The sequence below is a fragment of the Molothrus aeneus genome, chromosome 17 (genome assembly GCF_037042795.1).
Source record: "Molothrus aeneus isolate 106 chromosome 17, BPBGC_Maene_1.0, whole genome shotgun sequence".
Classification (NCBI taxonomy): Eukaryota; Metazoa; Chordata; class Aves; order Passeriformes; family Icteridae; genus Molothrus; species Molothrus aeneus.
In genome coordinates, this window is record NC_089662.1 from 11798313 (window position 1) to 12085544 (window position 287232).

At 43.3% G+C, this 287232-nt stretch overlaps 9 protein-coding genes across 13 annotated transcripts; 4 read left to right on the top strand and 5 right to left on the bottom strand.

The window, feature by feature from the left end:
* The first annotated feature begins 14599 nt into the window (after positions 1–14599).
* On the top strand, positions 14600–19658 carry PRELID3B (PRELI domain containing 3B). Its single transcript, XM_066561338.1, has 6 exons — positions 14600–14713; positions 15320–15488; positions 15836–15925; positions 16293–16363; positions 16890–16992; positions 17667–19658. The coding sequence occupies exons 1-6, from the start codon at positions 14682–14684 to the stop codon at positions 17784–17786; spliced, it is 585 nt and encodes a 194-aa protein (XP_066417435.1). The 5' UTR covers positions 14600–14681; the 3' UTR covers positions 17787–19658.
* Positions 19659–20441: 783 nt separating this feature from the next.
* LOC136564029 (uncharacterized) lies at positions 20442–25003 on the top strand. The gene is made up of 2 exons (XM_066561760.1): positions 20442–20502; positions 22815–25003. The coding sequence occupies exons 1-2, from the start codon at positions 20459–20461 to the stop codon at positions 23662–23664; spliced, it is 894 nt and encodes a 297-aa protein (XP_066417857.1). The 5' UTR covers positions 20442–20458; the 3' UTR covers positions 23665–25003.
* Positions 25004–26036: 1033 nt separating this feature from the next.
* On the top strand, positions 26037–27174 carry ATP5F1E (ATP synthase F1 subunit epsilon). The gene is made up of 3 exons (XM_066561606.1): positions 26037–26167; positions 26308–26434; positions 27037–27174. The coding sequence occupies exons 1-2, from the start codon at positions 26136–26138 to the stop codon at positions 26429–26431; spliced, it is 156 nt and encodes a 51-aa protein (XP_066417703.1). The 5' UTR covers positions 26037–26135; the 3' UTR covers positions 26432–26434; positions 27037–27174.
* A 645-nt stretch (positions 27175–27819) lies between these two features.
* On the bottom strand, positions 27820–31830 carry TUBB1 (tubulin beta 1 class VI). Its single transcript, XM_066561454.1, has 4 exons — positions 31774–31830; positions 30238–30346; positions 29966–30076; positions 27820–29846 (listed from the first exon to the last, which is right to left on the bottom strand). Exons 1-4 carry the CDS (start codon positions 31828–31830, stop codon positions 28768–28770), a joined length of 1356 nt encoding a protein of 451 aa, XP_066417551.1. The 3' UTR covers positions 27820–28767.
* A 3543-nt stretch (positions 31831–35373) lies between these two features.
* Positions 35374–40318, top strand: CTSZ (cathepsin Z). Its single transcript, XM_066561383.1, has 6 exons — positions 35374–35577; positions 36023–36186; positions 37756–37935; positions 38522–38672; positions 38858–39020; positions 39479–40318. Exons 1-6 carry the CDS (start codon positions 35441–35443, stop codon positions 39590–39592), a joined length of 909 nt encoding a protein of 302 aa, XP_066417480.1. The 5' UTR covers positions 35374–35440; the 3' UTR covers positions 39593–40318.
* A 639-nt stretch (positions 40319–40957) lies between these two features.
* Positions 40958–49461, bottom strand: NELFCD (negative elongation factor complex member C/D). 2 transcript variants are annotated; one of them, XM_066561382.1, is made up of 15 exons: positions 49353–49461; positions 48817–48932; positions 48543–48652; positions 47656–47765; positions 47245–47352; positions 46529–46681; positions 45632–45762; positions 45047–45212; positions 44278–44412; positions 43758–43897; positions 43459–43573; positions 43062–43157; positions 42745–42885; positions 42284–42413; positions 40958–41876 (listed from the first exon to the last, which is right to left on the bottom strand). In XM_066561382.1, the coding sequence occupies exons 1-15, from the start codon at positions 49416–49418 to the stop codon at positions 41842–41844; spliced, it is 1752 nt and encodes a 583-aa protein (XP_066417479.1). In that variant the 5' UTR covers positions 49419–49461; the 3' UTR covers positions 40958–41841. The 2 variants fall into 2 exon arrangements, with proteins under 2 accessions (XP_066417479.1, XP_066417478.1); XM_066561381.1 differs by lacking the exon at positions 40958–41876 and having other exon boundaries at positions 41954–42413.
* A 6801-nt stretch (positions 49462–56262) lies between these two features.
* Positions 56263–185510, bottom strand: GNAS (GNAS complex locus). Of its 2 annotated transcripts, none has more exons than XM_066561822.1 (12): positions 185267–185510; positions 134706–134778; positions 103968–104022; positions 103763–103882; positions 90378–90475; positions 64865–64919; positions 64472–64545; positions 63994–64052; positions 62676–62796; positions 61597–61727; positions 61008–61075; positions 56263–60126 (listed from the first exon to the last, which is right to left on the bottom strand). In XM_066561822.1, exons 1-12 carry the CDS (start codon positions 185508–185510, stop codon positions 59980–59982), a joined length of 1245 nt encoding a protein of 414 aa, XP_066417919.1. In that variant the 3' UTR covers positions 56263–59979. The 2 variants fall into 2 exon arrangements, with proteins under 2 accessions (XP_066417919.1, XP_066417920.1); XM_066561823.1 differs by lacking the exon at positions 185267–185510 and adding an exon at positions 138416–138846.
* Positions 185511–206991: 21481 nt separating this feature from the next.
* Positions 206992–219813, bottom strand: NPEPL1 (aminopeptidase like 1). Its single transcript, XM_066561374.1, has 12 exons — positions 219650–219813; positions 218616–218801; positions 217310–217480; positions 214638–214727; positions 213893–213974; positions 213574–213716; positions 212952–213029; positions 210398–210498; positions 209656–209779; positions 209134–209310; positions 208735–208845; positions 206992–207884 (listed from the first exon to the last, which is right to left on the bottom strand). Exons 1-12 carry the CDS (start codon positions 219797–219799, stop codon positions 207726–207728), a joined length of 1572 nt encoding a protein of 523 aa, XP_066417471.1. The 5' UTR covers positions 219800–219813; the 3' UTR covers positions 206992–207725.
* A 2303-nt stretch (positions 219814–222116) lies between these two features.
* Positions 222117–232594, bottom strand: STX16 (syntaxin 16). 3 transcript variants are annotated; one of them, XM_066561421.1, is made up of 9 exons: positions 232323–232593; positions 229947–229958; positions 228823–228930; positions 227771–227911; positions 227083–227245; positions 226068–226159; positions 225775–225918; positions 225188–225268; positions 222117–224211 (listed from the first exon to the last, which is right to left on the bottom strand). In XM_066561421.1, exons 1-9 carry the CDS (start codon positions 232401–232403, stop codon positions 224107–224109), a joined length of 927 nt encoding a protein of 308 aa, XP_066417518.1. In that variant the 5' UTR covers positions 232404–232593; the 3' UTR covers positions 222117–224106. The 3 variants fall into 3 exon arrangements, with proteins under 3 accessions (XP_066417518.1, XP_066417517.1, XP_066417519.1); XM_066561420.1 differs by lacking the exon at positions 229947–229958 and having other exon boundaries at positions 232269–232594; XM_066561422.1 differs by lacking the exon at positions 229947–229958.
* Between the last annotated feature and the right edge of the window lie 54638 nt (positions 232595–287232).

Genomic DNA, 287232 nt, shown 5'->3' on the forward strand with positions numbered 1-287232 from the left:
GGCTCATTTTTGTCTCAATATGACATGGACAACTATTTCACGGCCCTGTAGCTGCTGTATTCCCAAGTCACCATTTCTCCATGGTGTTGGTGGCTGTGCTGCAGGTGAAGTAGCACCTGGAATGTCTAAATGCACCTAATCCTCCTGTGAGGACTAATCCCCATGAAGAACCATTGTGTAACATGGATATTGGTTATCACAGTAGCAATATTTCTTTTCTAGACATGAACTCTTAAGTTGGAATGTACAGAAATCTTACATTTGACCATCTCCAGCATGGTAATTAAGATGACTGTTTTTTCCCAAAGATCACAGCTTTGTGAATTGGCAGAATATTTTAAAGTGACTATTAAGAATCTGGGGGAAAAACACTGAATATAGAAAAATATTCCAAAAAAACAAATTCTTTTAAACTGGACAGCCAGCTACCACCCTCCTATCAACATCACATAACAACTACTAAGAATCATCTGGCAGTTTTTTCTGTTTGTTGAGCCAGCAAGAACTACCACCCAAAGAGGAGTATAACCCTCACAAACTGGTCAGGCCATACCAAGAGAAAAAAACTTAAAGACAAAAATGTGCTTGAACAGCAAAAGGGAGAGACAAAGCTTCATTAGAAGCAAACATGGGTCTCCTTGCCAAAAAAAGTCAGTTCAAGGAAAACTAAAAGAGAAGGCAAAAGTAATGGATCCCATAGGAAAAAGACTCAAGGCTTCTGAGAAAATGCTAAAGCAGCCACAAAGCTGAAAAGGTTCAGCTGGTTGCAGACACAACCTCAGTTTCACTAGGAATTGGATTTTTCCTTTAAAGTACTTGGGTTCTTTCCACAGCCCAACAGCAGGGCTGGACAGGCAGACACTCACCCAAAGGAGAAAGGCAAAAAAGAAGAAAAGGAAAAAGTCCAGCCTCAATCCATCTTCCATTAAAATCCCATAGACCTTTTTTCCAAATGTAGTTTTAATGTGTGTTAGGTAAGGCTCTAAATGCTGAATGATCACACAGTTTGATTTGGGGCTTTATTTGGTTTGGGTTTTTAGTATTAATTCACCATGAGCAGGTATGGTGAAGGGTTGTTTTATGGACTAATTTACAAGGATAGCCTAAAATCCAAGAAAAACCTTGGACATCAGAGAGAAAAAGCAGATGAGTCCAGCTTTGCTCCTGAAGTATCAGGTGATGGGGTGGGAATGTAGAGCTTCAGTTCTTCCTCCTTGCCCAAACCTTCCTTTTGCTGACAGCTGAAAGTGGAAGATGTTATGGTGCCTCTGCCACAAAAGAGATGAAGTGCAGGAGAAATAGGAAGAGTCTTTCCAGGTCCTATAGGCTCCAGGATTAATAAGCTGTAGTTTTTTTAGGCATATCACATCACAAACATGAATAATTTCCATTATGACACACTTAGAAGCAATGCAGCTTTCAGAGGAACAGTTGCTCCAACTCGAAAAGGCAGCAAGGTTCAGTGGTTTGTACATGCACAAACTACAGATGTATTCATTTTTCCATCTGTTTCTTATTTGTCACAGAAAAACGGATATAAAACAGATAACTCAGAACAACTGACAGTAGTCAGAACATCCTAAAGCCCCCAAGTACACTGACTTTAATGTGTTTTACAGAAAAAGAGAATAGAATTTGACAGGGTCATTGATCACTTGAACCAACTCAGATCAATGTCAAAACCCATAAAAGGAAGCATCAGTAACTACAAATAGAGAAGCAGAACATTCCCATCACCATGACCCCAGGCCAGCACCAGTCACCAGTAAACCCATGGTCCACACCACTCAGACTACTCAATTCTGCATTTCTTTTTATTTTCCCCATAACTTTCTACATAGCTGTGTCTTTTCCCAACGTGTTGTCAAGGAAACCCTACACTCCTGTAGCTCAGTATCCAGCTCTTTATTGCTACTGACATCCCAAAATTTAGGATTTTGAACCAATTGATACACTGTCCTCCCCATTATGAAGACACCTTCACTTATACCATAAGCTGGATAGAGTTAAAATGAGACCTTTCTGAAAGTTCAGCTCTTCCAAAATGCCTGGGAGAAACTTGCCAATTAACTCTTCCCTTTATTATTTTATTAATCATTGTACATATCAATATTCTATTCTGCTTTATGCTATCCACTGAAAAATGGCCCTGTAACCTGACTGGTGTCCTCTTATTTAGCTCTGTCTCAATTCCACTCTTAGGTTATCTTTGAACAACATTGAGTTCCTCTGACAAACAGTATTTTGTGAATTTTGTGAGAGCTGCCAACTAAATTTCAAGTGATAACAGCAGCAGTTGCACGCTGCTTGTATCTGTGTCATACTTTTATCTAACAGTTGTACAGATTTTCACTTGGTGAAGAGCTGCTATATATAAATGTACATATGAGCACTGAATGAGGGTGCACTGCAGGGAACAGGAGCTCTCCAAGCCCTGGGGGTGCCATGGTGGTGTCCCCTGTGCCCACACCAAGCTCATGTGGAGCACATGAGTCACATCCACACTGCAAAGCAGCAGGGCAGGCTCAGAGCTGGCACTTTGCCTCTCCCCTGGGGCTGAGGAGCTTTTCCAGGTTCCACACCACACTCACCTGCCCCAGGAGTGCCCCAGGAGTGCCCCAGGAGGGCCCCAGGAGTGCCCCAGGAGGGCTCCCCACGTGCTCTAAGGCTGCAGTTCTGACCCTGAGTGCCTCATGCAAGGGTAACTGCAGGGTAAAGGCAGGAAAGGTGCTGTGAAGGAGCACTCCTGGCAGAAGGAAGTTTATTGTTGCACTGGACTTGGATTTCAGCTGTCTGTCATGGTGAGAGGTATTTCTGTTCCTCTCTCCTTTGGGTCTCATGGAGCTTTGCTTTTATCTGTCGTCAAGGAAACACCAGGGCTTTTTCCCCTTGCTCATTAATGTCTGCATTTTTGTTTCCATAGCTACAAAGGAACCTTAGTGTTTTAAAATAGCAGTAATTGGATTACTATGACTTTTTCAAATTTATTGACACCATTAATGGTTCTGATTTTCAAAAGCAGACACTGAAATTGTATCAGCAGTTTTTCAGCTATTAACATGTTATCTCCTTGTCCTGAAATCCTGGGTACATGCTCAGAAAAGTCTTCAGCAGCCAGACACTGACTGCAGCCTGGCTCAGGCTGCATACATGGTGCTCTGAAAATTACTGAAAATAGTGATAGTAATGCTCTTTACTTGGATTATTTTCAATTTCTGATGGTCTCCTGCAAAGGAGTGCACAGGTTCTGTTGTGAATCTGCTCAGTATTAGGCCATTACAGATCCTTTGTGATTTGACCCCAGTAGAATAATCTGGAAGAATTTTTAGAGACAAGGATCTCGGCAACTCAGGATGCAGGAACATGGGAAAAGCACCAAGAATCGAGAGTACCAGCATTGCTAACAACTGGTATTACTTAGCAGGGACATAATTCATGTTTTGAAACAAAAAGTGACACTGCACTGTCTGTGGCTCTATGCACTCTCCTACCACCCTGAAATTGTTCCTGTGCTGCCTTCTAGCATTTTCCATTTACTTGTTACCATTGCCTATTTGAGGTGCTCACAAAGCACCCTAAGTGCAAATCCTGCACCTCTGCCCTTTCTTTCCTGCCCCTCCTGCCCTCAGCTGAGGGCAGAAAGCAGCTGAATTCCCTGCATGGATGTCCCAGCAGCTGTGTCACCACTCCTTGTGCTGAGCCCCAGCCAGAGACACACTGGAACTGGAATCAAATTAAATCAGTTTAAAAAGTTGTAAGAGGTGGACTGACAGAATGTCTGGATCCCACCACTGGTTTTAGAAAAACAAGCTCAAGAGAGTCACCAGCCTAAACTCTAGGCTTGGCAAAAAGGTGACAAGTGGCTAAACACAAATAAGTGTGAACAAGGAAGTCTCTTTAATCTAAAATATTAGTTCCTGTTTTTCATCATGGATTTCTGTGCATCCTGGAGGCTCAGACATTCTATTACCATAGAAACAGTATCCTGTGTCTCTGAGGACCTGCTGTAGCTGGGTGCTGTTATGGCAACAGTCCTCTGAACAGCTCAACTCATGTCTGTACTTCAGTGATTGTGTTTGTAAAGATCCATTGCTAAATTCTCCTTGCAGGATTCATTTTAATAAAACTAATTCCCTGAAGTACATGGCAATTTAATAAAACCCTCAAGGCTTCTCTAAATTATAAATACAGCAATGGAAAAAATATAGAATTACCTTGCCCTTTCAATAATCCCTGCCATCAGCAAAGGTTTGGGGGGAAGATGGGTCTGTCCTCCCCAACAATCATTAACAAAACTACTTCAGAAAAGCAAATTTTGATGACATGTTCTGTGCAAGGGCTCCTTCACACACCCATCCTATGTGCCAGCATGGAAATGAAATTCAGAAAATAAGAAGGTGCAGGGAGAAAATGTGGCTCACATGACTGAACTGGGAATTCTCACATTTTAATTCCAGGTGAGCTGTTCTTTGTCTCAGGAAAGCCACCCAAGGCAGATTTCAGAAAAGAGAACATGTGAGTTGGAAGCTCAACTCCCACTAATTTTTTCCTGGGAATTGAGTCCTTAGCTGATCCTAGAAAATCTCCTCAACATTTTCATATTTGTAACATCTGAGATACTACTACTTACATATTTCACTAGAGTTCTGTGGGCATGAGTATTTTGTATTTTCTTCAATAAAACCACCAAAGAATCAGGAACACTAAAACAAACCAACTAAAAGGTGCTCTTCAGGTTAATGGCCAGCTGTAAAGAGCTTCCTGCCCAATTACATTGATTTTTCCATGTAGTTACTGCAACTTAAGACTGTAAATTCACACTTTTATCTTTATCTTTTTTTTTTATTTAATCAAAATCATTTACACCAAGAAGGTCCTTTCCAACCCAAACCATCCTAGAAGATTATATCCTATCTCTATATTCCTACATCAAATACTGGTTATTATGGCTTGTAAAGAGAACATTTCCTAACACTGAATATCTGAATATCTCTGATTACAATTTATAATGTATAAAGAAATCCCCCAAACATAATGAATTTGTTAGTATAATTCAAATACCTCCACTGTACTTCAGGGAAGCAGGAAAACAAAAGCTACTCAGAAATTATCAGTTTTGAAACCCAGTCTTTTCCCCTCTTGAGAGGGATGCAGTGATAGCAATATCATCATCATCATCATCATCTATTTTTTCCTTTAAAATCTTTACAGCCTCTTTTATCAGCAAGGATTAAGGTATGTGACACTCTGAAACACACATTTACAAAGGGAACAAACACTGAGTTTGGAGTAAGCAAATTAAATAAGTTTTAGTTGCTGCTGATACTGGGTTGTCTCCAGGTTTTGTGATTAATGAAGCTTTGTGGAGGCTTTTTATTAATACCATCATTTTCCTTAGAAGTCTCCTTGCCTGCTGCCCCCCTCACTGATGGACCTGGCAGCACCAGCCCCTGGGTGAGTTCTGCTCAGGAGTGTCCAGCTGGTCACACAGGATTTGTTCCTCCTGTTCCTATGCTACTCATCCCACTGCACACTTGGGAGCTCCTGGCTTTGAAGACACATGGAGTGCACATCTTGATTACAAAGAAGAGCTGTGCTCTTCATCTTGCCTTTTAAAGACTTTTATTTGTAATAATTACTGCTTTACAGGATTATGTGTATTTAGAGAGCTCCTGGATAGTCACAATTTTTCATCACTAGAAAGTGTATATAAAAATTCCTCTTATTTCTGAGCAGGAAAACCAAAAGTTGACACTAAGAAGCTTAAACTCCATTTTTGCCATCTTATTAATCATGAACCTGCTGGATATCCTATTGAATCAGTGCACTAGAACTGATATATATGCAGCAACTTGGAAGTGGTGCCTAAATGACTCCATTTAGAGAAAAACTAAATTGAGGCAGCTAGATAGAAAGTGCTTTAATGTACACTATGCAAGACCTAGATATGAAAAATTGCATTTTAAATGGTTTTGTGAAAAGAGTATTCAATGCTAAAACGAGTATTCAATTCATTTAAAAAATATTTTTAACTTCAGTTTGTAGCTGTCTGTTAACATTTTGGACTCTGTACTCATGTAACAGAGAACATATATCCATCCTCAGGAGATGGATTAATCCAAGCTGACTTAATCATACTGGGATAAATTTGATGATTTCGCAGTGCATGGAATTCAACTTTTTCTTTTTTTTATTTATACACGTGGCTTATTCCTCTTATTCTTGCTGAAACACTAAATTGCAGACAGCTTCGTTTCAGCAGCACATTAAGTCTAGGCAGTACAATGGTGAAAAAGCTATTTTCTCCCAAAGGGCTCTCTAATTAATCATCACTAATGAAGCTCTGCTAATTAACAATAATGGGGGTTGTGGATGGCCTAGAAGACTCTGAGGGCTGAGTCCAGGCTGTGAGGATTTTGCTTCCAGTTCTTCACAAGTGCAACCCACCCAGGGCTGCTCTGCAAATGGATTTTTAACAGCTCATATGTTCTTGTAATATTTACTAAATTCTTAGACCCTCCTCAAGTTGTTGCATATGTTTGACTCAAATCTGCTTGGTCTGTGTGCAGCAGGTTTGTGCAGGCCTGTTAAATGTGTTTGGCTTTGGATCAGGACAGGATGGAGTGGAGCTCTCTTGCAGGATTTCCAAGATTATAAGTATTCCCACATATTCCTCTCACTTTTCTTTAAGTGTTGTAATATTTCACAGCTAAGTACATAAAAAAGCCCCCGTGGCCTGGGGTGTCAGACAGTGGCTACAGGAAATGCAGATTCAGGCATTTTCTCAAGCTGGACTCTGACAGTTTTGATCACACCATCTCATGGCCTTGGATTTTGATTTTTCCTAAATGGAATCTATGACTTTTACATTAGTGAAGATTTTATGGTGTCTGCTTACTTTACAGTTTAAAATGTTATTAGAGCATACCATGTAAGAAAATACTTTTGTCCCAGCTGTGCATGAAGAGTATTCTGTTACTTTATTTGCATGGAAGATCCTTGCATTATGTTTCCATTTTAAACTCTCCTATTTGATTAATATTTTTTATTTCTTTTTCTTTTATAGTTTATCCCCTAGGTTGGATGAAATGAATTCATGAGAACTACTCAGAAGGCTTTTTGGAAGCTACAAACAGGAAACCACCAGTGGCCAGATAAGATATTAAAAATTTAAAACTGTCAAAGTACCTCATCCCCAGAAAGACAAGGATCATTTCAGGTGCAGTTTTTGACTTCCATGCTTGCTGTTTCCCTGTGACTTGTCAGTCCTGTCCATACATTTCTTCCCAGTTTGGGGTTGGGAATTCCCACTGTCAGGCCCAGATGAGAGGCTGGGACTGAGCCTTAAACTGCTGTTCCTGTTGAAGATCTGAGGACTGCAGTTCCAGAGAGGAGGTTTTGTGTTCTCAGCTGCTGAGACTGCAAAGCAGGAACAAACACAATCCCAGCACTAAGGACAGCAGAAAAACTCTCAAATCCAGGACCCACCTGTTCTCTGGCCCACAAAACTTAGAAGAAAAACAATTTAATGGCTTGCCTTCAGCAGAGCTGGGTGGTCAGCCTCAGGCACATGAAAGCCTACATGCCTCAAGGCTGTTTTTTATTATTGATTTGATCATTATCTTGGTGACAGTTAGGCATTGCCTTGGTGACAGTGAGGATGTCAGCACTGATGACTAAGGGGCCACTTCCATGTGGTACTTTGTGTATGACAAAGTCACAACTTTTATTTTCAGGTTGTGGTTTCTTGAAACCATGTCCAAAGATAGCTGATGGAGCACAAGATTTCTGAAACAGTTTGACAGAAATTTTGGACAAGGGAACAAGGTCTGAAGACCATGAGTTATGTTTGTGATTTAATACATAATTCTGACCATGACCTGTCATCACTGGTCCTTCAGGCTTTGCACTGAAAGTTGCACCCAACAAATGTTTGAGAGCACAGTGTTTTTATAAGAACTGTTGTCATCTTTTGAATTACACAAGAATCACTGGGAGAGAAACATGATTATCTCCAAACAACACAAAATCATCAGCATTTTCAAAGTACTTTAGAATTTGTGGTTTTGTCTTTAATTGTGCTGTTACTGTGCTTGCTCATGAGTTGTGGGTGATAACATGTGATCATCATCTGCCTACTTGATCACATGCACGTTTGTGATGCTTGCAAGAGCAAACTTTATTGGCTGGGATCTGTCACACTCCCAGTTCCAGAGACTGTTTCCCAGACAACAGCACAGTCCCCTTGATCCACGAGCCGCGCACCACCGTGGACCTGAGCTCAGTCTAACACCTGGTGGCAGCTGCTGCTCCCACTCCTGACACAGACATGATGTTTGTAGAGCCATAATCCAACTGCCTGAACTCTGCAAACCAAGGAAACTGCACAACCTAAATTAAAAAGTCAAAATGAGTCAAACAGCACCTACCTTGTTACAAATTCTGAGTCAGTTTTTAAATTGAAACCAGATCGTTCTTTGCAAAAGCCATTTAAGGGCCATGTACTACCTGTTTCAGTCCTCTGCTGCCAAACATAAAGGCAAGCACAGCTGTGCAAGGTTGTAAATCATTTCTCTGTAGTAATTGGAGAGTGTTAAAACAAAGGAGCCCAGAGGGCAGCTGGAAGTGTGAGTGTCAGAAGCAGCTCAGGCCAGCTGGGTGGGATCCTGTGTGCAGGGCGTTTACATTTTGGATGTTGTCAGGTGGGGGAGGAAGCTGATAAGAAAAATAATTATTTGCATTCAAATTATATAAACAGTGCCAGAGCCTGGTTAGTGTAGGCAGTGTTAGACAGAGTGTTTCCCAACTGCAGGAGATGTATCACATGCTGGGTAAGGAAGGTATATGAGGCAACAGCACTCTGAAGGTGTGCAGCTCTAAGCCTCTTGGCACATTTTATGGCAGAAAAATAAAACAAAAAGGATCTGAAAATCAAATGGTTGTCCCAGATCATTCTATTAAAAATGCACATTTTTAATGTGACCTAACTTAAACTCTGTGTTGTGAGGCAAAGATAATGTCTGGGTTTGAATTTATTGGGGGAAGGAGGCAGGATATTGGTGGGATTTGGGCAGGGTTCTCCAAGGTGTGCAGGGGCATTTGGGGAAGGGAGAGATGTTAAATGGCAGGTAACAAAATCTCAGTCTCCTCTTGATGTTCTTAGCTCAAATCAGCTAAAACTAAGTGGCTGTAGCAGTAGCACCAATCAGCAGGGCAGATCCCAAGCTGTCCTTCCACATCAGCTGGCCACAGGTTTCTGAAGATCTTATCACTATTTTTTTTTGTTTTCACTTGTTGAGAATGACTTCAGATGTGAGTGGAATATTAAATGATTTTGCTTATTGATCCTGTGATGCTCAGTCTGAATACCCTGTAGGTTTGCAGAGGGGCTCTCTGGGGTGTGCCATTCCCTCTGTGGGCACCATGGGAGATCCACAGGAGGATCTATGGGAGATTTACCACCTTCTATAGCACTCTTTCATATCCCTTCTGACTGCAACTCTGCTTTCAGAGCTTCTCCAAGAAAAAGCAAATCCATGGTCAAGATGAAGAGGCCATTCTCTCTCCCACCAAAGATGCCTAATATTTTTTAAACATATCCATCCCTCACTTTCTCAAGAAGTTGAGAGCTGCTTCAACTGCATTCTGTGAATGATGTTCTTGGCTTTTCCCTTAAGTACCAAACGCTCTTATCTGACACTGAGTGCACAGGTTCACAGCAGGACATTTGCACTCTGAATTGTTCTCAGGTTACCTGAGAGCAGCTTGACTGAAATCACATCCCAGAGAGATGTGCAGTGTAACTGTAGCTGTGGTGACCAATATCTGCAAAGGGGAGAAAAGCTGCTTCATCACAGATGAGGACTTGTGCAAATAGAAATGTAAAAGCCAGTTCTCACAGGGACACACAGGAAGTGGAATACACAGACAACACGTGTGATCCAGCCCCCTCTCGTGGTTTTTCCACACAGAAGGCAGGAATTGACTCCAACTGATTTCTTAGTAATGATATGAACACCTGCATCTCTTCTCTGAAAGCTGATATGGTTACTGGCATTTCACTGCTTCTTAGGGAGTGATAGGTATTAGTCTGAGGATAGAAAATTATAATCTGTAAAAATTTTTATTTGTATTTCCTAGGCAACTTGATGGCTATTTCTGGTAGAATATGAAGGAGTAAGGGAAGGAGATTTGTTGGCTATTTCTATGAGCTGGTTTTTCTTCAAACTGAGGGAGCAAGCAAATACTACAGGATAGAAAACAAAATTCTTCTGGTCAACTGATAAAGTGCAGAAACAAACACAGGCATTTGGTGTCTTGCACTGCTCTGTGTTTTAATTGAATTGAACAGAATTGCATGATACAAACAAGGCAGTGCTTGTCAGCAGGTGAAGAACAAATGCACTAACTGAGAGAACTGCTGCAGGTCTGGCTAAAGCCAAGCTGGTTCCAGTGGGTGTTTTGGGGTGCACAGCACTGGCCAAATCAGCCCTGTTCAGTCGTCCTTGCTCTGCAGCACCAGCAGGGCCTCCCTGTCATTTCTCCATGTCATTCATGGCTCACTGTGCAAACAGAAATTTGGGTGCCTTGTTCCTCACAGGGCTCATTCTGGCCACGTGATGAGCTGTCCCAGAGCAGCAAGAGCAGCAGCCCAAGGACAGAAATAACTGTCCTCAGGTGGCACCAGGGCCAGCTCCCCCAGGGCAGCTCCCCAGCCTGGGCAGAGCTGCAGAGCAGCTGCCCTGGGGCACTCTGGCAGCGCAGCTCCCCTGCCTCAGGCTGGGAGGCTCAGGGAGCTCAGGGCTCCCAAGTGCTCTTTGCTGCATTCTGGTCCTTCCCTCTGCCCTGGGCCAAAGGAGGGCTCCAGGCCTCAGCGATGAGGAATTTAGGACAACATCTGTTCTGAAGGAAGGTGAAGGGCTTTGGGGTGGGAGGGCAGATTGCTGCAGCAGTGGCAGTGGAACTGTTAATGCCTTGCAAAGGAGGTAAAACTGCTAAAGAATGCTGGTTACTTCAATAAAAACACATTCTCAGTATTGAAAGGGAAATATTTTTATTCCATTTATGTTTCTCTGAAGAGACAAAGAGATGCACCAAAGCATGTTAATCCCTGCTACAGTGTGAGCTCTGTTCTGACCTTATAAAGGTCTCATCATGGAAACTCATTTGTGCCTAACACCACTTTTCCAGAATGTTCTGTAGTGGTGGCATTTCCTCATTGGTGTCTTCTTTAGATATTAATCAGAAATCTGGAAAGATCAAAATTACTTGAACAAAACTCCTATTAAAGTATGGGCAAAGCTAGAGGAGTTGGTACCACCCTGAGGTATTGCTGTGCTTTCTTTCTGTCAATAAAAGTATTTTTTTATTAAAAGCACCATTTGATTGATGTGACCTTGTCATGCAGAGATGCATTATGACTTGCCAGGAATTAATGAGCCTGGAAGCACTGAAAAGGAGCTCTGCTATCCAACAAAAGTTTTCTCTGAGAAGTACATTCAGGAAAATACAGCCAAGCACGAGGAGGCTGGTCCTGAACTGACAGCTGATGAAAGAGTGTTTGTAGCTGGGCAGCCATGAGGAATTGTACCATGGAAGTCACTGAAGAGGTATGTCTGGAAAAGAAAACATTGACAATTTTCTATCATTTCAACTGCCAGATTGACAGAGGGAGTGGGAATTTGTTTTTCCAGCTCAAGAAAAGAGCAAGACTTTTGAATGGTTTTGATTAATATTGCCTGTGAATACCAATATTTCACACCAATAAAACTTGGATTTCAGATCAAGGAACTGCTGTGTTACTGCAGCACAGCCATACTTCAGAATATCACAGGGGGGAAATACACCACAAAATACAATTTTCTGAAGTGTAAGAAACACCTCAGCTGCCATGTGAAAAGTGCAGAGCTGTGATACCTGAAGCAGGGCAGCAACCAGAGCCCCTGCAGGGAGCACAGCAGGTGAGCTCAGAGCCTTCCCCTCTCACCCCTCCCTGTATCATCCCCTGCAGTGTCACCTCTGCACAGCTCAGCTCTGCTGACCCATGATGAATGGCACTTCAGGCATTCATTTCCCTCAGAAGTGCAGCTTGAGTCACTGCCATTGTCACCAAACCCTTCCCAGGGTGGAATTCAGTGACATTTTGTGCTGCAGAGTGCCCTGGTTGATCTCTGGAGCAGGGCTCTGAACCAGGGTGCTGTTTGCTTTCCAAATAGAAACACAATACCTGTATTTTTACACGGTAGTGTAGGCCTGATTGGGTTTCACAATCTGGGGTTTTGGTACCCACTATGGAGAGCAGGAATGATCTGGATACAATGCTGCAGATAAAGAGACTTTGGGGCTGCGAGTTACTTCCTGATTTTTATGCTTTTTGATCAAAATTAGAAGGTTTTTATGAGGCTGCTTAAAGGGGACAAGTCACACCTCCCTGCTGGCAAACATGGGTCTGGCAATACAAAATCTTCATGCCTCATTGAGCAGATTAATTGCTTGGGACCAAGGAGCACTTTCCCACAGAATTCCTGGAGCAATTTCCAGTATTCCAGTATTTCTTAGCTATGCCAAGGGGATTGCTCTGCCAAAATCTGAAACATAGAATCACAAGGCCCATTTCAGGCATCGGTTGTACCCAGCAGCCGTGAGCAAACAGCCCCTGAAAGGCACATAAGGAATCTCATCACGGGTTTCCACAGGTTTTTGTGTTCTCTTGTAGGTGTCCATCATCATCCTCAGTGATCATTTTGGTACTGCCTGGGACTGGACAAACTCAACTGACAGAATGTTTTCTTTTATTTCAGTTATTAGACAGATACTGACAACGCACAGGGCAAAGCCATTGGATTTTATGGTATTATAATGTATATAAATAATTCTAATGTTTAGGATGTGCCACTTTTTATTCTGCGGTTACAAATGCGCATTTCATTTTCCTAAAGTCTGGCTGTTTTATTTATAATTGTGTTATTTCTCTTACAGGACAGGTTTATAAGTAGTTCCACACTTGGTATCACTCAGATATAGAAAGCTACTTTAACAAATCTCCTGTTAAAATAGCCTGAAGTTTACATGAGCAAGAACTGCTGAAATCTAGCTCCTAATCTGCACCATATGTTGGCATGCCTCCTTCTTGGAGATGACATTTTGCTTTGCTTCCAGTAGATAACTTTTCTTTTAAAGAAAAAAAAACTGATGAGAGGCTACAGGCAGCCTGATGGATAAGGGATGGATAAGGGATGGATAAGGGATGGATATCTGCTGCAGTGTCCCTGCCTGTTTCAGGGTCACTGCCTTCCACAACTGTGTCATGCTGACACCTCTCAAAATGCTTTGCATTTTTAACATCCTTTGCAAAATTCTCCAGTTGCAAAAATCACTCGGTGGGTATTGAGGTACAGTGGATTTAGAGCTGCCTCACAATCTCCCAGCAGTAACTCTGTCCACTCTGGCAGATCAGCAGAGTTAGACACGTTCAGGAATAACAAGGTGAAGGAGTCAGGGAATATAAAATCAAGACAGGTATGTCCAGCAAAAATTTATTAGCTTAACAGCTCTCAATTAAGTATTTGCTACTGGCTGAACCCGGTATTTCTCATTAAGCAGCAGTTTCTCTGTAACAAAGCTGCTGGTTTATGTTGGGATGCACAGGGGACATTTACTGCCGGTGAGCGCTCCCAGCCTGGCTGGGGTTCCTGGCACGGCCGGCGGTGTCAGCTCCGTGTGATCCGATCAGTTTCGGGGAAGGTTCCCCTGTGCTTTTCCACTGAGGCTATTTCAGTGCGGTGAGGGGCGCACAGAGGTCACTCGGTGCCTGTGCACGAAGCGCTGCCGCTGTTTGTCACCAACACCGCTCGCTCCGAGCCACGGCACTCCGGCACTGACGGGAGCGTGAGCACGAAGCGCTCGATGGCGCCGAGCCTGGCCCGTGGCTGTGTGGGTGCGTCTGGGGCCGTGCCGAGCCTGGCCCGTGGCTGTGTGGGTGCGTCTGGGGCCGCGCCCGCTGCTTTACGAGCGCCGTCAGCGCCGCTGCTCCATCCCCATGACCGGAGGCGCTCGGCAGCAGCCCCAGCGCTGCGGGTTATGAAACCCTTACGAAACCTCTTACAAAACCCGCCGGGCCGGGCAGGGCCGCCGCTCGCGTGACGTCACACCCGCCTGCGCGCCCCCTGCCGGCACAACGAGGGAACTGTCGTGCTGTGACGTCATCGACCACCTGCGGCCGTGCTGTGACGTCATCGGGCACACGCAGGCCCGGCCCCGCCGCGCCCGGATAAGGCGGCGAGGGGCGGCGGGGTCGGGCTGGGCTGTGCGAGCCCTGGCCTGACCGCAGCGCGGCTCACAGACCGCACCCGCCCGTGTTTGCGCGATGGGCGGCGGAGCCGGCGGTGCCACGCCCGGGCGCGCCCTTCACGCCCAGCCCAGCCCGGGCCGGGCCGGGCCGGGCCGGGCCGGGGGTCACGGGCGGCGCCCGGGGCCGCCCCAACCTCACTCCGAATGTCCCCGGCCGGGCACGGCCCCGGTCACGCGGGAGGCGCCCCGTGACGTCAGCGCGGCGCCGCGCGGCGATTGGCGGGCGCTGTCCGCGCAGGCGCGCGCCGCCGGCGGCAGAGCCGGGCCCGCGGAGCTGACCGGCGGCAGCGGCGGCTCCGGAGCGCGGCCGGGCCGGGAGCGGCCCCGCAGCCATGAAGATCTGGACTTCGGAGCACGTGTTCGAGTGAGTGCCGTGCCGTGCGGGGCGGCGGCGGGAGGCGGACAGGCCGGCCCCGAGAGCGGGGGGCTTTTTCCGGCGGGCCGGGGGCTGTGGGGCTGCACCGGGCCAGGGCCGCCCCCGGGCGCTCCGGGCCGCGGCCTCTCGGCTCCTCTGACCTTCCCCCGGGCTGGGGGAGGCTCCCGGGGCCGGTGCTCGGGGCTGCGGAAGCTCGGCAGGGGCTGAACCTTGCGGGGCCAGCGCGCTGCCGGCTCCGAGCGGCGTCCTTGTGCTGCCCCCGGCTCCCGAACACCGTGAGGGCCTGCCCGGTGCCGAGCGCTCCAGACTCCTGTGTTAAAATAATCTGAGGGAGAACTCGTTGGAGGGAAGTAGAAACTTTAATAAATCACTCCAGTATTATGAAAATTGGGATAAAGTGCAGTCTTTTGGCATTGTGTCACAGGGAAAAAAATCTTTTCCAGTTATAACAGAACCAGCACACCCAGTTAATCAGGTATGTTGTGATTTCATGTGCACTGCCCACTCAACGAAATAGAGGTTTTTCTTCAGGGAAGGACACAATCCTATTGCAAGCAGAGTGTGCAACTTGGTGTCCTGCTTGTGTTTGTGCAGTCACCCCTGGGAAACTGTGATGACAGCTGCCATGAGGAAATACCCCAACCCCATGAACCCCAGCGTGGTGGGCGTCGATGTCCTGGACAGGCACGTGGATCCCAGCGGGAAGCTGCACAGCCACCGGCTCCTGAGCACCGAGTGGGGAATCCCGGCCATTGTGAAATCGGTGGGTGTTGTGTCACAGGCCACAGAGGGACACCGCAGGGAGGGGAAGCTCCTGAGCCAGCTGCTGTAATAGATGTGTATCATTTCACAACTGTAATGGTTTAAAAGTTTAATGGCTTAAGCATTAATGTATGGGGAAAGCTTAACAGTGACCTTACAGCCAAATCTGCACCTCAGGCTGCTTCCATCTGGAAAATGAGATCTACCTCAGCTGAATAGCTTTGTTTTAAGCTAAACCCTAACTGTGCTCTCTTGGTGTCTGTTCAATGCATAACCACTGCATTTAAAGGCATGAAGAATTGCAATGGGTTGGTGGAATTGATGCCATCTCTGTTTGCCTGTCCCCAGCTCATTGGTACCTGCAGGACAAGGACGTATGTGCAGGAGCACTCTGTTGTTGACCCTGTGAAAAAAACAATGGAGCTTAAATCCTGTAATGTAAGTAGTTGTGTTTGTGCCTCTCAAATGGAACACACCTTGTACTTATGAAAAGGAAAATCATCTTGAAAATAACTTGAAAATTGCATTGGAATAGTACAAGTTAAAGGTTTAAGTAACGTGGTTAGAGTTGATCAGTTCTGGTTTTCAGGAAAGAGCTGCTTGGCTTTTGGATCTTGTCACTGCTGAAGCTGTGAACACACTGATGAGCAGGAGGAGTTTTGGGGGAGGGGGTGGTGTTAAGAAAAAATGTTTTAAAGCCTCTTGGTGTAGGTGCACTGTGACTGTTTCCTAATCACGTGACATTTTGCTCTCTGTAGTATTCTGTTATTTGTATTAAAGGGTAATCCTGTCCTGTGTTCTACAGATTTCATTTACAAACCTCGTGTCAGTCGATGAGAGGCTTGTCTATAAACCACACCCTCAGGAACCACACAAGTGAGTACCTCCCTGCTCTGAGATTGACTGGATTTTGCTTTGAAAATGTCCCTGGTTTCCCTTGATCAGAAGATGAGGGTTACATGGCTTTTATTTACAGGAAATTGTCTAAACCAGAATTAAATGGACTGTCACTTCATGCAGTGACATTGGTTCTGCTGAGCCCTGGGAGACTTTGTGTCGTTCTGTGCTGGAGTCCAGTCCAGTCTAGTTCAGGGTGTGAATTTGTGTACATCTGCAGTTTATACAGTAACTCCAGATCTGCTGTTTCCACTCTTAACATCCTTCTGCTAAAGATGGAAATGGCTGAGAGACACAAAGGGAGGCTTGGACTTGCCAGACACTCTTGGGCTTAATTTTAGAGGTAGAAGCATAAAGCAATTACACAGTGTGGCAGTGGGTTGTGTTCAGGGGGCAAGAAGTTCTGTGTTACAGAGCAAAGCTGATGAGGGAATGTACTTGTGGGGGAGGAGGGGGTTTCTCTTTTAAACTACTCAGAGTAATTCAGTTTCCTGCTCTGTTTCAGAACCATTCTGACACAAGAAGCAATAATATCTGTAAAAGGTGTCAGTCTCAGCAGTTACCTAGAAGGGCTAATGGCAAACACAATTTCCTCCAATGCTAAAAAAGTAAGTATGGCCTTTGTGTGAAATGTGTGATCACTGGCTAAATGTCAAAGGGAATAAAGATCTCTGGTTTACTTTTTGGCTTTGTCAGCAATCTTAGAAAGGAGCCACATGGTTCTGCTGCCTTTACTGCAGAGACTGAATGCTCAGCATGCTGAACTTACTCTTGTTTTCCTCTTGTGAATGGAGATAAGATAAATTGTTATTGGCAAAGCTCTCTGAATCTTCACTGGAGAAAACATCTTCAAGCAGTGTGACACTGTCATTCTTTTGCTGCCCTCTTGATGCCATCTGTTCATTTTTGCTGTCAGAAAGGATCTACATTCATACAGAATGTATGAATAATCATGTGGGAGCAATGGAGCAGTATTTTAGCTGAGTCTGTCCTCTGGCAGTCCAGAGATACCTTGAGTTCAGCCTGGAGAATGATAAAGCAGGCTGGATAAAAAGTCTTTTGTGGATCATAATGTGAAAACTGCTGATATAAGGATTTGTTGTCATGAAATCAAAGGCAGAACATGTTCAGCCGTACTGCAGTTATTGAAATAACATCAGAGGCATGTATTTCTGTTCCTTCCTCTTTCAACTACTGTGACTTCAGTCATTTTCAGTAAGAATTTAACTGATTGACTTATTCACTAAGATTTATACACTAATAAACTTTCCTTTAACTGCAGGGCCGTGAAGCATTGGAATGGGTAATTAAAAGACTGAATGCTGAAATTGAAGAGTTGGCAGCTTCAGCAAGAGGAACCATGAGGAATTCGATGGCAGCAGCAGCATTTGTAGAGAAATGATAATAGTTCTTAGACCTGTATCACTAATGAGGCTAAACGACCTGCAGCCTCTCTCCAGGCCTAGATACATGTATCCTTTGTTATTTAAAGGATGTGTGTATGAGGCATATTAGAAATTTAATTTGGAGAGAGGCTGGATTTTTCCCGAGGCTGAGGCTCAAAGGCTGTTTAATATATTGGGTCAGCTGGACCGATGAAGAAATAAATTTAAGTGTAGTTCCTGTATTTACATGAACACTAACTTATAATGTTTGCAGATATGAAATAGCCTCATTTAGTGCTGAGGCTGCATATGGTGGAGGACACTGGCATGTTAGGCTAACTTTTATTTTTTGTGTGACTTACGGACTACCTCTTTTGGGACCAAGCCCAAAATTAAGCAGAATGGTTGTTCCAGCATTGTTCTTTTTGTTGATTTTTGACAGTTGTGTGATACAACTTGGTTTAACAGAAAGCTTATTACTTGATGCTTGAAATATAAAAGAATGTACAAAATATTTTTTGATAACCTTTTTAACTTGACTGGTTGAACTAACACGGTACTCAAGTTGTTTTTCAGGCACTATAGGTAAAACATCAAAGTATCTCTTACCTACCTACCAAGACCTAAATCCTGCTCCTAAATGCAACATCAGTGAGCTGGGCATGCAGTACCTTAAAGTCAAATTTTATCTTAAACTTCTGCCACGAGTAGCTCCATTTCTAAAAGCCCATTACATAAAGGTACGATAAGCACAGAGCCTTAAAATCTTGTAAGCTGCTACAGTAGTACGTGTTCACTTCAAAGAACCAATTAAAGACTAAAAAACCTTTGTGAAGGTGGCTGAGGAGATACCTGAACATAAAAGGAAATAATATTTAACAATATACTGTTAAGTTGATCAGAAATAACCTGCCCCATCCAGTGGCTGTTGTGTTGTGCTTCACTTTAACCTGAGTTCTGAGTTCCAGTTCCCTTCACCCTTTGAGCTGATTTGCTCCCAGTCAAGGCCCTGTGCGTTCTCAGGGGTTTCTCTTGGTGGTTCCTGGTGCTGTTGCAGTCACTCCCTGAGGAAGGGAAAGGTCAGCCCTTGGCACGTGCCAGGCTGAGCCCCTGCAGGCTCTCCTGGGCACTTCAGGGTGAGCAGGAAAAGGCAAAGGCACAGCCCAGAAGGAGCTGATGTGGTATTTTGGTGCCCAAGGCTTTTCCTGGAATTTTGTTTCTAAGCTTACAAGTGATTTCAAGGCTCTTGTAGCCTTTATGAACGGTAATGTCACCCTGCCCAGCATATTTGATTTTGCATGCCATTTCTGTTAGATCAAATTGCTTACAGAGCTTATTTTAACAAACAAGAACACTTCCATAAGGTTTGTGCTGGGGGAAGAAAACAGGAATATAGATATATAACTTTTAAAAATTAACTATTCTAAACAGAATATTTTTCTAAACAGAAATGGCTTGAGACTACCTTACTAATTTAAGTCATTGAGGTTTGCCATACTTTTACAGGAGATTATTACAACTGAAATAACATTTCAATTTTAAAAGTGTATCTGAAACTTTTGCAAAACTGTACCATCATTTCTGATGAAAATGCTTAGCTTGAAATTCATTTTATATGTTTGCTCAGCCATTAGCATCGTTTGATATTCTAAAGTCAGTTTTTTCATTTCCAAATTTTTCTGCACTAGGGACTGCATAGTAGAACTCACAGTTTGGCCTTGCACAGAAAAAACCTTACTGTTTAATTTCTACAGGCATTCAACAACTTCTTGAAAGATAATAAATTTCTTTCTTCTATTTTATTTATATGCCTGCATTCTCATTCTGTCAGAGTATGGCTTTCTGTATGTGGTCCTTTTTAAATAAAATTTTGTTTCAATTCTAGCTAATTCCTGAAACTTTCTGATCTATTTGTGTTTTAGAACTATGAGGTGAGTAATCTAAAATGAGAGGGCTGAAGGTGAAGAAATCCATGGAGTGAGTGACTGTTTTTGAGATGCATATCCTAAAATGCACATTCACAGCTGCTGTGGTCTTTTTTGCTTCTTAATAGCTCAGCTTTTCTGCAAAGCTGGCTTAAACTGCGAGCAGATTTCACAGCTTGCTGTGGAGCATCCATGCTGTGGAAAGATTGTCACGGGCTGGGAGCTGTGTTCAGCTTTGCTGCAGCCACTGTGGGCTGCTGTGGGTGGGTGCAGCTCCACGGGGAGAGGGGCAGGGCAGGGAGGCTCTGGGGGTGGGAGGAATGGAGGAAATGGGGAGGAAAAAGCAGCTACAGCTGGAGGAACAGAACTGAAGGGCCAGGAGGAAAGAATTTTTAAAAAGGGGAAAGGGATGCAGGAAGTGGAGGGGCAGAGGTGGAGGAATGTGATGTGAACAGATCAGTGCTGAGGGCTCTGATGGATCCCTGCCCACCAATGGGCACCAGCCCCTGTTCAGCCACAGCTCTGAACCACAAGTGCCAGCCAAGGGTTTGCTTCAAAAAAACCCAGAAAAATTGTAACCACCATTTCCTACAAGATTGCTGATCTGTCTCTTGTGGTCTGTACTTGCATTTGTATTTCCAATAAATGTCAAACATAGTAAACACGAGCACCCACTGTGTGATAACTGCAACATTTCCAATCTCCTGGCCCTGACAGAGCGTTGGGTCAAAGGGAAGGCCAGCAGCCTGCTGAGGTTCACTTGTATGGAAGAACTGAGGAGTGCTGCTGAAGAGCTCGTGTGGAAGCAGTGAGTCACTTTAGAATCCTTCCATTTCTTAAGGTGGAGGTTGTTCTTTCACTTGCCTCAGGATCTGTTCATTTCTATCCTAAATAACTCCATAGCTTTGCTTTACCTGTTGCTGTAGAACTGAATTATTCTAAAGGTAAGGCTACATGTTACAACCAAGCTGAACTCATTGCTTTCCTTAGGAGGACCATGGGCACCAGCTGTGGACAAAATACCTTACATCATGATGCTATTTTGTCATAACCACATTTAAAAAGTAGCACAAGTCATTAACCACATGAAAAGAGGAAGTAATACACAAAATTTTTGAAACTTGAGTGTACCTGAATTCTGCTCTGCAGATCCTGGGTCCTCCTCAGGCCATTTATGCCAGATTTTGTAGAATGGACAGCTGAGACTTGGCTGACAATGCAAAATTATTTTCTTTGAATCCAGGTGTCCAGAAGTTGAAAATTAACATCTTCATCAAGTAACCTTCAAAATACTGTCCTGTCATAGAAAACAGCACAGAACTGAATCTCCCTCTCAAGATTAGAGCTGATTCCAGTCAGGTGTTTGCTGGCACTGTGTGCAGGGCTGTGCTCAGACAGGAGATTTAGCAGGGTGCTGGTGACTTGATTGTCATCAGCATGGCATCATTCCCAGGGGCTGTGCAGCAGATTAGGGTCAGAGCAGAGGGAACAGCAGAGCTTTACCAGCACAGCCCAGAATGGCTTACCCAGGCAGAGAAAGGAGGTAAATCCACAGCTACCCAAGGTAGGAAACGTTATTACTGACCTCTACATTTTGTACAAAGGTGACCATAATTCCACATTTCTTGACAGTGTTATTTCATAGGAAAAAGTGCAGTAACTTCATTATTTTAAATTAAGACAGAAGGAACTCAGTGAAGAGATGATGGAATTTATAGACTGTTGGACACTGGCTTTTTATTGTATTGTAATTTGCCTTTTTTAATTTTTTTTTCTCCCCTGTAAAATACATTTGAGAAAACTTTGAGATTAAAGGTAGTCACAAAGTTGAATTGCTTTTAGATAGCAAGGGATTTTTTAAGGGGTTAATTACTTTTATGTTGTATTAACAGGGCAGCAAGCAAACTTGTCATTTCATCATAAATAATGCATGTTTGGAAAAAGTCATTTGTTTTGCCTTTTGACCTATAAACATTGCACTCTAGAAATAATTGCAACCATGTTGCAACAGCTCTTAAATTACAGCAGCATTATCTGCAAGTGTTAAATATATTCAGGAACTTTTGGGGGTCTTATCAATGGTACATAAGCAGCTCTGTTTTTAGCGTGGCAATTTTTGCATTGTGCTAATTCCCCACGATTGTGATGTTTGCACAGTGAGGCCCCCCTCCAGCTCAGTGGCTGCTCTGCAGACACCTGCCTCAGTCAAGAGGGGACCTGGGTGGGAGTTGCACCCGTGGTGATTAAGTTAAATCCATTACACACTCATCTGCACGTGGGTTGTGTAAGAACAGGGGCAAAGCTGGGGTGTGTTCACTGCAGCCTCCTGTACCTTGCACCTCTTGGTCCATAAAATGTGGCTGTGACGAGGGAAGAGCTTTTTGTGCCTCCCTGTGCTGTTCTGGAGAGGCAGCCACGGGTCTGAGTGCTCTGAGCTTTGCAGCACGGGCTGGAGATGAGAGAAGGCAGCTGTGGATCAGCCTCTTGATCCACTCACACTATAATTAGATGCACCTTTTTGAACTGAAATTTAAGCTGTTCTGTTCCCTTTTTAATCATGTCTGCCTTCTACCACAACTTCTCTTTATGATATTTTTATTAACAATTCAAACTAGCACAAATAAAAGATTATTGTTACTATACAGGTTTTCTATCCAGAGGTATGACAAAAAGGTAACAAAATAAGACCTCTTTTTATCTGATAACAGTTAGAACTGCTGTTGCTGGAATGTGTATTTCTCAGACACAGAATCAGTTTAGCACACTATTAGCTTCCAAAAAGAAATCCTGCACATACTACACAGAAAAACAAATCTGGTTGAGCAAGGACAGACATGCCAGGAGAGAAGACAGAAGACTGACTGCAAGTGTACATGTGATGCTGTACTGGTGCCCTGGAAAGGCACAATGTTCTCAATAATTCTGTGGGCTCCTATTACTGAGCTTTTCTGCACCAAAAGAGAAACTACTGAGACCAAGAGTTTGAATCATTATTTTAAAAAAAAATATTGGGGAGGGGGGTAATGCTGTCTTTTTGTTTTGATGTGATGATAGAGATCTTTTGTTTAAAATGCTCCTTATTTAACACCCATCATGTTGAGGATTTATTTGGCTTTTCAGTGTCATCTCTTCAACCTACCTGGACCTACTTGGTCTCACTTTTTTGGCCTCCCTGGACCCCTCCAGTGCCAAGACTTTAGCCTCCTTGGAACTCTTTAAAATCCCCTTTTCAGATTCATTGGATTTATCCAGTCTGAGCTCTTCATCCTCTGTGGAATTCTCCAGTCTCACTTCTTCATCCTCTCTGGACCTTTCAAGTCTCACATCTTCATTCTCCTCAGACTTCTCCAGTACCTCCTCTTCAATTTCCTTAGAGCTCTCCAGTCTCACCTCTTCAGACTCCTGGGAGCGCTCCAGTTTCTCCTCTTCAGTGTCACTGGACCTATCAAGTCTCACTTCATCAGGCTCCCCGGATCAGTCTGGTGACAGCTCCTCAATCTCTTTGGATCTCTCCAGTGTCACCTCTCTATCCACAGATTTCTCCAGCCCTACTTCTTCACTCTCCCTAGACCTCTCCAGTCTCACTTCTTCGTCCTCCACAGATGTTTCCAGTCACAGCTCCTCAGCTTCCCTGGACTTTTCCTGCACAATCCCTCCATCCTCCCCAGGTGTGTCTGAGTACAGCTCCTCCACCTCGTCGGAATCTCTAGACCTGACCGATTTTAACTATTTCATGTTTCAGCGCTCCTCTGGATTATCTTCATCAGCTCCTGAGGATGTTCCCAACCTCATCTCTGCGCCTTTCCTGGATGTCTCCAGTCTCACCTTCCAGGATGCTTCTCCCCTCAGTCCCTCAGTTTCTCTGGACATGTCTAACCTGACGTCCTTGGTTCCCCCAGACCTGTCCACGCTGACATTCCTGGATGTTGCGAATCGCGCTGCGGCGGCTTCCCTGGATCTGTGCATCTAACCCTGCCCGCCCTCCCCTTCTCCTGCAACCTCCCTCTGTCCTGCCACACTTCTCTCCTTCCTCTGCTCTCTCCTTTCTTCTCTCGCTGAAAACTCCTACCTGAGCAAAGTTTAGGGCTTTACAAAATGTCTCCTGGCATCTAAACTGGGCATGAAAACAGGTCGTGCAAATCTGTAACGGTGCCTTGGAACAGCTGCATAAACATCAATATTTATTCTGGAATTTTTGTAGAGCACAGTTTCTGTCACTGATTGATACCCACTCATGGCTGGTACCTCTCCCAAAGGTTTGGCTTTTTCAGTTCATGCTGAATTTTTATCTATCAAGACCAACAAATAGCAAATAGAGTTAAACGTGTAAGTAATTGCATCCAGGTTGTGTATCTCCATTATGGATTTGTATCAGAGTTAATTTCACAGAATTGCAGGCAGAGGCATACAGAGAGAGAAAATGTGGTGGGAAAAGAAGATTGTAGAGCAAAACTCAGGTGAGAAGTGGGTTAGGGAGAGGAACCAGAGAAGCTGTGGGGCACAAATAGAGAGGCATCTAGCTGGGAAAAAATGTCCAACTCTACTGGCATGATTTTTCTCTGCCAAGCCATCTATGGGGCCTGGGCTGCCCAGGAGGCTTAAAATAATCTTAGTGCTAATTATTTTACCTATCAAATCATCAGATGTTCCCATTAAAGAAGTGCTTGCATGTAACATCCCCTTTCTCAATATATGTAAGTACTACATTACTTGTCTTGTATCAAATATGCTGCTTAAGTAGCACAGAGGGGCTTCCCAAAATCTTTGGTGCTCTCTTGTATATTTTTGTTATCATTGTTATGGCTGGGGCTTTGAAACCAAATATATTTCCTTTCAATGTCACTGGCACCTTTCTGTGTTAAAAGTGCAGAAACATTGTTTGTCATAACAAATATTTTTTAATTCATTTAATTTCTGCAAATTGCAAAGCTTTGCTCCAATATGCCACGTCTGTCACAAAATTAAAATATGTTTCACACAAAAATAAAGAAGAAAACAAATGTATGAAGTAAGAATTGTTTTCTGCCTCGTTTACACTACTGATTTCTTTAAAATTAATTAGGAACAATTGCAATATGTGTATTTAAGAAATTAATCCAAAATTCTACAGGAGCAGAGTTGTTTAACAGTTAAAAAAAAAATACAGATCACTAGTTCAGATCTCACTGGTGTATGCTGGAGACAGACTGACATATCTGGTGAACAATTGTTCTTCTTGTTCTGGTGGCTCTTCCCTGACATTATCGTGTGGGTTGTTAATTGCAAAGGTTCTGGACTAAATGAGATCTCTAATAAAGCTGAAAATTACTCTGTGCTTTAAAAATGGTTTGACTTTGGATGAAAGGAAATAAAGGAGAACAAGACACAAGCACAAAGATTTGTTTAAAAGCCAGTATTTAATCTCCTTAAGTATTTTGTATTAATTATTTAAATGGCCATTAGGTTAGGACCAAATTTCTCACCTATCAAAAATTATTTGAATCTTCTAATAGCTTTTTGCTTATTATATCTGGGAAGCTGACTATTTTTTTCTTTGTGTCAATAGCTTCTAGTTTGCTATGTTGTCTTTTATGGGTTTGTTTAGAGGAAATTATTGAATTTCAGGTGTTTGCATCAACATCCAAAGGAAGCCCATGGGAAGGCACTGTGTCCCATGGGTCAGAACTGTCACAGCCTGGCCACACACAGATCAAAATTAAAACAGTCTGTTTAAAAAACATCACTGGCTCCATATGCTTGTAAAATGGTTTTCTTTTTAATGTGTCATCTAGAAAAAACAGGAAGCAATGGCACAGAGGGGTAAGAACAGATTTAGGTGCAAAAGACACCAATTTAACTTGCTCGGATTCTTCGATTACAACAGGATTTCTGTGGAAGGAGTTAATGTGTAACTAACACAGGGCTCTATAATCAGCCATGAGCCTCACAGAAAACTTGGACTTTAACTTACGTTCTTTAGGTATTTGACATCTCGTGTATTTCTGGCAAATGACCAGCACCGAACCGACTGCCGTGGTTTTGACAGCCAGGCAGGCCCCGGCCGGCCACCGGCGGAGGCGGGAGGCTCCAAGGCCGGGAAGGGCACACACGGGGGCCGCCATGGAGCCGCCATGGCCCCGCCCACCGCCCCTCACGACCCAGCCCGGAGCCGCCGTGGCCCCGCCCAGCGCCCCTCACGGCCCAGCCCGGAGCCGCCATGGCCCCGCCCACCGCCCCTCACGGCCGCGGGGCCGCCCGGGCCGAGGGGAAGGGGCGGGGCGAGCCCGTAGCGCGTCAGGCGGAAAGGGCGGGAGCCGCGCCCCGGAACGGAGCTCTCTGATTGGTCGCTGGCAGAGGCGCGCGCCCGCGAACGGCGGCGCGCGTGGGCGGTTCCCGCCTGCTGATTGGCCGGCGCGCACGTCCCCTGCGGCGCGCGCTGACCTTGCCCGCGGAGCCGCAGCCATGGTGGCGTATTGGCGACAGGCCGGGCTCAGGTACGGCCGCGGCGGCGGCCCCGCTGTGAGGGAGCGCCTGGCGGGGTCACGGCGGTGCCGGGGGAACGCGGGGTTGGGGCGGGGGAGGCGGCTTTGGGGCCGGGCCCGGGTCTCACCGCCTTCTATCCCCCCGGCCGCAGCTACATCCGCTACTCGCAGATCTGCGCCCAGGCCGTGCGGGCCGCCATGAAGCCGCAGTACAAAGCGGAGGCGGAGAGGGCAGCGGTGGCCACGGTGAAAACGGTGAAACCCAAAAAGGAATGAAATGTGAGTGGGTGGGGTGGGCTGGGTGCGTGGCTGGAGCTCTGTAGGGCGAGAGTGGCGTTAGCGATAGTCTGTGACTGCTGAGTCCATTAATCCCCAGTATCTGGGGATAATCGGCTCCGTTTCCAGGCATGGGAGGGAGGGATTGCGGCTGGTGAGAGGCGAATGTGCGCGGGTGTTTGTGAGCTGGTTGCGGGTGGGATGGGAACAGCCTGATCCCATCAGTGAGGTGAGACGGACTGGCTGTCAAACCCCGCATTGAACCTCTTGGGGGTTGGTCAGTCTTGTTATGAGCTTACACAGAACAGCTGCGGCTCTGTAGTGACACTCACAGGTTTCTCTGTGATTTTCACGTTTCATACTTGCTAAGCCAGGAGACAGCCTCTCTGAACTGCTCCTTCCCCTGATCAGCAAATTCGTTATGTGGGTTATCTGCTCCCTGTGAGACAGATGCTGCTTGTACCTTTATTTGTGCCATCCCATACATCACAAGCAGCTGAAATATTTCCTGTTCTGGATAGAACAGCTTCTGTTCCTGATCTGAGGTTACCTTTTGTTTAAAATGTACCTTGAATTGAGTAATTTGTATTTTTAATTTCTTGTAGGAGCTGATCTGTGGTGAATAGCAGCAAACTGCAAAGCTGTAGGCGAGCTCAAGACTGCAGTGTAATGTCATCACATGAACTGTAGAACTTGCCTGTGTATGTAAATTGATATGCTAATAAATGTAATTTCTGAATGTGTGGAAAGTGTAGTTCCTCTTGAAACAAAGTTTCTGTTCTGCAGAGACATTTACTTTTCAGTTCTGTTAAAATAAAAAGCTGCTTTTAGCACAGTCTGGACATTCAGTAGCAGCACTGTTTATTTTTAAGCCAAATCTCTTTTTGGGTGTCATGCTGACATTTCAGGTACATAAATGAGTGAGAGATTTGATTCCTGTTTAAAACTTTTCTGCCTACTTCATTTAAATGATTACTTTGGAAAAAAGTCCTGGCTAAAAGCTGTATAAACAGAGAATGTAGCATATAGATAGAAAACTGGAAGCAGGATAATTGTGCCATGGATGTGCTGCTGGAGATCCAGTCTCCAAGTCTGAGACACTGAGTAGTGAATCAGGAATTGGGAGAGCTGGTTGTCATGTAAGAGGTGGGGAAGGAGACACAGGAATCTGAATTGTTTATCCTGCATTTTCCTGCTGCTGTGTGTCCTCATAGCAGGGATGACACTGTCCCACTGCACAGGAGGATTTGCTTCAGGTTCCTTCACCAAGACTGAACTCAAACATGAGGCATTACTTGCATCAGAGTACAACAAACCTTTTCATATAAGAGTATAACTAATTTAATTCAAAGTTAGTTCTTGCAAGAATAAACTATGGGGGTTTGTCTATCAAATGTTTCAAGTATAAAACTTTTCATAGAATGGTATATTATCTTTATTTAAAATAATATTATAAATACGTTAAGTAGGCAGCTGTGATGGCAAGAAAATTTTTTCACTGAAGGCAAAATAAGATTTTGTTTTAGTGACTGCCATAGAATTTATATTAACAAACTACAAACCATTCTATGTCATTTTTGTTGTACTGAATGTTTGGGAAAAAAATTTACAGTAGTTAGTACCTAGGAGAAAAACACCACACCAAAAGTTTTACACAATGTCACAACTTAGTGTGCTAATATAACTCAACCTGTAGTTAGAAATAGAAACAAACCACACCATGATAATGAGTACAAGCTCTGCAATAATATAAGCCAGCAATGTGATAAAACAATTAGAATACTTATAAAATAAGAATGTGCATATTCAGTCATTTGCCCCCTGTTGTTTCTGCAGATCTACATCAGTCTGTGGAGCGATAAAAGAGTCACTGCCTTTGGAGGCCTCAGAGATGTGCACATGATCCTAAAACAGTAACAAGTTCACAGTCAGCAGGGACTGTGTTTACCTGAGAATAAATAAATGTGATGAGCTGACAGCACATTTTGCTATTGCTTAAGATGCTGATCTATATACACAGGCCCAGTGGCTGTATAGTACATTCAGTATCTGGTGATTGTGTTCTAAAAGTGAATCCATTTACAGGCAAGGCTGGTGTGAGACAATGTGTCCTCATAGTGGATTGGTCTGGGGAGAAATTCCATCCCAACAGTCGTTCAAGACAGTAAAGCAGAGCTGCCATGAATTTCAAAAGCACTGTGTTGTAATATCAGATACACTTGGCCAGATGCACAGAAGTTCTGAAGAAATGTGTTATTTTGGGTATGCAGATGATGGCTATTGCTTTGTCTTTAGTGAATGTGAACAGGCTCATTTGGAGAATGTTTTGATTCTTTTTACTCTGCTTCCTTTTCTGGCTTGGCTTCTGCTTCCACTTCTACCTCTTCAAACTCCTCCACATCTGCAGTGGCATCCTGGTACTGTTGGTACTCAGACACAAGGTCATTGGTGTTACCTTCTGCTTCAGAAAACTCCATCTCATCCATGCCTTCCCCTGTGTACCAGTGGAGAAAGGCTTTCCTCCTGAACATGGCCGAGAACTGCTCGGACACCCTGATGAAGAGCTCCTGGATGGCCGTGTTATTGCCAATAAATGTGGCTGCCATCTTCAGCCCTCGCGGTGGGATGTCACACACGGCCACTTTCACGTTGTTAGGGATCCACTCCACAAAGTAGGAGCTGTTCTTGGTCTGGACAGACAGCAGCTGCTCGTCCACTTCCTTGGTGGACATTCTGCCCCTGAAGATGCAGGCGACGGTGAGGTAGCGCCCGCGGCGGGGGTCGCAGGCGGCCATCATGTTCCGGGCGTCGAACATCTGCTGGGTGAGCTCTGGCACCGTCAGGGCCCGGTACTGCTGGCTGCCCCGAGCTGTCAGCGGGGCAAAGCCGGGCATGAAGAAGTGCAGGCGAGGAAAGGGCACCATGTTCACCGCCAGCTTCCGTAGATCTGCGTTCAGCTGGCCGGGGAAACGCAGCGAGGTGGTGACGCCGCTCATGGTGAGGGACACCAAGTGGTTGAGGTCCCCATAGGTGGGATTGGTGAGCTTTAGTGTCCTGAAGCATATATCATACAGAGCCTCGTTGTCAATGCAGAAGGTTTCATCCGTGTTCTCTATCAGCTGGTGGATGGAGAGGATGGCGTTGTACGGCTCCACCACCGTGTCGGACACCTTGGGCGAGGGCACCACGCTGAAGGTGTTCATGATCCTGTCGGGATATTCCTCTCTGATCTTGTTGATGAGGAGTGTCCCCATGCCTGAGCCCGTTCCACCACCAAGGGAATGGATGAGCTGGAACCCCTGAAGGCAGTCACAGCTCTCACACTCGTTCCTGACCACATCCATGACATTTTCAATCAGTTCAGCACCTTCTGTGTAATGGCCCTTGGCCCAGTTGTTGCCAGCACCTGAATTACCTGTGAATAGAATTACAGAAAGAACAATCCCAAAGTTAGCAGGAGAATTTTTGAAGGACTTCCAGGGCCCTTTTGGGACACTGCCTGCAGTCAGTTTGCTGGCAGTGTGCTGTACATACCATGGATAAAGTTGTCAGGCCGAAAGAGGGGCCCGATTCTGCTGGACCGGACACTGTCCATCGTCCCAGGCTCCAGGTCCACCAGGATGGAACGGGGCACATATTTATGGGCTGGAACAAACAAAATTAATGCAAATAATCACTGCTAGTGGTCAAAGAAACAGGCTTACAATGCACTCTGGACAGTCCAGTCCACCTAGGGTGGTTTAGGCTTTTTGTGGGTTTTTTAATTACTTATTTTACCCTCCCTGTTGGCTCTGCTGAGCACTTACAATAAGCCTCATTGAAGTACACGTTAATTCGCTCCAGCTGCAGTGGTGAATCCCCACGGTAGTTCCCAGTGATGTCAATGCCATGTTCCTCACCAAGCACCTCCCAGAACTGCAAAAGGAAAGAGGTACAACACGCTGAGAATGATTTATTGATTTTCAGCACCAGCTCTGGGAGCTGTGCCTGAAGCAGGGGATGCTCTGCCATTTACGTACCACATCAGAACAGGGATCCTTCTCTACCCCTCCCAAATAAATTTGAGGGAAAAGTTTAGCAGACTATTTATGCTGCTTAGCTATGACCTGTGCACTAATAGGTGGAGGCCCTCAATTTGTTCTCTTTATAGTAAAAGGGAATTGATGTTAGTTTAAATAACAGTTACTACTTGGTATGAGCTTAACAAAAAGGTTGTGAGGGTGTGGATTAGGGAGAGTTGCTTTGAGTCCTGCCATGCACAAATGGGACCATGGCACAACAAAGCTGGCACAGGCAAATTTCTACGTGAGCAAGCCTTTCCTCAAACAGCTGCTGGTCCCAAATGTCCTATCTTGACACTCATATGGATGTGCTCTTGTGCTGGGCTCTTATCTGGGCAGCAGCCACAGCAGTGTTCAAGCAGACACACCCACCCACTGTAATGACCAGGCTATTCTAATATTAAAGCTCTCCTGGGTTAGCATCCAGTCCCATTTTGAGTGTACAAATACACCACTGTCAACAGGTGCACGTTCCATGCTTCATGTTCCATTAAAAGGAATCAAGGTTAGGCATGGGAGAAGGGAGGAAGAGCACAGCAGAACAATCTCTCAACTATCCCATGTCTTAAAAGACCTCCCAGCCCAAACTAGATAATTTTGGACAACTTCCTACTTATCAATTAAAGAAAAAAAAAGAAAGTATGGACATCACACAGCATAGTAATTGAGGGGTAATTTTACTCCTAGCCCAGAAAGTCAGCAATAGTGACTACTCCCTATGTCACAGCATGCCAGTGTTTGAGCTACACAAAAATACTCCAAATGACACCTCTCTCTCTCAGGAGGCCAGTGACACTTTGTCGTTCTACACTCTAACATAGGTTATGCTGTTAATATGATCCCATATGATCTTTAAGACCCCTTCCAACCCAAGCCATTGTATAATTCTGTGATATTTAAGAATAAAATGTGGCAGAACTACTGCATGACTGAACTAAAGTACCAGCAATACAACTTCACAGCCCTGGAATTACTGGCTCTGTCACTTGCCCCAGTATCTTGCAGAGTATGTGAGTTCCCCTGGGAACAGAGTCCCAGCAGGAATGCTCTGGTGCACCTGTAATCCCTGGGCCAGTTATTGCAAATGAACATTAACCTTAAAGGAACAAATCCAGCTTTTGCCTTTCATACAAAATACTCCTCATGTTCCCTGCTAACATGCCACGCTTCCCCCCACTGAGTTACAAGGTAATTGTCCCCCCAGAAGTCCCCATCCATTGATGATGTGTGACCTGCTACCTCTGATCTCCTGCTGATAATCAGTGTTAAAAGAGACCTTACCTTGGATCCAATTTGGTTCCCACACTGGCCAATCTGCAGGTGCACGATTTCACGCATTTTGTGTGCCTCAGACCTGCCGGTGGCTACGACCTCACCCAGGCTCTGCAGCTCCCCAGGACGAGCCCTGTGCCTGCTGCTCTATCAGCTACACCCAGCACAGCCCGGCCCAGGGGCCCTTTTATACCCCAGGGAGTGTCACTGACCCAGCCAGGGGAGTAGCCAGCCCCAGGCTCTGCACCAGGAGCCCGGGGCCCCTTCCCTGCCTGGGTGCAGGCAGAGCAGCACAGGTGCAGCACCTGTGCCTTGGAGAGCAGCACTGTCACATGCACCTCTTCCAGCATAAATGTGCATATTCTGTTTGTGGTGCATTATTTTATATTAAACATAATATATACACAAATATATGTGCATATGTAGAGATTATAGCCCAGAGTGAGTGATCTTAATTTATTAAGCACATGTGCTTCTGCTACATAATTTAAATTTTAGCATCATATGAGTCATAGAGGACAACACCCATAATAAAAATGGTAACAACTTGTGAGCAGGATTGCAAGGCAAACTCCAGTTCACTAACAAGCATAATTCCTGATGTTTGACTGTATGAAGGAGGGGAACAGGAGCAGGAACAAAAAATACTTTGTAACACATAAAAATAACACTGTACCCTCAGTGATGCATGGTCCTTTAATACTTCTAGGAACCCATCATATTTAGCCAAAACTTGAATTAACTTGTGACTAACGTGCACAGTTAACTCTCTTTCTCTCCCTTCAGGAAATGAAGGGAGAAGAAATACAGCATTTCTAATATTTCTTAATTTCTTATATCTCAGATGTGCTTCAGAACTTGCCAGGAAAATGCTAGAGGTGAAAACCCCATTTCACTGAAGTTCTCTGAAGTGAACTGTAACATTCAAGTGAAACATCTCCCTGTGCTGAAGGAAACGCTGTGAGGCAGAACCAAACACAGCACAGTCATGTTTGGCTGCTGATAACCAGCACCAGTATCACTGAGCAGCAGAAACCCAGGGTAAAATGACTTGTGGAAGCCTAGAGCAGTTTCATGACATGTCAAATGACTGTCACTGCCTTGCAAGTGTTCTTTTTAAGGATGGGGAAAGGAACTATAATTTGCAAAGCACCTTAAAACTATTCAGCATGAAATGGTGACAGAGGAAGGGCTTGACTCACTGAATGTAACTACTTGACCACTTTATGGGTTGCTAGAGATAAGGGATTTCTGAGCTTCCACATGGTTCCAGAAGAAAAATCAGCTTATTCCAGGCTTCCCCTCCACTTGATGACTTCCACTTCTCCCACCAGCCAATGAAGGAACACACAACTGCTCCTGACACAGAGCTCAGCACCAGAAGTGCATTTAAAAAAGATAGAGAGCAAATATCCATCATCCTCTGCCATGCTATGAACATACTGCTTAGGGAGTAATAAAAGGAAGACTTCAAATGCAGGAAGATTCATTTTGTTTCCTTAAAACACAATCATTTTATCATTTTCAAAAGGTAAGTATTCTCTAAGCCATTCAGTTTACCCACACAAAATGTTCTGTTCCATTGCCACATTGTCAATATTTTCCACAATAGCTTTGGATATTGTCTACAATTCCCTAAGAAAGTTCTGAAAAGGTTACTTGGACATTTACTTAAAAAGCATATCTCATTTAATTTATGCACATTTTGTACTTGTTTTCTCCAACCATCTTTAGCTAAGAGCAGTAATGCACATCTGAGTTGTGTATTCAACTGCTGCATTTTGAATAGACATTGATACAATGTCAATAACAAATACTAAATAAATACAATATAAAATATAAAAAATATATTAATTTATAAAAAATTAAATTCATATAAATGAAAAATACGCAATGTATTCACAATAGACACAACTTAGGAAGAGGCTGAAGGTGCTAATTCACTGTCCAAAAAATTTGACAAAATAATTTCAGCAATAAATAAATTCACTGAGCAGATCTCACAAGGAAAGGGGGAAAAGGGAAGCAAAAGAAATATGCAGTCACTCAATAGGGGTTTTTCCTCTTGCTGAAAATAGCTCCCTAGAATCATGTGCCTCCTCTGAAGGGCTTCCTTATAGAGCCTTAAACATTCTGGCACATGACACCAGGCAGCTGAGACGCTTTGTGGGCTCGGGCCTCTTTTCCCTCTCCTCCCCATCTGCATTTCTGTGAACCTCAAGTCTGACTTTATCCAAGCCTGGCCTAGGAGGGGCTGTTCCTGTGGAGGTTCAGCTGCAGTCCCTGCTCAGCCCAGAGAAGCCCCAGGCCTGTTAACACCCGAGGGACTCCCAGCACTGCCATGGCCCATGTGCAGCTGCAGATTAGCAGAGAGAGGTGCTGGGAGAGAGGGGCTGAGCTGGATGGGCCGGCTCACAGGCACTTTGGCACTGGGGAGATTAGGAGCAGCCTGGCACTGGGCACAGCTAGGGCAGCTGTCCCACTGTGGCCATTATCAGGCTGCCACTGCTCCCAGATACCACAGCCCTGCTGATGGGCTTGAGCTGAGACCACGGAGACACAAGGCTTTTGTGGTTGCTGGGCTATTTGTTGTTGGTTTTGTTTCCTTGGTTGATTTTGGGGGTTTTTTAACACTACCCCCAATAAACATGCATGTGCAAGGAGGCATTCTGGGATAATCTTTTTTAATGGCTTGCTTGGGAGGAGCTGGCTTTTCAGAGTAGTAGAGAAGATTGTTGAGAGGAAAGCCTATTCAGTTTGAGATAAGCATGGCTACAAGGCATCAGATTATTTTACAGAGATCTATGAATGGCTACCAGACGAGCTGATGCAAGTCTTAACTAACCTGGGCTTGCTGAATCACCCTTAAGAATGATACCAAAACCACTGCATTCAACTCACAGGCTCCATTTGTGCTCTGCTCCTCCTTTTGTTCTCTGTGCCTCAGTTTCTTTATTCATAGTGTGGAGCTAATAAACCTCAGGTCCTCTACAAAAAGTGCTGAAAGCCAAGGAAGAGAAGCAAGGAGGGGAGAACTGTCTGTGGTTTACTAAACCGGTTTATCAAACATGAAAACTTCTAGCTAATGTATGCAAAAGAGACTGATAATCCATTCACACAGTCCCTAGAAGCTTCTGCAGGAAAATTAGAAAACTATTTTTACTATTGACTAAATCTTCTAGCAAATAATAAAGAACCTTCAGATATTCAAACCCTAAGGAGCAGCCTAGAAAATGGACACAGGCCTGTGCCCCTTTGCTAATTGTAGCATTAAAGGGCTTGAGAAATCCAGAACTTGGGACTAGGGAAAAAAACAAGAACCAAACAAAAAAATCCAGTCACAGTCGCTGGCCACAGTCTAGCACAATGCTGAGGTGTTAGGCCAAAGGTGAAGAAACCTGTGACAGGGCCTGTCCCAGATACAATCACAACCCATGTGACTGAATTTTTGAGCTGGAAGCGTCACTGGGGGCTGGGGCAGCGGGATCTGAGTTCGTTCCTCATCCCCAGGAGCTCCCTCGGACGCGCTGAGGCGGCGCCGAGGAGGGCGCGGGGCCGGCCCGCAGTCCCCGCCCGCCGCAGGTGAGCCCGGCCCGGCCCGGCCCGGCCCTCCGCTCCTCCCCTCCGCTCCCGCCGCCCTCAAACCCCGTCGCCCGGCGGCCGCCGCTGTCCCAGCATGGCCCCGCCGCTCCAGCCCCTCATCGCGCTCCTGCTGCTCTGCGGCTGCCTCTGCCCGCCCGCCCGCGCCGGGCTCCACTTCAGGGAAGGGCAGCACTGCTACCGCCCGGCCCCACGCAAGGCGCCCGGCCTCAGGTGCGCTTCGCTCCCGTGTGCCCTCCCGGCCCCTCACGGCTCGCACGGCCGAGAGGAGCGCTGGGGAGGGCTGGGCGGGCACAGCCGGGGCTCGAGGGTGCCCGGAGGGGTTCAGGGATTTCGGGGGTGCCCGGGGGATTCGGGGATTTCGGGGATGCCCGGGGGATTTCGGGGGTGCCCGGGAGTGGTTCGGGGGCTCCCGGGGCCGCTCCGGCCGTGCCGGGGTCCGGGGTGGGGGGGGGCGGTCACGAGACGGCGGGGCCGGATCGGTCACGTGACCCCGGCGGACACTCGCGGGCTCGTTGTGAAACTCGGTGAAATCCGTGGGGTTTTTTTGCCTTTTTTCCTTATTTACTTTTTATTTTGTTTTTTTTTTTAAATAACACCCGCCCGTCCTGCTCCCGGGGGATGCCGGCGCTACCTCCTCGTCCCGTCCCCCCCGCAGGACCTACCCCCGCCCGCACGAGTACTTGGACGTGTCGGCGCTGCCGCAGAGCTGGGACTGGAGGAACGTGAATGGGGTGAATTACGCCAGCACCACTCGGAACCAGCACATCCCCCAGTACTGCGGCTCCTGCTGGGCCCACGGCAGCACCAGCGCCTTGGCAGGTACCCTCGGGCTCCCCGCTGCAATCGGGAGTGTTTGGGAAGCAAAGGAAGTTTAGATTCAGGGTACTGACAGCTGGTATAGGGTGCTAAATCACTGCAGGAACTAACGCAGCAAAACCGAGGCTGACATGTCTGTGAATACACCAGAACAGTGGGAATGCCCAAGCTGAAGGCAAGGAGGGTTGGTTTCAGTAGGAAAAGCAACTAGAGTGAGGCTGTCTCCACCTCATCCAAAGGCAGCAAGGGGAGAGCACTGGTGTGCGGTTAAAAACCTTCTTTGCAGAAGGAATGTGGCCATAGCTCCTCCCAAACTGCTCTTTAGATCCTGGGGTAAGGTTTCTGCCCTCCCCCCAGAGGTGTGGCAGGAGATGCAAAAGAGTTGTGAGGTCTCTTGGTACCTCTCTACAGCAGGGGCTCTCCAGCCATGCTGGCCATGAGGAAATGAAAGGAGATGCCTCTTGTGGGGTATTTGCTGCAGGAGCCCTGTCATTGCATGACCACCACAGCAGACACGAAATCTGATTTCAGCCTTTTTCTTAGTCAAGGGGAAGTAGTGGTTTGCTACAGATGGAGAAGTAGTGGCTCTAGAGAGAGTGCATGATTTGCATGCAACAGCTTCGTGCTGGAGAAGCAGCACTTGCACAGGGAGGCTGTAGGAAAATTACCTGTGAAGAGGAAACTGGGGAGAAGGGGGCAGATAATGCAGGTGTGAGCAGACAGCAGGAGTCATGCAGCATACAAGGAGGTGGACAGGTATGACACCTGCCAGGATGGAGTGAAGTACTGGGACAGTAAAATACAGCAGCTTGCAGGAAGATTAGGCTGGGATGATAGCTCCCTGTTCTGTCAAGTTTATTTGAATGTTGTTGGTACTAATAGGATTTAAAGTAACTACAGTCGCATCAGTTAAGACTGTTAATGCAGAAAAGCAGTTTATAAATACTCGTCAGGAAGCTTTTCCGCCAAGTAAGCTTCTTGTGTCTGACAAAAGAAGGCAGCAGGGTGGTGGTGCCTGTCTGAGATGGCAGGATAACAGTGAGATGCTGGTGTAACAGCAAGGAGATAACTCTGAAAGCTTTCTCCTGCATTTAGACTGTCTCACAGAGCCAGCAGCCTGGGCTCCATGGGCTTATGTTTATGCATGGGCTTATACATAAATCTCTACTCCTCTAAAAGATGATGCTCAGAGCTGTTTTTAGATGTGAATTTGAAAACTCTTTGCTGTCAAAGTCAGGAAACAGATCTGGAAGTTTTCAGAAGCTGTGTCTTGAATTAAAAGAGGTCTAGGGCTCTTCAAGGCTTTAGACAGATCTTACTCATCTCCATGTTTTTGCTGAGTTTTTATTGGAAAAACCCCTCCTAATGGAAACCCACAATAATAGCTCAGCTTCTGGTTTGAATTAGGTCATGCTGTGTTCCTCACTGCAGACAGCAGAGCCTTTCCAACCACAAGTGCTGCTGTCTGCAACCAGTGGCAGGCTCAATGAAGAGGAGACAGTTTCAAAAGCAGTTGCAATGTGTAGCCACCCACGTATTCCAGCAGCAAACCCCAGTTTCTTATCCTTCCAGACCGAATCAACATCAAGAGGAAAGGTGCCTGGCCCTCGGCCTACCTGTCTGTGCAGAATGTCATCGACTGTGCCGACGCTGGCTCCTGTGAGGGCGGGGACCACTCGGGGGTCTGGAGGTACGCGCACGACCATGGCATCCCCGACGAGACCTGCAACAACTACCAAGCCAAGGACCAAAGTAGGATGGCTCTGCTTTGCTCTAGGATTTCTTCCCAGGTTTAGCAGATCTTGGTGTATTTTTAAAAAAAAAATGTTTTGGGTTTTCAGAGTACTGGTTCCTGCTGTTTGACTGACAGAACAGGTTTTCTTTACGGGCCTGTGTGTGTTTCCTGCTCCAGACAGACAGTGTAGCACTAAATCATGCTCAGGCAAGTTTGCACAGCTGAATTGTTTTAACTTAATCTCTTAAATCTGTGACACACAATCTCTAGTGTACTGAAATATTTACAAGTGTCACCTCAAGCTGAACAAAGAAGAAATTTAACCTTTGGTCATGTATGACTGCAATGGTTTCTCTGTGTCCTCAACAAAGTATTTATACCTGTGAAGTAAAGAACAGTAAGTGGTGATAAAAGGGACTTTAAATGTGGTTTCCAGAAAACAATTGAGTTCACCAGAGAGAATATGTATTAATAATTACTCTGAAGTTATTAATATCTGCCTCAATTATATTATGAAAGCTCAGTGTCCTAAAATCCCTTCACTTGAAGAAAAGCACCTTCCTGCAGATTACCTCCAGGGGTAATCTCACGTTTTTTTTCCAGAGTGTAAGAAGTTTAACCAGTGTGGAACTTGTGTCACTTTTGGAGAATGCCATGTGATCAAGAACTACACTCTCTGGAAAGTTGCTGACTATGGGTCTGTCAGTGGAAGAGAAAAAATGATGGCAGAAATCTACACTAATGGACCAATTAGGTAAAAAAAAAGATACATGAAACTCCATGTACATTTTCACTCTAGCACATGTCAGCAGCTCTGCTCTGACATGCAGACTTGAATTCTGAGATCAGAATTCAAAATACAAGAAAACCAGTTGGTTTTTAGGCAGGCCCCTGCCCTGATCCCCTTGTATGAAACCTCCTCTCTCTGTTTTCTTGCAGCTGTGGCATAATGGCTACAGAAAAGCTGGATGCCTACACAGGGGGGCTATACACAGAGTACAACCCCTCACCCACAGTGAATCACATCGTGTCTGTGGCTGGCTGGGGAGTGGAAAACGGGACAGAATATTGGATAGTCCGGAACTCCTGGGGTGAGCCCTGGGTAAGGAGACATGGCAACACACTTTGGGCTTGGGAGGGTGGGGTTTGTCACTGCAAAACTGCAGCCTGTGGATAGAAAACTGAAACTGGCTTTGAACCAGACTGCCAGTTTAAAAATGACAGCCAGCCAATCTGAAGACAAGGATATTTGGAAGTTATTTGAGTAAAACTTTCAGCTCTATCCCAAATTCTGCCTTTCAAGGATGTGCAGCTCCTGTTATGGGCAACTGGAAATTGCTATTGGTTGTAGGCAAAAATCCAGTCATGTACCTGGACTGGATGAGTGGGATGTAAATTCACCCCAGCAGGTTGCCCCATGACTCCAGGGCTGCACTTCAGCTTGAGTGAATTCCTCCATTCACCTCAATCACTCATATTTGGCAGACAGAACAGACTCACCAACACACAACTTCTACAGCTGTGTTTCCTAATTTACAGTGCAAATTAAATCCTTTACAGGGTGAAAGAGGGTGGCTGAGGATTGTGACCAGTGCCTACAAGGGTGGAAGAGGAGCAGACTACAATCTGGCTATTGAAGAGGACTGTGCATATGGAGATCCTATACTGCCTTGATTCTACATGGTACAGCTTTGTGTTTGGGTGCTTTGGGAGCTTCCCAGCACAACCTCCTCTTGTTTAAAGAAAATAGCCTAAGACTCCTTCACGGTTCTGAAAAATTAGTCCAGATGCAACACACAATGCCTTCAAAAAATACAGAACTGCCCTAATTTTATTTACACCTTGAAGTAATTCACCCATGAAGGAGTTGTCTACCTTAATGCACAGTATTAAAATCACACTGACTGCATCACAGGACCTGTACATGTAAATATCTATTTTTTTAAACATAAATCATGTAGATGTACTGGAAAAGTGTACTCAATATTTGGGTCTAGAGCTTCTTTTAAATTCTTTGACAGTACTGACCAAATATGTTGCAATGATGCAAAAGCCATGATAATCTGGACGTGATAAATCAAAAATATTGAACCTTGTTTGCTTGACCTCCTGGTGAAACAGTGGTGTTGGAATTGTTCAATAACCAAGTGCTTTTATCCACCAAAATTATGAAATGGGAATTACTTTAACCAAAAGACAGTCTAAACACTTCTTACTTAATTAGTCTTGTCTTTGCTCAAATTTCTTGCTTTAATATGTGACTGTGCCCTTTTTCTCCTAAAGATGCAAAACATAAATTGCCATAACCCTGAACTCCTCACTAATATGACAAATCAGTGCCATATCAGATGTTACTGCCTGGCATTGCTAACTGCTTTAATAAACAGACTTTTTCTCTTACATGACTGGGTCTTTATTATAAGAGCTTATTAATAGAGGTGTGTGGTTGTCTCCACCTGGATGGTGCTGCTGTCATTGGCCTGATGAACAATTTCATACAGCAAGGATGCTGGCTCAAACAACAACTGGGTATGAACACAGCACTGATCACAGCATCACAAAGGGTTTAACAAGTTAAAATCATCTACAGAGGAACTGTTTAGAGGAAGTGATACAAAGCAGAACACAGGAAAAGTAAAAATAAACCTTGTTTAAACTGCTGGTAAAGCTGCATGGACACAGAGCAAGCTGCTCTCAATTATCACCAAGAGCTTTTACAGGGCTGTATCCTAAATTTATTCTCTATAAGGTGAATAATTTCTGCTGTTAATTCAACAGTTTACTTAAATTACACAAACTAGGTCTCAGGCAAATTTTAAATGATGAGAGTTAGCTGGAATAATAGTAAATCTTCTATTCTGGACTTAGAGTTTAAATGTCTTTTAGGAAGTAGATTCTTCAGAAAACAGATGTACTTGGAGAAGCAAAATGTGCTTGTTGGTTCAACAAAATTACTGTTTGTTTAAAAGTGAGGGGTGTAAAGAGGAATCCAGCCCCAATGAGCAGAGAGAACGAGTCATAATGAAACTGAAAGAAATCTCTGGAAAAGAGCAAACACCTTTATTTAAAGGTAAATTATATTGTTGGGTGTTTTCCCACAGTTTGGCATCAGCCAGGACAGAGTAGAGATCAGTATAAAAACAAAGCCACAACAAGCAGGAATGAAATTTGGGCACACGTTTCGTATTTTGGGACAGTAAAGACATGGTAATGAAACTTACCAGTAACATCTGAGGCATCTATTTAGCAAAAATAGATTCTGAAAGGTAACACACTCACCTAGAATTCCTCTCTTAACACAAAATAACCTTGGCTGTTGCAACTCCTCTTGTGTTACACAAAACAGGTTTTTTGTTTTCATGTAGCATATTTAGAATTCTAATATAAAGCAAAGGGGAGGAACAGACATTAGGGCTTTTGTGCTGCAGGCACAGAGCAAATCCACAAATTCCTATTTTTTACAACTTACAACATCAAAGCCTAGAGCATTCAGGACCTATTCAGAGAACAATCTGCAAAGTGTTTTAGTAGGAATTACCTTACCCTTTCTTCGTATTTTGTTTATTACACAAAGAATCAGTGACAAATTTTGCAAGTTCTTTCAAATAAATCTGTTTCTTGCTATCCATCCTCTTCAGAGCACAGATTTATACTGATTTGTGTAACAGCAGAAAGACCTTTGGTATTGTTCCATTTTCCGAATGACATTGACAGTTCTCTGATATGAAACACAAACACTCCTCTGGTTAAGAATTTCAAGGTCACCATTCAAGTCAAGCAAGTGCCCTTCAGCCTTTTCCTCCTTGTTTTAGGTTTCTTGGTTTTGTTGGGATTTTTTTCCCCAGTTTTAGAACCTCACAGGTGGAGAGCATGGCAAAACAGTGATCATGAGTTCTGGCTGCATTCTTGATGTTTTCCACTGCTTAGTTCATCATAATAAAGTTAGATTTGCAATGAGCTTAAAAGGAGAGAAAAAAAAAGACACTGTTCAGTGCATTACAATGATTCTGATTTATATATTTGCATATGGATTTCTGCATTATGTAAAGAATTAGGCTTTTAGGGTCTGGACAGATGTTCCTGGTTTAGGGTGGAGTACCATATTACGACAGACAACTTTCCTTCCTTCCTTTCCTTGCTGCAGTGACAGTTCCCAAAAAGCAGTATTTATCTTCACTTTCCCCACTACTACCCACAGATTCTCGATCACAGGAAAATTGCTAAACACAGGCCCCTAAAAGGGAAGTTGTCTGTGAAAATAGCTGGCAGGCATTCCTATATTTAGCAATCTTCCTCCTAAACATTATTTGCAAGTTGTAACAGACACAAATGGAAGCAGGTATGGAAGGAATAAACGTGACTTACCTATGAACTCTGTGACAGGATCATGTTCACCTTCTGTTTTTATAGTGCCTGCAATACTTTCATTCTCCAAGATTGGAAGAAAAAGCTGTACAAAGTCTGAGGTATATGGAGGGGCAATCACATCGAGCACCTGAAAGAGCAGACAAAAACTGATGATTCTTGCCCTTACAGGGGGAGGAGGGACAACATTTAATTAATATACCAGTCTTGGAAGCATACAGGTAGTTGGATGAGAACAAGGGGTCTCAAGTGCAAGTAATTAGTTATGAACTCTCAGGGTGCTCTATGAGTACCTTGTTACATCCAGAAGTCAGGATCAGTAGGACCAAATCCCATCCTGGTGAACACTGAGACATTGCTCAGACTCTGACCTGAACTTGAAGTATTTCTGAATATCCAAAACACATGGATCTGATCTAAACTTGATATCTAGACTTCAGTAAAGAGTTTTTGCTGCTGACCTCTGTCACAAAGTATCTGATGAGGGAGATGTCGGTGTCCAGCTTCTCCAGGCATTTGCGGATGTAGCTGACGACGGGCAGGACGTAGCCCCGGCTCAGCGAGTGAACCATCCTGTCCAGGAGAGTCTTCTTCAGCTCCAGCTGGTGGGGAAGGGAGGGAAGAGCCAACACTTCAGAACTTGCCCTCAGAGTGTGCAATTTTTATTCATTCAATATCTGCTGTGCTACATTTTAACCACTTCTCCATTAACCCTGCTGTGAGAGGAAAAGGAGTGACAGATGTGAGTTAACAAAGACCTGAATCCTCTGAGTATCACCTGCTCCATCACATCCAGCTGAGAATGTTCTGTTTCAAAGAGCTTGACAAGAAGTTGCAGAACTTGGGGATGAAGCAGCTGATGGCATGTACTGATCTGCAAACAACACAGCAAAGTGAGATCCTCAGAACTGCAATTTAAAACACAATGCACCAGACAAGTTTACACTGATGTTCAGGGCCAGACAGAAATTCCTTTAGAAAAGCATTCCATCATTTCTTTCTATAATGCCCAAGTTTTCCTGGCATAAATAATGCTGAGCTGACAAAACCAAACAATTTACTCTGAATAGATTCATCTCTGCATATTTACTGCCTTACTGCAAATGACAGGCATTCAGTGTTACACAAGAACCAGAACTGTTCCTGCTCTCAGCACAGTTTCCAGACACTCTCACCTCATCCAGCAGTGCCAGGTGAACGGGGGTGTGATCAGTCTGCAGCTGGAAGTACCGTGGCTCTGACACTGTCCAGTCCACCCACTTCAACACGCCCATAGCCACCACTGGGAACCTACAGAGAGAATCACCTTAGCACAGCAGCATGAAAAATAAATGGAAGTTTTATTAGCAACCCAAAGTAATCTGCCATCACTTTCCAGTGGCACAGAAAATCATGTTCTGCCACCCAAGGAGGACAAGTTGTGTGTGAAAGACAGGATTTATAATCATGGGAGACTCCCAGCCTCTCTGCTCACCTGATGCACTGATACAGAGTGCTCAGTTCTGCAACCAGCTCTGATGCCCCTTTGTTCTCATTGCAACACAGATTGTGAACAGTCTCAATGGCTTTTGAGGTCGACTTGAGTTCATCCTTGTTGATGCTGACTCTCTTGTTCTGCAAAATTATTGCAAAGTTGGAATGCAAGAGCTGCAGATGTCTTTGGTTATTTAAGGAATGGAGCTTGACCTGCAATAAGCCTAGGATTGCATCCTGTCTCAAAATGCAGACTCACATGCAAGTTTCAGAAGAATTAATTATGAGTGAGCTGAAGTACAAGGATGTTTTGCTTTATTCTCAGTGCACTCAGACTTTTGTTTGATCATCAGGATCTACACTTTTTAATCACCTCAGTTGAAGGCAGAAGCATTTCATATTAAAATATTTAAACTAAGCTGAATGTATTATTTTAAACGACTTCACAACCATACATTTTCTTCAGCACAGGCAGGCTGCTGCAGTTAAAAAAGAATATTATTCACAGAAGTGAACATTACCTTTTTCCACATCTCTACAACACTCGCTGCATATGCCAGTATGTGGATATATTTATGTTTGTGATCCTGGTTGATCTTAGCACCTGGTTTAAACAAGGACTGCATGAAGAGGTCCAGAAATGCAGGCACTCGAATCTGTGAAGAGAAAGAGCATTTTATCAGAGCCTGGGAATTATGAGAGGTGACTAAGAATGGAGTTTTTGCATTTGATATACCTTAAACAAGATAAATACATTTTCCTTTAAGAGTACATTAAACAGTTTTCTGAAGAGACACAGATTTTTGAAAGAAAAAAGGAAAAAAAAGGAATCAGTTACAAACTATATTTCTAAAGTATCAAAATCTTGCCTTTTCTTACCAAAACCCATGTTAGAACAATGCAGTGAGAAATGTGAAATGTATAATTTAGGCCTGTTTATAACAAACTACTAAAGTGGGCAGGGATTTTTTTTTCTGATTTTTTTTTTGTTTGTTTAAAGAATTAATTCCTTGCAATCTTTTATCTCCTATGGAAGAGTTCTTTAATTTGGTTATATGTAAAACCACAACTTGGAATGATTAAAAAACCCCAACAGAAGTACCACGAAGCTGATGCAAACCAGAATGCAAGTAGCAGCTTCACTTTTAGACATTACTTACAATGACAGAGGGACAAGTGAGTGCTGATTTAATTTTTGTGTCCATACAACACTAAGCACAAGGCACCCCATTTCCGAGTGCTACTGTAACAGAAATAAGTTTCAGAGGTTACAAACAGGTGAATACTGACCAGTTCTACTGGAGGTGGGTCCATGCTTGTAAACATTTTGAAGAGGACAGTGATATCTGCTGGATTCAGAGCTCCTTTGGACAGCATTGCCCCCAGAGCCTGGCAAGCTCGGGGGTAGGAGGCTGCAGTACCCAGTGCTAAGGTGATCTGACTGGCATCGTGGCCTCTGCAGACAGAGCAAACACACACAGTGACTTATTTTTCTTAATTCAGACATTTCAGATGAAGTCTCACTGAGTCAACAGGGCATACTCTATGGGGTGTAATGCCTTAGGGCAATTACAGAAATAGGCCTGTGTTTGCCTGGTTTGTTTCCAAAATGCTAACAGAAAAATAAAAATACATTTCTTAACAGACAGAAACATCAAGTCTTTGCTTTTCCAGTTTCAGGTCTCTGTGGTACAGGACACTGAACTTTTCTGCTGTCCCACAGCTTCAAGCCCTGCTACAAAAACTGCTCTGTTGCAGTTCGAGATTCCCCTTTTGCCGGTGAAAGGTGAGGAAGGACAAGCAAAAGCCCAAAAGCCAGCAGGGTTCACAGGCTGTGGCGAGCTCCATTTCCCTGCTCCCACGGGTGCCACTCACTTCTCGTGGGCGTAGCGCTGAACCTCCTGCGCGATGCGTCGGACGGCGGAGCCGCCCTGCTCCTCCTGCGCCAGGATGGACATCATGGACTGGGCAAAGAGGTAAGTGTGTTCCCCATGGCACACCATCTTCTGTGAAAGCACAGCACAAACCTCACCAGACAGCAAGCAAACAGCCCAGTGGCCGCCTGTGATTACATTGCCGTGAAAGCAAAGGGGGAAAAAAATAAACAGCAAAATTGCGAAGAAAAAAAACCAAAGCACAAACAAAGCCCAAACCCCAAAAGCCAAGAGGAAAATACAGAAAAGCACTGACACCACACAAGAAGAAATTTCTGAATTGAGAACTTCATTTCTCAAATTCCAAAACTGAGAGGAAAATCCGTTCTACGTATGCTCAGTGCTTTCTCTGCAGTATTTGAACACTAAGAGAAGTTCAAAGCCAGCTGAAAATCATTTTTCAAGTAGTTCTACATTTCTGAAATCAGAGTACAATAATTGTGCTGTTTCACAACACTGAAATGCTGGGTTGATTCAGATGGCAACTTTCACACTGATGTGGATGATAAGAGAATTATTTTCATTTGCCAGGGGACTGACAATACTGATCTTTAGATCTTGAAGTACATGTTAAAGACAACAGTTCTACCCCCACCTTTTTACAATCCATTTAATAAATATAAGAAGTGTCACATAAGTAAATCAAAAATTCTTGGTCACAGAATGACCAAAAAGTATAAATTTGTTTTAGCTCAGATATACCTTCTCTTCAGAAGCTCTTGTAGGACATCAAGATTGGCTACAACCCACAGAGATCTGTACCTCCTAACTGGAAAGCAGAACACTTCTTTTTCCACATAAAAAGGAAAAAAAAAAACAACCCAAAAACCAAACTTACAGCAAATTCAGGGAGGTTTTTCTCAAGGTTTTCTTCTCCTCCATCTAAAATTGTTGCCAGAGATGTACGCAGGACTCTGGAAAATACTTCTAGTTGCTGACATGCTGTTGAAACGCTGGTTATTTCCCCTTGATACCCAGCATCAGATATAAGCTATAAAAATAAAAGCATCACAGAAATCTTGTGTTATTTACATTTCTATTTCTGATATCCTAACAAATCTAGAAGAACACAGATAATCTAAGTTTCATCTCTGCATACACTGACTGGAATTCACATTTATATTGTGGTCTACAGAAAAAGAAACCAATAAAGATGCAACAAGAATAAATAAAGCACAATAATAAAAAATGTAGCAGAGCACACCAAAATATAACATTCTTTTCTTGTCACAGAAACATACAAAACTGACCGAGATGTTCCACTGCACCAGAAATCCAGAATTTTCAGACAGAGATCAAAGGAAAACAAACAAGGAAAAAAAAAAAAAAAAGAAGACCCCCCACACCTCAACAAAAATTGAAAAAGCAGTACTTCAAACTGGGAAATTACATGTACTGCAACTTGTAGCACAAGTCCTCCCACCAAGGTGTATTTTTACTAATTGGTCTTAGCAGGAATACATAAAAGATACAAGCAAGACCACAACTAATATTTGATGCCAGAACAATTAGCCCTCTATGGATATTCTTACTGATTGGACTTAAGCATAGTACCTTCACAGTAAAATTAAGCATTAAACAATCAGGATGGGCTTCTGCCAATTTGTAAAAAAGGTCTCTCCACGTGGTATGTGCTATCATTTGCTCAAGCCAGGCTGGAGTCTGAAAAGAAGAAAAAAATTTAAGAATGTCTTGTTGTCAGGATCATAAAAAGCAAGGCTTTTACCTCTCAGCAGTCCTGTGAGTTGTTCTACAGAGCTTTATTACAAAGGAAGATGTGTTCCAAATTTCCAAGCTCTCTAAACCTCTGAGGACTCCAGTCAGACAGAGCTGGTTTTCTGAAACCAGTTGTTCCTCAGCCAAAGAGCTTTGAAGATTCAATTTCCCTTCCCTTCACCACTCCATCAGATGAAGGTGTGGAGGAAGGATCCTCTGTAGGGACAGCACCAGGGATTGCATGCACACCTCTCCTTCCTCTGTGAAGATGGAATCTGCTTTCCGAGGGTCGAAGTGCTTGATCAGTAAACTCTTCAAGTGGTTCTCCACAGTCTCCTGAACTTGCATTGGCTCAACACCTGCACAGAAGGAACAAAACACTTGGCAGATGTACTGCAGTCCAGTGGAACACAGCAGCAGCATCCCACATTTTCCAATGAGAACAGAAACTACTCCAAAATTTATCAGCACAGAGAAGACAAGAGGAGAGCCATCAGTTCTGCTACTGAGCCACACTGATACAGATTTACAGATTTTCCACCTTTTCCCTAAATACTGAACTGCTTAGGATTTCAGGTCAAAACCTTTTCTTTCTCTCCTCATCAGACACACAAATGCAGGAGTGTCTTAACCACAAGAGGGATTACCAGGGCTGGGGCACAAACCCACGTTACTACACACTAAAGTTCATCCTTTTAAGTATTGTTTATCAGTAGCTTTGATAGTATTCTACAAAATAAGACACATATAGAAATGAGTAGTTCTGCATTTCTGAAATCAGAGCACAATAGTTCTGGTAATGTAATAACGATTAAATAATTCCATTACAGGATAAAAACACTGCTTATGCTGCCTATATAACAGCACCCTTGCCCTTTGAATGAAATTAAAAAGAAGCTATAATTTATGCAGCTGTTTCAACAATGAAACCTTTTATAACACAGTTTGTTGGCTTTTCCTCAACATATTGCATCATTATTCTCCAAGTGGAATACACCTATTATTATAAAGGATTTAGCCACATAAAGGATGACAACTTTATAACAATCCACTTCCTGTGTATGAACAAATTTGCCACAAATTCAGATATTTCTGACAGAATATAGACCCAAAATGCTCTGTATCTTGTATCATACCTGTCTGAATGAGCCACTCTGCCAGTAAATTGACAGTCTGTGCCACTGCAGTGTAGTTTTCAGAGAGGAGCTGAATAACATTCTCTGGAGAGCCTCCTGCTTGGAAATATCTGATGAAAGGATTACCAAAGAACTATGTGAGTCATATTAAAACCAAAAATAAATAGAAGTCTAAATTTAAAGGGAAAACAACAGCACCATTTATACATTTGCACACATTTCCATACGAAGTGACACCTCGAACACACCACAACACACATCAGGTCACACTCACCTCTTTAACGTGTTAAATATAGACGGTTCCATTATATAATCAGGCGTGGAAAATTTCTTCAGGCACTCCTGCTGGACTTCGGCATCGTCTTCTCCCTCCCCATCCTCATCATCTTGCTGTTCACAAGCACAGTCAGGTCAGCCTCCCTGTCCCGTCTCCCCCCACTCCCATATTCAGGCTCTGTTTGCCCACAGCAGCACACACACCTGGGCTCAGCACCGCAAGCGACCTGCACCCCGACAGACAGCGATTATTAACGGGGAAGGCACAAAAACCCGCACCGCCTTCTCTGTTTAACCCCGGGGCCCCGGGCCCGGCCCCTGCCCCCACACCCGGCGCTATCGCCTCAGCCCGGAGAGCCCGCGGGGGAACGGGAGGGCCCGGGGGACGCTCCGGGACCCGCCCGGGGAACACTCCAGGATTGTCCCGGAGGATGCTCCGGACCCAGGGGAACGCTCGGAGTCTGTGCCCAGGGGTTGCTCCGGGACGCGCCTGGGGCTGCGGTCATCCCTCGCCTCGCTCCCCCCGGCGCTCACCGCGCCCCCGTCCGCCTCGCTGCCCCACTCGGCCGCGCTGCCCTCGAAGTAATCGGCATCCTCCATGGCTCCGGCCCGGCCTCCCCGCCCGGCGGCCGGAACGGGCGGAGCGCCGCGGAATGGCGGCGGCGGGGGCGGGGCGGGAGCCCGGCATGGCGGCGGCTGAGGGGGCCCTGAGGGCGGGCGGGCTCTGAGGGGAGGCGGGCAGCGGGCGCACACCCCTCAGGGGGAAAGAACCAGTGGAAATGTAAAACAAACCAGGAAATGTAACATCAAACTGCCCTGCAAAGCCTCCCAGCGCAGCAGCAATCGCACGGGAATTGCAAGGGAAGAGGAAAGAAAGGGATGCCTTGCTCCGAGGGGTTGTTCTCCATGGGGTGTGTTCTCCATGGACATGGAATGTGTTCTCCAAGGGATGTGTTCTCCATGAGACGTGTTGTCCAAGGGATGGGTTGTCCAAGGGATGTGTTCCTTTTCTGGCTGCGGCTGGACAAAGGCAGTTCCCTCCCATGGAAGCATGAGGGGGATGTTGAACAACAGCAAGTTGATAGGAATGATGTTAGGGTAGAATAGAATATTTGACAAGTAGGAAAACAAACCCAAAAACCCCCAAACAAACAAAAAGGGGTAACTTTGGAGAATGAAAGTGGGCATCTCTGGGTGGAGGAGAGGTGCTGTGGGAGCTGCGTCCCCTGTCCTGGGGCAGCTCTGTAAGCAGGCAGGGCAGCCTGTGACACAGGATTTCCTCCCCATCCCCAAAACTGGATCCCAGAGCACTGGCTGTGCTCACCCTGGAACCTTTCTGGGGGTGCTGAGCAAAGATAATGGGTCAAGAGGGTCCCCAAGGAAGGGAGGGACAGGGAATGAGATGAACAGGGGACAAGCCTACAATGAAAACTGATCACATAAACAGGCCTCAGCAAGGAGAGGCATTAGTGAGACCATGTCAGAAACAGTCCCTTTGTCCCTCTTCAGATCCACTCCTGTTCTTCAGTTGTATAAGAGTTTCACTGTAAAAAAAGGGGAGGGTGAGGGTGTGTTCTGGGATTTGGAGGCCAGCCAGGAGTTTTGCTGATTAATTATTTAAAAGGTCCTTTATTCTCATTCAGTTTCTACCTGAAAAATAGTAAAAAGAAATGACATTGCCTTCCATGCATTGCTAGGTAAGAAAGGCCAAAAAAAACCCTGTTCAGAAATAAGTTACAGGATCTCCAACAGACAAAATCCTTGCTCAAATGTGGTTGCTGTGCTAATCAAGGGATTTGCTGCATTTCAAAGCTCAATACAGAGAGTGTACCCCAGCACCTGAGCTGCAGCACAGCAGAGTTGTGCTGTCCTGTGCTGCCCTACAGTGGTGAAGCAGCTTTTCCTGGAACACTGCTGCAACAGTCGGGAGAGAAACATTCGATTCTTTTTGCTCTGCCAGCAGAAAGAAAAAAGACTTTTTCAGGATAGATGCCACAGATTGAAGCAGAACCACAAGGGACAGGTTTTCCACATTTTCCACTGCAGGCAGGGGACGGTGAGGGCACCCCGGTGCTTGTGGTCGTTTTTTATGAGGGACGAACTGGGAGTGAAGTGACAAGCTGAGGCTGGGAGCCAATGGAAATATCCTTGAGAAAAAGTTTTTGGCTCATTTCCATTTGGTTAGCAGGCAATTTCCATCCCATAGATGTGAGAAATAATATGAACTTGGAACAGACAGAGTGATTAACCAGTCGGAGCTTCCTAAGTACCAGATCTGAATTTAAACCATCCCAAACCAAGAAAGAAAAAGTACTGAGAGTCTCGTAAGAAACATCTCTACACCTCCTGTATCAGCTATTAGGTGAAAGAAAAGTTCTCTGGAGGTGATTTCAGAGTAAACATTATCACACCTTAACAGAAGGTTCAGAAAAGTTCAAATTGGAGGAAAAGTGAGCCCAGAACTTAACATTCCAATGAAACTGAATGGGAAAACCACAAGTCTGAGACTTCATGAGGCTTTGGAGGAGATCCTGGTTCTTTACAGAAAGTTCAACTAAATACACTTTGCATGACAATTTTTATATGGGTAGGAGAATTTTCCTTCCCACAACCAAAATTTGCTGTACGTCTCCTGGGCAGGACATTGGGATCTGCAGCCCAGAGAATTTCATTGTGCCAGAGCTTATGGCCTGGAACACTCTTAGCCTCAGTAAAGCGTTTTCAGAGCAGGTAGAAGTTTTGTCTGGTGACAACAGTTGGACTTGTGGGACTTCAGTGGTAATTATGTTACAAAACTTCCTGCTTAATAGAGTAGAAAATGGGAACAGTCCCCAGCACCAACTGCCATTAAGAGACATAGTGGTATTAGACATTTATGATACAATTTCAGTGCCTGAATCTTAAAACTAGAAGTTTTCATCTTTATATATTTATATCTCTTTATTTTGATTGCAGTAACAGAAAAAGATTTTTTTTTAATATATAAAGAATGAACAATACTCAAAGCATTTACTTTCAGCTTCTCTTGAGAAGGAAACTAGAGATCTGTAACAGCCAGACATTTGCTGAATAGCCCTTTGCAGAATTGCAGTATCCAAGCTTGCCTCGCTTCAGGTCAATAAACAAGAGGTAAAATCAGATTAAACCAAACAGTTTCAAGATATCACTTAAAATGTGATGAAATATTAAATGTACCAGAAATGGATTTTGCTAACTAAACCTCTACAATTTTGAATGGAAATAATGTTGGTTGTCTCTTGGGTTTAACTGCATTCCCCCATATGGATTTTTGTTTTACAAAGTATCAGTGAAATGTTCATGACTAAAAGCACTTAGATTTACCTGAATGTCCCTGAAAGGTTTTATTATGCAGCAACAAATTTTCCCCTAAATGCATATTTGACTACATTTTATGTGTAAAATATTCTTGGGTGACTATTTCTATCTAATGAGATTTCGATGAGGCAGAGAGCAAATTTTGAGATAAATTTTGAGACAGAAAATTTAGACCCAAAAAATATCCAGTGAAGGTCCACCTTGGTGTCTCTGCTGCATGATTTGAGGAAGCAGTAAAGGCATTCTGGAAAATGAAAGTGTGTGAAGAAGAGCCAGATGTACAGGAACATGGAAAATTGCATTACTTTTTCTTTTTGTACCTTTTTTTTTTTTTGTTAGTATTTAACAGAAAAATAAACAAAGTATCAAATGCTCAAGTTTCAGTTCCAACTATCAAAATTTGCTTGATTTTTCACCAAATTATTAAACAACCGTACTTCAGGATTTGCTGCCTAAAGGGCTGAATGTAACACAGCTGATGAAATCATCCAACTTCATTTGGTTCCTTCCTAAAATATAGAAGAAAAATCCCAAACAGAAGAGCCGACTTCCAACAAAACTGTTTGCCTTTTATTCATATGTTTTTTTTAAAATATCCACCCTGGCATTCTCTGTCATTCCCTCTGCTCCTCGCCCTCTACAAATTCTTTTAGCATAAATTTGTATTTTTGTAATCGTTAGCCCTTTACAAAGCAGCCAATACATTCAACTAGAGTTAAGGTAATAACTTTCCAATGGAGTAGGAAATTACAGCAGCATCATTAGGCTAATGAGTTTTGGCTAAAGAGTTCTTCCTTCTCAAGCAGAGCCTCAAGACGAAGCATTTCTCTTTGTACCTCAAGTACTGGTAACAGTTATTCCAGACATTGAACACACAACACTTCACCAGGTAACCAAGAATATTCCAAGACAAAACAAGGTGGTTTGGAGGTTGCTGATGTGATGTCATTCCAGTGTCCCTCAAATGTCAACTCCAAAGTTGGAAGTGTATTTTATATACTGAAGATTGCTTTAAACACTGAACCTCCCAGCGCCCCAAGTGCTTCTCAAGATGAGACTCTGGTGGAAATATTTTCTGCTTTAAAGCAAGTTCCAGTTGATTTTCATGCTGATCATTAAACTCACCTTTCACTAAACTATCTCCCAGCTCTAATGGTTGCACAAAGTGCTTTTATTTTTGCAGTTCCTTAACTGGATAACACTGGCCTTTTGGGATAGATTCATTCTCTGACCTTGAAAATTTGTATGAGGATGCCAGACTGGGTCACTCACCTGGGGAATGAAGAACTTTTCCCCCTAAATCTCTTTTTCAGGGTCCAAGGTGATGGATTTTGAACTCTGAAGTTGTCTCATACCTTTCTTTCTGCTCTATTATCAACCACACCATTCCAGGAGTGAGGAGGGTGAGGGCAGGAGAAAGCAGCTGAACCCAGAGGCAGCAGGGTTTGGGCCATGCTGCAGGACAGAGCAACTGGCTTTTAAGTTTCTCAGTTTTAAATCACAAACAGGTTGCCAAAAGCTGCTGCTCGTGGCTTGCAGACAAACCTCTGTAACCCAGCAGAGCTTTGCCCTGTGAGAAACAGAACTCAGGGTTAGCACCAAAACTGTCACAATTTGTTACTTCATTTTGGATGTTGTGCCTTCAAACAGTAAGAGAAGAGAGATTAAAACTACTGAGATATTCACCAGCCCTCAGAGCCCCCTCAGGACACATCTCCATGGCTCCACCTCAGCACCAGTCTGAAACATTTCTCATTTTGACAACTCTCACTTTGAGTTCTATCACCCAACCCCTGATTTGTCTTTTTGTGGAAGCTCTTCTGATCCTGCCAACAGCAAACTGAAAGTGTAGCAAAAAAAGAACTGGAATGTGCCCCCCGATGTGGCAATTCCTAACCCTGACACAGCTGCTCCTTCCTCTGGGCACTCTGGCATTTCAGTTGCAAGAATGATGCAGTTCCAAAGTCACTTCAAATACCAGAAAACTACAGATAGAAACCTTGTACTTCACTGTTAATAATCCACATAAAATTCACAGCCTAAAACAATAGTTTGCATGACAGAACAACAGAACTCAGAGAATTCCCAACATTACTGCCTCTCTCCTAGGCTTGTCTTTCTCCAAACTTGCATCGTAGTAAATTAAAAAAATAATTAGCCAACTCATTCAATGAAATGACTGGGTAAATTAAAGTGAAGAGACAAATTCACATTTTAATTTTGAATTAGCTCACATTTGTCTGCTGGTACCCCAGCATTAGAAAGCATGTTACACAAAAATCCCTTCTCCCTCAAAAATTTATCCTTCTCCCTATCTGGGACAATGTTCAAAGGTTTTATTTTGTTCTGTCATTCAATAATTTTGAGTCAGACTTCCTAAGTGGAAAAAAAAAAAAAATTAGGAAAATCTGAAAGTTTGTTTTTTGGTGGATTTTTAATTATCTATTCCATATTTGGTCAGTTATCCATGTTACAGAGGTATCAATGCTGTTGTTACCCTGGTGGATTCCCTGTTTTCCACAGGACCAGGCTAAGTTTATAGGACACAGATGTCAGACGAAAACCTCCACCTTATTATTTTTACATTTAATGCAGTGAGAGATCTTATTTGCCTTCCCACCTCCTCCCATGTTGCTTTTCCAGGTCAGATTTGTGCTTTATACTGCACCCATTTTGCTCAGCTCAGTACACTGAAAGTAACCAGGATAAAAAGAAGTTTGAGCTCTTAATGAGAATCAGGGATCAAACCAATTAATGACAAAGCCAGTACTAATGGCTCAAATTTTAGCAGTCTGGGCACTACAGTAAAATTCTGAAGCAGTTTTACCTACCCTGACCTGCATCCACTCACAGGACTGAAGCCAACTGAGTATGACCAGGATTAAAACAGGCTCACTCTTGGAATTTGTCTTGTCAGTCACCAGAGGGATTTTTCAGCATCAGGCTTTCATCAGCAGAGCTTTCAGAAATCCCTTTTGTGGCTTATTTTATTTACAAAGACGCTTCAAAGTTTGTCACAGAACAGGAGGATTATTTCTCAACAGATGAATTTTCAGAGATAGCAAGCTGAGGAAGAAGGGCACAGTTTAGCTTTGGACTGCAAAGAGATGTTTGCTTATATTTTTACTGTTATACAAAAACTCAACATGTATTTTAGAGATGAGGACCTGCTCCTGTGTGATTTCCACTGATAATAATCTATGGCCCTGATCCTGCTTATTAAATTTAGTAGGAATTTTAACATCTACTCCCATGGAAGAGGTCCTAGGAGTGCCAGCATTGTTAGGAATACACACAGCACATTAGTTACAGTTGGGGAAAGAAGAGAATTTACTCTCTTCCACAATGAGTCACATAATTTTATAACTTAGAACAACTTTATCACTCTTAAGACATTTGTATAGCACCAATCACCAAGAGCATTGTCACTAAGGCACTGGACTGGTACTCAGCTGTCACGGGCTCTGCCTCCAGCTCTGGGGTCAATCTCCTGTGTTTCTGTCTTTTGTTTTTACTGGCACATAACCTTTGACATTGGAAAATAATATAAATAATACAAAACATTCTCCATCATTTACAGCAACAACACACCACGAGGAATTACAAGGTGCTCAAGTTCTGAAGCCATGAACGTGAATAGATCAGTGCATAGATTTACTGGCAGGAGGAAATTAGCCTGCAGGTATCAATTCTGTGCAGCACAGTGGAGCAGTGTTAGCTTCCCTTCCTCTGGAGCTAGGACATGCCCTCAGTTAAATCCTGCCCTGATGCCACGATTCAAAACAGTTTTTAGATAAATGAAGAAAAGCCCTCAGGACTCCTGCCTATGACAGCTGATCCAGGATGCCTTCCTAGGCTTTTGCATCAAAGTCTGCTCCTACCAACTTGCAGAGCTCCAGTTTCAGCTTCTGAGAGCAGTTTTTGATGCTTTCAGAGGCAGCTGAATCCTTTTCTAGTCTGTAGTGGATTTATCTCTCCACATTATTATAAAAGAAAAAAATCTTTAGGAGTTATCCCTACTCTGCTGCACCACACTGAATGTGTGCTCTGATGCATAAATTACTAAAAGTTCTTGGGTTGAAATAAGTTACTGCAAATGCACAGTAGCTGATTTTGAAACCACAACATCTCTACAATTTATTATTATTTTTACAAAATACCCAAAGTGATCAGACCATATTGTAGGTTACTGGCTTGCCGAAGGTTGTTTTAAAATCAAAACCATTTCTGAGTTACAGAAGTGCCAAAAACAATCTTGAACCAGGTTTGTTTGTTGTTTTTTGTTGTTTTCTTTTTAAACCAACCCCCATCCAACAAAACAGTTGTATAACTTAAAACAGAAACAAGAGTTTGTGTTGGAAACTGTTGAAAAACCAACCCACCAAAATCACGCTTGAGCAGAAGCCTTGTATGGCAAAGATTCAGCTTAGGGCAGTTTAGTGCCAACCCTCCATAGGTTTACAATGGAAATACTGACACAACCTCAACTACAGTGATGCAAATGTGCCCTAAAAACACTGTATTTGCTTTTATTAATAAAAGTGGTAGTGTTTACATTTGCAGGTATCTTACACTTCAGCATCACGATGAATACTGAGTAGAATGAGTTAAGTTTTGGCTGTAAGGTCAGAAGTTTCCAAACAGATGAATGAGACAGAAGTGACAGTCCTCAATCATGAAAACAAGAAGTTCAAATAAATAAATAAATCAAAACTAAGAAATATGGGTAAGCATTAGGTTGGAATGGTTCAATTAACTGCAAATTATGGCCACTAAATTAGAGACAGAAGAAAACACAGTTACTTATTAAATAGCAAGCATTAAAGCTTTATGGTTTTGTATTAAAAAAAAAAAAAGGAAAAAGAAAGCTGTTAAAAATAAGACTTGCATTTACCAGGCCACCAAACTGCATGGACTAATAAAGAGACTAACAAAGGCAATACTGAGACATTAAGACACACACACGCTCCGTACTTGTGCAACTCAAACCATATTCAGAACAATTGCCTTTTTCCTCACATAAGAAAAAAAAAAAAAGCATCCCCTAAACATATCTGTTCATATAAAGCTTTAGGTTTCTTAAACTGTTGCTGTCTTACATAGCTCATTGTTATTATGTGTCCTCCTCATCAGAGGAAGAAGCTTATTTTGTTAGTTTTTTAAATGGAGGTGCTTTGTTTCTCTCAGACAAGAGATTACATTCCTCATACCACTACAGGTTTTCTCCATTTAGAAATTTGGTGTTCACACCAACTCCTCCTAGGCTTAAAAAGATAAGGGTTGGCACTAAAATAAAGATTTTGGCTCCTGTAACTAAAATTAAGGCTCACAATGAATTTCCTTTCCACTACGTGTGTCCCATTTTTACCTAGTGGAAACGCCAGCCCTTCACCTACAGGCACTGGATACATTCTGAATTGGAGGGGCCTATTTTCAGTCATGTTTTCTACAGTTCTACAAAGTTCAGGTGGCAACTGTCTAAACCTGTAAAAGGGAAAGATCATTCTTGAAAGGCGAGTAACAACTGCAGCTACATTTTTTCAACTATTCAGTATCTTCTGGAAGTAATTCTGAATTGAGATGGGACAGTAACTCCCTCGCATCCCTGCTCTCCAGTGAAAATGGACTGTGTGATTCATTTTAAGACTTTAGCCACAAAAGCAAATGAAAAGTCACAATTCTGAACAGTTGCAGTTCTTAGTACTGAAAAGGCATCCGATACCTGAAGCAAATCTAGCTGCACAGACATCACTGACCACGCCTCACTTGGATAGAAACTGGATCTCTTCCCAAACAAAGAAAGTCCCTTGGGTGGAGGGAAGCTAGTGTGAAAGGCAAAGAGGCAAGAATTTTGGTGTTTGTTTTTGTTTCTTTTCCTTTTAAAGTCACTGCAGTTAAGATCCAGATCAGTTTAGGGGTGTAAATGAAGGGGGAACAGGGGTGTTTGAGTAATATAGGCTAACACTGTTCTAGATGTGTTATTACAGCTGTAATTTCTGACTCTGTACAAATTGTACACGTAGGTTTAGACACATGAAAAAGTAACACACTCACAGAGACATAAAACACCTAGGTATAAAATATAAAGCAGTGTAGTAGTTACTAAAATTACATGCTCTCTTATTGCTACAGTGATTTTTGCTCTTTTTTCTTTTTACTGTACCACATGTTGTTCTAAGCATATAATTTGCATAAATTATTCAAGTTTAAGAAAAAATCCACACATCTTCACTTTTAAGCTACTTATATAGTTAATATAAAACAAAAAAAGGTTCTAAAGTATCTCTTTATTAAAAGAGAAATAAAAATGTCATTTGAAACTGGAATTCAGTGGCCAAATCCAAGGGCAGTGCACACCTTGTCATTCCTTGTCGTTGCCCACGCAGCGCAAGCCGAGGTTGGTGGGTATTTGGCCCAGTCTAGAGATGGTCACCAGACCTGCATGATGCCCTACGTGTCTGTTATTGTTCTGGTTTTTTTTGTTGTTTTTTTTTTTGTCTTTAGCAAAAAAAGGACTATGAATGACCAAAGACTAACATTTATAATTTGTAGCAAAATTTGGTTTTATGTAGAAACAAGCCATGTTTTGCATTTGGATAGAGATTTAAATGAATTAAAGCTAAAAATTAAAAAGCACGATGCTGCAACATCTGGTCACTTGTTGAAGACCTCACTTTTAAAGTGGTTAAGTTTGCACAATTTGTACTTTTTTCTTTTTTTTTTTCCTTTTTTTTCCTTTTTTTTTTTTTTTACTAAACAGTATTTTTCCTTCTTTTATAAACCAGAAAAACTAAACTACAGATAAATTTTCCCTACCTTGAGCTAATGCTGCAGATAGGGTTGACAAAGCTGTACAGCGCAATCAAACATACTTACATCTTAGCTCATTGTACAGGTACAGCCATAATCAAGGCACAAAGATCTTCTACAAGTTATTTTCAATAAAGTTGTACAAAATAATACATTTTACAGTCTGTACAAGAATAATAATCCAGCAGTAAAATAAAAAAATGAGGGAAGGGAAGAAGAAAAAGAAGGGAAAGACTGTGAGGACTACAGTCTAGATAATGATTTTTAGAGCAGACGGGATCATCAGTGGACAAACTGAAAACAGTGTGTGGTTAACTCTTTCTGCAATCACAGGCCATATGCAGTTCAATTCATGAATGTCCATGGTTGTCTTTAGACCACCAAGACTGGTTTTAAAAATACCCTTCTGAAAGGTAGCAGTTGGTTTTTGCACTGTCTAGGTCTGTTGGAGAATTGTCAGTATTTCCGCCCAAAGCCACATTACAGTCAGAGAACCAAACTCAAGGGTCTGTCTTCAAACTTGGTCTGTGACTTGGCACCTTCGTTACTCGGATGCAGTGAGTGATACAAAGTGGAGATCACGGGTTATAGGATTATGCCCACAGCAGTGCTAAATTACCTAAAGTTTTCTCTCCCCCAATTTTTGTTTCAACGTTTTAATTTTTTCATCCCCAATTCTTTCAGGTGCTCCACATTCAGGGCTTTTAATTAATTAGGTTTTATTTCTTTTTTGTTTGTTTGGTTTGGTTTTTTTTCTCTCTTTTTTGTTAATAACAGTGTTAGGGAATCCTCATGGAAATGGCCTTTTAAGTGTTAGGGGCCATCTCAAACTGTCCGAGGGGTACAGAAGCAAGCTTAGAAGTGCTGCTATTGTCCAGCAAGGAGAAAAAGTTGAGGGGTGCAAATCAATGGGAGATTCAAACAGTTCTCTTCCACCCTATGTGGGCAAGGGTGTTTTTTTTCTTTTTTTTAATAAGGAATAAGGAGTCCAAAACACAGAAAAAAGTGCTCTCCATCACAACAACTCGTATTGGCGAAGGTGCATGCGCTGAATAATGTCCCGACAGTCATTGAAAACCCTCCGGATGTTCTCTGTGTCCACGGCACACGTGAAGTGAGGGTAGCAGTAGTGCCTTCCATCTCCACTTGCTGTGCTGATTCTCTGTGCAGAGCAAGAGAGAGACACTGGGTTAACAATAAACCCCCCTGGGGGAACCCCAGCCCGTCCCCAGAGCTCGGCTGAATGAAGGTGAGGGGGGTGTGTGTGAGCTGGGCCTTCAAAAAGTGCAACTGAGTGGCAAAATGCACACAGGGTTTTCACCTGAAACAGGACATTCAAAATGATCACAATTATACAGTGAGGTGGTCACTACAAGCTGGGGAATTTCAGAGAGGAATGAGAACTCAGGAAAATGCCATTATTTATATGCAGCTTTGGTGGATTTAGCAACACAACTCCTAGTCCATTTGGCCATGAAAAAAGCAGGATTTTGCCTCCCTGTACAAAGCTTTTATCTCTGCTTTACACTTACAGAAAGCCTACGTCAACTTTTTGTTTTGCTCCATTTTAAAATGAGTCCACAATTTGATTGCCAGTCTCACCATTTCAAGTAATTGTAACAATATTAGAAAAAAAAATCTATGTCCATTATAGCTTCAGCTGACCAGTAATGGGAAAGATAATATGAAAAGAACATTAATACCTGACAAAGGAGGCATCTTTTGATTAGTCTCTATCTTTAGAAATAATGCATGGAATAAAAATCTGGCCCCATTAGTAACAGCAGGACTTCACTCATCATTCTATTTGGGGTTTCTTAATTCTCACCAATTTTTTTACTATTTAATTATGTACGAGCAAATATCCAAAAAGCAGGTAAGAAACAGTAGTAAAGCTCATAAATATAACAGTGGTTGATGCAATGTGGATGTTAAATACAAACAACACAAGAAGTGACAGCACTTTGCAATAGCAGAAGGTGAGCAAGAGCTTGGGTTTGGGAAGAATCACAGAAGAAATAGGCAAAGAAAGGAAATACTTACAAGAAACTCGTCTCTAATAAAATACTTGGCCCTTGTAACTCTGGGATCCTCACCAGGCTCTGGTGTTGCTGATTAATAATAAAAGAAGCATCTTATTAAAACAGGTGTTTTCTGGTAATAGCACCTAAAAATCTCAACTTGTTCTGTTTTCCGCTCAAATATGACAGAAATCCACTTGGCAAAACTGACTGTGAGACAAGACAAACCATGACATTATTAAACCAGCAGGATTTCAGGAGAAAAAGGGAATATTATAATGGCCACAGTAACAGGAATTTGGCAGGTAAGAGAAATGTCCACAGGCAGGATTAGGAGGAGTCCTGAGGACACATTTGTGACAAAATGTCAGACTCTGATCTACAGCAAAGTAAAAGGATTTTGTCATGATGAAATTATTAATATATTAAACATTTAAGAGGCAGGAATCTCTTATTATTAGTACCTTAAATTCAACACTACAATTTGGCTAAAAGACATTGATGATTACATCTACTTAAGAGTTTTGAAGCCCTAGTTGAAGCTACCAAAACCATCACAAATATAATTAACAAGGAAATGATAAATTGCAAACAAAACTTAAAAATATTACCATCATCTGGTGTAGTGTAGCGAGCAAATTCTGGAAAGTAGTCTTCAATTTTAGATTTCCCTGCCAAAACTTTCTCTGCTAGCAAATCTTGTTTATTCAGGAAAAGGATTACTGAAATGGTCCGTAGCCACCTGTGCAAAATGGAAACCAAACACTGTGAGGAGGCACAGCCCAGGTCATACAGAAACTCAAAATAAAGTAAGTCACACAACATGTCTGGAGACAAGGCCATATGACACACTGCAATGATTTGGAAAGGTTTTTTTATACCTGAATCCCACGGGTGTAATTCCAGGTGTGCACACCCTGAGGTGCTCCCCACTTTGTGCTGTTGATCCAAACCCATCCCAGGGGAGATTTCCACCTCCCAGAGCACAGCTCCATCACTAATTACTTCAGCCTCAATATGGCAACCACCAATGAGTGGCTGTGCAGAGCTCTTTGCAATGATCTGAGATTAATGAACATTAGAGGTGGGAGGCTGTGACCAAAGAACCAGCCCAGACTGTGCTAGGAGATGGGAACAACAGAGCCCCCTGTGCTGTTAACCCTGGTGGGCAGCTCCTCACTCACCTTCCTCCTCAGGGGGTGGAGGAGGAGGAAAGAGAGAATGAAAGCAAAAAAATCTGGGGGTCAAGATAAAATATAAATGATGACTGTTTAATTAGTGAGGGATAAATAAAAGCCAGGAGAAGACAAAAGAAGTGATGCAAAGGCAATCACTCACCACCTGTGGGCAGACCAATACCCAGCAAGCTGGGGAACCTCCCAAAATCCTCTATTTCCCCCCTTAATGCAGAGAATGATGTTATGTGGCATGGAACACACCTTGGTCAGCCTGGATCTGCCCACCTGTGTCCCTGAGGATTGACTGCAGGGACAGAGTGAGGAACAGAGAGGGCTCTGCACACACTGCTCAGAGCAGGAGTGTGTTATCAGCATTGCTTTGGGCAAAACCTAAACCATGGCACTCTGTGGGCTCTTATGGAAAAAATGAACTTTGTCCCAGCCAGGCCTGGTGGCCTGGTCATGAGTGGTGACAGGACCAGGAACCTCAGTGAGAAGAGCCTTTCACAGACCTGTTGTTCCAGATACTCTTGAAGAGGTTTAGTGCCTCCTGCAGCCGGTTGGTCTGATTGTCCTCTCGTATCACCATGTTGTAGCTACTGCTGGCCACCACAAATATGATAGCAGTCACATCTAAAGCAAGAAATACCCTTGAGTTAATGCCAAGCTTCAGAAGAAATACCCAGGAATCATGAAGTTCAGTAAGAAGCTGCCAGACTTGCAGCTCCCTGCAGAGAACAGGCTGGGATGCTGCTGCTGACAGCTTTTTAAGTACCAGGAATCAAAAAAGAAAGTGAAGAAACCATGGAAGACAGGCAAGGCAGGAAGCTGCCTTGAACAGAAGCTGACAGAATGACAGAAAATGTAGGAAAGAAAGGAACTGGAGCAAGAGGGAGAAACTGAAGAAAGCCAAGAGGAGAATTGAAAGAAGATTTAAAATGTGTAAAGAAAATTGGAAACAACCATGAGCTATCAGGAAAGGACAGGGAGGTCCTTGGGGGAACACCTCAGGACAAACAGCACTTTTGATTTGTGTAAAGAGCAGTAACAACAGCAGCAGACTGCAGTGAATTCATGGCTGATTGCAGTGGTCCCCCTGCATGTGTTTTACTGCTTGGAGCCCCATCTCCTCCCTGGGAGGCATTCCCAGGATCAGGATCCCTGAGCTGCTCCAGTCCCTCACTCTGCCAGGCTCATCTGCCTCAGGCACAGCAGCACAGATGAGTCAGACCATGAGGTAACAGGAAGAGGAAGGAGCAGAGGTAAAACCCAAACAAATCTGTTACTGACAGCACAGATGAAAATACTGCCCAGTCCTTCCACACACACAGACAATGTCCAGGTGATTCTGTGACAGGAACTGTAGCAATTTGCCTTGAATTCCAAGTTGCATTCTGCTTTACTTATTCTGTAGGATCTCACTGTAACTTTTCTACAAAAAGGTGGTGGTCTTTTTTGTGTAACTTCGCTGCTATTTTGTCCAAACAACAAAGAAGATAAAGTACCTTAACAAAGTATAGGCTGGCAAATAATGCACCAAGCCACCTCCAAAAATACTTGATTAACAGAAGAGAGGGAAGCCAAAAAAAATGGACAAGCTGAAGTTATCAAATTCAAATTCCTCTCCACCTGCATTCTCCTTGAAGATGTTCTACGTAGTTACAGGAGCTTACATGTCAAGAAAAAACTCAGTGCTGTGGGACTGTTTGGTAACTCCTTATTGAGCTACATGGAAAGATGATGGATTTCACACAGTTGAGAAAATGAAGATTAGGCACTACAGTTCTGCAGAGAGCTATTTTATAAAGCCACCAGAAATTCTAATCCTACCATTAAAACACTGGATCCATTTTCGGCGTTCATCTCGTTGCCCTCCAACATCAAACATACTGAGAAAAAAACATAAATCCAGTCAGTCAGAATCATTTTGTGCTGGGTTTTTTGTGTCTGCATGCAAACAGAAAAGGTAAGAAACTTTAGTACTTCTGTGTTGCAGAAGTTAAAGGGAATCTTGGATTACAAGAACCCGAATGGGTAAACAGTCCATGAACACAGGCATGCAGAGAAAATAGATTTAAAACATTTTGTTCTTTGTGATTTAAAATAAAGCACACCATTTGCATTTCATTTTCAAGCCAGACTACTAAATTAGAAAACCATAAAATACTTCCTTTCTATTAAACACTGATCCTGAGAAATACAGTAGGCTCAATGAATATATGGTAGGCTCTCCTCCCAGTTTACATTGGTATTTGTCTGTGTTGTATTAAAAATTGTAAGAACATAAAGAAGAAAGAATTATACTTACTGAAAATTTACTTTATCCACCTGAAACTTGGTTTCAAAAATTCCTGATGTCAAAACTCTGCATCTGAGAAGATCCTAAAGCATAAAGGGAAATGCATTTATTCAACACAGATACTTGGTAGTTTCCCTATATCCAGCAATGGAAATAAACCCCTTTTTTCCATGCTGTACTACAACAACAGGGAACAGCACTGGAGTGTTCAGTGTCACAGAAACACGATGGAAATCTTGTAAGTGATGTAACCTTGTACATCATTTATGTGTACAAACATAATCCAAAGGACCAAGCCATTTGCATGGCAATAGCTGAAATGGTGATTAGAAAATGAATTAATTGCCCCCAAAGATGAAGGGGCAGATAAATGGTGTCATTTCCTCCCAAAGCCCCACGTACCTGGTCAGATGGGGTGTACTCATTCTGTTTGACTATGTCAATCTTGTCTAGAAAACTGCAGAGAGGAAAGAAAAAAGAGAAACTCCTCACTCTCAAACCAGACAAACTTTCTGATGCTTTAGTAACTGACAGTTCCCAGGCAAATTCTGGTGCATTTTAATGCTCTCAGGCTCACAAAACGATGAAAAATCACACGCTGGAAAGGCAAAATCGGGGATTTTGTACCATTCCCAGCAGCGGCCGGCAGAGGGCTGAGAGCAGCTCAGTGACTCCATCTGGGAACCCCAGCCAGCCCCTCCCGCCGGCTCCCCACCAAAAACACCCCGGGGCTTTAACTTGGGGCATTTCTTCACAGGATCCCACCCTGGAGCTGCTGCTGTGAACCCCGAAACGACGACTCAAGCAAGCTGCCCACATGTACTTCCCCAGAAAGTAAAATGAGGATTTTTAAACAACTTATCAGCTCTGGAGTTCTTTAGATAAGTGGAAGCCCTAAAGCAATTTCAGTACGAGTGAGAGGGGCCACTGATTTTTCTGTCAGCTGCTGTATCAGTGTTTCAGTTACTTTCTGGAGCAGCAGCAGTAGTTGGCTACATGGGAAATAAGAGATAGATTTTGTTCAAATTCATTAGGCACTACCTACAGATGATAGTCTGGAGTATTTAATTTTTTTTTACCAATTAACTATAACCTCATAATTATCTTTCACTTCAACTCAAAAAGCAACATTCTAAAGGAATTAGTGAATTCTGCTTTGTTGTGGTGGCCCAGCAGCAGCTCAGGATGCAGATTTTGTGGTGTTTGGCCCCAGTCCCACTGCCCCACACCAGGTCCTCAGCCAGGTGCCCCTTGCTCAGCCCCTTCCACTCCAGCAGTGCTTCACCCCTAACATTAATGATTAATCAGCCTTTAGACCAATAGGCCTTGAGCTCCCTTGGAAATCCCTCTGCAGGAATTGTTTTCTCTCTGAAGCAGAAATCACAAAGGAAAGGTGAGTTTTCCCTGCCTCCTTTAATGTGCACTAACAACAGCCACAGCTTCTATGGGGGAAAGGGAGCCCTGTCCCAGATTCACAAATCAAAAACCCAAAAAACTCCCACTAAAGCCACCACACGACTCAGCCCCAGTTTCAGTCCTACCTGACTTCCTAAAACACCTAATGAGGAGCAGGGAAAGGGGGGAAAAATTCCTGTATTTTGCCAACTGCTTCAGAGCAATGCCCTCTTCTAGATGATCTTGCTTCAGAGACACGTGAAAATTAATTTTTGTTTAGACTGAATTACAGAATTTTAAACACATTAAAATGTATCTTAAGTTAACACGTTACAAAAACACGTGAGACAAAGTGCAAAGATCAATTTCCATCAGGGAACGTGACACGGCCACAGACTCACAAGGATAAAGTGGTGACAAACTGTGCTCTGCAATTTGCAAACTGGATTTTTTTCCTCATATCTTCCAAGCTGTTAAGTAATTTTTTTCTTTTTTTTTTTTTAAATCCAAAGGGAAGATATAAAACTCTGTGTTCAGTACACAGAGGATGTTAAATAAGTACAACGGCCCTGAGTTCCCAGTAGCACGAGTGTTTCCACCCCATCCTCTCCCCTCAGAGCACAGTTTCAGAATCACGTGGCAATTTCACAAGTTGGAGGATGCTTGAAAAATGTTCCGAACAGAACACGTTCATCAAGATACAAAGGTGATTACTGCAATCACTCTGCCTTTCTGGATGAATTTATCCAAGCAGAACATTTTATGCTGGGTTCCACAAGAGGTGGGTTTTTGGTTTTGTTTTGGGGGTTTTTTTTGTTGGTGTTTTTTTTTTGTTTTATTTTTAAACAGTTAATCAGCTTAATGGATTTTGGAAACTGAAAATTAGAAAATAACAACAAGATATTGCTAAAACCTGGAACTGAAAGTACAAACCTCTTACTGTTGTTTATGCAGACTATTTTTAGGCCTATGATTTCCTTGAAAAACATCAGCCACATAGGAGCAGTAGTACTGTACTAGATATGGATTCCAACACCAATGCTCATGCCAGGTAAAACAAATTCAAATGGAATAAATATTTCTTCTTCCCCCCAAGACAAGCTCTAACATTCAGCAACATCTGATACTCCTAACAATGCTCCCTGGAGAAGGAAGTCTTTCACTGTGTGACAGACACCAGAAAACCCCTCCTGCTTTCAGGGCATTTTAGGGAAAATGGAGCACAGTGATGTGTTCCATGATTTCCCCCTGTGCCTTTCCTCAAAGTCTGCTCCAGCAGCTTTAGAAAGGGCTAAAGGTGTTAAAAAGCAGTTTGATTTTTTGCTCACATGGAAAGAAAGGGGATTGTTCTTTTGGTTGGTCAATGTAAAAATAAATGTGAGGAGAAAAGGGGAGCAGAAACTTGATCTGCTCTGATACACCTAAAATCAGGAGCAACAGCAGGAGCATGAGAGTTCAGAAAACATCAATACACTGAGTTCAGAGACTTCTCAGTCAATGTTAGTCAAAACCAAACAATTTATCCACTAAATTAAACTAATAATCCAGTCAGATGAGAACAAAGCCCAATTCAAAATAAACACAAATTCGCCATCATTAATTTCTATTTTTAATTCTTGCTATGCTCTACCCAAAACATAAGCGAGGCCACTTGAGTACGACTTTGTGTGCTGAACTCACTGCTGTGAGGGATTGTTCTGAGCCTCCTGGAGATGTGCCCACCATCTACTGTGTCAGCAGTGAACTTACAGGGAGAAACACAAGTGACCTTGATGAAATAATTCACATAAAACTGTCAAACCACAAAACCAAATTTTATACTGTGAGCAAGCCTTGAACCAAGTTACAAAGTTAGTGTTGTTTTTTTGTTCTGTAAAATCTTCCCAGAGATTATATGGAAAAGCTATTTTCCAGAAGGCAAATAATTCATTCAGCGTTGCTGCCAATTCTCACTTTGGGCCACATTCTGGACATGACTAAATAACAGGATCAGCTACTGCTCTGCAAAATTCTGTCACGTAGTAAGAGGCTCCTCTGCCTGTGCTACTGATACTGCTCTGCCACACACTGACAGAAAAACCTCAGAAGACTTCAGGTTATTTGTAGTCAGCAACACTGAGAGGAAGCATCTCTAGGACACCACCACCTGTGTCTCTGAGACATTAAAATAAAAGGTATTAACAAAAAATTAAAACAATCTGAAATAAAAAAAAATATGCTGCATTTTTGTGTCCCTTTTTTAGATTAGGGAAGGAAAACCGCACGTGAAGTGTTCCAAGCAGATCTTTGTGACAGATAAAGTGTTTTTAATTTTAAGGATGCAGATTCAGAGAGAGCTGCACAGAGGCTCTCCTTAGCCCCAGCAGGTCTGAGCAATTAAGCCATACAGGTATCCTCAATTCTTTCCAAGTTTTAACTAAAACCTCTTATGTCAAAGCCACGTCCCAGTTTTCAGATGAAGATATATGCCAGCACCTGAGTTATTCTGGAGTTCTTTCATCCAGAGAGAGCTGCTTTATCCCTATGGAGGGTATTTCCTGAATGAACAGAGCTGCTGCCAGACAAAGAAGTGCAGCTTGTTTTCCCTGCTGGAAAGGTGTGTGACACACAAAACCCTGCACAGCACAGCTTCACGGGCTGGGGCAGCACGGGAGGGAACTCGGGCTCCTTCCTCGAGCATTTCCTGACAGCCTCCTCAATAAACAGCAACTGAAATGTTTCTCTCTCTCATCTGACAAAATGGTTGGCTCACAGGAATTATTATTTTTTTTTTCCTCTGAAGAAAGAGCTTTTGTCTTCAGCCTAGAACAACACTGGAAAGGTGTCTTCAAACTGACAACACACCTATATTTGAAGAGCTTTATTTCCATCTTTTTTTTTTTTTTTCCTGGTCAAGTCATAACTTGAATTTCCATATAAAATGTCTCCCTTAAAAGACACAATTAGATCTCATCTTCAGTGTCAGAAAGACACTTCATGAAATCAAGATTTCAATCCCAACTAAAGACAACATTTATTTATAACTTATAAGCTTCAACAGTAGCACTGAAACTCTGCATTTGTGAAGTTCCCTGCCTCTGAAAGCCTCGAGGTATTTTACAGACAGTAAATCAGACTGGAGCTCCTGCCTGCCTTCACTGAGGCTGCATTTCCTGCCTCCACCATCACACCCCAGAATGCACACATGGCATAACCCTATTTTAAAGGCAGGCACAGAGCAGTTAATTGCCCCAAGTCTCTTGAGTCAGTGGAAATGATTTTCCATTTTTCATTTCCACTGAGTCATGTGTTTCTACCAAGATATTACTAAGAACCCACCAGAATATTACTAAGAATTATCAAGATTTTACTAAGAATTATGCTGGCATTTCCCCTGATCACCTCTAAAACAGTCTTTCCAATTCAGGTTTCTATGACCAGAAAGAAATTAATGTTTTTTTACAGATCACCCTCAAGACCAAACTGTGCAAATGCCCAGCGGATTTTATTTATCTACACTCTAGCAGAACTACAAAGTACTACACAAAGCAGTTTTAAGCTGAAATTTAACTCAACATTAAGAGTGTTTATTGTAAACAAGAGTGCATTTTTTATTTTTCAGAACAGACCATGCTTTACTGCTGCTTTCCTGCCTTTTTAGTCCTTGCCATAATCCTTTATGTTATTCAGCAAATCTTTCTAAGAGCTCTGCAGTTAACTATTTGGTAAATTCTTTCTTCAGCTATGCTGTCTAAGCTGAGCCAGAGACACAGGATGAGCACAAAGATAGAAAACTCCCTTTTAAAAAGCCATTTGTGTGTGAACAAATTGACTGTCCCTCAACTCTGTCCCTTTCTGCTGCTCAAAGCAAGCAGGGGAGAAGAGGGAATCCTATTCCTTAAACTGGTGATAAAGATTTCAGCTGCTTTATTTTGCAAGAGGAGCAGAACTGCAGGCAGATTTACAGGAATGATACAAATAAAACAAGCAAATGTTCAATCTGCTGATATTTACAGTGTCCTGCAAACATGGGCAGCACATGAAACCAAACTTGTCAGGTTTTTCCTCAAATTAAGTTAAAAATCTAAAGTTGGGACACCAGTAGGTTTTGACTGTTTTTTACAGATGTAGTGGTATTTTCTATTATTTGCAAAGGGGGAGATTTTACTGCTGAGGTAGTCACTAAAAATGTGCCACAAACATTACTGGAAAACTGAAAATGCTCAGAAAGGCACAGCTCTTTTTTCTACCTAAACAAAACTAGATAAGGAGTGAGAAAATAAATTACAAACCCTTTGTAATTACTTTAACAACTTTACAATTAGGAAAGAGAAAAAAACCTTTATAGAGACAGGGACATAGGCACAGTACTGTACCAAGTATTATTGGTGTAATTAGGAGAGCACTATATTGCACCTAAAACCATCCCATATACGATGTCCCTGTAACAACATTCTCCATGTCAGTCCTCAGACATAAGGATCCCATTGAAAACCAGATTTATGTTGGAAATGAACCTTGAAACGTAGCATAAAACGTGAACAGAAGTAAACCTAAAGTCTCCAGAAAACTTTCTCAAGAAGCTGCAAACACTTTTTGATTTCCAGTTTCAAGTCAAAGCATTATGATGATTTCCTTATTGAAACTGTAAGAAAGGTTTTCAAATAGTCTAAAGCTCAGAATTTAATTAGAGATGGTGTCAATGCATACATATCCCAGAAAAGTGATTTTGAGAGAGGCCCCAGCTGTAATTCCAGAAGAACCTCGAGCATTCCAGCCACTTGGAGGCGGAGGGGCACCATGGGTTTAATTTTGAAGCAAATAATGAGAAAGCTGAAAAGTATGACTCCATATATTTGGAATCATCTTGTGGTAATCAAGGTTACAGTTCCTTATATGGCGTGGAGAACATGAAGCACACACAAAAAATAAGAGTATTAAAACTATGGGGTACAAAGAACTGCAGCTATCCCAAAAAACCAGGATGTGCCAGCAAAGCCCCTTTAGTTTTGTGTCTCTGGGAAGTTCAAACCTTGCCCTAAAAACGCGGCTGGTTCCGCAGGCAGCTTCCCAAAGTGCCTGATTAAAGCAGCACAACCCCGGGAGGCATGAATGAATTTCAGACAAGCCCAGCAGCAGGCAAAGCACCCTTCAAACACTGCCAGCACTCCGAAAGGGAAATGGGGAAAAGGTAGGAGAAAGAGAAAAATCTATTTAAAGAGGTTGTAGTTGTCTCTTTTTTCCTTTCCCCCCCCCCCCTCTCTCTGCCTGTCTAAAGTTAGTCTGGCTTAGAGGATGCACTAACTTTCCCAATCAGTTTTACATTACAGCACAAGTCCAGAAATAGCTCCCAGCCGCCTTGGCCTCTAGCACGGTTGCCATGACAATGGAACCACAGGGCTATAAATAGCTCATCAGCACCAAATCTTGTGAGACACATCTGGAATGGGGCCAGCCCAGCCCCGGCCTGACAAATAAAAATAGGCACAGGCAGTTTCAAAGGCTGGAAAGGTACAATGTGGCTCGGGCTGTGCAGAGCAGGGCAGGGAAACGGGTTTGATTGCTTGTTAGCACGAGATTTATTTGATAGGAGATTGGGAGAGGTATAAAAGTCACTTTATTGCATACTAAACAGCCAGCCTTTCTCTAAGGTCTATTTTTCTTTCTTTTCCCCACCCGTCTGCAGCACAACCACCCTGCTTTTGAAACTGTAACAATGCAGCCTTTTGCCCAGGAGACCATTAAAATAAGGAAAAACAGAAGGGAAGAAAAGAGATCCTCAAATCTTCCCCCCCCCCCAAGTATTTCTGTACGTTTTTGGCTGAAGTGCACGGAGTGCTGCTGCGGGTCTGACGGGGATCCTGGCTGGGATCCTGCCTGGGCTGGAGCCTTTGCTCCAGCTAAAATCGGTCTCAGGCTGCTCTGTGCCTCCAGCAGCCTGGAGAGGGACAGGGCTCCCAAATCCTTGTGCAGGGCTGCTCTCAGCATCACCCCTTTGGAGCCTCAGCAAGGGACAGAACCACAGCACATCCCACCCCACTTCCCAAAGCTCTGCGCTGCCCCACTGCCTCTGGAGCAAGCGTTTTCTCCCACTTAGTGGGGGAGAAAATGTCGTATTTTTAGCACAGGCTCTTGATCAACCCATTCAATTACATCCAAATTATCTGTGTGGGAACAGAATGTTATGTCAAAAATGTTATTCAGTGTATTTGTCAATATTACTCAACAGAAGCCGTTTGTATAATGAGGAGATTCAATATTTCCTCCAGCATAGGAAAGCAGCAGCTCAGGAACCAGACTGAAGTTGTGAGACTTGGTTATTTCACAGACACTGGAAGTAGTAAGTCAGCGTGATACAACATAGAGAACACCACTCCCAAAATATAAAATCCTAGTTGCTCTATCAAAAACCAATAGAGACTGCAGATGGTGATCAAGAAACTGCAACTATAATAAGCATTAAGCCACAGTAAAATCTCTTCTGTCTGCCAAAAAGGCACCGTGTGTGCACTCCCTGCAAGCTGCACCATCAGCCCACAGGATTCCTTTAGGTCCCTACATGGATATTTTCATTGCTAAAAATTGTAGAGTTACTTCCACCCAGGCTTGGAGCTGTGTGTAAACTCCCCTGCCTTTGCCCACATCCAGTTTGCTCCCTGCATCTGAACAAGGCACGCCTCAGGAGCAGCAGCTTGCACAGAAGGATTTTGGATAATGCACTTGAATTTATTTTATTGGTTTTTATAAAGATACTCCAAGTTAGTCTAAGAGCCTGTCACCAGCTGCAAGTTTTGATTTAAATCATATAAAATTAATTTTTTTTCTTCCTTAAGAAAGCAACTCATACATGACTACAAGCTAGCCCTTCCTGGCCCACACAAGAGACAAACTTTCTCATTTTGTCTGGGGGAAAGATGAGGGGGAGAGGGCTGTGGAATAGCAAACACTACATGGGATGACCATTTTCCTGTTTTAAACCTTTTTAAACTGTAAGCTAAAGTCACAGACCTTATATACTGCAGAAGAGACCAAAAACTGCATCCCTCCTGTGCTCCGTGGGGACTGAACTTGGAGAGAAACTTGAAATTTAATAATTTTTCACAATCTAATAAAATTTAAATCTGTCAGGTTCAATAAGGATCTTCTTAGGTTTAAGAATATTCGCTATTAACTTAGACTAAGGAGTCTGTTTAAGTAAAGTTTCAGAATGAAGAATTTAAAATGAAATTTGAATATGAATTTGTTTGAAATTCCCTATATTTGATTTCAAATAAGGATATGAAATCTTCCTTCAATCCTAGATGCCATTTTTAAAATGGCAACAGCCTGTGTATGTTTTAGGTGTAAGTCCTCTACTGGAGGCTGCTCTGAGCAATTAAAACAGGTGAACCTAATTGTGTTTCAGCCAAGTATTTTTATGAATCTTGTCCTCAGGGTCTGTAGCTCCCTCCAGTGCCATCAAATCAGTAGAACTGATTTCAGCTGAAGAATTAATGACATCACTAATAAATAAAAAAAATATGTTAACAATTAAAAATATTAATAAAAGTGCATTCAGATGATAAAAGAATTAACAAGCTTAATACTCCATACTAGTTTCCCTAAACTGAAGAAACAGAGCTATCTGCAAAACCAGATAAAATGGAGGTTCAGACAGTTCCCACATTTTTTCAGCTTGTGTGTGGCTTGTAAACCTAAACAGGGAGAACACAGAACCAGGCACTTCCCCAGTTACTACTGGGAAAATGGGAAACATCATTTGGAACAGGAATTTTGGGGACAAGGCTCAGTGGAGCTGACAGGACCTCACGTGACAGAAGAGGAATTCTGAACCAAGCCCGAGTTTCCGCAGGAATTAAGGAAGCGGTGATAGCTCAGGGAAGGAATCAGGCCCCAGATGAGCCCAAACAATGGGAAGACAAAGCTCTGCTGGGCTCTGAGCAGGGTGCTGAGGGAGGACTTCACATCCCTATTTAAATACACTGGTACAAAGATCTTCACAAAAATAGTTTGTGTATATTTAGATGCAAGATATAAATCCAGAGCTGGAATCTTGTCTGCTTAGGCACCATCCCAGCTGAGGTTTTTGTTCAGTACTTAGGAAGTTGGGTTCTCAGGCAAAAAGGCAGTGAGTGTGACTCTGATGCTGCTGACAGGACCCTGAAATGTTCATTTCTGTCCCGTGATGGGGCTGGAAGGGCCTGGGACAGGACCGAGGAGCTGCCAGTACCTGCTGGGCTGACAGTCCCACAACTCACAGCGCTCACATTTCAGCTTTTGCTCTCCCCAGAGCAATGTGGCTTCCCCCCATTCTTGTTTAAATGTTCTGCTTTCAACCCAGCAAAAACAACTCCAGGCCTCTGAAAAAGCAGAGGCACCAACTGGAGTTGAAAGCATCTGTAAAGAGCACACCGCTCATTTGGAACTGAGTTATAATAATACAGTTATTATTTGTTTTCTTTTTCTTGAAAACATTTGCTTGATCATGAAATTTAATACCAGGCAGATTAAAAAAATATCATTTTAAACCAGGCAAATGACACAGAGCTGCAACCGCATTTTATGCTGTGAATTTTGAGCAGTGCAGGGACACTCATCTTTGGCTACAGTGAAAAGCAAGTATCTGGTTCTGTGTTCTGCCATACAACAAAATGAAGAAGTCAAGTTTAAGTGCTTGTCTGTCCCTGGCACACATTACACTCAGGCAGATAAAAGGAACAAGAAACCAAAGCTGAAGCCAAAATCAAAGGTAAATAATAAAGGTGACCACACTGCTTCGGTGGAAAAGCCATTCATGGGAGTCACCATGGTTCTGGAATAGTGAAGTCCTCTTATTCCCCATGAAAAACCTTTCAGTCATCCAGTTTCATGGTTCTGCTTTTTGTGGAGTGTTTTGCTACTTTTAAAAGGAAAATCTAATACAGACCCTCCATCTTTGCTTACTCATGTGTCTGTGACAGCATCAACACACAGCCACTGCCTATGCAGAGCTCCCACAAACTGCATTTGGGTATTTAGTGCTTTTAAGCCTGCAATTAAAATGGACACCACGTAGAATAATGTGGCTTTACAAAGACTCACAAACAGCCCTAATTTAACAAGGGACATGACAAATCATTTTAGAATCTTTTAAATACAATATTTTGGCCTTCCCCCCTCTTCCCCACTGACCTAACTTGACTCAACTCACTCTGAAGCAGAATTTAAATCATTACAAAAATACGAACTTTAAATCTCACCTCTGAAAAGACACAGCTGGCTATAAAAGACCTTAAAATAGTACTAAAAGCTCTAGTCATTCAAATGACTGTAAAACACAGTAGGACAGACTTTGTATTTACAAAACATATTCTAACATTTGCAAAATGTGTTTTTTCATGCGGACTTGTCTAAGCTGTGCGCTTTTAGCGCTGGAGTCACAGAGAATTTAGAATGAAGTGTGCACAGGAAAAGTAAAATCCCTGACAAGGCACAACCTCCTCCTGTTTCCTCCCAGAGTCTCAGGGAGGTTTTCCATGGCAGTCCCTGGTTCACAGAGGGGAGTGAGGGGTGCAAAATGTGGAATCCAGACAGGACTGGAGTGCGGGGTGTGGGTGAGGGATGGGGAATTTTGGGACAACTCTTAAATCCCTTATTCTCTTATTGGCTTGTTTTGCAATGTTAAAATGAGGAAGTCGTTCAGCTGCTTCAGGTGGAATTAGTTCTTTTGAACGAGCTTCATTGACTCTATTTATTACCTATATAAAAGTGTTGTAATCACTTAAACAATTCCTAGATGTATTATTCACAGAACATAACTATTTCAGCATTACAACCCCAAAAGCCCCTCAGCAGCAGAAGGCACAGTTCTATCTTGACTTGGAACCTTAGAAGAATTAAAACTGAATTAAGACTCAGGAGGTACCAGAGGTGACACAGACACACCACCCTTCAGCATCCTCACTGGCCTCCCTGCTGGCAGCCTTTACAGAGGCCAAGCACTGGGACAGCCTGGGCAGGGAACCTTCCCCCCCAGCCCCTTCCCTCTCTCACACAGCTCTCTGTGCTCCCAGGCTGTGCCACTGCCCTGACCATAAACCACCCTTCAGCTGAGGCTGGAGAGAGCCTCTGAGCTGAGTACCCTGGACAAAACTGCTCACTTTAATAAATTGCAGCCATGGTCTCTGGAAACCTTAACTCCAGTCCCACCTTTCCTGTGGGGATGGGGGCAAGGAGAACAACAAAAGGAAGAAAGGTTCTACCCACTGTGGTCATGAAGCAAGTACCAAATCTCAGTGGGCATTAATTCTGAAATTCCACTGATACTGGTTTATGGGGGTTTTTTGTTTATTACACTGAAAAGAAAGTATCACAGAGCTATGAACATCAACTCATTTTTGCACCACCAGTGGGTGAACTCCCCATCCCCTGCACTCAATCACAGCCAGGCAAGCAGGGAATCCAAGGGAAGGAAAAGCCAACCTGAAGAGCCCAAGGTATCCACTGAAGTTCCAAAAAATGTCCAAAATCCACTGGATGACTAAAAGCCATGATTCCAGAAGAAGACAAGCACATCTTCACATCTCTTTGTCTGCAGAGGGCAGTGTCTCATGTTTGCATCTCAAATGGATGAAAACCTAAACCTAAATTACTCATTAACAGACTACAAATTTCCTCTTCTACATGAAAGAAACATTTAAAGAGTCTCAGGAGAAGAACTGAACTAAAAAAGACACTAAAAGCCATGGGTATAATTGCTGCTGTGGGAAAGACAAGAAGGGGTCTAAAACGGTATTTCTCTTCCCCAAATATTCCCACATCAACATTTGTTAAGTCCCAGCTGGGGCTTCTGGCTGCCCAATATCCAAGCCTGTTATTTTGCAAAAAGACATAAAGCCAGCAAGCCTCTTAGATTGTCTAAAGAAGCACTAAATGATGTACAGCACCCTTCAGATTGCAGTCTAGGTTCAAATATATTTCTAAAACTTAGTGGCCATCAGTCACAGCCCACGGATCTGGAAATAAATGTGTAATTCAAAGCTATGCTGGGAAGTGGAGGCATGAGGCAGCTCCAGGGGCACAATCCTGGGCTGGCTCACCTATTGCTCTGATACCTGCAACTGAAAACTCAGGGATTCCAGAGCGCTGGAGACAATTCCAGGATTTCCATTTGTTCTGTATGACTATAATTAGAGCTTCCGGATCGTGCCTTACACTAACAACAGCAGCAAAGGCTTCAAGGTGGAAGAGACTCAGAGCAGATGGGTCAGGAGAAAGTCTGCAGAGAACACTCACAGGTTCTGTGAAAGGGAGGTGTGTTCCTCCATTACCTACCCCATATCAGGTGCTTATTTATACATACACAGTCTATAAACACCATAACCATATGTGAAACACAGCTTTTATCACACAACAGCACTTTAACTCCACTTCCTGTCCTCAGCAGCAAATTATTAATTCACCACAAAAAAGGGGTGTCTGAGCACAGCAACTGGTACATTACACAGAAGTTAATAATATGTGACTACTAAATATAGCCACTCCTGCTTTTCTTCTACATTTTGCTGCCTAACAGATTTTTGCAGCATCTTGCACGCACTGTGCCCTGCATGGATGGGGATGCTCAGAACTAGTGGCAGGTGCAGAGCTTTCCAAGCAGCACTTTTCCCTCACGCCATCCCACCCACGTTTCCAGCTTGTGAAACTGCACTTTTCTGCTTTGGAGGAACGCACACGCACAGGAAGCCCAGGGAACACACTGCCAACAAGCAGATGAGAAATTAAAAAAGATCTGAGATGCTAATAAACCGTGCCAGAATTACACACTGCATCTAAATCCAGGCTTTGAGGGAACACCACTGGAGTACTTCTGCAGATAAGCATATCCTTCATTTTAATTAAGGAAGAAAAGTGCCCTCCTTTGAATGAGCTCACTTCCATTGGAGAGACCTGTTTTACTAATGTATCTTATGATTTTCAGTTTCTTTGCTTAAAGATAACAGAGTAGGGAAGAAAAAAACCCCTTAAGGCCTACATAATTTACATTTGGGTCACTGACTTTCTTGGTTGTGGCTCCAAACATCAAGCCTTTAAAAAACCCCACAAGCCCCACACTGCTCTGCAGCAAAACTTCCTCCTGTTACCTACATTCATTTTTATCAGCACAAACTGCATATATTCAGTGGAGTTACAGTCAAAATGTATTCCAAGGGGGAAAAAAAATCTTTGACTAACATCACAGTCAAAAAATGCAACTTTTTAAAGCTGTCTGGACACAACCCTGAGGAAAGTGCTTGAGGGGACCCTGCTTGAGCTGAGGTGGGACCAGATGGCCTCAGTGGTCCCTTCCAACCAGTCCCTCCCAAACCAGTAATCACTGGTTTCTAAGAAAGCATACAGGGAAACTGCCATACACTTACATAGACAGACTTAACTCTTCAGAGAAAAATCTGTTTCACCTTTCTGCATTATGATGCCTTGTGGTGTGGACGTCAAGAATAAATGTGAAACGGTCCAGAACTTAAAAAAAGCCTATTGCTTAAACATGGATATTACAACCTGATTCACCCTGTAAACCATGTATGTATAAAAGCAGCATGTGCTTGTACAGATTCTGGTAATTACAGAGGTTTGTTTCAAAAAAACACCGTGTTTCACACAATATAAACACGGTAATTGTCACATTATCTCACAATCTACATTGTGATTTCAATTATGCACAACAAAGGGACTGCTCATGAGAACTGAACTGAGAAAGTAAATCACACCCCTCATAATAATAGTAACAAACCTGTGTTCATTAGTGTTTGTTTGTTTTTGAAAGGTATTTGTTCAACTACTACAAACATCTCTTGCAGACTGTAGAAAAAGAAAAATGCACTGGGTGCGGCATCAACCTTCCATTTGTAAGACTTGTCTTGAGGGAAATCAGTTTCATATTCTTCAGTGCCACGTGACTTTATCAGAAAACCACAGTGCACAATTTTGGCATAATTAGCAGGACCTTCTGAAATACAGCCCAGAAGAAAGCTCTGAGGGAAACAAACACAGTTCACATCATTAGGGAAAGTTACAGCTGAAATGGAGGTACCAGCCTCTGCACACAACAGCAGAAATCCCACCTATTTTTAGTTCACAATTCCAGTAAGAAAACAGCTGGGAGTCTAATGAAATTATGTTGGTGACAAATTTAATGGACTGAACACTAAAGTTACTATTTTTAAGTAAAGTTCCTAATTATCCTTCAAAACAAGAAGCAATTAAGCAGCAGTGGAGCTCCAGCTTCCCAAGTGTCTGCAAGGCTTGGCTCCAATCAGATTGAAACTGGGAAGTGGCTCAACACCTTTCTGATCCTAAAAGTTGGTTGAGGGCCAGGCTTGGGGTTTGGTTGGGGTTTTTTTTTAGTCTAATGAAAGCAGCTCTGCTTTGACCTGTCCAGTCCTGCCTCGTGCTGTTTTCCCTGCCTGAGCTCAATTCACAGCATGCTCAGGGAGATGAGGGAGAAGGAGCAGGGATGGTCTGGAGGGAGCTGGGGATGATACCACTCACCCCTGAATGGTAACACAGAGCAGCTCAGCTCTGGGGAGAGAGCTGGATGGGAAAGTGCTCCAGCAGCAATGGAGAAGGGCCAAGGATCCCACCTAGCAAAGAGCTCTGAGAGAGCACAGAGGAATTCTGGTATGTTCAACTTTACTGAAACAGCCACATTAATCATAATAAAGCAAGTTGTAATCTGACATGTTCTTCTCCAAGAAGCTTTTTAAAACTGGCCATTTTAGTTAGTGTTTCCCTTGGTAACTGTTCCACTGTGCCACTAATGAGTCTGTTGTACTTGTAACCTCACATAAGGCCATTCCACACTTCATACACACCACACACTTACTTTTTGAAACAAATTTTGAACAACAGAGGTAGAGAATTAGAGTTAGCATTGAAAATACACAGATAATGTACTAACGTCTGCATTTTAATGAGACATGGTAAGATCCTGGAGTCTGGAATGCCCATTTGGGGAATATATCATGGTAAAACAGGAGATTTCTAAACCTGTCCTCTCACCTCTTCCACCAAACCACTCCATCATGAGATTCAAGATCAAGAATCTTGATGACAAGACCTTGATCAAGATTCTTGATGACATCACAATACTTCTTGGCATTAGAAACATGAAAGATTGATCATCCTTCATTCATATGACTTCATTTAAAACTCCCACTATCCAAAATCACCCAAGGGTTTTTGCAGATGTGAGCTTTAATAATCCTCTTGAAGAAGAGCTGCATCAAAGCATCAGTTTACAAACTGTTTCACCCAAGCCCTGTCTGGGATAACAAAGTGTGTGTGTATCCTCAAGTGTCCCACCCTGGGACAGAGGGGAACAAGGAGTTCTCCACAATAAACAAGGAGAAGCCATTCCAAGCCAGGGAAGAAAAGGAGTCTGCACACCTTAACTGCAAACTCTGTTCTTCTTCATGGCACACACAGGGATGTCAGGGAGAGCTAATGAAAACACCAAAAGAAAACAATCAGGAGGCTCACTCTAAAGCCTCAGTTTGATGAAAGAATATCCAGAGAACAGCCACACTTTACGAATCTGTGTAAGAAAATTGTCTTGCCAGACCCAAAACTTCACAGTCCCTTCACACACCTCCTGATCTTGTAACATTATACATGGGTAAATAAAGTCCCTCTAATGTAATTAAAGTCCCTCTTAGATACTTTAACAGCACAAGTGGTGGGCAGTGGGGTCCTCAGAAAATCTGCAAGTTTACCAACACTGGCAATAAACAAGGCAGTTTAACAGTTGTGGGGATTTTGTATGTATATTCCTATTTTCATTCATTTATAAAAACCACTTAGGGTTCAGAAGGATCTTTCTTTTCAAAAACACAAATCTCCAGCCAAGATCCCACAGCAGACCTGGCCACCTGACCTGGGCTGGACGTGGCTCCTTCCCTCCCCCAGCTGCAGGAAGCTTCCTAAAAATAATCCTTTGCCAGCTTTTCCTGGGGCTGCAGTTTACACGAGCCCTCTGGGGGAAGGGGAACCTTGCAGAGTACCCAAGGCACTCACTGAAAATTTACTGGGCAGCCAACACATTTCAAGTGTAAATTATCATCCAAACCCCTCACTTCCATAATGAACACATTACAATTTAGCTTTATTGGTGCATATCCTCCTCAGAGACTTAATTAGTGTACCACAATACAAATATAGTTAACAGAGATTTATATTTAACTACAACAACTTATTTTAACATGTTTCAGCTACAAAATCAATGTATAATATACTACAGAGTAATCAGTTCAAAATCACAAAACCTATCAATGACATCCTGCTATGAAATTACTCTTAATCACATGTAAAATTAACTCGTTTAGAACTTAGTCATATACTAAAAATACTGCATTTAAAGTTACTTAAACTCAGCTTCAATTTGACTTCTTCAGCTACTATGAGCTTAATCTATTTTTTAATTTCCAGCCTGCCCCTCCTGAAGTCAGGATTTTATGACCATGTTCTCTGCATGCAAGCACATGGTCTCAATAAACTTTTGAGCCTGCTGGTAAATTTATACCAAATGTCCTCCAGACATCTTTGTCAGGGGGTCTCTAAAAACAGTAACTTCAGCAATACCTGTGATTGCAGGCAAGCACCCAGACAAAAGAAATTTAAACTGAAGTCCCCAGTGAAGGAAAGGCTTTGGCATATCACCCAACAGTGGAGTTCACAGAAGAGGAAAATGAAGGGGAGAATGTGCAATCAGCAGCACCCAGTGCTGCCTCTCCCCAGGACTGGCAGTGATGGATCTGCAGAGTTTCAGCCCAGGGAATAATTGAGAATCGAACCTGCTGCTTTCACACTGTACCAGCAAATGTACTGGCCTCATTTCATCCTTGGATCAGGAATTTTCTGTTGCCTTCCATCTTTTGGAACATGGTTGCTTTTACTTTCTTTTTAAAAACAATTTTAATGAGCTTTTACAGTAGCATTTTAGGTCTTATGTTTGATAAAAGTATTCTCCTAATTGTCATCCTGTCATCTTGAGATGTTCCCTTTCTGCAGCAATGCAGCTGAGCCACGGGAGCTCTCCCAAGCCCCTCTGTGCTCCAAAAGCTGTGCCTGCTCACGGGGAGCACCACAAACAGCAGCTCCCAAGGTCATGCAAAAAGCTCCAGCACCCACTCACCGAGGTGAATGAACTGCAAAAGCCTAAAAATCCTGGTCCCACCTGCTTCAGGAGCGTGGCTATGGGAGCACAGGGACGCACATCATTCCTGCAGCCCTGTCCTGCTGCAGCTGCATTTTCTGTGGCTTCCACAGCAGCTCCCCAAGCTCAGAACCCACCCAGGGGCGATGCTCCAGCCTCACAGGGCCGGGCAAAAGCGATGCAACCAATGCCACGCTCTCCCTTGTTTCCTCGAGGGTTTATTTATAGCTTGCCCTGTATTTTGTGCCTGCAGATCTTCCTCCTGGCAGGAGGGATTCCCAGGAAAGGCTGCTCAGCCCCTGTGGAAGGCTTTTATTCTGCTTGTTTCTGTCTCACACTGAATTGTTTGTTTGAATCACAGCTCAAAACAAACCTCGTTTGGGGCTTTCTGTGTTTGCACAAAGGGACCTTGCAAGAGCCTGGGAGAGGGAGTGAAAATTCATTCTCAGAACTACTCTGAGTTGTAAGAGTTGCTTGGATTGATTCTCACCATTTGACAGCCACAGCAATCCAACACTCCTATTTCATTAAGTCCAATACTCACAAGTCAAAATATCATTTGGTCTGCTTTACAATAAGCTTATGGGAATTTTATGGTAAAATTGAGCATTTTTTTTGTATTAATGGTTAAAACTTAAAAAAAATACAGAAGTCTAGTACACCCAGGGTGCATGGCAAACTTACAGAATTTACAGTCACAATTCCTCCTCTCATTTAACTTCTCACCCTAATTCATTCTGACCAATTCATTTTTGACATTCATTCATTCCCAGTTCACACTGACCACTACCTGTCTGCACAAAAACCAGAGCACTGAAGGATTACTGTGTACACAACAATCTACTATTTCACTCATTCTAATTCTCTCAAAACATTTAAGCAATGCAGTTACAGAAGTTTCACCTGCAGTAAACTGTTACTTTTAGGGTGAATTTGCTGCACTTTCCTTACCAGAAAAAAAGGCATGGTGAAAATATGATTAAAAATACAAAAAACCAAGGAATATCATTGCAAGATCAATGTACAGCAAAGCCAAACCCAAGGGTCTGGAGCTTTCAGCATATTCACTGCATCTCCTCCAAAAGTCTCAGTGGACAAAATATGTTTTTTCATACATTTGTACTACATTCACTCACATGCCACAACAAAAACTTTTGAGGATGGAAAAAACTACAGTGGGAAGGAATGAGGAACCTGTTGCCATTAAAATGCAGAAATTAGTGAGAGTTTAATTAACCAAAGGCTTTGGCTTATATTCCATCTCCTGCTACACTGCATTGCAACCCTTTCCCATCACCCACAAAAAAAAAAAATCCCACTGCATTTGCATTTGTAGGTTTGCAGAGAACAGAACCACAAAAAACAAAGCAGAAGCCTGAACAGGTATTAGAAATATGTTGACTTAGAAGTCCAGACACTACTGAGCCAAACAGACTTGAAAGCAATTACAAAAATATGCATCTGACATTTATTTTAAAAAAAGCTCAAGATTACTTTCTCTTTTGGAAATAGAAATCCCTGGGATTAGGCATATTTTGTTACATTTATCTGTATGTTTAAAATCACTTGGTGATGCAAGTATAATATTCTTATCCAACAACAGAGTTTGCCATTTTTACCACTAGTAACAAGGAATCTGTTCTTCTCTTTACTGAATTATTTTTAACTCTGTTAATTAACATTATGGGTATAGGCCACCCATCAAGACATTTGGCTAAAGAACTTTGTCTGCAGAATTCTGGACTGTAGCCAAATACTTTTAGTACAGAATTATCTTCTGAAGATGCATCACTTAGGTTTATGCAGCAGTACTTCTACATTTACATTCTTTGGTAATAATAACTTTGGTTTCAAAGCCCACTAATAAAGTAAAATATTAATGGAGATACATCCTGAGCAAACTACACCCTGGACTCCACTCCAGCATTCTCCTCCAGAGAACTAAAATGTCAGTAAGTTTGGTATCTAACCCTGCCTTCATTACACTCCTGATGTTCCTCCAACATTCAAAATTAAACTCCTCAGTCAGAAGAACACAGCAATCCACTGACCAAACCACATGCGTATCTGCTTCTGAGCTCAAAAAAATTACTATTTTAAAGACAAATTTTATTAAATAAATTGCTAGCATTCATGCCAAACTTTGGAGAATACTCTTGATCCGGTGCAAGCCTAACGTGAACAAATGTCATGCCTGTGAATTTTGTGTGAAACAAAGAAATAGCTGTTGTGAGAGCAAATCCATTCACATGTGAAAGCAAATATAAAACATCCATTTCCACAGAATCAGGCATCCATGAACACCAGAGTTTATCCTTAACCCTTGCAGGCATTAGCAAGTGATGCATTTAAACTAAAAGGCAAAATCTGAGTATTTGGACACAGAACTCTGTCAGGAAATTGGGGAAGAAGTTCCAACCCAGCTTTTTCATGCTCTACAACCAGGTCTGCCCTGCCTCCAGCTGAAGGCAAATCCTCAGTATTTCCAGCCAGGCAGGGAAAGGAAGCTGCATCTGCAGCCAAAGGCCAGAAAGGAACTGGCACATTCACAGATGTGTGGAACAAAGGAGAAAGACAAGCAGCAGATGAACGGAGGCAATGAATCCAGGGGGCTGGAAGTAAAAGTGGAGGCAGAAATCAGATTTAACTGTTTGAGTTAAACCCCTTGACAATAATTCAGGATGATGCAAGAGGCATCACACAGACCTCAAAAGGCTTTGGTATGACTTCTGCCATTATTCTCATTTTGGACTTGTAAAGGTCTTTCTGCCATTATGGCCCATCAGCTCTGAATCTTCCTTACTACAGCACCTAATTCCCAACACTCAAGCAACCTATTCCAGGACACTTTTGGTTTACCTTGCTTTATACTGGGATATAATTTATTTTGAAGACAGAGGAGTTTATCTGGGGTTGAATGTAGCTTGAAATTATGAATTTATGATTAGCTGTGACAAGAGTGGGAACATGTGCTGAATTCATAATCCATTTATTGGCTAAATTTAGGTAATCTGGTTTTCAGAGCACTTGCCAGCAGGCACATCCCTGCTATTGACAGTCAGCAAGAGAGGGCACACACGTGGAGGAGTTGGGTATATTTCAGCTATTACATATTTGGACTTGTGTGTTGGCAGTGACTTCACTGAAGTCATGCAAAGACAGGAATTACTGTGCTCCCCATCACACACCTAATACCCCACTGGACTGCAGAAAATGCATAGCCTGGGCTGCATTTCTTTAATTGAAATTTAACCTTGTTTAAAACGTGATCTTCTATTCCCTCAAGCTGAAGATGAGCAGGGAAAAGACCCTAATTCAGTTATCTCTAAGCACTCTGGAATAGAGGAACGTGGATTTTGTAATCAAGACCAAAAATTAGCAGTTAAGATGATCTAGGTCTACTCTTTGGCTTGCCAAGGAATCCACACAGCAGTAGGCTGTGTCAGTTTTATTCCAGTGAAAGGGGACATGAATATTATTCTTCCTCATGGGAATGTTTAACAATGTCATTGTCACTGTCCATAAAAAGCTCGTGTATGCCAGGAATAGGGGCCAGGGAAATTCCTGTCCTGTTGAATGTGAGCACTCAGAGAAGCTGGAGACAAGAGAAACCACTCTGTCAAAATCACATTGAATGGAAAGAAAGTAAAAGGAAAAAAAATTAACAAATAATATGGATAAGAAATCAGAGTAACAGTAGTACCCCTGATAAATCAGGCACTGTTTAAAAAGGTGAGACTTGGAGCAAACACACTTTACTACATGTTCCATGAAAGGAACTTTGTCACGAAGAGAAATCAACATGGGAGAAAATCATTAAGTGCACAGATTGGGGCTCTTAACTGCTCTCTGCAAGTCTGCAAATCCAGAAATAAAACACACCATAAATCTTAGTAAAAACATAAAGATTTCCCAACATCAGAAATTAAAAAGCCCGTGTGTCCACACGTGCTGATCCTTCAGCAGCCCCGCACAGCAGTCCGCTAATAGCTGCACTCCCTGCCTTTCTTTGATAAGTATTTTAAAAACAAACATCTTAAAAAATACTCCTCATAAAACCCTTCTGGAGGAGCCTGGCGCAGTTTCAAGGTATCAGAGAGGCTCTGCTGGTGCTGGAGCTCCAGAAACGTGAGCGTGCACCTCCAGAGGCTGCTCCTGGCCCGAAATGGCAGCGCGGGAGAGGAGCGGGAGGCAGGAAATCGCGTGAGAAGGCTCCTGGTGCTGCTCCCAGCCCTTCCTGCCATGGCAGCTCCGACAGGGGCTGCACTCTCTGCCTGCTCTGGGCTTCCTCTGCCACCCCAGCCACAGCCAGGAAGCGCCAGCGAGGGGATTCGCAGGGAGAGCGCGGCGGAACGTGAAGCACAAAATCAAATGAGGCTAAAGCAAGGCTAAAGCAACAATTCAGGGAGCTGTGGGCACAGCCTAATATGAGCAACTCAAGAAAAGCACCAGGAGGCTCGTGTAGTACCCAGGCTTTGCTCCTAAGCTGCTGAAGAGTTGACCCAAAGGCTCCTGACATCAATGCAGGAGCTCCTCTCCTGTGCTGCCATTTCTTCAGGCTCTGGGTAAGACCAGGACAGCCTGGGCACCCTTCATGCCCTCATGCCACAAACAGAACATTCCAGGGGACAGACCCTGCTGGCTCTGCCTGCTCTGCTGGGTACTCCTCTGAGGCTTTAAAAGCAGAGCTGCTCAAATGAAACCTGAGGTAGAAGCATTGGCAACAGCAGCGCTTCAAAGAGATCCTGTTTGTTTGTATTTGACAGAAGGCAAGATTTAACAAACAGGCTTTGGCACATCACAGTGGAAATGGCTCCTAGATTTTTATTAATAATATATTCTAAATAAAATGTGATCCTGTGCCTCCAGGGAAGACACATGAAGAATGGTAAATGATTTAACACCATTTGGGATTTTCTGTATTCTAGACACTTCTGTGTTCTTCTGTTTATTATTAGCCAAGAGCAGGATCACATGGCAGCTTCATACAAACACTCTGTGTACATCCCTGCAAGAGCAATGAAATTTGGTCTCCTCCCAGGTAAAGCTCCCTCCTCACTGCTGAAATACAAACTGGAGACAATGTCACAGCCCGTGTGGTTCTAAATGCAGAATAGAAACTGATTTCTTAGTGAGGCCAGTTAAGAAAAGGGAAACAAGCTTTCTTTCCTTTCTCTGCCTCTCAAGACTGTAAAATATGCCTGGGCAGGAAGTACAGTAAAGCTCATGATGAGCAGAGGCAGCTACTCTTTCAAAATGAGCAGGGCTCCTCCAAAGTGACATTTTCATTTGGCCATGGAGCTTGAGGGTACAGGGTAGCAGAAGGGCTCTCCAGCAGATGAGGTTACTGGCCAGCCCTCCCAGCTCCACACCTCCAAAGATCACAACTGAAGGGAAATGGGAAGCCAGGATGGTACCTGTGGCTTTTGGTGAAGCTGTTTTTTCTCAGCCAACACAACCAGAGACTCGGTGGAGCAACAATCAGAGTGTGTAATAATGTCACTTCTCATGGCAAGACACTGGAAGTTGTAGAGATGCAGAGGAAGCACTGTACATTTAAAACTACTGCTCCAGAACAGGTGAAAAATACCATTTTTGGACTCTAAACCCCCACACTGGAATTAAGGAGATAAAACATTGAGAGTTACATTTGCTCCCACTTTCTTGGCAATGAACATACAGCAAAAAGTGACTTTTCCCTCACGCTCTGTCCATCCAGGAGAGCTCCTCACCCATCTGCAAATTCCCATCTTTCCTGAGCACAAACTCTGCAGAAGTTTAAGCTGCCATCTCTCCAGCACCTTTCTTTTCCAGGTTCTCCATCCCTGACTCCTGGAACCCCTCCCTCTCCTGGACTGCAGCTAAGCTGTCTACATGTAGAACCAGCTTTTACGCATGGAAAGCAGAACTGCTAAAAGACAGGCAAAAGTGATTTTTAAACCTTCGGCAGAATCTCCTGGCAAAGCTTCCTACATAAAACTCTGTCCCAACACTGACAAAACCTCCTTTTTTAAAAAATTCAGAATGTTAAATAAGCCCATGCTAAGATAAACTTTACAATAAACAATTCAGCCTTCAAAAAATGACAGTTGAAAAGAATTAAATTTTTTTACAAACAACGCTAAAAAGTTAATTTTTGTGAACAAGAAAGATTGTTTAAAATTTTAAGGCAAATCACTGAGCAAAGAATCCATTAATAGTTAAGATTTTATTCAATTTTCAAGAGCAAGAAAGGATTTTTGGAAGCCAGACTGATCTTGAAAGAGAAAACCCACTTTTCCATCTCCCATTTTCACTGTAACTTTCTTGTTTTATATGGGGACTTCAAAAGGGGAAAAGTGCTCAGAACTCAAAACTCCTCTCTGAAAGAATGGACAACCCCAACAGAAATTGCTCAATATTCTCTTTTAACTTCTATTAGCACTAACAACAGTAGCTGGCACACTCATATTAAAACAGCCCTCCTTTAAGAAATCTCAAACACATTTTGTATTTTGCCTTTCCACATTTTTGTTAGTATATGCTCACCAGGTTAATTTAAATGTATCAATCAAGTCAGATTTGATAGGAAGTGACTTTTGTTAGGTCCCTTGAAAATTTAATGTGATAAAAACAAGCTCAGCATTTCAAAGTGACATTAACCTCCAAGATAACATTTTGCCATTAAAAAACTCCTACTATGCATATTCTGTTATTAAAAACAACACCACTGCATGGTCAAAAATGCAAGAAAGGACAAGAACTATCAAAATTAACAATTAGAAATCTCCTTCTGCAAGACTGTGCTGTCATATATGTTACTATCATACTGAATAAATATTTGAATTATTAAATATTTTTAGAAAGAGACAGCAATTTTTATTTTATTTTCTTTAGGGGGGAAAAAAAATCTAATTTGTCAGCAATGCTCAAAGTTTATTTCTGGCACAACAGCCCATGATGTAGAATTAAGTGTTCCACTAGATGGAGCAGGATGGTAAAGCCATCATGAGGGCCACCTCCCCTGCTGATCCATGGAAAAGTCAGTGTCCAGGGATGATAAGAATTTCAGTTTTCTTCTGTTCATTCAGGGCAGAAAAAGGTCAACACAAAACCCTCTTAGTGCCCAACAATTTCCTCCTTCCCAGCATAGAAGCTATTAACAAACAGTAACCAGAAACAACCCAGCTCTCCCTCACTTCTGTCAGCTTTACACTAGAAACACAAAAGTTACTGGGTGCTTGTCTGAAAATGAAAATCTTTGTGCTTTTTTATTTTGTAGCGAGTGAACTTGCAAAAAGCTCCATGCCAAATGATCAAACATTAGTCACCTAATGCAAAAGACATCGTTACACATCAAACAAATTCACTCTGGAAACAATGGCAAAACTTCAAAGAGGCTCCTACAAACCTGGAGCTGTGCAAGGCACAGTAAAATTATCTCTCTTGTCTCTTTTCAAACAGAGCTAATTGTTGATTTACCTTTAAGTCTTCCTAAACAAACAAACAGAAGAAGAACCTTACAGATTTTATTTCATCAGATGTTCTTTAAGAGATGCAGTATTGGACAAACTGCAGTTGCCATCACCGTGTGAAACAAGAAACCTTCATTTTTCTTGACCATTAAATCTTATTTCAGCTTCTCCAAAGGAAGCAGAGAGAATATAAACTAACACAGAACGGTTTTAACCATTAATATTTCAAATTTAAGTCCTGCAATTCTTGAATATGCACAAACAAAAGTACCGGGAATGGTCACAATTAACTCGAGCACCTTGCCATAAAAAATCCCGAGCCACAGTATATTGCTGGATGTGATAAATAACTGCAAACATGCAGCAGACTCTGAAGACAACACTAATTATCCCAGCAGTATAAATACCAGAAGAGAATGACTCTTTCTCAGATATGTGCATGAAGGCACACAAGCAGAACTCTGGTGACTGATCACAGGCTGCTCCCCAAGACTGTCACTCCCATCTCTTTGTTTCCAGTTCAATAAACTGCACTAGAAACCAAAGTGATAAACAGGTTTATTTCCCACCAACATCCTCTCCAACTGACTGCAACCTGTGCAGCACCTGAAGCTGACTTCTGGAGAGGATGGGCCAAGAGGAAGAGGCAGGAAATTTGGCCTTGCAGACAATAAAACTGATTCCTCACTAAGGGGCCTATTAAAACCTTTTGAAAGCACCTGGAGATTAGATATTGATGTAGATATTTCAATGTAGATATTGTCTAACTGAACACCAGTTTGTCCCACCTCTCTGAACAGCTGATTAGCAAGAATTCATTGTGCACCTCACACTCCTTTTCCAGGGATCAGGGCCAGCAGCAGGACACCCAACCCTCCCCAGCCCCAGCAATACTCACTACTGGGCACAGTCAATCAGCTGGTACTCGTTGGATCTCTCGTAGCAGGCTTTCACACCTTCGTCCTGCCACAGGGTTTTTGTGTGTTCATAAAACTCCTGAAATGGGAAAACAGCGTTATGGGAATGGGTTGGAGATGAAGAGAGTCAGCAAACAGTAATGAATCATTTCATTTTGCAATGAGCAGGGAATGGAGCAGATTTAACAATAATCTTTAACCATGCTTTAGAACCTCACTACAAGTTCAGTTGGCTTTCTAAGTTTGACTTCAACACTCTGTAACACCCAAAGAACTGTTTCTCAATCACTGATTGAATCCAACCATCTACTGTAAGAAGGGTTAATGTCCCATTAATATCAATTTCATTGGCAATTTAATAATCAATGCTATTTGGTAACATTTGTTCTTTAACTCATGGTGTCACTGTATTTTACATTTATGTGGCTGTCGTGATTTTTTTCTTCAATGAAACATTACTTCTCTATAATTCCTACATGAATGATAATGATAATTAAGTTTTACATGACTTTGCAAGCAAGTAAGGATCTTCAGGGACTGTACAGACATCTGTATCTTATTTAACTCTGCACCACTTTCGTAAATTTATTCTTTTGCAGTGTAAAAAGACATTGAACTACAGAAGAAAGACAGTGATACAAGGCTAGATCATGTTTTGTCTCAGCCTTAAAAACTGTAAGCCAAGATATGAAAGCAGACAGTCAAAAATGCAATGCTTCAGTTTTGTTGAACCTGTAACACAAGCTGACAACACAAGCAAAAGCCCCTTTCATTCTGCAGATGAAAGATGCACTCTGGCTGCAGCAGTGTGTGTGCAGCACGGGACTGAACTCCTGGCCATCAGTGCAGGAGCTCTGAACAGACCCAGAAAGAACAGCAGCAGCCTGGTGACTGAAATACACACAGACAGCACTGTGGGCATTGCTCTCATCAACAGCCACGGCTGTTCCTTGGCTATCTCGCAGAGCTTTGAAGTGTTTTGGGTAAAATACTTTCATTCTGGTTTTAAGTGGCAAATAATTAATTTTTTTCATCCAGACCAGTGAAAGACCTTTAAAATAGTTGTTGTATTTATTCTGTGTCTCCCCATCCTTTTTCTTTACAGAAGAATTATTTTAAAGAAGAAAAATGTGTTATTTTTGCTGCTTCAAGGTTCCTCCATCTCTTGGGATATCAGTCTCTCACATTCCTTTACTATCAATGTAGTACAAAGAAAGGGGACACATTCCAAATTTTCCCTTTGAACTGAGTTTTTTAAAAAAATCACATTCCTACCAGAATCTTAACTAACACCTGAACTGCAGCAGAACAGTAAATCCTTTAAATTGCATCTGAAAGATGCATAAAGGTATCTTACAGTAAATTCAGTGCTGCTGATTTTCAGAGCACCCTCTTCTTGGCAGGTATAAGATGCATATGTGTTTGTGTGATCACACAATTACAAATACCAATGGTGGAAGCAGCACATCAGATGCAAATTTGATTGTCCTTTTATTGCTATTAAGGATTCCCTAGCTGCATATACACAAAAATGAGAGCAAACACAAAATACACATCTAAATTTTGTTCTGATTTCTTTTAAAGAGATTATGACATTTATATATGGTATTAATGGCAGCTTGTTCCCTGCTTTTATGAACTTTTCATGAACAAAAACACCAATTAAATTTCTTTCAGAAGCAGGTAAGAAGATTTTACTTAAATTTTACTATTTGCACATTGCACTGTTGACCGTTTGCTTTTGCTATTAAAGAAAATAGAAAATGAATCAAAATCTTATTTCCAGTCCTCTGTTTTCTGTCTCCCACTGCATGGAATTATGCGCTTATTGGATACTTTAATTTTGAAGATTTTCAATTTCTTGGCAGTTGGAGGACTGTCAGTCACTTTCAACTGTATCAGAGCACAGTGAGGAAAATATCTTTCTAAAGGAAAAGGGAGAAGGAAGAGAAAGTGAAGGAGAGAGGGGGAATTATCTGCAATCTCACTGTATCTGAACCAAACCCATTTTGGGGAATGTTTCTATACTTGTTTTTAAAAGTAACAGTTGTTCAATACAGAACATCATATGGCTCACTCAACTTACGACTACAAAGCTGGGAAATTGAAAAATGGAATCAGCAATTGTACAAGATTTGTTTTATGAAACAGCAGTTGATTCAGAGGACAAATAACTAGGCAATGATAAGTGCACAGAAAAAGCAGTAAAACATTCTTCATCATGAAAAAAAATATAAAGTGAAAAAGTCAGTGCTTTAAGAAGAAAAGTCACAGCACAGTAAAACTGCCACAAAAATTCTTCCTCATTACTGTTTCTCACTACAACCATGACACTTTGGTGGAAAGCTGATGTAAAGCAATTATTTCAAAGACCTTTCAAACTCCATAATGTCTTACATTTGGAATAGTTTCTGCAATCAGATCTTAAAATGGGATGGAGAATAAAACCAGTTCCTGGCCTCAGCATAAACACAGTGATAATAGAAAGCCCAGGGTTTAGTTTACCAGAACAGTTACATGTTGTTTACAAGAGTCCTCCCCTTGTTCTAAGGGCAGTTGTCACTTCTAAGAAAATACATGAATTACAATAATGGGATAAAGATCAGTGTTTGTGCCTTGTTAGGCCAAATTAGCAATAAAATATTGAAAACTGCCTTCATGCCTGTCCTGCTGATCTGAACTATAACCAGCAATATTCAAGCAATCTTCTCAGTATGGTTATTAATTGTCCATCTGGGATGGAAAAAGAATTGAATTCCACATTCTTTGAACTTCTTATTGGGATTTCAAAATCAGGATCTACAACAAGCAAAGAGCAGTAGATCATTACACTAAGACACAGTGGGGTTTTTTGGGGTGGGTTTTTGCTGTTACTTTTGGTCTTTTTTTTTTTTTAAAAAAAGTGAACTACATGACTTGCGATGGTCAAACATGAAGGTCTTTCATTAATACACAACTTTTTGTCTTTAGGCCACATCAAATACATCTTCACACATGCTGGGACTAATGCAGAGCCCACTCCCACAGCTGTGAAGAAGGAAGGTTTCACCCAAGCAGAGTCAGAACCAGCCTTGCAGAGCTCATCCCCTGCTGTATTAAAGCCTCCTTACTGTAGTGACTGATTTTGGAATCAAGACATAGTAGCTGGTTGCAAAAACCCCAGATTCTCCCTCCTCCCCAGTACACCTACACTAACCACAGCTCTGAAATAATATTTAAGAAAAGGAATAACACAAGAAATCCTCAGCATCCCATTTGAGTCATGGAATGTAGCCTGGGGCTGCTCTCAGGGAAGGCAAGTAAAACCACAAGATTTGTTATGTATTTAGGTAAAACAGGGGCTTCAGAGGCCACTAGAAAAAATCAAGTTAGCAAAAGGGTTGGGTTGGTTTTTTTCTTTTAGTTAAATAGGTATAATTTGTATGAGAGCTCTAAAAATAATGAGTAAGGAAACAAATTAACCAAAAGTAGCAGGAAAATTTCCTGAAAAGAAATAGCCAGAAAACAAGTCCTTACATGTCTGGTTCTTGCTAGCACGACACTGATTGATTTGCTGGCACATTTTAATATGACAGACTCTACAGCAGCATCAACAAAGGGTTTTCTTGCATAGAAAATGGAACTCCTAACAAAACAGCTAAAATGAACAAATACTAAATAACAATTTGGTTTGAGATGACATTCCACAACAAATAGGATTTGAATGTTAGGATCCAAATGATCCAGAGTATTTGCAGTGTATGATCATCTTATCCCTTCCAGCTCTATGCATACTTAAAATTGAAAAAATAATCCAAATTATGTAATTTGCCATTTAAAAAAATAAAATGCTGCAGTGTCACAATACACACCCAAGATCCTGTTTAAAGTACAGCTGAAGCTGTGTAAAGCAACAAAAGTCAACAGAAGTGGTGACAGGATGGCACCACCAGGGAAGGTGAGGAGTGAATTCCTCCTGAGCTTTATGTCAGGATTGGAGCATTTCTTCACCACCTGGACAGACCTCACACGTCCCAAAACGTTCACTGAACCCTAAAGAGGGAGAAATCCTTGAGGAGAACACTCAAGGAAAGGAATGTCAATGTAACAGAGATCTGAAGAGAACAAACTGGGCCTGACTGAATCTGCTCAGGCTGGGCAGGGGCATAGTTTGAATTCTGGGCACAATCCCCAGGAACAGGCTCCACTTCTGGGAAACCATAAAAAATACCCTGGGAAAATCATCAGGCTGGGGAAACCTGCTCTGGTGTTGCTCACATAACTGAAGGATCAAGGACCACGACTTGGTGCTGCTGAGCAAACCTCATGTCTCATGATACCATAACACCACAATGGTTAAAAAGCCACATTTATGTGAAATGTGTTTCATTATTAATGTTTTATTTATGAGGTGACACTTTCCCCACCTACTGAAAGCTTCCCAATATAATGAGTCAATAGGCAACATTTGTAAATCACTTGCATTCACTTACAGGAATCTCTGCAGACCTCTAGAGGAAAAAAAACCATCACTGGAAACGTGGAAGGGATGCTTGGAAAATTGTTCTTTGTTCCAGAAAGATCTTGCTGACAAAATTCTGGATTAGAAAAGGGGCAATGCAGAGTCTAATCGAGTTTAAACCCTACTTATATTGGAACATTTCAGGAAGCTGAATAAATGACAACTGCTAAATAGTGGTTTTGCTCAAAGTTAAACTACAGAAAGTGTTAAAGAACTTGGGGGCTGAGCACTTTGGTTGTTAAAAAAAATAATCCCCAAGAGACAAACTCTAGGCCTGGGAAAAAATAAAGGAACCAAGATCTGCTTTTGAGAAGCATTCTAAAAGGATAAAATACTAGTAGAAAATGAAATAATATAACTGGACATACTGTCTACGAGGCTTAGTTCCCTCCAGATATAGAAATACTCAAGAGACTTCAAAAAATGTTTATGAAGCAATGTTTTATAGGCATTAGGATGTTGGCAGGGAAAAACACTGGCACAGTCCATGGCACTGTGACACCAAATGCACAGGAAACTTAGCATGGACATGCAACATTACCTTTTCTTTGTAAAATATAATATAGGGTGGATCCTTCAACAGAACAGTTTATTTACTAATTCCAGCAAAAGTCAATGCCATTGAAAAAAAAAAACCTTACCTCCTAAAAGGTGTGTACAATCATTATACAATGTTGTGGTTAAAACTGGGATTCAATTCCTGGGCAAAGTTCACTGTCCCATGGAGCTGCACATTTCATAATAAGAGTTTTAAATAGGTCACCAACTTACAAATCTAATGATTAAAGGTCAAACCAAACCAGCTTCTAGCTGTAAAACTGTCTCCTGGAGGACTTTGCTTCCCAATGTGTGCAGCTCTTAAAAGCAGCACTGAGCACTGGTTGCAGAGCCTGCTGTGCTGGGGGAGCAGAGCTTTCCTCCCCTCCTGCTGCATTCCACAGGGCAGGCACTGCAGCAAGGCAAGGCCATGGCATGGCAGGGCACTCCCAGAAAACTGCCCCAGCTGAGTCTCTCCTGCCAGGATAGGTAAGAACCCACCAAAGTGATTGATTTCCCACTGCCAGGATAGGTAAGAACCCACCAAAGTGATTGATTTCTCACTGCCAGGATAGGTAGGTACCCACCAAAGTGATTGATTTCCCACTGCCAGGATAGGTAAGAACCCACCAAAGTGATTGATTTCTCACTGCCAGGATAGGTAAGAACCCACCAAAGTGATTGATTTCTCACAGCCATCACTCCTGACTGTAGGGGTGCTCAGGGAACAGAACTCATGGGATCCTTTCACCCTCCCCAGCTTTGGGCAGGGATACCAGAATGTGTTAAATTTGTCAAATCAGACAGTTTAATAAGCCACTTACTTGAATAGGGAAACATCTGCATTCCTACTGGTGTGAACAAGTGTTAATTATTGCTTGCTATTTTAGGGCAAACACGCTGATGATATCACAAAGGAAACGCATACCTACAAATAGTTGAAGATATTCTCCAGTTACTGGCACATGTCCAGAGCTGAACACAAAACTTTGGGAGAGGCCCAGTGCACTCAGCACTTCCCATAACTGAGTCAGAAATATTTTCAGCAAGGATTTAGTCTCATTATCAATAGTTTTTCATGCTTGGAAAAGAAGAATTATGCTGAAATATTCTGTGTTTCTGCTTGGTAACTTCTAGGAGTACAAATTAAACTGGATGTCGCTGCAAGGACTGGCCAATGGGAAGGGAATTCTATTTAAGAAACTTCTGTCAAGTTTGAACTCACATTATTCCCCTTTGTTAAGAGTTTCAAAACAGCATTTGAGAAATGTGCCAGCACACAAATCCATACCCATAAGCTACAACGTGCCTTTGGTTAGAAGCCCTCACTAACATAATATCAAACCATTTCTCTTTTAGTTCTTTCACAAGAAGTTTAATTGCCACAGAAACTTTATCTGTTGATACCCCAACACAGCTCCTCATGTTAATTAGGGAGGAGAATTCACTTTGGGTGAAAGCAGCAAGCCTGCTCCCCATTTTGTCACAATTCCTCTGCAATTTAAACCAATAATCGGTGTTCCTCTGCTTCTTCAAAGTGTCATACATAGAAAGAGGCAATTCATTAATGGGTCAAAATTCCTGATAGCATAAAAGGCACAAAGAAGTCTTCTACCCCATTGCAGCTCTCTCAGGGTAGTTTAGAGTGGTGACAGAGGCAGTTCAACCATCAGCTATTTTTGGAGACTGCAGTCTAAGAAAGAAGGTTTAATAAAACTCTGAGAAATTTCCTTTGAGCCTTAAATCAGGGTTTGGAAAATGTCTTTCTTACTACATCATTAGCTGCTTTTTGTTTAATGATATATAGTAAGCTTAAACAGTCAAATCAAATGACTTTATTCCCTTACCTGGTGCCAAGAACAAACACCTGGGACCACACTAAACTCTGCTGCTTCCTTTCACACTGGAAACAAAAAGCCTCTTTTTGCCAGAAATTTCCACCAACAGAAAAGGGTGTAAGATAAAATAGTTCTCATTCTAAATTTACACAAATCCCAAGGAGAGCTCACTAAGCCTCTTCCAATCTTTCTGAAGCAGCAGCATCTGTACTCATAGAAGTGTTCACAGGCTCACAATGAAGTCTACATGAAAAAATGAAGCTTAAATATACTTAAAATAAATTAACTGAAAGTTCTGCTTAATTACTGGAATTTCTTTTTAAGAGTAAAAAGACATCCTAGGAGTTAAAAAAAAATCTTAAATTTTACTGGAACACTGCAGAAATGTCATGTATTCTCCAAACAGTCAGCTGAGCACAACAGGGCTCTGGCTCTAACACCAGGGAGGCTCCCAGGTATAATTTTATTTCATCTATGCATACACCAATATTTTGTGATAGTCTCTTACTGTGATTAAAACCAGAAAATGTTTAAGAATTTCCATATTAAATTATGCCTATTTCCTGTTTAATTCAGCTGACAGCTCTTGTATTTCAGCATAAATTGAATTAATCTGTCCTTGTTCTTTAAGACTGCTCTGAGAGGAAAACAAAGAAGATGTATCAAGAGAAATTAAGTCACGTGAACTTCTGAACCTGTAAATATGGTCTGGTATGGTGGGAATTTACTGGGTAAAAATACAAGTTCAGAACAAAGCATCAGCATTTACTTCAAATATTAATCAAATAAATTAGTAATCAAGTAAAATATGGGGGGGGGCTTGTATTATAAAAACAACTGGACTACAGAAAAAGACATGTATATAATCCTATTGTCTCAAGTCCTGGGCTGCAGATTCTCCAATTTAAGGAAATGCTTTGAGGGATTTCAACAGAATTATGTGAACACCTCAGTGAAAGCACTGCAGAATTCAAAGGGCTGAAAAAAAACCCAAACAAAACACTTCCAATAAAAACTAACAAAATATAGCACTAACAAAATTTGCTAGATATTCCTAGTCACATAAGAGTAAAACATTCCTATCAGACATTTATCCATGTAGACAAAAATCAGAGATTTCAGGAGATTAATTTGCAAATCATCGATAGCCATATGTGTTTCAATTATGAGAAACAGAAATGAAATCAAGTGGCTGCCTGCCTCACAGACCCTATACTAGAAGAAGGCTTCAGAAGAACTCTTTAATTAATCTGTATTCAAGATTTTTTTCTGCTATTAAAGGATAGGAAAACCAGCTTTCCATAAGTTCCTGTTAAACTCTGATCAGGTAAACTCAATTGGATTATCTGGAAGCCCATTGAGAGGGAGCTGCTCTGTGTAGATAAGATAATAGAGATTTAAAAAAGAGTGAGTAAGGATTATTTCAGAGGATCTAGCACCACATCTTTGATATTGTCTGTAAGACTTCCCACTCCTTTCTCTGAACAGCATTTACATTTCTGAGGCAAAAATACTTCACATATTCACATTTTCTACTAGTTTTGCACCTCAAGATGCATCTCAAAGATATGTATTTATCACTCTTTTACACATAATAGGACAGAGTATACTAAAAAAGGTAAATATGAGATTGAGGAGTCTTGCTTAAAATCATAAAAAAATCTGGACAAGAAAAAGCTGGAGGCCCTAATTTTTCTCTCTCTGTGGTAAGTATCCAAACTGCACACAAAATTGTGCAGACACCCAAGCAATCAGGCTCTGTCTCCCACCTTTCCCAGCTTCCCAGGGGTATCCTCACCAAAGAAAATGTTTTGCCTACTTTCACACCCCAAAATCTGTGACATTTGAGATATCCCCATGGGAAACATCCCCCACTGCAGTGAATATGTTTGTCAGTACTTTATAAAGCTAGTGATGCTGTCAAACCAGAACAGCTCTCTTCTTCTGCCATGATGTATTTAGACAGGAATAATAATATATCTATCATTATACCCATCAGGGTGGTTATCTACAGGGACAGATAATTTTGTTCTGTTGCCTACATAATTAAGGAACACTTCTGGCAGCAAAGAGATCCCAGCTCACATCTTTTCTTACTGAGAAAAGATATAATTTCATTACCATCTTTAAGATTTTGGTGTCAAAACCCTTTTAGGGACTCCAAAGCCCCGTTCTGACCCTGCTGCAGGTTAAGGGATCCCACTGAGCACCACCTCCACTGCCAGGTTGTAAATCAGACCTCAAAACTGATCCCTGTTAAAAATAATCTCCCCAAAATAGAAGAGAGAAGGAGTAAGGGTTACCAGGGTTATTTTTACCCTGGGCTGGCTCAATGCTCTGATTGACCCTGGGGAGCCAGAGGAGGTTTGTCTGGCCCGGGCTGGGTGGCACAGGGAAGGGGTGGCTGTGGGCACAGGGGATGCTGAGCTGCCTTTGAGGCTGAAGCCAGAGTGTGGTGAAGCTCAAGGACACTACTCAAAAACCATAATAAAACCATTCAGCAGCAGTGGTAGTGGGAGATTCAAAATAACTACAATGGAGCAGTGTAATAAACTGAAAGCAGGAGAGCTGCAGACAGCACCAGCATCTCTTCTGCCACAGGCTGCAGTCATTCCTCTGGTATTTTGCCTTTCAATAGCTAATACTCTGATTCTACTACTTTCTAAATTTTTCTGAACTTAGTATGGTATTTTCAAGAGACATCTTCCTCAGTTGAAACCAGATAAATTAAAAATAGGTAGCTGTAAATCCTGCTCAGCTATTTTCAATATTTCATTAAAACCAGAGAATTATAAATGGACTGTGACCCAAAGCAAATAGGTTTTATTTGGTAGCTTGGTTCAGTTGGGTTGATCGTGGAGTGTGAAATGTTGATAAAATGGGAACATTTCCTTCCCTCTTCTAAAAGTAAGAGCAAAGAGAAAGGGATGAGAAGAAGGCCACTATTACTGGGGATGAAGAAAATACCCTAACCACTGTCTGGTATGCAGAACAGGAATAAAAATATCACTTTTATAACCCAGCTAACCCAACATCACCTGACATTTGAGACAGATCTACAGCTAGTTTGAATTATTCAAACTACTTATGATGTTGATTTTTGACACTGAAAACACACACATTCAGTTGTGTTCAGCTAAATGCATCAAAGGACAATAATGATGGAAACACCATTTGGAAGCCTCACCTATAGATCTGATCTACTAGAAATTGCAATATTTTAAAATACCAGCATGATTGTGTGGACAGAATTCCTTCCAGTCAGTACTATGTTTTGCCTTTCTCCATATGCTACTACTTGTATTCAAAAATTTAATTTCTTAATACCAACTGTGCTGAATTAATAATCTCCAACATAGCAAATTTTCAGCTTTAAAGGGATGTTTAACCTAGAATTACACTGTACCAGCATTATTTTTAACTCAAGCTGTTGTTTTTTAGTTTTTTTTAATTCAAAACAATATGGTCTACACAAATGACACACACCTCCTGTAAGTCAAAAACTGCAAAGCAAACAGATGGAGACCCAGACTAAGAAAAGAATTAGAGTATCAGAATACAAAAGTTGCTGTTTGAGTCCTAATTTACATGTAGAATCAGATAAATGATAAATTAGATATTTATCACACTGTTAAGCTCCTACATTCTTCCTGACTTTATTCTGCCTTTCACATCACACTGAACCTTGCTGTGAGGAGACCTGCATTCCAGCTCCACCTGTTCCACGGAGAATTATAAACACAGATTTTGGCCTCTACTTTAAAATTCATTTCAACTGCTCCTTCAGGAAGATGATGATCTTGTGTAGCTGGAGAAGAAATCCCACAATCCTTGTGCTGGCCTCTGTCAGTGCACTCTCTTCAGGAGAGCAACCCAAATTAATGTTTAGGAAAAGAAGAATGGGCGTTTGAAGGGAAGCAGAACAGCCCTGTATTTAAGAGTATAGTCCTAAGGACTTGCAGCCCTCAAAGAATATCCCCTTGGAACATTCCTCCCTACCCTCATGCTCTCCCTAGGGCAGAGAAGAGCATCAAATCCTACACTGAGGAGAGTATGTGCTCAAGACAGCTGAAATGTGATTTTCCATGAGGAAAATGCAAGAGGCAGAAAGCAAGTTCTGCAGCTCAAACCAGACAGCTTTACACAGGGCTGACATTGCTAAAAACTCCCCTCCTTCCTTCCCAATCAATACTCTGTATAGGAAAAGGTTTATGAAATTCTTCCCCCAGTGCACTGGAGGAGGAAGCAGGTGATGGAGATCTCCTTAGATTTAAAGCATAACTAGCATAAGGCTGTCCTTTCTGCTTCCACAATTTTTTTTTCTTCCAAGTACTTTTAATTAATCTGTAACAAAATCAAAATTATTTTTACAGTGGTACTCAAGGATTCATTCTTGTTCCTATGCACTGAGAGCTGTCATCTAGGGACACTCTAGATCTTAACTTGATTTAAATCATGCCATTAAAATGCAGGTTCAGTTTTCCAGGTACCAAAGGACTACAATCTACATTCAGACAAACTCAGAAATCAGAGATATATTAACTTATATAATCACTGAGGGCAGAGAGAGCCAACAACAGTCCTTCAACATCTGTGGCTAATGCATCTCCAGTTTAAAACCTCAACCCTACAAACATTTACATATGAAATAGTTAATCATGCCAATGAAGTAAGCCACCAGTCCAAGTTATGCACACACCTAAACCTCTGTAGACTCAGGGCTTAAAAATTGAAGACAATACCTTTGCTCAGAGAAGAAAAACTAGTTTTATAGGAGCACTGTTATTCCTGAAGTTGTGTGTCATTCAACACCTCAAAGACTCTACACTGAACTTGGAATTATTTATAGACCTTGTAAGTCACACAAATACACCCTGCTTTCAGTGGAAAAAAGGGAAAAATTAAAAGAAATCACTGCACTCCAATTGAATGGGAAAAAAAGGCCTCTGAGATAGAAGATACAAGGAAAATCCAGTATTTCAGTACGAGGTAGGTCACAAGAACTTGTTGCAGCATTGTTACAGATCACAACCTGAACTAGCACAAACAATGGCAGTAGGAGAGCTGTGGGCACCCAGCCAGTGCAGAAGCACAGAGGGAGGAGCAAGGAACCACTGTCTTCTCTCTCAAATACCCTCCTAAAACCACCTTAAAAGCATGAATTTTTCTGTGCCCCCAGCAGGAGAGATCATCCATTAAGGGATTGAGTATTTCTGTGAATAACACTGACAAATGTCTAAATGACAGACGTGTGAAGTTAAAAATCTCAAAATCTCAAATTTAAGATGCTTTAAGACAAAATGCCAATGACTACATTTTATGTGCTAGAGAGACTCATACACCCCCCTCCACCAACCTGTCTGTGCCTGTTACACTGAAAATGATTTGAAGATTACAGTGCAGTATTTCCAATTAACTGCTAAAGTCACCTGACTTCTGCCTTGTACACAAAGCATGTGGGCTTGTTTGGTTGGTAATTTTTCTTTTGATAAAGACTGACCAAAGCAGAGAAATTCCTAGAAGCAGCAACATTTGGAAAAGGAAACTGTTGTTGGTCTCACAGACCGGCTTGTGCGATAATGTTTACATATCAAGAATTACAAACTGAATTAAGAAGTGCTGTGGTGCAAACTATCCCACATCTTACTACTTGCACTTACTATTCACACTTGCACTTTTATTTCAAGCATTTGGGACTGCTGGACACAAAATTTTGCTGTAAATAGGTAATGATTTTTGATACATCGTAATTCCTCCCCTCAGCCTCCTGGAACAGTGCATGGAGAGGGAAATGCAAGTTTTGAAACACTCCTGCATTGCTGCAAGTAGAAGGTACTTCATGGCAATTAACAAAAATATCTTCTCAGTGTTTAAGTGTTCAGTGTTTGCAAACTGTATTTTCATGGGCTTCTGCTACAAGTCTGGTTCAGATACAGGAGAAATTAATCACCGTGAGTGGGCACAAAGTTGTATCATCAACTAAATAATTATCCTTGATGCATTTACTGTGGGACTGCTGGCACCTCGAATGATTAACCAGGACTGGGACAGGGACATGTGTGTGGAGCCTCTGCAGAGAGCCTGGCTGGCACAGAGTCTGAATCAGCAAGAAAACTCCACTGCTCTTCCCAAAGAGAGGAATCAGCACCATTAAACACCAGCTAATCATCACCAGAGTGCTGTGTGTATCTCCACTCCTTTTGGGCAGGGCAGTTCCCAACAATATCCCAACTTTACGCCCAGCACTGTCCATCTTGACTCTCTGGCTAATTATTTCACCAGAGCACAAAAAGCAGGCAAGAGTCTCCATGTTCCTGAAGGATCAGCTGGAATATTCTGGCTGTGCTGCTGTAAATTCGATTAGCACTCATCAAAGGCACCTACTGCAATAATTCCCAGAGAGCAGCTCACTGTTCTGGGGAAATATTTACTACAGGGCAGTGAAATACAATCATTTGCAGAAAGGCATGGCTGCCTGTGAGTTACTCACCGGAGGGAAATCGAAGTCTATCTGGTTTGCTAAATTTAAGATGTAGTCGATTCGAAACTGGTTCTCTGGATTGGCTAGTTCCACTGGAGGTGCTAAATTGCCCATTGCTGTCACTATTGTCTGCAAAGAAACACAAGTGAAATATTGCAGAGAGTGTCTAAATAGCTACCTGGAATAGTTAAAAAACAATAGCTCCTAAGTTTACCTCTATAGCTTCTTTAATATTGTTTTTAATATCCTGAATTTTCATTTTCTTCTCCCTGTAACAAAAAGGACACATCGTTAAATTTATAAGCCACAAAAGCAGAATACCTTTTTAAAACAGAACATGAATTTGAAAAATATTCTATTAAAGCTGTATTGCCTAAAGTGCTTTCAGTCACTGAAGACTTTTGTAGATAGACTTACTTAAATATCTCAAAACTTTTCTACTTAAGCAGTAACATCTACTTGCACCTATTTTAAGCAGTAACATCTACTTGCATCCAAAAATCAATGTCTAATTATGCTTTAATAAAAACTTAACTACAGCCTTAGACTGGGACTAAAACATTCTGCAGAATCAAACAGATTTTGATTCATTTGAATGCAAAATATTAAACATACGTGAAAGCTCTTTAGGAAAGTATACACTGGAAACAAACAGAAAGGAAAAAAGGGTGAGTTACTAAAAGCAGAAACAAACGAAAGGAGACCAAAGAACCTCAAAACATAAAAAGATTAAATCACAAAAATGATGCCTCAGCAGAACAAACCATAGCAGAGCACTCAACCTGACACAAGACATTCAGACAGTCTGGATGTGAAACATAACAGTGAAGGGTTAATCCAAGTATAGAGAATGATCCTTGGCTAGAAGCAGAGGAGGAGGCCAGAAAACCACTTGGAATGAGCACTATCATTTGGGATTAACTGCAGCCACACTAACCAGCCCAGCAGGCTGGAGCAGGACCCTGCAAACCATTGCCTCTGCTCCCCTGACTGCATCTGGTGTCAAACCTGACAGCAGGGAAATTTCAATGCTGAACACTGCAATCAAACCAAAGGCGTGATCAAACATTTGGTATAACCAGGAATTAGCACCCTAAAAGTACTACTAGCACTGAGCCTGTAAACTGTAACTTAATTGCAAAGCACCATGATAAAATTTTTCACATTATTAATTTCTTACTGTAAACATAAAATCACTACTTTGAGGGAAATCAAGTTAGCTAAAAAAAGCCAGCTAAACTGTCTAAGTGACCTTTTAATCTTCATTGAACTGCTTTTACAGGACTCTTTGATTATGGAATATTTGTATCAACTTTTTTTTTTTTCATTTTGAAAACTAACATTTTCCAGCACAGTGTCCCAGAGACTATGAAGTATCAACAGCATTTCCATTTTTTACCCTTTTAAAGATAGTAACTCAGAGTTTCAGCTTACAGACCCTGGCCTGAAAACCTCATTTTATGGAGTTAATTCACTAAGCATATTGCAAAAGCTTTTTATCACTTTTTCCTTTCTATAATTACTCCCAGTCAAAAACCAAAATGAAACTGAAAGTGTATTCACCAATTAAGAATGCAGAAGAACAGCAGGGAAAAAAAAAAAATAACTACCTCAATAACAAGGCAGACACAGACACCCAGGAGTGGTGGGAATTTTGGCTATCAAATGAAAAATTAATGCAACTTTTGTAAAAGACAGTGTCAAGGAAAACACCACCATGCCAAGGAAGGATCTGCTTGCACATTGCCCAGCTGTGACTGCAATGCCAGTGCTGCTCTGGCAGAGGGGCAGCAAACACCAAATCCTGGTGTTCAGGATGACTCTGCTGCCTGGGGAAGGGCTCTGAATCAGCAGCACAGCCCCAAACATAAATGTGATTATCCCAAAACATCAGCTCCTCACTGACCCCAGGTCCTCAGAAGTTTGGGGCAGGGACAGGAAGGTCAGTGAAGCTTGATGCAGAGAGAAAATGGAATGATCAATACTCAGATGAGAATTCAATGTCTTCCTGGACTTCTTGGCCTACCCACAGACCACCTTATTCCTGAAAATTACCCATTTTTTGCTACAGAGATTTGGCACTGCTGATAAGAACAAGGCAGTGACTGAAGAAAGGCCAAAGGCATCAAATTAAGGAAAATAGATTAGACAGAGTAAGAGAAAAAAACTAAGGGCTTTTCACCCTCCTCCTAACTTCTTCTACAGCCCCAGGTCTTGACAAACTCTCCATTCCACAACCAAGATGCAGGGTGCACAAATATTCTGTTTTTCAGCAGTGCACATGTGGTTGCAAAGCCACCATCCACTTTCAGTTTTTAGAAATCATGTTTAATAATTAAAACATGTAAATAATGGTATGAAAGCAGGAAGTGTTTATCAATGACAGTGTAAGCAATTTGTCTGGCTTTTATTCTGCCTCCAAATTTCATCTGGATCTTGAAATTAATGAACATGTATCCAGATTTTGCCCTGTTTAGATCAAAAGGGCAACTGGTATGATGAAAGGCAAACAAGATACCAGTATTTTTAAGGGATTAGCACTCATTTTGCTTTGGTTTGGAATATCACAGAAAAAGAGAAGTTTAGGGAGTTTGCATTGCTTAGAAGCAAACTCTGGTTATTGTCTCTTCCTTGGAACACTTGCTATTGATTGTCTAAAAGCATCAATGAGGTGCACATTGACCTGACTCTTCCATGCCATACTGATAAACCTCATTATTTTAATTAAAGATTTCAGTCAAACTTCCACATTTACACCTCCTCACTACTAAGTGATAATGAACACAGAGAAACCTTAACCTGCAGCAATTAACAAAGTGCCTGATAACCATCATCATCTTCACAACAAGGATACTCAGAGTTCCTATTTCTGGTGTTGTTGCCATGGCCCTATAGCCTGCCCAGTAAACAAGGAATCCCATTACACAGCAGTGGATGTATCACTGTGTTTTGTGTTTTGTAATGTTTACTGGACATAAACTTTCCATGACAATGAGACACTTTATTCTTCTGGAACTCGGCATGTTCATCAATCACTCATCCAACAGCAGCTTACAAACAACTCTAACTTCTCACAAAAAAACCCAAAAAAGCCCCAAAAAGGTGACACTCGTTTTACTCAGGGACTAATGAGGTGAAGCACTCAAAACCAACATCCCATTGCTCTGCCAAATTCTCCTTTTTTTTTTTTTTTTTTAGAAACCTGGCTAGGTTGCACCTCAAATTTCCAGAAGTACTCCAACTTTTCTTTTCCACAACCACAAAGACTGAATATTCAACTTAAATTCTTTCCTTTTTAATTTCTTATTCCCAGGTGCTGGCACAAAACCACAAAAGAAAGGAAAAAAAAAAAAAAAAAAAAGAAGCTGGGCTGCCAAAATGTTTTCCTCTGGAACATCCTGAGTAGTTTGGGAATGGCACCAATGCTCTCCTGGCCAAGGAATGACTGATGTCTCTGCAGGCCTGTTCTGTATCTTTAGATGTCATGGGTTAATAAGGTCATACTTTTAATCTTGTTTAAAACTTTTGCTTAGGCTGTGCAAGGTAGGCCAAACAAAGCATTAAACTCTATTAGTTGAGGATTAGAAGAAAAATCTCAAATCCTGCTGTTTTCAATATTTAAATGGGCCAAAGAAAAGCTGCACATAGCTTTCAGGAAAACTAATAAAGTCTATTTTAGGTACTATAAAAAAAGATGACATTTTAATTCAAGTAACATTAAATCAGAATGACATCAAAGGTCAGAAAAATCAAATATTCCTTGAAAACCAACCTAATCAGTATTTAGTAAAGAACTTCTCCACCTGTGGTTGAACTTTACTATTAAAAAGGCAACATTTTTACTCAGACTTTATCAAATCTTACTCAAAGAACATATTAACAAACAGATTATCAGAAAGCAAAAACTAATTTAATTTTAATGTTCATTTCTGGTTTACTTTAGAGATAATACAAATGACCATTACTTGGAAAAATACTTAAAATCTAAGAAGAACATTCCAGAGGTTAAGATTCAGTACACCCTGAAACCTTTGGCATCTCCCAGGTAAAAAGTAATTTTAAAAAAGGGTGCTGAAATTAATTGTCACAACAAAACACGTTAAATAATTAGGGGGATACAGAGATGGATGGACAGGGATGATGGGACACCTTGATGCCATTAATCTAATTCCTAAAAGCAAAGCTTGAATTTTTTGGTCAGTACAGACGTGTTAGGAAACCTTGGAGAGTTCTGCAGCTCTGGAGAATATTTGGACTATTTTAATAGGGCATATTAAAATGTACTCAGAGAGTGTTAATGCAGAGCCTTTGTCTCCTTTACAAGGCTGTAAATGGCCCAGCCTCTATCACCTTCAGGGACTGGAGTAATGCATAAATTGCCTTTATTTCTGAAGCAGTCAAACTCTGCTGACTCTTGAACCTGCTGACAGAAGAGCTGCAGCAGGGCAAGGCTTCCCCTCCCCAGGCAAAGCACTGCACTAATGAGTCCATTTGCAAGTGGAAGGGCCAGAATGGAAATCTCACACAGCAATTCATTTGCCTCTGACTTTTTAAGGTAGAAAATGACATTGTTGTGTTTCACACAGGTGCATCTCTCTGCTTTTTCAGGTATTGCCAACAAATGTGAATGCCCAGGGAGGCAGCCACGGGCTGTCCCCCTCAGAAGCCCATCAATTACACACTGACAGCCAATGAAAACTTAATAGATCCATTTTGTTTTAAAACACAACTCAGCTCTTTGACAGGCAGTCATGCACTTCACAAGCACGTGGGATTTAAACATGCCTATTCATCTAAATAAAGTGTCTTTGATGCAGTGAAACATGCTGATGGATTTAATAAATATTCCATAAAATCTGCATTAAAATTTATTTACTGAACCTTATGGAAACTAAGAGCACTACCTGCCAATCCACCTCAGAGAAACAGAGCTGTGCAGTCCAGATCTTCAGACACAAGACCACGAGCAAGGAAATTCAATTAAGGTTTTGCTACCAATCCATGTTACAAAAATCGTGCAGTACTTTACAATTCAACTAAAAGATAAATTTGTTTCAGCCTGGGTTATTTCTAACAGAACATGGCAATTACTCAAAATATAACAGCTAGAACAGCAAAGAGGGCAGAGGCCAAGTTAGAGACACTTGAAAATAGGGAAAAACAGTTGCCTAGAGTATTCAGAGTGAAGCTGAAATAATTCATCTTAGACCTGTGACAAAGGACCAATTTTACAGACAAAACTACTAAAATGCAAGAGCAAAACCCACTACATATCTTCTGCAAACTCAACACCATTGATATCACACTGCTCAGTGTTCTGCCAACTTCAAAGAGATTGTTCTGGTCTGTACTGACAAACCCTTGCAGTGCCATGGGGCAGGAGTGACTGCACAGCTCAGAACAGAAAATAGGATTCACCTGGGTCCTCACTTGCAGTGGAGCTGGAGGAGATTTTCTAACCACGTTAATACTTTGTTCTTGGTCAGCACCTGGTAAAATGAAATGGTACCCAAGGCACAAGAAGCTGGCACAATGCACCCTGAAAAGCACTTTACAGTCAGTGTGTGCTGGTAATTTTGACCACAGAGATTGAGCATCTCTCTGGAAGCATGAGACCCTTCCTGCAGAGCAGTTTCCCCTCTCTAGCCCTTTGCTCTTCCTCCTACACCACTTTTCCTCCACCCCAAAATCTACTTCACTTTGAAAATTCTTTGTTTGACTTCTCCAAAATTCCAGGCATCAACACACTGTACCATTCAGCTACCAAAGATCTTCCAATATTAGAAAAAGAACAGCTATGAGAATAAACTATTTGCTTTCTCTGTAAATAAGTAACACCTTTTGGAAAAAAGAAAAACCCAACAGGCTGAATAATTTTGTCATGATACACTCTGAATTAAAGACACAGTTAAAAATTGATTATGTTGGACAGATCTAACTGCGAAAAAAATTATTTGGGAGAACTTAGTTCAATTATCCCCTGAAGCATCATCACTTCCTCACACAATATGTGATGCAATGTATGGAGTAAACAATACAAAAAGGGCTTCCACAAGTTCCCTTTTAAAGATTGTGACAAGCACTGCAAATTGCTTTACCACTGCTTGTTTTAATAACTGCAATATTTTTCTCCATGAGTAACACGCACACCTTACTATGCAGCCATAAACACGTGAACATATGATAAGAAATACAATCACAAAGAGATACCTTCTGTTAATGGAATGACAGAACCATTCTCCAAGTCAGAAGTCAAGAAACACAAATTACTGAAGTGTTGATTAAAAAACCCACATCTCAGCTCTGTGAAAGCAGAAATTGTGTTATTTTTTATCATTATTTATATTGCAGTGTTAGAGGCTGAGATGTGACTTGTTTCTTACCTTTGGGAGTGGTACCACAATGAAATGATACCAAACTCTAAAAATGGCATCCCTGAATATAAACATAATAAACTCCATTTTAAAACTTATTTTATCTCTGCTCCCTGTGATACCCAAAGTGCAAAGGTTAAAGGGTAACTTTATTCTGCCTCCATGGATATTCTGATGCAAAGACTGGCTGTGGGCAGACTTTGCTCCTGATGAAGTTCCAGGACTCTGGCACAGGCACGTGGCACCCTGGTCATACCACCTGCCCAGGTGGATGTGGCACAGAGATGCTATTCTGGCTCCAAGCCACCTTGAGGCGCCCCTTCAGCTTTGCAAATTCCTACATAAAACCAGTTTAACTGGTTTACAGTCCCTTTATACCTGTTAGTGGCACAAAGAGACCATCACAGACACAATATTAAGAAGCATAATTCTGCTTATCCTGCTCCATTTACCTCAACTAATTAACTAGCAATAGTTTAGGTAAGGGATGAAAATAGAATTGTTCACAAAGAGCTCTGTGATGTACGAGCCTGACAAAGGCCCTTCAGTTCCTGCTGTGCAATTAAACACCTCTTTAAATTGCAAACCCTGCCTGTAGCTCCCCAGGCATTCAGAGGGGAACACACCGGTGTCATTTTCCTGCTCTCAGTACAGGTAATTAAAGCATATTGCAATAAAAGGTGTCCTCAGAAGTTTAGCATTCTCTCTGGACACTTGATACAATAATTAACAAGGCTGGAGAGTCTGCAGAGGACACTGTGGTTCCTTTCTGCTCCGGAAGGACACCTCAGAACCGGCAGGAACGGGAGGACTCCAGGCAAATTGCTGAATCATCTTGCCTTGTACAATTCACTACTTCCAGACAATCAAACTGCTGTCAGGAAGCAGAGACCTTTTTAATTATTTATTTAACTATTGTGAATGTAGCCATTATTAACACAGAATAAAGGAAATGTCCATTGCACATCACTTCTTTTTTTTTTAAACACTTCTGCCCAGCTGTGCAGCAGCACTGAAATACAGCACATGGCACCTCTCAGGATGGCCCCTCTGCTGTTCCAGGCTGTGTTTGTACAGCCACCCCTCAGAGCAGAACCAGCCTCCTGGGTTCTCCTCCATCTCTGCAAGCCCAGAAAAAATACTATTGTGGGAGTATATAGTGCCCAGCACTGCATACACGTGGATGAACAGCACCTGTGTTCAATCTGGGCCGTTTGCTGTGCTAAATGTTAAATCTGTGCCATTTCCATCACCTCATCCTTTGCTTTCAAACACAGGCAGGTAACAGCAGCCTTGTGGGGGGTTCCTGTTCTCACCTTAGTTCTCACTTTCAAAGCACTTCTGTCCAACCTTTGAAACATCAATTTGATGAGTGTCCTATGTGTGTCATTTGCTCTAAAGCTGTTTTGGAAATGCCTGCATTCCAGTAACTTCTTCAGCCAGGGTTGGGCAGGAAGCTTTGGAATAGAAGGCAATCACATCCCAGAGCTCTTCAGGGGTCTGTGCACAAGAATGAGAGGAATAGCTCCTATAATGGCTGATGACCTCAGTGCTACTTAAAGCTGAAAAAGTACACAGCTGGCTAAGGGCCAATATTAAATGGAAAGAAGCCCTAAAATAAAAATGGCTGGAACAGTGGATGCCAAGTAAGTGTAAATACAGAGCAGCCAAAGCAGGATGCAATGCAGTAGGGAAGACACTGATGAGACAGGTGGAAAATGGTTGGTCCTGAAAATCTCTGGATATATTTTTTTAGTGGTTATGATCTCTGTAATCATCTGGAACACTTCTGGCATGTGATATTGTAGGCAGCTGATCTGGAAGGTGGGTGCCTCAGCAGTGACAAAAGGCAAGGTTTTTTGCCTCACTCAAATAAAAAGCAATTATCTAACCTGTTTCACCATTTTCCTCCTGGTACTTCTAAAAAATTCCATTAAACTCTCAATGACCCAAACACTTAACATTTTCTAAATGATGTAGGATTTAGTATTGGTAGCTCATAAGTTCAGAATGACAGCCTGAACAGGAAAGCAGTTAAGGCAGGGGATGTAGACCCAAAAAACCAGGGGGAACTATTTGGACAAGAAAAAATGAACTGTTTTTTAAACTATGCAGCTGTCACTGAAAGTTAATATTTCAAAGAGACATTAACATTAAATGCTTTGTTCACCACACTTTCTAACAGCAGTGTTGGGCTGCAGTCACTGAATCAAGTCTTTCCTTCACAGCTGTTAAATCCAGAATTTTTACCATGGACAAAGTCTGAATGAAGGAAGATTTCCACAGCTATCTTCCAAGATAAAGAGCTGTCAGGTACATGCAACTTTGCTCATGAGCCTTAAAGAATTACAGACTCAGCATTATCAGCAGAAACTAGAATAGCCCCTACTGACCTCTGGTTTTGGGAAGTTCAAGTTCACAGTCATTCTTAAGAATGTGCTGTCACACCTAAATGGTGATTTCCATTGTACACTTTATTAAAATACAAATTTCAGTAGAAAGATAGTTTTCTGAGAAACATGATAGATGTCATGTTTCCACGTAAAGACTTAGCATAAAGTTTCCTCTGAAACATCCAGAAAAAGATCTTGTGAAATTTGTCAAGGCCTGACAGATTTCAAGAGTTGTAGTTGTGTATTTATACTTCCAGACTGTGTATGAATTTACTATGGCTGTGCACACAGACTGCAATTTTAGGACACAGAGTAGCTAAATATTGGAATGAGCAAATCTGAAAATGTGTCCCTTGAAGACCCAGGCCAGGGCATGGAGAGGCAGGTGTAACACAGCAGACAACAAAGCAAGGTGCTGACAACTTTGGCTCTAATCCATCAAAGCACTTAAGCACATGTTTAATTTTAAGCACATGAGTAATTCTATCAACTTTAATAGGGCTACTCATGGTTTAAGTACTGTGATGGATGGGGGCCAGAACGCCCAGAACCTTTAAGAATGCTGCATGGCCTATGTTACATGGAGAAAATACAGCATTCCCCCACTGAAGTTGTAAATGCTTTGAGAGCAAAATTTACCCTAAATTGAACTCAGCTCTGCTTATGTAAACTCAGAGATGGAAGTTCTTCCACAGCCTTTGAAGACAAAGTATGATGAGAGTTCTCATGTACAAGAAGTCCACAAATTTTTATTTTGCCTTTGTTTTTCTCTGACAGCTCTGAGTCACCTCTGCCCATCACGCTTTGCTATTAAATAGGGAGATTAATTAAGTACACCAAAAATTTAGCTACTAGTAACACTCTTAAATAAGATGCTTCTGGTTGCAGTTTGCAAACATCACTACTACAGCTTTCCTTACCTCATACATGTCCAATTGCAACAGGCTTAACAGAGCAGTAACTCCTGTCCAACATTTAGTTTCAATTTTCAAGGCTGTGCACATGCCTCTTCTGTACAGATACAAGGTGCTGCAAATTTGTGTCTTTAAGTAAAATTGGGATTTCTTTTAAGTATTTTATACAGCCAATACTGAGGATGTAAAAAAGAAACAAAACCCCACACCTGCTCTGCAAGTTTCTAGCTAGGACAATCTCTAAATCAGTGGTGACTTACTCCATCTCTAAACCACTCACTAGAAAATTCCTGATCTTGTTTTATCTTAATATGGCTCCACAACATGTGACCAAGTCTCATAAAATAATTTGCTAAGAAAGGGAAGAATGGAACAATTTGAGAAATCACTTACAGATTATGTTCTTCTTGGTTTTCTATTTGTTTTGAGCTTTTTTACTTGTTGGTAAACAAGCAGCAGAAAGAACACAAAAACAAATTTCTGTGTGGACTGTGCATTCTGAAATATCTGCAGCAAGGGAATTATATACCACTACTTATGAGATGGATTTTATAGCAAATGAAGTACACTACCAGGGAACTTAAAAATTCCATTAAACACAGTTCAAAAGAAAGAAAAAGCTTTGAAACCATGTTACTGCAGAGTTTCCACTTTTTACCAGAACTGTCACTTTATTAAAAGAGAAACAAAAGCAAACCAAAACAAAACAACCACCACAGACCTTGCTTGCAAAAAAAAAAAAAACAACAAAAAAACCCATGGCTCTGCTTATCTCTGAGTGAAATCTTCAGCATCACACACTACACTCAGCTAAAGTTGTCTTTATTTCACATTAAATATGTCCACTGCTTTTGCCACATTGTGCCATTTTTAAAACAAGGAATGTGCTTTATTTTGGGCACCTCAGTGTGTCCTCACAGCTTCCAGCAATCCACTGGTTAATCAGGGCTGTTACTCCACATTCAAACACAGACACGCTTCAAATCTGTTCCAAACTGGAATTCAAAGTAGTTTCCATTCAAGGTGGTTTTAAAATATTTTTTTCCGGAGTCCCACTCGCTGTTAATTGATCTTCCCTTACCTCTGGCACCAGTGCCAGTGAGCAGGTAATCCTCAACAGAGCAAAGCTACCAACCAGAAATAAACCAGAAATAAACCAGAAATAAACCAGAAATAAACCATTCAGCTCAGTTACCCCTGATGCCAGCTCACATGGAGCTTCACAGATCAATACTCAGCCTCGTGTTTATACAGGTCTGTTAATGCCACAGTCAAACAACTGCTTATTAATACCTGGGTGGTAAGAAGCAAGTATATTATGACATGAGAGAATGAGAATTAGAACAAGCAAAATTTGGTGTGAATTAGTGCCACTGACAGAGCACTCGGATCAGAAAATCAAAATTCCTGCATCAGTCTCAAGTAACCTGACTGCACTGCTAATTTATTTTCCATCTACCATATCACTGATTTTACTACTGAATTTTTGCTGAGACAAGCCTGTGCCAAATCTCAAGGTGGCACGAGCCAGGGGCTGAATGCCCCCCATAGCTGGAGTGCTCAGACCAGCCACGACAAAGCAACACTGCTGTGGGCACCAAACAAACTCACCACAGGGGATCCAGCAGGGAACATCTTGCACAAGTCCTAGCATCATTCTAAAAAAAGATTTCAGCAGTAAAAAGCTTGTTGGTCTAAGGCAACACCTGCTTTTTCTTACGAAAGGTCTCCTCCTGTCCGTGTGAGACACCAAAGCTGCTCCAGCCCCTCCTGAACGTGGCTGGAAGGGAACACAAAACTTGCCCCTGTAGATTAGCACGTTCCAAGCCTAAAGCTCTGAGGTACAGTAACATTGGCTTGGTTACAGCAAAGGTCATTCAGATCAAGTTAAGGCTGCCCTCAATGTAAAAGAAAAAGGAATGGGTTGTATCTGTTAAGTGAACAATCAAAGTAGTCACATTTCCCACACAGCTCATGGGAAACTTCTGGGATGATTGTTACGGAAGCACAGACTCCCCTCTAAGTTTTAAAATTTGTTTTCTAATATTTTCAAATCCTTTATTGTTACAAACAACACTTAAGTCTCCTGAAACTGTAAAATGACAGGAGGAGGAGTTTTCCATTGCACCTCACTTGTGCAATTGCCAGTGGTTTTGGCCAGTTTTATGTTCTGAAAAAGTTTTCTCTGTTTTAGTTCTTCAAAGTAACAGGAATGAAAAATCACTTCAATAAATTATAATCTTAAGAAAGGCAGTCTCTAAGTACAGCCAAATTAAACTTTAAACTCAGCAAAGCTAAATGAAAATCGTAGCTGTTAACATACATTCCTCATCTGCTCAGTGAAGTTCCAGCATATTTAAACACAGATACCCTGACACACTTGGACAAGCAAAGTTACTCTCTTAACAGCCCAGAAGTAACACAGAAATTGTTTAAAACCAACTTGCCATGCAAAAGAGATGAACCACACTGAATTTCAAAGCCAACACTGGAAAAAGGAAGCATAAGGCAAAAGCACAAAGAATCAAATTTGTGAGTAAAGAAATTCTCCAAAAGCAACTTGACACCAAAACCATCAGTCTCAAAGGCTACACCACACTGGTAACACACCCAAATTCAGGTATTTTTGTACTAATTATCTCAGATATCAACAAGTATCAGGCAATAGCTGCCTTTAAAGTATCAACACTGATTTCTATAATTGTATTTCATATGATACAAGGTATTTTAATTTCTTTTCCAGTTATTAAAAGTTTTGTACTACCAGAAGTGAAGATGATATAAGTATTTGTAAGTAAACACCAAATATTACCAGGCAACAACAACAAAAATACCCTCACTTCCTTCCAAGCACAGACACCGTCAGCACCACATTAAACCCATTAGCAAAATTCTTCAAGCAGTGTCAGGGAATTTTGTTTCAGGCAACAGCATCTACCTGATGTTCTTGCTGGCCTGACTTTAGAAGACACTGTCAAAGAAAAGACATCAAAAATATCAGTTTTTTTCTAGACATCTAGGGTTCTATGTACAGAAAAGCTGCAGTCAATTTATTGAGAGAAACACAAGTTTCTGTACTGTTACTTCTGAAATAATTTTGCTTTGGATTAAGTAAGGGAAAAAAAAAACCTTCCTTTGATACAGAAGAGCTGTAGAAATGAATTTGAAAACACAATACACAGTTCCTGTACCTAGATACTACATTTGTCCTTATAATCAATCACTGAAAATGCACAGTAAGAGAACAATACTTTCAGGCCACACTCCACCACAATTCTGTCTACCAAAGGGGTTTATTTAAGGAAGGTACCTGTTAGAACCAGAACGGTTCATGGTGTTTTGGACAAACAAATTCTGGGTCCAAACTAGAGCCTTCCCCAATGCAGCATAAATTAAGTGGAAAAATTCCAAACAGCTCTTATTAAACAGTCTGGAAGCCACAATGTGAAGAAACTTTCACTTTATTTAACATCTACATATATTTGAACTAAATCTGTAAGAAGAATGACCTTTTACTGAGCTTAAAATTGAAAATTAATTATACCTGAATAAGCACATTTATTTTCATTTCCCCTGATAAAAGGGAAGTTATATTGTTGTAATTTAAGTCAAACTGTCACAATGGCACAATTATCATGTCCTGGCCCTGACCTGACATTTCTAAATGATAACAAAAAAGTAAAAGACACAGTTCATGCTGACAGTATGTAATGAATGAGAATGTTAGGCCAAAAGTTATGAGAAATTACTTGCTGATACTTAGCTCATCAGTTAGAATATACAGCACCTTGCCATAATTGTCCAATTACTTTCACAACTTGTGGTCCTTTAAATACAAATAATATTGTTTGAATGAGAAATTTACACACATACTGAAGAAAACAATCTCAAGAGAGTGTGTACAGCACTTCAAATTACTTGAATAGTATTGCTTGGGCACAATTATTGATCCAACCAGCTGCTACCTTGGGTTCAACAAAACCACAGCAAAGCTCTGGGAAGCTGGGGACACCTTGGTTCTACCTGAATCTGACTGACCCCAGTGGCACCCAGCTAATGCAGAGGTATTAAACCAGGGAAAACAAATGTTTCACTGGATTTGCATTCTATTTGCAACCAAGGAAAACTTGAAACTTCAAAAGGAAAATGAGGATTTTTTAGATTATTCAAGTACTAGGCTTTTTTAAAGAAACAGTCAAACATACTCAACGTGACTTCCCTTCAAAACTTGTTATGAATTTCACTTCTTGGAGTTTCTGAAGTGGCAGTGGCAGGACTTGAAGAGGAATCACAGAGAATCTCTTCTCCTTTTTCCCTAATCCTCCCCAAGTGCCATTTCTGACACATAATACTGGACTACACAAACCACTGGTCTAAACTAGTGTTGCATTGGTTCTTAGAAATTCTCTTCCTAGAAATTTCAGCAGACCAGATGCCACTATGTTACAGAAAATGTGTGCTTAGTACCACAGATTTGATTAAAAGAATTTGGTGACTCATCAGTATCTACAACGTTCTAAAATATATTATTTATGAGATACATAAAACAGACTGCACAGAATATTTTTTTCATTTAAGTGAGAGAAACAGCTCCTTAGCCATGGGGTAATAAGATACTTCCCAGCTACTGGGAGGAGAAAGGGGAGAATGGACCTTGCAGTAGCAATCACTGTCATACAAGAGAACAAGGCTGTTCTTCCAAATGTTTGACACACAGGATGGAAAAACCTCTTTCACTGTGGGAGGTTACACAGAAAGATAAACCAGGTTTATTCCCACCAGGTACAAGAGTGTATTTTCAACACATGCAAACAATATGCAGAAATGCCCTCCAAATTTACTACCTGGAAATCAGATAACCACACCAATGTACCTACAGCATAATGATATTTACTGGCACCTCCTCCTTCACTTCTGTGCAGGAATTAAGAGAGACCTTTCAGGAGTTTAGACTTATAGAACAAAATACAACCCTCAGCACATGCTGTGTGTTCCAAACACATTTATGAAATGTTTAACTGATGTATTTTAGTAGGTTATTAACAGTTGGTGTTGGCAGCAAGAGGCTACATTTCTCTAAAAATATTGATGCAAACTTAGTCATAAACATTTTTATGAGTAAGTTTTTTATAAAGCACTGCACTGACATGAGCCAGTCAATCCTTTCCTAAGGGGCAGATTAGGTATTAAAGTACATCCAAGGTGTGGCATCGTATCAGTTTACCTTTGTGGCAGTTAAACTTACACAATTAGAGAAAATTCTACATCAGCTTCATCATTTGAAACCAGAGGCTTGTGACAGTGCTGAATTCTACCAAGTGATTCTGAGGGAAGAAATCCCAGTGGACAACTTACAGCCTGAGCTGTGTATCTACATATTCAGGCACTAGAGGGGAAAAAAATAAAATAACCATTTTCACACTACATGGTAATTATGAAATCCACAAGCTACAAAGGTAGTGCAAGTGTTCTGTCTTGAGCATTGTGCTTCAGGAATATTTCAAATATTTGTCTGACCTAGCTCTGCATTTATCCTTTCTGAATTAGCAATCAATTAAAAAAGAGAGGGGAGAGAAGAAGTATCTGGGTGATTATTTCACCGTAGGCAATCAACATTCATATCCAGCATTAATATTCAGGAAATGCCCCAAGTCTCAATCATTAATGATTAAGTATCACCACACCCTGGAATATTTTACTACATATCTGTATTGACATCATGAGATCCAAACTTCAAACGAAATTGCTCGCCATTTTAAGGATCTTCTTGGAATTCAGGAACAGCCACTAAATCTACAGAACTCCTGTGCCAAGGCAACAAACAACTGAATTAAAAAAGCTGTAGTCTCACTTCCAACACACTTCAGCAGTCTGAGGAAACTTTAGGATGTTTTAAATAGAAACAATCATCTTCTGGAAGACAGAATTTAGAGAACTTAAACCTTAGACTGACTTCTCCTATTTAATAAGAAATGATGCTTTATGTTTTAAAATTTCACCTCACAGTATCATCCATCTGCAACACAACTTGCCAGCTGCACTCCTGAGCTTACACAGCCCAGCTCTTGGGAACATCCAGCGCATGGAAATGGCTCTGGGAATCAGGAAGACCCAACAGGGCACAGGAGCTGTGTGTTCCAATGAAGCAGACATGGCCATGTTTAAATAATTATCACCTTTTGCAGTGCTGTTACTTCTAAATACACTGATGAAAAATCTGAAGTCACGTGTTTACATTCATTTTGCAAAAAGGATGTTTATTTTTGTGACAAAGATGTTCTCCCAAAGTAATAGGGTGTCCTATTTTGCTGATAGATGGATAAAAAGAGAAAAGCAACAAGCAAACTGTATTATCAAATTAGATGACATATTTGCTTGAAAACTTAAAGTTTAGGGCACTGAGGCCATACTCAGTATCACTGCATATACAGCCACTTACAAAGGGTTAATGTACAAAATGCAGCAGTTAATTGTCATAGATAACTATAGTTAGAGTTCAATAAATTGGCAGAAGGATTACAGTGCAGTTTTATTACTACCTCCAACACTTTTACTGATGTGCTTATTACATTTTTTATAGCGTGCTGCTCTTGAGCAACCAGTTTATAATATTTACCCTTTTAAAACTAGATATACAGAGAATACACATATATATACATAAAAGGCCAACTAAGTTTACATGGCAATACTGGTGCAGCAACTAACACATCACACATACACACACACAAATATATATACACATACACATATAGTAATTACCCACATCTTGCATGGACAAACCTACTTACAAGCCTAGAGGCAAGAGGCAGCTGCCAAAATCCATGTATTTTATGCATTACAAAAAAAGCATGAACTAGGACTGTCTTCTCTTAGAAGATGAGGATAAAAATACCACCACTACAAACAGTTTTTGTATATGCATCACACACAGACTATTTTTCTATCTCTAAATTACCTCTATTAGCTGCAGATTGTCAAAAGAAATTTTAGTCCAACACAAATAACCCTTAGAAGCTGAACGTGGTAAAAATACTATGTAACACTGGGATGTTTTTTCATTTGTGTTTTAACCATTTCATTCGTATTTAACCACTTGCAAGAACAGTTCTTTTGTACACCTTCCATAATTCAATTTATCCTTAAACCCAGAATGATCCAGGATTGCTTCTAGTCCTCATTAAAAGCAACAACTTAAATTCACTGCAACTGCAAGTGGAGAATAATTCACCACCCCTCACACAGAGCAAAATGCAGCTCCTCTCAGGCAGGCATCCCTTTGGGTCTGTGATTCAGATGAACACACAGACTCATTCCAAATGTCTATGTTCTGTTAGCAGCAGCTCCAAGCACCACTGTACCCATAAAACACCTTCCCCTCTGTGGCAGCAGGAGGACAGGAAGACACCGTGCAAGGATTTGCACACTGAGCCTCATTCTTTTGTGTTTAGCACACAGCAAGCACCTCCTGAATAACCCCCTGCCTCATGTTGTTAATTTTATCCTGAATAGTGGAGATGCAGTGTGTAAGCACAGGCTGAGCACAAAGCAGGTGAAAACGTGAGCAGAAAGCGCCACTGGAGCCCGTCCAAGACGAGATGTGCGTGCACAGCCAGGGAGGGTGGAACTCACAACACATCCCACTGCCTGTGCAAACTGACACATCCCCGTTTCTGACACACTGGCAGCACATCCCTGCTTTACTACCCTCTCTGAAATGGAATAAGCATCTTCCCAAGACCACCATCTTCAGGAAAAAAAGGAGGGGAAGGAAAGGATGAACTGTGAGTGGGGCTCCCAGTCCTTCAGACCAGAACTTGTAGGACAGCCCAGTTCTCTGGTGTCTCTTCCCAACACACAACTTGGTAATTCCAGGCAGACTGTGACAGGGAAAGTGATTGCTCACAGTGTCAGAACCTGCTGAAAAACCCCCCACATTCAAATTAAAACTGCTTTTTAGGAGTTAGTGAAAGTATTTAAAATTACCTTTTCATATAGACAGTCATTGGCAATGGTGTCCAAAATAAAAAAGAATACAAATTATGGCCATCTTAACTCAGATACTTTCTAACTTAAGTGTATCCTCAATAATGTTGCTTTGGTCAGTCTACATGAATCACAAAGTTTTCCTTTTGAATAACCTAAAACCAGAATCATTTTCCCAAATCAGCTTTAGCTTCTATTATGATCTCCTGTGAGATGACTGTTTGCTTCTCAGGTCACATTTTGCACAGGAGACAGAATATAAAAATAAGTTCTATTTATTGCTTTATAAGCATTACAGCACTACCAAGTAATAAAGGACCTACACACAATCTTTCATATTTCTAGTTTGGAAGACCTTGCAGGTGATAAATATTTTAACAAAACCCAAAACACTGCAGGTGCATCTGCATGAAATAAATAGAGTGCTGGCTATATATCAGCAAACACACAAAGAAAAGCCTTCCCAAACCCTCCAGATAATCTGCAGTCCAACTAGAAACATGGGAACTCAGTACAGGTTAGAGAAAGCAATATATACACTAAACTCCTTCACTCTTGGGATTAAATCCTGCCCTCTGCTCTAGGAAGCATAAACATAATTGTGCATCACTCACTGAAAGGAAAGAAATAGTCTTTATTTAATAATCTTACGATTGCTTGATTAGTGCTTGGAAAATAAAAAGCACTACTTAAGTGCTAAATATTATTAGCTTTTTCAGAACATCAGCTCCAAACTCGCCACTCCCCACTTCCTTCCCTCGTAACTCTCTTCATTCATGTCATCAGAAGGCATCTCATTTTCAGCAACAACTACTCACTTTTTTTTTTTAATGCTGCTGGATGTGCAGAACTACTGTTGAGGTTGCTTGGCAACTAGTGAGACATATCAGAGGGAGAGATAAGGTCCAGAATGAATGGAATTGAAGAGAACTATATTTGGTTTCATTAGGAGATACTAACGGGCTCAAGCTATCCTGATTTGAGTTACCCACACTAAGGTGAAATTTTGCTGTTTCTGTCAAAGCACAGAGATCCATAATCACTAAACCCAGCCACATAGATGTCTCCCTCTACAGAACAGATTCAGAACCAGAGCTTGGACCTGGGCTAGCAGTTTGGAACAGCATGGAATAGGTATTTGGTAAGTAAACACAGATATTTGATAATTTGTATTTTGAAGAATTTTAGGCCAGAGAGGATAGTTGAATACTTCATTTTGCCTTTCAGTGGATCCCAAGCCACTGTGTTTCTCCATGTGTTTCAGTGTTGAGATGAAATTTCAAATCAAACAATTCTTTCTGAAGGTCACAATTTGAAATGAGGTAAGACTGAGCACCCAGGACTCCTGCAAGGACGCAGAACTGCTTACAAATGTCTGCTCTGATGATCCAAGGAGGCCAGGAAAGCCTCGTGCAGGAGAAGGTGGGAACAAGCCTAGCAGGTCCTAATGAAAGAGTTTCTTCTCTCAAGCTCTTCAACTGACTTTATCTGCAACACTTGAGTAAGAATGAACCAATCTGGCCCAAAAGAGGATCTTCTGACATCACCTCAGACTCTTCCCAATCTTTGATGCTTCAGGAGGAAGTGAAAACAGTGACAACAGAACAAGCAGCAAAATTATCTTCAGGGAAAAAACCAAAACCAAAAGTCAGCCCCCACACTTCCCCACCTCTCTGATGCCCGTGGGCTGAAAGGTTTCAAGGCTTCAAACACCAACACAGAATTGCAAATACATAATAATGTTCAGGGTAGGAAAAGGAAGGATTTGCAGCACGTGCATCAGACTCCGTGCTCCCCAGGGCCACAGTGGGCACCCTGAGCACACACACCTGCACCAGCAAAGATGAATCTTCAGGTGGATTCAAATAGGGTTTAAAAATAAACCCCTACCTTCCTAAGATTGCTTAAACGGAGCTTCCTCTTTCCCAACAATTATTCCAAATAAAGTATCTCAGATGCTAAGGAAGTCAGTCTCCTGCCTGCCCACATTTTCAGGCACTTTGCTCACACAGCACCACCTCTACATGGCCATGAAATCACATCTGGACACCACCCCCCTTCTGGACCTGGGACAACTCCTGTGCCTTCCTTTCAATTTTAACTCCTTCCCAATAATTCCACATCCTTCAAGAAGTGAAGGCACCAGCATGGGATATACTATTTTAATAACACTCTTATCAGATTTGGAAGTTCCCTTTATCACTTATGTTTCACTTTCCCTTATTTTAGTCATCCAAGCCTGCATTTGTCTTTTTGCCACAAAAACATCCCAAACCATACTAAGGTAATTTAACTAATTGACTTTTGAGTCCTTTTCCAGTTTTACAGATACAATCTAAACTCTGACTCCTGCGGGACTCTCTCACGTTCAACTGCATTAAAACAAATTCCTGAAGTACAACTTATCAGATCACCCCTCCCAGTAATAATTATAAATAAGTTATATAAATTGGTGTTTCCCATAGTTTCTCACAGGATATCCTCTGGGATTTTTCTTCATTGTTTATTGAAAATACCCATATTCTATTTCCATAACAATATCAGAGAATCACACAGAGATGATCCCAATATTTGCTCTTCTAACAGACACCAAACTTCCTTTTCTGTTTGCAGCATTATCCAGGATGGAAACATACTTTCTCTGGGAAAGGAATAATATATATGGAATATTTCTACTTCCTCTATCTAACTATGTATAACTTTACCTTCTGCATTCAGTTAAAAAAAAAAATCTGTGTCCAAACAGTATTATTAAAAATTAAGTGGGAAAAAAAAAAATCCTGTTTTCTTATTCTCTGAAATTATTGTCAGAATGGAACCTATGAACTTCAGTTAAGAAAACAGAGGCTTAGGCTGAGAAAAAAATACATTTAAAAAATTTATTCAGCATGAATAAAACTGTGAGGAAAAAATCAGACATTATGCTGCCTACACGATTTCAAAGTGTTTTTTCCAGCTCCCTATGATTACACAGAATACAGAAATGTTTTACTAAACTCAATCTTTTCACTCATTTCATGCCCCTTATTTTACAGTGTCAAAGAGATACTTAGGTAACAGAACGTTCCCAAGTTCTTTGGTGATAAACATAAGGAAAGTAAACATTTGATTGCATAAGATACAATTACATAAGGTGAAGACTGTCCAATTATGTGAAAGCAAAACACAGAGGCAGCACGGAGCATCCCAAGTTCCCAAGAGTTAGGGGAAATTAAGAGTGACACAGTTCCAGTTGAAAAAACTAACAGGCAAAATAGTTACATTTCAGGTTTTCAAGTGCCCTATGTGTAAATTACAGAGCATATTTTTATCTACTATGTTCAGCATAAGCAGAATGTGTTCCTATGAGTAACTACTTCGAAACAACATTAATCATTTTGACATAGCAAAATTAAAAGGTTGCATCCAATTTCCAGGCATCTATTTTAGTGTACATCAAAACCCAGAACTGAAAATCCAGTAGCTTCCCACAACACAGAAATTTAATAACAAAAAACCCCCACACAACCCCATTAAAGCAAATCTTCCAGAAAGTTGTGTAACAAGCTTGCTGCAAAGACATTGAGACAAAGTACTAGGAAACTTAATTTTTTTACTGACACCGAGCTCTGCAACTGTGTGGTCAAATATTTGGAAGTGTAAAAGTGCTGGTCTGCCTGCCCTGCACATGGGCTTGGGGTTTGTGTGGCAGGGTGGGACTGAGTGGTCCCAGCTTCCCTGAAAACCCCAAGTGCTTTAACTGAGCCCTTTCCCTTTCTGTTTTCTCTCATTTAAAGGAAAAATGATTTTCCTAGGCTTTGCATTGTGCTTATAGTTTTTTCCCATGAATAATGCAGTGCTGTGATTACACTCTAATTTCAGAAGATATTCAATAAAATCATTTCAGTACATGGCTATGTCCTTAGGATTACTATATTTTAAAAATTATTTTAGAAAGTTGTTACAACTCTAAGTTTTCATATTTATCTTAAATAGTCTTAACCTGCTAAAAACAACAAAAAAATACACAAAGCTGTGCCAGTCACTATAATGTAATTAAATTAAAATTCAAGAAACCAACTAGCTGAATTTTTCCATAGTAATGCCACATTAAACCAAATTTACCTAGCCTATTTTAATTTAAATTATCAGGGTTAAAACAGGCATTACACATCGTTCCCTGAGCTTAATGTGTTAAGTGTCCCACTAAACATTTTTATCTATATTAAAAACAAAACAAAAAGAAAACCAAAAATGAAGCAAGGCATTGAAGCAAGGCATTCTTTCTTACTACAAACTTAAGGAAGAAATTTACTTCACAAACACCCATTTCCTTGCAACATTTTCTAATTAATATGAACAGTTATATTGCATAGATAATTGTACTGTCAAAACAGAATAAAAATGTCTTAACTTGAAGGAACCCAAAGTGTTTGTACGCATGCAGACCTGCAGAGAAGAAGGGAGTGTTTAAATCCCAGTGAGGAAGGAGGCAGCTCTGAAGGTGCCACTCAAGGCTAAATGCAGCATCCCCTGGGAGCGCCCAGCCTGCAGAAGGAAGCCCTGCACACCTCTGCCTGCTCCATTAGCTCACCCGCCACTCCTGGGAGGCTGCAAGGGTGCACTTGGGAGAGATAATTATTTTCTAGTGCCTTAACTAAGAAGAGAAGTGAACACAATGAGTTATTGAATAGCCCTGTGGAGAATACAGCCAGCAACAGGTAGCTCAGAGAGAAGGTCACAAGCTTTCCTGCACTTCTCTAACAGCAACACCTTGAAATAAAACATCTCACTGAGATATTCCACTACTACATTTTTCAAAATGTGGATGCTTCTGCCTCTCAGCTGTCAAAAACACCCCTCAATGCACTGCTGTTTCTAAGCAGGCTCAGCTGTAGACAAGTAATTCTAATTAAATGCATGCTTACATTAGAGTACAGTTGTAGAAATAACTATTAAAAGCTGATGCAGCTACACTTGCACTGTATCCTAAATGCTTGGATTTACTATTAACTCAAGGTTCAACTGTTAAAATGTAAGGCATGCTATTTTTAACATCAAGATTCAAGTCAGACTAAAAAAAAAAAACCCTCATCAGTGGAAATTCCTTCCTTTCAACTTGAGAGCTCTGAATGACCAAGATGAGCAATTTCTGTATCTCAGCTCTTCATCAGAGATGGGACCTGGGCAACCCTAATACACAAACTCATATCTAAAAATAAAGATAGAGATAACTTTGCCTGCTGGATTATACTTCAAAGCCTTAGCTCTGCTTGCCTTGATCTGAGACACTGGGGAAGGATGTTCACAAAACTGGAACAAGAGCAGTGTTTGCACTTTTCAGAAAAATGCCTCGAAACGCCCCAAACCTGCTCCCCCAGCCCAAGAGAACAACACAGGAGCTCACAACCTAAAAACAGGAACAAGAAATCCCACTCATATCTAGATTGCTAGAAGGAGCAGGGAAAGGCACAGCTTTTATTAATAATACATTTTATCTTATGGGACAAAATCACAAGGTTTTAACATAATGAAATTGAAAAAAAAAATTTCCCAGCTGGAATGACTGGCAAGAGATAAAATGTAGCTACAGCATGAAGTAAGGGGAATCTTCAGGGTTTGCAATAATGTGAACAAATAGTTTTAATATCAAAAAGGTAACTGCAATAAGTTTAAGATGATAAGGAGCACTCTGTTCATATATAAACTAATTCAAGTTAGTGGAAAAATTAGTAAAAACTTTTTTTTTTTGAAAAATCAGAGTACTGCCCAATCTGTCCATTCAAAATATATAGAAAGTAAGAAATTCCATGAGATACTACAGAAGAAAATTCTTCATGTAGTGCTGATTCTGTAGCACTGGCTAGAGAAAAGGTAATCACTCTGCACCATCTAATTAAGAAAAGCTGGAGAAAACCTGAAAAACTCAGGGGAATTTTTCAGAAAGGACATGGAAGTGTGGAATAGAGACATACATTTAATATTCTCCACAGAGAGCTATACTTTTGAAGTTATCTGAAGTTTTTTTGCAGTATTTAATACAGTTTGTGATTTATGAAATAACAAGTTAAATAGAACATGATACATTGGTTTATACTACTAGATGTTTGCTTTAGATAAGAAAATGGAGAAAAATACACCACTTCTACTTTAACTCATGAACATGGAAACTAAAAATATTTTTTAAAAAATCTGGAGTGAACTGAGGAAGACTTTCTTTAGCTGTTTTTTGTAAGCCTCATTCTATCTCAGATTCTGCTGTGCAACCAAAGTTGAAAAAGCGTTATTGCTGCAAAATGAATTTCCAGAAATTAAAATCAGAGGCTGAGCAGGAGACCAAAATTAGCACTCCAGTGAGGAAATGCAGGAAGAATTCATGTACATCTACACCAGCCACAACACATTCTGACTTTGTCCAGGTAGCAAAAATAAAACCAGAAAAAGGAAGATAAAGGGTGGGCTGATGCAGGAATATTTAGGGATCAGTGTTGCATCAGGGAGAAAAATGAGGAGTGGAGGAAACAGGAGACAACACTGAGAAAGCCACAGGTCCCAAAGAGGAGCTGCAGATGCTGCAGGGGAGAAAGGATTTGGGAGACAGAACAAGTTCCAGAACCCAGACTTCCCTCACTCCGCTACCCACTGAACGGTTTATTTTCTGTTTGGGAAAATAAAAGGAAACTTGCACATTTGTTTGATTTTACCAAAACTAATGAGTAAAATCCCACATCCACCATCAAAAGTCAAAACCCTCACAGACCCATTCTGTTTTCCACAGAGTTAAGCCCTAAGCTCTCTTCTGTCTCTCTCTTTTGCTTCTCAGATTACATCACTCGTGCTTATTCCGCTATTCATAGTTATTGCTCTCCAAGCTCTCTACAACTATAAAGCTTTCTCCTGGGTTGATAGCTGCATACTTAAAAAGCTTTTGTGAAATTTAAACCTCAAAACAAATAGAACTACTGCCATATTTTTGGCCAGTCCCTTTACATGCCAAATCATGTCTGCAACATATGCAAACTTAGCTTGAGGGATGAGTTTACTACTGGGTTTTTTTGTTGTTGGGTTTCTTTTTCAGAAAACTGAAATATTTAACTGAAAGCACAAATGTCAAGTTGCAAGCCAGGAAAAGTAATTCAGAAGATAGAGAGCTCTCAACATGTAACAACATAAAATTGGTAGTTTAAATACTGCTTTGCTAGGAGAATTCAGCATTTCCCAACCAGTAAATGCAGATAAGATACACATTCTGCTCTGAGCAATACCATGTTTCCCATGAAAATAAAGAAATTATGTTCAATTCACCATTTCCTTCTTTTACCTACCTGAAAACAAAGCACAATGTAAAAATGAAAGTCAATGCTTTCTTTGAACACTGCGCTGTCATCTCTCCACTGATGGTTAACCTGAGCCTATCACGAGCATCTAAAAGCAGATAAAACTAGCCGGCTTTTTAAACTTTTAGACTCCTTCATGCACTACTTTTCTGCAATATTTTAGAAAACTAAATATCATGATTTTTCACTCTGAAAAAAAATTCACTTCACTTGCATGTGGAAATATTTTAACAGGGTGATTTCAGAAAGCCTCTGAGCAAGGTGAAGGAGTTATTCCAGTGACCATTAGAATTTTCAGTACGTTAACAATCCTTGCCAAACGAGGCCAAGTGTAGGTATTATAAACAAGCAAAATTTTCTGAAAACTCATTTTACAGCATTTAAAAATCACATTTGAGTAGCAGATCTAAATTGCAAAGCATTTGCACAAGTTCTTAATGGACAATGTCTCATATCTTTAGGCAATATCCCATAAGAAACTTGAATAAAAACCTAACCCAGACTTGGAAGGTTTTTTTCCTTTTTTGTTATATGTAAAAAATATTAATGCTGCTTCACTGAGTTCACTTTTACTCTGTCATAGAAAAGAATTTTCATCCTTGTAAAAATAAAAGTATTTTCAAAGGAAAGATAATTTCAAGCACACAAAAACTCTCTTAAACATGCTAACAATTAAGAAACTGCTTGGTTGCATAGGTGGTTTAACATCACCAGGTATTACCTCCCACTTCTTTCAAGCTGAAGAAAGTGAAATATAACTTGCATAAACATTTTGCATAAACTTTTACAAAAAACTTTTACAAAAAACTTTTACATAAACTTTTACTATAAGCAGTAGTCAGTTATTTTTCATAGTATTTATTAGCTGTTGGGATATCTTTGTCTCTTCATCTGCACAGCTGTGTCAGCTCTCAGGACAAGACCTAAAACTGAGTGAAACACAAATCCTGCTTCCCTCTTTGACCACACCCCAACTTCATGTTCTGCAGCCCAGATTTTGACCTGACGCCATAAGCAGTTGTTCAGATGGAATTGAAGAGACACATAGACACACATTTTCCAGCACCTCACTGGTGTCCTCGAGCAGGAGCTGAGAAAAAAACCCACAAGTTTGTGCCTCAAAGCTGCAGAAGCCTCTTGACAGACACTGTGATGCAAAGAAAGGAAGAAATGGGGCGAGGGGAATCACACACCCCATGTCTCCCCCACTCCAATTTTCCATTTTACTCCAAAACACCACGAAAAAGTTACTTTTGTTGCCAGTCAAGTAAAACACAATAAAGTCTGTTTGTTTCTTGGCAAGGAACTGAAGTGACCATTCTGAAAACATGGGATTGGTACACAAATGTAAAGGAACTATAAAAACACAGCAATCATAATTGTGTACACAAGCTAAGATTAGCCATTAGGAGGGAATTCATTATTTTGGAAGAACTTAGTTATAAATATTATACTTTTCCCCCCGCTCACAGAATTAGCTTCTCTTCCATAAAATGACATGGCTAAAAAGACAAAAGTCAGAAAAAACCCCACAGTATCAGACAACTGAAAAGTTACTGAACCAGAAGTTGTTTCACTTACAAGAGAGACTGACACTGACTAAAGTGATTAGATAATATTATTTACTGCTTTATGTGACATAATGGTGGTAATGGATGTATTAAGAGAAGATTAGAAACCAGCAATGCCTACTTTTCTTTACTCACAAACTCCTAAGTCTTGGTGAGAAAAGAGAAAATGTCTGAAATCTTTAGGAGGGCGACTTGGATTTCTTAGCTTTCTCACTGAGAGAAAATAATTTTAAAAGTACAAGAGAAATGCAAATATATTTGTCATTTAAGTCTTGAAAACAAAGCTATTCAGCTCTGCTTATGCCATCAACACTATCAGATTTAATAAATACACAAACTCCTATTCAGCACTTCAACATACTAGTTCAAGGAAGTGTCAACATTTTACATCATTTGGGAAACTGAGGCTGAAAAGTATTACCTGAAATTTCCTGTAACCTCAAGACTTCCTGAATCTTAAACACTATCCAAACTTAATAATCACAAAGGCATATTCCCCTTATTTGTCAATCTTTGTAGTGGATTTCGTAAGTCACATTTCAACCATTTATTTCTATTTAAATATTTCTGCTTGTCCCAGTTTTTCCCATGACACTTCAAAATTGTCTCTTGCCTGTGCCAATTATTCCCCGCTTTCTAAAATTGTGCATGACAATGACCCTCTCCTTAGAGTCTGTCAGCCAAAGCCACAGTGATCACAGAGGGGAAAGATGACTTAAAGAAATCAGAAGTAAGTGAAAGGCCACGTGTTTTAGAAGCAAAGAGCCCCAGTCTCTAGACAGCACAAAAAGCAGCTGTTTTTCTTCTCCTCTTCAACCTGAGCTACACATTTAATTCTTCCAAGTATATTCCTTAACTCCTCCTATCCTCCCTTTCCCATTTTTCAACCTCAGAAAGATTGCCATCTCAACTTCTGCACAGTCAAAAAGAGAAGGTTTTGGCTCCACCTTATCAGTGGATGCTCACAAAATACTGTTTGCAGATACCTACTCCTCTGGAACTGCCTCATGAAAAGACAGTTGAAGTGTTGAGGAGGGAGGGAAGGAAAGGAAGGGAAGTCGCAGGCTTCCTGCTATTAAAAGCCAAATTTAAACCCTTTCTACATCAAAAGGGCCTCTGTTGTTGGCAGTAATGCAAAGAGTAGAAACTTTGGTTGATACGGCTTCTGTATTACGCTTAGAAGGCGGCTCCTGCATGGAACCAGGAACACTGGAAAAATCCTGTGGGGAGGCCACACTCCCATTTTTCATGGAATTGCTGCAGGAAGATGTCAGATGATAGCACAGCCACCTGAAGCCATTCTGCAAGAGCTGAAAGTAGGCTAAGTCCTTCCAGAAAAACTGCATGCAGAAAAACCTGTGCTGTAGAACATGCCTTGCTTCTCCAATACTCTACTCCCCTTCCCAATGCCACAGCACTCTTACATCCCACACACCACCTTCACTACAGCAACAGAAAAAAATATATTTCTGTCTCTAATTCATCTAAGGATTATAAAAGGAACATTGAAAAAAAATAGTCTTTACTGTAGTTAACTTGCCTACAACTTTAACTACCATCACATTAATCTTAGCTTTAGCTATTCAACACATTAATTACCTGGAGCACTTGATTCCACACAGTTCCTCAAATAATTAATTAGCTAAAGGGATTGAGAATTGGAGTCCCAGAGGAAATTCTAGTTTCATAGAACTACACAGATTTCACCTTGCAAAATGCTACAACAATTCACCTAAAGGCACAAGACAACTTCCACTATTTAGGGGCAGATTCCTAAAACCAAACCAAATAAAATCCCTTCACATTCACTGAAGTAGGCCAGCACTTTTAGCACTGGATATCCTGCTTAGTCACCAGAAAGAAAAGTAACACTAAATAAAAACTTTTGATTCCTTTGTTCACAGCATTAGACATTTTTCCTAACAGGTAACCTCTCTCCGCTTCAACCAAACCAAGGCAAACAATTCTAAGACAGGACTTTAAACTGGATTTCTTTCAAAGCACAAGAATAAGCTGTACCAACAGAAATAATTCAAATCTAGTTATGTACAAGTACACTACAATTAAAGAAAACTTATCATCTCAGCATATTACTATTTTCACTATTATCATCTGCAGCATATTACTATTTTCACCACCTCTCCCCTGCTATTCATCACATCAGCTGTGGTTTATGTGTGTTTTATGCAAACATGTTTATGTTCCAGAGCAACTGATCAGGACACGATGAGAAGTAATGCTTTGCTCTTCCTACCCTTCCAAAAAAACCTCCGTGCTATTTCTCTCATTAGCTGAATCCCACATCATCTTTCCACAAGGTAAGCAGGGCAGAAGGGGAATGAATCAGGCAAAAATGGTAATGGAAAGCGAGACAACACAGAGAGCAGTTAGTTATTTGGAAGAAAATGCAAGTTATTTAAGGACAGATGTGTAACTTGCAAGAATTTCAAAACACTGAAAAACAGCCTTTTCCCTGCTGTAAAGTGCATGTTATGATCTACTGATTATTTTTGGCAGCAGAACCCTAAAAACGATGTGTTTTAACTTACTCCCTGTACACTTCAAATATACCACACTTCTGCACTGGGTTTTTATGCAGCTCAGTGCTCCAACAGGTATTACCCACATCAGCCAAAGGACAAGCACAAGGGACAGAATGCCATGGGGGGACAGCCCTGGTGCCACCCCGCGTGGCCGGGCTGTGCCCCGTGACTGGAGCAGCTGTGCTGGCACAGCCCTGCCCCGTAACTCAAATCCCCTGCTCTGAGCAGGCAGAAGGCAGCAGAGCCTCCTGAGGCCAAATTTGCCATGTTGTCCTGGGTTCCAGCTGCAGGCTCAGCTCTGCCCAAAGCTCCAATGCAAAGGGAGGCACTGGAGGAAGCCCCTGCTGCTGCAGATCCCAGTGTGTCCCAGTCCTCACCAGTTCTGCACAGGTCTCTGGGCTCCCAGTCCCACACAGATTTGGGTGTGCAGCTTGCAGGGTTGGGGTTACCTGCCCACATCATACACCATCCATTACACAGCACTGTTACCCTTTAGGAGAATTCACGTGCTTAAAAACTTAGAAAAACCCTGTTGCTTAAATGGATTGACACTTTCAAAGGTACCAGGGGATCCACTTCCACTTTCATTTTATGAACTTTTTACTCAGCACCCCATATTGATACCTACTCAACCAAGTCAACTCATGCAAGTCTTTTAAGTCACACAAGTCTTTTAAAGAGGTCTCTGCAGCAGCCCAAACGACAGAGACAGCTCAGCAATAACAGGATGCAGCACTAGGCACTCATGAAAAAGTTATTTTGGAAATAGAAAATATTCCTTATTAAGAGGAGCTAAAAACATGTAGCACATAATGTGTTTCTTATGAATCAGTCTGAACTTTCATCCAAAAGACTGTGTACCTTATCTGAGCTATCACTTGCTGATTAGGAAGAAGTACTGTCCAGACTCCTTGGCTAAACTTTCAGCTCAGATATTCTTATTAAAGAATTAACTACTGGAAGACTAATAAAAGCTTAGCCTTCCCAAAAATGGAGGATTCACAAAATAGACGATACCACTAAAAGCTAAAGGGTAGCAGTACAAAACGGTTATGTTTGAAAACAAGCATGACAAAATCAATAATACCATCTAAAAAAAATAAGCCCAGAAAATAAGCTTTGAAATTTCAACACTTTGATTCAATTAGTATTAATTTAACAGCTTTTGGTATACACACACACACACAACTGCAAGCCTAAATTAACATGCAGAAGAATCTCTTCCTACTCTCTAGCAAAGTTAGTCAAAAAGTTAGCAAACTAAAATCTTTCTCAGACAAACAAGAAGATATTAATTTTCCCTATCTTAATGCCATTTGCCTCTTCAAAACTGCCAAATAACAGACATTAGAAGTAAAAAACTTTAAGAAAGATAATTTAACACAAACATCTGGGCAAGCAAACACAACAAAATCCCCAAAATTCAGAGTACGACTTCATTCTGTGAGGACACAGAAAATAAAGCCTTACTTGCTCCAAATAAAGAAAATTGTGCTCATTTTGTACACTGATACAAGGCATGTTTACAGCAATATGAACCAATGTGCTATAGCTGAGGTAAATCAGTGTCAGCCATGTTGTGAAAGAAACTGTAATTAACAAACCCACAAAATTCAAAACTTAATCAAATCAGCTCTGCCTTGATATAAATTAATTTTATACTGCTGGATCTTACTTATGATTGGTGCCTGACTTCTTCAGGTTAATGTCTATTAATCTCATCTAAAAATACACATCCAAATTCTAGAGAGAGTGAAACAGCAGCAGGAGGAAAAATACACGAGATATAAACCAGGAGCACTGACTGCAGCACAAAGGAGGAAGGTACAGTGTAAAGTGAAAAAGCAAATGCACTTACTCAGCATTAAATCCATTCACGTGCAGGATCCTCATCTGCTTGACTATTGTGCTTTTACCGGATTCACCAGCACCTAGAAAATGAAAGTAAGTCAATTTCAGAAGGAAGCATAAGTGATTAAGGCACACACTAGAATTTTTTTCTTCGGGCTAAAATCGAGAAAGTTGGGTTTCTCAGTGTAAGAGTGAAAAGTGAAAGAAATAATTGCCACTGGAAACTTCAGTTGTAGCTAAAAATAAATGCCCAGCTCAAGTCATGTGTCAGATCTGAATCTTGGATCATTTCACTGTCCATTTTTCCAGTGTCAATGCTAAAAGCGGACTGCAATATTTGGAAAGAAAATGGACAACTTCAACATTTTACAGAGAAGACGACGGGGAACATCACAACCTGGCTGCCTTGTCACTACTATCTGACAGAGGGAAAGGCTGACTGAAGTCCCTATTAAACCAAAGAAATTCTGTTATATCCTTAAAGAATTCTAAGTTTGACTGGGTGATGATGAACTGCAGCCAAACTCCGTAACTTAAATCACAAGGAATAAAATATGTAGATACTCACATTTGAAAAAGGAAGGCATCCCTTTAAGCCTCCACCCACAAAGCTACAAAAAACCTCCTCTTATTTGTGTCTTGTAAGCAGCCTCCCACCCTCCCTACATGTTCCAAAACCAACCCTACGCACGAGGAGAGGCAGAGACCACCTTTTGTGGCTGCTGCTCCAAAGGGCTCCCCCACAGCTCCCCCCTGGCTCCCCTCCCGTACCTGCAGCACAAAAACCCCACTCCACTTTACTCCAGTTTCCATAAGTGGATGGATGCTATTTCTGCTGTGCTGCTCGGATGCCAGAGCACAGGGCAGCCCATCTGCCTATAGTACCCATTTTTCCACGCACGCTGAACAACTCCAACAGCAGCATTTAATTGAGCTGCTCCACGCTGCCAGATCGGCAGCTTTCTATATAAAGCAAACATATTTTTGCAGGAGTAGTATCGTAACGTGGCAAAATTTAGAAAGATTCCCCTTAGCATCTCCTGGCTACTGGTTTATTCCCCTCCCCAGCCTGTGTCTCACCCACAGGAACTGTATGTCTGTGGCAGAACGGGCAGGGAGGTACAGTTTGTATTTATAGGATGTCAGGCCTCTCTGCTAGCACACACTGACAGCACAAGCCTCCATTTTGAGCCTCATGTTCAAAACTGTATTTTAGCAGTTACATTTCAAGGTTCATTTTCTCACAAATGCCTTCCCCCTCTGCTTTCTACCTTCCTTTTCCTTCTCCCTCATGAATTCCCCAAAGTCCTCTTCTGCTCTCCATAAAACCTGGTTGCATGTTTTGCCACTTTAATCCCAGAGCCTTACTCCTTTTCCCTCTCCTTTCTCACTGCTGTTCTGAAAGCATTTAGAGAGCAGTTTTTATCTACAACTCTTTATGCACACGCTACTTCTTCACTAAGCTGCTATTTTATACCATACACCCTCTGTCTGATCAGGCAGACTGCACCATGCAGTAAACACAGGTGGCTAAACCAATCAAGAATTAGTATCTTGGGATAAAATAGACTGGATCATCTTCACAACTAAGAATTATTCACGAAGGCAGTATCTGCTATAGTCATATGTCCATTTAAAAATTAATAACAACTAAATTTCAGCTGTAACACTAAATCACATTTTATATTTATAAGCATTGGGAGCCAAAATCTTTAGTTCACTTGGTCCAAGAAGGAGGCTGGACAGTTGTTGCATTTGCTATAAACACATTTGGTTTGATATTGACACACCTGGGTTCTCTGGATCGGATACAACACCAGTGAACCAAAATGTATTACATGTACATTTCTCCATAAGTCTAGCTCTATATTTGGCTGCTTGTTAAGGCTATATTCTCAACAACAATTACACACACTCGTTTAACTTCACCACCAAGGAGAGTTCCATTAATTTCAGTGAGACTGCTCGTGGCAGCGGGGCAAGCACGTGTACAGCGATGGGGCCTACGAGCAGCAGCATAAACCCACTAGAATATTCAGCAGCTCCTCTTTGTTGTTATTTGAATATGATTTGAAAAGATTAAGAACACTTTCCAAGTGCCTGGCTTCTTATTTCATGTGTCTTATAGAGGAAACATAACATAATAATAGGGAGGTGAGCTTCTATATTTTTGACCAGTGAGTTACAGACTATCCACAATTCATAGCAGAAACTGTAACAGCTGAACTATCACTTCAAACATACTCACAGATGACTTTTCTGCCATCGCTAAACACACGCAAATTTTTATTTGCAAGTATCTAAACTATTTTTCAGCCACCAAAACTAAAGAAAACAGAAAGAAAACCCAGGCAAGCCCATCATGTTTCTGTTTGCTGAAATTTTGCCTCTTACGAAAGCAACTCGTCTGATGACAAATAGTTTCTAGGTATCTACGTAATGTTCAGCCTGAAATCTGGAAGTCCAAGACATTTCCCAAGAGCTGAAGTCCAAATTATCCTGTTAAAAGATTTCTGCTGAAGCCCTGGCAGGCTCCTCAGTGCTGCAGGTGCTGCTGTAGTCCCAGTCACTCTCCATTTATATTAAGTCTCTCTCTTCAAATGAGTATTTGAAAGATTTTACTGGTGATAGTACGCTTCCAAATTCACCACCTTCAAAAATTCTTTTTTTCTTTTTTTCCCCTCCTTCCATTAGGGCTTTTCCCCCCAAAACTGAGTCAGCTCGGCGAGGCCTAGCCTGTGCTCCACGCTTCAGTCCTGCAGAACGTGCACAGGCAGTCCCTCGGCGTGACCAAAACAACCCACGGCTCGTAACTGCATCCGATCCTAAAACACTACTTCAGAATACTCTGAAATATCGAGCCTGACAAACATTTGCTTGCCCTCTCCGATATCGATATTTGGACCCTTCCGTTCCCCGAAAGCCACAGCCCACATTTGTAAACGTCTCTCCTGAAAAACACGAGCAGGTAACCCAGCGGAGCCGCTGGAGCAGCACCTGGAGCCCGGCTCTGCCAGCGCTCCAAGGCGCGGTACCTCAATTCCTGGTGCGCCAGCGGAGGGTGCCGAGCCCGCCGGGGCCGGGGCCGTGCCCGCCGGCCCTGCGCTGCTCCGCGGCCCCAACGCGGCCGCGCTTCCCTCCGGGACCGACATCCTCCCTCCGTTTCCCCCAAACGATTCCCCGACTTCCTCCCTTCCTCTTCCTCCTCTCCCCGGCCTGGCCGCACGTCCCTCGGCACCCCGGCCCCGGCGCGGGGAGCGGTGTCCGGCCCTCCCGCGCCGGCCGCGCCGCTCGCCCGCGGCCGCTGTCACTGCCCTGCCCTGTTTATCTGCCCGGCTCCCCGCGGGCCCCTCGCCGCGGCATCCCCGGCCCCCTCCCCACGCCCGCCCGAGGCCCACTGCCGCCCCGGCGGCGGGCGCTGCCCCGCGGGCGGAGAGCGGCCCCACGCCGCCGCTCCGTACCTGCCCCGGCCCCTCCCGCGGCGCCCCGGGCGCTGCCCGAGCCCTCCCCGCCGCTCCCCCGCACCGCGCCGGTCCCCGCGGCGGCCCCGGCCCCGCCGCCCCGGGCGCTGCTATAGCGGATCCCCGCGGCCCCGGGTGGGCCCTACGGCTCCGTGCCCCCCCCCCCCTCCCCGGCCCCACCTCTCTTCCCCGGCCTCGCCGTGCCCGGGCTGGGGCCGCTGCCCCGGCGGGGAGGGGACGGCCCGCGACCCCTTACCCAGCAGGAGGAGCCGGTGCGTGGCCCTATAGACCTGCTTGTCCTTCTGCAGCTGCTTCTCGATCTTCTTGTTGGCCTCCCGCTGCGCCTTCTCCTCGTTGCGCTGATCCTCCGTCTTGCTGTTCCCTAAACAGCCCATCTTGGGGAGGGGAAGGCAGGGACGCGGGCGAGGGGACGGGAGGCGGCCGGGGCTGCCGGGGGGAGGGAGGGAGGGAGGGAGGCACTCCCGGGCTCCCTTCTTCTTCCTCCTCCTCCTCCTCCTCCTCCCCCCCTACTCGCTGCTGTGGCGGCCGCTGCCCAGAGCCAGAGACATGGAGAGCGCCGAGCCCGAAGCCAGCCGAGGGGGGGCCGATAGCGATGACTTTGCTGCCGCTCCGCCGGGCCTCCTCCCCGGCAGCTGCAGCTGCCTCTCCTCCCCCGCCCCCCGCCGATCCCCTCGGCGCACCTTTCCCGGGGGGTGCGGAGCGATCCGCGGGGATCTCCGCGCCCCGGCCGGGCCGCCGGCTCCTCTAGAGGCAGCAGAAATGCCCCCCCCCGCGCCGCACGCACAGGGACAAATCCAGCTTCAGTGCCACCCCCAAAAAATAATAATCCTCTTTAGATCCAAAGGCACGGGCTCCAGGCGCGGAAACCTCCCCAAATCCTCGGCGGGGAGGATCGGGAAACGTCTCTTCCTCGCCTCTCCCCCCGCGCCGCGGGGGTCACGCAGCCCCGGTCCCTTCCCTCGCCGGCCGCCGCAGCTCCTCGCCCTCCGGCCGCCGCGGGTCCTTCCTCCCGCACTGGGGCGGGGGGGTCCAAGCCAAACCCCCCCTTTTTTTTTTCCTCCCCTCTCCTTGCTGCTGCTCTTTTCACATGCGCTTTCCAGGCGGCTCAATCCTCTCGGCGAGAAGAAAATACAAAATATAATGTGTGTAAAAAAAAAAAAAAAAAAGACAAAAAAAAAAGAGGCAAGCCCGTTTGCTCTGTGCCACGAACAGAACCTGTCCCCTCACGGGCGGATTTTTCCCCGTCTTATTTTTCCTGCTCTCTCCCGCATTTTTTTTTCCTCCCTTTTTTTTTTTCCTCCCCCCCCCCCTTTTTTTTCTTTTTTTTTTTTTTCCCTTCCCCTATTGAGCGGCTCCGCGGCGGCGGAGCGCGGGGTGGGGCGAGCGGGCCCACACTGCACGCTGGGAGCGAGCGGGGCCGCTCACATGATGCCCGCGTCACCCCGCGCCGCCGCCGGCGCCCTCTTCGAACCGGCCCCGCCGCCGCCCCGGTGCCTCCGTCCCGGGGCACCGCCCGACCCCCGCCCCGCGGGACGGAGGCGCCCGGAGCTGCGCTTGCACAGTTCGCAGAGTCTGAGTAAATTTTTGTAAGGGAGTCGCGCCCCGCGACTCCTTGTGTTACGCTTGGAAATAATTAGTGTGGGAGTTGTGGTGCTGAAGGGTTTGTGTCTGGTTTTTTGGGTGGGTGCTCGCTTGCACCCCGCGATTCGCTGGGGTCCATCCCTGCCTGTCCATCTCTGCGGGCTGAAGGTACCAGGGAATGCTCTGCACCAACAGAATACCGCTGGATGCACACACTTGCTTCTACCCTGTCTAGCTCCATTTTCTTCTCTAAAATATGTTTCGAAAAACCTCATTGCAAAAATTACACAACTTATCAGTTACAGCTGGAAAACAAAGGTTGGTGCTTTGCTCGTTGTATAACCCAGATCCCTAAAATACAGAGGTAGTTTTTCTCCATGCACACACCCCCACACATGAGTTAGTGAAATGTCCTTTACTATACAAATATTATTTACCCTTATTTGCAAAATTCGATTATCTACCACATTGTTCCCACGAACACACCTTCTTCCATAATCCAGTTACTATATTTAGAAACACCTACAGTAAAATAATTATGTGAATAGAGCAAACAACTAGGAGGTCACAGCTAATGTCATCAAATACATCTGTTGAGCTGCCCTTGCTGAATGAGGGGGAGACCTCAGGAGAAAGTCACAGTCACTATTTTTAAATGCACTGGAGAGACTCTTACTGGGGTCTCTAGGTGTTATTTTTGGCTAAGAGCAGTTTTAAAAGATCTTAGAGAAACTTGGCTCAGCAATGCCCAGATTCATCTGAAGCAAATATGGCAATAATTCCTTGTATCTTTTATAGGTTATTTATTTGTATAGTTTTCATGTAATACACAAAATATATTTTAACTGTGGAGTTTACAAGGCATAAAGGACTCAGAAAAGCAGAATTTGGACCGAAAATTAAAGAACCTCATACTTTTTTTATGGTTATGAAGAGACTGCAGAAGTGCCAGTACATGCCACCTCGGGGCAAAATCTGCCCCAGCCTCCAGGCTTTGCCTCCCTCCGGGTCCCAGCTGTGGGGAAGGGAACCCATCTCAAGCTCCAAACATGAAGAAATACACAAACAAGATAGAAGTTATTGCTGGAAATATACAAAAGGCTAAAATGTCAGTGAATGGTGTCTGTACAGAGAAATTGGATGGGTAAATATGCCAAAGCATCCATGGAAGGGTTCACGGCTGTGTGGATGCTGTTGTCCAGCAGTGCACACCCATCCCTTCCCAAACAGAAACCAGGACAGGCTCTGCGAGGTTAAACTCCCCCAGGAATCATTGCCCTCCTGCTGTAGGTACCTTGTGCCTCTGTCTTTAGGCTGAGCAGAGCATGAAGTAGCTGAAAAAGAAAAACACACTCAGCTAATTCACAAAGCTCCCAGTTACTTACAACAGAATTAAGAATTAGCTCCTTGTATTACAAGTGTTACTAAAGTGTGAAAGTGTCAAAAGCTACATGAAACAAAAAGAAAACTCCCACACTGTGTAACCTATCAGCAATTACAGATTGTTTTTGTCTTCCTGAAATCTGACAGGACTCAGGACATCAGGCACCACATGCACTTCACAAACCCAGTGAACTGCCAGGAGTTTTTTCAGAGCTGTCCTGATTAGGAGCCCATCGTTTGAAGAGTGAGCATACCAACACATTAACTGTTCTCACTCTTTTTTATTTGTTTAGATAACATAAGGCTGCTAATGTGTCTTTAGAATAAATTGTGTTTCTTATTGGAACTAGTTCCATTAGCTTCCATCTTGTAAAAATCCATGAACTTGAGTTTCACGAGACTCCTGCCATCAGAAGGGTAAGTGCAGGCACAATCTGACCCCTGACTCACCATAAAATTAAATCTCACTTCTGAAGAACCTGCAGCCTTGGGAACAAATAATGCAAAGATAAAACACCTATATGTATGGGCATAGTGCCTCTGTGATAAAAGTCTATTTGAAGCTTGAAAATAGGGTGTTAAAGGACACTGCTGCACGTTAAATGAAAATGTTTTCCAAAAAGGTAAAGTAACAAGAACGTGGAAATGGCTGTAAAAGGACATCAGAAGACTTATGGCTATTGACTCAATCCTGCACTATTTAAATTAAAGGGAAATACAAGGTTACACACAGAAGACTGTGAGCATTGCACACTTACAGATTAAATTCAGATTCACTGACATTCCTTCTGTGCTTGAATAGAACACTTTGAGTAGAACAGAGGCTGTTGGTTTTTATTTTGAACTAAATGAAACGCAAAGATTATGATGTACCAGCACACATCTCAGGGCAAGGATTTCACAAAAAGAACAGGGGGGTTGGCAGCATGAAACAATATTCTGCTGGTTTCACTTCTCAAATCAGAAAAGATCTCACAAGGAGAGGTAGCAGGACAATTAAAAGCAGTAATATTTCAGTGGAATATTTGGGAGAAAGGGAGGGTATATGAAAGTTGCTTGTATCTATAATCCATTACAGTCCACTTGATCACTTTAGTTAACAGATTTTTAGTCCTATTGACCTAATTTCTTTTACAACTTAATGAAAATCATCAGGTCTCTTAATTATGTTAATTTTTTTTGAAAGAGGAATTTCATTGCAATTATTTTCTCCACTTTCCCTCCACAGCTTTTGCCCCAAAATATACTCTCTGATGCCTAAAACTAAAGAAGGATTTGTAACAATATCCTAATCCTGTAAATAAACCTGAACTTTACTCAGTTGAGCAGTCCTATCAAAGTGCATAACTTACTTTACTCTTCCCAGCTAGGACAACTATATTAGCTTGATTTAAAAATGGATAAAAAGATTTAGATATCAAGTAGAAGCAGACTATCAGTAGCAGTTGGAGAGAGAACTTGTTGAAAAGTTCACATCTTTTATGCTTCCCCCACCCTATACACATGAACTTCTGTCCTCTGAAGGTTTACATGTAATACCTGCTGATATAATCACTCAAGAGGACCTCAAGAAAAATACTATATTTTTCCTATTTTAATATATTTACTTTACATCTGCCAGACTGTTACATGTATTTCAATGCATTTTCCTTGTGGTAGTCTCCCTTCTTGTGCATGAGGATATTCACAATTGTACAAGTAAAAGACAAATAAATATTGCTGTAAAATTCACAAACATTGGCTGGAAATGTAGATGCAAGACTTGGTTTTGAAGAAACTATTGCCTTAACAGAGCAGATCCTGAGCCTGTTGAAAAAAGGCTTTTCAGACACGTATTTCATGTTATTCTGTTCTTTTATCTTTTTAACTAAATGGATAAAACTTTCTGCTTACAGTTCTGATGTTGCATCAGTTTTATTCAAAATTGACCAGAGTCAGGTTCTGAATTCATTCAAGTTACTCTTTGTATTTAAAGCTGATTATGAGACCCAGATCAGACGCCCATCTTACCCCACAGCTTCCTCCCAAACCCTCCAGGTGACAAACACCCTTATTTCCTGCTGCAAATAATTCACATTTGTTAGTGAGCTGAAGGCACTGAGCACTTGGGTGCCTCCAGTGAAGAAGAAAGGGTTAACTGATTTTCAGATGGGACAGTTGTGCAGCTCCTTATGGGCTCTCGCTGTCCACAGTGAATGTGGCCTCGTCAACTTTTGGCTGTGAACTGTGGGGGTGGAGCTGTGACCAAGCCAAAGAGCTGGTTTGGAAGAGAAGACACAGAGGACATCTCGCTCCAGCATCCCTTAGCAACTGGGCTGAAATGGCACTGCAGCCCCTGAGGAGGCTGTCAGCCTTCCTGGCCTCTGGAATACTCTGTGCTCCAGTTCCTAGCACGGCTCAGGAGACACAGCACAAGGGACAACGTTTGTAGCTCAACAAGTAAAAGTGACAGTGCTGATCTAATTGTACAGTTTCCTTTGTTTCTGTTTGTAGGAAATAGCATCTTTTCAGCAAGTCTTTTCCATGGAAGGACACAGAGCTCAATTAACCTGGGGGACACTTGAAAGAAATGGTTCTTACAGCAACACCTGAATTTTTGTTAAGGAGCCCACATTGCCCCATGCTTCATTTTGCTGTCCTACAAATCCAAAGTGCCGTGGCTGAGAAGTTGGAACTGACCTTCCTCTTTTAAAAGCAGGGATTAACTGAGGAACAGATTGACTCTTTCAGTTAAAGGACATTTTTAATAGCACACACTGTATATTTTTGTGTATGGGTACCTCTCTGACTTGAAGTTAGTTAAATTTAGGGTCTCCATCCTGGGCTGGTAGTTGAGTATCAAACCTATGAACCTCAATGTAATAAATCCCCAATAAACTTAATATTTTAGTTACAGATAAGGATTAATTAAGGTTCTGATTTAGGCTTAGATCAGTGGGGGTTTTTTCATCTAAGAAAAACTGCCATGGCTTCTTGCAGTGAGTCAGGTCTGCTGCTCATGTTTTCCTTAGATGGAGCCATCCTCCACGAGCTATCGAGCTATCGTCCTGAAAATCCTTTGGACTCTGGGAAGAACAAAACGTGGTGATAAAAAGGGAGACGGTTTCAAAGTCTCCAAATTACCCTTTGACCTGCTGAACAAGGAACCCTTGAGTAATCTCAAGCCGGTTTAAAGGAGAAACGAACAAATTAAAGCCAAACAATAATCTAAAAAGGAAAACCAAAGCAAACAGATTGGAATTGGAGCAAGAATTCAATGTGGGGTTTTTCTTTTCATCTGTTTCCTTTGTGAGGGCCAGAACAAAAATCACTTTAAAAAGCATTCAGAGGTAAACAAGGTAGGAAATTACTAATCAAACTCTGGGAGGGCCAAGCAGGATCGTCATGTGAAGGGACAAGTTTGTCTGTCAGATGGGAAGGAGTGAAACGAGCATTGTCAGGGAGGAATTAATGCACCACTAATGTATTCAATAAAGAACAAACACAAAACACTTAACTACAGATACTCCAAAACAAACAGAATGAAAAGGAGATACTTCCCTCTCTGGCAAAGAAGAAGAATTTTTCCATACAGAAATTCTAAACTTGAGAGGGATTTTTGTTTTGTTTTTAAATAAAAACAAGCCCAAAGTCTAGTAATAGAATTAACCAAGATCTTCCTTTAAACCAAAGGAAAAAAAAAACCTTGCCTCCCTCCTTTCACTTCGAGGCTTTCCCTCAGAAACATGAAAAAGAGACTTTAAGGAACTCATGGAATTATGGAAATAACACACTCAGTAAGAGCTTTTCACTTAGTAGCTTTTCTTATTTTCATGTAGTTCTTTTTCTTGATATTCCTTCTCACTTCTCATGCATTCTGCACTGCACTTTATTAAAAAAGAAAAAAACCCTCTTATGTAACAGAAGTAGCAGCACATCCTAGCTCTCCACATAACACATATGGAATGCCGATAAAAAAAAATTGGAACAAGTCTTTTCTCATATTTAGTTTCAGTATTTGTCAACATTCACTGCAGACCTACCCCTGACTCCAAACTTTTTTAATATAAAGAAATATTCTGCTTTAATCCTCGGGAAGTTTGGGTCACAAAGCCCAGGGAGGCAGTTGTGGCAGAGGCTGTTTTCTAAATACTGGTTGTAGTTAATTCCTGCAAAGAAGCACGAAAGTCCCAAGCTTTTCTCCTGCCCGGGGGTCAGCCGAGGAGAGGAGGCTCTGCCTGCACCTCCCCAGCACAGTTCCCACCAGAGCAGGGGGGCAGCTGGGGCTGAGCTGACCCAGCCTGACTCCAGGAGCACGGTGAGCCATCCCTCCATGCCAATATTATTTATTACTGCCACTGCATTCTCATTTTATGGTGCATAACAGGAAAGGGAATAAGAGGATTGTTAAAATAGTTCTTGCTAAGTTGTCACACAGGTTTTAATGTGCTGTAAACATTCCTCTCCTTCTTTAACGTTTTTTTAAAATAGGATGACGTCCAGGCTTTCATGCTCAAAATAACTTTACATTTTAGTGCTAGCAAACCACAATACTCTCAATACCGGGAGCTATTAGAGACGATCTGCAAGGAAAACAGGGCTGTGATTTTCCTACTCTGTCTCTGCATTGCTAAAGGCCTAAAAGTATTCCTTTTGAAAAAGGGTATTTTCTCCCATCTTTTTCTTTAGATGAAAAAACGTTAAGTCTAGGTCCTAAGATTACATACTGACACAGTTATAGAATAGGGGTCTTTTGTACCCTGTTTTTCCTGGAAGAATCTGTCTGTCTGGCAAACTCACAGCACCATTACGTCTTAAGTGCCTTGATGTTAAATTAGAGTGCCCCACACGCCCCAGGGCAGTTGCAGAATTTAGACCCTTTTTGCAGTGAAAAAGTCTTTTTGGTGGTTTGGGGTTTTTTAATGTCTGTTAGATTTTAGAAATGTATATGAACCAACTGATTGTCTCCAAGGCTTTAGGTGCACAATGAAAGGTTTCACTTGTTGCTCTATCTCAGGCAAAGCCAGGAAAGACATCCATGGCCAGGGCTGTGGGAAGCAGGCAGGAGCTGGGTCAGAACCTGAGGTCCAACACTGGATTTTGCCTCTGCCACAATGAAACCAGCAGAGGTGAGGGACTATCTCCTCCTGTGGACCCAGCTGGGGGAGGATCAGATCTGTCTGAACACTCACAAACTGTGAATGGAGACAAGATGAGCGTGGGGATCAAACAGGGGAACGGGATCCAGGAGACCTGATCTACTGCAGATGGTTCAGCCCAGCACAGCCACCGATCCGTGGGTGACCTTGGACGAGCCACTTCCCTTTTCTGTGCCTCTTTGTCCAGCTATCTTTTATCTGCCTCTCTCTTACAGGTTGTGAGCTGTTTGCTTCCGACATGTCTGCACAGCCCTGAGCACCAAGGGGCCCTGGTCTCACTGGTGACCTTTAAGCCCTTCTGCTACACGTTTCATCATAAAATAATTACTCAAAAAGGAAGCAAGTCTTTTTAATAGTCTGTCTTCCTTTTCTTAACACCTCTTAAACTCAGACATTTTCAGCAACATTTCATGAAAAAAAAAAAGATAGGCTCTATTCAAAATCTTAATGCTGTTTTTCTTAAATGAAAATGGTGAGAAAGCTGCTAGTACTCTGTCAAGTCCTTCTCCCACAGGCCCTCCAGCAAAACCAGGAAAAGCTAGAACCAGCATGCTTGCTACATTCAAAGTACCAGACAAAGATACTTTTTATTTTGAAAACAGGGGAAAAAAAAAAAGAAAAAGAAAAGAAAAGCCTGCACACTTCTCAGTCTTTCTTTGCCCACCGAAGCACCCACCAGGACAGAAACCCGGTGCCGTGTTCTTCCACAGGTCACTCCCAGTTTGCTTTATGCTCTCTGGTGTTACAATAACGAATTTGTTTTTCCATTGCTCCCTTGTCTAACTGTGACCTATTCCCTTCTGAAGCAATCGGCTTTTTACAGCTCCATCTCTGCTGTGCAAACAGAGAACAAGCAGGGCTGAGCCCCCGGAGCTCGGGGCCAGGAGCTCCCTCTGGACCCGATTCCCAAGTGTCACCCCCAGAGAATGAGCTCCCCAAAATCTCCCACTGCCCTTGGTGAGCCCCCTCCCCTCTGCTCAGTGGGATCACAGCCATGTCAGCACTCCCATGTTTGATGGGAAGCCCTTGGAACATCCAGGGAGCCAAGGATGCTGCAAGGAGCAGAGACCTGATGGCTTTGAGCCTGCTGCCACCACCTCTGCAGCCCCACAAAACACAAGAGGGGCTGGTACCCCCCCTGCCCTCAGCCCCAGCCCTGGGGTGACAGCCAGGGACTCCTGTCCCCTCCAGCCCTGTGCCACGGGGCACCTGGAAGATGCTGGATCCCCCCAGCCCTGGCTGTCCCAAAAGGCAAATCCCCCCCCTGTGGGGCTGCACTTCACAGCCTATATATAAAATACAAAGCTGTACAGTGAGCCTGGAACATCCTCTCTATGAAGTGGTGTTCCTGAAGGATATATCTACTAACTCCATGCACGTGAGAGTTAAGGAAGATTTGTCCAAGGAAATACTTCCAGAGGAAGTGCTGGGCAGCCACATTATTTGTTTTATTTTAAATGATTTCAGGCTTGATAATGTCTCTTTATCAAAACTACACATGTGCTGAGCATGCACAGTGCTGTGTTGTGAGCCATACAGGAAGGGGTGGATTTAATTTATTTCTTTATTATGAATATTGTGGTGCTGTAAGGAGAATCCTGGCCGACAGTGTGAAATAAAGCAAAACTTTCAGAGGTTATTTTGGGAGCTGAAGTTCCTGTGCTGCCTTTTCAAATTTAGCATTAAATTCTGTATTCCTAATCCTCTGCTCTGTCTGGACCATCTCATAAATGGACATGTATATTATTACAGAGCAGAGCAAGTACCTCCTAACATTTGCCATGAATATTCATTTGAAAGAAAAATGGAGTTTCAGTTTCCTGGTTTTCCTTCCCTCCAGTGAGGAGACCAGCGAAGGAGTTTATAAATCCACAATTCCGGCAGGCAAAAGGGACCAAGGCAATCGTGACACACCAAAAACAGTTCTCCATCAAAATGATATCAAAATGATACCCACGTTTTATTTTGCAAACATAATTTTGGCTATAAGGTCTGTTTACATTTATTTGGTGCCATACCCTCCCTGGTGGACCAAAGTACTCTGTACCCAGCTGAGTGACAATGCCCAAAGCAGCAAGAACCACCACGACCAGCACAGACCATCTTTCAGCATAGAAATAAAAAGAATTAATTCTTCTCCACCTGAAAAGCTGGTTTGGAGGGAAGAAAGTGAGCTAGAAAGAATTGATTTCTGACTCTCTACGGGTCAGTGTGGGCTGCACTGGAGGGAAGGCAGGAAGAGCTGCTGGGTGTAGGGACAGTGACCCAGCCCAAGACACAGCCACAAGATCAAACTATGCAGTAGCAACTTGCAAGAATGCTCTTTTTCAGTGATGTGTATGTGCTTACAACTGCTCAAGAGTAAAGTTAAAAAGGCTAAGAAATTCCTTGCCCAAGGATGAATAAAAGATTTCCTGTTACCAGAGAGTTGGAACTGAGATTAATTATATCATGGAAGTAAGAAGTGAAGTGCTGAAGCAGGGCTTCCACCAGCTAAGAAATGGACTAAGAAATAAGACTGGATCTCACTGCCCCAAAGATTGCCCTCAAGCAAGTCTCTTTAAGGAAGCATCAATATGAAGTCTGCAAAGACCAGGTAAAAGGTGGCAGAAGGACAGAGGTTCACTGGCAAACACCCCAAACTGATCTGCATAAAGAAAAGGTGGGACAAGACACGACAGAAATACCCTACCATGGCTTGAGACCTCCTGCCCCAACAATGATTATGTAATTGTTACAGTCTCTTAATACCCAAGTAAGAAACTTTTTTATTGCATCAAGTTCTCATGTCTAGACAGATACACATCACAGAATGAATCACTACCTTTGAAGACCCGAGCTGAAGAGCACTCCATGATGGAAAGCCACTATCTGGGCACATCAACACTTGGGGAACAATTTTCTGGAGACAGGTTTTGCAGTACGTGTCAGTAAGGTTTACTATCTGTGAGAAACTCTGGCTTTCCAACAGTGTCCTTAAAGGGCAGATAAAGCAGTATAGGCTTAGTAATGGAGCCTCTTAAACACAGAGTCCAAAGTCTTCAAAAATACCCCAACTTTGCCCCCCCAAAACAATTAAAAAGCTAAAAAAAAATGCATAAGCAAGGCAAAAAATACCTTGGAAATGGAATGGAAATGCAAAAAAATCAAACAGGCTCGAATTCACCTCTTAGCCTGATTATGCCTTTCCTAGCAACAATGATTCTGTCTCCTCTCTGTCTAGAAAGTTTCAAAGTTTCACTTTGTGAGACAGCACCTATTGCCTAAATAATTGGAACATTACTTCTGCCTTTTTGCTTTGCCTTCCAAGGTTCTTTTTTGGTGGTTTTTTTTTTTTGCTCCTATCCAGAATCGCCAATCAGCTTCTCTTCAAAATGGTCCCATTTTACAGAATTCTTTTCCTCAGCTGTTCTGGATTATTCCCAGCTTTCTCATTTGTCCTCTTGGAGGTGCTCCTCTCCCTGGCAAGGACACAGGGCATCTCCAACATTGAACCTGTATTTTAATTCAGCACAGATGTTACAGCAAAGGGCAAAGGATCTGGTGAAGGTGTTCTCAAAAATTGTGTTCTCAAAACCACAGTTTGACTCACATATGCCCCCAAACAATCATACATTAGCAATTATAATGATCTTTAATTAAAAAAAGAAATATGTTGCTGCTCTTACAGATAAGGATCTATAGAAATACTTGTATAGGTGCCATGAATGTCTATTTTTCAAACTACATTTCAGTGAGGGAATTTTTAACTACCTTACCTGCATTACTCAAATTCTACTCTAAAACAAACTTCTTTGAAGTTTTCTTATTAAAAAAGCTTTAAAAATAAGCAGTTTGAATTATTTTTTCAGTGAACTACAATATCTTCTTAAGTAGTAAAAAGTTAACTTCAGCTCAAGTCATTCCACTTGGAAAAAAGCAATGAAAAAGCAGTAGATTCACCCGTCTCACCCTACGTTTTCTCTGAATTTCATCTAACCTCTGATTGTTATAATTTTTCATGGTAAAGCCTTCTGAGTGTTTTTAGCCAGTAGACTTTGGCTTTTATACTGGAAAATCTGTACATAAATGTCACTTTCATTTACATCTTCAGATATAACAAAGTCATTAATGCAGCTGATTCCTAAGGAAACTTATATTTTAGAAACTTCTAGCTCTGGTACTGCATAAACATGTCTAATGCAGAGCATGAGAAAATGATACCTTGGAGATGCTACACATTTTAAATCAGGAGTAGAAACTAAATTCTCACTCTTCTTGATATGAATATCAGTTGTCAATGATACATTTTGTTCCCAGAGAGCCTCAATCTCCTAACCTCATTTTGTAGCTGCACTCACATTATTCTGTAGAGAGTTGTGGCTTGGATCCTAAGGTCTCACAAGATGAGAATCTGGGGTTGGATGCCACGGCACTAAAATTGCTCTTCAGGAGATTCCATCGCTATCAAAACCAGAACCCAAAAACCCTCCCCTCCTGGTTTTTAATCCTGCTCAACGCCAAATATTGGAAGCAGGTTAAGATCTACAAATAACAGATCTGGCCTCTTGCCACATGCCATATTAAGATGCCATATTTAGCTCCTCATTCCCTAATAATCAGACATTTACCCTGCTCCCTCCAGCCCTTTCATCTACTTCCAGTATGCTGCTAACCAAGATGTCTTTCACTCTTCTCTGTCTTTCTTCCATTTCTCGCTGCTGTTTTACACACAATTAGCGCTGCTGTCCCATGGCACTGGAAAAGGACTGTTGTGCTCCCTCTGCTGCCTGCTGGGCTCTGCAGCAACACGGCAAGAGGTGCTGAGGAATCAAGAGTTCTCCTCGGCAGAAGGAATCCCTCTAATGTGAAAACTCACGTTGTTACATGTATGAAACCCAAAATTTCCAAGCAGGGGAACCTCCTCCCTATATCCTCCATGGACCTCTTGTGTGGTGTGCAAGGAGCCTCCTGCCAGAGCCCCTCAGGAGAGCAGGGAACACCAAGAGCAGGGAGTAAAGCACACAAATGGATGGGACAACCCTGTCTAGCTGTGGTTCCTGGGCATTCCTTGTGGGAAGAGGGCCAGGCAGTTTCTCAAGGCTGGCTGCAGTGCCCGTGTCCCGCGGCCCCTGACACTGCTACCGGGGGCAGAGCTCCTGGAGCAAGGCTGGCTCCCAGCTGATCACGGCCGTGTGAGCACAAACTCCTCTCCATTCCCTTGAGGAGGCTGCTCTCAGGGCTAAGAGTGTGGAGAAGGACTTTGGACAGGCAGTTATCTAAAGAATGCTCCTGGAGCCTTAACATCACGGAGCACTCTGTCCCTCTGCTGCAGTGCCCGCAGCCCCGGAGCTGGGTCTGTCCTTCCCACGGGTGATTCAGCAGCAAAGAATATTTACTGGTATTTAACAATGCAGTGGTCTACAGACATAACTTATGACTCAACAGAAAACACACTGGGTGCAGACCTTCTAAAGAAATGATCAACAGATTGTGTCTTGTGTTTCGAAAAAAAAAAAAATAAAGGAAATATTTGATGTATTTGAGGATCATACCAGACTAAAAGGGATGGAGTAGAAGATACCTTCATGCTGTTTTTAGAAATTACAGTCTTGGTTGAATATTTTTAGAAATAATTAATATTTAGGGTACTACGAATTAAGTGAAAGGTTCACTGGATTCTGTCTGAAATCTCTAAAAAATAAGCCTTCAAGTCTTGTTTATGTTGGCAAGTAACCCGGCTGGGTATAAAAGCCAAAGGTATGATTGACTACCTCACATATTTTACAACTGTTACACTAAATAGGTATTTCAGAATCAGAAGGATCCTTAAATAGACTTTCTTACAGCACTTAAAACAAATATACTTTAGGACATACTTCCTGTTTCATTACAGTATTTAATATATTTAAAAAAAAAAGTTTACTTTTCCTTCAACAAATATCAAAAAATTCAACTTTAAAGCTACAAAGATCACAGAAACCTATCTTACTGTTTTTAATGTACTGAAATTGTTTAATGAATACCCACAAATCCTTAAAAGAAAAAGCATCAGAAGTAGTGAAGCCTTTCAAACACGTTCATATGTGCACATTTAGCACTCAAACACAAAAGGCACGTCTGCATATCGCTCAGAATGGAAAACTCCTACAACTGAAACTCAAAGAATAATTAAGCCCCAGATCATTGATTAGATGTGCCTGTTACAAACTGAAAAAGATGATACTGACAGTTCCCTCCACTTCCTTTAGCTTTGAGTGGGAAAATTTCGCAGCACAAATTCGTGCAAAGGGATGCAAACTGATTTTTTGGTAGTGTCTAATACTCACCACCAGCTTTCAGCGTTGATAAATGGCTTTTATATGGCCTGGAGTTAGAGCTGTGTATCAGTCTGGCACTGGGAACATCAGTGACAGTGAGTGAGGCAGCTTTTAATGACACAAGTTACTTTATAGAGATTTTTCCAAGTGAGCAAACCAATGTCCCACCACTGCTCACCATTCCCATTTATTTTCAGCATTGCTGCCAGTCACACACCTCCTTAATCCTCCACAGGGGCTTTGCAACAGCTCTAAAACTCTCTTATTGTTTCTTAGCAAGAACATGGATGTTCCTCCTCCTCCCCACTAACGGCACTTTTCATTTACAGAGGGAAAACAGAGCAGGTTTCTGCAGAAAAGGAAAAACAAGGATACAGTCTTGCAAACCCTCAGCAGTGAAAGGAATCTCCCCCAGCACTTAATTTGGGAGGAAAGGCTCCGAATTGCAGAACTGGTCAGAGCTAGAGAGGTTGGTGGCATCCAGCAGGAGCCCAGTTCTGCAACAACTGAAGAATTAATTGTATTTTAATCAGAAGCCAGTCACGGCTTCTGCTTTAACTTGATACACTCAAAGGTACTTACAGTTCTGGGAACTGAGTTCAGCTTATTAAACAAACCATTTTTCTGCACATTTTTTCTCCCTCCTGTGATGTGTGATATAACTTCTTCAGACACAGTTTTGGGAAGGAACCAGATAAAAGTTGATACTCAGGATGTCTGGGGAATAGTTTCCAAAAGCACATGGAGACCAGATTTCAGAAGGTACAGATGCAGGTACATCTCAACAAGGAAATTCTGCTGAACCCCTGAGGTGAGACTATCTGCCACACCTACAACAGTAGGCTCCCACTGGGAACTTTGCTGTATTTTTAGATAATTCTAATAAAATACACAACATTTTACTTTAAAACAGGGCACATGTGACTCTGGAACACAAGGCTATGGATGCACCATGTGAATTCAGTCCCTGCTCCCTGTGCTGCAGCAGCCACCAGAGTTTTGGAGTTGTACTTCAGCCTTTCAAGCTCCTTCCCTGGATTCAGAGAGGGGAGGCTGAGTGTTTAGGATTGTTCCTCCTTTTGTTTGTGTATTTCAGACAAGCACCCACAAATGGACCCTTAGAAAGGAAAGCTCACGTGCCATGCATGAATAATATTAGTGCACAGAAATTAAAATTAGCGAAAAAGTTGTATATTTATATTATGGGTATAACATTAAGGCAAAAAAGCACTTGTCAGCAGGCACAGAAATCTCATTATTTCAAAGCACTGCTGAACATTCACTAATTGCAGTTGGTGTTCTGAGTTTTTCAGCTTTTCATTCCCTTTTTTTACCTAGCACTAACATTTTAACCCAAAGCCCTGTGAGCAGTCAGCTGTGTCTTACTCCTCTCTAACAATCACTACAAATTTTCTAACTCAAGTAGTACAGAACACATCTCGTGTTGCAGGGGGTATTTTTACATTTGTCAGGAGAAGATTCTAATAAAAATGGCATGTATATGAATTTATCTAAGCTTGGAATAATGATTTCTCTACAACTGTGAGCATGCAGAGTCCATCCAGAGGGGATTCAGCATTCCCTCAACTATCCAGGGAATACACACCAAGGTTCACACCCAGGCCAGACCTGCGTAAGAAACTCAGCAGAAATCTGCTTTATTCACAAGTATTCTTCTGTTTTAGTTGTTACCTCATGTGAAAGCATTCTTTCTGTGGCCCTCATAATTTTCAGAATAAAGAACCCAAAATTAATTGCAAAACCTGCAAGCATTCACTGTAAATCAACAAACTATGTACAACTTAGCCTATACAGTGTCCAGCCCAAAAACCACAAACTGCTCTGAACTTTTTTTTCTTTCTTTTTTTTTTGCCATCTATCTTTTGCAAAGCTGTCGTCTTCTGCTTTCTCGCAAATTCATGCTTTTCAGGGGGTTCTTGTTTCTGCTGCCTTCTCAGATTACAATTTCTTTTGTGTTAATTAAGCTGAAAAATTGAAAGAATGTCGCTGACTCTACAAAGAACACAAAACAGGCTTGCTTGAGAAGCTAAAAATAGATCGCTCTGTTCGGAAGACAGACGACTCAGTCTTCAAACTATTTGTACAATGTGAATTAATTGCAGATGGCCAATTCATTTATTTAGACCTCTGTGACAGAAATGAAAGCGCTACTGCCATGACTCTACATCTGCAGAAGGCTCCTCTCAGGTAGCTGGGACTAATGGCAAACCGGGAGCGGCGCTTTGCCGTCTTCTGCAAAGTCAGTTTGTCAGAAAGTTTTCTGATGAGATTCTCCCTCTGCAGCCTCCCGGCCCCTCTCCCAGCAGCTCAGATTTAAGACGTGACACTGATGTACACAAACGAAAGCTACAATGGCCTGCTCACATGTACTTCCAGCACTCGCAGGGCATGCTGTAAATCAGTTACATTCCTTCGATTAAAATCACGTTTTATGATGTAAATGTTGTAACAAAACCCACGCTGATTATTTATCTGAAATTAAGAGCATTTTTCTTTTTTTAGATGTCTCAGTATTTGTTTTAAATAGATTTTTCATTTTTTTCCTTCTTAGCCTTTCTCCTTAAAAGCAAAAGAAAGCTTAATCTAAAAAAATAATGTTATTGATTTAATGGGAGAGAATTCAGGAAAATCTAAGTGGAAACTGATATTCCATCCTGGCTCTTATTGTTAGATAAACGGGAGGTTTCCAAAAATACCAGCTATTAGACTAGGGCCTATAAACTGTAGCTGTGAAATAAAAATATCATTTAACTAGATAAATTGTTTGGGATACAGAATGATCTGTACTAGAACTTTACAGCAGATCCTGAACAGCATGAAGCCTCCTTTGTGCTAGAAAACTAGAAACGCGTTCATTTGGGAGTCTAAATAATGCCAAGAAAAAGAAACTAAATATCAGAGTCCCTTTTCTCTAACGCCACTGTCTCTCCTTTGCAATTTTACTACTTTACAGTCTCTAAATCCTTGTTTGCAGCCTTGCTGACTTGAAAAATGTGCAAAAGTTGATCCATGCAGGGTCTGAGCTACCAGGGCTGTAAGAAAACCTCCCAAGAAGTTTCAGGTGATATGATATCTGGCATGCTGATAGTATCACAAAGATTACATTTTTCTGTTACTTTTTTAAAAGAAATTATTGTTGCTGCTTGCATTTCAAAGTATTTATATTACATCTTACAGCTTTTAAATCAAGACTGGAGTTTTTTAAAGGCATTAGGTTCCATAAGCCAAAAATAAAGCTTGATGAAGGAATGAATTAAATTTTCTGCCTAGACAAATGATTGTAATCTATTAAAATTTAAATACCAGTACTTGCCACTGTTCAGGCTCCTTACAAAATACCTCTTAGGAAGTTCCTTAAGCTTAGTGGTTATCACAGATTTAGAAGGGGGCAGGCATAACCCTCTACCCTATATTTTAAGCTATATTCCTTTGCTGTGACTTCATCCTATCTCCCACCAAGGTCAAGGGAAACAATTTGTTTCCAAGCAATACAAAGCAGGCTGTGCAGTCAGACTACAGCATCTTCCTCTTGCCTTTATGGACTACAAAAAGAAAAGCTTCAATAGAGCTACAAGCTTCTTAACAAGAAAAAAAAAATCCTTTCCTCAGGAAAGAAACTTCCTAGGATGCCTCTGAAAGACGACCTCCATCCTGCAGGCTTCAAAATGTTTTCATCTACTTCCTGGAAATCCAGGTGATACCCGAGGTGGAGCAGAGGACAATAAAGCTGCCAAGTAACAAAGGTCACCTGCCTTCAACTACATCAATAAAAAAGGCTGAGAGATGCCCTTGGCTCAGTCCAGGCAGACATTTACCAGGGCAGGGGGACACTGCCACACAGCCTGCCCCTGTCATGAGCACACGTGCCCACACCTCATTGGTGGGAAAACTGAAATTCTCTGGCCACAAATGCAGAGGAGGAATGTGCTGTTGTGCCTCAGGAAGATGCAGGGAGGAAAATGCTGTTGGGAAGCAGCACCCAGCACACACCAACCGGCCGTGTCCTGATGATGGGACACTCCACAAGCAAGAGCAACCAACCTCCTGATTTTTTTATTTTTATTTATTTTCCACTGAAGATTTTTTTCCTTTTATTTATACTCTGTGGTAGGGCAGACTCCATAGGGACCATGTCCTTACACAGACACATCTACCTCCTCGCAGAAGAGAAACATCTTTGTTTACTTAAACTATTTTAGTTAGACCTAGTTTTTGCTGGTTCTAAAGAGTTTTGTCTTGCTTGTAAAGTAAACACCAACATCTCTGACAGAAGTACCACCTTTGAGTGCCCACTCTTTGCAGACCTCATAAAGATGACATAAAAATACATACTTATATTTATATGTTTGTATTTTTTCACTGCTTGCTGAGATGAATCATGTCAGCCAAGGTCTTTATAATAAATAAAATTCTCTCAAAGCATTATCTATTAAAGATAGAGGAGAGCAGAAGTGGAAAATCTTTGCACAGAACCCGAGCAGGGTCTGGTGATATAAAGCAATACACTTATCAAACATCAGGGCTGCAAAAGAGGACGGCTGGACCCAAATAATGCAGTCAAGGGCTGGGTGTCCTCTCAGTGCTTCCCAGCCCTGCTGGATTTGCAAAACCTCCAGCACAACACACACAGAACCCCATGCAGAGCTGGAAAAGCATTTTTTACAGACACTGATAAAGCCTGACACAACACAAATAACCAGAGCCCATGGGGTGATTTCACTTCGGGTGCATCTGCTCCACTGAAATTCGGGGGCTGAAGGTTCAGGACAAAGCAGAAAGTGCTGGAAAATGCATGTGGAATATCCCCCACCTCCACACAAACCCTGCAACTAAATACCCCAGAGGTGAACCACTCTGTCCCTACTGTGATAAGAGCAAAACAGAGAGGAAAGTAAATGGATTGTTGGAATAATAATCTGTCATTTATTAATTTCGTGCCAGGATCCCACGAGAAGGCACAGCTCCCCTGTAAACCGACAGCTCAAAAGAAAGCACCCAACTCACTTTTCAGCAGTGACATCTTTGTTATAAAGCCCAAAGATGATTTTTTTCTGTTGAAGTAGCCTTTAATGGGTAATGAGGAAAATTCAGCGTCTGTGTGCTCCATGGGGTGGGGGAGCACTCGACAGAGAGAGTATGTAAGTAACGCTTTAGCATTTTTTTCCCAAATTCGTAAGGAATTGTAGTCCACCCCCTCTCTAGCACTTCGACTACATATTCCTAAATAATTCTTGAACCTGGAGGAGTTCAAAACTAGAATAGAACTTAACATCTTCCCAGCTGAGAGCACAAATAGGGAAGTGTAAACCCAGCACAGCCTGATTGGGTTTGTCCCCTTTTCCGGTGCCCCACTTTGGTTTCTTGGAAGCATCCCTGAGGCTCCTGCTGAAGGAGGATGAAGTCAGAGAGTTTACATTAGTTCTTGCATCTCTACAGCCCCTGTCCCAGCAGAAACTTCTCTCTCTGGATGTAATTAGAGCTCAAGGAATAGTCTGTCTTCAAGATGACAGAAATCAGATTCCACTATAAAAAACAAAGAGAAAAACCTTCATTGTACAGACTGCAAGATTTCCTAAGTATTGAAAAACCAAGATATCCCACTGTTTTTCAGGATGACTGAGAAGCTGCAACATTCCTGTTTTCAAAGGTTGCTGTCATGTTTTTATTTCCTCATCAGGTTGCATGAAAGAAGCACTTTCTTTCACTTTGCTGAAAATCCAAACCATCACATAAATATCAACATGGTTAAACTAAAATAAATCCATCATCCTGTAAATTTTGAAATAAATCAATATACTGTTGGGGTTTGAAATGGTATAAGACAAATTTTCCCCCCTCTATAATTCAAAACCAGCCTTAACCAATTACTCCAAACTCTTCCCCAGACACATCTCCTTTGGCTACACATTTCACATGAGAATTTCCAAGCCAAAAAGAGTTTTCTTCCACAGACAAAATTGGAAATGAGAGATTGAAATCACCCTAATTATAGGTACTGGGTTATGCCTTTCAACTATGGATGCATGCCCGTATCTCTACAATTGTGACAATATTTTTCCAAGCAGAGTATCATGCTGTATGTAACACTGAAACTTCCTGGTCTCTCTCCCTCTCTGCTGCATGGTTACCATCTTATTTTTATAAGCATTCCATTCTGGGGCTGGCCCTTCAGCTTTGGCAGAGCAAGGCAGCTTCTGCTTTAAAGCGGCTATTTTGCAACTAGCTGCTGCTTGCTGCATCCCTCTCTTCCAGCCAGGAAGAACCTGCAATGTTTTCCTCTGCAGCTCCTGAGAAAATGGCACATTCCCACAGGTGCTGCCCCTAAAACAGGGCACGTGCTGGCAATAACTGGAGCCCACCAAGAATGGCCAGGGTGGGTTCATTTCTGGGTTTTTGGAACCAGCAAAATGGCTGGTTTTAAACAAGTTCAGGGAAAAAGTTTCTAGATTCACATCCTGCTCATGGCTGGCACTTCTGCTACTGGAGTAGGCAGGCTGGCATCAAAGGAGAGTTTTCACTGCCACCCCAAATCAAGGGATAAACACCAGAGGAGCCACAAACAGCACCGCCAGGCACTTCTGAACATTGCCGGCTCAAAAGCAGTGGTCAGCAGGGCAAGGGTAGCAAACTTCACTCTGTATTCTGAGTGAAGTAACTACTGTATGAATTAACTTTACCTGAGCTGTTCAGTAGTGAGAATCCAGCCCTTTACAAATAATTAATGTTCTATTTTTACCTTAAAAGCAAACAAACATAAAACCCCAAATGAGTGGATTTAGAGCACCCAAAATGCTAAGAAGTGCCTAGAGGGGAGCTCTGCCCATCTTGTTCATACTCAGCTACCTTGTCCTAGAGGTGACATGGTTGTGTCCTCCCCATTCTCCTCAGCCTTTTAATTGCTGTAGTTAAGAGTCTCACACACAGGTGAACTGCAAGCAAGAGAAAAATTCAACCCTGGTCATAGTCCCAGAGGCATCTCAGCCTCCTGATATATCCAGGAGCTCTCAGGACATTTTTGGCTGATCTTTACTCCAGATCAGACATGCGCATCAAGGCAGTAAGTGCATAATGGATTTTTAGCAGAAGTTCCTCGCTGCTCTGGCAGGCAGTAATTAGATTACGAGAATTACAGAAATGACAGGCTGCTTGTCTACTCTCTGTATGGGCAGCCAGCAACAGCTTGGAGAAGAGTAAAGCACTCAGATTAGTAAAGGGATGAGCTCAGTGTAAATCCAAATAATGCCAAAATAATATGTATTAACAAACAAGGACCCTGAACCAGCATATTTACTGCTGCCGTGCTCATCCTTATCCTCTCCTGCCTCTCTCACCAAACTACTGATGTAAAATGTCCCATGTATGAGGCCCTCTGGTCATTTGCCTTTCTAGACCATCTCAGCATCGTGCCTTCCCCTGTGCCATATCCCTTGTTCACACAGCTGTTAGAAAATCCTAAAGAGGTGGCAAAACACTGGGAACCTGCTTTCACAAAGACTGCAAGCACACGTTGGCAACCGCAGTGACAGCGTGCCAGATGCTGGCATCCAGATGAACATAACAAGCATTCAGCTTTGCTTATAAAATTCCCATATTCAGCACTGCCTCAACACACAGCTTTAAAAATTAGAGCAGGGTTTTCCCATATATGGGAAGGCTGACCTGCTGCTGCTGCACCAGCTCCCCAGGCACAGCGGGAGCCGAGCCGTGCAGACCCTGCCTCCTGCTCTGCCTGGGCTCTCCCTGAGTGCTCCGGGGGATGCTGCTTTGCAAGAAGCCTGCAGCCACATTATTCCTCTACTGGCCTCACTTGCCAGCTTGACTAAACCTGTTTCAATAATAAAACTACTACATTTTTCCAACCCTTCCATCCAGTTGTGTTGGTATGTCCAATACTTCTGTGCCCAAAGCTGAGGTCTGAGCAGCAATATCAACCTCTGGGCTTGGGCTGTATGGGAATACAGCCTATGGAGTCTCCCTGGCCTAAGGAGCTCCTGGGACAGGTCAAGGGATCCCACTGAGCCAAGCTTTAACCCTCCTGTGTGATCCATGAGCCCCCAGGAGCGGCTGCTTTTAGGACGAGCACTAACAGACATCTCCTCCCTTGGCTGTGGGAGAGCATCTGAGCAAACACACTGCTGCAGAGCCCTGGATGGAGGGTGAAGGAGCGTACTCCTGAACCCCTGGTGGCAGCTGCCAGTGCTTTGTTGGGAATACTCTGTAGTTCTGGGTGTATAGGAAGCACAGGAAGCTGTGCCAGGAGCGCAGCGGAGCCCCCGCCGGCAGCTGGAGACTCCTGGCTGGGAGCGGCTCTGGTGCGGGTTTGGGAACGCACGGAGCCCTTTGGACTCCAACAGCCCACAAAATCCTGACCCCGGCTAACTGCACGAGCAGCAGCGTGTATTTATAAACTCCTTACAAAAACCAGCAGGATGAGCAGGGCTGGGACTATCCAGCTGCAGCTCTGGTTATGCCAGACAGCTGCTCTGTCAAAGCGCCGGGAGAAGCCGCGTTTCCTTGCAGGGGACGCCCTTTGATACTCGGCAGGAGCCTGCTCTGGCAGCTCTGGGCTGCCTAGGGGAGACATCTGCGACAGGAGATGTTTTAGCAAAGCTGCAGTGAGCACTCAATACCTGCCCGTGCTTCTGACTGCAAGGGATTTGCAGAGGGGAAATAAAAAGAAGAAATCCAGAGCGAGCGCTATTAATCACTGCACAATCATGACTACGTTTTCTCTTTCCCCACAGTTGTTAAAAAGCAAGCAAATCAATCACGCATGACTTTGGAGCTTCTTGGCACACGTTTCATATTCTGCAGGTTTCCGGGGGGGCTGTCCATGGGAAGGAGCCCCAGCAGCAGCTCTCCCTCACCCTCACTGCCCGTGCAGCAGGAATTCAGCTGCAGAGCTCAGGAGCAAAAGACTTCAAGAATGAAAACTCTGTCTCAAAACAGTAACAGAACCAGAACAATCCAACAGAAGAAATTAAAATTGCAGGTCTGCCATCTCTCTTGGTATTGTTATTAGCATGGAAACGTCTATTTAGGTAACTGAAAGTGTTGCATCACTTTAAGAAATGTTAATTACAGCAGTGGTTTTACTGTAAAAAGTTTATTTTTCCTTTCCAGTTTTCTAAAGCCTTAGAGGTATTTCAAAGGGAATCCTTCCCAAATATGCAAACAGCAAGTCAATACTCTTGAGTTTTTTTGCCAAGGTTCCTTTTCCCCACATCTCTCACTCACAAAAATACAATTAAAAATACATGCAAATAAATAGGAATTAGAGCTGAGCAGGTCCTGTATTGCCAAAAAATTACAGATAATCACAATCATCACTAAACAAGTCCCTTTTACTATTTAAATTGTGCCAGGAGTAAGCTGGGTTCTTCTTCCCCCAACAAAAACCCTCAGCATTTTCATTGTTTTAATTAACTAACTTTCCCTAAGGGGTAAAAAACCCACTAAGGATTAATAACAAATGTCATAATTAGTACCTCACTAATTGCATTCATTTATTTAGAAATGCTATGCCACACCTTCCCAGAATATAAGTTTTCCTTGTGTTCATTTTTAAAGTACTTAAAAAAATGCTACAAAACTTATTTTCACCAGATTTAGGAATTTTACAGAGTGGCAAAACAAATTATTTGGTACTACTTTCTCTCATCATTTAAGATACCCAAATTTCTAATCATGTTTTCTGCCATCAATTTCCCTACTTTTCCTTAAAATGTAGATGTTGCAATTGCATATTTAACATTATGGTTACAGTTCACATTTAGGACAAAGGTGACTTAGCACTGAGCCAGTATAAAAGTACAGAATAATCTTTAATGTAAAGCAGCTTCATGTGTCTCCATGCCTTTTAGCATGGAGTTTGTAGAAATGCTAATAAAATTAAGTATATTTATCTGATAATAATGTAATACTATTTATATGAAAAAGTGGACCAACCTCAAATTGAAAAACAACATATCAAAATTCTGCAAACTATCAACTCTATCCATCTTATTCATCTATGTACAAATGAAGAAGAAAAATATTATACAGTATTTAAAATTAACAAATTTTATTTATGCCCCCTCAAACTGAATGCATTTAGGGTAAGAGAAGGGGAGGTAGGTTCCAAGGAAAAATGCAAATATCAGAAAAGTTGATTCAACCCCTCTCCCTTATGCCTTACTGTGATACCATGCAACAGGAAAAGTTCACTAGGAAAAATGGTAACAATCTTCTTTTTAGAGATTTTTGGCTTTGCATTTACTGTCTGTTTTTTTCTAACAAAATAATTCTTCTGTTAAGTTTCTAGAGAACAGTATTGAATTCCCTACCATGCATCCAAAAATTCTAGTTCTGTAAAAATCATTCTGAACAAATAAGGGCTGCAAGATCTCAGCTGTGACTTTGCAAAGATGTTTTCTTTATGTTGTCAAAAAATTACTAATTTTTCACTTGTTCTCAAAATTCTCCAATATATTCTCTTTAAAATAAATAGCTTATCTGATATTTTAACAATATGTTATCGCTTTCAAATAAAATGCTAAGTTATCAAGGCACTCTAGATTCTGATACATATACATAAATATTAAAAAAATATTTTAGAGAGTAGTAAAATACCCATGGAGCATTTAAATACTCACTATATATGTTTGCATTCTATGAACAAACAATATCCTCCCCATCAAACCATTAGCATAAGGGGGGTTAAATTTTATTACTTACAAGGACTGATTTCTTTAAGGCTCAGGCAAATGAAAAAATACAAATGTAGAATTCTGTTATTTAAAACAACCTAATGCCTAAATCTCAGCTGGCTGTTAATAATTACCAACATGCCACCTGTGTTCTCCAAGTGGGGAAAACATAACAAAGTGTTAAAGTAGTTACAAACAGGAGCAAAAAAACCTCAACAGGCAACACTAACAATTGAACAACTAACAAGTTAGCAGAGCCATATGTAGAAATACAGGAATTTCATATGTCACAGGTTGGCACATTTATATTACAGTAGTGAGAAAAAAATTCACCTTTTTGTACTTTCACCCCCGTGCCACCAATGCAACCTGGAATTAGATGTGTAAATTCAAAAATTCATTGACACAAAACCAATAAATGACACATCAACACATCACCATTTCTGAGAATCCAACTCTTTTCTACCTATGCAAGGCAGTAAAATAATACACTTGCAAAAAAACTCTATCTTGTGCTCACTCCTCTTAAATTCCCTCACATGATTTACCATCTCAGTTTAATTTCTTTGCATACTTCCAGGGGATTAATTTCAACTACATTTGAGCTTTTTTTCCCCTAGATCTGACTTCATAAGTTATGAAAGACAACAAGTATTAAGTATGTAAAAAGGTAACAATTTTAAAATTACAATGCCTGGAAAAAGAAAAACACTCTTTAAGCTTTAAATTCCCTAAAGAATAGAAATGGGCAAGATGTATTTCAGACATATGACTATTAGTCAACTATTGTTGAAGTGATCCAATTATTAAATAGTCAAGAATTATTTATTTTACTTATATAAACTATCCCTCTTTTCTGAGTCTGGAATAAATTAACACATCCACATGTTTCTTTGTTTACTATGCCAAGAAGAATGACTAATATTTTTCGATAATAATATTTTGATAAGAAAATGAATGTTCAGTTCAGATTCATAACAGGAGTTTCTGCATCATTTTTGTGTGCTGAATCAAATTTGAAATGATCAAATTAGAAGGATTGGAACAACCTAATTTAAAAACAAAACAGCTTTGCTCAAATACAAAAAGGGTTTTTCTAGGTACTCTGTCAAATGAAAGCATACTTGTGCTTTCAAAAATATACTGGTTAAAAGATTTAGACAGGCTTCATATGAAATATATTTAAACATCAAAACTAATTTAAAATGATCTCGAGAAACAAGCTGCGGAATGCCCAATCCTTAAAAAAAAAAAAAAAAAAAAGTAATTAAATGTTCAGGGCTTAGCCTGCTAAATACAATTAAGGACATTCTCCTCCTTTCTCGTTTTACCAGATAAACGCCCTCCCTTTCACCTCCAGCACTGGCACCACCCTGGAGGGCTGCACTAAAACCAGGGGGACATCAGCTCTCATCGATTTGAGAACCATTTGCAGATGCACCGGGAAAGCCTCGACACAGAAGCCCTGCAGTCACTCTGGTCACCTCTCGGTTCCCAGTTTTTCACCTGGAATCCCACAGGCAGAGCTGGTCCAACCCTGCCAGGGCATCTCCTCCATCCACAGCCAGAGCAGAGAACCACCCCGAGAGGAGGTGTTAAAAATGCACCCCTGAAACACCCACCCCTTCAGCCTGGGCAACAAAAAAACAGGTGGAGACTTTCAGCTGCTTGGTTGGGAGGAAAAAAATAAAATCTGATTAAACATGTAATTGCCTCTGAACTGCAGGGCCTCCAGTTTGTCCCTGTCCTGTGGCGGGGCAGCTTCAGGGACCAGGTCTGCCTTGTCTGTCTCAACAATTATTTCTGCCTCAGTTACCCGGTCCAGTCAAAACAGGCACATTTACAGCCAGAGCTATAAAAGATCTTGAAGGAGATTTCTACCAGCCCTCCCCAGCGCGTCCCCTGCCCACCCTGCTCCTCCCTGACCCTCTCCCACCCTCAACGCCTCCAGAGAAGTGACCAGCCAAGCCTTTGCTCCACAGAGCAAGCTCCTCAAGGTCTCTCCCATCCTTTCCTGTCGCCCTTTTGCTGTCCCCTCCTTCTGCCACCCCGCCGTGCCTGGAGAACAGCCTGCACCTTCCTCATGTGAGGGGAGCTCGGTGCGGGGCTTCAGCCCCTCCTGCCCCGCATGTGAGGGGAGCTCGGTGCGGGGCTTCAGCCCCTCCTGCCCCGCACGTGAGGGGAGCTCGGTGCGGGGCTTCAGCCCCTCCTGCCCCGCACGTGAGGGGAGCTCGGTGAGGGGCTTCAGCTCCTCCTGCCCCGCGGCTCTGGCGCTGCCAGGCCCAGGGCCAGGGCAGGGCGACAGCACCGAGCTCTGCACCCCCAGGAGGTACAACACGGACTGAAACACCACGGCAAGAACACCACCAGGAAAAGGGAAAACAAAGGAATAAAAAAAAAAAAAGAAGAAAAAAAAAAAAACCCACACATAAAAAAGGTGAAATGGAAGGGGGAAAAAAAAGAAAGTGAGAAACAACCCCAAGGACCTTCTAACTGCTCTGTCCCAGGACCGCGTGAGAGTGTCAGAGAAAGAGGGATTTTTCTCCCCTTTCAGCGCGAAGTTTCAGCAAACAAAATAACAACACAAAACAAAATAAATCCATAAAAATCCTCAAAAACAGTGCCCAAAGCCCGTCCTCTGCGGAGTGCAGGGTCTGCTTTGATGGTTCCAGCCTGCTGAGGGGGTTTGCTTCGGGGTTCCTGACTGGAGCACAGCGGGGCGCAGGGCAGGGGCGGATCGGCAGGGAGCAGTTCCCAGGAGGGTTTCAGGAGTTACTGCACGTTTATTTCACCAGATGCTATTTTTAACCCCGCTGTTACTATTTTTACCCATGTCAGTGTTTTCCATTTGCTGAACTCTGTCCCCAAGCCGGCCCCGGGTCCCCCAGCTCTCCCTCCCAGCGCTTCCATCCCATTTCAGGCTGCACTTTTGGATCTCTTCAAACAGCCCCAGAGAAAGAAGCCCGGTCCCTTCCCCGCCCGGCGATACAGATCTATATATCTCTGTCTATAGAAGCAGTGCAAAGTCCACGGGCAAAGCTCCTGCTCTAACTTCATTCCTCTCCAAACACATTCCTGCCAACGGGGAGGGGAAGAAAAAAAAGAAAAAAAAAAAAAAAGAAAAGAAAAAAGCAAACAAACGCCACTGTTGCTAAGTTTTGCACTTTATACCCTTTTATATTTACAATCCTCTCTCGGCTAAAAATAGCAACGCATGATCCATTTATAACTGGCCGGACATGCCCCGCAGCCGCCGGCGGGGCCCTGGCTGATGAAAGGAGCTCTCTGCGTTCCTTCTACCTGAGCTCATCTCCCGCTTAAAGGGCTCAGACAGCTCAGCTTCCACAAAGCGCTCATTGAAATCACTGCTGCTTCCCGGCGAGAGCGGCACAAGTGACGGGAAAAAAAAAAAAAAACAAGAACAAGAAAAAAGCCACAGCAGTGAGCCGTGCTGGCTGCCCCGTGCCCTCCTGGCCCCCGTGCCCCGCTGCCCGGTGTCCGGGGAGAGGCAGGGGCACAGCAGAGGTGCTGGTGGCTGGCACAGACAGCACAGGGGGCTCTGCAGGCAGCTCCAGCTCAGCTCCATGTCTGAACAACACATTAACGGAGCAGCGCTGGGAGCCACTGCAGCCCCTGACCCAGGGGCAAATTCAAAGGTTCTTCTGTAAATCACCCGAGAGCTGGAAAATACTCTAGACATGGCTTTAGAGGTGGCTCTAGAAATTATGCTGGGAACAGCTGCTTGATTGACTCCAGACAAGTCCAGATGTTGTTTTGGGTTTGGGTGTGGAGAGGGGCTGGAGGGCAATGTTGGAGTCAGCTCTAGAAATTGCTTGAGAAGTGGCACCACAACTGGCAAAGGCATAAACACTTGGGGCTATCTGCAATAATTATACATCCAGGGGATTTTAACAATGTGGGATTTATTCCTTCACTAATACCTTCTGAATTTGTTGTCAGAAATTCCCATGAGCATGTGCAGGACTCAGAAGCTGCACGTGCAGCTGGAGGAGCTGCGTGACTGAACAGTCCCAAGGGCACGGCCAAACACCCAGCTCAGGGGAAGCCACTCCTTGCCACGAGAAGGCCCAGGTGCCACACCAATGCCATCTCCCATCTCACATGGACATGCTTGTGTGTTTTAAAATGTCCCCTCTTTGGAAACACATGTTTCCTCATTTTCTTCTCATTGCTAAAACAAAGAATCCCAGCTCAGGAGAAGGAGAGTAGCTCTCAGATCACTGAATAGTGGCAACACACACCATGTTACACACAACAATATTTTAGAGAAATTTATCTCAAATGTGCAAATCCCAGCCACTTAAAATAAGGGGTCAAACCCTTCCAAAGTTTTGAGACTTTAAAGGAAAAAAAACACCTTCCAGTTATGAGCCTTTTGGGAACACTTGAAATGTTTCTCAGAACTCTTAGCTAGAAAATGTGGCTTGTTTGGACTGACAGCAGAAGTTCAGTGCCAGTGCTCCATGGATTGTAGCTGAGGGGAAAAAAAAGCAATAACCATGGTGAGACCCAGAGAAAAAATGATTGTAACAGTTGGCAACATCATTACCTACATTTATTCCTCCTAATAGCCCCATTTCAGTAGCTTTTCTGATACTCTTCTTGATTGGCTTTTCAGTGGGAAGTCACATCACCTCCTGTCCTGCCTGCACAAGAGTTTTCAGGCTGTATTTTCCCTCTATAGCTCAACCACGTATGCACTCACATGCTTTGTTTATACAGGAACAAAAACTGTCCATGTGTACCACTGCCTGTCCAAAATTTTACATATCACCAAACCAGACATGCGGCAGGCTGGTCAGAATTCTTGGAGCTGTGCTCCTTGTATGCATTATAATGTTTTATTATAATATACAGATTTTTACCAATTTCCATTTGCTTTTAGATGCCTGCTACAGTCAGGGGTTCAGACTAACCACCTCCCATGATGTGACATTAGCAATCAAGTGCCATTTGCAGGCTGCTTTCAGAAAGGCTAGAAGCAAAAATCACTGAAAACCATGATCCTGAAAGTCATTAATAGGAGAATGCAGCAGTGGTTCTGCAAATGCTTGTCTGGGAGCAGATGCTTTAAGCAGGGAAATGGAAACTTTGCTGCCACATTGCTATCAGTGTTGGAACTCTGTTTGCAAGAAATCCTGCTTATCCTCCCTTTTAGCCATCACTAAGCTGTTGCAGAATGACAGCCAAACATGCATGCAGAGGCACAGGAAGATGGAAGCATCCCTGGACAAACCTGCCTTGCCACAGCTGCTCTGCAAATATTTTTCTGAGCAAGAGAGAGTTCAGCCCAGGGCCTGGGGGTACTTTCCAACCAGGCAGAGAGTGTAAATCTCTCCAAAATACCTGAATTAGCCATGGAAGCCCTGTGCCCTGGGTTTGAAAAGCAGGAGCAAGACAGAGACAAAAAAAGTACAACTTCACCCAAGCTATGAATAAATGCCTGCACAGTAACATTATAGAAATTGATATTATTATTAAAGCAAAGTATACCTCAACACACTTTTTTCCCCCCAAATAATAGCCCATTACAGATGTCAAAACTGTAACCAGGACAGTGGCAGCTGTAGCCCAGGCTGGGCAGGCACAGCCCCAGCTGCCGTGGGCAGGCTGACCCCAGTCTCACACCCACAGCACTACTTGGGAGAGGCTTCTCCCACCCACCCAGAGTGCTCAGCCCTTCACTCTGCTCCTTCACTTCCCTGGCTCCTTCCCATTGTCACCCTCTTCCCTTTTTAACCTGAAACCCACCATCAGTCCTTGCAGCTTTGGCCCCCTCTTCTGTCAGCAAAACCAAAGTCCCTGGTCAAGTTCCCCTTGAAGCTTTGCCAAATAATGCCACTTCCTTTTTCTTCTCACGTTCTGGTTTTGCATTTTGGGGTTTTTTTTCCCTTTTCCCCCCTCCTTTTTGGAAGGCAATGGTAGAGGTGTAAAGAGAACAAAGGGACAATGCAAGTTGTCCCTGCAATACTGTAATGCAGGGTGTGATGTATCTAAAATACAGTATTCCACACACTGCCCCTGTGTCCTGCTCCAAAATACCTGAGGAGCCTGCTGGATATCTCACCTAGAGAGGGGTGTACCTTTAGTAAACTTCCTCCAGCCTGCAGCAGGGAGCACTGAGGGAGCTGTAACTGGGACTGAATCCAGTAACCAACTCTTCACAGCACTGCTGTGGAGTGATAAAACTCCCAGCAAAAGAAAAACCATCCTTTTCCCTTTGTGGCAATCAAAACCAGCCTAAGGAAGGAGCTGGGTGAAACTCCCCATGTGCAACAGAGAGAAGCACTTGGGCCAAAGGCTTTAGCACTTCCTTGTTTAAATGGCCAAAAAAAGCCCTGGGCTACTGAATTTCTGGCCACTGACCTTTATATTTGTTTATTTTAAAGATGTGTCACTATTTTTCTCATAAGTCAAACAATTGAATGATTTCTAAATTCTCTTCCCTCTGACCTCTTCCTTTCTTCCTGTTTTATTCTAGAAAGACTCATTCAAGACTAAAATATAAGGAGTGGGTATGGCCCAAATGTTGCAATTCCTCATTCCACAGATTGCTATCACTATTGCAATTGCTATTCCCTCTGGATCCAGAGAAACCCACACAAAAGGACACTACAGAACACACATTTGAATAGTATATGGTAGAAATATGAAATAAAGACTTTGAAGTATCTTTACAAAAATACTCCTTAATAATTAGGAGGAAAGGGCATTACTTTTACACAGGGAGAGTTGCAAGTGATGCCTTCTGCTCTGAGTAATGCCTCAGATGTTCATTTTGTGGATACAGGTAATTATTAGGTTCTGTGATTGCATTACCCCCATGGAATCATTCCCTCAGGCTGAATTTGCTTCTCCAGACACAGCAGCATCACTTGGCAATTCTGCTTTTGAACAAAGCTGACTTGACCTACTTTGATCAGAGTGCTGGGAGACAAGAGGTGGAGAGCTCAAGAGAAGGGAACTCGGGAGAATGGAGGAAATCACACAGACAGCTTTGTCAGACAGCTGAGAGAGATGCTGCAATTCCAGGAGCCACTGGGGCTTCATCACTCACAAGCTGAGGAGTGAGTGCAACCAGGGCTCCCTCCAGCAGCTGCCTCAAGGAGAGCTGCAGTTCTGCTGGCAAAGACACAGCAGAGTCCAGGGCCTACAGGCTCCTTGCACAACCATAATAATTTATGTTTAGGATGTGTAACACCTCTAGCACACCACAGTTATTTTACACTGCCATTGTTCTGTCCATACAGTTTATACCATACACCAATAGTGTGCTGGTTAAATCCATAGTCTACCAGACACAGTTCCCTCAGCAGCAAAGGAGAGTGGATGCTATGCCTAAATACTAAATTCTCTGTTAAGGTAATGAGTCACACCAGACAAAATTCTGCTGCTCTGTCTCTGCAGCCTAGACTAAGAAAAGGCCATGGAAGCTGATAAAGCTGTGCACTGGGCTCTGCTGGCACCGAGCATCCCAGAGTCCAGATCAGCATCCTGCAGGACCTGGCCCATGGCTGACCTGTCTGAAGAAAGCTCCTCTGCTCAGGTCTCCTTCCACCATCACTTCCAACCAAGCTGGTCCTGAAAGCACCTTTCTTACCACAGAGCAATTAAAGGGGAAACTCCCAAACCAGCATCCTTCCCTTCACTCTGGTATTAATTTAGTCTCACAGGTTTGTGTGAGCACTCAAAATCCCACCAAAGTAATTTACATGCTCTTACTGGGCTAAATGTGCTGAAGAATCAAACCCCAGCACATGACAGTGTCCCATGGGACAGACACCATCAGGCCTAGGAAGTGTCACAGCACTTGAGGGCGCTGCTGCAGTAAATTTAACTCACCCTAAAAACCTTGACTTGGTTTTATTATGAACTCAAGTCTTCTGTTCAAATGTCAGTGCCTGGTGTTGACACTGACTTACATTATTGCTGTTACACAGTGGCCCTATTTTGGTAAACAATGAGAAGAAATTAGTCCTAACATTAAACATTCAAGGTTAGCACCTAGTTGTGCCTTCAAATATTTGCACAAAATGATAAAGTGGAAGGACGACACAAAAACAGTTTCATTTGGATTTTTTAAAATTATAATTTCCTTGTGTTAGGTTAAATGAGAAAGTGTGAGCAAGCATATGTGTTCATGGAACTAAACAAAAAGAAAGTTGGGGATGAAGTGCCCATTTCTCTTGGAAGGGATACATACCATGCTGTAGTTCTTCATGGGCATGTTGATTACCCTGTTTTGCTCTATTTTCCTTGGTCTTTAATGGCATCCTCCCTGCAAGGGCTTCTTGGCCTCACAAATAAACCCACATCCCTCCTGCACCTTCCACCTGCTGCATTCCCCACTGCATCCTTCCTTCCCACATTCTTTGATATTTTTGCCAAGGAAACTTTGGTGTGATTTTTCCCTTGCATCTATCTGGTGGGGCATTTCTCCTTTGTGCTAAGAGACAGTAATAGAACCTGAAGCTAAAGCCAGAGTTAACAAAGCCAGGATCCAGGGCTAAACAGGTGCCAAAACAATTGCAGCAAAGCCCCAACACTGCTGCTCCTACACCTTTCCACTGGGACCAGTTACCCACCAGGACATCTCCATTTGGCAGGGCTGGAAGTCTTTCAATCTCATCTCTTTTCCTGCCGACCCAGCGCTAGCTGGAATCTTCTGTTAACAGCCAGCAGAGTAAATTGCTGAGCTTCAGATTTAGCATTTTACCATGATATATGAAAACCTCACACATCTGCAAAGTTCAAACCTTCTAGGAACAATTCCAATAAGATGCTTCATGTTTCCTGCTCCATGCAAAAATAGAAAAAAAAAAATCTCATCTATAATTGACCTTGACAGATATTGAGACCATTTGGTACCTATTAAAACTCCTTTAAGATGAAACCCTCTAAGCTATAATAGGAAACGTAAATCTGAACTTTACACCACATTTTGTTCACTGGAAACACTATCATGGTAGGTTCAGTCACTTACCTTCATTGAAAAGCTATCTTGAAATATGTACAGAACTAACTTTTTAAACATTTATTGAGCAAATAGGACCCTTCTATTAGGGTCTGCTTTTTCACGCAGACTAAAATTAGCTTGGGGATCTGCATAGCTTTGTCACTGTTCTTCTGTCTGGTCCACATATATGCACAGGAAACAGTTGGAGAAACACAAAAATCCACTGAATTGAATTTTCTACTGAGAATTATCCCTACTTACAGCTTGGGAGACCATTAGAACGTCCATCTGACCACATCTAGGAAGCAGAGACAAAGCCAGGAACTATTAACAGTGAGCAGCTCTGTCTTGGTTGACACAAGGGCTGCTGTCATCAGAACCACAACCCACTGAAGTGTCAACAAACAAGTCCTTAATCAAAGGACAGGAGGAGAAAAAATTTTGGCAGATTTAGAGTGTCCAGGGACACTACTCCCACTTGAGAAATAAGAAGGTCCAGATTGGAAATAGGGACAAGCCGTCAAACCAAAGTGTTTGAGTGTCCCCTGATTTAATCCAAGGAAAAGCTCTCTTCCCTCAACACTGTCCTCACTGCTGTGTCAGCTGCTGAGTGTGAGGGTCCCTCCCAGAACTCACTGTGCTGAGACACACTGTTTGCCATAAGCATCTGGGTCAGGGGTGACACAATCCCTTTCTGGAGGAAATTTTGGGAAGCACTGGAAAATTGCTGCTTCCCAAGTCACAGAAGCAAGACTTTCTCTATGCATAGTAGGATGCAGGTGAAGGAGTAAAAATAATAAAATTAAAAAAATAAAATAGGAATCTCTTCTAATAATGCAGTGTGGACAAATTCCTAATGGCCAAGGCACGCACTCTCCTTGTGACATCTTCACAGGAGAGCTCCACTGAACCAAACTGCCCCCACAATTCATGACCTAACAAATTCATGCCCTCCCAGCCCTGTTCCCATGGGGAGCTGGCAGGGATCTCTCCCACCCTCCAGCACAGCTTTAGCTCTTTGGCTGTACAAAAATCCCACTTTCTCTCCTCAAACACAAAAGCTCCAGCAGCATCTCCCAGGCATCGGGTGTGAAGGGATGAGCCAGTTCCGTGCTGCAGCACAAACCGTGCTCATCCCAAATGCACAAACACAAAGGGCTGCTCTTGCTCCACACCCAGGCCTTGCCCAGTGCCCTTTGCTGTCCCTTTTGCACCTTTTCCAGTGCCAGGCTGTTCATGGAATGGGGCAATGGCTGCTTACCCTCAAAAGCACAGAGGCTGCAACGCGCCGGGGCAAGGCCTGAAGGTGGCTCAGGGCCTTTCACTTGATGGAACTGTAAGAAAACTGGAACAGTCCTTGTGGTTTTGGCATAAAAAAAAATCCTGCCTAGCACAAGGAATGATTGAGTGTGCTGGTGGCTCAAGAGAACCAGGAGGGGCAATGAGCTACAAGAAGAATATGGGACTGAATTACAAACTCTCCATCTCAAAAGCAATTACAGATCCTGTAATCTTAAAAGACTTAGAAACAGCACAGTTTAAATTTAATAATTTACTATTGGCTGTGCTAATGATATTAGCTGAATAACCAACAAAAATATTAGAATTTCTCTGGAATAAATTCAACTATTCAGAAACTGATATTCTGAAAAGTATCTGTGATCCTAAGGCTTGTATTATGTCCTGGTGGACTTTTCATTATTTCCTGCATTTTCCATGTTTTCTGTGACAAAGAAGAGCTCAAGGAAATGCTCCTGAGAGTTCACTCATGTACTGCTAGAACAGCCACCACCAAGGATTTCATGAGTCCGCATCACAATTGATTTGTGTAAGAATCCTCTACACCCCTCCACAGAAGTTTCAATTGATCAGAAGGAAGTTGTTCACATTTAAATTGCAATATCAAATGATTATTTTAAAATGACAGAAAATTAACCAGTCTGAGGTGAAGCTTTACAAGTATCTCTGGAGGCAGAGAACTGGGCTTTTTGCTCTTGATGCAAAGAAATATTCCAGTTGTTTCAAAATACATTTGCCATATTTTAACCCTTACATTAATAAGGTATCCTGCATGAAAATGCTGTTTTTTGAGAATAATACACCAGATAATATTCAGATTTTCCATCTAATTCTAAAGGCACAACTGCAACACGCAAGCACAACACGCTAGCAAACTCGTTACGACTGTACAAATACTTTAAAAAAAAATATTTCTGGAAGCTCAGCAAAAGCTGGGTTTGAAATCTCTCAGTGGAATTACATTTTCGTTCAAGCAACACCACACAGTTTGGAAGCCACGGAAAATATCTATTAAGGCAGTTGCTAATTTAGAGAAAAAATGACCCCATCTGGAACAGCGTCTGCAGCGCTGTTCATTGCACCACAAGAAAAATATTATTGTACTGCAGTGTGTGAAGCCTTGTAACAAAGATGACGCCAGGTCAAAAGAATCTAACTTAGAAAGAGAAGTTGAGGTTAAGGTCTTGCTTTTACGGTAAAAGATAAAGTCCAAAAGGAAGTTTAACATGAAGGAAGGGGTGGAAAAGAGATGAGCTGAACTGACACCTAATTTTTTTCCCCCACCTTAATAAAGGTTTCCAGCTCCAAGAAGATGCCTTCCAAGAATGTAAATTAAGAAAAGTAACTTAAGAAGCATTTTTATATGTACAGAAATTTAAGCACAGCAAGAGCATTATAGAGCAGATTGCTCAAGTAACACTTAAATAAATTAAGAGATGCCAAAGAGAAACAATGGGAATTACATCCCTGAGTTGGAAACTTTGGTGCCTTAAACAATGGTGAAGCTAAGTCAGGTATTTACTGACAACAACTCAAAGTCAGGGTGAGTAAGAGGGTACCAAAACTACCAAAATGTGTAACTCAGGGCTTTTTTTACATCAGGTGCTTGCCCATGCAGCAGCACTGAGTCTGAGCAATGCCCTCCTCAAGTGCAGCATCATTTGCCATAGAGAGCTATCAGAAACTCATCTTCTCAAGAAACCCCAAACGAACCCTGCCCATGCAGGAGCAGCAGGGTAGTGCCCAGTGCCATCCTGGGTTGCCCAAGGAGACGCCTGCAGCTTCCTCAGCACTCCCTGGCCCTTGGCTAACTCCAGCTGCTGGCACTGCCGTGAGCCATTTCCTTCATTCTCCAGCCCAACTGCACATTAGATTACTCCAGCAGTATTGCTAAGAAAGAGCTGACCTGTACTGGGTGAGATCAGTGGGAAATGAAGATAGTAAGCATTCTAATACCATGCCAGGCCTGTTGTTGAGTAATCCAGACTGTGGACAACAAAATAGCAAGCAGTTATACAGGACTACAAACATCTGTTTCCAAGAGGTGTCCAGATCATTAGCAGCTAATTCTATCTCTCTGTTACATTCCCTGCCATATGCTGGGGGATAATCTCAGCAAGCAATAGGGATTTTCATCTCAAATCCTAACAAATCTGCTCTACAAGGCTTCATAGTTTTTCTTATGTCACTTATGAGATAATACCTCTAAGCTGCTCCTCTCTGCTCTTTCTATGCCTTGTGTATATTCCATCACAGCACCCAACAGCTCCTGCAACCTGCCCAGTAAAAACTGACAATTTCTCTGTGCCATCCTGGAAAAAAATCCCCTCCCTTGTCAAGAGTGAATATAAAATTTATCTCTTGGATAAACTCACACCTGGGCTGTCCCCCTCACCCTACAAGTCCCATCCTCCAGATGAATGATGGCAGTGGATTTGAAACAATTTCAAATGAACCATGGCACACCAAGCTCAGGGGGGTGAGGATTTGGTGGTCCTGCCTCCTGCCAGCCCCCAAAGTGATGAGAAGTTCCTGCAATCCCAGAGTTTCCCCCAAAGCCACGAGTGGTGCCGCTGCTGGCGCGGAGGGACGCGCGGACGGGATATTTTTACCTCCCCTTCATTCCCATCCCTGCCAATCCAAAACAAACTTGAACTAGTGGGAAAGATGGTTCATGATGAGAAAAGGATTCCCTGGCTCACCCTGCCTGTCACCACTGGATACATGGATCCCTGCCCCTGCAGTGGCACAGCTGCACCAGCCCTGGCTTCCCAGCTCTCAGCAACCTTCCCAGACAAAACCAGCAAACCTACTGCCGGACTTTTAGCAGCTGAAAAGCAGCACTAAACCACATAAGTATTATGTAAAATGATCTTTTTCTAAGTATATATTTATTGTGCACAGAAGAAGTGGATTTAATTACAAACAACTGGAAGTTTTTAACAGGCTGGATTGCCCCCTACTCCCTTTCTAAAAACTAAGGTTTGGCAGCAGCTTTTGGGTTTCATTGCAAGTCTTCTAAGTATTTCCTTGGAAAGACTTTACACTTGGTCCCAGGCAAGAAGTCAAAATCAACATTTAAAAAGCATGCCCTGCATAATTTCCAGGATTCAGCAGCATTAAGGTATACTTATGGAGGCCAGGAGGAGAACTGCTTTTTGTGCTTTTTGACTTCGTGCATAAAGCTGGTCTTCAGACAAGGAAGTTTATATTCCAAATAATATTTTTAACTACATGTGGTCAAGTACATAACTTATCAGGCCTTTCCTCAGCCCCCTCCCAAAATAATCCTGAACGCTAAATACCTTTGCAGTATTTAGATTTTCCTTAGACCTCTACTAGAAGCAACAGATTCTCAAACCCCCTAATGCAAATTAATTCAACAGCAAACAAAGTTTCAAATAACATTTTCTTAAATTCCTTTGTACCATAAAACTCCCATTTGGGCTTGACAGTGATATTCAGGCTACATTGGCTGGTTCTGCACTCAAGTGGTTACACCCAGTTTCAAGGTGTGTCCCTGTGCCTTGCCCAGGGGATGGAGAGTCCAGGTGGGATGGGAGCACACAGTGACTCTGAGGGGACAGTGCTCACATGAATAATCCCACTGCAATCACAAGGATATATACATGTTTGAGAACTAGCCACTCAAATTTCATGTTTATTTTTGTTTGGGGAAAACAGACAAGAAGAAGCATTTTCCTTGTAAATGTCTGAAGTTAAAAACAAATACATATTCTTCTGAAATATGAGCACGTGAAGTCCTGCATCACTCACCACCTAAAACCACAAAATGCTACAGATGAGGCTGAACTTCACAGAAGCTGGGAGAAATGAGAGCCCAGGTAGTGTTAAGGGATCAGGGGAGAAAATATCTTTCAGCTTGTACAGTCTAAAAGGAATTTGTTCCATGCTTTTCGTCAGCATAGAAAAATCAGTTGTATCAAATTGTGAATTTCCTGTGTGGAGGTAAGGCAGGGAAAGCATCAAGACAGAATTTCACAGAGTATTTTTCTTCCAAGCAGACAGTTTTAACTGGTATTTATAAAAACCCAAAACATGTGAATGCAGATTTCCAGCTCACAACCATGCTCTTCTCCTCAGTATCTACATTTCCTCCCTATGTTAAGTCCCAGTCACACAAATCCCCCCCATGCTCCAGAAAACCTCCCAGCTAACCAGTGATCCTGAGAGTTCAGCATGAAAAACAACCAGGAAAAATGCAAACCCAAACAAATACAGCCCACAAACTAAAAATTGTGTTCGGTAGGGGGTGGGGTAGGAAAGAGGAAGAGGTGGTGTACGTGCAATGAGGATGACACAGACAAAGAGGAGGTCAAACTCTAAAAAGTGCCTTTTTTCCCTCATTTCTGCAGCAGCATCTCTTCATCAGAGAGATGTGCCCGACCAGAGCACCCAGACATCTGCTGGTTTCCACTCCAGGCTCTCTGCTCTCCAGGGCACATGGCCCCAGATGCGTTTGGCACCTCCACAAGAAGCCAGCACAGCTCATCAGCTGCAGCAAAGAGCCTGACAGCACTGCCCAGCTGCTGGTGCCCCACTCAAACTGCTGTAACCAAAACTGGAGAGTCAGAAAGGACTAAAGCCCGGAGAGCCCCTTCCTCCAGCCTTCGGTCCCTGCAGGGGCTGGCACACAACAACATCCACCAGCAGCAGGCCCATGATCCAAACTGTTCCAGGGTATCAGTGAAATGTAAGATCTCTGCAATGTGACAGGAACAATTTACAGCTGAGGCTCGGGTTTCTGGCTGCCAAGGGAGCAGCACACACCTCACAAGCTGCTCTGCAAGGCAGCCTCAGCAGTCAGAATGTGACTGACTCCAAAGTCAAAGGAATGCTCTCAAATGCAAGCATTACATTCTAAAAGCAACTTATTTGAGTTTAAGCCTCCTGTAACATAATGCAGAGGAAGCACAGCTGTGACAGTGCTTGTTCCCTCTTCCAAAACACTGAGGCAGAAGTGGCTAAACAGAGCAAGACTGGAGATTGTAAAACTGCATCTTGCTCCATGCTAGGAACCAACCCATCCTCCTCAGCATCCCCTTCCTTCACTTGGCAAAATAAAAATATCAACTTTCTGACATCTGTGTGACACCTGCTGCCACCTCTCTACATCCCTCAATGTAGAGAATATCCACCAACTTTTCTGCCCTTTAGTGACACAGAGATCTTTTAAAATGCTGCCCAGACACGGACACTGTGGGTTTTCTTTGCAGAGGGAACACATTAGAGGAAGTAAAGAAAACTTTGGCTGAGCTATTTATAAAGCTTGCATGGCTTGGTTCTCAAATGCTTCACTGAGCAGGGGAACAATAAGAATAAGTCATTGAGTTCAACTTCTCTTCTCAAGACACATTCTTCAGGTCTGAATATTGAAACCATCATGGATTTATATGCCTGGTAACTGAGCTTTCACATGAAAAGCATCTGAGCTGTCCTCACACCAGGGAATTGCCAAGCTTTTTTCCTGACATTTTTAAATTGTGGCAATTAGAAGGAAATTCAATGAAATCATGCATATTTGTGAATAAGGACACTCCCAAATTTAAGGGAGCCAGGGAAGAACTGCATGTAATTAACTGCACTCCTCGAGGCTTTTCCTCCAGGGAAGCCCTTGCACAGGAGACAGTTCAATTGAAGATGTCCCAGTGGAGAATACTGCCAACAGTTGCACAGAAGCAAGCAAGACATTTTGCCTGCTCTGGAAGCAGATGGTGCTGACCAAGCAACAGGATCACAAGCTCAAAAAAGTCAAATCAAAAAGAGAGCACTCTTGGGGTGGAGTTTGAGCTTTAAAAATAAAAATTCTCAGATAACTCTGAAATTGGATCCATGGCTACAGATGAATGCAGCCTCTCTAGAGTGATGGATGATGATCTTTATGCCATCAGGCATTTAATGAGTGAAAAACCAGATTACCACTACACAGAGATGGCATCTCTGCTGGGGAAAGGGAGAAACTATGTACATTAATGCTGCTGTGTGACTGCACAGGCACGGCTGGTCCTGGGGATCCTTCAGACTCCTCATCCCCTTCCCACAAAAATTCATGCTTACACATGCACAGAGCATCCCTTCAGCATTAACTACAACTGTGAAAGTCATTAGTTTGCAGTCCAGATCCCTGTGGAGAACATTCACCTTGCCTCTCACAGCATTGCCATCCATTAGCAGCCCTCCATCCTCACACACTCAGAGCAGTGCAGCTCCAGCTTTTCAGACACCTTCCACTGCCAGACCCTGTTTGAAGCAGTTCAAACTTTGCCAGACTTCAAATATGCTGGCTGGAGCTCTCCACACCATGTGTCTGCCTGAGGCTAATGATCTTTCTGTTTATGTGGAGGAAAGTCACTATCAGGAACTGTCAAGGAAAAAAAAAACAAATCAAAACAAAACCAACCAAAACAAAACAGAACAAAACAGGACATGAGAAGTAGTTTGCCTCTCCCCTTCCTATGAAATTTAAAATCAGAGCAGGAGAGAAATTACTTTACCAAGTGATCTAAAGCATAGAGGTGCCACTGCTGAGGACATGAAGTTGTTCTGAGATTCAGCAAACAATCACAAATCACATCACAGCTGCAGCCAGCATTGCTTGCACACTGGGTAAAGCTTTCTTAAAGTTTGCAAAGCTTCCCAGTTATTTTTGTTTGTGGTGAACATATTCCAAACCAGAAGATCTCCATTTACTGACTGAAAAGGCATCACATTTTGGATACAGCAGTGGGAACTGAAGAACTCCTTGTGCAGAGGCTCCTCACTGCAAAGGAAGATCCATAATTAGCATTCCACCTCCTTGCTGTCCACAGCAGGATTGTCATGTCTGCACTGGGAAGTACTGGGCAGATGGAAACCACTGAGATATTCCCATGTCCAAGTGTTCTTGTAGGATCTGGTAATTATTGGGAGCCCTATTGGAAAATATTGTAATTCCTTCACCACTAAAGACAGTCCATTTGGGGAAGTGCACACTGCTGCCTCTGCAGCTGGTATCACAGTGTGCTACAAGATCCACAGATCACAGGCATTCCCTAGGATTTTTTATGTCCTATTCCTGCTTTTCTTAAAGGGGAAGTTTGGTATAAGATGTTTAGCATGAAAAATCTTGTTCTTGAGAATTAGGAAGCACCAGGATAAAGATTCCCTCTACAATTTTTAGTCTATTTTGTCCTGTACATCTTTTACATGATCTTCTGATAAGGATAACCTGCTTTTCAGCTGGGTGTGTGCCCTCTCTTGCAGCTCATAATACGTGGGGCACAAGAAACAAACTGGTTGCAAGTGAATTAAAATCTTGTCAACAAGATGGAATTTTGTCGAGTGCTCGAGCACATGCCTGTCTTTATGATTGGGTGTCTTCCTCTCCCACACCATCCCAAGAGAAGCAGTGCCAAAAAAACCACCTCCCTGTAAGCTAGCAAGAGAGGGAATCACCACAAGAGAAGGGATATTTTGTGGGATTTGCCATTATCTGCAGCCCTGGAGAACCAGGCCAGCTTCAGTCTGCTACAGAGCTTCCACCAGGGATAACCAGCTGTGCTTCTCACTCCTGGGTGCACTCAGGGCACCTGAAACTCCCTTTGCAAAAGTGCTGAGTGTTCACAACAATGAGGTCCATGATCTAAATACAGAAAGTATTTACTAAAAAAACAAAAAAAAAAAAAAAAACAACAAAAAAAAAAAACCACCACAAAAAAAAAGTTGGGTTCTGTGGATTAAAATTAGTGACAGGGCTGATATGAAATCAGTGGTGCCTTTGGACAATTTCAGCTTTAGACTTTGGTGGCATTTCCCCCTCCAGCATCCACAAAAGGAGGAGGGTACCACCTCATTTCACAGCAGTGCCATGCACTGACATTTGTGGAGCATTCAGTCCCTGCAGTGATCAGTGCTAGAGCATGAGGAGTTCAACAGTTCTTTATTCAGCACAGGGTATGGATGGAGATAGGGCACAGGGTGACACATTGTATGAGGAGGATAAGAATATTGAATAGCTGCTCATTCACTACACAACATCCATCTTGTGCCCTGAATGGAGTACCAGCCTTGGGGAAGAAAATACAATGTAAACCATACAAAACAGTCCTTAATTATATGGCAGGCTGGGGCTCACCATGCAGCACACACAGAGAGGGTGACTGTGGCCAGTCTTCACACTGATATTTCCCTACTTTTTAAAGGGTGTTTTTCTTCTCTATATTTCCCCATAAAAACTTCCCATTTCCATACCCTATATTCATATTTGCATCAGCATAAATATTTCTGTTGAAACCATTTTTACTTAAGCACTGATGTAGGAAAGATACAGAATGGTTGTTATTTTATAAGCTCCAGTTTAAAATAAATATTTAGGATGACAAGTGCATATATCTCTATTCATGTATTGGTATCTTCTTCTCCAGTTCCTTTTCAAGATGGGAATAAGCTACAAGTATTTTTACATAGGCAAGAGTTCAGCCTGAGAGAGTGAAAAAGCCAAGTACACAGAGATTGGTAAAGCACTGAGAGGGGACCAACCCAAGTTCACTCTCTTAGAGCAAACCAGGTTCATACTTTCAAGTCTTTAAAAGAAAAAAAAATATAGAGAGGAAAACCCACATTACTGTCACAAGTAAGAAAGCACATGGGTAATAGAATTGTTTTATGACAAAGTTTAAAATCTTTTCCCCCATAACCACAGACTTTGACTTTTAGAGCCAGGATTGTTCTCCAACAAAAAAACAACCCCATGCAATGAAAAATCACCTCCTATTCCCAGTAGTATCCCTGAACGCACACTATGCTGCCAACAAAACAGTGATTATAATCTTGAAGTTGTGACTTGTACAGTTCACTAAACAAAATCCAATAAGATTACACCTGGTGGAGCATTTCACAAAAACAAAGCAAAAAACCTCCCACTGCTCTGCTGCAAGTACAGTCTGATTATTGCCTCCAAAACAGAGCAGATGCAAGATCTTTGCTCTACTGAAATTAAAAGAAGTTCCAGGGCTTGGGATTTTATACAGCAGTGGTGATGGAAAAGGACTGAAAATTATTAAAGAAACCTAAATCAATTAATGGCATAAAGCTGTCCACTGAGTAACTACACCACACACCCCTGAGCACCTGGATAAAATGATGAACTTGTCCTCCCAAAAAAAGGAACTACAATGTGGGAACATAAGCATCAGGTGTGCTGAAGAGCACAATGTGAGTGGTACTCTGAGTAACAGCTGTGTAAGTTACACACACACTACAACACCAAACCACAGAGCACAGGCACAGTGACTTGTGCACTCCCTGTCCTGCACAGCCCGGCCATAGGAAGGAAGACTCGACATTCCCAGCACAGCCCTTGGAAGTGCACAGCCACTGCAGCCACATGATACAAGTAATTCAGCCCTGGGGACAGCATAGACCTGAAGCATCAGAGCAGTTTTCATCTCAAATCTGTTACAGAGAGAGCTGGCACCCCAGTGTCCCTTGCTGTCCATGGCAGCAATGCACTCCTACAGGAGCACGTCAGCGTAAAAACTGGGAACACAAGTGAGAACTCCAAGTATCTACAGGAGCTTTTGCCATTGAGCTTCAGCCCAAGCGAGGAGACACTCCTGGCTCTAAGGAGGCAGCTTAAGCTCCTGGCTCTGCACTTTTTCCCCACCCTAACCCCATTCCTTAGAGGCAGACTCAGCTGCAGCTTTAAATCCCAGCTGGATGCTCCTGCCCCCGTCATTCATCATCACCCTCCTGCTCAATTTGTGCGTGCAATCCCAGCACAGCACACTCAGCTGTGGCAGCAATACCTGCTGATGTACATGGAGGATCACCAAATGTACCCCAAACTTCATGTTCCAGGTTAGAAACAGAAAATCCTCAAAGCAACAGTGAGAGTGGGATGCAGGGGAGAAGCAGCAAGGGAAGGAAGCTAACTGGAAAACTGACAGTCCCCATGCAAGGAGCAGGGAAATGGGTCTCTTAGGCATCCCAAGATTTACAAGAGGGCCAAAAAGTGACTTCCTGCTATTCAAGTCCAGGCTGAAATATAATAAACGACTGCCAGCATAACACTGACTCATATCCATCAGATTTATAAATCAGCATTTTGACAAAGAAGGCTCTGTTGGCTTCACCATAGACAACTCCAAACCACTCAGATGTGTTGTTTAACCCACTCAGTGTTCAATGTCATTGCAGCAAAACCCAGCTCTTTATTAAAAACCAGGCAACTGAAATACTGCCTACAGAAGCCTGTATCAGATAGCCTTTATGACTTAAAGGCTTGCAGATTAACATCAAAACTAGCCCTGCTGTTGGATTTTTTTCTGACTTATTAAATCTACAAAGAAAGAAAAGTTCTCACGGCTCCTCCTTCACACACTTGTTCACTACAGAACAAACTAGAAATACATTAAAACACCAAATGGTAACACACCTACAGGTATGGGGTGCTTGAAAGGAATGCACGTTGGGTAGAGGTGTGATTCCTTACCAACAGTCACAGCACATGATGCTTTACTCTTCCCACAAGTGTTGCTCAACCCCCTTCCCATGAGAAGGAGGGACACCTTTATGAACAGACTTGCATCAGTATAGCTGCAACCACATCAAAAGAAGCTCTGCTTCTGGAATAGAAATTTTTACCACCAAGATGCAGAAAACTAGGTCCAATATTGTTTTCTAAAGCTCCTTAAAATTCTGCTTCTCTGTTACAGGCTGCAAACACACACCAATAAGATGAAGGCCAAGTTTTGCTGTTTATGCCCTGCAGAACCACACACGCTCCAAGGGCAAGAGGCGCTTAAGTTATTTGTGAACATTTGAAAATATTCTCTACTATTCCAAGATGCTCAGGGTAACCTGTATTCCACCTGCATTGCACTGAGGGGTGGAGGAATGGACACATTTCCAGCCTCCTTCGACTTACCTGAAGGCCAATACATGACTTTCTAAGCCTGTTTGGGTTGGGGTCGTGTACTACACAAGCTCAGACATCACACAATTGCATAATTAAAGCGCGTTTCCATAGGGCACCCTCGGGAAGGCAATGCCGGTGCTGTCACCGTGCAGGAGCATCCCTGCCCGTGAGCCCTGCGCATTCCAGGGCAGGGACGAGCTGCGATGCAGGGAACAAGGGCTGGTGAACGGGACTGGATGGACCGCACAGCCCGAGAGGCTGCATCTGCCCGCTGTGCATTCGGGGAGGCGGAGCGGACCACGGCAAATCGCTCCCGCACACGGAAACTCGGGCTTCCTCCTTACGGGAGAGCCGCCCGCGCTGCTGCTGCTGCTGCCGCGGTCCCGCTGCATGGTTCGGTGTGAGCCGCCAGCGTTGGGACAGCGTGGGGACACGCGGCCGCGGCCCCGTTCTGGCCGAGCATCACCTGGGCTGCGGGTGCTCCTTCCCTCGGGCCGGCCATCGGCTCCTACCGCACACGGCAGCGGGCGCGGCCGGGCACGGAACCCCCCCAGCCCCGGTACCCCGGGCCGGGCACGGCAAATCCCGGCCCCGCTGCCCCCGCGCTGCCGCAGCCCCGCCGAGCCTCCGGAGCCCCCGCCCGGCGCCGCCGCCACGTGCGCGCCCGCCCCGCCCCGGTGCCCCCGCGGCCGCCGCCCCCTCCGCCCGCTCGGGCACCGGCGGCGGCCTCGGGCCCCGCACCTGCCGGGCCGGGCCGAGCCGAACCGCGCCGCCCCGCTCACCCAGCAGCAGCAGCCGGTGCGTCTGCTTGTACTCGCGCTTCTCCGCCTTCAGCGTCTTGTCGATGCTCTTGCTCCGCTTCTTGTCCGCCCGCTCCTTGGCCACCAGGTCCTGCCGCAGCCGGTGCCGCACCTGCGGGTCCCCGTGCTCTGCCGCCGCGGGGGTGTCCGGCTCGCCGCGGCTGCCGTAGGGCGCGGAGGGGTGCGCGGCGGCCAGGCGGGAGCGCAGGCTGTAGCACAGCCCCATGGTGCCGGAGCCACCCGCCCTACGGCGCCGCGGGCATCGCTCTCCGCCGGGGCGGGCAGGGCGAGGCGGCGGCGCCCGGCGGCCTCTTAAAGCGGCCCCGCTCGGCCGGCGGAGCGCGGGTCCCGTCCCGTCCCGCCCTCCCGGCCGGTCCCGCGCCGCGGCCGGCGGGAGCGGCCGCACGTGATGCGGACATGTTTACCGTATTCTCTGGAAAGCGGCCCCCGCCGCAGCCCGGCCCCGCGGGGGAGCGGCTCCCGCGCCCCCCGCCTGCCCCCCACCAGCGGCGGGGGTCGCGTCCCGGGCCCGGCGGGGACCCGCGGAGTCTCTGCGGCGACAGCCGGGGGGCAGCGCTGCCCCAAAGCAGCGGAGCCAGCGCCGGTTTGACGTTTCACCCTGGCTTTTGCCAGGTCGGGACCTGAGCCGACATCCCATCGTGAGGATGCTGCGGTGCCAGGGAGAGCCCTGCTCCGCCGAGAGCTCGTGTCTGGTTTGGACACTGCGCCTGAGCTCCTCGACACAACACCCGAGCCCACTGGAGAGCAGGACACTAAGATCTGTGCCATTTTCGTGCCCCATTTTTAATTCACTTCCTGCCACACATGTTTGTCAGTGACTTCTTGTTATTTTCTACCAATGCCGTCATCCAGTGGAGAAGTAATTGATGAACTTCCTTTGGAGGCACCACATCTGCCCTCTGACAGCAAACTTCACGTTCAGCTTCTCAGTTCTCTCAATTTACCTGGCCTGGGGTGGTGATGCTGATTGTGGCTGTACCCCCTTCCCTGGCAGCACGGGCTGTGCACAGCACTGCCAGCTTTGTCATGCTGTATTTTGTACTCATCTCCGGCCAGCTCTGAGCATTTACTTATGAGATGACTAATGCTCTCTGGGGCCTGGCCACACATCCTGCACTCTGGAATTGAAGCTTTGCAATCAGCTCTCTGTGCTGTAGCCTGTCCTCTGCAAATAGCCCGTGTGGTTCTCACTGAAATCTCCATTTCCCCTCTCGGTGCTTGCTCACAAGTTAGGTGTCTTCTTGATGCAAATTTCTCTTTCAAAATCTCCTGCAAGTGGTACAGTAATTAGTATGTGTAAGAATGAAATCACTACACAGCAGGGAAGTTCACTTTGCACATCACTGCTAGCCCAGGATTTGACAGCAGTTGCTGCCTGTTGCAGGAATAAATCCATCTCACATCAGGCTCAAGATGCCCACATGACTCATTCTGCCTCCACTGTTGTAATGCCTTTTCCTCTGGGACCCAGAGTTCGTTCTTCTGATGAACACACCCCTGAGAATGTAATATAACAAGAAAATTTAAAGGTCAGCCTAGAAGATTATGAATAGTTTTCTTTCTCTTCCTGTGCCTTTTGGAGAGACATTGAGACGAGACAAATCTTTTACTTACAGACAGGACAGTTCTTTGAAACAGGCTGGTTTGTGGGGATCTGTCCATGTGGCAGCGGCCAAAAGGAAAGGGAACTGTCTTGAGGACTGTGAAGAAAACAAACAAACCCAAAAACTAAAATGACAAACTACTAGGAACATTCAGCCTATAAATTTGTTCTCTTGGCTCTGGGGGTAGGCAAGCAGAGTTTTCCTGCTGGTGCAATTCACAGCAAGACAAGTTTAAGGTCAGCCTGTCTTGGTTTGGTTACTCTGAAAACTTTGCCAGTGCAGGTGACAAGTTCAGCAAAGCACACCAAGCCCACCTTGCCTGTAATGTCCATCCTCTGAAGTAGAAATCTGAAAATAAAGTAAGATTCCAAAGTGGAAAACAGACTTTCCCGCATCCTATTATTCCAAACCCCTAGAATAACTCATAAAACTTACAAATTACTTGTTTCAGGAAATCAGAAATTTCACATCCTGCTGTAGCCCTGGCTGTGGCCCTGCCCATGGTTACAGCATGGATGTAGTTACTTGAATTCCAGCTGTTAACTATGCCAATGTGTCACTTCCCTGCTTACACCAGTATTAATTAGAGGCCAAGAGTGACAGCAAGGGTGAACTCACATGTTTCACCTGGGTGAAGGCTGCATGAGACAGAGTGACAGCTTTTTGAAATCACACACAGTTTCAAAGACAGAAGAGGAAATTACCTTCAAGATCTCCCTTTCCCTGACTCTCAGGAGGGAGGAAGGGGATAGAGAGTTCTTTTCCTTGAGCACTGGGCTGCAGATCTCTGCATGTTTATTCTGTTGTTTCTACCACCTGACACGGTGGGGAAAAGATGAAGAGGTTAAAAAGCAGAATGGGCCATCTGATAATACAAAAAGTATTAAGAAAAGAGGCAACAACTGTGAGACTGCAGCGTTAAAAGTAGAAACATGAACACACGAGCAAAAAAACTTGGATCAACACTAGGAAACACAACAGCAAGAGAAATGTAGATGAGTAAAATTTGCATTTATTTGTACTTTGGGAGGGAAAATAACTGATAACTGAGACTCCCGCTGCTGTTAAAATGAGTGGTCCACATGTACAAGCCCCATTTCTTGATGCAAAGCAGCACATGTCAGCCCTGCTGCTGGCACTGCCCTGCCACTGGCAGGGCTCTCTGGGGCCCAGGCTGCACTCAGCTTTTCCAGTGTAGGTGGCTGTAGCCTGGCACGGTGGTTAAAGACATCTGAGTAAAGGTTTAGCTCTTGGAACGGGCCCTGAGACTGCTGTGCACAGTCTGGCTGGAGCAACAAAGGGGGCTGAGCACCCCTGAAAATAAATCCTGCCACCAGTTACATAACAAGGCTTTTTAGGGCATAAGGAGAGGACTCTACATTTGTGGGATTTGCTCAGTGTTTATATGACTGAACACCCACTACAGCCTGTGAGAGTTTTCCATTAATTTTAGCTGAAGAGGATTCTATCTGGTCTTTGCTTTTAGTTCTTTCCTTTTCTTAACTCTTATTTTGCTGTCATTTCTCTGTTTCCTGCATTTTAGTTTAGGTCGAAAATAGTGGCCAAGTGCCTAATTTCAATAATGGATTCCTAAATTCTCGTTAAAGTATCAATCTAAGCTGTTAATTTTTTGTCTTCTTTCTGAAGAAGTCTGAAAATCAAGAGCTCCTGATACCTCTAACTACAAAGCCACCATCACTGCCCTCATCACATCTCTTAACCTAAAAGGTGTCTCATCTGTAAAGTAAACATCATGATGCACAGATAAGGCACGATAGGTAGAATCAGCTCCATTTGAAATGTATTTCGGATATAAAATGACAAGAGGTATTGGTGCTTCTAGCCATGGCAAAGTGACTGAAGACATGGTCAGCAAACTGTGCTGCTGTTACTGCTCAGCAGCTTTCAGCTTCCACCTGTGCTCATGGGGCATGGGCTGAGCAAAGCCACCTCCATCTGGGACACTGAAGACCGTTCCAAGTACAAAAAAGGCAAAGTCTTTGTTTGGAGAGACTGGAGTGTGTAGATACAGCTGGGGAGGGGACAATGTCCTGGTCTAAATGCCAGCTCTGACCGACACCCTTCAGTCCATCCTGGTTCCCATCAGCCACAGGGAGAGGTCCAGGGCTCCAGGAGCAAAGCTCAACACTTCACTGTGTGTGGTGTGTAGCTGAGTAGATAAGCATCCAACTTACTAATATCCTGATTTTCTTTGTGCAGATGTGAGATTTCCATGAGATCTTTTATCCAGCATTTCTGGTCCTGACACTGCAGTGAGGGATAGAAGACCAGGCACAGAACCAGCCACTGTCACCATCCAAACTCCAAAGTACAAACTTTTCACTCTCAAATACAATAAAACTCGCTACCTTTCCCCTTGGCTATCTTAATGGTTGGTTTTCCCCTGACTATCTTAGTTTGTGGCTTCATGCCCCAGTTTGCCTCAGGAATATGAAAATGCTTTCACTTTCCCCCCCCCCCCCCGCAATGGACCATGAGTGAGTTTCCCTAGAGAGGCCTTCTCTGTCCTAGAGCTGTCACCTGAAAACATATTTATGGCAAAAAGATGAAACCCCATTGTCAAATTCCCTCCATTCAGACATCACTTAACCAGACGATGGAGCCAATCCCACTGGTTTTCCTGGGCTCTAAACACAAATCTAGCATCGACTTGCCACAGAAGAGGTGCCCTGAGCTGGGCTAGAAAGCCACTGGGATTGCACTTGTGAAAACAGCAAGGCAATATTTTGATAAAGCAGCTTATTTCCATTTCTTAACTGCTTTTCCTACAGCCTGCAGATACTTCCTGCTGCCCCCCTGTCCCTCTCCAGCAGATAAAGGGACACATTTGTTGTTGAGATCACAGCAAGCCGAGGTTGTCATGGGACTCCCTGCACAAACAGAGCAGGTTTTCAAGGATAATACACAGCATAAATGAGCAGTCTTGTTCTGTCAACAAAACTCTGTGTGTTTATAAGGACCCTCGAACGTGTTTTTGAAAATACTTTGCGGGTATTTTTAGCTGTGCAGCCTCCCCTGGCACGGCGGTCCCGTCCCGGGCGCCGCTCTCCCCCTCGCCCCGGTGTCCCGGGGGACATCTCCCACCGGGGATGTTCCTGCAGGGGCAGAGCCCCGAGCAGAGCACGGCCCGTGTTGTTCAGGCTGCACTGACATCTGTTGGCTCTTATCGAGCCGGGTAGGAAAAAACAAGCCCGTGTGGTTTCACGCAGGGAGATAGCGGCGGGAGCGAGGGACGGGCGGCGATAAGGGACGGACAGACAGCGCCGGCCGGAGCAAGGGCGAGCAGCCGCAAAACTCAGCCGGCAATGACCGTGATCCCTGCGAAACAGGCAATTCCCACCCTGTCCTTCCAGCTCCTGAAGGAGCACGAGTCGCCTCGCTGAAGGATAAATTGAAGCCCGCCCGTGTTGCTCCACTGCGAGCGCGTTCCTCGCTCCGTGTGAGTAATTAAAGCAGTGGGACACGAGCACTCATTTCTGAATCAGTGTCTGCAAACATCACACAGCCTTTTGGAAAAAGCAAGTAAGCCCCGAGCACAGCGTTTCGGTTGAAGTAGCGAACTCTTACTCAGATGTACAATTTGGATAACATAGCTGCAATGTTTAGTGTAATAAGCAGAGAACTGTACGTGCTGGAGTTCAGCCAGCGTCCTGCTCTGGTTGGGAGCCCCGTGCTGCAAACCCTGTGTCGTGTGTCAGGCTCTTATTCACGGAATTAACACCAGGCTGAGCTGCAGTGGGTGACAGGGCTGCAGGCTGCTCTGCCAGCCTTGGGCATGGAGAGTTAGAGAGCTCTGCTTGGGGTGACTAAAACCTGAAGTGTGGCAAGTCCCAGGCCTGACTCAGCAGCCCAAGGGGTTTTCTGAGAAAAACTCTGAAAACGTGGGGCCCAGCTGGTTTGGTCCTCACAGCCCTTTGTGAGCAAGAGAAAGGGCAAACCAGTAGCAGGGAGGTGTTGTGGGCATGGGAGGATGTCATGTGGAAGAGGACTTCTAGAAGGCTTGAGAGGAAGGGAGATGACCATCAATTTTCTCTTCGAGTGGAAACAATCCCAGAAATCCTTGTCCCTGCTATTCCTCACAAATACTTGTTATATGATTGGGTCAACAGCATTTAATTTTGGCCACAATGTATAATCTCATTTTTTAATGTCAAATTTGCCCTTTGATTTTAAAGACAGCTTGTGCTGTTCAGGTTCTGAAATAATTTAAAACAGAATTAGCTGATTTTACAGCTTTATAAATCTCTCCTGGTTGGCTCCAGTGTAAGTAGGTTGTTAAATTCTACCAGTAGAGATTTCATCATTTCTCTGAGTGCTGCAGTTTAATATTTGCCATTGAAACACTGGGTCAGGCTGACTTTGCCTGCTAGTCTTCACTGTTCTCATGCAGCTTTAAAGGAGAAAATGTCAGAGAAACAAGGGATCTACTTTCCTGGTAAAAAAAAGCACAGGACATGAAAGCATCTCTGGCTGCGCAGGGCAGGGGATGTGGGCAAGGCTGCTGTCCCCACTGCCAGCAAGCCCTGGAGCAGCCTGGCAGCCCTGCCACTGAGCCTCTGTGCCAGCACACTGCTGAGCCAAGGGACAGTGGGAGCCGCCAGCACCACGAGGCTGAGCAAGCCCAGGCTCTCAGGAAGGCACTGCAGTGACATTCCCACAAGAGCTGGAAGCAGCAGCCCTGCAGAGCACTTGGAGCTCCCACTTGCACCTTCTCTGTTGTGTGACACCTGCCTGTCATTGGCACTGCAGGAAATAGAGGCATCCATGCACTGCAGCTGCAGCTGTAGTCATAATTCTGATTATTTGTGCACTGCTCCCAGGGCAGGATACCATCAATGGTTGTGGGGGGAACAGGGGAGATGCTCCCAGGGCACAGCAGCTGCCTCTGCTCCTTGTCACACTCTGTCACGGCCTGGGGACAGTGTCAGAGCTTCCCCAGGCACAGGCTCCTGCTAAGTCAGTCACAGCAGTGAAGGAGCAGTTTTGCTCTATTCCTTGCTTGCAGTAGTGCAGTTCACACCCTCGCTGGTGGCTCTGCAGCTGCAGTGGAGCGTTTCCTCAGGGCAGGCACACACGGAGCGGATTTTGGCGCTCCCCTGTGCCCCAGCACGGTGGGATGGGCTCAGCTGGCAGCCGGAGATGCCCATGGCCGGGCAGCCCTTCCTTCCTTCCTTCCTTCCTTGCCCTGCTCGGAGCTGCGGCTGGTGCCCGAGAGCCGCAGTGACATCCTCTAGATGTCACCAGTGCCCCGGGCTGTGCCTGCTCTGCGCTCCCCGTCCCTCCGTGTCCCCCAGGAACAAAGGCAGAGCCTGGGCTGGCGGCTCCAGGGCCCTCCGTAAGCTGCTGATGAGGCCCCGGGGTGCTCACACCAGCCTCATTAAAAGGTGAAAAAAGAACGACGCTGCTTCGTTTCTTTCTCAGCGTTTTGGCTGTTATTTCCTTCCATGCTTTCTCACATCTGGTGTCTCATCCATTCAGATCTCTGCCTTTTCTTCCTCCTTGCTGATGCTGCAGTGCTCAGGTGCAGGCACAAAAGGGAGTGATCAGGAATTTATCACCTTTCCTCTTCTGGTGCGACAACAGGAAAAACCCTTGGCAAATACAATGTTCCCTCTCATCCTCCTCCCGTGCTGAATTTTGCTGTTACTTCACTGTCGTATTTTTCAGCTTCCCAATGGTTTCTGTAGAGTAAGGATTAACTCTTTGCCTGGACAGAGCCAAAACACATCAGGTTGGAGTGTCCAAGGAAAAAACTTGTGGTTTTTAGGAGAGACTGACAGCTGCCCTTCACCCAGGAGGGTCCTTCTGTGCTGACCTGGAGCCCTGCAGCCTCCACTGAACCAAATGGAAAGGCTCAAGTGAAAGAACAGCGCTGCCAAGGAAAAAACACCTCGAAGTCTCTCATTTGTAAAGCCCTCCTGGAAGTGGAAAACATTCATGATTCTCCTTGTTGTTATTACTACTGAAAAAATTACAAGAGAATTGACCAATGAAGGCAATGAAGTCTTTTCATAGTAAGGAACAGTTCCATGTGGCAAAAAAGGACACCTTTGCTTACATGATACAAGATACTTTGGTTTCCATTTAAAAATGTGCTTTTCTGTTTCTCAAGGAATGTTTTTCTCTGGGCAGCAAAGGAGGTTTTGATGAGCTTTATTAATTTTTGCTGAGGACATCTGTGCTCCCATTATGAAATAGTTCTTCCTTACAGCCAGCACCAGCCAGTCTGCAGTCTTTCCAACAAGATTTTAGGTGTAGAATGCAAAGTTGACCATCACTCAGCCTTCACATGGACTGAATTAAATTCCACTGAGAGCAGCAGTACCCTGGAGCTGGAGCAGAGGAGCAGATGAGTGTGTGGAGCCTGCAGTTGTAGTCATAATTCTGATTATTTGTGCACTGCTTCCAGTGTCGCTCCTTAACTCATGCTGCAGACTGGAGAAGGGCTCATTCCTCTGCAGCACTGACACTCCACAGACACAAACTCCCTTTGCCAGGCTGTAATTAAGGCACAGTCCCTGGAATAATTCCCTTTCCTGTGTGGGAGCAGCAGCAGCTGCCAGGGCAGGGGAAGCCCTGGGAATTGGTGTGAGGCAGGGCATGGCCTGACCACCTGCATTGTTTCAAGTGAACATTTCCACCCATGTGCTGAGGGGTGCAAACATATTCCAGCATCCTGACTGAGCTCTGGATGGGAGCTCTGCTTCACCCTCTGATTAATTCCCTTTAAAGCTAACAATAACATAGAAGGAGACTGCACACAAGTACCAGCCTCCAAGCAGCTTGTAATTGCTTTTTTGGCAAATAATCGTAAAGGACTCTGTGTTTTCAGAGCTGCAAGGTTCATTCACAGATACATTTGGCAAAAGAAATCACAGACCCACCATACACTCCCTGCTGGATTATCTACTACAAAATCCTTAGCCAAAGATTAAAAGGAAAAATCACAGATGCATTTCAGCTTTCACAGTTTAAGTAGCAAATGGCTTCAGCAAATAATTAATATGACAGAAAGAGGATTTGCTGAGTAAGGCAACATTACCAGTATTACTAGATCAACCTAATTGTGTTCTGCCTTGCTGGTTAACCCTGCCCTGAGTATTACTAAGGACATAAAGCAGAAGTCTTGTGCTGTTGTATCTCTGCTCTCCCCAGCCTCCAGCCTGGTTTGCTCTGAGCTGGGTTGGTACAGGATGAATAGGTGGAAATATTTAACACTGTAGCCATTCCTCAAAAGCGTTTGAGTTCTTTTAGGTAGATCATGCTGGCCTCTGTGGTGCTTGGGTTGCTACTTAGAATGTTCTTTCAAGTCTCTTCACTTGGCCTGTTAAGCACTTAAGGATAAATTGCATAGAAATTGTGGGCATACATCTTAACTCAATGACTAGACTTTTGAGTATTAATAAAAAAATCAGGTTTGTTTGTTTGTTTGCTTTCAATGTGGAGAGCACTTCTGCTCTGCTAGTTGCTTGTATCAGGAAAGAAACCAAGCAGAGAAACTCTAATTTAGAAAGGATGATCCTACAGCCACATTTCAAAGAATTTGTTCAGCAATAAAGAGTCTGGATTAAAGTGAAACAAAAGGGATCAATAGTTCCCATTTCAGAGAAAATGAGGATTATTGGACAGAAAGCAAATCTCAGCCTTTGGTTTGATGATTGGAAATGCATACAGTAACTGTACCTGCAAAGCAATCGATGGACACAGTTTGTGCTTTGCCTCTGAGAGCTGAAGGGCAAGGAAACAGGAGCAGCTCCCTGTGAGCTTGTGCCCCCTTTCTGAAGCAGTGAGAACAATTGCTGTTGGCACAGGGACACCCCTTGCACCTCATCCTCATCAGCAGTTGGATTCCTGTTTTCATAAATGGTTTCTCCTTACTCGTAAAATATGCATGGTCTAAATTGTAGGCTATGGTATATAACTTCATTTATCCTGCTGAAACTGTAGCATTCTTACAGTTCTCATACATGAGTGCAATTTAACATAGAAAGCTCTCCTGGAAAAGAAGGATAATTTTTTCCCCTCTTCTATTACCAAAAAAAAAAAATTACTTTACTTTAAATTCCATTAGCCGAGTTTTTAATAACTGATATGAACTTGCTTTCCTGTGTTTATTATTTTTGGAAACTTGTTTTGAAGAATAGTCTGTACAACATACCTTTGGTTATTCTTTACCCTTAAAGAAAATACTCAGTAAACTTGGTACATGAAACAATTGGACAATTTGAATATATGACCTAATTTATGAGTGTTGCTTTTTTTGGCACAACTTACCCCTCATTGAAAGCAGCACCCTGTAACTGCATTATTAGCTTGGCAATACCCACTGCAATGAAGAGGTAGCTGAAATCTGTGCTTCTCCATCCCATTAACAATCCAGATTTTACAGCCCCACACTCTGAGGGAATAAATTGGCAATAAAAAATTGTTGACTTACAAAACATGCCAGTTGTTCTTTTATTTTGTTTTTAACTGGCTTTTGGTCAATTTTCTGTCTGAAGAAATAAAAATCAATAATTTTGTTGATTTTCAACAAATTTTTCAAACAAATTAAAAACAATTCCAGGGTTTTTCCATGTGTTAGTGATTAATTTAAAATAGAGATTTTGTTCATCAAAGGTTATTAATTCTACTTTCATTGGTTATGCAATAACGACTCTGATTTCAATAAAAGATGTTTAACATTTGGGGTAGAAGAGAAATCAGGAAAATGTGCTTCTCTGTACTTCAAAAAACAAACCAGTCCTTTTCTCATTATCTAAAAGTCAAAGTTTACCCAAAACTTCTTGTTAATAGATTTTATTTGTATTCATATCAACCTCTCGCTACCTCCAAACCTTTCACCTCTTATCAGAGCATTTTCCCTTCAAAATGCACCAACAATCCACATTCCCAGTTTGCCTTCAAGCTGCAGGGAGAAGGTCTAGGACACTCTGATTACAGCAGTTTTCATAAAGAGATAAAATGCTGCAGTCACAACCAAAGCTGAGCCGTGGAGGAGCCAAGTTCGTGCTCAAGGCTGCCCCACAGAGCCCCAGCAGAGCCCTGGGGTGATGGGGAGGTGGCTCTGAGCTGAAACACCTCATCCCCACTATCAGCAGCGTTGCCAAACGAGTGTGGGGTTTCCTGTAATGCCGTCGTGGTTCTCAGCTGGAGTCAGCTGCAATTTCAGAGCTCCCCACCCCACACAATGCCCTTTGTTTCCCTCTCAGATTCCCATTTGAGGGCTCGTGACCAGAGGTGCTCATGCCTTGCGTAGTTCCCCATTCCTTCCTGCTTAGGGAACATCCTGCTTGTCCCAGGTTTCTTTGCAGGGCTAAATACCTCCCCAGAGGAATTCTTCCCTCCAATCACACAATCAGCTCTCATCAGCTTTGGCTTCGAACCACAGCGACTGCCCCGCACTGGCACAGAGAGAGGAATTCCATGTTTGCTCACTCCCTGCTCAGGTGAGCCAGCCTCTCAGAGAAAAGTAAAACTGTGTTTTCATTCTGGTGCTGTATTGTACTCTCCCTCAACCTGAAACATGTGAGGAATGATGTGAGGGACAAACCAGAATTACTTGGCCAAGGCCCTGGTGGGATCCCTGCAGCTGGGAGTGTTCACTGTCAGCCTCTCAGGGCAGCCACACGCAAAGTCCAGCTCTGGTTATTAAATCCTGGGAGCTTGTTCCAGCCCTGCCAGTTTATCATAGCCCAAGAATTTGGCTTTTTTGGGAGAGCCTGGAGCAGGGAGTGGCCAGTGCTGGAGGCTGCACAGGAGAACACTGGTGTTGGGAACACTTGTCATTTGGTTTGTCCTCGGCACTTCAGCACGGGACGTGGAATCCGGAGGGGAGGGTTCTTTGTAGCCAAGTGAAACTTTCTTCTTCCTATGCTGACTTAATTAACTGCTGGGGAAAAGAGCCATTTGCTGATACTGAAGAAAAATGCAGCAATTAGACTTCACCTCCATTTTCTGATAGTGCTCAGACCTCACAGTGTGCTGTGCAATGCCCACACAAAGCCTTTGCAACCTGGACTCCCTGATTTACCCCTATAAAAGCTGTGGCCACTGGGACAGACATCCTCTCCAAACCATGCTGCCTTTTTGACTTGTGTAGTTTGTAATGTTCTAAATCTCTCTCAACATCACACCAGGAAAGGTGCTGCTTGTGTACCTCTACAATTTCTGTGGGGAAAATAAGGTGCAAGTGAGGTTTAATTGCAGCTCCTCCATGCATTCACAGTCTGACTGTTGCTAAGGCAACTTGTGATTGAGAGACACAAAATAAACAAGAATCTCTCCAAAAAGTGACAGGGAATGGGCACAGTAAGGAAACAACACAAGTTCCTCCTGCTCTGACCTTCTCTTCAGCAGCACAGTTAGACATTGTGCTAAGCAGAGGCTGTAACCTGTTACCAAAATGTCCTTAGGACAGTTTTACTAAATGCCAGTTGTGCCAACATGAGCATTTGATGTGTGCACACAGGAACCCAGCTCGGCTGGGAAGCTCCAGGTGTGCTCCTGCAAACCCCTCAGCTGGGCTTTGCTGTGGTGCTGGGGTGGGAACAGGCTTGGGCTACCACAGGGCAGCACATGGAACAGAGATGGAGAGGGCTCCTGCTCACAGACCTTCCAGCCCAGCTGGCAGCAACACTGAGGAGTGCCAGGACCATACCTGGCTCCTGAAGCAGAAGTTTCTGCTGCCCAGAATGTTCCTTTGGTTTTACCAGTTCAGTGATGCCATGGAAGGTAGGAGAAAACACATTGCATGTTCTCAGGAGCAGCAACTGCTCTTCAGGACACCAATCTCTGAATTTTTGACCTCAGTTGCTAAGTAACAATGTTTAAAGCAAGATAAGTCACCTGCTCCAGGGGTGTTTGCAGCCACACATGGGGATAATTATAGAAAAGGTGTCAAATCAGGGTGGTGAGAACATCACACCCAACAGTTTTGTTTTCTTCTTATTGCAGGAGGGGACAAACACATCATCTTCTTCTGGAAATCCTTGGCCTGCTGCTTAAGGGAGCAGTAGTTAAATACTGGAGACATTTCTGTGCTGCCCCACTGTCAGCTCCCAATGGCAGCATGGTGGCATTTGGAATAAATACACTCTGCTCTTTTGGTCCTGTGTGGCTCAGCACCAGGGAAGCAGGGAAACCAAACCAAGAGTGCCCATTAGCACTGATTTCCAGAGGGAGGAAAAACTGTCACTTCTCTATTGAATTTTGTTGGGGAAAAGGAAAAAGAAAGGTTTTGTGAGCTGCAGTTTCCCTTACACCACTGAGCTCCTGCTGATCCCCAGCCTGGTGTGAGGCTCCAGGAGCAGCAGGGCTGCTTGACCCTGCCCTGAGGTTGGAGCCTTATTTTAATCACTGAGAGGTTGCTGGAACAGTGTCACAGGAGGGCCAAGCACCACCAAGCTCTGCTGCAAGCTTCTCTCCTGTTCACCAGGAGCAGAAAAGGCTTTCATTGTGAGCAGGGTTTGCACTGAGTGCTTTGGGGGCTTTTCTTTTGCACTAACTTTCATCCTTCTATTTTTGTTTGGCTTTCTCTGTTAAAGAGAGCTGGAATGTATTTGCCAGTCAGCCAGAAATAATTTCAATGACTTCTGCTTCAGTCAGTAAGCTAAATAATCCATCAACCTGCATGGGATAAACAGGGTGTAAAAGATTCTTTAAAACAAAAATCCTGTTTAGATGTTTGTGACAGCCAGTGGAGAGGAGATGGATGAAGGAAATGGTGAGGGGACCTCCAGCAAGGTGCTGCAAACAGCCCTGCAAGGCTCAGGTCACCCAGGCTATCCCAACATGGGCACCCTTTGATTCTGCAGTGAAGCCTTTCCCAGTGCCTCTCTAGGTAGGATTGATCAAACACTTTGTGTTATCTGCAGCAGAATCTCACAGATGTTTCCTGGCAGAAACCTTAAGCAGAACACCAAATGTTTCAACATCACATACAAAGCTGGTCCAGGGCCAGCCCTTTACGTGGTGCTTTGTGTTTGCCCATAGTGCTGCATGTGCCTGTCAAATCCTCTTCCTGTTTTGGAGATCAGATCTGGGGATGGAGAGCTTCCAAAGGCTGGCCAGCTCCAAAGTAAGCTGTGCTCCACAAAAATAAAAACAATCATATCAGAAGAAGTATTAATACTCGGATGAATAATTGTCTTTCTATTATTTCCTGCCTTGCAAGCTTGCATGTGTTCCAGGAGGGGGCAGTTTTAGAAGGCAAAGGCTCAATTCCTGCTGGCCAAAGGGATTAAAGTCTCCTGCTCTCACAGCTCTTACATCTCACATGCCAAAGTGAAATCCAACAAAATACACCTTAAGAACCATCCTCATCCCTTCTGACATTCATACAAAGGGCTCTGGGTTAGGTTTGTGGGCTTGCCCATTGCCAAGTCTGCTGAAGACAAAGGAAATGCTATTTTGCTATCAGGGAAGGATTTCAGACAGATGGCAGGAGTGGTGAAGTGCTGTGGAATTTCTTGTGAAGGATGATTCAGGAAGAAGAACGTTGATGGGATACCCAGTCTTAGGAGAAAAATGCAACAGCCAGATGGAAAATAAAGTTGTGTGTGAGTGTGGATGCCCATAACAAACAAATGGCTGGTGTTTTAAACACCAGGCCTACAGCCAGTGTCTCCTTGGCTTTGGTTTAACCTTACGTCTTCAGGAAGAATATTTCCCAATTTGCAATCTGGATTTATTTGTTAGGGCTGGTCTGACAGGAAATTAAAAAAAAATACAATAGAATAAAATTAAAGTATGTGACTAGTTGAAAAAAAAAAGTTTAGACCTAAAAAAATAACATTTCTCACTTCTTAAGTACTTTCTGAATCAAATCTGAGTTTTCTGGTGACTTCTATATCACTGCAGTTACAGGTTTATGTCATGAGGACACTGAGTTCAGATAAAGTGCACACCTAATTTAGAGCAGCCATTGCCTTAACTTTGTTTTCCACCAGTTGAATGAAACTAATCAAACTAAGACAGAAGAAATGTGAGGATTTGAAGCAAACCAAGAGCCCAGTGGGGGAAAAGCAGCATCTCCAAGATGCAGGTGAAGCAGCAGCATCTCTGTGTCTGTGCAGAAAATGACAAAATGCAGAAGGAGAGGGTGGCAGCCCTGGCTGAGCCGCAGCTCAGGGCAGGGAAGAGCCAAGGAGCCATTTCCAGCAGGAAAGATGAAGTGGGGAGGTGGAAACAGCCCAGCAGGATGGGGATGTGTCTCCACAGGCAGGAATGAAACTCTCTGTCCTCCAGGAGCTGCACCCAGAGCTGCCCTCTCCCAAAGGGACTGAGTGTATTCTAGCCAGACATTTTCCACTCTGTCCCTCCCAAACACTGCTGCTGCCCAGCACACTTCAGTGTGCATGGAAAATTATTTTCTTCCAGATGTTCCTACTTAGAACTCAATAACTGCCTCCAACTATATGAGCATCACATTAAAAACACTAATAGAGGGACTAAAAGCATGAACTTGTGTTCCATTATGCCATGGTTAACTGGTGCTAAAAATCTAAGCATGCACTGAGAGCAGCTCACACAGCATTTACAGGCACAGCTCCCTCAGATTTTGTCTTTCTAAATCATCCACAAAGCTCTGGACTCCTCTGATTTTTAGATTGTTTTAGTGATTTGAATGGGTGGTTACCCCTCTTTGGGGCTGAGCATGAAGAGCAGGACCTGGGCAGGAAAGCAGAGGGGAAATATTTGCCACTGGGCAAGAACCTTCTGTCACCTGTGCCCAAAATGATCATTGTCTACTCATTTTTCTTTTCTGATAGGCTCAGAGATCTTCAAAGCCACACATTTGCACCACAGGCTGAAGAATTCAGTGGAGCTGAAGCAGCAGGAAAGGTGAGAGGTGGGAGCCACAGGCAGCACCAAGGGTGAGATGCCAGGGATGGATCCCTCACCTGCTCCCTGCTCTGTTCTCAGCCTGAAGAATCTTTCATCAGAGGCAGATCACATCCCTTCCCCATCAGTCCAGAATGAAGCAGCAGGCAGGATACTCAATGAAGTTCTCATTATGGTCACTGCCCTGGGATCTGTTTCTGAACAGGCAATAAAAACCCAAAAGCCAAACTACCTGTCACAATATGCACGTGATCAGACTGAAAAAAAAATCTAAAAAAAATTTAAATATAATAACACTTAATAGTTTTTAGGTTTTACAGGATGTGACCCTTGTGTGGACTGAAGAGGGGATGTCACTGTCCTCAATGGGCACTGCTGCCCTGGCAGGGGCTGCTGCAGTGGGGTCTGTGTGTCTGCCCCTGTGCCATTCTCATTTTCACACTGTACATCCTCTCTGTGGCCTTTCACAGAAAATTCAGCTTCTGACAAAGTAATCTGTGTCTGTAATCTGTAAACAATGTGGTGCCCTGAGTGAGGGGTAAGGGCAAACACACCCTGAAATTCAGAGGGGTTAGGGAAGGGGTGCAATTCAGGTGATTTAACTCACATCATCCCTTCAGTGCCCATAAATCAGCATTGACAATCCCAGACTGGGATTATCAGTGGCTGAATCAGCAAAAGCTTTCAGGAAAGACTTGGTCAATATTCTGTTACCACCTCACACCTGCAGTGGTTAAAAGCTCCATTATCCCCTCCTCTGATTTATTTATTTATTCATCGGAGCTAAAAATGCTCTTTAGCAATCTCACCCTCTTGTTCCTAGAAAACAGAAATGATTCATTTGAACTCTTTTTTTTCCTCCCACCCCCATGTCTCAGGATATTTCATGACAATGAAATGGAGGAGTCAGAGGTGTTGTATCTGTCTGCCTTGGGCTTTGCTTTGTGGTGCCCAAGCCAAGCACAATTTCTATTTTGTGATCAATCTGAATCACAGGAATTTCTGCTTCAATTCTTGCTTTGGCTCTGCCCTTTATTCTTTTTTTGTATGTCATTTTATCAGTTCCAAGGCCAACAAAATCCTTCTGGATGACAGATTATTTCTCCACAGGTAGGTTTTTCTTACTACTGATGAAGTTTTTCTTAGTATTGAAGTGAGGAACTTTACAAATGAGACATTTTTAAAGTACAATGAATGTCCTTCAGTCCAATGTTAGAGTGGATTAGCAAGGAGAGAAGACTTGAAATATTTTGTTCATGAACTGCAGACAATTCATGGACTTGAAAATGAGAACTAAATTGAGTAAAAAGAAAAAAAATATTTATTCATCCTAAAGTTTCACTGGCTTTCAAAGCAAGATTTGCTTCCAGAGTTTCAAGCCATTAAGAATGTCTGTTGGAACCATCTCCTATATTTAAAAATCTGTAGATTCCTCTGAGAATAATTATAGACCAAAATTCCAGCTAATTTGGTTTCTAGAGAACAGTAGCTGTCAAATATTTTCACAGTTTGGATTTTTTCCCTGGGCCACTAAATTACATTGTGCCTTCAGTGCAGGAGAATCATTTGTTCTGCCAAATATTGTTGGGATTGAGGGAGGTTGGCTCTGTGCACTTTGATCTCATCCAGTTGCTGCTTCATTACTTGCACAGGTCAATCCTGAAGGTAAATTTCCATTTATGCAGAGAGGAATGTTTTCCCCTCTGTGAATGACTCACACATGCAAACTGTGATGCATGTTTGCAGTTAAGCGATGCTGAATCTATTTTTGTCCTAATTTTTGTTATAAATCCAATTTTTTAATTTTTTTTTTATTAAGGGATATGACCTCAGCATCCAAACTGTGATTTGAATGTTTCTGTCAGCTTTGTAAAAGCTCAATCACACAGCTCAGGACCATTGTCCTGCTCCTCCTGCCACAGCACACAGGGACCAGAGTGAGACACTTCATCCATTGCCTTCAGCTGAGGGCTTTGCTCCACCTCTGCAGACATGAGGGGAATTCCCTCTGATCCCCAGACATGGATAAGCTGGAGCAAGTCCAGAGGAGGCCCTAAAGATGCTCTGAGGGCTGGAGCTCCTCTCCTGTGAGGACAGGCTGAGAGAGCTGGGGGTGTTCAGCCAGGAGAAGAAAAGGCTCCAGAGAAATCTCAGAGCCCCTTCCAGAGCCTAAAGGAACCCCAAGAGAACTGGAAAGGGACTTGGGACAAGGGGAAATGGCTTCAAGTTGGAAAAGGGCAGATTTGTTTAGGTATTGGGAAGAAATTCTCCCCTGTGAGGGAAGCACCTCACACCTGGAGTTGGTTTTCCAATGAAGCTGAGGCTGCCCCTGGATCCCTGGAGTGCCCAAGGCCAGGCTGGACAGGGCTGGGAGCAGCCTGGGACCATGGCAGGAGGTTTGGATCCAGGCAGTCTTTAAAGTCCCTTCCAACCCAAACCATTCCACGATTCCTTCATGGAGGACTGGTCCAATCCTAAATAATTCCTCCACGAGTATTTCAGACTCATGGTCTCATTGCTGGCAGCCTCCCCTACACTAAAGTCTCTCTGGTGCCTGGAACAGCTGCTTATTTCTCCAACTTGGGCCTTTGAGATGTAAATAGTGTAATCCAACTTCAAGAGGCAAGGAAATATTAGCAGAATTTAATGTAAATATTGTATAAATCATCCCAAAATAGCACGGCCACGGGATCAGCCAAAGACACTAACTGAAAGTTAAACAGACTAAGTAAATATAGACTAAATATATTCCCCTCCTGGAATTGCCACTGGAATGGATCCAGACAGGAAATAGGTTAAAATACAGTCTTGTGGCAGTGATATTAAAAAGCCATTGGCCCGTTTGGTGACATTTATAATGAATTTTATGTACTCCATACATTTTTAATACATGCCGAGTTAAATATTATCAAATCTATAAAAAGATTGTGGAAAAAAATGTCTGGTTTCATATGGGTGGACACTGCCTGGAACTCTCTCTGTGGGTTTTGTGTAAGAGAAGCGTTTGAAAGAAAACATGAAAGGGAAAAATAAAAATCCCTGCACAGCAGTTTTGGAAAACTATTGCTTCCCCATCCAGAGCCCAGGAGACATCACATACCAAGGCAAGAGAATTTCCAAGACACAAACCACAATGGGGACGGAGGAGGAAGATGTACTAGTTCCAACCCTTACACGTGCAAATGGAGAAAAATCAATTTAATTGCCTGGTGTGCCCTTGTGCAGCTTCAGGGTGAGGGCAGCGCAGTACAGGAGGGCCCTTTGCCTGTATGGATGCTGCTCCAGCTGGAGCAAATGGGGTCAGTAGCAGCTTTGTGCACAGGTAACTACAAAATAAAACATATCCTGACCCACCCGAACAACCTTGGAACACAGGTGCTTGTCTAGACATCCCAAAGACGATTTTCCAAAAAACTGCTTTTTGCAGAAGTTTGTCCACACACAAACAGGATGGGATTTCTGTGCTCCCTCTCTCACAGGCCCCAGGGACAGCAGGGGTGTTGATCTCTCCACACTCAGCTCCAATCCAGAGGCCACAGGTAAGGTCCAGCACACCCAGAGGGAACCCAAATCCCTACTGCACCTTCCCAGGGTCAGAAGTGCCCAGCACAAGTTAATTCCCAACTATTGTTTTGCCCAAATCCATCTTTCTGGAGCAGCAGGTAACACTCTGTGACGTGTCTGTTGCCAGTTCCCAGTTCAGAGAGCACAGTGCCAAAATGGGATAAAACACACCGTTGGCTGAATTTCCTCAGGCAAAGCACAGCACAGGCAGCAAAGGCCCTGCCTGCAGTAAGGTTTACAGGCTGAGCACATCACAGACAGGTTTGCCCTGACTGAGCACCAGCTTCACTTTAACAAGCAGACCAACAGACCAGCCTCGTGCTCCCAGGTCTGTCACACGTTTCACAGCAAACTGCTGCCCACAGGGATGGTCTGGGCCATGGCAGAGACAATTCTTAACTCACCTGCTGCCTGTGTCAGCTCCCACTGGGCCATCCTGGGAACAGCAGCACAGCCCCAAGGAGGAAGTGAGGAGACCTGAAGAGCTCCTGGTTACCATCCTCCTTTTAAAGGTGCTGGGCTCCCAGCTGCAGAGGTTTAAGCTCTAAGACCCACAAAAGACCAGGAGGCACCTCCCAGGCTCTGTGAGCCTGTGCCTGCTCGGGAGGCAGCTGAGGAGGGGAGGACCCCTGGGAACCCGGGGTTTGGGCTCCCCAAGGCTCTGAGGTACCTGTGAAGGGCTGCCCAGGGCTTGCAGAGCTCTGCAGGTGCTCCCTGCCCAGCATGGGAGTGTTGCTGTTTAAAGTTGCTAAAGTGGTGCCAGAACACACTTCAAGTGCAGATCTAAACCCAGAGGTCGAAGCCCTGGTGCCTGGAAGTATTTCCTGTAAATAATTCCTGCTCTTCCCCACCAGGGAATTTTCTGTGTCAGAGATGTTGGGACACAGGGTCAGGGGGGCTTCTGGAACCTGCTCACCCCAGGGGCTGCAGGGACAAATTCCAGCTTTGCTGCTCAGCATGGGCTTATTCTTGTTTTGGTAATGACCTGACAGATTAATTTTTATGTATTTGCTGTTTGTAAGACAGTTTTGGGATCTCCCCTGTTGAAGACTGCTTCCAGGTCTAACACCAGGATACCTCAGGGCAAACCCAGGAGTTAAAATTGCACAGCGCCCAGAAACAGGTGAGCAAACTAAAGGAACTGAAATTCCACTCATTAGGGGTTAAGAAACATTATGAGCTTAATGGGAATGATCCCAGGGCAAGCTCTGTCAAATACAGAGGAAAGAGAATAATTTATTTGGCAAATGCAGCTCACAAATCACTGTCTTGTGTAGGCCCAAAGCTTGTGCCCTGGAGAATAAACCTTTTATCAAAACAGAAGGCAATAATAATGTACATGAGGAACAGCAAGAGATTTTATTACAGATTTGAAAGAGCCTTGATTTTTATTTTGTATCTCTGATACACAGGAAGCATCAGACTTTTTTATTATTAGGTGTTGAATTCATTTATTTTACTGTCCTTTAGCAAAGTTCAGCTGGTTTTCAGGTTTTGATTTCCCAAACATTTAATTTGCTTTTCAAGTTTTTCTTAATAGATTTCTTTAATATGAGGTACTTAGTTTTAAAAATGGCCTCTATTAAGTGCCTTCCAAATTAAATCCAGCAGAATTATATGCCTTGAGACACAGCAAAATTGAAGAATATGATAATCAGCCATGAAAATCAAACTTCTCTGTTACCATTCAGTGAATAACATCAGAACTGAGCCTCGTGCCACAAAGCCACAGGCCACTTTTTATGTAAAAATATGGCAAAACACTACATTTCAAAATAAGAATTGATTAATTTGAAGAATACTTCTACAAGATGGGGATTGAAGATGATCTGAGCATTGAAATTAGAACATGTTACTATTTGCTTCAATGCTGAGTCTGTAATAAAAATAACTTCATCAACACATTTCCCACAGCAGTTTCTGGTACCAGGTAGTGCTTTACACCAAGTGTTAAGAATTACCAAGGGCAGAACTCATTCAGACACAAATTTCTTAAAACCCAGGTGGGCCAGGGAGCCACAACAGCAAGGGAGAAACAAATACAGGAAGTAAGGGAGTTCTGGGGTTGCAGTTTTTTTAAGTTACATTTTGTCTATCAAATAGGGCCACACAATCAGAATGAAACACATCCTTCTCCCCTCTGCATTAAGCTTTCCAAGAAGTCTTTAATCAAGAAGTTCTTGGTGTCCCTCAGTGTTGGAACTCCAGCTAAAACCAACCCCAGTTCTCCAGGGAAAGGGACAATCCCTGCCTGGAGAGCAGCCAAGGGGGTGCTGGGGGGGATTTCTCACCACTGAGGCTGCTGGAGCCAGGAAATGCTTCCAGAGGCTGCTCTGGAGCCCAGGACAGGGACTGGGGCTCTCTGTTCCCAGCCCTGTCACTGCCATGACATCAGCTGGGACCAGTCACTTCCTGTGGGTGTCCCTGTGGCTGTACAGAAACTCACACCGAGCACCCTGGCTGCTGCTGAATCAAATGAAGGGAAGCACAAAGTTCTGCAGGACTGCCCCAAAGCACTTGCTGCAAGCTGTTCCTCCCTCAGCTCTGTCTGAGTGCTGGGAAAAGCAATGTGAGCAGGGTGATGATGTTGTACACAAGGGTTTGGAGCACTCAGTGTTCTCAGAAATGTAAATAACACCACAAAACACCACATGGGATATGTAAGCTTCTTTAATAATAATAAATTTATTAAGTGGCAAGATGCCACTCTGCTTTGTAAACTGATTTTACTCAATCACAGTCCCTCTATTGTTTTCCTCATTTAACATGAATACATTCTGTAATTTGTATGGGAAACAATTACATAGACATGTTCTGAACCCTTCTTGCTGATTTTACTGGTCAGAAGAACATTAAAACATGCAGAAACAGCACCTATAGGCCTTTTCTCATTACATCTCCTTTGCTGCTAAGCTAAACTGTCTCTGAATAAGCCAAGTCTACAGAGTTTTCTTCCTCCTGTGTTCTGAGATGTAGTGGGGCCTGCCTGCAGAAATGTCTGATAAAACCTCACATATAATAATTAATTCAGAAAGCTTTGTAAGCTATAGCTGCAGTTGCTTCTTCAGACTAGAGAGAGCTTCTCATGCATTAATGCACTTAGTTAGGTTTTGTGAGGAGCTCAGAGGAGGACTTGGCCTCTTCCTGATATAGTTAGTTGAGCCTGGACTCTGCACCACTGATATTGTTCAGCAACTGTGTGCACCAATAATTTAAAAAAAAAACCAAACTAAACAATACATCAGGCTGTTTTTATCAGAAACAAGTAATAAATCTTATCATGATAATAAAAAAAAAGGGAATTTCTGACGTGTGATATTTCATTGCTTGAGAGCAGATCAGTGCAAAGTGAGGTAAGCCCAGGGCCCAGCAGGGCTGGGGCTGTGTCAAACCAGGCGCCGTCTCTTGGAGTCCCTCTCCATCTCCTCAGGGGGACAGTCCCCATTGCAGCCCAGGGGGGACACCAGGTTCAGCAAAGGGTCCTCAGAGGCCCCTCCAAACAGGGACAGCAACAAAGCCACACCATAGCCAGTAGCTCGTTCACCCTAGAACAAAACCAAAACCACACAGTTCACACTTGGAGGAGCTGGGTTAGTTTTAATTTGGCTACTGATCCAACGAGAGCTGTGGTGGTCAGCAGCCACTGCCAGCCCCTGCTCTGTGCTGCTGGATCCTCACTGCCACTGGAATCTGTCCCAGCTGGATTAAACCAACACATGGGAACAGAGCTCCCACTGACTTGTGGGTGGAGAGAGGCCAGCATTGTTCAGGGCAGGGGATCTCCCACCCAGCCTGAGCCTGGATTTGGAATATGAGCTGAATAAACTGGGTTTAAAAAAAAAAAAAAAGAAGCAAGTGGAGTGAATTGGCTTGGGTTTTAGGGAAAAAAAAGAACATACACAAGTTCCACCAAAGGGAACATATTTTTGGAAGGATGATCAATTCTGGTCATTCATCTTAAAACAACATGGTTGAAAATGGAAGGCTGGGATTATTGCCATGAACAGAGACCAGGCAAGATGTCAATGCTCACAATGATAAAGATGTCACTGATTAAAGTGGCTGTTAAAATATCTTAAAACCAAAACGAAAAATACGAACAGATGAAACTGTACCAAACCAAGAAACTCACAACACAGAGGAGCCAGTGCTTTTCTAAAGGACCCTTCTCCACCTATTTCTGTCCCTCTGAACTGGATGGACCCAACACAGGCAGCAGCAGCTGTGTTTCCCCAGGTGTGCTTCCCCAGGTGTGTTTCCTAGGTGTATTTCCCAGATGTGTTCCCCAGATGTGTTCCCCAGCTGTGTTCCCCAGATGTGTTCCCCAGCTGTGCTGCCCAGCTGTGTTGCCCAGCTGTTGCCCAGCTGTGCTGCCCAGCAGGGCAGGACACTCACGGCGTGCACGGGAGCAGCGATGTCGATGTGCACCCACACCCCCGGCCAGTCGAAGCCGATGTGGGAGGCAATGAAGAGCCCAGCACAGGAGCTGGGGGTGTTGTCTCTGTCCTGTGGGAGCAATAAAAATAGAGTTGGTCTCACCAACAGAGAAAATGTAAATGGTTCATTCTGCCTAGAGGAAAGACAGGTACACAAATTTCATATAAAGCTTAACAAATGGCCCCAGAACAGTCTTACAAACCAACTTTACTGTAAATCCTTGACTTAGTCCCTAGCAGCAGGGTGGCCATGCTCAATTCCTCTCCAAAACACATATTTTTATGTAATACATAAACATGTCTACAAAACACATATTTTTATGTAATAGAGAAATTAAAAAAAAAAAAGAAATCTTACTGCTACAGAGTTCTTCATATCAGCTACAGCAGAGGTAAATTCACTGAAGTGGAGCTCAGGGCAGTACACCAGAGGATGGACCAAGTCTCCACAGTTCCTGCCAGCTTTAACACAAGCCTTTTCCCACTCTTCATTATTGGTAAGGACAGCAGCATGGTATTTTCCTGTAGCAATTCCCTGATGAGGTAAAGGACAAAATCAGGAAGAAGTCACCTTCCACCACTGCTCATCAATATAACCTTGCATGAAACATGAACAGGTGCTAGAAAATAATAGTGTTAAATTTGTACCTTGTACCACTCTGTGTATTACATGAAATGGAAGCCATTTCATGGACAAGAAAATCCTGATCACTATTAACAAATCAGTTCTGGTAATTATAAATTGAACAGCAAACATGAAGTACTGGCCTGCTTACATCAGCTGCTGATGTCATCAGAACTCCACTTTAAATTTAAGAATGCAAAAGCAAAAAAGTTGCATAAAGAAGAGAAGCTGAGTAATGAATGTGGAGTACTGTACCTGAGCTCCAGTGAGAGTGGCCATATCCAGAATGATGTCAGCCCCAAGGTCTTTGCAGGCGTAGGCGACTCCATCAGCCAGGATCAGGCGCCCTTCTGCATCAGTGTTATTGATTTCCACAGTTCTGGGAGGAAAACAGGCCATGTCACACTGGACTGCTTCAGGCTGCAAGTCAGGACTCACCTGGCTGGACTAGAATACTTCAGACAGCAGCCTCAGACCTCATGTGCTGCTCTTATTTGACTCTGCAAGTCTGTAGGGCTGCTACTCCCCAGCTCCAAGCATCCAGAGCACACAAGGAAAAGGGAAATGACAGTGCTGCCCTCGTGGCAGGTTCTACTTGTTGGGCCTGTGTGATGCTGGGATTCTACAAATCACTGCCAAAGAAGAAACATCTGTTCTTAAAACAGGTTCTGATCCATTGGTGGGCTGTCTTTGCTGCTTTGTCACACAGTGCAGCTGCAGATGGACACAGAAAACTGGTTCTACTACAAAAACCACCTGAATTCTGAGTGCTTTAAGGGAAGTGCAGCTCATGATATCCATGTATTTTGATGTATATTTACATACCCCACAGGAAAATCTAAGCACACTTAAAACTCACTACTATGGATGTCTGAAATGCAATTATCAATATTTAGGGAAGCTGATTTATAGACAGCTTCACAATCTGCATGGCTCTCAGATTAACAGAAAAATTATGTTTGTTCTGTTTATGAGAAAGGGATAGACACAATCTTACTTTCCAGAGTAAAGAACATGAATGTCATCAGGTCTCGTTGCACGTGGTCCCACTGCGTTCTCAGCCAGACAAAAAACAGCGTGAAGATTGTCCTTAAACCCCTGTAACAACCAGAGGGGAGAAAGGGCTTTGATTCACATCAAGCTGATTTATTGGGACTGAAATCAGTGAGGGATTAAGACTCATTGACAGCAATGCTACAATTGTCAAAGGAAATCTGGTGTGGGTTTTGGACAGGTGGGTGGGTGTTAGTTAGGTTTTTTTAAATGTGCCATTCTTGCTGGGAGGCACAGAGCATTTTTAACCTGTTTTGTTGTGGGTTTTTTTTTCCCTTAGCCTCCTCTCTTCTACTTTATCTCATAATGTTTTAATTTTGGTTTAAAGTCAAGAGCTTATGTGGTTATGGATGGTATTTTAAAATGGATGATGATTCTGTTATTTATACAGCAATTGTATTGTGTGGAGGGATTCTAGGAACAGACAGGGAGTCAGCAGCATTTAACAAATGAAAACATTGTTCCTCCTTAACAACATCAAATTCTGGGGGAAAACCTGGCTCTTAATCTCTTGATAAAAGTCTGTGGCTGAAGAAATCTGGGCTTGCTGAATCAGCTCATGTTCTGAAGTCTAAAGGGCAAAGGCATCAATCAAAACCTTTCAAAATAACAGGCAGCATTTACCAGGCAGAAAGTAATCCCAGTTTCTAGCCCAGCTGGTGGGCAAACAGCATTGCTGGAGATGGACCTTCCCTCCATGACCCAACTATTCACAGCCTCACTGCACTGCACTGCATTTTTCTCCTCCAAGAGAGACATGCTGTTAATCTAGTGTCAAAAAGTGAAAATCTATTTCCAGTATCAGCTGCCTTTTCCTGAAGCTCATTCTGCCTGCAGCCCCTCAAAAGCAGGATTCACTATGCTAACGTGTAGGGTCCTGCTAACAATACAGAAATCAAAAATTTAAGTCAATCTTTTTTCTCTTCTCCCTTGTGTTGGAAAGCTCACAATAGAGGAAATGCATCTTTCTAGGAAAAAATCACTTGTTTAATTTTGCCATCCAAAGCCTTTTAAAATCATGTTGTGTAACTGCTGAACAGCATGCAGGCAGATATTTTATGAAGGTGGAAAATAACCTCTGCCCCTCTTCCCACTGAGCTTTCTAACCAACACACATTTCCCACTTCAGTCTCTGTGACAAAGCATAGCTCAGTGGAACCTCTTCCCCCTTTCTTTTATTCTTAAAAGCATAAAGAAAAAGGCTTGAAATAGAAACAACAAATTCTTCCCTCTCTGAACATATTTTCTGCAGGGATGTCATTTACAGGTCTTCTCACACGAGACTGTAAAATGAGGCAGTGAGTTCACTCTTTTGTTTTTACATATAAAGATTTCTCAGGCTCAGTCAGTCCAAACACATCTCTGGCAGTTTATTCCCTGCTGCAGTGATTGTGTATGAACTGACAGATCACTGGTGCTCACATCTACTGTGACTGTGGATGGAACTTCTCTCAGTGCAGGCAATCACACACAAAACTGCTCTGGAAATAAGGACTGAAAGGATCTCCCCCACCCCTGGCTATCCCAAAGCTCTGCATTCCAGCTCTTGTCCCTTGCACACCTCTGAGAGAACTTTCTGAAGGATTTAGTTATGCAAGGTAGTTATTCTGCCTGAGATGCAGCTCACAAATCTGTTTTCAATTTTAATTCTCAGCAGATAACTGTGAAGTTTACAATCTTTCCACATCAAACATGCTGTTAGGGCCAAGGCACAGAGCTAGACTATTGAGAAATGGGAATTTGGCACTGATCAGCCCCTGGACAAAGCATCCATCAGATCTATGCATTAATCTGCAGCAGTAAATATTTTTTGAACTTTGGATACTCCTTGGAGGCAATAGCTGCTCTGTCAGCAAGACTCAATCACTGGATTTGTGGAGAGGGCAGAGTTTTATTGGCAGCAGCCACTTTTCCCCAGCTTGCATTGTTAAAGTTCAAAAGGAATATTTGTAATTCTTCATATTTCAATACCTGGCTTCCTCTCAGCTCCCCCACTACTTTCTGACCACAGAAGCAAACCAACAAGCAGCTCCTGATGACACTAGAGCTGCTATTTACCCACTAGGTTAATATTAGACCTGGCACAGGACTTGGAATATAGGAAGACTTCATATCCCAGAGTCACTCATCCCCTTCTTTGCTAAGGTGACAACAGCTGCCCCAAATCCCACAGCTTAAACAAAATCAGCACCAGATAACTCAAGTATAGACCTGATTCAAGGAACCAGAAACCACTCAGTCCACAGAACAAACTCTGAAATTCAAGGAAGACCTTTAAAAAAAAAATCAGCACTCAAGGAATTTCTCACAATTCTCAAGGTCCCAGTAAAGATGTGAAATATTTTCCTGAAATAGCAGAAAGAGCAGAGTGGCTCAAGCTCACTAAGAGCAGTGGCAGGTCAGAACTTCAGGATTAGACAGGCCTCTGTCTCTGGGAATACATCCAAGCTCCTTGGCAGTGCTGGGATACATGATATCAATTAACACATTTTACTTACTTGCTTTACAGTGGCTTTGAAGGCACCCAAAATAGCAGCTGCTCCACCACAGTCTCGCTTCATTCCAGGCATAGTAGTCTGTTTAAACAGAACCACAGAATTTTTTTTTTGTCTTTGAAAGAGAATTTCACAGTAATGCCTGCTAGAACCAGTGTTTCTGATGCTTCTGAGACTGGTTTTGACAGTGCTCAGCTGTCATCAACACAAATAAGGAACATGTGCCTCTGCTTATTGGTGGTCTTGGAGGTGAAAAATACTAAACCTGGGCTGCTAAACTGTTAAAGAAAACGTTGTTTACAAGTTTCACACTTGTAAGGCCAACTCCAATGGGTTTGGTTTCTATCTTTGAAAGCAGAAATTAAACATCTTTGTTCCTACTTTCTGCCTTTCAGCAGGCAATATTTAAAGGGCAAAATATCATGTTGCTATTGAATTGTTCTGCAGTGGTCCTTGAATCCCATTTGGTCTTCTCCCCTGATAGTTTGTGTCCATATGGAGGACAAGAGTGCAAGCACTTAACTCAATAAAAAGGTACTTTTGTTTCCTGTAGACATTATCTGAACTGCTTCCATCAGAAAACAGCGGTGTGAGCAAAGGCAGCAGCAGAACAAGGGCTCTGTACCTTTCCCTTGATGCTGAGTCCTCCAGTGTCATACACAATCCCTTTGCCCACCCAGGCAATGGTCTGTGTGGCACCATCTGGAGTGTGGCTCAGAACTGCCAGGGCTGGAGGATGCAGAGCTGCCTTTCCAACTCCATAGATACCTGAAAACAGAGAATTAAACCTGTGGGGAAGAAAGACTGCAGGGAGCCCCTGTGGGTATTTTTTTAGATTACTACAGGCAATAAAACAGTTTCAAAAATGTGCAAATGAAACATCACAATGGCAAAACATTCCAGTCATCTGCTGAGAAAAAAGTGTAATGCTCAACAAGATGTACCTCCAAAGCCTCTTTCCTTCAGCTCCTCATCTCGGATAATGGTAGGAGTAATCCCAAGATCCTTGCCAACTTTTTTGATTTCCTTAATAATTCAGAAGAAAGGACATTGTCAGTCAATCATCAGGACACCTTTGTGCCTTTCCACACAAATGGGCACCCAGTTAAGGGGTTTTTGTGATTTTGCATGCATACATATACAAACATTCACAATTTTGGGAGTGGTGCTGCTTTTCCAATGGCCCAACTCCACTGACACATCCTTGACTTACTATGGCATGAAATATAAATTTGACCTTTAGACTCTGCCAGTAAAAGAAATCTTCTGAGGTAAAGGACAACTGTTCACTCTATTGGATCGTGATGTAATAGGACAGGAATAATTTCATTCTCAACAGCTTTCCAGATCTTTATGATAAAACTCATTTGGAAATATGTCAGCTGTCCCATGATTTCAGTAATTCTGGTCACCATCAGGTTTAAGACAAGAATCCAGTGCTGTGACCAAATGAGGAACTCATTTTTTCAGCTTCCCAGTGCCCTACTCCAAGCTGTAAACTCTGCCTCCTTCCAACTCTGCACAGTTCTGTGAGACATGAAAGGCCAAAGGCAGAGCCTGAGCACCCCAGCTGGATTTTCTTCCCCCTGCTGACACACAGCTTGCACTGAGAGACAGCAACACCAGGGCTTGATTACAGCAGTCTAGAGCTCCAATTAGCAATTATCACTCATCAGGGGCATGACCAACCTCCAGGAAGGTGTCGGTGTTCATCTCACTGCACGGGGTGTCCACGATGCGCGCGGCCAGCCGGACCCCCTCGGTGGCACTGGCCAGGCACTGAAACACAAGCAGGACACTGAGAGGGGCTGGGCCTTGGCACAGCTTTGCATTTATCCCCCTGCAGCCAACACCACATCTGTGGTTCCTCTGGAGCATGTTAATGCTTAACTGCCACCACCACAGGCACAGTTAAACAATGTCAGCCAAGCTCACCATTATTTTTGTATGTGTCCAGCTTATTTTACTACGTGCTTTAATTTCTAAGCAACTGTATTCTTTTGCTGAGCAAACTGGTGTTGCAAAATTAGTATCTTTCTCCATTACCAAAGGGAGACCAAGAAGGCAATGTGAAATGGAGGAAAGAAAGATAAGAGGCAGCTAATTCAGGAAGTCACAATGAGCTTATGGGCTGCTGGGGTTGGAAACTTGCAGAGATTGTGTAATCTGCAACATGGGAAACTGCAGAGTTTGTACAGGGCAGCAGAGTGGCTGAGGGAAATAAAGATTACTGCTGTGAGAATTCTATATGGCAGGCTCCTAGGGAAACTGGAATATTCCATGTTTGTGTAAAACATGCACTGTTCTCTGATTTCTGTGGCAATATGGACTGACCCTCACCTGGACCGAGCAAAAACTTATCTAAGCAAGAGTGGACAGAATCAAAATGGTCAAGCAGACAAGGCTGTTTCCTTACAGAAGGATCCCCCTGGCAAAAGAAGGACCATGAAGACACCAGACACCAAGCTTCAACTTTTAACTCCCATGAACTAACAACTTGAAGCTCTAAGACCTGGGGGAAGGAAACTTTGTGCAAGCTTTCCAGTAGCCACACTACACTGAGGACCACACACAGCACAAGGGTGAGTCAAGATGGGTTCCACAGGAATCTGAGGTGTTGGACACTCACTCACTCATGCTGAGGTATCTGAAGTTTGGCTTGGCCAGACCAGCCCAAGGACTCCATACATTTGTATCCCAGCACACTCCTAAACCTTGGCTTGCTTTGGAAAGGTGCCCAATTCCCTGCAATTACTTCTGATTGCTTTACTGTCCCTGAAGGGGCAAGGACCTCCTCAGGAGCCAAACTCTGTCTGGAGTGATTCCCTGTTAGGGCCATGCAGGTTAAAGGAGGTGCTCTAACCCCAAGGCCAAGCCCCAGGGGAGCAGCATGACTTCCAGAAATAAGCTGTGCCTGTGTTTGTGTTTCCAGAGTGCTCCAGAGAACCTGGATAATGGCAGCCTTTAATCTTGCAAAGCTCTGACAATCCCTGCTAGTCCTCACCATAAAATACCCTGTACAATGCACTAGGTGTAAAATACAACATGCCAAGGGAGAGGTTTAGATAAAAATGTCTTACCACATGCCCCTTCCATGCTCTGCATTAGCTGTCTGGTGCTGGCTGAATTTAAGGGGTGCAAACTCAGCTAAGAGGAAGCCAGTAATATTTTCGGCATTGACATCAAGGGGAAAAACGGGAGGTAGAAATAATTGCAGCTTTGTTTTGAAGTTAAAAATAACCCAAGTGGTTTGGAATCTACCTATCTGAAGGAACTATTTTTGACACCACCTATGCTTTTTCTGATTTGGGGCATGGAAAAATGGAGTGATCAAGAGTTGTACTCTCAGCATGCCTGTCTTTGCCACCTTGCTGAAAACTGGGCTGGCACCATTTTCTGGGGCTAAATCAGTTCACAGAGTAAAGACCAAGCACAGAGGAAAAGACACTGAAAAAAAACAAAACCCTAAAAACCAAACCCCTAAAGCTGTAATTCTGTGAATTTCAAATGCAGCAACACCATACCCTTTATCAAATCCATTGCCAAAACTTTTAAGGGATTTCTGTAACCTCACTGACTGATGAGCTGAGGAAGTATCCATCTGTACTAAAGCACAGAACCTGGAGCACTGAACAGGGAGCTCCCTAATAGATCAACTGCAAATCTTGGAAGAGCTTTTAAGTTTATGGATCTTGAAGAGGAATGACCTGGCATGCCAACATTTACCTGATGTGGAATTACCTCTCTGCAACAGTCAAACACGGGAAACAGTCTTTGATTTGCTGCCATTGAAAGATGATTTGGACATATTTCACTGTCACGTACAGCTCATCTCCAAGCTGTTTTCTTTCTTAGGGTCTTGTTTTTGGTCACAGTTCTGCCAGAAAAACTCAGCCAAAGAGGTACATCAGACAGAAATAGCAGAGGCCATGTGTGATCCCTGTTAAGTGACTTTTAGTGACATCACTGTGATATTCACCTGCCCAGGCACACACAGCTTTTGCCTGGGTAGAAAAAAGTGAGAGCCCACACACCAAAAGCCAAAAGCAGTGTTATATTAAAGGCTAAAACCAGAGTCTGCATCTGTGATACACACAAGAGAGGAGATATTTTCTTTGTGAAAGAAAATCTTTGTTTGGTGTTTTCCACCCCTGAAATGTAAATTCTGAGTAACATCCTCAGCATCTGCTGCAATAATCTGTTCAGTATTTCCACTCACAGATGCTGTGAACTGATCAGCTCCAAGGAACCCTGAGCTAAGATAATTACACAACACCTATTCCAGAGGCAGCTGGAGACAGATGCATTTGCACATGCAACAAACTGAAGGAAAAGGTGACAGAAAACCCCCAAAATCTTACTTTGAGGGTTGCCACTTCCATTGGTCCGTTGTTTTGGCCAACCAGGAAGAATTCCACAGTCACAGTTTTCTTCTCTGTGCGTCTGGAGGCGCTGGAGCGATGTGTGAACAGGGGGAAGGCCCTGGCCAGGGCACAGGCGGAGGCGAAGACCTCGGAGCGCTCGCACACCATCTGCAACAGCAGCAAACACGTCACACTGCACCCCGTGCAAGGCTGCACCTAAAGGATCTGGGCTGCTACTGGGGAAGAGGGGAAAAAGGAGCTGGGTGGGAAACGACATTGCCCAAGAGAAGCTCATTCATGGTGTTCTGCATGGACAGAGAGGCAGTGTGAAAGTGCCCCAGTGAACTGGTCCAGTTCATTTCCCGTTTGGAATGAGTTACACTGCTGCAATTAGTTCATCCTTCTAAGGGAGCTGGACTGCTGTAATTATACCAGTGCAATTAACACAGGTTAGCCTACAGATCAGGACCAAAAAAGGCACAGGAATCACCAAAATGTGCTCAAAACAAAAGTGAAAATGACAGAAATTCTATGAGACTGTGAAGGCAGAAATTGTATGAGAATGTGGCTAGGATTAACCCAGAAGTTCATTAACCGGTAGATTATTTTTCAGAAGTTCACTATAGAAATTACCAATTGAAAGCAGCTTCAGTTAAACATTTTCAAAGGGTAAAAATTAAGTAGAGTTATTACTCTTGCAAATAAGTTTTCCAAGTGAAGACTACTAATTTTTGTCACTGACACTGACTGTATGAGTCTTCTCCAACAACCCACAAATCTGATATTAACTGGAGAACCCACAGAAACAAATAAATTCATCAGGCTTGTATAGAAGATGACCAAAGAAGTCCAAGAGCTAGTGCTGCAAAGGACTCACACTGGAGCATTATCTGTATCAAGACTTTTAAAACTCACTGAACAACCCAAGCAAGGCACCTCTCATGGGTTCTGTGATACAGACATAACACCCTCCACTCAGGCTACATCAGCCTCCTGAAGCATGTGCTGACATCCCAAATCCTAGTTCGAAAAAAGCCACTAATAGCTCATTTTGCATGGGCATTCCTGGTTGAAGATGTTCCATCTGAATCCAGCCTTAATTTCCTCCTCCTAATGTGCTCGAGCATGCACAAGCCATTACCGTCAGGTCTTGCCTACATGCCAGTGCAAACCCACTCATGTCAGTGCAATTATATCAGTCAAACTTGTCCACCTCCAGTCTCCTTGGAGACAGCTACAACCCGGAAAAGTCGAGAAAACACTCGCCAGACGTTTCACCAGCAGCATTTCCAGAGGCACTTACAACAATGCATCTGTGGACCCCCCCGGGCAGGCAGTTCCTGACCAGGCGGGTGACGAACTGCGCCGCGGACGGGCTGTTGTGCCGGCTGACCCTGGACGGCAGCGCGGCCACCGTGGCATAGTTCAGGTACAGGGGGCAGCTGTCCGTGGGGTTGGGGTTCAGCGTGCTCAGAGCTGACTGCCAGATCTGGGGAGAAAAGAAGCGTTTAAAGACAAAGAACTGTGCCAGACTTTCCACCTCACTCCTGCTGGATTTAGGCACTTTTTAATGACAGGGGTTTAGGTGTTGGAAACAAAGAAATTGTGCACAACAAGCTCTGGAGTGAAGAGAAACAGGAAATTTGACAAACCTGTTCATTAACCAGGAAACAGAAACGTACTTTCCATTACAAGCATCTGCTTTAAGCCGTATGAATTACAATCTAAAACCACACTGTTTAGTGCACAGGCTGGTTCAGAGCTTTCTTAACTTGAGACAGTTTTCCTAGCGATAAATACGAGGAATGATTTACTAGCTCCGAATTATTATTTCACATAGCAATTTAATTAAAAACAAATAAAACCAAGAAGGGTAAATATTGTCTTAAGACACTGGGGAGCCCTGTATAAAAACCCCTGCCAAACATCTAGCGACCTAAAAGCCGCAATGCAAAACGTTTATCATTCTACCACAAGCCATCACCGCCACTAAACAAACAGGTCCGCAGCTCCCACCGCAGTGGCGGCGGGCGGGGAGGGGGCTCCCAGCGCTCACTGCAGCCGCCCCCTGATCCCTCAGAGAGGGCAAAGCGCCTTTCCCCGGCCGGGGTGGGCACAAGGGCTGCGGGAGCGGCTGCCCGGGCGGCCCCGCCGCAGCAACAGGCTCGGCCCGGCCGGGCCCGGGGGGTGCCCGGGGCACAGCGGCGCTCGGGGCCGGGCCCAGGGCCGGGGCCGCGCAGCCCCCGCGAGGCCGCTGGGCCGGGCGGACACGCGGCGCGGGAGCCCCGCGGGCGCTGCCGGGCTCTGAGGGGGCGCGGACCCGCGGCGCGGCCTCACCTCCTCGGTGACCCGCGGCTGCAGCTTCCCCCGCAGCTGCGCCCAGGGCAGGCGGTGCAGGTTGTGCAGCTGCCCCAGCACGAGCAGCGGGCGGCTCTGCGGGTCCGCCTCGCCCGCGCTGGCCTGGAACTCCAGCTGCACGTTCGCCATCTTCCTGCCCGGCCCGGCCGCGCCGCCCCGCCCCGGGCCCGGCCCCGGCTCCGCGGGGCGGGGACGCGCCGGTGTCGCGGCAGCGCCGGGCACGGCCCGGGCAGGCTCCGGGCGCTGCGCTGAGCCCGCGGGGCTTTCCGAGTGCCTTTTCACAGTGCACTTACATGGTGGGTTGGAGTAGAATAAGGTGTTTATTCTGACCTTTTAGTAGTTGCCAAGAGCCTCCTATTAGTGTTTGGTCAGCGGACAACTGCCAGAATCTGCTGATTTGGAAGGACAGAGATCGTCGAGTCCAGCTCCCGCCCTGCACAGACCCCGACAGTCCCAGCCTGTCCCTGGGAGCGTGGTCCGAACGCTCCTGGAGCTCAGACAGGTTTGGTGCTCTCACTGTTCCATGGGGAAGCTGATGCTCATTGATCTGCAGCCAGGAAAGCCGGGAAAGGTCTGTGCAATCTTCCACCTACGCGGGAAAAGTGAATTCTGATGCATATAATGGAAATACACCTAAAAGAAAAACAAACAAACAAAAAAAAACCCCTCCAAACCCAGGCTGAATTCCAGAAAAAAAACTTCTCTAGAGTAATGTCTTTGAAGGGACATCACAGAAACTTTATTGAAAATAAAAGTTGTAGGAACATCTGTTGCAGAGGTCGGTCGTGCATCCTCACGGATGGGAGAGTAATTCAATACACAGGCTCCAACTTTAACGAGTCTCTTCCCTGAGCCACAGAAAATACATTGCTCAGGGTCCACGGGTATGCCAACACATAAGATCAGCGTGGGAGTGAGAGGACACACAGCAATTCCTTCAGGATTGAGACATTCCAAAGATTCCTCCAGGCAGTAAGCTCTCAATCATTGAGTTCAAACTCTGCTGTTTCCGCTGCTCTGAGTCCAAAACCAGCACATTCCCCGAATCCACAGCATCTGAAAAGCAAATAAAACAGTAGGAAACACTCACCTAACCCACGATCCTTCTGTTGCAGTTAAGGGCAGCAGAGGAGGGTCCTCGTGAAGGGAATGGACTGAGGAAATCAATTTTATCTCCAGAAACTCCCTGTGAATGTCCCACCACCAGCAGCTGCAAACATTTCTATTTGTCTGAGCTTCAGCAGAAGCTGCAGCAAGGACCTGTCTTCCAGTTATTGATCCTCTACAAGTATTCATGGAATTAAGCCAGTAAAATAGAATCTTACACGATGCATTGTAATTAATATGCAAAATTATAATGAATTCCCTGTTTAAATTAGTTTTAAGGTAGCTGTTTGGTTTGGGTTTTTTTAAATACTAAGCATATTTTTTTCCAACAAAATCAGTTTCGCTGTAACCTATCCAAGAACTTAAGTTTTGCAAGGCTGTACCAAAAGCAGTTTCCAAACACTTAAGCAAGAGTTAGAACTCCTTTGTGTTGTGGTTCATAAAAGCAAACCTGAAATCGATGCAATCTAGGCAGTGAACACAGCTTTAAGGATAGATATCCAATCTTTAGCACATTCCAAAAATCAGCAAGAGAAAAACCAATTCTTCCACATTACTTTTCAGTTCTAGAAAAATAAATTTGCTATTACAGTGCTTTTAATACTGTCCTTTTGGCATGTATTTAATTTCAGTTAACAAGTTGCAGCTCATTTTTTGCACCCTCACAAGCATTTTAATGCAGAAACTGTATACTAGCAACAGCTTCACAGGCCATTCCCACCAGGTGAGGAGACACAAATCCTTGGGAGTTGCTTTAGCAATGCTGTTCTGTTCCTTTGTAAGGAATCTGAGCTTCCATACAGGCTGAGAAGAATCCAGCACCTGTGAAGAAGCCCCAGGCTGAGAGAGGGTCCCAGCTTTGGCTGCAGCAGCACACAGAGATTTCCAGGGCTGGGCAGAAGCGAAGGCAGGAGGCTCAGGCAGCTCCTGGAACACCTGAGGAGGCAGCAGCTGCTGTGGCTTTTCTGGGCTTTCACTGCCAAAAGGCACAGCCAGATCCCCTTGGTGGGGATACTCCCACAGAGCACAGCATCAGGTTTGGCTGAACTGCTGACAGTTCTTCAGACTGACTCAGGATAAGCCACACACCAGCAATTATTTAGAATCCAGCCTGACCCGAGTTTTCTTCCTCAATAGAATCAAGCTTCAATAAATTCCAGCTCAAGTTACATAGGACACTTGATATCCGAGTTTAACTTCATTAAAAATGCATTTCCTCATACAGAATTTGGGTAGAAAATAGGTAGACAGTGGGCATAACTCATGGGAAATAACTCTTGACAATGCAAATGACATTGTGCTACAGAAAGTTACTTTTTTAAAAAAAAGATATTTCACATCACTGCCACTTTCATTTATTATGAAGAACAGAAACATGTTAACATCACAAAAGTATGTTTCAGTTTATAATTTAAATAAAAAAAAGAATAATTGCCCAATTAGGTTGGAAGTGTTTTATTACTTCTTTGAAACCATCTGCCATGATAAAATGTCAAAAGCACCGGTCAAGACAGAAATAAATAACACGATCTCATGTTAGAGAGAAAGTTGCAAATACAGTATATTAAATTATAGCCATTTGCTGCTTCACACCAAGTGATGCAGCCAGCACGAGGGAGACAGTAGTTTTACTCACAATCATTGAAAGATCTATCACCAGAACAGGGGAGCTGCACACCCAACACAAGCCTCATTCTTCCTTTCACCAATTTACTTCATGAAATCCATGAAGAGTTTGAACTGGCAGCTTTGGTGGTTCAACATCCCCTTTCTCTAGAGGTAACAAGAGTGGTACAAAGCTTTTCATTAGCCCCACAAAAAGCCAAGGCTTTCATATTTTTGCAGTCTTTGCTTTCAGGTCCATCCCTGAAAATGGTCAGTTTAAAGCCATGTCTCAAGTCCTCTTTAGCACAGAGTAAAGAAACTCAGGGCAGGCAAGAGATGCAGCTTCAGTGTCACATAGTGTTGTGAAGCTGCACTTCTGGGGCTTGGAGCAGAGCAGCTCAGCAGGTCTGTGGGGAGCACTTGTATCAGTCAGAAAATGAAGGAAGTTACAGTCCCTTGGGGGAAATAAAAAAAAACCAACCAAACATATAAAAAGCAATATTAAAAATATTAAGACAAGGCCTCTACAATTGCACATCACTTCAGGCCTGAATTAAATTAAGAGTTCTATTACTTATATGGTGCCTTAACTTCTTTTGTATGGCCTGCAGCAAAGTTCTCCACTGAAAAAAGCAGTGAAAACCCCAAATTCTCCACTGAAGGCCTTGTAACATGCCACTTGCATGACACCTCTCATGGTCAGTAAAGGACCACAAACATGTCCTCTCCCAGGAAGACATCTGAAAGAGAATTTTCTGTCAGGGAAAATGGATGTAATATCTACTGTAGTGAAGCCACTCCTTATACAAAAAACATAAACCATATGGACAAATGCATTGTAAAATAAACAATTTGTACAGCAGCTACAGTTTGAAACATCCAAGACCCACTGCAGCAGGCCAGAGAGATTTTCTTTTTGGGTTTCTACTCCATTTTTTCAGCTTAACTTCCCTGCTTTAATGTAATATCTCTACTTTAACTAAAAAAATAATGCATGAAAAAAATATATGATCATCCCAATGAAAGAAAATCATTCCCATGATTACTCAAGCTCAGAAAATTTTTTAATTAACTAAACATGTTAAATTATGCCAGTGATTACATCTTGTTATTTACAAGATCAAGTACCACTGATTCTTAGTAATGGTGCAGTATCTAAATTAAGATCACAGGGGTTGGATTATGTTCTGATTGCTAAAAGCTTTCCTTTTTAGCTGCCTATCCAGTTCTTTGGAGTTTTTGAGTCTGGAAGAATGGGCATTCAATCAAACAATTTCGTGTCTCAACAAATTTTACATTAAGATCAATTTTTGACATCCAGTCCCATGGAATCAGTAACATGGTTTAAATTTGAAGTCTGTAACAATTATGACATAAGAATATAGAAGACAACACATTTTGGTTCACAGTAACACACTAATTACTGTAGTCACTGGTAAACTTCAATTTTTAATTATTCTTAAGTACTGTGTTTCAAAATGTGCATAGAGCACCGAATTTTTTTGTGTGGGAGCATCAAATTTCCTGACATTTTCCATATAATCCTTACAAACACCTCACAGACCACCAAACTTGTACTTTGAAAAATTCTACAGAAACATTGCACAGATGTTGCACCACAAGGGCTCGTACATTCAAAGGCAGCTTTCTGGAGTGCAGGTCCATCCATTCACATTGGGAAAAAAGTTCACAGAAACTCCAAAAATGAGAAAATGAAGCGAAACCTAGTGTGACTTTACACCAATAAGAACAACAATAAGGACAATTACTATAACGAACAAAATTAAAATAACGAGCATCTTCCGATTCTTCTTTTGATATTGCTCTGCCTGTAAAACAGAGAGGAAAGAGTTAATAATTAGATTTCTGCAAGGCTGAGCTACAGACTCTTGTTTAGTGTAAGTGTAAGTGTACATTGCAGGCAATTCCCACACAGTAACTCTGATCTGCACCAGAAGCTCCAGGGAAGGTAAATGCACACTGAAGTCACATCCACTGTGTTAAAGACTCAGTTTGCTGAGATAAGATTCCTTCCTTCATGTCTGAAGGACATTAAAATTCACAACAAAATTTCTTTTTTAACAGGCACATTTGTTGTACCTGGTCAGCTGTGCATTTTCATTTAATTTCAATTAGAACTGAAAGCTTTATTTTTGAGTTGGTTCTCAAGTTTTCTGCTTCATTCCTTCTTTCTTCTAACCATATTTTCTCATCCCTCTCCTCCTTTTTGCAGGGGAATTAATAGGATACAACATAGAGGAAATTCTCCAAAAGCCAAATTAAAGTCTATTAATAGAAGCTAAACAAAACAAAGCTTGTATTTTGTTTTTAATTAATAAGCCTTCAAAATAAAACCAAAACAAAGTGACCACAAAACTCTGATCGGCTGAGATCAATGTTTTTAAAACTTTTCAAGTGTTCATAGCAAAACTTCACATTAAAGCAAGAGGTTGGATCTAACAAGTGTCAGATGGTAAGACAAAACATTAATAATTATTCTTTCTGCTCACATGATTGAGATAATGTTTTCAAACTAAAATCTGCAGTGAGGTAGCCAATAACCAGCCCTATTCCCAAGTGCCTGGCTTTTCAAAGAGAGAAGGAATTGCAGACAGGTCCCACCAGGTCAGCAATATAAATATCAAAGCACATTGGTTGGATGCCCAGAAAGTCTTTTAAGAAATCAACTCGAGGCATCAAGCATGACATTAACAGAAGTTACTTGGGAAGCTCCTCTTACAGTACAGCTGTAATTAGAAAAGCTTGTTAGATGTGCAGAATGGCTTAAGTATTCCATCAGCTTACCTTATGCAGTTGTTTTAGACCCTCTTCAGTTTTCATACATGACTGTTCAATATTATAGTCAATTCTATCTAGAACTGTTCCCTAAATAAAATGGAGAAAACAAGCACCAAATTGAACCTACATGAGCTTCATAAAGCAAATGTTATCATAAGCAGCAGAGTAATTAACAACACTCACAGCAAACAGCTCATGAGCTATGTAAACAATGAACTTTTACAGAACTAGTTGGGACTCCATTAAGCAAATTCTTTGCTCAGTTCCTAATAGCAGCTCTGTCACCATCTCACATCACAAACCTTACAATCATCTTAATTCCAGACCAGCTGCTTTTGGCTGACAAATTCAACATAAACTGATCTCTGGGAGAAATAACCAAGTGAACTGTGGCTTTCTATGTTCTTTGGTTTTTAAGTCTAACCCACATTACGAGTTGAATTCTATTCATTTATTTTCATTAACTCAACTTGTGGCAGATTTCAAGCAGAGGAAACCTGAGCATGAAGAAGCAAATTAGGAAAAGTGAGTCTGGAAGCCTTCACACTGCATGGAATGTCCCATTTCTCACTAACACTGTGCTGTCCATGTACCTGTTCTACTATCATTGCTCCCAGGTCCCTAAATATCTCGTTGAGATCAGAGATTGACTGCACAATCTGACGGATTTCTCGCTCCCTCTCTTCCACCATCAGGGTGTTTTGCTCCACCAATGCCAGCTGGTCATCTGTAAAACCCTGTTGAAACAGAAGATTTACATGCTGAACTAATATTAATGACATGAAAATAATTACAAACATAAAAAGATTTCATAACTCAGATATTTACAATATGAGAAGAGAAAATGCAATTAATATTGAATCTGTGTAATAATATCTTAACTTACTCTATCATAAAGTGTATCATCTTCCCCATCATCCATCAGTGGGACTGAGGTGTCAAAGAAGTGTTTGGACCTTTCTTCTCTATTCTTCATACCTGTAAAAGACAAACTATGTTTGAGCAAGATATTTAAGCCCACTATAATCAGGGTAAGGTCTGAAGCACCAGACAGAAAAGCACAAAAAAAGAATATCTGGGTAGTAACTTACATAAATCACAATATTTAAATTTAAACCGTCAGGCTTACTATTTAACAAAAGCATAACAAATTCAACCAGACTTGTAAGACTGATTAAATCAGTGATTTTTAAGTTGTTACGTCCCATGGAGTTAAAAAAATTAGGAAGGTTAAGAGCCTTAAAGTGGGATCACTCCAGGCTATTTTGTAACAAATTCTCTTGGGAACAATCCTTGTCTGAACTGTGATCTTCAGTTCCACCTGTGCCATTTATACCACAGGAGGAAGAAATATCAATGTTAAATTTAAAAATACAGTTTTTGTGGGTTTCTTTCAAGATTTAAAAAAACTATCTCAGCTTAAAACAGAACAGAACAAAATTTTACTTCTAAACAGAAATGATTTCACTTCCAGTCTGTTTATGGATGCAGAATTTTAATTTATCACAGACTAGCTCTTAAGCTTTATCTATCACAGCCTGCCATCTGCAGCAGGTGTTAAGGCTGGACACCAGTGGCTGCTTCACCAGTGTAACAGATGCAGCTCTGCAAACCACAATTTGAGGAGCAAAATGCATTAAAATTGTGGATGGATGAAATATGGTTTTGTTGATATGCTCAACTGTAACATTTCTTCTTTAGCAACAAAAAAAAGAAGTAGAACAAAGCAGTTTGAACATGGGCTGTGACCCACAAACTCTGCAATCCCAACTCTAGTTAGTCCTGTGTGCATCATTTAACCCTTCTGTGCAAGAGTGTCCCAACCCAAGACGAGAAGCACAGCTCAGTGAGTGCTTCCCACAGAAGGGGCCCATGCATTGCTGTTCCCCTCTTATGCTTACGTTTGAGATAGTCAGACTGTGCATGCCTAAAGTTGGTGGAGAGGTCCTGCAGGGCCTGTGCTAAGGAAGACACCACGTTCCTGAGAACACGTGCTTCTTGCTCCGTGCAAGTTCGTGACCTGCTCTGCAGCACCTGCACTGCTCTCTGACACCTGTGGAATAACTGAGAGAACAATTCCATCAGTGCAAAATCATACAGCAGCACACACTCTAAACAGCACTTTGCAAAAATGCCACATTGAAGGCTAATATTTTGATTTCTACATTTTTTCAAGTAATTTTTTAATTTGCCCCATGCAATGTTTAAAAAGATATGGAAAAAGAACATAAATGAACAAACAACTTTGAGCTAACAAGGCAGCAGAGTAACACAACTCCCTCTGACCAAAGACATTTGCTTCATTATAATTAGCTGGACTGCAAGCATCAGAATAGACATTTCTCTGAGATAATTGTAAATTTACTTGATAATCTCCCAATCCTGTTCCAAGTTGAAAATCAAACAGGTAAGGGAAAGAACAGGGAGGTTTAAGTGACTTGTTGGGAAGTTCAGAGCAGAGTCCAGGACTTCTGGCTCGCTCCAACACTGATCACAAAATAAATCCTTTGCTCAGAGCAAACCACTGCCTCATTCTAATGCATTAAAGATGTGCCAAAATGGAGGTTCAAGACCCAAAGCACTCTGTACCTGTGTGATCTCCTGGGTTGTGATTTCTATTGCCCGTTCCTCTTCACTGCTGTCATCCAGTGTGGGTCTGTTTAGATGTTTATCATGAAGACTGGCTAATTCTTTCATTTTCTGTTTAACCCTGGCAATATCATACTGAATCTACAACAGAAAGCCCAACAGGAAGAAAGGGAATTAATTCATGCTTCAGGGGAAAAGGTTCTGACAAATGTTAGACAAAAATCATTGAGAGAAATCTGTAACATAAAAGGCAAACCAAATATTATTAAAAGCCACATAAAAAGCTGACTAAGAAACTGATACTCTTAATAGACTTTGAGTTTGCTACTCTTTTAAGCCTACTCATTAATCTTAGACAAGACTGCTGCTTTCAAATGTGCTTCATTAAGTTAAAATAATATTTTTATAATTATACAGCATCACAGCTAGAAGATTTAGCCAACTTCCAAAAAAATAAATGGAAATTCAGGTCACACCTCTAACTGTTAGAAATTGAATAGCCTCAACTCAACAGCAGAAGTTAAATGCCATGCTTTCAACCAAGTAATTAAAATAAATCTGTAAGGATGATTATGCTGTAAAAGGAGACTAAGCATCTTTCTGCACAATGGGTTCTGTCCACACAAACTGATGAGCCAACATGTGTTCTGAGTGTGCATTTAGAAAAAAAGGATTTTCTGAAAGTCAAGAATAGCTTCACATTCCAAATACTGGAAAAGATTTTTAATTAGATGCTTCCAGAATCATTCCCTTGCATTTGTCCAAATATTTCCAAAACTTGCAAGGCATATAGATTGAAGAGGCAGAAAAATTCTCCTGCTAGAAAACACTTAACATTTCCTGTTTTCAATCACTGACCTGCTCATCTCCACCATTTTAGGGTCTATTCAACTGGACCCCTCACCAGCTTCAAACAAAAATTCAAACTAAAATTCTTATTTGAATCTTTCTTCCAATATTATTTCTGCTAGGAAACTGACAGAATGTGAATGACAAGTGTAAGAAATCCCTCCGTGGGAAGTCAGCTGGATGTGCCAGGGCACAGCACCCACCTCGTCTGCCCCATCCACCCACTTGGGGGGCAGGCGCTTGGTGACGCCGATGGCGGCCTCGGGGTCCAGGCTGATCCCTGACACCAGGGCCATGCGGTCATCAGCCAGCTGCACAGGAAAAGAGACAGCCAATTAGCTGTGCTAATTACACCCCAACCCCTGAGCACCAGAGAAGGGCAGCTATGCCTTCCCACAGAAATGAACCTCAGGGATGTGGTCAAACATCTCGTCTCCTGGTTTGGCTCTCTGTGCTAGTGACCCACACCCTCCCTCTTGTGCAGCATCTGAAAGCTTAGAGTTACTCCTAGAATAAATTCTTAGCAAATTTCCCAGGAGGAAAGGTAGTATTGCAGTGAAAATTCAAGTAATTCTCATGTTGGTGCATTTCTATCAGACAACAATTCACAGCCAATGCTGCAGCACAGTTCATATTGGGCTTGGCAAGTTTGAAAACTGCATTTGGGAAAATCTCAGGAAAAGCATTTATTATAACTGCTTGTTCTCAAACAATGTTATTCTGAAGAACAAACACTCTTGCAAACTGACATGCATCTCAAATGGTTACTTAGTGATAATTAAATTGTGCTAAACACAAATAGCCAAGGCAGTACTGCAGATGATCATCAATGATACCTCTTACATTAACTAATTACTTGGGAAGGCTTTCGTACAAACATTTCTCTATTTTCTCCCAAATTTGTAATTTTTCTTTATCAGGTCTGGAAAATTTTGTGGTTCCCTACCCCATCCCTTTTTAAAAAATAATCCCCCTTCCTTTCTGAGCAACTCTTTTTTGAAAGCCATTTTTTTATCCCTGACCTTATTCCTGATCAATAAAGTTTGCATAATTTATGCACAGCATGAAGAATAGTTAATGGCTTCACTGTGCAAAGTCACTCTACCCCACATGCCCACAATAAGTCAGATTGGTTCATACATTTATCTATTTATAACATAACATCACAAAATGCTTGATTTCTCTATGCAGCCTGTCCTTCTACTGTGCAAAGACACTTCATCCTATACAATGAAATTCTATAAACTAACAGAATAAAGAAAGACTATTCTAGCTCAGTGATGTAGGCTTGATGCACCATGGCAGAATAAAATGTGAAAAACAATACCTCATCCAGCTCCTGAAGTGATTTGTGGATCCCATCAGCCCCATCCAGTTAGAGACAGCAAAAGATAAAAGGGAAAAAAGAGACATAGGACAGATATAGGGCATGGTCAGTTGGGAAAATACTGATTTATTTTTAAAGCATGATGGTTTACCAAGAACAAACAAACTGGCTTTTAAGACATGGTTAATCAATAAATACATCATGATATTGCATTTTAAGTCAGCATTTTGCTTAATACATCAACTTTTTAAAAAACATTTCAGTTCCTTGGTAAACAGCAAGAACATAAGAGATCAAGTGCAGAGCTTGGTTTGTTTTACAAAGTAATTGCACAGTGAAGTTTCTAAATGCTGAAATGTCAGGCAGAAAAGCTGCAATAGAATCCAGTGAAGAATGACAGCAAGGGCAGTCTGACTGCAGCACTCAGCATCCACTGGCTTTGGTTATGATTGAGGGGACACAGAGAAGCTTTTGTACATTTATTGACATTTATTGACAAGCACCCCAGTTCTCACAGGATCAAAGACAGCAAAGGACAAAATGCAGAAGGAAATGTTCAGTCACTTCTGTACACACTTGAGCTGTGCTCTGCTTTCAGGGAACATTAACCCTGCAGGGATCTGAAAAAATACACCAGGACACGAATCTGCACCTTCTGTTCACCAGTCCTTGCACTGGGGAGGGGATGTGGGACCAAAAGGATATTTCACTCCAAGACTAACAAAGTCAGACCTAAAACTGGACAGAATCCTTGTGGTTTAGCAAAGCAGCAGCAGCTGATGATCTCTTAGGAGATTGCCCAAGCTTTAGGAACAGGACTCCACTGTTAAAGATGCTGCTTTGATTCTCTGAGTTTAGGAATGAAATTCTTGACAGAATTCTCACAGCAAAGGATTTCTCAAGGGGAAAGCTGGAGATGAACTCAGGGAAGCTGAAGTGCTGTGGGCTGGAATTTGCCCCCCCTGGCCTGGTGGCACTCAGCAGCTCTGCCTGGGGACAGCACCCCAGGGAAACACAGCAGCAGCACCAAACCATGAGAGACAACCAGCCCACAGACACCTCCACACCTCTGGCTGAAACAGATCACCTGTGGGACTCTGAAATACCCACAGGGCCAGAAATGACTCCTTTCACCCCCTGCACACATGGACAGTTCCCAGTCACCGAGAGCCTCCACTGCACTTGAGTGAGCAGCCCCGCAAAAACCTTCAATTAATGTTAACAAACACTGCAAGTAAATATTTGATGCAGGTGCTCAATGTTATTGCACTGCCTGCTGAGTAAATTGCAGTTTCATTGCTCAGGAGAAATGAGTTCAAAATATTTTGGAATATTTTTGTAGGTGATATTTTAAAAATATAAAACTTTGAAAAAATAATCACTTTTTCTAGGTGATATTTAAAAAAACCCAAGGATCTACAGAAGTGACATTAAAAAATGGACGAGGACTAAATGCAGAGCCAAAGTAAACATGAAAAATCCAAATTACTGTTGACATTGCCTGTTCTGCAAATGCAATTTAATACACAGCTTCTTAGACATAGATGTAATACAATTAGCAATGAACAAAGACCATTGCCAGCTACAGGAAGCACTGCTTTTCCCAACAAAAATCATTATGTACAGCTATTCAAAGTGATGAGACTGCCAGCAGATATTTACTGGTAGCTATGACAAATAAATGATGAGTTTAAACATAAAATGTGAAAACTTGAGCAGAGCTGAGCTGCCAAGCAGCCCATCACAGCCTGACTAGCTCCAAACCTAGAAAAAGTTACAGAAACTCCTCTGAACCAGTCACTTTTGGTAGTTTCTGTAAAGAGGAGTTACACTAGAACCTAGAATCCCCTTTGTCCCAGATGTGATTGAGTACTATTTGTATTTAGGGATAAATAAAAAGGGCAATGAACATCAGAGCAACTTATGGAGAAATTTAAGCAATGGGACTAAACTACACCAGTGTATTTAACAGTGCCCACAGTGAAGTGAATAGAAGAGTTCTGCTGTATGAATTTATTTCTTTTTGGAGGTAAGGAGACCTCAAACCCCTCCTGCCAATGCCACCACGAAGCTGCCAGAACAGGAACTGATTTATTACGCACGGAGCGAGCAGCACACACAGATCTCTTCTATTCCTTTAACGTGAAGGAGCGGGAAAACAGGAACCACCAGGGAGGGTGGGGAGGGCCGGGCAGAGGGAGGAAGGTCGGGGAGGGAGGGGTGGGTTTGAGGAGAGGGTTCGGAGGAAGGGGAAGAGGGGCAGGGCCCGGCCCGGCAGCCCGGGGCGCGGCGAGTACAGAAGGATGAAGGGAGGAGACTCACCGCAGCAGCCATGCTACGTGAATTCAGAGGGCTGGAGGAGCCGAAACTACTCACTTGCTCGGCCAGCAGCTGCCGGCTCTGCACCGCGTTGTTCCGCAACAACAAGAACGCGTCCGTGAGACGCCGGGTGGCCATGGCCCCCCGCCCCACCGGGCCCGAGCCCGGCCCGGGGCCCGCGGCAGACGCGGCGGCCGCCCCTCACAGGGTCGGGGCGGAGACCCGTCAGAGGGCCGTGAGCGGGAGCGCTCAGAGGGCCGGGGCCGGGACGGCCCTGGGCGGGACCGGGACCCCCCAGCCCGGGCCCCCGCGGCCGCCGGGCGCCGCCATCGCCCCGGCCCGCACCGGCACTTCCGCGTTGTGCAGCGCCCGCCGCCTTCCGGCCGCCCGCCCGCGCCGCTCCGCCCGGGACCGCGGCCGCGACAACACAGTTCCGGTGCTCCGGGGGCCGGGGCAGCAGCACCCGGGCCCGTGTCCATCCCTCTGTCCATGTCCATCCCCGTGTCCGTGTCCATCCCTCTGTCCGTGTCCATCCCTCAGTCCATGTCCATCCCCGTGTCCATGTCCGTGTCCGTGTCCATCCCCGTGTCCGTGTTCATGGCCATGTCCATGTCCATCCCCACGTCCATCTTCACATTCTTCTCCAGTACATCCCCACATCCATCCCCTGTCCAGCCCCATGTTCATCTCCATGTCCATCCCCACATCCATCCCCTGTCCAGCCCCACGTCCATCTCCATGTCCAGCCCCACATCAGCCCCATGCTCATTCCCATGTCCATCTTCACGTCCATCCCCATGTCCATGTCCCATCCATCCCCAGGTCCATCCGCAGTCCAACCCTTCATCCATCCCCACGTCCATGCCCACATCCCATTTGGGTTTTTCCTTCCACCCCTTCCTTGCCATTCCCTTTGCTTCCAGTCAATTTTCTGTTTTGCAAACAATGACAAGTAGCTTTTTTCCCCCCCCAATTCCCAACAATCCAGGATGTTCCCTGAAAGCGAACAAGCAATTTAAAACAACAATATGGTGTTTGACTTTTCAGAAGAGACTTTTCAACCTGGTGACTAAAATGACTTTTCCCAGCTGCTCTGTCAGTCCCATGTGGGGCAGATGTGACACAAGGCTTGGGCTCCCTCCAGTGCATCCCATGCCTTTATTCCAGGGGACAGCTGACAAATCCCCATGGGAACAGCAATGGCCACTGCCCAGCACAGCCAGGGGAGCTGCTGCCCACGGATCAGCAGGAGACTCCCTGGCTCAAACCCTCCCAGACCAGGCAGTATTTACACCGTGGTGGAACAGGGACTGTAATCACAACCACATTTTCTGGAAATGTTATCTCATTTATTGAACCGCCTGGGCAAACTTGGACCGTGAAAAATGGGGGGAAATTCCCTCTGCTAATTTAAGATATTTGGGGAGTTTTCTTGAGCAGCCCTTCTGCCTCAGCAGGAGAGACCTGAAACTTGGAATTTAGCAAGGAAATAAGCTCCAGCCACGCAAGGCCTAACGCACGCAGCTCATTCTTCGTGGTCTGCTGAAATCTGCTTTCACTTTGGCTGCCTGACAGAGCCTTTAAAATATATGTGTGTGCTTCATTTCTTCATGCTAATTTTTAATCTTCTGTAACAATTTTTATACTATGAGAACAGCTAATGACCTTCCTGCCTTCTCTTGGCACTGCTGCTGTTGCTGGAGGTCAGGAGAAATTTCTCTTGCCTTCAGTGGTCTCGCCATGATCTTTTAGAAAAAAACTTTTGGAATATCTCATTAGGATGGAGAACATGAACCCAGTAGGAACCCCAATATGCTGGAAGTTGGTACACAGCAGCAATTAACATATTTTGCTTTCTGATTTTTGCCAACTTAAAAAAAGTTTTGGATGTTGGGCAGGCTTGGAATTTATGCAGGGGCTATAAAAGTATTTGGGACTTGTACACAGAGGGATAAAACTCTGCAAGGAATGGGTCCAGACTTGGTGAATAACCACTTCAAAGTGGATATTAGGAATAAGCAAAGGGAGTGGAAGGAATGGAAAAAAGGATTAATCAAAGAAAACTACGACTTAGAAGTTAGGAAGTGTGGGCATAAAGGGAAAAGTGCCAGAAGGAAAGCTAAGGTAGATCTAGCAAAGGAAATTAAAACAAATAGCAAAAATGTTCTTCAGGCATACATAGCAGGGGAGGAAGGAGAGGAGGGGGAGAGGTGCTGAAAGGGGGGGAGGCAGGACACAAATGAATGTATAATATGTAGTGGAAATGTACACAGAGGAAATGAATGCATGGAGACAGAAATTACCTCATGCAAGTGGAACAAATCATCAAGATCATAATGTGACAATGATTTGGGCTAAATGATCGTTACAGGCACCTTTCAGCTGGAATATTCTAATTTCTGACTCAGACATCCAAGAGCACTTTCTGTCTGGCTGTGGAACAGCATCCCTGCATGAGCAACACAACACAATCTGAGAACAGGAAAAATTCTTCCAGCTTTTAAAAAGAGGGAAAATTATTGAAGTCTGATCCAAATAAAATACAAGACTTTGGGATAAATTTAGCAAGACATGATGGCAGAGAGAACTGGCCTAAAAGGCAACATAGATTTATTTACTGAAGGTGGACGGTGCTGGACTAACCTGATGACTTTGGAAGGTTTTCATAGCAGATAAGAGCTGGTGGTTCTGTTCTGCCTGGCAATGAGAGAATATGTTGAGCCATCAGAGGAATTGGGTCCTGGTGTGTCCTCCCTACAGGCATGGCAAAGTCAAACAACCACATCAGAATGTTGGACTTGATCTGATCATAAAAAACCCAGGTCATATTTTCCCCTCTAAGACAGCACACATCCCTAGATACATCTCCTCAGTGTGTCCTGGCAATGTTCAGGGCTGTTGCGTGCCTGTGCCTAAGCCCACAGCTCTAGGTTTGGAGCCTGTGTCTTCCTTTGCTCTTTTATCTCTTTTTTGATGCCCGTTCCCTGCTGCTGCTCCCAGTGAGGCAGGAGACAGCAATGCTGCCTGCACTGGCACATTCCTGCACCCACCTCCTCCCACAGCCAGGGCCTGGTGGGGAACTTTCCAGTTACTACTGTGGCATTTGGATCTGGCTGCTGGTGGAAAAAACCACTCCATATTCAGAAGAACATTCTATTTCGAGGTGAATAGATAAGCATCCTTTTTTTTTTTTTTAATGGCAAGTTAATCAGAGACATATTTCAAACTCCAGCTTGAAACTGCAAACTCCTTTGCTTGTGCTTAAAATGCTTAAAAACTCCTTCACTGTGGTCCTGTTCTTGTATCACTGTTTGGGTGCCCAGGCCATGTGAAGGGCAAGCAGACCTCATGCTCCAGTGATCAGATGAAGGTCAATCACCACCATGTTTTATCTTGTGTAATTGAGTAGATGCATGGAGGAGGTGAAATATTGCACTCTTTTGAAGCCTGAGCAATCAGCTTGTGCCAAATTCAGGATTAATGGACCGTGAAGTGCATTTTGCCCTGAAAAATCCCACCATCCTTTTGCAGATGGAACACTTCTCTGCCAGAGAAGTTCTTCTGCAGGAAAGTTTCTGGAGAAAAACCCAGCAGTGTCTTGGTTACCTCTGTCATTGCTGGAGGTGCATTCTCTGCATGGGAATTGATCCTGCGAAAATTGATAATGTTCTTGCCTTTATCTTGCTGCAGAAGGATTTCAGGTTTTAGGGCTGTCAAACTCTCAGTTTCCTGAGCAGGTTAATCACTGAGCCAGGTCTGTTTGTGCAGGGAACTGGAGCTTCCCGAGGCTTGCAGTGGGTGTGATTCTGACAGCATCTCTGTAGATGGTGCTGCAGGGCAGGGAGATGGGAGCAAGAACTGCTGTGCTCCTTTTAAAATTCAGTCCCTTGGTTTCTCAACCAGCTCTTGGTATTCCAGCTTCCTTACAAGAAAATGAGACATAGTTACCCATAATATCTTCATTTTGATGAGCTATAATCTAAATGCACCCATTGGAAACATAAACAGAGGAGAGCTGTTCTTTTCTCTGGGTTCAAACTGCTGACATTCTGTAACTCTGCCTGGAAAACTGCTGTTGAACAAACTGGCTTTTCATATTGATCTAAATGTACCAGTATTTTAACAGCAGATTGTGGAATCTAGGGAATTCCAGAAAAACATCTGAAAAAGAATAACAATTTGGTCATGCAGAGACACTAAATAATGGATGTTTAATAAAGAGAAAGAAATTCACATCTCTAAAGGGGCTCTGTCCTTTTTTGCTCAATGTCAAGTGTTGCCTTGAGTTCAGCTGCTCTTCTGCACACTGAAAAATGGTAGAATGGATCCTGCAACTGTGTCTGTACTCCTCCCCTGCTACTGAAATGCAATCAATCCAGGTGGAGTCAGGTCTTACTTTAAGCTGGGTAGGCAGTGAAGACTGATGTGTCTGCTTGGAGGGTTGGGAGGAATTTTTTAATCAAAATTCAGCTGCATGAATTTGGTGTTTACAGGCAGACATACTTCACATACATAATTACACAGGCAACCTTGTTCAAAGGCAGATGTGAGAGGCACAGTCTGTGAGTTTGTACCCCAGTCTCGTGACAGACTAATAATGCCTGTGGTACTTAAACAATGGAACAACTCTGTCATCTAATATTGTGCAAAATTCCTTCCCTCAGCTGGGCACTATATTAAATCTTCTGTGTCACTGTGGTGTAGGTCACCTCTGCAGCAAAGATAAAAGGTTGCTCATTGTAGACATTTATATCTCTCCTTACCCTAATTCTCTCTCCAGCAGTCATGTGAGGATATTCTGGTTTTAAATTGAGCTATCAAATATAAAATGTGTTAGTGGACTCTTCCTTGTAAGGTGTATATAATTTTAGATCCAGGTGGGACTCCTAGCACCATAGATGTGGTTTTTAGCTGAGTAAAAGTTGTGGGGCTGGAGGTGTGGCAGTAATTAGACGTTGATGTGCAGACGTAGTGTGAATTCAAGATGTTCTGTCCCCTAAATGTTTGCTGCTGCCCATAGTGAGGATGTTACCCTGCAATGTATCTACCACAGGGCACTCTGTGAGTGCCTCCCTCGGCCTTCAGTGCAAGTCAGTCAGTTCAGTCACTGACAGAGCAGCTTTCCCTGACAGGTCAAACCTCCACAGACAACACAGCAGACACTCAAGGGTCAAACAGTTCCCTGCCTGCAGTAAGAGAAGAGAAATGTGCTGTTTGCATCCTGGGGCAGACTCCCTCAGTACTTCCAGTACATCCAAACATGAACAAAATGTAGTCAAAATAAGTAGACAAGAGAAATATTATTATTCCCCTTTTAGGGATGAGGCGCCAAGGCATGAGGAGATTCAGTGAGCAGTTCTCTGCAGATATGTGTAATGCAGGAGCTGGCAATAAAACACAGGATTCATCGTTACTGCCATTTTACAGATGGAAAAACTAAGTCACAGGACAGCAGTGGCTTGCTCAAGGTCGTACAGGGTATTTGTAGCAAATCCAGAACCTGAATCTGGAGCTGCTGAATCCTGGTCAGCATTTTTCCTAAGGGAATCATGGATAAAGAGATTAATGTCAATAATTTCCCTCAAAGCAGCAGAATTTCAGTAGGAGAAGAAAGACTGTTCCAGAAAAATATGCCTCTTGTGTTAGAAAAAGAAGCTTAGGCTGCAGTATCCCCAGCAACTCATACCTATGTTCTTGTTATCCTAATTAGTGGCAATGTTCCACTTCCAGAAGGTTTTATCTCTTTAAATTAGCTAGGTTTTTTTTTCAACTAATAAAATTAGAGAAGGCAATTCAGAGAGATGTATTACAGCAGATCATGGTCTGACATTCATTCCAGCAATAACAACTCTTATCAAAGAAAGATCTTTTCCATAAACGTAGGAAACAAGTCAGGCTAATAAAGACATGAATAGGTTTTTGCACATTACAATGTAAAAATAATCAATGAAACAGCGAAAAAAATCGAGTCAGAAAGTCTGCCTAATGAGTGTTATCTTGCACAGAAGTAGTCTGGTTCTGCTTTATAATGATAGCATTTAGCCATAAATCATTCTGAAAAGAGGGAATTTCAATGCCAGTTTGGAGCAGCAGAGGGCACGTAAGAGTGGGGTCCTACTTAACAAATCTTCACTTTTTTTGGCCTAGATCTTCCTGTAGGGTGAGGAACTGTACATACAGAATTTCTTAATGAACTGGTGCCCAATTATTACCAAGTGGGTGTCCTGTGGTGAAGAAATGTTCGATTTCCAGGCTGGTTTTCTGTCACTGAGAGCCATTGCCTGCAGCCGCTGTGTCATGCCAAGACTCTGCTGTTCATGGTGTTCATTGCTATTCTCAGGGGTGCTTGGAAATAGGAAATGATAGAACCTGAGATAAGTACAGAGGTGATGTAAGAGATGATGTGCAAGGAAGGAAACTGGACCAAGCAAAAAAAGTTTATTAGACCAAGGGGAGCAGGGCAGGGAGGGGGGCAAGAGCAGCTGCTGAGAATGGCCATGGGGAGATGATGAAATCCCCTTTCTGCCATAAATAGCATCACAGTGGGGAAAAAGACCAAAAACTCAGAGCAGAACATACATTTGAAATCAAAACAGAGAGATTGTGAGGAACATCAGAACAGCAGCTCCAAGAAATGAACTGGTTTTATTCCTTTCTCTTTTCTTCCTGTTGCCCAGATAAAAGAATTACAGTGTCTCCGCTATCTGAGAACTTCCACTCCCCAGAGCCTCAGGAGAACACATCCTATTGTCTCTAGTTTGAAGAAACTGATGCAAGGGATTGTGATGCTGATTTGACAGTGTCCTGGTTTCAGCTGGAGGAAGGTTATTTTTTTCCTGCCTAGTAGCTGCTACAGTGCTGTGTTTTGGATTTGGGATGAGAATAATGTTGATGTTTTAGTTGTTGCTGAGCAGGGGCCAAGGACTTTTCATCCTCTCATGCTGCCCTGCCAGCAAGGAGGCTGGAGGGGGCACAAGAAACTGGGAGGGGACACAGACAGGACAGCTGATCCCACAGACCTAAGGGATATTCCAGAGCATGTGGCAGCATGCTGGACAAAAAATATGGGGAGAGTTAGCCTGGGGGTGATGAGTGCTGCTAGGGGGCTGACTGGACATTGCTCAGTGAGTGGTAAGCAATTGCTCTGTGCATCACTTGTTTTGTGTATTCTTTTATCATTATTATTTTCCTTCCTTTTCTGTCCTAGTAAACTGTCTTTGTCTCAACCCATGAGTCTGCCTTTTTTCCAATCATCTTCCCCATCCCACCATGGGGGATTGAGTGAGGGCTGGGTGGTGCTTTGCTGCCTGCTGGATTGAAACACAACAATTGGTTTTTCTCCAAGCTACCCTTGCTTAATCCATCTGGAGTCATGGGTCCCTGATCTTGGGTGGCTCACTCAGCCCAGACTCCTCTGCTCACCTCCCACTGATGTCCCCATGCCTGGCTTTGGGCCAGGACCCCTCAGCTGCTGTCTGTGGCTCTAGCTGCTCTGCAGTGCCAGTGAATGCCTCCTTCAATGACCCTGCCCTGAGCTCCCCAGCCATGGGAGAGGAGCAGGATGTGAATGATGTCAGGATGTGGGTGATGTCAGTGGTGGGCAGGGTGGGCAGAGGGTTATTTTGACCCCACAGCTCCTTGCTGCTGTGTGGAGGCTGATCTGGGAGGCTCTGTGCTCTGCAGGGTGTGTGCCCCCATCTCTGTGCTGTGCTGCCCTTGCTGTATCCCTGCTGGGAAAGGTAGTCCAGGGCATGTTGGCTGTGCTTTTCAGAGGTGGCCACATCTTCCCATGCTTGGAGTACATCCACCATTGCCCACAGAGGGCTCAGGGTTCTTGAAACCCTGAGCTGAGTTGCAGGAAAAAAGCAGACACCCGTGGCTGAATTGTTGCTCCCAAGGGAGGGCTGGAGCCAGTCTGTGCCAGTTACTCTGACACAGCCACCTCATTTTCATGGAAATGTTCACCCTGGCTTCTCTCCACTGTGTCCCTCTTAAAATCCACAGAAGAGGCTGTCAGAATCACTCAGCAGCAGGAAACACTGGGCACAAGGACCATGGAATCTGGGATCTGCCTGAATCTGCTGTTCTTGGTGCTTCAGTGTCCCAGCTCTCAGCAGTGGCTTTCCCCACCACTGAGAGCATGTGAGAACCCAGGAGCTGTTCCATAGCAGGGGCCAAGGAAAAAGTCCCAGTGCTGCCCTCACTTCCCTGCAGCAGAGCTGTGGAAGGTGTTGGGCTGGGAGAAGTTAGCAAGACATAATTTGGCTCTGCATATTTTCTTGAGGTATTCTGTCTAAGTAGGCTCAGCAGCTTTGCCTATCCCCATCTCAGTTTCCTGACCAAAGATGAGGTGCGAGGAACTGAACCACATTCCCTGGGAAGAGCTGATAGAGCCTCCCCCGCTTCTCCCCCTCCTCTGGTGCTTCAAACCAAAACAGCTGGAAACTTCTTGTGGCTGGAGATGTGCTGAGTGGCCTGGCTGGAGTTCAGGGAGAGGTAAAGCAATCCCACCCACCAGTAGCAAGGGCTCTGTGCCACCACCAGCCCTTGCATGCCCTAAACCCTGCCTTCCTGCTAATGGCTATCTCCATAAATACCAGCAGCCCTGCAAGAGAAGGGACTCACATCACTGGGCTGGGTTTTATCCTGTGAAATATGAGGTGTGACACAACACACTGGCATGAGGCGAAGCAGTTGTGTGCTGATGTGGTGACACACTTGAGGCAAAACTGGAAAATTTGATCCCTTCCTACCCACGGTCTCCCAGGCTCTGTGGTGAGGCTTGACTGGATTTGCTCGGGATGTCGAGGGAAAACGGGACCCGGGGCCAGCACCAGCTGCAGTTCACGAACTCAGACGTGTCAGGCTGGCAAGTGCCCACCAGGCTGATGGGTTTGCTGGGCTTGGGCCCTGCCACAGCTGGGGTAGCCAGGCTGAGCACAGCCCAGCCCAGCCAGGTTTGTCCCTGCCGAAGCTCAGGGGAGCTGAAGAATGCTGAGCTGGTCTTGGCACTGTTCTATCACAGATGACTTTGGCCAGTTGTTAGTCTGGCTCCAGATCCAGCTCAAAAGGTCTCCCAGCTGCACCATCTACCCTGTTCTCCTCCCTGTGGGACCAGGATTCATTCCTATTGAATTGAAAACAATAGAGATGCTAAAGAACAACAGAGCAACAGTTGGGTTTGATTCTCCTGAGCAGTCTGAGAGTGACAAGGACCTGTGAACACATTTCTGTGCTCCCTGCATTTGCTTCTTCACCTTTCTCTTCCTCGTTTCTGTTTCTGGATAACTTTTCTCCCATTTTAAGCATGATGGCAGCTGTGTTACAGAGATCAAACCCCTGGACAAGGAGAATTTGCCCTCTCCTGCAGCACAGTTGTTAGTCTCTTCCTGTTTCCATGGCCCAGGGATAGAAAGATGCTGTCCATTAATGATCATGAAACTGTATCACAAAACAGTATCAAAACTGTGGTCAGTGCAGTTGTAGAATCAGAATTGAATATCTAACCTTCATGAGGTCTGACAGCAGAGCAAACATAGGGGGATGACAGCAGGCACAAAATGCTGGAGGATGACAGGAGGGATCTCCTCAGTGAGATGGCTCCTGTAGCTCCAAGCAGTCCTGCAGATCCATCTCCCTCCAAGTGCCACTCCTGAGAGTTTTCCAGGCAATTACTTTGGGGTTCCCATGTGGATTTTGTAAAACCAATGTCAAAACCAGCCCAACAAAGCCACACAACTGATGCTAATTTCTGTCAGCTCTAGCACAGCACTTGCACAGGGAAATGAGGGCCAGCAGTGCTCCTTTGGGTGAATGTGTACACACACACTCATCCAGAAGGTTTTCTGGCTTTTAATGTAATACAAGTGTCTTGAAACAGATCTGTTTGCTCAGAAGAGCGAAGGATTAATGAATAATGTGCAATTAAAGCCTGTACAGGAGGTAGCAAGTAAGAACAGCTCCAGCTTTGCTCCCTTCCCGGGATTTGTTTCATGTGCACATTGAGGAGTTCTTGTTTAAACTAATACCTCTCTTTCTATTATTTGGAGATTTCTGGTGTTGACTGCAGAGAGGAGCTAACCCCAGGATGTTTGGAGCCTGTTTTGCCAGTTTGGGTCATTACCCAAATGGTGAGCACATGGATGTGGACTTTATTTCTATTTTGCTGTTGGTAAACCTGCTAACAGGTTTTCCATGGCACAGAGCAATGGAGAAGCAAACCTTTGGCTGAGAGTGACACAAATGACACTTGAGTCTGAGCCCTCACCAGCAGATCAAGACCTCCATATCACTAGAAAAATGTGCTGAAGTATTCACCGCACATACTGTTCTCCCTCAAAGGAACAGAAGTGTGCACATCATTAAAAGGAAATATTTTATGCTGATCATTCCCACATGCCTGCTCTGTATCTATCTGGGTTCTTAAGCAGCACCCATTCTGCACATAATGTCATGCATTTACATCTCACAAAGAAGATCAGACCACCTCAGGCTAAGGAATTGTGTTCTGGGTCCCGATAAAACCATTTTATGGAGATGAATAACTTGTGTGGTTTCATGCTTCCTTTCCCTGAAATGCCATTAGATGAACATCAAGTGCCTTTGTATTTATTTGAGGGAATTTCCTTTTAGACTGCAGGCAGAGGAAAAAAATGGGCATTGGAAGGGAGCTGGGCCTGAGTTATGCCTCTGAGTGGCAGTGCCTCAGCGAGAGCCCGGGAGCTCGGCTTGCTGCCTCATTTATATCCATCAGAGGTGCCATGAGCTGCAGACTGGGATAAGTTGCCTCGTCTGAAGGACTGAAATACCACATCAAAGCTCCATGTGGATCAAAGGTGAAAGCAACAGGCATTCCCATCTGGCTCATCTTTCAGACCTTCCTCTCTCTTTGGTTTCCACTTTGGATCTGATAATGCGGCTGAGCGCAGCCTTTCATGCGCCTCCGTTCCTCAGGGCACGGCTGGGATGGAGCGTGGATTTCCTTGTCAGCAGGCTCTGTGGGGCTTGGGGTTTGCAGGGCTTAGCTCTCAGGCATCACTGATGGGAAAGATCTATCATTTTCAACAAGGCAGAGAAGACTGATGGAGTCAGAGCAGCAGAGCAGAGCTCTCCTGCCCCAGGTGCACAGTGGGGTGCAGATCCACAGAGAGCAGCTCAACAGTGAAGCACCAAAATTCATCTGCAGCACGTGCCCTCCCAGGGAATTAACCCTGTCATTCAAGACTTTATATGAAGAGACACTAAAGAATCCTTGAGCCTTGGAGGGGACACACTCAAACACATGGAGTAAAACTGAGAAGGCCACATCCACTGACACGCAGGTCCTGGTAGCACTTGGAAGCACCATGAAAATTTTTCTGCTAAATGAAGTAAATGTAGAAGTAAATAGCTTCAGAATCTCTGAAAGCAGCCTTTCACCCCACTGCTGTGTGATTTCTGCCACAGGAGACAGATGAAGCTGTGCTGCTCAGTCCCTATGAAAATCTGGATGTTAATTCTTCCATACTGTAGGTTTATCCTGCAGTGTTTCTTGTCAGTGGGAATCAGAGTCAGCACAGCATGAAGGAAAGGCCTCATGACCTGAAAAAAGTCTTGATTCTGACATTTTTCATCATTCAGACCCTTTCACTCATGTCACCAAGCTCTTACTGAGTCCCTAGTGGCTGTCTCTGGGTGGAAGTCTCTCTTTGATAGATGTTCTCAGCTGTGGATTCCTGCTGCACTTTGGTGTCAGAATCAATAGATGTGCTTAAGTGGGATTTGTGGAGATGCCTCCTGGATTCAGAGCTCAGTGCTACTGTGTAGGGCTTGAGCAAGTAGCTTTTGAATTCTAGACCCTCCTATATCTGGGGGTTCATGTAAAATGAAATATCACATTATGTTAAAGCTGAGCTGGATTCCTACATGTCAGGCTTGATCCCCAAGGTTTATAAAGCTGTTCAGACTGGCAGCAAGATGAACAAAGCAATTGCATGGTTCTTTCCCCTGCTCCAATCTGCAAAAGGAAAACATTGTGACTCACCAGCCAGAGAAGTTGTACTTTCTTCAGCAGGAAGCTTTGCAGATTCTCTGCTTCCAGATCTCGTTACACTCTTCCATCCCACCACTCTGGAAAAACTCCCACGGAAAGACAGGCAGATATTTTAATCAAGAAATGGCCTTTATTTCCATTAGCAACAGCTGTTTTCCTTTTAATTCAATTCTCCATTCTGCAGTCTGTTTATGAAAGCTGCCATTAATTACGTTTTTCATCAGTCAATGTTCAGAGATGGCTAATGGCCCAGCACACCTAATTAGTCCTTCATGTATGATAATGTTTCATCAAGTCTATAGTTAGTGTGCAGGGCAGATATCCGCTGTGCAGTGGGGCTGGGACTGGGGCTGCCCGGGCTCTCCGGGCTGGGACGGATCCAGTTACAGCCGTTCCTGCTGCTGCCAGCGTGGGGAGCTGGGGCTGTGATGGCAGCGACTGCCAGCAGTGGCTTCCAATGTCACTCCGAGCATGCCAGCATCAGGGTGAAGAATTCAAGCTGCCTTTGGAAGCTCTTTGAAAACAGGGAGTGCAGAGACTGGAATTACAGCTACCTTTGGGTTTTTTTTTCGTAGTGATGCACTTGATAAGTGTTAGTGATGGCTAAATTCACTGTGTTAGAGTGCCTTCCTTTAGCTTTTTCTGTGCTGAAGCCTTCTGGTCACCCTTGCCTAGGTATTCCCAGTTAATCCATCTGTCTCAAGCCATAAAGCTGGCTTGTGATGCTTTTTTTAATGTCACTGTGGCATGACTTACCACAGTGATGCATCTGGGTTTAGGCAGGTCTTTGGTTAGGTATAGCCAAAGGTTTGTCCAGAAACTATGGGCGTGAAAACAACTCATCTTTGTTCAACAAGATGCAGGAGTAGGTTGAATGAATTCTTCACATACCTTAACGCTGGAGCTGGAGTCTGAACATCACACTCAGCTGGAACTTTGCCTTTATTTTGAAGGTGTTTGCAGCTGCAAAGAATAGCAGTAGTTATTGGCAGGTAGCCTCAGGTAAGAAACATTTCAAATCCTCTGGTACAGAGACAGTTTTTGAAACCTATCCCCACCTGTCACAATTGTGTATTGCAATCCCATCAGCGCCTGTGCAGAGCTGTCTCTGTTCCCTCGCCCAGGCTGTCACCTGCAGAGTTCAGGGCACAAACTGAGTAGGGACATGTTTTGTTTATCTTGGTAGGAAAGTGGCGAACGACCAGAGCAGGATTTGCAGTCCTGTGTTGCGTTAGGCAGTCACTCACCTTCAGCCCTTCCTGTGCCTGAGGCAGTCTGGACCCACGATCCCTCTTTGCTCCCTTCATTTGCCTTTGCTGTGAGCCCCACGGGAGGCTGCAGGAAAGTCAAACTGATGCAGCAGCATTTGCTGTTTGTAATAATAACAGTGCTCAGCAGTGAGACCACCTCACTGTGTCTGAGTAATGAGAGATGCTCTAGTATTCTACCTGATGCTGCAGGTACTTCTCTGTCCTGTAGAATCACATCAGGCTGAAGCAGAGGTTCTCTGGCGAGTGCTCAATTGGCCAATTTCTGGCTGTGTGACCTCACTAAATTAAAGCCTTTTGACTGTTGGAGGAATGAATCTGCCATGCTGCTAAACAGACAGAAGCTTTTTCACAAGACATCTGCTCCCAAAGCAAATTAAATCTGCTTTGATTTTCATGGCCTGTCGAGGGATGAGAGCAGCACTGCAAGGAAGCATACAGGATTGGCTCAGAAGCAGTTTAAAGGAGGGTACAAGAGCAGCCCAGGTGCTGGCATTTGAGATGAGAAAGAGAAGATGCAAATGACCTCTTAAAGAATATGTCCTACTCACAAAGCCTCCAGGTCTCATGCTGCAAAGGGGTATAATTGCAGACAGAATGGGTTTAGAAACACAATAACATTTAGCATTACTCTGACCTAACAGGTTTTTTTGGCAGGGGAAGGAAGGCAAGTGTCCTACTGCTGTTCATTGTTCGGTCACCTCTTTGCTGGCTGTTTGATCACCTCAACTTTGAGCTCTCCTCTGAAATGCCTCAGCTGGAAAGTGCTGGATTTATGGAGCTCTTGCAATGTGATATAAGAAATGTTCTTGCAGGGTGTTATGGTCCTGCTGTCAAGTCCTTCACTGGAATCCCAGAGTAACTCCAGTGCAGCTGATGGGTTACTGTCACGTAAGTGAAGGCAGCATTCATCTCCTGGACATCACCTTTTGGCCTCTTCTGTTGGCAAACGAACCTGATGTAATATTGCAAAAACACATCCTTTGAGTGAAAGTGATAAGAAAGACAAATGTTTGACTTTAGCCAGGGAATTTAAAACTCAGAGTCCTTTGAAGATTGCTGAGTTCTGCGCTGTGTTAGTCGTCCGTATCTATCTAAGAAAACACTCATTTCATCACAACTGGTGACATAAATTCAGACTTGTGAGCAAATAGCTAGGTTGAGTTAAATCACCTCTCTATCTGCTAATGGCATTTTTGCTTTTGCTTCATGATGAAGGTTATCTCCCTGTTTGGAAATTATAACCTACAACTGTTAGACAGCATTATCTGCAGACTTGGGTGAGATAATTTGTATGAAAAATCCAGGGAATCTGGAGCTTATTGGCTTCCATTCACATGAAACTTAAACTCTTCAGGTCTCTGGTCGCCCTCACATATTCCTGCTGCTATACAGTGGGGAAGGAATAGCAGCTGGCAGATGATGGATAGCAAGGCTGCAGCCCAAACTAAGGTTAGCAGTGACATCACTGATAGAAAGGGAAGCAGCTTGAGCTGTTTATAAAACTCCAGTTGGGAAGTTTGCCCCAGACTGCATTAGCCTCTGTTCGCTGCCTACCCTGCTTTTCCCCACTCAAATTCCAAGCTCCTTCAAGGGAAACAAACATCTGCAGAGACACAATGTTAATTGTTCTGCTTAGGGCTGCTGTTTACATTTTTGGTGCAAGCAAGTCAAAGCATGTCAAGGCTATCCTGATGGCTAAAACAAGCCAGAAATCTTGTTCCGGCTGAAATAACACGGGGCTGGATTCTGATCTCTACTACCAAACCTTTTGGGATTGGCCATGGAGGGTGGAAATCAGAACCTGTACAAATCAGAGGGTGCAAAAAAAAAGTAGCAGACAGGTAAGAGGGGGAACATGCTGGAGCCACCAGGGAAACATCACAAGGTTAATGCAGTTTTCCATTATCTGAAAAGAGGGGGATTACTCTACATTTGTAAGCTTAAAATTGCCAGCTTCCCCAGGTTCTGCTCCCATCACAGTCCAGCCTAATGGCTCCTTATCAGGGATGATGAATCGCTCTTGAGCCTACACTTTGGTCCCTAATTTCCACTTTCCTTGCATCTGCTTTAAGTCCTTTTTAATTTTAACACGTACAGCAGCTGCTGAGCCAAGTGTGGCCCTGGTGTTCACAGTCATCCTGGTAATTACCATGCTCACCAGGTCCCTTTAGGATGCAATTTCAATGGGGTGTGACTTTCACAATATTTTTTTTCTTGTTGTTGCTCGAGCCACTCCAGGAAGGAACTGTTAAACACGAGTCTCAGCAGGATCCATCATGACTGAGGACAGAACAGAATGTAATGAAACAGGGTGAATACGTGTCTCACTAAGCAGGATATGTTCTCTTATTTATATGGTTGATAAAGCTTTGGCTGAGGTTCAAAAAGGTGTTCAGCTTTCATCTCTCTGTCTTTCTTCCTCCACTCCCCGAATATTAATGCTGTACTCATACCTCCTGTAGTAGTGGCTACTTTAATTGTTTACAGGTTTTTTTAATAAAGGCTCTGACCTTTAGCCTGTGTAGTTGCACAAGCCCCTCTCTGTGCTCATGCCCGTGCTCCCTCCATCGCAGCCGTCCTTGCCTTCCCCGCGGCCCGGCGGGCTCGCTCCGAGGCGCTGCAGGGAGCAGACCCCGAATCACTGCAGGAGCTCTGGGAGCAGGGTCCTTGCTGGGCACAGGGAGGGACCGCGGTGGCACTGCAGGAGCTCTGGGAGCAGGGTCCTTGCTGGGCACAGGGAGGGACCGCGGTGGCACTGCAGGAGCTCTGGGAGCAGGGTCCTTGCTGGGCACAGGGAGGGACTGCGGTGGCACTGCTCAGGCTGTGACCCTGCTGCTGGCACTGGGCAGTGGCATGTTGGTGTCCCCTGTGCCAGGGGCTTTGGCACCCTGGGCTTGTTTGAAATCATGCTGTGATCCTCTCCTTTGGGCTTGGGGAATGTGACGAGGCCGTGTGAGAAGCCGAGGTTGTGCAGGAAGTGTGTGCCAGCGCTGGGAACTGAAGTCACATCTCCTGAGTCCCACCTGGTCCATTAACCATAAACCATTTCCCTCAGTAACTGAGTGCAATAACAGCCTCTTTTACATTATTTACATGCTGGCAGAGCAGGGGCAGCTCTGTGAGGATGTAATGTGGCAAAGAATGGGCAGCAGGATTGTGAAGTGCCGCAGTGGGAGGAAGGTTCTGTGGGGTCGGGGTGTGCCTGTTGAACCCCGAGCTCCTCAGTAAGCACCGTTTGACAGCTGGGTTCCCAGGTCAGGAGGAGGTGACAGGGCATCCAGTGATTGTCTGTCCACAGGGATTTCTATACCAGGAGCAATGGATGGACACAGCTACTGCAATGCTGACTGTTTCCTCCTGGCACCAATTGCTCCCTTCATGGGATCCCATGTCTCGAGACACATTTCACAAAAATTGCAGCAGCTGGGAGTAAATCAATCACACTGCTCTGCTTTGATCCTGTGCTCTGCTGTTTCTGTAGCAGCAAACATACAGATCGTGAAATTCTCCTTTATCACCTTTTTGGCTATGTTTGCAGTGTAAAATTATGGTACTTGAATTAGGGCCTGTGTTTATGAAAAGAGACAAGAATGATTGATATTTATGTGAGCATGAATTAAACCAGTATTTTTAATTCTATGGCAATTAATTAAATCAGGGCAGTGACAAATAAGAGCATAAGCATCCAATTAGGGGCTGTTGCACAGGCCTATGGAGAAAATAAAGAAATTTTTCTGATGTAACGTGATTTGGATCAGGCCCTCAAGAAGGAATAGACTTTCTGCTCCAAATAATTATTCATTCCATTGCTATCAGAGCAGGAATTTACTACAGTGTCTGTGGCCAGCTTGTCCTCTCTATCTCAAGAGGCTTGGGTTCCTGTCCTCCCAGAAAAGACTGAGTATATACAACACACTAACAGAAAGCTGTGAATGAAAAACTGTTACAACATCACTAATAGTTCGTAGCTGGGAAGGAGTTTGTAAGTGATGCAATTTAATGTTTATTTTCCCTCAGAGTTAAGCACTTTTAGGGACATCCCCAATGCGCAGGGAGATGAGCTGGCTGGTGATCTGACCCTGCTCTGCAAGGGACCAGGCAGCACATAGAGCCTGTGAGCAGCCCCTGCTCCTGGTCCCACCGCTCAGCTCAGGAGGCACTGGGATTATTTTGCTTTCCCTTCACTCATCTCACACCACGCAGAGGATGATCGGTTCCAGCAGCCGCTGCAGGGCAGGAGGGCAGCGACGCTGTTGGGGCTGGGCAGAGGGGGCTGAGCGGGGCCGGGCAGGGCAGAGGGAGCTGAGCGGGGCTGGGCAGGGCAGAAGTGGCTGAACGGGGCCGGGCAGGAGAGGGACGGGGCTGGGCAGAGGGGGCTGAGCGGGGCCGGGCAGGGCAGAGGGGGCTGAGCGGGGCCGGGCTGGGCAGAGGGGGCTGAGCGGGGCCGGGCAGGAGCGGGACGGGGCTGGGCAGAGGGGGCTGAGCGGGGCCGGGCTGGGCAGAGGGGGCTGAGCGGGGCCGGGCTGGGCAGAGGGGGCTGAGCGGGGCCGGGCAGGAGCGGGGCCGGGCAGGGCAGAGGGGGCTGAGCGGGGCCGGGCTGGGCAGAGGGGGCTGAGCGGGGCCGGGCTGGGCAGAGGGGGCTGAACGGGGCCGGGCAGCAGCGGGACGGGGCTGGAGCTCGGCGGGGAACGGAGCGCAGGGGCCCCGCGGGGGGACGGAGCGCGGCTGCCAGCGAGCCCTGGCACAGCCCCGGCTGCGGGCAGAGCTCCGCATCCCCGCCTGCCCCGGGCAGCCCATCAGCGCTGACTGTACCCGCAAAGTATTCAGGAAAATAAAAGGAAACCATGCTTACGTTTGGGTTTTCATGGCTGGCTTTTTATGGATGGTTTTTTACATCTCTCTTTCTTTTTCTTGGTCATGAAAGCAGTCGGGCTGCCCAGCAATCCAGATCTGAATTCCTTAACCTGGGAGGCATTTTGTGCAGTCTAACGTCTACCAGCCTAAGACCAAGTCAAGCATCATGCACCAGCGATCTTCATTTTCCAGGCTTGTAATTCTGGCTTTACTGGAATGAAGGACTGGAATGAAGGCACTGAATAAGTAAAAGAAATAGGGGGGAAAAAATCCATATGGAATGGACACATTGGTTGAAACATCTCGTTTCCTGAAAAATTGATTTTGAGGTGTCTGTCAAAGCAATCCCTGTATTTCTTATGATTATTATATCACATGGCCTTGGCGTGGATTTTGGGTATTTTGGGAGGACCACCCAGAAGTGGGCCAGGTTTGGTTATTGGATTTACTAAACAGAACAAGAAGCACAGAGCTCCTGCCTGCTGTTCAAAAATAATATCGCAAGGGAAGCAAACCACAGGGAGACCACAGGGAGGTGAAGCCCATTTTCCACTTGCTGAGGGAACTGCCTTTGCTTGCTGCAGAATGCAGTCTCCATATGCTGGGAATGATTCCCAAAAGTACTCCATCCTTGCCGACTCCGCTTCCTTTCAGAAGCTGCATCCACTGGGATGTAGGGCGAGGAAGTGGCTCTGAACAGGATACTCTGGGGTGTTTTCTCTGTGCAGTGAGGTGGAGAGAACAGCCTGTATGAGAAAACACCAAATGGTGTTGGAGTAGAACAGAGAAAGCCTGTTTCTCCCTGTCAGTGGTTCTCAAGTTATGGATCCTGGACCACCCGATGGCCAGAGAGAGCTTTCTGGGCACAGCACACAGCAGAAAGGGCTGCTGCCGTGCCAGACATGCCTCAGGGCTCACTTGGCTCTTGCTCCCTTCTTGCCTCAGCCAGTGGGAAGGGGAAGAGGAAGACAATGTGCTGATGGAGAGAAGGGTGAGAATTTTCCTCTCCCTAAGAAGCCATTGAAATGGAACAGTAGTGACTAAGCTGTGGCACACAGGTGGATGAACTGTGTTGGTGGAACAAACCCCAAGGGATCTGGAGGATCTGCTGACTGTGTCATGTGTGGGCAAGGTTTCACCATTACTTAAGGCATCAGCTGAATGAAATCATACATGGACTGATAGAGGTGCAATGCTGCCACAGCTCTGTGGCATAGTATGGCTGAGGGGCAGGAGCCAAAACTGTGACCAACAGGCCGGAATATGCCAGAATCCGTGGGCACAAGTGCAGTGATTCTTGCCTACACCAAGTCACAACAGGTTTTGCAGGATCAGCATTGTTAGGTGCTGGTATGGATGGGAAGGAAAGAGGCAATGCAGATCTTTAGTTCTCTGTGCATTGACTAATTGACTGCTCTTTTCTGCTTCTCAGGAGTTAAAGGGTTAATGAGAAAAGCTCCCTCCCCTGACCTCTCTCCCTCAATGCTCTTGTTGATTTCTCCTCCTCCTAGGCATGATTTTTGTTTGGGAATGAAATGTGCTTACTCATTCATATGCATTTATTACATGGACACAGTGTTTGGGTACATCATCCATCTGTGCAAATGTCACACTGTGCAAAAGCCCTGGGTCCAGAGTGACAGCTGAGTTAGTGCCTGTGCTCTGGAGCAGCCCCCTTGCCAAGATTCTGCAGCTGGATGGTTTTAAACAGAACTCAGTTATGAAAAGATCCACCAGAAAAAGAATCGATGGTCACAAGTTGCTCTTGGGGAAGCTGCCATAACCTGTGGGCCACTGGCCTCCTCGTGGGGACACTGAGGTGGCTGCAGAGGGGGTTATGATCACAAGTGTTCCCAGCGGATCAGTTTTTGACTTCTCTGCAAAATGACTCATCACTGTCCTTCTGCTGAATTGATTTGAAAGGTGCTGGTGCTAACTCTGCTGCCGGGCTCAGGGCTGAGGATTAAATGGCACAGAAACCTCATCACTGTCACTTCTCCTGTTGGCTGGAGCCCAGTTTGGAGGAGCAGCCTTTGGTGCACAGCAGTGATGGCACACTTGCTTAGGCAGATTCATTTCTCAGTGTGCTACTTCTGCCTTTATTCTGCTGCACAGGCATCTGTTTTTTGGGTTTTTTTACAACGATTTGGGGTTTTCATGGCAACAGCTGTGAAAGCCAATGGCACTCATACAAGTCAAACTTCAAGCAACACTCTGCAGAATACACAGAATACTCTATTTTTGTGCACCACATCATTAATTAGGAGAGACAGACTGGGCAGGTTTGGAAAATATGATCTCTAGTGTTCAATTTTTAAATAGGATTTTGAAGTGGCCATTGAGATTCTCTGCAGTTTCTGCACATAGAGGAAAATACAGCTAGAAAAAATTAGGTCATATATTGATTATTCTCAGAACTGAAATAAATTATTTGTATTAGTTACCAGCTGACTCTATTTGTGATAGTTCTCCTGGCTATGGTCTTATTAACTTAATGTGGTAATGTGGTAATAACAGGAGGAAAGAGAGGGATTGATGGCATAGGAACCCTGAAAATCTGAAGAGCTGCTAAATTTATCCCAGTAATTTTGTGCTTAGAGCAATCAGGATTTTCAATTTTCATCCATATAATTTATAAAATGCAGGTATTGTGCATGACAGGAATAATTTCCTTAACTGGTGCCGTGAGACATTCCCACTTGAGAACCCCAGTGTGTCACCAGACAGTGTCACCAGTGATGGAGCTACAGTGGTACAGGTGACAACATGATGGGCTCCCACATTTAAAGGCTGATGCCTATTTAAAACCTGTGCTTTATAAATAAAAGGTGATCCTATAATTATTGATTTAGAAGCTTATTTTTCTCCAATCATGCTCCTTTTTTCCTTTTTTTTTTTTTTTTAGGCTGTGTTCTTTTCCTTCTAAAATTTTTAACTGAACCTTTTCTGCTTACATTTTTTTCACTTGAAATGTTGGGTGGGTGATTTCTAAAGGTAACCAAATGTCAACATTATCTCTGCTTCAAGGGAAAATGCAATAATACAAAAATCTGCAGATTTCTAATATCTTTTTTCAATATTAGAAACCCAGCATTTTCCCAAAATTGAATTGGATCCAACTCCCACTTTGGTTTTGGAAATGCTTTCGGTGAAAAGATTCTAACCAGGCTGATTTATTTTTAAAGCAGCAATGATGTTTGCAGTAGGCTGTAATTATCTTTAGTTCCAAGATCTTTGATCACAGTGTGTTCACATCTAAATCTGAGTTGGGATCTAGATCTCTCTTTTTTATGCCTCAGGCTATAATTTGTGGGGCTTCTTTGGCAAAAGAATTTCTTTTATGAGATACACACACACCACAGCAGCAGCACGTTTGCCCTGGCTGTGTGGGAGTGTACAAACTTATAAAAAATGGATTGTGATGCCCTTTAGTGGGAAGGGAGAATGGAGAGGGGAGAATTCCAGCTCTGGGATTTTGATAATGTTGGAAGCAGCATCAGGTGAGCAGCAGATATTTGGGGTTAATGACTGCCTTGTGGAAATCAGTGTGCTATGGAATTTGATTCTTGCATAAAAGAATAATATAGACATAAACCTGGGAATTTAGAGATAGGACGGTCTGAGAGCAGTGCTCAGGTGGGATGGATGCCTCATGTATTTGTTCAACCACACTGTAAAACCACTGAGGCTCTACAAGATCTGGCTGAAAAATACACAGAAATAATTGCAGAAATGGTCCAGTTGTTCAGCCGCTCTTTTGCAAGAGATTTCTGTGTCTGTAGGAGTATTCTCTCCTGTTTAGCTTTAATTTGGGTCCCTAAAATAGACAGCTCATCTTGCCAGATTCCCACGGAGGGAGGCTGGGGCTCCTGCACAGGCTGAGTCAGGAGGACAGAGCAGTGCCTGCCTGTTGGATCCACAGCACCCACAGCGTGTTCTGAACAACCCCCATCCCTTCTGTACAGCCCTCAAAAATGGAAATAAACCTTATCTCATTTCCACTGACAAAGCCATAAGATTCCCAGTGGAAACTGTTTATTTGAGTGCAGCTGGGACTGGGATTGCTGGTCTCAATAAGAATCCCACATTTCTCTGAACTGGTGGGTCCATCTGTATTGCCACACATCAGCTACAGAGTGTAACATGAAAACCTTTATTTATGTCTTCCCAAATTTGATTATAGCACTTCCATATGAAAACATACTTTTCCAAATAAATGATTTAAGCATGGCTAATATGTCTTTTCCTGATCACCATTATTGTGATAATGGATGATGAGAACAACTGTGTTCCTGAATTGCTAAATCTTGGGAGAATAAGGAAACAAATGTGTATTTTCATGTTAAATCTGTATAATCAAGATTGCACAGCCTCAGAGCTTACCATCCTCTACCAGGCAAAATGATTTAATTTCTGCTGAAATCTTAAATCATTGTCTGTTTATAGAAAAATGCCAGATGACAGGAGCAGTGAGAGGTAAATGGGAGGATGCTGGATGCTATCAGTTTTGACTGAGAAGGCACAATAAATCTATTTCTAGCAAGAAGAGAACTGTGCTGCTGGTGAAATGCCATTATCCTGCCTCTTCCAATATGTTTTCACCTGATGGATCAGAGGAGAAAATATCGGTATTAGCACACAACAGATTTCCCCTCTGAGTGAAAGTGACTTTATATCAGAAACACGTGCTAAAGATGTCTTTTGCATTCCTGCTAATTTCTCAGATCCAGCCTTGGGCATATGCTCCTTATCTAATCTTGACTGCTGCATTAAACCAATGTCTGCTATTCTACTTTATCCTTTGTGTCATTGCAGACATGGTTTCTATTTTCTTAGCACTTCACCAAGGTAACATGTAACTGCTTGGAAAATGTTAACATCTGCAAAGGAAAAAAAGAATCAAAGGAAAGGAATTAATCAAAGCCTTGAGATTTATGGGCTAAATCCTTGGACTTTGGGCCAGGTAGTAGGTTTGTTTCTCTGCTGAGGCAGCTTATATGCAGATGCCTGAGCTAAACCTGATTTGAAACCTTGAAGGCAGGGATTTCAGGGTACAGTGGGTGGGTCACTTGGTGGGAAGGCAGCAAATGGTAACACAGAAAGAAGTGGGAAAACCTCTGGGACATTCAAGAGCTAAAATCAAAATTGCTTTTTGATGTCATCCATGGTTTAGTCATCAAATCTTTGGTAATTTTAGACAGGAGGAGTTGCTGTGCCACGTACAGAAATGTAGTTGGGCACTGCTGCTTTACTGCAAGACACTTCGCAGTTACTCTGCCACTGACCATTACTGTTACTATAATTATGATTGTTGTTATTATTGTGTACTTTGGAAGAATAACAAGAAATTAAGATTTGGAATGGAAAAGTCAAAGTTCCTGGAAATGTTTCACTATTCACAGATTACCTGCATAGCTGTGGTTTCACAAGTACCACTGGTGCTTTGACAGTCGTGCTGTTAAATCTGCTGGAGACATACATTCAGACTGGATTCCCATTACTGGGAATGATAGTGGGTGTCTGGAATGGAAATTGTATGTTCTTTTGAAAGTTTCAGTTGTCACTATACATTACTTGCAGCATTAATATTGCAAATTGCAATCCAATGTAGAAACATAAAGGGATTTACTACTACAGAGCTGGATGTGTTATGTGATGTAGTGCTGTGATATTAGACAATGTGACATTTCATGAATAAAACAAAAGAACTTACAGCACTCCTTATTAAGGGGAAAAAGTGCTTGAAGACAGTCACATTTACAGGGCAACTCTCTGAGGACTATTTCAAATGCTAGAAATTTTATGATGGCTCTTAAAAATCTAATTATATACTGATAGAAATTAATAAAATCCACAGGAGCAAAGATAAGAATTAATGAAATAAGATCAGTGAAGCTATAATGCTAATCAACAGGATTTATATTAACATCTAAAAATCATAATAAAACACCATCTAAAGGCACACAAAATCTGGTGAATGGAAGTTGAAAGAAAAATGTTGCCACAAACTAATAAAGATATTTCTCTTCCTAAGGTTAAGCATATTCTATCAGCCCAAACACTTGCTCAGCACAGTGCAGAGAGGGGAGGGAGCAGTAAATAGCTACTCTTGATTTTTCAGGATGACTGTTTGTGGGACTGAGCACTCTCAGGGATGGTGGCCAGAGGTGAAGCATGGCCAGCAGAGCCTCTCTTGGCCACCCTTCTCCTTCCACGTGTCCCAGCCAAGCTGCCTGGGTGGTGCTTGGGAATGGTGATGTGCAAACCTTTGTGTTAACAGCCCATTCCTTGTGCTGCTGGAGGCAGGAGCTGGCCAGAGCGGCCACCACGATCCATCCTACAGATCTAGTCAGGAGTGGTGCCGGTGGCCACCTCAGAATTTACCTGTGTGGTCTGGGATATCCCCTAAATCCCAGCATGGCCCCAGATTCACTGCAGCTGTGGTTCAAAGTGTGCCCCTGGAGCTGCTGGGGGGCTCCTCCCAGAGATGGATCCGGGTGTCAGCCAGCAGTGCACCAGGGTAAAAAGGATAAGCTACCACCACAGTGACATGTGGAATGCATGGAGAAAAGCAAGATGTACTGATAAAAATGCATCAGATGTAGGTGCACAGGGGGGAATGAATTAAAATTACAAAAAAAGAGATATTCTGGAATCCTCACATTTCAATTCTTCATGCTGCAATAAAATGTTTCTTAGAAAATGCTTGTGCTTGCTTGCAGATGCAGGTGAGCAGCAGAGCTGGCCTGGAGCCCAGCCTGGAGTTTGTTTTTCTGTAGATGCAACCACTGTCCTCATTTGCCACTCCCCATGCAGCCCTGGGCACTATCCTCCCTATTATTTCATTACCAGAGAACTGTGGCTCTCCATGGAGGGAATATTCTCATGGCTGAGCTCAGACTCAAGAAGATTTTGGCTTTTAAAATTTGCAGCAGTGTTGACATAGAATAATTTTCCCCTTATTAATCTCTGCACTTTGGGATTCTGCATGTGGAAGACATTAAACAAGGCAGCCCACCTGTGCTTTCTTTTATTTATTTTTTGTTTAGGAAAGTATTTACCAACATTCCTCTGAAGGCACCTGTTCAGAAATTGCACATTAAAATTTGTATGGGCTGTCCTGAGGCGCACAAGACTAGACACACATGGCTTTGCACAACTAGTAGCTCATGGTTGATATTTGATTGATATCATCATCATCATCATCATCATCATCATCATCATCATCATCATCATCATTATTATTCACTAGGAAATTAATTATTAATAAGTAACATCATAAATATGACCAGCTTTCAGCATTATCAGCATTGAAGCCTAATATCATGCCAATGCTATTCTCTTAAAGCTTTCACTCATTTCAGCATTTCTTTACTAATTACCTGAAGACTTTCTACACTCAGAATATTTGGCATTACCACAGAGATCATGTCCAATGCAGGCTCTAGCCCCAAATCACGAGCTGTGCTGAGGAGGATGCATTCAAGGACACGTGTACCAGACCAACTCCTATGCACACCAATTGCTTGTGCTCAATTAAAAGTTGACATAACTTCATTTTCAAAGACGAAACACTTTCTGTTTTCACTTCCCTGCTTTTATTATCAGCTCATAATCCAAGATACTTCAGTTCACTGCACTGTGGTGCTTTGAGAGCATTTGTTGGGACCTGCAAATGTTCCTCATGCTCGCACTGCGCACCTAAACCCCCATGGTAATGAGTGCTTTCCTTCCCAGTGTAAGTGCTGCGAGCACTGGCACTGAGAATATGATTAATGTGGCACATGTTTGCAAAACTGGGATTCCTCCAGCCCCCTCTGCTCTTAGTGAGCTGTGGAGATGGAATGTGTGGAGAGTGAGTAAAGCAGCAAGAGCAGAGCTGGAGAAGCCCTCAGGCTTTGGCATCAGAAAGGCTCCGTATGGCCCCGGGTTCCACTTTGGAAGCTTGCTGCACATTGAAATATAATTAATGGGACATCCACTCGGTCTTGAAGTTCATTTTAACCATGTTCAGCATTTAAGAGTTGAGACAATGAACACTTGATGTTGCAGTACGGTGCCAAAAATGTAAGTCTGGAGCATTCCTACTCTTGATTTGTTTTGACAGACATTTCATTTTGTGAAGCTGCAGTTAGAGCAATAAAAACAAAATTCACCACAGAAAAACAAACACCAGCTCCCCTTCCAGCAAAACTGATACATTTTTCAAATCCTGGAAAATTGTGCAGCTAGAGCCCATTGAGTTTCCACAGGAGGTAAAGCTCATTAGCAAACACATGAAAGACAACAAGCAGATGATTGTAAAAAAGATATTTTTACAGTTATTTCAGCAAGAAATTTAAAGTTTCTGGTTGCTGGCACTTAGACTGTGTGTGACCTTGGCTAGGGAACGCTTCTTGCTGAAAAACAGACACTCCAAGCACCCTTAGAGACAGCAGGAGAGCTGGAGCAATGGAATTCACTGAAAGGGAGGTAAAGCTGACATTTCTCTTTTTATTCCACCAACAGATCATCTGTTCAAGGAGGTGTACGGAAGAGGAAAAGCATCCCTGGAGTGGGCAAAGGGGGATGGGATGGGGCATGGCCAGGACTGTGTGCTGCTGAGGGAGGATCTCTGCTTTGCCCCCAATCAAAGGGGATTTGTGCTAAGCTGAAGGACGCCGGGCGCCGTGAGCCTCTGGAGCACAGAGGAGCTTTCTGTTCGAGCTTCCTGTGCTTTGTTCCACCAAATACATTCACAGGAGGAAGAGAGCTCTCACTACAACCCTGATTACTATTTCCTTTAATTCCATCAAAATGACTTCTTCCCAGCACAGCCTCCCCAGCCAGATGCTCTCCTGGACTGCAGAGGGTTCGGGACCTTCATCTGCACTGCTGGAAATGTTTTGCAGATTTCAGCAGGACTCCTGGGCTGGGTGTATGAAAGCACAGCTTAAGCAGTGACAAATAGAAAGCACATGCTTAGTAAAGCTGCATTACTCAACTCCATCCCACTTCAATGTCATCCATCCCTAAAACAGCAAACCTGTGGGGACTTGTGCCTCCGTGTGTGTCTTGGAAAAGGGAGCTAGGGCTGAGGTTATGGTGACTTGTGAGGACAAGCTGGTGGGGAGACTTGGGTCCACACAGGACCACCATTAGCTCGAGGACCCTGGGGGCTTGATCACCACCTGATTAACACACACTGAGTAGTTCTTTCATGGGACAGGACAGCCCCTGGCTTGTCTAAACACACAACAACGCCCTCAGCATGAAAACTGAGGCAGAAGCATAGTCAGAGAATCAATAGCTTGGAAAACACCTCTAAGAGCACTGAGTCCAACTGCTAAGCCAGCAGCATCGTGTTCACCACTAAACCACAGTCCCAAGCACCACATCCAACACTTCCAGGGATGGTGAGTGCACCACTGCCCTGGGCAGCTGGTCCCAGTGCCTGACCTCCCTTCCAGTGAAGATATTTTTCCTATTAACTTATCTAAACCTGCCTTTGCTCAGCCTGGGGCCACATGCTCTGGTCCAGCCCTCCAGGTCTGGCAGGGGGTGCCTGAGTGGCTCCTCATGCTGGAGCTCAGGGTGAAGCTGGTTCAGATCTGCCCCCCAGGCCCTGCAGTCAGGTTCACCCTTAATCAACATCTGCCTCCACAGTGAGCTGTGTCCTGCTGGCTGGAGGGTCCTTCCAGGATCCACTTCCAGGACAGAGCAGGCAGCAAGGATTACCCCAGGGTAGAAGATCCTCCTCTGCTTTCATCCCTGACACCATCCTCCTCACTCTGCTTCTTCCCCCAGGTTTCTCAGTGGGTGCTGAGCAGTCTTTGAATCTTTTCATCCATCTAATTTTGTTTTACTCAGTCTGAGCAGCCTTCACAGGACAAAATTGTAATCTTTCCAATTTCAGCCCCTGTGTGCTCAGCAGCCCCAGCAGAGCACTGGTAGCATTTGACTAAGACCAATGTTCTCTATGTGAACTCAGAGTCTGTGTCTTATTTAATTTTGTCCTTTACAATTAAGTTTTTCCTGCCCTTCCATTACTGTTTTGAGCACTGTTTGGCCCTAATGTTGGATAAACACACATTTCTAATGTTTTATTTATTTCAGCTGCGTATCTCACACATTCTTTCAAAGACAAAAATAACATTTGGTTTCATGGTTTTGATTTTTTCTGTAACTTTTGTTGCTACAGAAATGTTGATGGTTTGGTTCAATTATCACCATATCAGTATTTTCATATATTTGGAATGGGAAGGGAGGAGGACAGAAAAACAGGCAGTGAAGGCACTGAACACTGCTACAAGTAAAGCTAACAGAAGGAAAGTGAAATAACATGGGATATTATCACAATTTTTTTCAAAAATGCTTTCTGAAGTTATCTGTATATTTTAAGTTTCCCACAGTGATACACTTCAAGTTTTTAAAACAACATAAACATTTGCCTTGGCTAACAGCCTAGTATAAAGAATAAAAATTATCAACACAACTAAATGGCTTAAAAAGACAAGGTATTGTCCCTGAGGAGAAGCAGAGAATGTAAAAGTAATCTGTACAGGCACAATGCTATTCTCGTGTGGCCAGCAAAAACAAATGGGCTGAGTCTGTTGTCTCCTTTAAATGAAGATATTCTGTTCTTTACTTGTCCATCATCTCTCTAGGATGCACATGTACCATCTGACTGGACTACTCTGAGTACAATTAATATTTGTTCTGTGCCTCATACGTGCTTTTTTGGTAATGACAGGACATTTATTTATTGCTCTTCATCAAGAATTAATAAAGAAGCCAGAGGGACTATAGATCTCATGATTCCCTGGCAGAGAATTGTGAGCAGGTTGTCTGAACTCTACAACCCTGAAAAGGTCATTTTTTTCATGGTTTGGGCCTTACTGCATTCACAAAGGTCACTGAAGTCCATTTTTTCCATCTTTATTGTTTGTTCTTCAGCCTTTTTTTTTTTTTTGGTGGAAAACAGAAATTAAGTTCAAACCTCTGCTGCACTGAATTTTTTGGCAGCTTTTTAAAGCTGCCCAGAAACCATTGTGAAAACTTCTCTAATCAGATAGTGACTGATATACAGTGAGTGCCGATAGAAATGTTTGAAAATAAAATGCAGGGTGCTATAAAACAGCTTTACTAGATAGTAAATAACATTTCAAATATGCAAGGAAATCACATTCCAGCCCTGCTTTGTCTCTGCTGCCCTTCTTTCCCTCCAGGATCTGTTCTTGCTGTGGGAAGTCCTTTCCATATGAGATGGAATTTAGGCTTTCAGAGGAGATGGGAAGAGAGAGGCTGACTTGGGTTTCCCATCAGCCTCATCAGCCACTGAGCCCTGAAAAGCACCCAAAGAGCAGCAGTGTCCTGGTAGGGCAGGGAGCATCCAGTCCCTCGTGCTGGTGCTGTCCTCTGTGCTCTCACAGAAAATGGGACAAAGAGCCTGGAGGTGGTGCCCAGCCCCTGTGATCCTGCTCTACCTCCTCAGCTCTTGGCCTGACAAACACCAAGTGATCTGAGAGAGCTTGGTCCTAATGAAAGCTGAGTGTGTGAACTCACTGTCAAAGGTCTTGAGAGAGGCTGCCAAAAGGGAAAAACCCAAACCAGTATCCACAATAAAAAATCCATGTCTGACCAAAATGAAGCTGTGAGAGTGACCCTGCTAATGAAAAGAAATTGTTTGCATGGAGTTATAGATGAGTGAATGACCAGTCAGGGGAAAATATTATTTTCCTGGGAAAGCTTAACATTTGAATAAGGAAAAAAGACTGCTGCTTATCTGTGGCAGATTACTGTGCCCTATTGAAAACACTGCCCTGAATTTTTCTCTCCCTCTTTCTGAAGCTGTTCTTTTTCAGATCAGGCAAAAGGGAAACAAATGTGTAATTGTCTCATACATAATCTCTAATCTCAGTTTCGGCACAAATGTGTAGCAGCCCTTAACAGAGGAAGAGAAAAATGTGCTTGTTTGGAATGAATGTTTGGTTGTCTCTGAGCACAGACTCTGTGACATACTGTTCACATCTTGGGCAATGGATCCTTGTGACTTTTAACTTGCTCACAACACTGCCTTTAAATGGGTTTTAGCCAGAAATGAAAATGTATGGGGTCATAGAGACTGGAGCATTAGACAAAGAGAACAAATGCTGTGGGATTTTTTCAAGGAGATGCAGGGGGTGACTGTAAAGTGCTGGTGTAGGTATGAGTTCATCAAGGTACGAGTGCTCATTTCTGTCTATACCACATGAAAAAATCAATTTAATTTAATGAGAATACTCTAAGCTTCAAAATGGAAACATGCTGAAGTACCTTCCTGGGGCATTAAACAGCCACCCCAATGTCGTCTGTGTCACCAGTGTCAAAGTCAGCCTGTTTGATGAGTTTTGCCCTCTTAGTGTGAAATCACATGTGGTTTGCAGCAGAATTTTGTGAGTGCCTTTGAATGCCAAATCCGGGCTGGAGATGTGTGGATGAAAGGCTCTGTATAAATGTCAGCCTTTATTATTGTTACAAATTTCCGGCTTCTGTTATTAAGACATTTTATATGGATCCGTGCGTGTCTCTCTGTCTGTGAGTTTGGATTAAATGCCTGCCACAAATCTCCCTGGCATCCCGTGGAGGGGATTGCTTTAACTTGGTGCTCTTCTAACCTTTCCTTCTGTTCAGGGAATAAACCTGCTTTAAAAAAAATGACCTCATAAAAATGGAGTAAACTCTGAGCTCTTTGTTTTCCTCAGGTCTAACCTCCAGGAAGACTATAAATTCATTTATTCCATAAAACATAAAGAAGTAAATCTTCAGCATAATGTGTGGGGAATTAGCCACTTAACTCCCATTAACATTAATGGGAACTGAATATTTATTTGCCCCACAGCACATAAATCGTTGCCTTGTAACTTCTACAGTTTCTAACTAAAATGTTTCCATTGTTCTAAGGATCATGGTTATCCTGCTGGAGTGTTTACTGGGTTGTCAGGCTGTGGGAGATATATTGGATGTTTCAGTCCTTTTCCTTCAAGTAAGCTGTAAAATGCATTGGGGCTTTGTAATGTGAACTTTGTGAAACCTCTGTGTGATAAGCTCAGATGATTCAAACCTCCTCTGCTTGGTGCTGGTCCCGTGGTTCCTGCTGGGAGCAGGAATCATCTGACAGGAATAAACTGCTGTGACTGATGGGCTTTTGGTCTGTGCCTGGAATGAAGGATGGATGGGGCTGAGGCTTTTGGTGCTCTGCCATGAGTCTTCACCTCTTCTACAATCTGTATTTCTTCATTTCTTCCTCCAAGCCTGTGCTCTCATTGCAAGAGAGTTACACTCTCAGCTCTTTCTTCTCCATTTAAAGTGAAGATCAGGCAAATCAATCAAGCCCCAGATAAACCTGCTTTGAGGAGATCTCTTGTCTCTGCCCTGGAGGGAGGTGAAGGGGCCACAGCTCACTGAGACCTATTGGAGGCTCCACAGCTTTTATGTGTATTTACCTGGAAGACACTGAGTCTCTCTCAGGATGGATGAGCCAGTGGAGCCTCACAAATACATGAATATGAAATCTGCCCTCATTGGCTGGAATCCAGGCTCTGTTTTACTCCATGGCAAAACTTCCCATGACTTCAGCACACCAGGTTTAAGTAGTGCATGAAACTACTTTTCCCTGAAGCATTCCATTGAAACCTATTGCTCTTCTGTGTGGTTTATTTGAATCACTCTGGGAAGTTAATAAATCCTCCAAATTTCTGGTTAAAAGTAAATAAGTAACAATGGAAGCAGAAAAACTCCATCTTACCTCCTATCGATTTATGAAGTATTTTACAAATAAAGCCTTCCTCTGCACCCAAGTGCATTGGAAAAAGCAAGAGGCTTAAACTAAAGCTGGAGAGTTTTAGGCAAAACATCAGAAAAGGCTTCCCAGGGGTGAGGGTTGGGAAGCACAGCTGCAGACTGTGCAGGCTGCTGTCTCCAGGAGCAGGCTAGACAAACTGTGGAGAGGGACTTAGGTGGTCTTGTTGAAGAGGAAAAGAAGGGTTATTACTTTATACACTCCCTTTCAGCTCTGCCACTCTGCTGGAGCAAGAGGGGATGCATGGATTTCTAAGGTTGTTGGATCTAGTCTGTTTAGTTCTGTCAGACTTTTCAATGAATTAATAATATCATCTTCTGATCTCACTTGCCCCTGTGATCTTGGGGAGTCCCAGGGGTGGAGAACCTGCCTTCCTTCTCTGTTCTCCACCTTGTGCAGGGAGCTGAGCACACGTGAGCCCTGCACACTCCAGCAGTGCAGGACTCTCCTCTCATGGCAGTGAGACACAGCCAGCCCTCAGCTGAGCTCAGTGTGCAGAAAGCCTTTTTAGCAATGCCTGAACCTCTGGGTTTATTATCCAGACCAGCTCTGTCTCTGCACCTGTCAGGTTCCTCCCGAGACTGAAACGAGAGCAGTCTCCACGTCTGTTTTCACAGCTCCAAAGTAGAGACAGGCATTTGTGAGGAAACCATTAAGCATTGCTACACCATTTGTTGTGGATCCATTTTCTTTCCTGAAGCCAAAGTATTTGTTTTCAAGGTTTAGGGAACAAGGTTCTGGCATGACTTAGGCCAATATAAATGCACAGGACCCCTCCAGGCAATGGGTTCAAACACTTTTGATTCTCACACTTTGCTGCACTCGAGGCACAGGGATGAGAACCACAGGGATGAGAACCACATCTGCCTCTGGAGCTCTCAAGCCTCAGAGATTGACTCAAGGATGGGGCATCTGTGAAATATTAAAACATCAAGTTGTTGCTATTATTAGGTTTTCAGAGCACCATAATCATAAACAATGGGCAAACAGGAAGTCTCACCTGCAACATGCTACTGGCATGTGGAGTACATCCCTGGAGCCAGCTTTGATTTCAGGTTTAGTTCCTGTGTAAGATGTTTAATCAGGAAATCTTTACTCAAGCTTTATTTAGTTTTGTTTTCTCAAATGTGGCACTATTCATCAAAATCTTTGAAAATATCAAATCGATTTTAGCTGTGAAAGCATAAGATTTATATAAGCCTCACTGTACCTCACACTTAGCATATTCCTTCCTGAATGAGCCATTTGCAGACTCTGCACTGGGCATCAGTTACTGAATGTAAATATCTGAAACAAAAGCTGCTTAACAGCATTCAGAATCTCCTCTCAAGAAAGGAGGATAGGAAATGATCAAAGAGAGCAGAAAACTAGAGAGGAAATTGCAATTACACAATCTGAAGTTAAGTGTTTCCTACGGAAAAGAACGTGGTGCCTTTAATCATGAGAGATGAAATTCCCATTAACTGTTTTCTGTCACCCACATTACAGTGCCACAAAGGTCCCATCCAGCACAGCCATCCCAGGAGACACTTCCAGCTGCATTGATCAGGATCAGCTGGCACCATCCATGTCCTTGAGGAAAGGATTCTCCAGCTGGGCTGAGCCACCAGAGCATCTCCCTGAAGCAGCCAGGCTCACATGGACACCTGATTTATACGAGCTGGTTCTGTCCTGGCTGAGGGTGGCACAGCAGCTCTGTGACACTGTAGGGCACACATACAGTGTTGGGCAATGCCATGGACCAGTCAGGATGATTTATGCTCAGCTATGTTTGGAGAAGCAAATCCATGTATCAGATAAAACCATATTTATCTCTTTCCCCCCCTTCTTTTTGTTCTAAAGTGCTGGAGGGGTTTCCAGCAATAGATAAAATCATTTTCACAAAACTGAAATGCAAAATTTGTTCCAGAGCTTGTTAGGTCCTGAAATCTGTAGGTGGGGTTGGGAAAATGGCATTTCCAGCTTTTCCCCAACAACAAAGCTATTAGAGCCTTGATAAATGTTATCCAGTGCTGCTGTTTGTGCCATATTCCCAACAGCAAATGCAAGCATCTTCAGGATCCAACAGGCTCCCAAGGATAAGCCTAGCAATTCAACTAAAAATAAATATAATTAACCCATAAAAAGAAAAATGTCTGTAAGATTATCATCCTTGCAGCTGGTTGGAATGTGCTTGGGAAATATTTTTGTAGCTAGTTGCAAATCAAATATGTTTTACATAGAGACAGTGTTGCCAAAATAACACAAAACAGATTTATTAAATAAAAGATGTAAATGGAAAAAAGATAAAATTAAAAAATGGAAAAAATATTTTCACATGTTTGGACAAGTTGCTCGTAAATACTCTTTCCTTCTTTTAGAATCAAGGAGTTGGTTTCTGGCCTAAGGTTGTGTTTTGTAACCTGTCAGACTGCAACCTGCAAGAGTGAATAGCAAAGATCAGATGAGTGATCCAAGGGATTTACTCCTTTTTAATGGCTAATCCTTCATTCTTATGATGTTTTAATAATTCATGACCTTTATAATAATCCATCCCCTCCTAGAGTTTCCATTGCTGGGAATTTGTTCAGATTAACTACCAGATACATTGAATAAAGTGCCTAAATCATGTTGTCTTGTCTCTGTTACGTGTCTGGCTAAGCAAGGCTTTCCAATCAGGACAGCAATGAGCATCACACAGAGAATATTGTATCACCTCCCCCAGGTTCTTAAACAACTGATCTTGGAGAATCAGTACTAATGGGTTTACAGCATTTCAGAAAAGTGAAAAAGTTTTCATGAATAGATCATCTAACATTGTCTGAAGAGTGATAAATTAATAATTTCATGTAACACCCACAAATAACTTCAAAAGAAAATGAGTCAGTGCTCAGATTCTGAAGGATAGAGCCTTGTGGCAGAGCCTCTACTCTTCTTAAAGATTCCGTTCTCAGACTGCCACGAGATGCTGTCTGGACACACTCTCACTGATGTGCCCGACAGATCAGTTCCTGTCTCTTCAGAACTAATTCATTCTCTTGACTTCCAGCAAAGGGAATGGTGGCACTAAGCACCTCTTAGGAGCTATCAAACCCCTCACAGGTCTGGGCTCATTAGCAGGGCCTGTAATTAGTGCTCCCATTGATGCATTTGTTACACTATCACCTCGAAAGCTTCCAGATAAATTTCCCAGTGTCCAATATTTTCCAAGTATATTGAATTATTTGCTTGCTGAGAGTGCAGGGTTGTGGGCAAGTGAACACATCAGGCAAGGTTTGATTGCACGAAACTGCCAAAGAAAAAACAAATTATTGTCAAGTTTGCTGGGCAGCTGAATGGGAATCTGAGAGGGAATTCATTAAAAATCATGTCACATACACCTAGTGCAGAGCCACGACTGGCAATTGGCTTTGCTGGAACTAAAAGGCTGAGCCCAAACTTTTCTGGAAAACTCCCTAAGGCCATTTCATTTACAAAAAGACCGAGCTTTTGAGAGCATATAATTATCCTTCATCCCTGCCATCTTATCCTGCATTAAATTTAATTGCTCACAAAACTTGGCAACATTCTCAAATCCATTTAAAGAAATTAAGTGGTTCTGTCATTTTTTAGTACTCTTGATATGAAAGTGTTTCAACTTTCACTCTTGTGAAAGTGACAAGAACCTCTGCCTCCTCCCCTTCCCCCAAAATATACATTCTTCCTGAGAGCACTGAGCTCAGAGGGAACAGATGGGCTAAAAATAGTTGATTTTGGCCAAGACTATCAAAAGTCATCAGTGATTTTCAGTGCCTCTATTTTTAGAGGTGAGTGCTGACCACTTACTGGAAATCACATTCCTTCAAGCTTGCAGAGCTGGGCACCCAAGTCTTGCTCTGTTATTTCCAAAGTAACAGGTCATCAGCATCAGGGCTGTGATGGAGTCACCGCCCTGTGCCTTGTTCTGTTATCCCAGCACAGGAGAAGCTCCCCAATGCTGCTGTGCCCAAGGCTGACCCACTGAGCCCCTGACCCACTATGAATGCGCACAATGCCATTTCAATTTCCTCTCCACCCTTCACTGGCAGTTGGCAGAGTCAAACCTGTCACCTGCAATGAGATTCCTAAAAAGAGGAACCAAAGGGTGTCCCCAAGGCACTTCCTATCCTTATCCAGTCTTTGCTGCTGGCACCTGTACTAGTTCTTTCAATCTTACATGAAAAACTGTTTTGATATTTACCTGCCTAGTATATAAAGGTGCTGTTTTTTACAGGTCATGAAGAGGACAAGGCATTTAAATATATTTCAAAGATAAAAGATGAACGCTCCTTACTCCTTTCCATAAATGCAGTGTGCAAAAACAATGTCAGCATAATTAGAGATGGGGTGGAAATTTTGAGCTCACTGAGTGAATATCTGTTAACATTGGCCTTTTGTCTACAGGTCTCTTTTCAACTGTGAAATGCTGTTAATCCATCATGAAGTCTTGTCATGTGCCTGCTAATTATATGTTTTGTTGTTCTTCAAATGAAAACAAATGAATTTGGGTTTGGGGTGGTAGGGGAAATTCCTGATGATCAAGTAAAAACATACTAGCAGCACATGTGACAATTAAAACCCCTAATTAGGTTTGTAAGAGGAATATTTTCAAACATTCTGAGCACCTACAGCTTCTACTTGCAGTGTTATGTGCTGAACTCCACTGGACCCAGCACAGCACTACATTAAATAAATGTCACATTTTATGTACAGTGTGAAAGACAATTATCTGTGAAGCAAAGGTCAATGAAGTCAGATTTTCTGCTGTGTTTATTGGTGATAAACATCTCGAGAGAGAATGTGAGCATCTCCAAGCACGGGGTTCCAATGTTAATACAGTCCCTTATCGCTTTATAAACGATCTGTGTCCTGACACGGGAAGTGAGCTCCAGTCCCCAGTGAATTACGAATGAGTGACTCCCTAATATAAATAAAAGCAGGAGGATGGGCCCTGTTGAGCAGTCTGAGCACAAGAGCAGGAAATAGGAGCCAAGGATTTATCTCAGCTTTGGAGAGGGAGCTGCTTTGGAGTCTGGTCCAAAGCTCTGCTAATTAAGTGGGAGTCATTCCAGCCCTATCAGAGGACTTTATCACTCTTTATTAGGGCTACCATATGTCCACTCTTTTCCCTTACAATTGTCTTCTTTTTCTGCCCCCAAGATATTTTCCACTGGGTTTCTGAAAGGTGCAGCTCATACCCAGGTGTCTCCAAACCCTGGGGGGTGTGTGTGTGTGTGTGTGTGTGTAGGTGTGGATTTGGCTTGTCCCAGTGGGCAGATGTTGGATGTCAGTGGATGGGGAGATGATGGAGGGTCAGGGTAGCCTGGGCTGGCAGAAGGACCTGTGCTGGGGAGGCTGATGGGGAATAAAGGGGATTTTGGAGTGAGGGAATGAGGAAGGAAAAAGGCAGTCAGGGAGGGATAAATAAGAAAATACTTCTTTGGAATAGGAGGCTCTGTGATGCAAAGAAGGATACAGGGTGGGCTCATTGTCTTGCCATTTAACCTTAATTGGGACTTTGAGGGTGGATTCCCACAGACTTGTCCAAGCTGTCATGTCAGCTTCTCTGCCCTTGTGTGCTGCCAGTGCCTGCCTGGGTGGCTCTACTTGTGGCCTTGGAAATGTCACAAACTTCCCTGCTTCAATGCCCCTCCTGCATGGCAGGGGGAGTGCCAAAGTCACCTTCCAACAACAAAATAAATGTCTGAAGTCTTAAATTTGAGGGGAAAGTTGTGAAATAAAACAGCTTAATGAAATTATATTTGGAAGTGAAGGTCTTTCTTTTCATAGCAGTGCAGGTGGCTGAGGCAGTGATGGTTCATGTCCAGCCCCTCCTGCTCCTCAGGATGTCTGGCTGGGGTGGAACACGTCCACTGCACAGTGAGACACGTCCAGGTGAGCCTTAGGTGGCTTCACCTGGCTCTGAATTCACCCCAGCTGGCTCACAGCCACTTCTCCCACTCTCTGCCACCAGATGTGTCTCTCCTCTCCTGCACTTTGAGTCTCAGACAAGACATCCTGTGACTTCATCCCTCCTCAAGGATTTCCAGTGTCCTGGTTGCAGCTGAACTCCAAATGCACACATGTCTGGAGCTGGGGCTATTCTTTCCTCTGACAAATTTTTCAGACCTCACACCTCTACAGCTAAACAAATGTAATCCAAGCATCAGATCATAAAATTTTGGAAAAAAATTATTTGAACTGCTGGCATGGCTTCTAGCAGTGCACTGGGGGCAGCTCTCCTTTCACATGTCCCCCGAGGCAAGTAAAGCATTTCACTCCTGGTAACTGAGCTATAACTGTAGGTCTCAAGCAGCCCATGTTCCATGTTACAATGTGAGAAACCTGAGGGCTTTTGCTTTTTGTGCAGGAGATTATCAAAGCACCTTTAAAAGGAGCCAGATTTCCTGCCTCACCTTTCCTCTCCCCTTGCTCCCACATTCACTCCTCGAGAAACAAAAAGGTGTCAAACTTTCTTCCACACGTCCAAATGAGCCACACTGCCCGGGCAAGTGGGGAGCAAAGACTTTGGCCTCCTGAAGGCTCTTTGCTGGCAGCTCACAGGCAGGAGCAGCTCTCTGGTGCAGTCACAGTAATGCAGGGACAAAGGCAGCTGATGACCACGGGCACACAGGTTTATTTCCCTAACCTACTTCCAGTCTGTCTCTACCAGGCCCGATGTGCTGCAGCAAACAAGTCCCTTCATTTTTTAGGGAAAAGAATGCGATTTTGCAATTCACTGTTCTGCTTTTTCCTCTGTGGTCCACGCTTGGCTTTGAAGGAGTAAAAGCTCAGGGAAATCAGGATAAGACATATGGGGCTGATCCTCACTCCTCACCCAGGTGTCCCAATTACCTGAACTGGTACTAATTAACTGTGAGAAACTGTTTATTAAAAGGAAAATTTTGCCTTGTCTTTACAGATGACCTTGGGAGTTTCAGATGTGCCAGGACTGGTGGAGTGCTGGTGTCAGGGGCCTGCAGAAGGTGGTGGGTACGAATGTGGGTCACCAAAGGGTCACCACACCACTCAAATGCCAGGGATAACAGAAACACCCACAGTTATCTTTTCTGAAACAGACAGGTATCAACATTTGCTTTGTTTTGCAAAGGAATGAAATTGAAAACTTCTGATGTTGGGTTTTTTTTTTCCCCCAGAAAAAAATAAGGTAATTGTTTCATTCTGGATGAATGCCTGAGGCACCAGGGTAGAGCATCCATCTCTCCGTGCAGAAACCAGCGATTTCTCTGCTCCCTCACCCATTGTTTGGTGCACCAGGTGAAAGATTTTGCACCATTGCAAAAAAAGACTTGAAAATAACTTTCCACAGTGCAGGTAAGGGACCTGGACACCAAATACTCTCCTGGATGATGAAGGCAGGAGAGACAGAAAGGGGTACACTCCTGCTCTGCCTCCTTGCTCGGCAGTTTCACACCTTGTCTGGAGTTAAATTTAGCAGAACAAATACATTTGCACAGAAAACCTTGGTTCTAATTAACTGCCATTTTCCAACAACACAAACCCCAATTCACTGAAAACTTCCTGGTGACTTGGATAGAACTGCCACTGGTTTGATGGTGCTCCTGATACAAGGCAGGATCAGCCTCAGCACTGGAAGGATAAATAATCAATTTTCACATGCTGGAGGAGCAAAACTGAAAGCTTTTGATGTGAAAAAGCACCTGAACAATCAAATGCTGACATTCATAGCTCTGGAAAATTTGACTCTGAGAGTGGGCACTGAGCTTGAAGGAGCAAAGAGAGGTCACATGCATTTTTTTGTGGGAAGACAGTGGCTGCACCTGCCATCTCATCCTAAGAACTCTGCTGAGGCAGGAGGAAGCACCTTAAGAATGTGCCAGTTCTTTTCTGTGAGGTGGCTCTGTGCCACTGCAATTATGGAGGGAGGAAAACAGCAGTTTTGTGAATAAAGCTGGCAGCTGCCCAACACAGCCCCAAGAAATAACCGTACCTTGGAGAACCCTTCCTTTTTCTCTCTGGCCTGGGCCAAGCTCTTTAAAGGAGTTTAGCACTCATGTAAGCATCTTCATTTCAAGATGCTCATTACTGATAAAACCTATCCTGGTCCCTGAGCAGTCTCCAGCCTGTGCTGGTATGAAGTGCCTTCGATGCTGGTGTGGGAGGTTTGCCTGCTTTAGACACTTCTTAATCTGTAACGAGTGAAAGTTGGTTTCAGCTCAGGAGCATTAGGTTTAAAAATACTTCTAGGGTTTAACAGTAACAATTATAGCTCTGGACAAGTTTATTATCCTATATGGTGCTGAACAAGCTCAATTCTCAACCACAAAGGCTTCCTCTGGTACTTTTAATCGGGTTTCACATGGGAAAAAACCATCCTTGGATCAGTTCTGACCGCACTCCATTTTTGCTGTGGTTGGATGTAGTGGGACATTGTTTTCCCAATATGAGACATCACACACAGAGCTCCTCAGCTCTGTGGCTCATGTTGGTTTAAAAGCACTGGTTCTGAGCCTGCCTGTGTCCCTATAATCCTCCTCAGGCCTCCCCTGGATTGCAGAGCTCTGCTCAAGTCTCTTTGCAGCCATCCTTGGGGTTACAAACTAAGCCCATACACTTTGAGCTCCTCTCCATCATGTATTTCAGCAAGTTATTCTGCAGAGTGATGAGGCCATTTCCCACATCCCACACATCTCCTTACACTGGGGAAGTGAAGGAAAACACTGTAAAGGAGTAATAATCCCTCTTCATGCTGAGGCTGGAGGGAGAGGAACAGCCCTGCAGCTATTCCTGAGTATTGGCAGCCTCCTGGTAACAGCAAAGCCTCCTCCAATGGGTGTACCAATAAATCAAATGCATGAACATTAACACCATGTGGTTCTTTAAAGTGGATCTTTGTTCATATGGTGAGAAGCTGTATTACCAAAGTTTTACAAACAGAAAAGACACAAATTTAGTCTTCTGGACTATGAGCTTCGGCTCATACTGAGCTAAAGCCAACATTACTTTGCTAATCTGTCCTAGTGGTTTTATCTATAGAAAAATAACAGGAAAAAAGATTCAACAAGGGCAGAGGAGTCATCAAGAAAAGAAGATGAAATGAGAAATAATGTGGAAAATTAGAAAGAGTCTGCTAGAAACAAAAGTTGCATCAAGGTTAAAGCAGAACTGCACTCAATGAAATGTGAGCTCTTGCAAACCCTTTTCTGGAATTATGGCAGAAAGGCTAACATGAAGAAGAATATAATGCAAAGAAAATAAATACCATAGAGAAAAAGAAAGGTGAATCCAGGTTAAGGCAATGTAAATAGCTTTCTGATATACACACAGCCTCCATGTCCTTCATTCCTTCTGAAGAAAAGTATTACATTTTAAAGTCAATAGATGTGTTTATCCAAGTCACTCCTAACTCACTTCACAAGGAAGGCTTTGGGGTTTTTACTTTTTGGTTCCAGACAAAGTAATTTTTCTTTGTCTTTTTTTGTTCCTTTCAGAAAAATGCAATACATTTTTCATATTAACAAAACAAGAGATTGAAAGATTGGTTTTGGCAATTCCATTCCATGACCCATTTGCTGCTTATGTGAGGGGAAAAAGGCAGAAGATGGTCCTTGCTGGGACTGCAGCCCCTGCAAATACCAGGTTTTTTCCTTTGGAATATCCTTCCCCATATAATTTTAAAACCAAACTGCATCACAATGATTACAGAATTGCTGATGTGTCCAGATGAGGGGAGCAGTTATCTCCTTTGCTTGGGAACCCCAGCTCTCACCATCCCCAGCCCTGGCCGACTGCTTTGCAGCTACTGCTGCCAGCAGGACTGTTTCCCCTTTGGTTTCCTCATGAACATTTCCATCCAAAATATAGTTTGCATTTTTATTGGTCGTCCCCAGACATGTGGCCTTTCATCTCTTGGCATTGAATCCATATGTGAATCTCAGCGGGGCGTGCAGGCTGCGGCCGCTTCCCATGCCACGCCTTCCACGCATCGCTGCCGCGTTCCAGGTCACATCCCATCCCCATCCCATGTTTCACAACTTCAGCATCCTCTCCAGGCTCTGTCCTGCACACTGTGCAGCTGGCCCAGACCCTCCCTTCCACACTCCCGCTGCCACAGCACTGCAATGAGCCTCTCTGTGCTTTCCTTCCAGAAGGTACCTCTCATTTACCTGGTGACCCAAAATGTGAGGGCCCCCACTGGCACCCAGAGTGGGGATGAAGCACCCTGGGGATGTTCAGTCACTGGGGTATGGTTGCAACCCCACCAAACTCCACAGAGCTTTTGTTAAACTGTGTGGTTGGTGCTCTCCATCAGCTTTTCCACTTGGCAGCTGTGGGAAGGGGATCACAAAGGGCTAGAGGCAATGCCCAAGAGGCCCAACTTTTTCCACAGTGTGAATGAACTCTCCCAGGCTTTTCATTGGCCCTGAGCCAGCTCTGATGATCTATTCTGGCCAAGATTTTGGTCAAACAGTCAAACAAAGTCAGGAGTGCTGGAGAGATGGCGGAGGTGTGGGAAGAGCTCAGCCTTGACGCCGTGCCTTGGACGTACCTGAGGCATGACGGAGTCTGGAAACACATGGGCCTGGTCCTGGGTTAGCATCTGCTCCTCCTGCCTGGCATCAGCTCCAGCTGATGTTGACAGGAGTCCCATGTGTGTCTGGACACAAGAGCTGCAGAGCCTGAAGCAGAGCCACGGTGCTCTCACCATCTCACACCTGGTTCTTCCTCATGCACTACAAAGCAGAAAAATCCCTCCTGCTTGTTCTGGTTTGATCTTTTTCACAGATCCTGACACAGCAGGCAGCCTCAGAGCTGCCCCCAGAAAGGGTTTCTGCTCTGTTTGGATCGTGAACGAGTTGTCAAAGAAAATTATGCTGTAATCCTGGGAGATCCAATAAAACTGTCCCACAGGTTAGGGCCTTGCCAGTTGGAGGCAGTTCTTAATGCAGATTTCACTCTGCGTGTGTCACATTTGCTAATTTTCCATGAATGATTCCTGATTTTCAATCGACCTTGGTCTTTAGGTTCATAAAACTTTGTTCTGCATTGAAATCTTTTGGCACTGTGAAGTTTTGCCTGAAATAAAGCAGGAAAGAGACATCCTGAAATATAAATTCAGTCCAGTTTTGCACAGGGAGCAGCATTACTGTCAAATGGTACATTTTGTGCTGCTTCTACTGAATGAGGAGAAGTTCCTTTAGAGAAGGTGATAGGATTTAAGGAATACAGATTCAGCCTGTACTTCTGAAAGACTTTAGACTGAGTTTGTAAATGCTTTGGCACTCAACTTTTCCCCTGGAAATACAGTCTCTGTTTTTCCTGTTGTGTTTCCTGTAGTTTTCAAAGGGGCCCAGTGGAATTGCTGTACAAGTCCCATGGAATAATCCATCTGTTCCAGTTTCATTAAATGCCTCAGTGATGCCCTTTCCTGGGAGAGTAGATCATTCTCCCTGATCTCCAGTCTGGCCCTATTTACATGAGCTGACAGACTACCTGATGGAGCCATTATTCTCTTTTCACATATAGTCTAAACTATTTCCTCTTGCTGGGCACAGAGCAGTTTTAAATCAAGACGTCTTAGTTCATGGAGGTTAGGAACAGTCCTATAAAATGCCTTATTTCTTCCTTGCTTCTATGTTAATCTATTTTATTGGACAATTGGAAAACATAACACTTTGCTTGTGTGGATAACCCCCTTCGTGCTTCCAAATACAATATAGAGTGTTTTTTTCAGAATAAGCTTTTCATGAAAGCCTGTTTTTCCCTGCATCCAGGCTTTTGGAGAGTGACCTGCCCTCCTGCCTGAAATAACACCCAAACCCAGCCCTTGGCTGGGAACTCTGCACAAAAAGACATTTCAGGGCTGACATTCAGGTAATTTTGAAGTGGTTTGTGTGTGATTTAAGCCTGAGAATACAGGTTGGAGCAGTGCTGGAATCAATGGAAAAACCTCCAAGGGGTTTTAACAAATCTCTACCACCTGGTCTGCCTGGTAGAAAAAGGTGCCCGAGCAGAAATTAACCCATGAATCCCCTTTGCCCGTTGCTCTGCCAGGCAGCCTCTCATCCCTGCCATCCCTCCCAAATGTGTTCTGGCAGGCAGAGTTTGTTCTGGCGGGGAATTGGGTTTACAGAGATTAAAGAGACGCTGTGTGGTGGGCAGCGAGCCTCGGCAAGCCGGCAGATAAAGGCGGCATTGGAGGCGGAATGGCACCGTGTGCACGGGGGCGCTGGGGGAATGGGCCAGCCAGGGACATGGGGGGAGGCTCCACATCCAGAATACACATGGATTAGTGATAAATACTCAGCCTCCACACTTGGAGCAAGAAGTGCTGGCCTGCTGGAACCCCTGTCCCTCCTATCGCAGGGCCTGGCTCCCTCTCGGCTCTGGGCTGATACAGTGCAGCCGTTATGCTCTGCAGGACTCCTTGTCAGCTGCCCAGCACTGTACAAACACGGCAGAAAAACACCAGCTGAATATTTAAAATCATCAACAGGCTCCTTCAATGCCTCTGCTTGACATTTAATGCTCTGCATTGAGGAAGAAATAGTTAACTGGAACACCAACTCACGTTGCAGTCAGGCAATATCTTGCGCTTATTGTCAGCGTCAAAAAATGCTTTCCCTTAAACCATGCTACTGCAGTACAGGGCACAAAAAAAGGAGAGGATTTACTGCTGAATGCTAAGTCATACTTCATTTTGCTATTTAAGGAGCTAATACAGGAATGGAATAGAGCACAGGCCCAAATAAAAGTTCATATATTACTGCCAACTCCAAGCAATTTAATTTTGTGACTCAGGCAGCATAATTGTGAAATTGGCTTAGAGCTCATCACGATGTTTTATTTTTATCTATTTGTATGTTTAAATGCATGCTTGAGGTTCATTACGACCCAAAGGTTCATCTCAGTTACACAGTGAGGATTTTCAGTGTAATTGTATGGGTTATGAGGCTGTTTTTTATGGCCAAGAGCAGGGATCCTCTCACAATTGTCTGCAAGATTTGGACTGTAAGTGAAATACTAAATGCACCAAAACACAATAAAACAAAGAGGACATGGGAAGCCTTAGCACAGACACACTGTGGTTCTGTGCCATCTGGCCACCCACCTACCCTGCTCACCCACAGGGTGCAGGGATACAGGGAGAAAGGGATGAGAAAAATACCTCAATGCATTTCCTGAAAGGGCACCAAGTATGGGTTTGACTCCAAAGCCAGAGTTTAAAAAAAAGTGAAATTCTAAAACACTAAGTATAAAGAGAGGGTGACAGCTTTGTTTCATGTCAGGGTGCTTTTCATAAGGCAGTCTAAGGCTGTGTGCGGGTGCTGAGTGTTTTCAAACGTAAATCTGATGGCAGGCTGCAGCCTGGGGTAGATAAACAAGCTGTATTTTTAAACACAGTGTGAAATGTGGGGGCTGACGTGACCATTATCAGAGCCTCCCACATGACTTATGAGGCATCATAAAATACTTTCATATTGCAACAATGAAAGCTGAAGCTGCTCTGTGGTAGGCTTGTTTCATCTGATAGTTCACCTGGCTCCCCTCACCGGGGTCTAGGAGGAGGCAGAAATGTTTTCCAAGAGCTGAACTTCTGAATGCCAAGCTGTTCTCTCTGAGATTTTTTACAAAGAAAAAAAAATCTTGTTGAATGACTGATGAGGAGCTGACTATTAATACAATGCAGGTAACTTTTGCAGGGACTTAAGGACTTTCCAGCCTGCCCATGAATCAGCTTAACTAATTACCTGAATCAGGGTTGTGATACAAATGTAAAGAATTAGCTTGCCTCCTTTTATTAAATAGTTCGTTCATGTATTTTATCTGAAAATTAGCATTCTTAAGGGTTTTTCAGGCCAGTGAAAAACCCTTAAGAATGGACATAAATGCGGTAACTTCATCTTTTTACAAATAAACAGTCTGCAGAAAACTTGGAGACCGATCCCTTAAAATCTTAATGCCACAAATTTCCTTTTCCTTTGATAGGTTCTTTCATCTTAATTTATTATATTGCATTGATTATGTAAGTGATTATTCTTAGCCTTATTTGCAAAGCTGGATGATATTTTACAGAATACCTGCCAGCTGTATATTGTTTCTTTATGTTAGTGTTAAAGTTTAGCTATAGAGGTCTCAGGTGCTGCATTTTATTCCTCCCAGCGATGTTGGTTTCCTGCGTGATCTTGAATGAATCATCTGATTTCGCTGTTTCACCGCTGCTGCTGCTGCTGCTGCAGTTAATCTGCAAGAGCAGGAGACACAGCTGTCTCTGAATTTTGTGAGAATCCTCCTGTGAAAATGCTAGGCCGGTCACTCCTCCCAGCAGATGTAAATGCTTCCTTTCATCAAGTGACAAGTGGGAGACAGTCCAGCGGTGCCCCAGCTGCCGGGAGCGGCGGGGCTGAGATGCCCTGACAGCCACAAGAGAAGGGAGAAGGAGGGATCGTGTCCCAGCGAGTGTCCCGGGGGCAGTTCCCGCTCCGGCCAGCCCCGGGCAGGCAGTGCCGAGCGGGCTTGGCTGGGATCCGAGCGCTGGGAGCCGCGGCAGCGCTGGCGGCTGTGCAAGGGCCGCGGGGGCAGCCGTGCCCTCCGAGCAGCGAGTCCAGCTCTGCGGTTTCTGGCACCGCAGCAGGGACTTCAATGGCGCGACCCCACGGGAAGAGCTGGACCTTGGAGAGTATTGCAGGGAGTCTAATTTGTCTTCCTGTCATGGGCATGAGGTTCAGTTACCTTTTCCCCTCTCGTTCTATTTATTGAAGAATATGATGAAAATGTATGTAAGCGGTCAAATATTCAGAACTGTTTCAGCTTGGCAGAATACCCTTCTCTTCTTGTTTTCACACCATTCTACTTTGGGGACATGCAGGCACACTGAATTCATGTCTGTGGTGCTTTTGCACTGAGCTGATTCCAGTCAGCCTAATCACAAAGCTGGGCAAAGGAAAAACTGAATTTTCAAACCGATGACACATTTATACCAGAATTGTAACTTTATGATATTAATGTATCATTTAACTTACATGTATACTTTGGAATGTTTATAACTACTGTAAATCACAGGCGAGAGGGGCCAAGAGAGTGCCACACAGCATTCCTAGTGCAACTCATAAAATAAATACAATTGCAGGAGAACAACATTCCTGTTTCAAAAGAGAAAATGTAGCTGCTCTGCTGCAGAGGGGAGATGTGCTAGATCTTCATCAGGAACAAGCAGAGGCTGTGCTGTGGCCCTTTCTCTGTAACCACACTGGCATTGGGCAGGGATTTCTAAGGATGAAGTGCCATCGAGCCAGCACTGACCAGGAGCTGTGTCCCTGCAAAAGGACAGCAGGCAGCTGCTGCTGGCATCATTGTTCTCTTCAGTATGACAGCCCACATTTTGGAATGTGATCTTCCTCCCTTTGCTGCAAGGTGACTGCCCAAGAGCCATCCCCATGTTTCAGAGTGTGAAACACTCTGACCTCCATCCACCTTGTCTTGCAGAGCACCTTGAAAAGAATAAAACCTGCTGTTCTCTGACCTGTAAAATTCTGTGGCTGATTTCTGACCTAGTAACCTTCAGTTTGTCCTTTAAGATTTAACTGTAATTTTATGACTTGACCGGTGGACTGTAAAATACACATTTAAATGCATTCAACTCAGATAAGGATCTCATCATTAGACCAACCTAACTTTGTTTCAAGTTAATCACTCTCAGATTCTTCTGGATTCATCAGCACAATTACCAATACCTGGTTTTTCTCCCTGTAGTTGGAAATGCAACTGGACGCAAAGGCCTTCATTTCTTAAAAGACAGTAAAAAATATGGCAAATCTTATTGAAAATCCCACTCAAGACACAAATCTACAGAAAACTCAAATGCCAGTCTGAATCCAGGACAGCTTTAAATATTAAAAAAGTATTAGTTTCTGCAACTTAGGTGAAAGGATGACTTTTTTCCTTGCTTTATTATGCTAAAAACACTGTTGAGCAGCAAGCACAATGTGGTAACATTGCACAGGCAGCAAAATACCAAAATAACACCAAGGACAGGAGACTGTTTTAATGTACTTTCTGGTAAGTTATTTAACATGCTTTTGTTGGCAGGGCAGATGGTTTGGGGCTTTGGATCAGGCCTGGATTACTTAGAACAGGCAGTAGGCAGTGCCTCTCACGTAATGGTTGTTCCCAAATACAGCTGAAAGCCGGTGTAATGGGACACTCAGTTCTGTTTCTCTTCCCCAACACTGACACCACAAGTATCCCAGCATGTCCTTAGGTTTGAAAGGAAAAAACTTCTCCATTTCACTGTGTCTGCAGATGCTGAACTGGGGTCCTCATCTTACCAAGAAGTCCCAACTGCCCCTTCCTGGCAGGAGGGACAGGACCCAGAGTTCTCCCCTGGGCTGCACAAGTCAAGTGAGTTATGTGGAGAGCAAAGCTGATGTCAGAAATGGGTTGGCAGAGCCCAGGGCAGGTTTTTGGCACCGCTGTCTGCCAAGGGCAGGTGGAGAAGAAGAGCTGTGTACAGCAGAGTCAGCCCCTCTCTCTGTTTGATGTTTCTGCACAGTAACTTCATCCTGGAAACATTCTGACAGGTTAACGATCCAAAAAAAGTGTTTCCTTTTCTCCCCTATTGGATAGTTTCTTGTTACAGTCAACAATTAAAAGTTTTATTTTAATACATTGCCTAATTTATAATGGGTCCTGTCCATCATACACAGAAATGCCCATTATTTTAGTCAAATATAACTCTCCCTGTGTTCATCCACTTTCTCCATGCAATCCTTGGCCTCTGCATTTCAGAAATGTGACCCTGTGAGGTGTTTATAGAAGGCTAAATATAGGTTTATCTGTTCTAGTCTTTCCATGAAAGATCTTTTTCCTTCAACACATGGAGATTAAACACATGGAGCAATATTAGTTAACACTTAAGTAATGCCATGCTGCAAAAAACACCAGGAAATTCCATTTTGAAGTTGACGTTCCAGCCTGAACTTCTGTTGATTTTATATTTCTTTTCTCCCAGAGGCAGGAACTGAGGATAGGGTGTTGCTGGAAGCTGAGTGACACTGCTGCAGACGGGTGTTTGGAGACACACCTCACATTAAGCTCTCTAGGTGCACTCTGAGGGTTCATTAGGGCAGTGGTGGGAAGCAAGAGCAAAAATCCCACTGTTCTCAGCAGCCCAGAACCTATTGAAAGCAATATCTGGAAGTCCAGTGTATTAACCCCGAGTTAAATAAAAGAAAATGACCCAAACTTGAGGGAATTTGTGTCAGGGCAGCTGTTTGCGTGCATCTTCTGCTGGTCTTAACCCTCACACGTTGGGCTTTCCTGTTAGCGTTTACAATAACATCATTGCATCACAGTCCTAGTGTTTAATATTCCCTCTTTCAAAATATGAAGTTGCAGCTGACTCCTTGTATCCTTTTGGGATAAATGGAGAAAAAGCTTTCCTTAACAGCTGCTATATATTATTATTATTACCTATTACATCATATCTTATTACAGCTCTATTACAAGTTTCCCTTAAAATCTAATCACATTCTGAAATTGTTTACAGCAAAGCTAGAAAAGGGCTCGAGACAGAAAGTTCACATCCCAGCATGGGCCTGAACTTTCTTGCAGTTCATATTTGCTCAGACACAGCATTTAACTCTCTTGTTCCTGAAGATGGGAGCAACTGCAGAGTTTGGAAGAGCAGAACCATGGCCCTGAATGTATGTTGGTACACCTGAGAAGTGTCTGGAGTGGTGGCAGCTGAGACAGGGTTTTACCTTCTGGTGTGTCAGGATGAAAAGCAGAGAGATGAGGAGTGAAACTGTGCTCCCATATGTGTGAACAGCAAAACATCCATTGACTTCAGCAGAGCCAGAATTTCACTCCAGCTGAAGAGATGGGTGACAGACAGAGACACAGATATTAATTAATTAGCTCATTTGAGCTGAGCTAGGCTTATTTCTCTGCCAGTAAGTGACAGAAGTGTGCCATTGTCCCCATCCTGGGCTCCTTATGGCACATGTCTGGGAGTCCAGCAAGGAGAAGGATAGAGGATTGGCAGTGGCTTGAGGCTCCCAGGATGTAGAGAAAAGCTGTTCTGCACTCAGGTCTCCCTGGTGAAAAGAATCCAGACCCCACCTGATTCTCCAGGGACCTGGTCTTGCCCCTCAGGAGCTTCACCATGATGCCCAAACCTCTCTTGCCTCTATCTCTCACCCTCTAGCCTCATGCAGAGTGTGAAGCATCCCTTGGCAAGGCAGCAATGGTGCTGCTGCAGGGAAACACCTCCAGCCTCTCCTGCAGGAGTAACTCCTGCTACTGTGGGCAAAGCTTCCCAGGATGGTCCCTCAGCAGAAGTGCAGGCTCATAACAGTGGAATGAAGCCAGGTCACCAGTCTCATCCACACTCTGACATTTCCATAGGTCTTTGCTTTACAGCTCTGATATTAAGTAGTTTGGCTAACTTTGTAGAAATGTTACTATTTTCTCGACAAAATGTCAAGTAAGTTTTCAGGGGGGAATACTTCATAACTGAAGTATGTTTTCCTAAGGGCAATAAACCACTAAGAAATGTACTTTTTTCCCACCCAGCCTTTGAGCCAAAAGTTTCACATGTTTTTCAAAGAAATAAAATTATAGGTGTTTTTCTGTAGTAAGGTGAAGTACCACCTGGGTGGCAGTGGTAGAAAGCTGGGCAAACTTTATAAATCTAGAAGGGGAAGACTGTTTTGGCATGACTTAGGGTTATAGCCTGGGTTTCCTATGCATAATTTTAAAAGGAATTGCTCAAAGCATCGGGAAACTATGCCCAGTGTACAATTCCTACCTCTTCAGACTCATGGAAGATTGCCATGGCCAAAGAGGACTTTTTCAGTGGATTGAACAGTGGAGTCAAGAGGGAGATGTTTATTTCTTTATCTGACAAGCCCACACCCCTGTACATGCTGGTTTAAGAACTGTAGAGCCAGTTGAAAATAGAGTTGGTCAACAGGGTTTAATTTGGTTCCTCCTTTGGGATCACATGGGTTCCCATCATCTGCTGGCCATGAGGACAGCACTGAACTGGTGTCTGGGACACCCCCAGTCTAATCTCAGCTCCACAAGAGTGTGGGGGAGTTTATAGTTAGTGGTAAAGAGCTAAGAGGCCAGAAATGCACTTTGGGTTTGCTCATTTTAATCTCTGACATCACAGAGCTCAGAATGTGATGAATGTACCGAGAATGTAGCTCTTCTGATTTGAATAACAGAGAAAATGAGCATCAGTTCATCCATGGTCACTTTATATTAATAGGGAAGGTGAGGAAAGATGAAGGACAAAGAAACTTTTGCTAAACTCTCTGACAGTGGTGCAGGAGCTTTAAGGGTTAAGAAATGTCTTGCAGGGCTGTCGGGCACCCTGAGTAATTTTTTTAAATTCAGGCAATATAAAATCCCTCTCCTGGAAATCAAACAGAAGGAAAAGTAAAGTAAAGCTACAAAGGAGTTCTCGTTCTCTGGCCTGCTCTGCATGCTGGCTTCCTACGTGCTGGGCTGAGGAAACTCTGAATCCTGGGGAAGAAATCCATGGAGAGGAAGCAACAGCCATCACACAGTATAAAAGATGTGGCTGGTTTTAATCAGGGCTGAGTCCTCACAAATAACAAATGGGAAGGAGAGGTTAAAATGGGGCATAAGGCTAAGCCAAGAAAGCCTTTTCTGAGACAAAATAAGAAGGGTGTATTTCAATATGCCACCAAGGGGAGAGCTGAGCAAAGTAATGTGTCCAGGAGGTACAAACACTGTCTGACTCCAGGCTCATGCTGCTGCCCAGCTCATGGCCAGCAGCAGGCTCCTAATTTAGGAATTCTGAGTAACCCCCATTGGAAGGCGAGTCTTTTTGACTGTGCAACCAGGCCAGACCTTAATGAATTAGACATCTAAAATTAGACAGTGTGAACATCCACACTCCCCCATCCCCTCCCCAACCCCTCAACATGCACGTGAATCACTTGCCTGGGAGCGTCCTGGCATTTTTCAAACTTTATTGCGGGAAAAAATATCATTTTTGGAACACCAGGTTAGTGAGAAATGTGTGAACAAGAGCAGCGTTTGGCTCTGCCTGCATCCGGGATGCAGAGAGCTTTCCTGCCCCGTGGGAGCCGGGGTGTCCTGCTGGGATGGAGTGGGGAAAGGGTAACTGGTGCTGCTGGTGAACACACTGAACATTTCCAGTGGGATATGCAGCCAGTGCACAGTTTTGAAAAGTTCTCCTGCAGCCCACATCTAACAAGAGCCCTTAAACTGTCATGCTCCTCTTCCTGAAATTCGGTGAGGCTGGATAACTCAGCTGGAACAAGGAGAGTGCTGGCTGCAGAAGGCAGCATTTCAAAAGATCTTGGTCTCGTGGCCATAGGGGGGGTTGGCACCAAATCAATTGGTGCTGCAGCACTGAGGCTAAATAACAATTCCATCCTTGAGTACCAGCTGATGCGAGGGCCGAGGGAAAAAACAGCTTTCTGGATTTCTGGAACAGGTATTGGCAACACCTTGGAGCAGAATCTTCCAAGACCACAACAAAATTTTCAGTGCTTACTGGATTTTTTTCAGCATAAAGCTGTGGTTTGTGTGGGTTGCTCCTTAGTGTCTTTCAAGTAACCAGCCTGCTGCTATGCAAACATTTGGGGTATGCAGTGGCTTGTGTGGATGCTGTCTTGATTTATAGTAAACCTTGGGAAGAACTCCTACAGCACCTGAAAGCAATCTTTCAGCAGCTCAAGGAAGCAGAGTTGACTTTTAATTCCCCAGTGTTCAGTAAGAAAGCAGGAAACCATTTATAAATATATGTATAAATATAAATATGTATATATATTCTATCTCATACATATAAATATATATATATATATATATATATATATGAGATATAGAAGGGAAGGGAAGTTATGAAACCAGAGGTACATAACATGTAAGCTATTCAAACGCACCTATTACTGACTGCTAAATTTCAGGTGAGATCTTTTTCTGGATATTGCAGTATAGTATTGGAAATTTATTCCACATTTTGCAACACTGGCTGCTCCATCAACTGATCTCACTAGGAAAAAATCATCTCATAAAATAAATATGACCCCATGGCGTGTGCTTGCCTTTCAAGGATTGAAATCAGTTCCTAGAGATCAAATGGTTTTCATGAGCCTGGAATTTTAAGGTCCGTAGAGGGCAAATCTCAATGTTAATAATCTTAAATCAGGGTCAAAATTAGCACAAAATTTAAAAGGAGGATAAAAGAATCCACATTTGCTTGATAAATTATCTGAAAGAAGATGAATTCCCTAGGTATGCAGAAATTTTAATGAAGTGGATCACTGCATTTCCTTGCAACGAATTACATGCCACACTAAGGCATAGGTGGTTAAACAATAGGAAATTCATAAAGCCAAGCATAAACTTAGTGATCACACAAGTTTATTATGATCAGTTTAGTAACTTCCATTTGTGTTGGACCAAATCTACCAAAGAACGTATTTCTCCCAGAGGGACTGAGAATAGAGGGATCAGTTTCTCATAATGGAATTGCTTTTTGCTGAGGTGATTTGGAACAGGTCTTCCCAAGTATAAATCTTTTATTGAAAAAAAGAAATCATTAAAAAAGGATCAAATACAAACTAAGATCCTTGCAGTAAGGTGGTGTTGCCCATGATTCCCAGGACATCAGAGATCACCCTGGTCTCCTTCTCTCCAGATTGCCTGACTCAGAGAGCAATAAATGGGATGCAAGCAAATATTCATGCAGAAAACTCACTGGTGTAAGACTGTTTCCTTCAAAGAAAATAACTTTTCTGGGTCTGGGTTTCATGATTCTTCACTCCTGGAGCAAACAATATTCAGCAATAAAGGAAGGGAAAACCCAGTGGGTCTGGAATATAATTTTTATTCCTAGGAGTGAAGGATGGTTTTGGCCAAAAGAAAAAAGACTAAATCTGTCCTGAAGGTGGGAGGAAAGTGTGCAAGTGACACAAGCCAGTGCCTCACCTGCTCTCTGGCAGCGTGTGCATTTGCTGTGGAGAGAGAAACTGCAGACACACTGAGAGCCCACCCTGCGCACGGTGGCTCCCAGAGCCCTCCAGGACACCTCTGAGCCTGTGCTTCAGTGCAGCTGACCCAAGCCATGTCCTCAGTCTGAGAAACTGCACTCTATCCGTTCCTCTCATTAATCTTTCTCTACATCTCATGTCTTAAGTGGTTTCTGAGGAGGTTTGAGTTGTTTTCCTTTTCCCAAAGAATACAACTTTGCGCAGCATGAAGGGAAACATCCATCCAGCAACACCAGTAATTGCAATAGTGCCTCATACAACTCCAGTCCTTCCAGCCCTGCTGCTACACAGAGGGAAGTGATATTTCCCTGAAGGCAGTGGCTCTCCACAGTGTTACAGGTGCTCCTCTTCACCTGGCTGAGAAACCTGCAGCACAGTCACTGAGACATGGGTATTAATTTAAGTCTTTGGTTTTTTGTCTTTGAGCTCAGGTGTTCAGCTCACATCTGAGCCCAGGTTCTCTCCATGGAGAGCTGACTGGGGTCTGCAAGAGGGAGAGGAAGGAAATGGAAGTGCAGGGGACTGACCCCGTGCTTTGCCCATTTATTCACCAAGTAACACTCCCTGCAGCTCTGAGGACTCCCTGCAGTGCAGCAGTGGTTCACACAAGGTGTTGTTGAAGAAGGGACACTATTTGCTTTTACCCTTTCGGTATTTGCGCTTAAAGGATTTTTTAGAAACACCATGGAAAACAGCTAATCTCTACCCCCTGAATAAAACATCCTCACACTGCCTCCCTCTGTGAAACGTGACATGTGCCCTGGTCATTTTATTTTCCATCCAAAAACCCTGATCTCGAGTTCTATTTTCTTAGGCAGGCTTACATTTAATTAAAAGGAAACTATCAAGAGTAAAAGTCCCTCTTAGATGTGCTGCATCCAGTCCTAGGTTAGGCCTGGTCAGGACTTCTCCATGTACAATTTCCTCCAGGATTCCAACCTATCCCAGGACCCAGTGT

What these genes read in the sequence shown, in the direction of transcription:
- TUBB1 (XM_066561454.1), bottom strand. Translation starts at nt 31,830, where the DNA reads ATGCGTGAAATCGTGCACCTGCAGATTGGCCAGTGTGGGAACCAAATT. An exon ending in GGAACCAAATTGGATCCAAG is followed by an intron (nt 30,347 to 31,773) that starts GTAAGGTCTCTT and finishes TTCCTTTTGCAG; the next exon opens with TTCTGGGAGGTGCTTGGTGA. An exon ending in GCCTGACAACTTTATCCATG is followed by an intron (nt 29,847 to 29,965) that starts GTATGTACAGCA and finishes TTCTATTCACAG; the next exon opens with GTAATTCAGGTGCTGGCAAC.
- PRELID3B (XM_066561338.1), top strand. Translation starts at nt 14,682, where the DNA reads ATGAAGATCTGGACTTCGGAGCACGTGTTCGA. An exon ending in CACCCTCAGGAACCACACAA is followed by an intron (nt 16,364 to 16,889) that starts GTGAGTACCTCC and finishes GCTCTGTTTCAG; the next exon opens with AACCATTCTGACACAAGAAG. An exon ending in TTTCCTCCAATGCTAAAAAA is followed by an intron (nt 16,993 to 17,666) that starts GTAAGTATGGCC and finishes CTTTAACTGCAG; the next exon opens with GGCCGTGAAGCATTGGAATG.
- CTSZ (XM_066561383.1), top strand. Translation starts at nt 35,441, where the DNA reads ATGGCCCCGCCGCTCCAGCCCCTCATCGCGCTCCTGCTGCTCTGCGGC. An exon ending in CGCAAGGCGCCCGGCCTCAG is followed by an intron (nt 35,578 to 36,022) that starts GTGCGCTTCGCT and finishes TCCCCCCCGCAG; the next exon opens with GACCTACCCCCGCCCGCACG. An exon ending in CAGCACCAGCGCCTTGGCAG is followed by an intron (nt 36,187 to 37,755) that starts GTACCCTCGGGC and finishes TTATCCTTCCAG; the next exon opens with ACCGAATCAACATCAAGAGG.
- ATP5F1E (XM_066561606.1), top strand. Translation starts at nt 26,136, where the DNA reads ATGGTGGCGTATTGGCGACAGGCCGGGCTCAG. An exon ending in TGGCGACAGGCCGGGCTCAG is followed by an intron (nt 26,168 to 26,307) that starts GTACGGCCGCGG and finishes CCCCGGCCGCAG; the next exon opens with CTACATCCGCTACTCGCAGA.
- NELFCD (XM_066561381.1), bottom strand. Translation starts at nt 49,418, where the DNA reads ATGGAGGATGCCGATTACTTCGAGGGCAGCGCGGCCGAGTGGGGCAGC. An exon ending in TCTTCACAGAGGAAGGAGAG is followed by an intron (nt 47,353 to 47,655) that starts GTGTGCATGCAA and finishes TCTTCTTTTCAG; the next exon opens with ACTCCAGCCTGGCTTGAGCA. An exon ending in ACCCACCTCCAGTAGAACTG is followed by an intron (nt 44,413 to 45,046) that starts GTCAGTATTCAC and finishes TTCTCTTCACAG; the next exon opens with ATTCGAGTGCCTGCATTTCT.
- GNAS (XM_066561822.1), bottom strand. Translation starts at nt 185,510, where the DNA reads ATGGGGCTGTGCTACAGCCTGCGCTCCCGCCTGGCCGCCGCGCACCCC. An exon ending in CTGATTGACTGTGCCCAGTA is followed by an intron (nt 64,920 to 90,377) that starts GTGAGTATTGCT and finishes TCCTCTCTGCAG; the next exon opens with TTTTCTAGACAAGATTGACA. An exon ending in AGTACACCCCATCTGACCAG is followed by an intron (nt 64,546 to 64,864) that starts GTACGTGGGGCT and finishes TTTATGCTTTAG; the next exon opens with GATCTTCTCAGATGCAGAGT.
- LOC136564029 (XM_066561760.1), top strand. Translation starts at nt 20,459, where the DNA reads ATGGAAGAACTGAGGAGTGCTGCTGAAGAGCTCGTGTGGAAGCA. An exon ending in GAAGAGCTCGTGTGGAAGCA is followed by an intron (nt 20,503 to 22,814) that starts GTGAGTCACTTT and finishes TTGGCTTTTCAG; the next exon opens with TGTCATCTCTTCAACCTACC.
- NPEPL1 (XM_066561374.1), bottom strand. Translation starts at nt 219,799, where the DNA reads ATGGCGAACGTGCAGCTGGAGTTCCAGGCCAGCGCGGGCGAGGCGGAC. An exon ending in TGGAAGTGGCAACCCTCAAA is followed by an intron (nt 214,728 to 217,309) that starts GTAAGATTTTGG and finishes CTTGTGTTTCAG; the next exon opens with TGCCTGGCCAGTGCCACCGA. An exon ending in CCACTCTCACTGGAGCTCAG is followed by an intron (nt 209,311 to 209,655) that starts GTACAGTACTCC and finishes TTACCTCATCAG; the next exon opens with GGAATTGCTACAGGAAAATA.
- STX16 (XM_066561420.1), bottom strand. Translation starts at nt 232,403, where the DNA reads ATGGCCACCCGGCGTCTCACGGACGCGTTCTTGTTGTTGCGGAACAAC. An exon ending in CACGTAGCATGGCTGCTGCG is followed by an intron (nt 228,931 to 232,268) that starts GTGAGTCTCCTC and finishes TTTCCTGTGCAG; the next exon opens with CTGGCTGATGACCGCATGGC. An exon ending in ATGATACACTTTATGATAGA is followed by an intron (nt 225,919 to 226,067) that starts GTAAGTTAAGAT and finishes CTGTTTCAACAG; the next exon opens with GGTTTTACAGATGACCAGCT.